This window comes from Canis lupus, chromosome 9 (genome assembly GCF_048164855.1).
Source record: "Canis lupus baileyi chromosome 9, mCanLup2.hap1, whole genome shotgun sequence".
NCBI lineage: Eukaryota > Metazoa > Chordata > Mammalia > Carnivora > Canidae > Canis > Canis lupus.
The window spans coordinates 49528714-49813156 of record NC_132846.1 but is presented as its reverse complement, the minus strand read 5'-3'; the positions used below and the strand labels follow the sequence as shown (position 1 = coordinate 49813156).

The 284443-nt window shown below is 43.8% G+C and overlaps 8 protein-coding genes, 8 long non-coding RNA genes and 2 pseudogenes across 40 annotated transcripts; 7 read left to right on the top strand and 11 right to left on the bottom strand.

Moving 5' to 3' along the window:
- Positions 1 to 4762: 4762 nt before the first annotated feature.
- On the bottom strand, positions 4763 to 8188 carry FOS (Fos proto-oncogene, AP-1 transcription factor subunit). Its single transcript, XM_072839347.1, has 4 exons — positions 7870 to 8188; positions 6881 to 7132; positions 6335 to 6442; positions 4763 to 6210 (listed from the first exon to the last, which is right to left on the bottom strand). The coding sequence occupies exons 1-4, from the start codon at positions 8008 to 8010 to the stop codon at positions 5569 to 5571; spliced, it is 1143 nt and encodes a 380-aa protein (XP_072695448.1). The 5' UTR covers positions 8011 to 8188; the 3' UTR covers positions 4763 to 5568.
- A 6630-nt stretch (positions 8189 to 14818) lies between these two features.
- Positions 14819 to 22400, bottom strand: LOC140640254 (uncharacterized). Its single transcript, XR_012036906.1, has 3 exons — positions 21581 to 22400; positions 18940 to 20933; positions 14819 to 17896 (listed from the first exon to the last, which is right to left on the bottom strand). It is a non-coding gene; the product is annotated as an uncharacterized lncRNA (long non-coding RNA).
- LOC140640255 (uncharacterized) lies at positions 14826 to 34623 on the top strand. Its single transcript, XR_012036907.1, has 3 exons — positions 14826 to 15948; positions 32411 to 32506; positions 32973 to 34623. It is a non-coding gene; the product is annotated as an uncharacterized lncRNA (long non-coding RNA).
- A 12580-nt stretch (positions 34624 to 47203) lies between these two features.
- LOC140639442 (uncharacterized) lies at positions 47204 to 53371 on the bottom strand. Its single transcript, XR_012036161.1, has 3 exons — positions 53164 to 53371; positions 52027 to 52225; positions 47204 to 47383 (listed from the first exon to the last, which is right to left on the bottom strand). It is a non-coding gene; the product is annotated as an uncharacterized lncRNA (long non-coding RNA).
- Positions 53372 to 66140: 12769 nt separating this feature from the next.
- On the bottom strand, positions 66141 to 68676 carry LOC140639441 (large ribosomal subunit protein P1 pseudogene; annotated as a pseudogene).
- Positions 68677 to 73497: 4821 nt separating this feature from the next.
- On the bottom strand, positions 73498 to 74548 carry LOC140639440 (uncharacterized). The gene is made up of 3 exons (XR_012036160.1): positions 74436 to 74548; positions 73979 to 74268; positions 73498 to 73634 (listed from the first exon to the last, which is right to left on the bottom strand). It is a non-coding gene; the product is annotated as an uncharacterized lncRNA (long non-coding RNA).
- A 7119-nt stretch (positions 74549 to 81667) lies between these two features.
- Positions 81668 to 117521, top strand: TMED10 (transmembrane p24 trafficking protein 10). Its single transcript, XM_072839345.1, has 5 exons — positions 81668 to 81953; positions 101079 to 101190; positions 105232 to 105305; positions 113887 to 114013; positions 114387 to 117521. The coding sequence occupies exons 1-5, from the start codon at positions 81729 to 81731 to the stop codon at positions 114506 to 114508; spliced, it is 660 nt and encodes a 219-aa protein (XP_072695446.1). The 5' UTR covers positions 81668 to 81728; the 3' UTR covers positions 114509 to 117521.
- LOC140640253 (uncharacterized) lies at positions 115938 to 120206 on the bottom strand. The gene is made up of 2 exons (XR_012036905.1): positions 119953 to 120206; positions 115938 to 118482 (listed from the first exon to the last, which is right to left on the bottom strand). It is a non-coding gene; the product is annotated as an uncharacterized lncRNA (long non-coding RNA).
- Positions 120207 to 120292: 86 nt separating this feature from the next.
- On the top strand, positions 120293 to 158772 carry NEK9 (NIMA related kinase 9). Its single transcript, XM_072839365.1, has 22 exons — positions 120293 to 120663; positions 122875 to 123052; positions 124811 to 124866; positions 125409 to 125479; positions 127203 to 127308; positions 129014 to 129145; positions 130688 to 130798; positions 131835 to 131899; positions 134709 to 134759; positions 135220 to 135412; positions 137463 to 137607; positions 138525 to 138725; positions 138917 to 138963; positions 140237 to 140392; positions 142375 to 142483; positions 143602 to 143763; positions 146959 to 147129; positions 147902 to 147961; positions 150509 to 150711; positions 152274 to 152435; positions 153658 to 153867; positions 155720 to 158772. The coding sequence occupies exons 1-22, from the start codon at positions 120445 to 120447 to the stop codon at positions 155840 to 155842; spliced, it is 2931 nt and encodes a 976-aa protein (XP_072695466.1). The 5' UTR covers positions 120293 to 120444; the 3' UTR covers positions 155843 to 158772.
- LOC140640274 (uncharacterized) lies at positions 122000 to 129119 on the bottom strand. The gene is made up of 3 exons (XR_012036920.1): positions 128974 to 129119; positions 125678 to 125791; positions 122000 to 123099 (listed from the first exon to the last, which is right to left on the bottom strand). It is a non-coding gene; the product is annotated as an uncharacterized lncRNA (long non-coding RNA).
- A 2308-nt stretch (positions 158773 to 161080) lies between the features above and the next one.
- Positions 161081 to 169428, bottom strand: ZC2HC1C (zinc finger C2HC-type containing 1C). 4 transcript variants are annotated; one of them, XM_072839370.1, is made up of 3 exons: positions 169338 to 169428; positions 167087 to 168431; positions 161081 to 161627 (listed from the first exon to the last, which is right to left on the bottom strand). In XM_072839370.1, the coding sequence occupies exons 2-3, from the start codon at positions 168410 to 168412 to the stop codon at positions 161364 to 161366; spliced, it is 1590 nt and encodes a 529-aa protein (XP_072695471.1). In that variant the 5' UTR covers positions 168413 to 168431; positions 169338 to 169428; the 3' UTR covers positions 161081 to 161363. The 4 variants fall into 4 exon arrangements, with proteins under 4 accessions (XP_072695471.1, XP_072695470.1, XP_072695468.1 ...); XM_072839369.1 differs by having other exon boundaries at positions 169275 to 169418; XM_072839367.1 differs by having other exon boundaries at positions 168522 to 169410.
- An 89-nt stretch (positions 169429 to 169517) lies between these two features.
- ACYP1 (acylphosphatase 1) lies at positions 169518 to 183539 on the top strand. 3 transcript variants are annotated; one of them, XM_072839389.1, is made up of 3 exons: positions 169518 to 169893; positions 175472 to 175569; positions 183118 to 183539. In XM_072839389.1, the coding sequence occupies exons 2-3, from the start codon at positions 175480 to 175482 to the stop codon at positions 183331 to 183333; spliced, it is 306 nt and encodes a 101-aa protein (XP_072695490.1). In that variant the 5' UTR covers positions 169518 to 169893; positions 175472 to 175479; the 3' UTR covers positions 183334 to 183539. The 3 variants fall into 3 exon arrangements, with proteins under 3 accessions (XP_072695490.1, XP_072695489.1, XP_072695491.1); XM_072839388.1 differs by lacking the exon at positions 169518 to 169893 and adding an exon at positions 174900 to 175055; XM_072839390.1 differs by lacking the exon at positions 169518 to 169893 and adding an exon at positions 175025 to 175108.
- Positions 183540 to 184962: 1423 nt separating this feature from the next.
- MLH3 (mutL homolog 3) lies at positions 184963 to 214846 on the top strand. 8 transcript variants are annotated; one of them, XM_072839363.1, is made up of 14 exons: positions 184986 to 185081; positions 186413 to 186680; positions 189552 to 189765; positions 192712 to 192807; positions 193503 to 193588; positions 194324 to 194428; positions 195519 to 195591; positions 201398 to 201469; positions 202718 to 202829; positions 203820 to 203979; positions 211880 to 211903; positions 212010 to 212088; positions 213325 to 213476; positions 214469 to 214846. In XM_072839363.1, the coding sequence occupies exons 1-14, from the start codon at positions 185020 to 185022 to the stop codon at positions 214589 to 214591; spliced, it is 1626 nt and encodes a 541-aa protein (XP_072695464.1). In that variant the 5' UTR covers positions 184986 to 185019; the 3' UTR covers positions 214592 to 214846. The 8 variants fall into 8 exon arrangements, 7 of the variants coding, with proteins under 7 accessions (XP_072695459.1, XP_072695463.1, XP_072695460.1 ...); XM_072839358.1 differs by having other exon boundaries at positions 184963 to 185081; positions 186413 to 189765; XM_072839360.1 differs by having other exon boundaries at positions 185036 to 185673; positions 186413 to 189765.
- LOC140640268 (protein SET-like) lies at positions 203989 to 208648 on the top strand (annotated as a pseudogene).
- Positions 214847 to 221774: 6928 nt separating the features above from the next.
- On the bottom strand, positions 221775 to 228535 carry EIF2B2 (eukaryotic translation initiation factor 2B subunit beta). Its single transcript, XM_072839371.1, has 8 exons — positions 228237 to 228535; positions 228004 to 228124; positions 227724 to 227872; positions 226627 to 226790; positions 225653 to 225748; positions 224782 to 224919; positions 223712 to 223778; positions 221775 to 222467 (listed from the first exon to the last, which is right to left on the bottom strand). The coding sequence occupies exons 1-8, from the start codon at positions 228397 to 228399 to the stop codon at positions 222310 to 222312; spliced, it is 1056 nt and encodes a 351-aa protein (XP_072695472.1). The 5' UTR covers positions 228400 to 228535; the 3' UTR covers positions 221775 to 222309.
- On the top strand, positions 227896 to 279298 carry PGF (placental growth factor). 13 transcript variants are annotated; one of them, XM_072839372.1, is made up of 12 exons: positions 227910 to 228676; positions 228987 to 229197; positions 260096 to 260236; positions 263821 to 263929; positions 266882 to 267033; positions 267504 to 267605; positions 268046 to 268088; positions 272566 to 272762; positions 273486 to 273587; positions 275701 to 275730; positions 275803 to 275898; positions 278547 to 279298. In XM_072839372.1, the coding sequence occupies exons 5-12, from the start codon at positions 266947 to 266949 to the stop codon at positions 278688 to 278690; spliced, it is 801 nt and encodes a 266-aa protein (XP_072695473.1). In that variant the 5' UTR covers positions 227910 to 228676; positions 228987 to 229197; positions 260096 to 260236; positions 263821 to 263929; positions 266882 to 266946; the 3' UTR covers positions 278691 to 279298. The 13 variants fall into 13 exon arrangements, with proteins under 13 accessions (XP_072695485.1, XP_072695473.1, XP_072695479.1 ...); XM_072839380.1 differs by having other exon boundaries at positions 228469 to 228676; positions 273511 to 273587; XM_072839373.1 differs by lacking the exons at positions 266882 to 267033; positions 267504 to 267605 and adding exons at positions 260893 to 261010; positions 266798 to 266836 and having other exon boundaries at positions 228471 to 228676.
- On the bottom strand, positions 250157 to 251062 carry LOC140640272 (uncharacterized). The gene is made up of 2 exons (XR_012036918.1): positions 250752 to 251062; positions 250157 to 250297 (listed from the first exon to the last, which is right to left on the bottom strand). It is a non-coding gene; the product is annotated as an uncharacterized lncRNA (long non-coding RNA).
- On the bottom strand, positions 272906 to 275360 carry LOC140640273 (uncharacterized). The gene is made up of 5 exons (XR_012036919.1): positions 275186 to 275360; positions 274815 to 274901; positions 274113 to 274230; positions 273923 to 273998; positions 272906 to 273323 (listed from the first exon to the last, which is right to left on the bottom strand). It is a non-coding gene; the product is annotated as an uncharacterized lncRNA (long non-coding RNA).
- Positions 279299 to 284443: the final 5145 nt, after the last annotated feature.

Below are 284443 nucleotides of genomic sequence, written 5' to 3'. Positions count from 1 at the left end.
GAGCCAGGATTCAAAGCTGTGTCTATGCTCTGAACCACTCTTCTATGTTGGATCCAAATCTAGATTAATTTGTCATCATCTTGATAATTATAGCTGTGATGAGAGTCTCATAATTGATCAAAAAGCCTGAAAATCGATCACCATTTCTGTAGATCTAACCACAAATTGTTCCCCAAAGTGAACTTGGCAGCAGGCAGGGCCTCTACCATCCACCCTTATGAGGGAGGCGCTGCCGTTTGCTCCTCACCCTTTAACAAGTCCTCCTTCCTAGGGGCCTGTTCCTAATGTAACCATCAATCAAACCCCTCTGGGTTCTTATCCTAATCAGCTGATTGAACCAAACCTAAGCGCCTTGTCAGTGTGAGCTGAAAGTAAAAAGGGCTTATTAATTAAGAAGAGCTGATGGCCATCAGGCCTGGCAGCTTCTCTGGGACAATGGCCAAGAGCCCTTTCTGCCCTTGGGCAAAGGAAAGGCAACTCAGTTTTAGTCCTTGAGTGAGTGTGTAAAAGCCACCGAAATGAATTGCTTTGAACTAAACCAGTTTATGAATTGCTTTCTCCTGCGTGCAAAGAAAGTGGAAATCTATCCAGCCAGCTCCCTTCAGGGACTTTGAACTCATTCGTCAGGATTCAGTACACTTCACTCCCAACTGCTTTTCTTCAGGTCTGGGCATATGCTTGGTAACCAATGATTATGATAATGACATTGATATCAGCAATGACAGTAATAACAGCTAACCCTTATTCTTCTATTCTAATGCAGATTAAATTGTAGGCTTTGTAATTTAGCTTACCAACTGCTAGGCACTGAAGAACTCAAATGGATTTGTGTGATGGTCTAAAACTTCATAGGAACATGAGTGAAAAACACAGGTTTGTTTGTTTCTTTGAAGATGATTATACCTATATTTACCTATACATCCATTCTTCATTTGATGTTGAAACACATTTCTCAATTTGTAATTAGTCTGGAAGTGTCACTGACCTGCAGCACGCTTGTATTTTTGGTACCTCTTAAAATTTCTTCCCACGCTAGCTACTTCCTCACTTTAATATTATACAACCCAGGATTTTAAAAAAATCCTTAATAAAGGATTAAAACAAAACAAAACAAAACCCAAAGGACATGCTCTTCTACCCAGAGAGAAGTCTGTGAAATACACACCTCCTCTTTTAAATTCGACTTATCTCCTTTTAGATATTTTTGTAATTTTCAGCCGCCTTCACTTACGAATCCATCTTCATCCACTTAACAAGCATCTGAGTGCCTAATAGATACTGGAGATATGAAAGTGATCAAGACAGGGCAACCTGGGTGGCTCAGTGGTTTAGCACCGCCTTCAGCCCAGGTGTGGTCCTGGAGACCCTGGATCCAGTCCCATGTCAGGCTCCCTGCATGGAGCCTACTTCTCCCTCTGCCTGTGTCCCTGCCTCTCTCTCTCTCTGTTTCTCATAAATAAATAAAATATTTTTAAAAAACGATAGCAATTGATTTACTTTCATTGACACATGGAAAGTTGTTGTTGATACGAAATGACTATCATTAGAACGAATTGCTAAATGTTACCCTTTAATTTTAATATTTGCACATGATGCAGGGATGCGCAAAGACAATACAGAATCTATAATTCACTATTATATAAAGATAAGTATTTTTTTCTCCTTCCCTTTGTCCATCTAAAATTAATATGGAGCTAGAAGCACAATGGCAGCGTATTCATTGGAATTGAATGGGCAGAGGTAATCAGAGGAGGCAAGTAGATGAATTCCAGGAGACAACGACAGAAGTGGGGCCTGTGTTTGAAACCAGACATAAAAGATGTGAAATCCCCATTGCTTAATATCATAAAAGGGTCTGGAATAGGAGAATTATTTTTTTTTAATTTTTATTTATTTATGATAGTCACAGAGAGAGAGAGGCAGAGACATAGGCAGAGGGAGAAGCAGGCTCCATGCACCGAGAGCCCGATGTGGGATTCGATCCCGGGTCTCCAGGATCGCGCCCTGGGCCAAAGGCAGGCGCTAAACTGCTGCGCCACCCAGGGATCCCTATTTTTTAATTAAGTAGGCTCCACACCCCATGTAGGGCTCAAACTCACAGCTCTGACATTTGAGAGTCACATGCTCTACCAACTAAACCAGCCAGGCGCCCTTGGAATAGGAGAATTTAGAGAATATGTGTGGAATTTATTTCTGCTCATGGAAATAGAGCAAAATGTATTCTTTTAGTTACCAGGTAAATATTTGTTGATCTGTATTATATGCCAGACACTGAGACAGGCCTGGAGATCCACTGATGAGCTAAAGTAGAAATGTTCCCTGTAAGGAAATGACCCCTCCCATCTTTATTCCCATCCCTATTATATGTGTATCTTTTGGGGTAGTTGTTTTGTTAAGACCAACAGGGGGTCATACCTTGTGGGTAGAGATTAGTCTTTCCCAAAGTCATATCTTGTGGGTAAAGATCAGTCTTTCCTAAAAGGAAGTCAGCATTCCTAGTGTACACCATCCATAGGAGTTGTTAAATCCTGACTCAGAAAAGGGAGATGTGGAAAGAGCCCTTTGGCTTCTTCTCTTGATCCCATGAGAATAGTCCATAGGGAGCTTGGTGTGATGTCAACTCTATGGAGCACACTCTGGCCTCTGAGAAGCCTGTTAAAAGGATTCCCTGTGTGCAAGTACCTCTCCCTGGACCTGCACTGTGGTCTTGTTGATGGAGCAGCCTGGTCTCCACTGGGTTATGGTGACTAGAGAAAGGGTCCGGGCATAGGCTAAGGCTGTCAAAGGGAAAGCATGTCCTTTCTCTATAGTCAGCACAGGATTGACAGGGGCCATTAGCCAGGTCCTGGGAGCAGTTCAGTGTCCAGGGCTGAAGTCCAGCCACAATTCTCCACTTCCATGGGTTGTTATCCCTGTACTCTGTAAGGGGAGCCAGCTGGCTTCCTTACAGGGTATCTCACCTTGTTATTTCAGATCTGGGTGTTAGTTTCAGTAATTTTCTAATTAGTCTCAGCCATATTTAAGGCTACAGAGGGGTGCCTGAGGTTGTTCAGTTGGTTGAGCATCTGACTCTTGATTTTGGCTCAGGCCATGATCTCGGGGTCATGAAATCAGGCCCCACACCCCCACACCCCACTCCGCTCCGGCTCATGGAGCCTGCTTTAGATTTTCTTTCTCCCAGCCCCTACCCGCACTCACTCTCTAAAAATAATAATAATAATAATAAAATAAAGGCTACAGAAAATTTACCCTCTGAACAGCAAACAGGGAGTCTAAAGCCACTTCCATTACTGTAAGACGACGGGCAAGAGTAATATGCAAGTGGTATGGCATATATCTATCAGTGCTCTTAAGAGCCTAAAGTAAGTTGGTTTCAAATGTCAATTATGTGTCGCCTAGGTAGATTAGAGGTGAAAATATCAACCTCAACGGAGCTGTCATTTTCAATTAAAACTTTCAACTTGACTGAGTGTGACACCCCATAACCACCCAGTGATTTTCATTATCACCAAAGCATTGAGAGGCTAGCACTGAAGCACCTCTTCCACTAGGCAGGTGTGGAAGCATGGTCTCTGGCTTTCAAGCATGGGGCCAGCATGGTATCTGAGAGCAGCGGGGAGAAAGGCTCCTCTCTTCATGATTTGTGCATGTGCGTGTAAGGGACCCATTACTAGAGGTGCCCCAGACAAAGGTCATGTTCTTCTTTAAGATGATAAAGGTTCTAAGTTACAGCTCATGTTGACTTCTCCATAATGAGCTATTATGTAACTTTTTATTGACCGAAAGATCAACCATTATTTGTACTGTTGGAGAGATCTCTTTCCAATTCCCAGAGCCAGTTTTCTCTTCCCTCAGTGTAAACTAAACAGCAGGTATATGATCAAGAAATGTCAGAAATTGGAAGGCATTTATTATTAAGGGATAGGACAAAAGCTCTCCCTTTCTTATGAGAATAAAAATAGTCCAAGGAAGTGTATGTTCAAATGGAGGCCTGAGAAACTTTTCTTTTTTTAAACCAAGTATTCAGAGACAGCTTGGCCTTAGGGATAGGGGAAGGAATGAGGAAGTTAAGACTCAAACCTCACTAGTGCAACATTGAGAAAGTCATTCATTCTAACCATTCTTCAATTTGCTCACTCTGAAGGTAGGAGCAAGCCCTCACATAATCTTGTGGGAATAGGAAGCTAAAGTGGTTTGTACAAAACTTAAATTTTGTTTGTTGGGCAGCCCGGGTGGCTCAGCAGTTTAGTGCTGCCTTCGGCCCAGGGCGTGATCCTGGAGTCCCAGGATGGAGTCCCATGTCGGGCTTCCTGCATGGAGCCTGCTTCTTCCTCTGCCTATGTCTCTGCCTGTCTCTGTGATTCTCATGAATAAATAAATAAAAAAAATCTTTAAAAAATAATAAATTGTTTGCTAAAAGTATCCCATTAAGTTCAAGGCATTTCAACTGAACATAAGCACAACTAAATTTAAATATCTCCCCCTTTGACTTGCAAAACAGAGAAGCAGGCAGACATGTTCCCACAGAGCTATTGCACAGCCAACTCCCACCCCAGAGTCTGCTAGAGAATCTTAGCTCGGCCGTGTGAACACATGTATTTGTCAAATATTCCAACATCAGCTCTAGAGTTTCCTTCTCCTTTTTGATAAGGGATCAAACAAAGGGGCGTGTCCCCCTCCAGGAGCTACCCTTCTGGACGAACTGGTCTCCAATCCCTTTCAGAATCTTGCAAAACTTCCCGAATGAAGAGCACAAGGTTGGTCGCATTCAACTTAAATGCTTTTATTGACAATGTCTTTGAACAATAAGCAAACAATGCTTAAATTTTTCATTCAAATTCACTTTCCACATGTCAAAAGACCTCAAGGTAGAAAAAAATAAAATAAAAATATAAATATCTGAGAATCCATCTTAATAAATAAATTAAAAACACAATAAAACGTTTTCATGGAAAACTGTTAATGTCAGAACATTCAGACCACCTCAACAATGCATGATCAGTAACGTTACAATGAACATTGATGTTGAAGAAAAAACTACAGTACATGGATAGAGCTATTTATTTCTATCTACTAGAAAATAAAGTCATATCTTTTCTTAGTTTAATATTGGTCATTGCTAATCAGAACACACTATTGCCGGGAACACAGTAGTTATTGTTAAAATCAGCTGCACTAGATACAATTCGAAAATATCCAGCACCAGGTTAATTCCAATAATGAACCCAATAGATTAGTTAATGCTATGAGAAGACTAAAGAGAAAGAGATAAGAGACACAGACCCAGGCCTGGCTCAACATGCTACTAACTACCAGCTCTCAGATGTGTCACTGGGAACAATACACACTCCATGCGTTTTGCTACATCTCCGGAAGAGGTAAGGACTTGAGGCCGCGCGTGGATGCTTTCAAGTCCTTGAGGCCCACCGCCTGGTGTGTTTCGCGCGCAGATAAGGTCCTCCCTAGGTCTACGGGAACCCTCGAGGGAAGACGTGTTTCTCCTCTCTGTAATGCACCAACTTGGGCAGTAGCACCCTAGGGTGCCTGCCGCCTCCCCTCCCTGCCTGCTCACAGGGCCAGCAGCGTGGGTGAGCTGAGCGAGTCAGAGGAGGGTTCGTTGCTGCTGCTGCCCTTGCGATGAGCGGCCGCACAGCTGGGGAAGGAGTCAGCCTCAGGGTAGGTGAAGACGAAGGAAGACGTGTAGGTAGTGCAGCTAGGAGTACAGGTGACTACGGGGGTGCACAGAGGCTCGGGCTCTGTGGCCATGGGCCCCATCCCCAGGGAGCCACCATGCAGGGGCTCCCAGTCTGCTGCATAGAAGGAACCAGACAGGTCCATGTCTGGCACGGAGCGGGCGGTCTCCGAGCCGCTGGGCCTGGATGATGCTGGAAACAGGAAGTCATCAAAGGGCTCGGCCTTCAGCTCCATGCTGCCGATGCTCTTGACGGGCTCCACGGAGGGCTTGGGCTCAGGATCATTGAGGAGGGGCAGGGTGAAAGCCTCCTCGGACTCCGGGGTGGCAGCTTCGGGCAGGCCCCCGCTCAGATCTAGGGAAGCCACGGACATCTCTTCGGGGAAGCCCAGGTCATCAGGGATCTTGCAGGCAGGTCGGTGAGCTGCCAGGATGAACTCTAGTTTCTCCTTCTCCTTCAGCAGGTTGGCAATCTCGGTCTGCAGAGCAGACTTCTCGTCTTCTAGTTGGTCTGTCTCCTGTATCCAGAGGGACAGAGCAAAGCATAAGACGCGGGCCTACTCAAGGGCCCTGCTCCCGGATACCCAGTCTCCAACTTTCCCCCTAAGTTTGAAAAAGGAGTGACCCACAGGGTCTACCTACCGCTTGGAGCGTGTCAGTCAGCTCCCTCCTGCGGTTCCGGCACTTGGCTGCAGCCATCTTATTCCTTTCCCTTCGGATTCTCCTTTTCTCTTCTTCTTCTGGGGACAGCTAGAAAAACAATTTCCAAAAGGCCAACAGTCAGTAACAAGGTCTGCCATCAGCTGGGTTCAGCCACCCCGGGGTGAAACTGGTCCCTGCATCTTCCCAGCTTCCTGGCACCCCTGCGAGGAAGCCATTTCTAACCTGCACTTGCGGGCTGGGTGTGACTTGCATTTAAAATAAGATCCTTAGCAAGAGAACAAAGAAGAGCCCGGTCTAAAAGCTGGAGAAGGAGCCTATGAGGGAAGAAATACTACCAGAGTATTTCTTGGGGTAGGACTATCAGAGTCCGGCGTGGGACGGAAATGGCTTGGAGCCAGGGTTCCTCGTGGAGGACAGATAGGTGGTGACTCCATCAGTGGCTTCGCCCTGCCCACGGTGCTCCCCAGCTCCACCAATGCCAACCCACGCCCCCTACTGAGAGAAGGTGCTGGAAGAACCGCTCACCTGTTCCACCTTGCCCCTCCGGCCAATGCTCTGAGCTCTGCCTCCCGTCATGGTCTTCACAACGCCAGCCCTGGAGTAAGCCCCAGCCGAGGGGGTGGGGACTCCATACGGGTGGGGGGCTCTGGTCTGGGACGGGGCCACGGAGGAGACCAGGGTGGGCTGCACCAGCCACTGCAGGTCCGGGCTGGTGGAGATGGCAGTCACCGTCGGGATGAAGTTGGCACTGGAGACGGCCAGATCGGTGCAGAAGTCCTAGAACGGAACAGAGGGGGGAAAGCTGACGTGAGGGAGCAGGTTCCGGACACAGGTGCGGCGGGCCGGGCGTCCAGTGCCGCATGCAGCGGCGGAGAGCGGAGGAGAAGCACGCCCCGGACTGCTCGGGGCTTCTGATGTGCCCCTCGTCCTGGAGGCAGGGGGCTCTCCGTGTCCTCCCAGGAAGCCCGCGACGCAGCGCGTTTCTCCTCCACCCTGCTGCTGCGTCCCCGTTACCCCTCCGGCATCACTCGCCTGAAAGGGGGTTTGTTATAAATATCCCTGACGTCTGCGCTGACGCAGGCGCCGCTCCGGAGTCTCCTGAATGAACTCGCTTTTTATCAATGAAACTGCCTTACACACCCGCCGGCTTCACCCTCCTCCCCCGCCCCTCCTCCCGGCTCCGGGCTGCGCGGGGAGGGGTGGGGGCGGGGGGATTGCCGCTTCCCGTCGCCTCCCGGAGGAGCCAGGCGCTAGTTCGCGAGTCTCGGCCTGGGACACGCTGCGCCCCGGGTAATGCCAGGGAGCGCGGCCCGAGGGCGGCCCCAGCCGGGCCTGCCGCGGGAGAGGGGGGCCGATCCTCGCTAGGACAGCGCGCGTGCGCCCCACCGAGTCCGGGGGTCCCGCGGTAGGGCAGCTTCCCCCCCGACTCGCCTTCCCGAGCGTCCCGCCCCGGAGTCTCCGCCCTGGGGTCGGACCCTGCCCCGGGCCCCGCGGCGGCGCGAAGCCAGCCTCACCTGCGCATTGACGGGAGAGCCCATGCTGGAGAAGGAGTCGGCCGGTGAGTGGTAGTAGGAGAGGGTGTCCCCGGCCGGGGACGCGCTGCTGCAGCGGGAGGAGGACGCCTCGTAGTCGGCGTTGAAACCAGAGAACATCATGGTCGCGGTGAGTCTGGGCCGGGGCGAGGGGCTGAGGGGCGGAGACAGGCCGGAGCTGTGGGGCAGAGCTGGGTGGGAGCGCGGTCACTGCTCGCTCGCTGCGCCGCGGCCGCCGGCTCCGTCTCGGCTTCTCGGCTGCTCGCTGCAGATGCGGTTGGAGTACGAGGCGCCGCAGCACCGCATTTATAGCAGCATTCTATGAATGAGCCCCCACCCACGTCATGGGCGCAACCATCGCGGCGCCAGGGGGGTGGCCGGCCGACCTGCGCACGCCTTCGGCCTCCTTGCCGCCGCCGCCGCCCCCGCCGCCCCCCACTGCCCGTCTTAATGTGGTCCCTTATCTCCTGAGCGATCAGCAATTTGGGTCTCCGGGGTCCCGTGGAGCCCCCGAGACGAGGGACTCCGGGGACGGCTCCCCCCACGACCGCAGGGAACGGCCGTGGAAACCTGCTGACGCAGATGTCCTAATATGGACATCCTGTGTAAGGGGGGACGGATTGACGGGAACTGCTCGCCGGCTGCAGCCAACACCGAGGGTGCAGCGCGGGGGGAGGCGGGGGCCGCGGCCGGGGGAGGGGAGGCGGGAAAGGAGAAGAACGCGAGCGAACATTCGCACCTGGTTCAATGCGGACCCTTGTTCCCCGGGCGGGGTGGGGGGATGGGCCGGGAGCGCCTTTTTACCAGTATACGGCGCCCCGGAAATGTGCTGGGGCTCAGGTATGGGAGAAACAGGTACACAGCCCGAGGGCTTAAGCCTCAGCCCCAGAAGGAATGCGCCGCCTCCACCCCCGCCCCCGGCCATTCCGGATTCTACCCTGATTCAGTGCACCCCGTGAAAGCAGACCCTCAAGCCCCCAGTCCGCAGCAGTACTAGGGCTGTTACTGCATTTGGAAGCAGAAAAGTCGGGAAATCCGAAATAAGGGAATACGTACGCTAACCTACTTTATCTACGATGTTGGGTATTTTAATTTTAATTGTTTTGGTTTTTTATTTTTAGGGAAAAAAGCGCATTTTTTTTTTCTCGGCCATACTTAGGGACATTAGCGATACCGTCAAATCTGAGACGCTAGCCAGTGAATATTGGGCAGAGCCTCCATGCAAGGATATCTGATGGGTTCGTTTGCCTAGTTCTGAGCTGGGGCCCGGGGAGTGGGATGCGATTCCGGGGGTGCTATGTGGACAAGGTGGTCAGTTGAGGGTACCGGGTGGAGAAAGTTCCCCGGGGGAGCGCAAATCCGAGCTGGGAAGTTAGACGAGGCTCGGTTCCCCCAGGAAGCTGGGCTTACTGGCTGCCCACAGCGGGTGATTTTCCAGCGCAGACTTGGGGGGGGGGGACCGGGGGCGCTGGAAGGACTGTAGCCAGCAGCTCCCAGGAGGGAGACCTCGGCCGCTGTGGGACCTCAGGCGCGGCTCTGTGGCCTGGAAAACCGGGTTGGGGCGGTCGGGGGCTCGAGCGTGCGTTGCACCCCCAGAGACCCCCCCAGCCTCCTCCTCCGCTGCAAAGGACACCTGGGGTCACATTGCCCCAGCCCGGGTTCCAGCGCGCGGCCTCCTCCGGGGCGCGAAGTCGCAGAGCCCAGCGGAGCCCCCGTGTGCCTTCCCCACTCTTCCGGGCCCCGGGCTCGCGGTGGACCCCTGGAAAGGGGCGAGGCGGGACTAGGGCCGCGGGCGGATCCCTCGGGGCGCGCGGGGAGCCGGACCGCCGACCTGCCTCCCGCCGCCGCACCCCGGAGCCAGGCGATCCTGCTATAGATAGTAACAGGGAAGCGGCTGTTTACAGCAACACTGCGCCGCCAGGGCTGTCTCCAGGCGACGCCGCGCGGCCGGGCGCGCCGTCGGCCGGGCCAGGCCGCCCTCCCTCCTCGCTCCCCCGGGGCCTCGGCCTCCCCGGCCCCGCCGCGGCCACTCCCGCCGCCTGACATCATCCTCCGGGTCCGGGGGCTGCGTGCGGCTCGCGCGCGGCTGTGCGCTAACCTCCATTCTTAGAGATGAGAACCCGGCGGGAGCTGGGAGGGCAGGGAGGCGGGGATTCGTGGAACTGGGCCACTTGCTATTTTTGCATTCCCTGTCACAGGCAGAGGTGAAAACAGAATTTCATCATTGTATGTCACTGGTTTATGTTGGTGGGAATTCAGGCGCTTTTTTTTTTTTTTTCCTCACTTAAAAAAGGAGAGAGAAGGAAAAACACATAATACATAAACACAGACTTCTCGGAGGTGCCCTGAACCCTAAAACAATTCTTCGGCTTTTAGTTCTCCTAATTCTTTATCTGTCAGGCTACTTCACTGTCCTTGATTATTTAATTAACAAAAAAAAAGTTATGAGAGTTGAGAGCAAATCCATCTCTCTTCTGATTAGCTCCGACAAAATAGGTCAAGCTTTGAATTCCTGGGTCTGGCCTTGCCTTCCATTCATAAATGGATCTCAGGCCACTTAAGAGAAAACCTAGAATGATTTTATTTACTTGTCCTTTAGAGTTTGAATCGGCTCAGCCCAACACCTAAAGACTGTGTCAAGATTTTATATCCAGGATTTATCCCATATCTCACTTTATACTGTCTTTGTCAATAAAAGGAAAAGGGTCTTTGGATGAGCCTGTGTCCTCCAGATGGCTTAACTCTTTCCTTCCTTCCTATGACCAGAGAGTTGGAGAGTTAATAAATCCATCCTCTGAAAGGACAGAACCATGAATTCATAATTCTTTTATTTGTCAAAGAACTACTGAGAACCTCCTATGGCTGTGCACTCCTATGAGTGCTGGGGGCTGGCATTTACTGTAATGAACAGAGTGGACCTGTTCCTATCCTCAGAGAGATTCCAGTCTTGGGCAGAAGACTGAAAAATCAATAGAGAATTGCAGAGCAGCAAGCAAGTACTTTGACAGAGGTAAGGACAGGGTGCAATGGAATGCAGAGGAGGGCCTGAAGACCAGTATTAGAGGAAGTGACTGTAGTCCAAGAGATGGGACCCGGATCCACTGTCCTCTGGGAAATGGCATGATAAAGATGGAAATGAAAAAAAAAAAGAAAAAAAAAAAAAAAAAAAAAAAAAAGATGGAAATGCCAGAGCCTCTGAAACTGTGATCATTCTAATGTACTCTCACATCTCAATCTACACATGATATCCATTTCAGGACTGCAAAATCACATTTTTAAAAAATATTTTTATTTATTTATTCACGAGACACACACAGAGGGGGGAGAGAGAGAGAGAGAGAGAGGCAAAGACACAGGCAGAGGGAGAAACAGGCTCCATGCAGGGAGCCCAACGCAGGACTCGATCCTAGGTCTCCAGGATCAGGCCTTGGGCCGAAGTCGGTGCTAAACCACTGAGCCACCCGGGCTGCCCACAAAATCACATCTTTAATAAGGAGCTCACATGGTGTAGCCGTAAAATAGAGGGAAGTCAGAATCAACAAGTGAAATTATCTTTGCCATTTGCCAAGGTCAGAGTGACTTTGAAGACAGATGTGCGTGTGCCTCTGTGAGCGCAGTGGTGCCTGCCAGCAGGGCAGGGATTCTGTGTTCTGGACAAGTCTGAGCATATAAAAACCAAAACTTATGCAGTTTATGATTATCTGTGTGCAGAGTTCCTCCTATTTGGGGATCCAAAAGTGAAAAGGAGGATAGAATTCCATATCTGATTTTAACCCCAATTGAAAACAAATCTATCTTTCCTCTACAGTTGTTCCTTATCAGATGGAGACTTTTCCTATTTTGCACTTTTCTGGCATTTGAATTAAGAGACCTGACCCACATCAAGCATTTGTTCAGTAACTCTGGAAGTCACTGTACATTGTTTAGCCTGGTGTTATTGCAACATTAAGTGAAAGGCTGCTGTCTGTGCCGCCTACGTAAATGCTGCCGCACACAACCCGTCCCCAGCATGCAGAAGTAGTTATTTATTTGGGGAAGTGTGGTCTAGCGGTGAAGGGTTGTGGTCAGAGCACGGGACCAGAAGTCAGGAAGATGCGTATAGCAAAATCAACTCCTTCAGGGACTTGGGGAAGTCGCTTCCTTAGACTTGTTTAACATCTACATACTTCTGGCCTTTGTCTTTTTCATGTACTGATATTCACTTAGCACCTAGCACAGTGCCTGGCCCATAGTAGGTGTTCAATAAATATTTATTGAATGGACAAGTGAATGAATGAACATCTTCATCTAAGCAAGGCAAATATTGTTCTTTATGGGTACTTAGAAATCAATGGAGAAGGTTCTTTGAATCTTTGGAAAGGCTGAACAGGCTGAGTCTTTTATTCTTGGGTATGAATAGGCAAAAATTGGGAAAGAGAAAATAACAAGATGTTAGGGCTATTTTCAGCTGGTGCAAGCTCTAAAGAACACCCCAGCAGTTCGTGATGAAAGATCAGACTTGCCCTTGTTATTGAGCCCCATGATAAAGACAGCCAGTGCCCATATATAAATGCCACATTGTCTGCAATGACAATCACCATGTTACCACCACCCTCTAATTTATTCATTCTAAATGTCTGGACCCAAGGAAGAGAAGCATTCCACAGTTCCTGCAGGACTCACACACACATGACACCCATGGAGGGTTTTAGGGGTCAAGGTTACTCACCCTATGGCTCAGACAGTGAGCAAAATAGACTGCTCCTATTTTAAAACAGTGGAACACAGGATTGCCACCACCATCTACACACACCACACACACCACCACCACCGCTACCACCGCTGCCACCACCACCACTAATTAGTACTAGGGATTTAGCCTCTTTGGGAAAAACTTCTCCTTCTGAACAACTCTTGGCTCTTTGACAGGAGATGATGATTCAATGGGATCCCCGTCCTTCTGCTAATGTGAGCATTTAAATAAAGCTCCGTGTGGACCCTGGGATATACTCCGTCTGGAGCTGAGGAAACGGGAAGAGTTATGGTGCTGAAGGACACCTTTCAGCCCAAGCTTGCAGCATTTCTCACTACAATCAGCATCACCAGACCCTCATTGCCAGTCACTCTGACATGTCTGCATGGGCAGACAAGCTAGTCCCCTCCAGGTTCTCAGCTCCTCAGATGTCCTGAGCTGACTTTCTGCCGCTCTGGAGAACTTAGCTCCTGGAATTCCAAAAGAACCCCATCTACGTCATGAAACCTACAGGACAACAACACACCCAGACCTAAAACTGTGACTGCATGACTCCCATCCAATGGGAAAAATCTCGGAGTCAGCAAAGGGTAGGGCCAGGGATGGCCAGAATGGGCTGGCACATGACGTGCTCCAAGGTGTTAAGACATCTCAAGCATAGTTTACGCCATTTTATCCACTACCTTGCTCAACAAGAAAGATCTTTAAAAAAGACAGTCATAAATTGTGATGCCAAAAAAGAAAAAAAAAAATCCTTAGTCTAAACCAGGAAAATCCCGACTGGTATGTAAGAATTCAGAGTTACACTGCCTGCTGATCTAGAGTAGAATTTCATCCTCAGATATGAACACTTTTCGTCCTAGTTTAGTATTTGACTCTGTCCTACAAGAAAACTTCTAGTTGCAACTCCCAGATGAAGTCTGATTTTCCCCACTAATATCTTACCTGGGTGGCCCTGGGTGGCAGTGAGTTCTATAAGAGATCACTGGTAAAATCCCCCAAAATGGCTACTGAAGAATTCTACCTTCAGACTCTGGCCCACCCTAGACTGAGAGGTAATCAATTAAGACGGAGACAGATCGCACACTGAAAAGTCCACTTTCCTACTTAATGGGGCTCTGAATTAAATCATAACATTGATCACTAAATCATAAATCCCTCCAAATCTGTTTAGTGGCCAATTCACAGAATTACACTTAGAAAAAAAAAAAAAATCTACACTCTTTACTGAGATCCACCGAGTATATGACCCAGCCTCTGCCGAGTCCTCCAACCTCATCTTAAACCACTTTCCCTCATTTACTCCACTCCAGCCACACTGGCCATTTTTCCGTTCCTCAAATATGCCAAGCTGGGTCTGTAGGACTTTTTACCCATTGTTTCCTCTTCTCCCATGGTGACTCTTCCTTCATGTCTGCTCAAATACCAATTCTCTAGAAAGCCCATCCTGCCCCCCATCCAATGTGGCATCCCTCAGCACCTTCTGTCACATTATCTGATTTTATTTTCTATCTAGGACTTTTCACCATGGGACCCTGTTGGCTCATTTATATACTTTTTCATTGCCTTCCTCTACTAGGCCATAATCTCCACGAAAGCAGGGACCTTATCTGTCTTTTTCAGTAGGAAACTATCCTCAGTGCCTAGCTTCTTGACACTAGAAGGCACTCAATAAATGTTTGTGGAAAGAATGAACATTAAACAGAAAGCTCAAGCTCATCCTCTATTGTCCATGTGGCTGAAAAGGCAGCACAGATTCTCTCTTTGGATAAGGGAGCTTGATGGGCGACTTCTGACCTGTACCCTCCACAAGTGAGCAGAACCAAAATCCTGATCAGGCATAATGATTTAGATGCTTATAAACCCCATGCATACACACTCATTCTGAGAAATGTACAGACCCATCTCATTTGCTGTCTAAATGCTTCTACTACCTGTTATACAACGACCCCATCCAGAAACACTGATCAGCACAGCAAGAAAAATTCCATCTAGGGCAGGTGAGTCCCCAAGTCCTTTCTTTTTCACAACCTCAAGTTAATACCACAAGCGACTTCTTAGAAAATATTTGGGCATTAAAAAAAAAAAAATCAAAAGAAAATATTTGAGCATAAAAGTTAAAAACCTTTTTTTTTTTTTTTTTTTTTTTTTTGTTTAAAAGCACTAAGAATCAGGCCATAATAAAATGTTTATGGCCCCAATACTAAAATGGTTATGGTACCCTCCCAAGTGGTTCAAAATAAAAACAATATTAAATTGCAAAATAAAATTTTATGGAAAAAATAAAGCTTTATAAGTATGCTGAAATAAGGCCAGAATGCGAATTTGTGAGGGAGGGAAAAGTCTCTGGCTCCCCCAGGAACCATGTCTTGCACAATAACAAGCCCTCAATAAATAGAATGAGGGCTATAGTTTTCCCAGTTTTTTATTGAATGCCATTACCCCCATCCCTGCCCCTGTCCTGGCCCCAGCATGTGCTTCCCTGGCTTCTTGGGCAATCCAGCCATGATCGGACATGTAGCTAGGGCCAGGTCAGTATTTGTTGGGTATTATTAGACTTGCACTGGACAGGACTGGAGTATCGCATACCACAGGCTCACCTGAGGCCTGGATGCAGGACTTACCTACATCAGCCCTATCTAGGCTGGAGCTGATCTGCAAGGTTACGTCAGGGCATCACGTGCTCCTACCCCATTCAGATTACTTGGCCCAGTGGATGGGATCGGAACCCACAGGATTCTTCATTTGCATCATTTTGTTGCAGAATCATTTTATCCCTTCTTCCAGATTAATCAGGTGGTTTGGAGGGATCCCCGGGTGGCTCAGCAGTTTAGTGCCTGCCTTTTGCCCAGGTCATGATCCTGGTCCCAGGATCAAGTCCCGCGTCAGGCTCCCTGCATGGAGCCTGCTTCTCCCTCTGCTGTCTCTGCCTCTCTCTCTCTGTGTCTCTCATGAATAAATAAATACAATTTAAAAAAAATTAGGTGGTTTGGAATAAATTGTGGGTAAGCTGTCCAGGGGGTGTGGGTGAAGAATCTGTGTTGTCCCCTGGTCTCTGTTTGCCATGAGTGGGACACCTCACAGTAGGAGGGACTTTGGGGTCCATTTGGAGGTTCGTTTGCTACTATTACTTTGCCATCCAAGTCAAGTTTTTTGAACCAGGTCTTCATCCAGCTGGTGTCTGTCTGAGCTTGGAACTTGGAAAAGAGTGAAGCAAGGGGTTGTGAAATAGGCCGGGGAGATGGAGAAAACCTGGTGTTCTTCAAATAGCACTCTGCTTCTTGGTCTGCAAGATCAGCAGGCTCACCAAACATCAGCTCCAAGCCACAGTGAGTATTTCGACACTCCTTACCCATTTCTGGCCCGTGTGGTAAAATGACCAGAGAAGTACATTAAAAAATAATGGAGAAAACCGAAGAGTTCCAAATGAAGTGATTTTAGATTATATGTTCAGATAAGAGCAGCCCTGTGGTGTTTATATCACACATCTGGCTTGAGATTAATTTAGTTATAGTCTTATCAGATATCTCTATCCTACTTTCTATTTTTCCGTTGGCTTCAGAATCCCCTCCGGGGAAGAAAGGGATTTCATGTGACTCAAATTATTATTATCTTGCATAAGAGCCAGAAAAAAACAAATGGTTACCTGCAGGTACTAGGTAAGACCTCTACAAAGTTAATTTTTTCATGACTCAAATTGTACAGGCACAATTATCCTATTCCTTATTCTTCATCCCATACCTTTACTGACCATCTACTATGTGCCAGTCACTGGAATCCATAGTAAATTAACAAACTGCCTATAAATAAGTGAAGCTCACAGTCTACTAATGTTATAAACAAGTAAACAAACAAAAATGTCAGATGAAAGTGAGTGCCGGGCAGGGTATTAAAATGGAGGGATATGTTGTGATATCTCAGATTAGATGCAAGGAGGTGACTTTTGTCATGAGAAATAAATGATGAGAAGGAACCAGCCAGGAAGGACAAGAACAGAGCATTCTAGGCAGAGGAAATGCTTCCCAATGTAGAGTTAAGTACTGGGAAATGTAACTCTCAGTTCTCCCAAACCTCTGAACCCAGCAACCCTCTGTCCTTGCAGTGTGTACCTCAAGCTTTACTCTCTGAGTTGCCACCAAACCATCTCTCCTTCAAATTTTGGGTCAGTGCTACCAAATTCGGAAATGTCCCAGCTATTCCCAATTTACTTTTGTCCCTAGCTGTCACTAGACTTCAAACCGGGCCTGGACAGTTCTATTTTATTTTTATGCAATAACGACCCATATGGATCCTTCTTATAAATGGCTCCATGCTAAAATTGGTGGTTGGTAAGATCTTTCTCAACAGCTTAGAGTCTTAATAGAAAGCCCTGAAAAGCAGTGACGTAAAGAGCCCTAAACCAGGCTCTGAGGTCTTCCAGGACCCTTTCACAAAGGAATTTGAAAACAGGCACATTCCATTTTGCCCTTTGTTAGAGAGCTATTGACAATAAACAGAATTCAGCTTAGAATTTGTGCTGTAAAACAGCAGAACACTGAACAAACCACGCTTTCTCACCCAGGGCAACACTCTGCTGTATTCTGCTGATATTCACACAGGGTTTAAGAGGAACATTTGGGAAGTTTATGAGGGCCTAAAGTCTCAAAGCATTAGTTCCTTGAATTCTTTGTTATTTTGACTGCACTGAAGACTATTCCACAAGCCATTATCAGAATCCACCCATCTTCAGTTCCCGTAAATATTATGTCTACCCAGAACTATGTGAACTATTTCATAGCTGGAATATGAACCAGGCTGTGAAACCTGCTAATGGGAATGAAATAAGAGGAGCATTAAAACCTAAAGGAGAGAAAATTCAGTAGTAAAGAGAAAAGTAGACTAAAGGATTATGTATGTTTTGGGGAAAGAAGATAGCTCACCCCTCAGGGACTGCACTTGATTATTTAAATCCAGCAGCGAATGTACCCTGGCACATTCTTGGGGGCGCGAAGGTGACTTTCATTATAACAAGTAAAAGAAGCTGAGTTCAGCTCTCAAAGGTCATTCTTGTCGTAGTGATACTAACTGTTCCAGGCAACAGAGAGCAAGGGAAACGGAGGCAGCAACTGTCAACTGTCAGTGATTTCCTGGGAAAAAGCCAAGTAGGCAGCTGCTGCTGTGTATTCTAGAGCTGAGACTGAACTCAGTCCCGTGCCAAACCTCTGATGCAGACCATCTCCCATCTTTGGCAGCCCTGGCCTCTAGGGCTTTTTCACATTTGTGAAAAGGCATTGTAACCTGGAAAGCAAGAATTAAATGTGAGTTACTAGCGTTAAATCATATGTTCTCTGCCCCCACCTCCTGCACTCTCCTCCTCTCTCCAGATGTCAAACTTGAAATATCAGGTCCTCACAACAAGACTTCCCTGAGCACCCAGGCTTTGCATTTGTAGCACTTCACACCATTTCTAATAATAATCATTTAGAAAACAGTTGGGCTAATATCTAAAAGATAAGTCACACAAGGGTTGGGATCTTTGTCTTGTTCTTTGGTGAACCCCCAAACACCTACAGAAGACCTAACACAAGTAGCTGTTAACTGTTGATTGAGTTTGTTTGGTTCTGTGTCCGCTCCAGGAAGGGAGAAATCTTGCCTAGCTCACTCATGATGGACTTGCTAGCCCCTAATGTAGTGTCTGGCCATGTACTAGCTGCTTGAAAAATTCTTCCAGAATGAATAGAAAGAACAATAGCTAATTTATATTGAGTGTTTGTTCAGGGATTATGCTGAGCATTTTACAGATATTGTTATGTTATTTAATATTCACCCAAATTCAATGATACAGATATATTAATATGCCATTTTGGCTGAGTAGTTTCAATACATTCTTAAAAATAATGATCTTAAAATTCACTAATCCACAATGGATAATTGGGCTGTTTTCTCCCCAGTATAGTAGGTAGATAGTGCCCTGCTGACCTGAATAAGTGAATTTATTTTCCTAGGTATCTAGCAGGGAGTAACTGATGAGAGAGAAACAGTCTCATGGGACTTAATTATTCTTAAACTGATTTGAATTCAACTATAGCCTCAATTTCTATTTACCTTTAGGAGGAAAAATATATATAATACATAATACTATATATATATTTATATATGTAATACTATATATTTCTATATAATACCATATATTTCTATATAATATATATAAAATATAAATATATATATAAATCATATAAATATATATATATAATTATATAATGCTGGTTGCATTGGGCTTATATACAACCACAAAACATGTAGAGTATGGAGTGTTTCCACTTCTAACCAAGTGAGCTTACCTGCCAAGCAGTGTTTCCACTTCTGCCAGAGGAAACTGCAAAGAGGAAAAAAGTATGGGCCAAACCTTGCCCAAGATGCTGGTTAAACTGGCTCTGCTAGTGTCTCCTGCACCTGCCTGGGACACCAGTTGGAAAGCAAGCTTGTTTCCTCCTCTGGGAACCGTGCCAATTTCCACCATTCAGCCCCATCTGATCTGGCTAAATGAGGCATAGGGCGGTCACAATCCCACCTCCCCAGGTAATCCTAGAAGTGTTTGGGTGGGTGGGGCTCACTGGAAGCAAGGACCCAACCAACCAGAAACAGACTGACACAACCCAGAGTGGAAATAATTCCAAGGGAAGTACTCAAAGTATGATATTCTCACAATTGTATAATATTCTTACCCTTCCTGGTGAGATTATGTTACCAAAGAAACTGGTGATCCAAAGGTGCACAATGCAGAAGTGGTCAGTTTGATTAGGAAAATTAAACAATCCTTGAATTAGATTTTTACCTCTTGATTTCTCTGTCTGCTCTTCACCACTGTCACCATCACCCCATGGAGACCAAGAGGGAATAGAACAGTTAGAGGAAAAAGGACAAAGCAGGGACTTTTCATAGAGCTACATATATTCCATTTAAAAGGACAGTCCCGGGATGCCTGAATGGCTCAGCCGTTGAGCATCTGCCTTTGGCTAAGGGCGTGATCCCGGGATCTGGGATCAGGTCCCATGTCGGGCTCCCTGCAAGGAGCCTGCTTCTCCCTCTGCCTGTGTCTCTGCCTCTCCCTGTGTGTCTCTCATGAATAAATAAATAAAATCTTTAAAAAAAATAAATAAAAGGCCAGTCTTTTAGTCTTAGTTTCTGTCTTTTTGACTTTTTTAAAAGTGTGAAAATGTCCTATTATTTATAAAATGATGGTGATAATAAATGGTAATTGGTAAAATTAAAAGCTGGCAACCGATGTCAGTTTACCAACTTTAGAAAACTCTGCTGGCCCCTAAAATCCAGTAGTGTGGGAACCCCTGGATTACTGTACAATAGTGTCCTCAGAGGCTTTGGGAGAGGATGGGGCAAAGAATCTCCCCTTTTCATGTATGAATAGAGCTCCAGATCTGCTGGGTGGGCTCTGACTATCCTCTGTCACCAACTGGCACAACTATGAGGGCTGACTTTGAGTAAAATGAATCACGTTCTCTAGACTCCCAGGATCCTGTTTTTCAGACCAACCTAAGAGCCCAGTGTCCTTCTGTGGTGCTGTCTCACCTGTCAGGGAGGAACGTGTCTGATAACCTAATTTAGGTTAAATTTTAGTTTACTACTTGTCAGAAAATTTGTACTTTTTAAAGGATGTATGTATTTGAGTGACAGAGAGAGAGAGAGAGAAGCAGACTCCCCAGTGAGCAGGGAGCCCCATGCGGGGGCTGGATCCTAGGACTCCAAGATCAGGGCTTGAACCAAAGGCAGATGCCTAACCAACTGAGCCACCCGGACGCCCCAGAAAATTTGTATTTTAAAGCTGGGACCTGAAGAGAGTAGTAAATGCTAACTCCAAAGGCACATTCCATTGACAATGAAATCTTAGGGACAGTGAGGGAGCATGCCTTGACATGGGACATATCAGATCTCACAGGTGGGCCTGCTCCTGAATTATACCCAAGTCCACCTTGACACTGCTCCATTTATAGGTCACCTTGCCTAGTAAAACATTTTAAGACGTAAATGCCTTCTGCTTTATGATTTTCAAAGCCCTTTCATGAACATTTCTTAATATATCCCTCCTAACAGTGCTGAAAGATAAGCAGGGCAGGTAGCAGTACCTTTGTTTTTATGACTAAAGAAAAGCCATACTTGAGGAGTGGTGGTTGAAGAGCTGCATTCAGTTGTGGCTGGGATGGGCAAGACGGACAATGTGCACTTTGGTGTTAGAAGGCCAGGTAGGCCATGCTCACTGGTCCTCCTGGCCCGAGACAAGGCCTTTCTGCTGTGGAAACCTGGTAGGTGGAGGCTCCAGCTAAAATGAGGAGATGTTGGGGGAAATTGTGCCTATTAATAATAACTGAGCATTTATACACCATTTGGTATTTCCACAGTACCAACTAATAATCACTGTATCATTGTAATCCTCTTAGGTCTACACAAACATGGAGGGTCAGAGAGTTCTGCAGATCCCATTTTATAGATGAGGAAATAAGCTGGGGAGATTAATCATCTTGTGGTTTGAGAAAATCAGCAGCAGAGCAGGACAGCACGGTCCTTAGGTTGAATTTAGTCAGCTACATGGAGCGGCTCGGACAAACCCCAGGGCAGGAAGGGTCTACGCCTGTGTGTGTGCATGCAAGCACATAGGAAACAAACGGCTGTTTTCAATACCATCAAAACTATAATCCATTTGGTATTTCCTGGATTTAAAACTCCCTAGGCCACACACCATGGCCCACAACCATGTTTGGGTGATGGTCAAAAGAACAAAAGGGAAGAACTAAGTCTGGGCGGGGGATGGAGAAGGACATGGAAGCTTTGAGATTACAACTGATGTCCTTGGACAGAATCATAAAATCCAGTTCGTGTGCTAGCGTCAAATCTAGGCGCTTAGAGATTCTGTTATCTTCCATCACACTCCCCTCTTCCTCAGCCACACTGAGAAATCCCCTCAGTCACCTCTCCTAGCTTTTCGGGTCATCTTCGGTGAATACTGTAAATATTGCCTCATGATTACTCTTTCTGTACAACCCAGATAGGTTGGCTCTCAGAGACCAAGACATTCTGGATTCCTGGAAACGTAAAGAGAGATGTTAGAATTTGAAAGGGATGTTTGATGGTCTAAAGATGATCTTATATCAGACTTTCAAATATCCCTTGGCAGTGTCAGGACAAGAGGGAGACTTGCCTAGCAATGTAATGTATTTACTGGGTAAATAGTAAGCACTTGCAGTCTCTGTGACTTAATCAGAATGAAGTTCATTACGATAAAGAGCTGTGCCCTTTGGTCCTATTTGCATTAAGCAGGCTCCCAATTTCATTCACATCTCCGAAGGAAATTGTAGGCTATAAGCCGGCCAAGGAGTGGTGGGGAGGACAGCTAGCAAGGATATTCACCAGAGCAGATAAAGGGGAAAAGAGGTAATGGGCTAAGATTACAGCAGAGAGAACAGATGCCCTTCTTATCAATTCCAATCTATGAAAGTAATTTTGCTTTCTTGTTTTTAACTTGAGGTTTGCATCAGTCCCCCTCTCTCTCTCTCTGGGTTTTGAAAACATATTATCAGGTCATCTAAACCTTTTATGAAACATTTCAGACTTGTATGTGCATGAGCTGGTGAAGATTTATTATATTTGACACCATAACTAAAGATTTTAAGGCATTCTTTCAAGCACAACTTGACTGAAACCCCTGAGGCTAGATCCCTATCTCTTGCCAGATGTTAACTCGGTTTCACTGGTGGGAGCCCAGGGTAAGGTTAAAACTGTTTCTGGAGACATTATCTGTACCTCAGAATGTTTAACTCCATCAGTATACCACTATTATATATCAAGAAATCTGGGATTTCCAGATCAGAATCCGCACCCCCCCCATCCACCCCTGTCTTCAACTTATTTCTATTTCTTTCAGAGAAGTCGTGGCCCCCCTCGTTTTGAATTAAAATAGGCAAAGAGAAGAGCCTAAGATTCAATGAGTCCATGAATAGAAGTACCAACCCTTGTCCTTTGGGATTCTTTGGTATTTGCTCAAGGTACAAGCAATCTGGGCATCTCTGGGTAGGAATACGGATAAATGATGTCATTCAGCAGAATTAGGGCCAGACGGAAAAATGTAGCCAAATCCTGCAAGGGGTAGCCCTGAATCCTGGCATCAGGTAGGAAAGGCCCCGACTGCTCGGGGGTAAACAAGTGTAGCTGTGAAGGCAGCACACAGTTCCTGGGATGAGGCTGAGAGGGGAAGTGCATTTTCGAGACGTGAAGTGGGGTAGGGTCGGGGGTATAACACCAAATACTGGGCTGCGACAGCCGCCAGGCCCCAGGGCCGTGATTCCCACCATGGACCTGGGTCACACAGGACCTGTGTCATCCTGAGGCTGTAAATCGGTAGGTGCAGGCTGCACGTTGAACACGTTTTGTCCTGGATCCTATCCCTGGCGACGGATCCAGACCTCAACCTCCAGGATCTGTTTGAGAAATAAACAAATAGGAGACAAACAACCAAAACAGCAACACAGCCGAGCGGGCGCGGGCGGCGAAGCTCCGCCTCTGGAAGCCTCGGGCCAATCAGAAGCCTGTTGCTGGGGCCTGGTGTTTGGCCGCCTGACGTTCCCATGGAGACGGAGGAACGTTACACACTAAACACCGGGCGACGCTGACGTCTATGCATTATATCCATGGAGACGACTGAGTAAACGTCATGCCCCCCGGCGCTCCCCCGCCCTCCCGCCGCGCCAGGGGCGGAGGGAGCGACGCAGACGTCGCCGTCACGTGCCGCCGGCCGCGAGCGAGGCCGGGTGGGCGGGGCCTGTTGCTATGGCTGCAGCTGCGGCGGCTGTTGTTGTTTGGAGCTGGAATTAGAAAGCGCTGAGACGGCAGTGGAGCCAGGACCGATCCTGGAACAGCATCTTCCGCCCCCGGGCCAGAGAGGGTTCCCCAGCCCCTGGAAAGCCAGGACACCCCCTCGGCTGTCCCAGCACGCCTCAGCCCCGGGTCCTGAGCCAAGATCTGTGTGCTGCCTGGGACTCCGGACTGAGGGCCAAACCTAGACCACTCCCTCCACGCTTCGTCGGCGGTAATTGTCAGGGTGACCTCCCAGACCGCCGTCTCCTCCAGACAGCAGCGGCCCACAGGTCAACCACTGCCCAAACTGCCTGGCCCGCGACACAGGAGCAAAACCCAGCGTGGAAAACTTTCCCACTCTTGGAGTAAACTCCCGAATCCAAGGGAATCAGAAGTTTGGACATCTCTTATACTCTCAGTTACACTTTCACGCCTTAGAGTTTTTGTTGGAGACTTGAGGGAAGGGTGCCTAATAACCCCAGTCCAGGGCGGGCCTCCCGAAGAGAGAGACAATTTAGAAATCCCTGAGGACTGGATACTGAAAAGTGGGAAAACCTGAAGAACCCAACTCACTAGGAAGCGAAGCTTTGATTTTTGTATTGCTTTGTAGTGTGAGAAATCTTCAGGGGGCCAGCCTCCTTCTCCCCCCCCCCCCCCCCCCCACGAAATCCTGGAAACAGTTATAGAAAGGTTGCACCGACAAATGCAAACAAAACCAGATCCAGTAAGAAGACTGAGGGGTTGAGATGACTGCAAAGGCAACTGCCCTGAACAGAATGTAACATTTGAATGATAAGGCACAGCTGAAGAGTCTGAGACTCTGAATTTTCTCCAAATATCACAATCTTCCAGCCTTGCCAAATTTACATTGTGTCTTATTTTTAAGGGAAAGCAGAACTATTATTTGCTTGAATTAAAAATAAGCCATCAGAGGGGAGCCTGGCTGGCTCAGTCGGAAAAGCACACCACTCTGGGGTTTTTTTGTTATTTTTTTTTTTTTTTGGTTGTTGTTTTGGTTTTTGGTTTTGGTCTTGTTTTTTTGTTTTTGTTTTTGTTTTTAAGATTTTAGTTATGTAAGAGACTGAGAGACAGAGTGCAGGAGCAGAGGAAGAGAAAGAAGCAGACTCCCCCAATGAGCAGGGAACCCCAGGCACAGCTGGATCCCAAAGTGCTCCATCCCAGGCACTTGATCCCAGGACCCCAGGATCATGACCTGAACCAAAGGCAGATGCTTAACTGAGCCAACCAGGTGCCCCAAGAGCATGCCACTCTTGATCTCAGGGTGGTAAATTTGAGCCTCATGTTGAGTGTAGAGATTACTTTAAAAAAATAAATAAAGCAGTAGTATTCACAGAAAAGTAAAAATAAAGTGAAATGCTTTAGAAAAAATAATAAAGCCATTGAGATAAGCACATGGCATCCATCTGTTTCCAATGGCAGAAGCATAAAGAAGGATTCATTAAAATGAATGGCATCGGGGGTTGATCTGGGATCCCTCCATTCCTCCACTAGTGCCTATTCAATCCCATTTTCCATCTCTGACAAATCAGCACCTTAGGGTTCCCTCCCTATTACTCCTTCCTAGCCCTCCCTGGGCTCCCATTCAGATATTTTACCACCTGCCCACAGAGCATATCCGTTCTCTTTCAATATTCCTTTGCTCCATCCTCTGACCTACCTATTACTCACTTCCCCCAACACCTTCTCTAAACAGCTCTCCCTTAATTCCCTTCCCACTCTGTCGCCACTCCCCAGGTTTCTACCCAATTGATCAGCACTCCCCAAATCCTTGCCCCATCCACCCATCTCCACCATAATGTTTTTCCTGTCTAGTCCTTACTAAACAGAGGACGGCAGCCTTTTGTAAATGTAGGCCAAACACAGGAAGAAGAAAGAGCACAGTGAGCTGAACTAAAAGTCATCATCTGCACCTAAAAAAAGAAAAAAAAAAATCCCCAGACAGTAGTTGAGATTCCACATATCCAAGCTTTATGCAGATTTTGCTTATTACAGGACTATGGGCAAGGCAGCAACCTACTAATTCTGACATTTTCAGGGAAGTCCGATAATTTCTACTTTTTTCTGCCAACTGATGCTCAATCTAAATCCCTTTGGGAGCATCAGTTACCCTCTCCCCACCCCCAATACTCCACCGAGAGCCTAAGACAGATGGAAGAGAGTGAAACCTCAAGTTCAAGGCAATGGGAAGGCCTGACTTGAGGGTAGATTAGATGGAATCAGGGCATGGGAATGAAGTGGCTTGTGTTTTCTTTCAGATGGGAAAGGAAGCATTGATATGCTTTACCCCCGGGCACATAAATAACCTATCTTACCATCTAGAAGAAGATGGAAGAGCAGTCATTGTTATCTTCCCTACCTCAAACTCAAAGTTAAGTTAGAATAAGACAGCTTTGTTAATTGTGAGATTCTCTCTCCCTCTCTCTAGGCCTCTCTTCCAATCCCTCTGGCTCATCAAGGGTCCCAGCAAACCACTGACAGAGAATGTAGGGAAAGGGAAAAACTGAGGCAAGACTTCTCTAGTCCTTTGATGGGTACAGAGTGTCCTCGTATATGTTATCTCATTTTATGCTCCCTATGTCCCTGTGCACTAGGTCTTTTTGTATCCATTTTGACACCCAAAGAAACTGAGGCTCAAGCAGTGAAATAACTTGCCCAAGGATGTAGCACAGAGCCAGATTTCCAACCCAGGTGTCAATTTGCAGAGCTTTTGCTCTTCCTGCACCCCGCAATGAAGTGGAATACATGGAAAACCTGTACTTGGACCACTTTGCAAGTTTACTTTTCTACAGGGAGATAGACTCTAGCCCTTCCTTCCCAAATTTATTAAAAAGAAAAGGCAGAGGGGAGATTGAAGCTCTTTTGTGAGATCTACTAGAACTTCATGGGAAGGTGCTGACACCACAAAGTAAGAACATGGATCCATCCCAGCCTCCTGGGATTAACCTATATTTCCTCATTGGTTCAAGATCCAAGAGACAAAGAGAGACATGCCCCAGAGCACAGGCAGCAGAAAAGTTTGGGCGAGTTCTGGGAGACTCTGACCTGCCGCAGGCTAGGGAGGCACTACCTGGAGAGCCCGGCCGGAGTCAACTGAAGCTGTCGCTCGGGCCTGGCCCCGCCTCCTTCCCTCTCTCCTCCCCCACGGCCGACCCTGCGGAGAAGCACGTCCAGCACGAATTCCTCCAAACCTCGGATGCCTTTAGGATTTTAATGTGTCTAAAGAGTTCCCTCCTTGACAAGCGGCATTAGTCAAGTTGAGTGGGTGGGAAGGGCATTTCCCAGCGATCCAGGGCTGGAAGGAAGGGGAGACCCTCCTCCCTCCTGGCCTTGGCAAGCAGCTCCAGTGGAGTTCCATGTGGGTGGCAGTGAGTCCAGAGGAGCCAGAGGGTTCCTTGCCGGGCAGGAATGCCCACAGGCCACACCTTCTTCAGCCCTCCTAGCACCCATCCTGTCTGGACCCGTGAAGGGAGGGGGTGCAGTGCCAGGGAGTGGGTTCTCCTGTGTCTGACTCCAACAACCGGTTTATTGTGATGATTCTATTTGTGCTCCCTGTGTTCTATTTGACTTGGCAGCATGGAAGGGAAAGGGCAACAGGTTCACTCCGGTTTGTGTGGGGTGGTTCCTGCAGACACACCCAGGCATTAGAGCCAGCGGCTTGCACTGGGGATGCCTTCACCTGGGGGCCCTCAGTGTGCTAAAGCAAGGTGTGGGAAGTATTTCCTTTTTATGGACCAGCCAGGTGTGGTTGGCATTTCATCTATTCCTGTATTACTAACGTCATTCAGATTTAGGTCAAAGGTCCTGGGATCCAGTACCAGTGGATGGTTGACGGTGTCCATTTGGGCTAGATTACCATGAATACCTACTGCCCATGGACATTGTAACTCGCAGACGTAAAACAAAAATCCCAAGCCTGACAATTGGGTTCTACTTTGGGGAGCTCATGCGCCCAAAGTTGAAATCTGGACTTTCCTAAAGCATCCAGAGGGATTCTTCTCATACAAGGTGATAACATTCAAAGAGAACAGACGTCGAGGTCAAATACTCTGGATTTGGTCTAGAACTCTGGATTTGCCTCCTTATTTACCTGAGCCTTTACCTAGAACTAAAATCTTTAGCACGTGGGAAATAACAGCTAATACTTATGCTACTACATGCCAGGCACTGTTCTAAGCATTTTTATGAAAACTCATTGTAGCTTCAAAACAATCTAAAGAGGTGAGTAGGTGAACACTATTATTATCATCTTCTTTTATAGATGACAAACAGAGGCACAGAGAGGTTAAAGAAATCACCAAAGGTCACTCAGCTAATAAGGAGCAGTCCCATGATTCCACAGCAGGTAGTCTGGTTCTGGAACCTATGTGCTTAACCACTCTGTGGTAGTGCCGTTCCTAGAGGGGCTAGGCATGTCATGGAGAGCAGAGCGCACATGTAGCCGCCAGCCTCTACCCTGACATTTCTACACTTGACTTCTGAGGTGCCCAAGTCAACTTGGAAGGGGCCTTTCTACCAAGTCTAGAAACTACCCTCACTCTGGACTCTGCACTCACGGAAAAACAGGCATTTCCTAGGTGAAGGTGACAGTCCTGGTCAGCCAGCCAGGTCACTAAAAGGTGCACTAGCTTCCGTGGGATCCTCACTCGCCCCAGAAGCAAGAAGGAAGCCACACTCATAGCCTTTCAGGAAAGAGCATTCTATCAGGCAGGCAGGCATGTGCCTCTCCGTGCTCCTTCACACAAGGGGTGGAGGGGGTGGTGGCGGGCAGAGCCAGGTGAGGGTGCCAGACGTAACCAAGCATGTCCAGCAGGCAAGGCCACAGAGCCTTTCCCTGAAGAAAGTGGCCCTGACCTAGACAGCCAGGTGATGAAACCATTTCCTCTACTGGAGAGGCCTGAGCACATGGCTTCAGGGCTTGGCAAGGCCACAGGCTTTGTTCACCAAAGCCACTCCCAACCGGATGTGATAATGTACTCTGTGGACGTGAGACACTTACAATTATTTCTTAAATGGAGGCAAGGTGTAGATAATTACCACTGCTCACATTTATTGAGCTCTTAGTGTGCTTTATGTGGCTGATATGGATTCATTTATTCAATCCTTAAAACAACTCTCTGAGGTACGTGCTACCATCTCCATTTGTCAGATGAAACATGGAAGCATAGAGAAGTTGGCTTCCACAAGTCGGCCCCAGCAATAAGTGACTTTCAAACCCAGGACTGGCTGACTTCCAAGCCTGTGCTCTTAACTATCTAAGGCAAAGTGGACGCCCTTCCTCTGAATCAGTGGAGACGTGTGAACAGGGGGAAGTCTTGAGACATTTCCATATTAGACTAGGGGGGTTCAAGGCCTCAAAGTCTAGTTTACTGGGGATCCTGGGGTCCATGCCTCCAGAAGTGTCATCTTATTGGGGCCCTCAGGTTCTCACTGGCTATTCTAGAGCAACATGGGCCCGAGACAATTCTAGTAATTCCCTTAGGCTAACTAGATCCCATATAAAAATCTAAAACTGGTCTGGAACCTTGTTGCCCCTATAAGAACAGAACAAGATGGTGGCAGAGACTAAGTATAAAACTATGATTTGTCATACCTTGGATATTTGTGCAGACAAGGTTTGGATTCTGTGCTATGACTGGGAGTGAGGCTTGTCCTTCTGGGTTTGGGTTCTGTTCTGTGACTAGGATGGCACCATGCAAGGCCAGAGCCAAAGCCCTGAAGACACCTTTCTATTCCTGGTCCTTTTCCTCCACCTCCTCCCAATAACACACACACACATGCACACACACTGGTATTATTTAATAACACTGGCCCTAGAGCCAGACTCCCTAGGTTCTAATCCTACCTCTGCCACTTATTTGCAAAGTATTTATCTTCCAAATGATTTAAACTTTCTGTGCCTTACTTTCCTTATCTGTCAAATGGGGATGACAATAGTACCTTCCTTATAAAGTTGTTAAGAGACCAATGAGATAACGTATGTGTACGGCAAATGCTCAGTGCATGTTAGGCGTTGTTATTGCTGTGGTAGCTTGTTACTTCTTTGCATCCTTTTTTCTCTGGATATGAGATAAATTTGCTGAAAATTGGCTCTAAGCTATCACTTACTGGGTTACTATTTATATTCCTCCTCCCATATCCTCTTGCTGTCAATCCAAACTCCTTATGGAGTCCTCTCTGAAGAGATCCAAGAATGGGTGCTCTTAGAATGGGAAAGAAATCCCATTAGATTAGGTCAAGGATCTTTGGGAAATTCCTTAAAGCCAATTTTCTTGAGAATTTTAATGGCTCAACTTGGGAAGGCAGCCAAAGCTATTAATTTGTAACAGCTGCTGAGAAATCACTGTCAACACCTCGGTATAGATCCTCTCTGTTGGGCACAGAAGTTAGGTCAAAAGTTATGAAACCTAAAATAATTAATGAGCAACAGCAATGTAGGGGATTACTAATGGCAAAATAAATAACCCTTTCAAAAAACACCCCCTCCCAGCTGTGTCCCCCTGGAGACTCTCACCTCCTTTTCTTAGATTATCATCTCAGTCTGACTAGAAACCATGTCTTAATAGATTTAACTTCTGTTTGACTTCTAACATAGGGCAAATACAAACCCACGTGCCCTACTAAATATAAGCTGATGATGATACAGACCAAGGATAGAAAGTGAGCGACCCAGTGGGTGAGTTAGTGCCACAAAGCAGAGTCAAGGTGAAGGGGTACCTTATCTCAAATCTAAACCAAGGAGTATATTTCCTGTGAGGTCTGATGAGAAAATACAAAAAAAAAAAAAAAAGTGTGGTTTGACTCCCTCACACATAGTTACAGTGGGTCTTGCCCCGGCGTAGAACTTTAAAGACCTGAGCAGCACATCTGTGGTTTGGTTGTGTTATCCGATTCTGGGGCTGATACCTGCTGCATTTAGTTCATGGCTGTAGAGTTTCCAGTCCTCCTCGGGGCTCTTACGTTATGGTTTCAGGTTGGCCACATATCTCTCTCCACTATTCAGATGGAACACCAGCAAGGAACCCCCACAAAGAGATCATAAGAGACCAAAGATATAGGGGCTCACCATATGCCAGACACTGCTTTATCTACCTCATTTCATTCATGTTGCCCCCTTCACAGCTTAGGAAACTGAGGCTTACTACAAGTTAAATAATCAACCCAGCGTCATACAAGGAGAAAGGTGTCAAGCCTGGATTCACACCTGAGGCGATACCACGTGACTGCATGCCCAAACCGCATCCTTACACACCAAGTTATGCAGCGGCATCATATTCTTTCCCCCATCTAACTCTTTGCTTATGTTGTGCTTTGCCCTTTTCTCCTGCACACCTACCTGCAATGGCATGTCCACTTAGCAATTTTTTTTTTTTTTTTTTTCCACTTAGCAATTTTTCATCCCTCAAAGACCTCCTCTGTTCTGCCCAAAGCAGCCTCTCGCCCTCCGAACGTTTTATCTGGATCATTTACTTTGACCCTGAAACATGCATTATCTTGGTTACTATTTAAGTGTTGTATTGCATAGGCTCCATCTCTCCAACCAAATTACAAGCTTCGCATTGTTCCCCTCAACACTCAGCCTAAGACTTGTGGACACAGCAGTTGCTAAGTGTCTGAGCAAATGAAAGAAAACTCGAGGTAAATATTCCAAATGGAGCTTCTTCCCAGAGATAATTTTCAGCAAGTGAGAATCATTTTGAGCTCAGCTACTTTCATCTCTCAATCCTTTTGTAGTGCCTAGCCCAATAAATAGGTGACCAATAAATATTTGGGAATACAACAAAAACCTACGGAGTGACTTGGGCAAATTACCTGAATTCCTCCAAGTCTCAGTTTCATTACCTGTAGAATGGGGCTAATTTTTAGAGCATTTACGCTGGATCAGAGACATGTGAGGCATGTCCTTTCAGAGCCCTTAGCTCCCATGTCTATCATCACCACTATGATAATTTACTAAACCTTCCATAGGAAATGTTTCCAGCAACTCAAAAATAAAGGACTTTGGTCACTCGTCTACTGGGTATGCGGTGGAAAATTGCTGCAGGAGATGATCAAAACAATCCTGAACAACGCTATGACCCACAGCCCTCTGCATATTGCTATTTACCAGGTTCCGGGGTTACCGGTTACGTTTTGTTTTTGCTTGTGGTCAAGTCGGAACCCCCATGGTGTCTTCCTATGGAACTCAGGGTAAGGTTGCTGTGGAGGGGGGCCTGCTTTTCCTTTCTTTATTAAGAAAAGGAAACAGGAAATCGAATGTAAAACCCTCCGACGGTTAGTGTCACACCGAAGTTGTGAATTTAACCACACCCCCGCCAGGAAATGAAAGTACAGTTCTCACAGTGATGTTCCCTCTCCTTTCAAGGCCCACACAGTGTTTTTCAGATTTTAGTTAGATAGTGTAGATCAAAGGGCTGAACCTAGGGGCAGGGGGCTGTCACCGGGTATTTGTTGATTTGGGCATAGATTCGCACACAGATTTGAAATTGCACAAATGGAGATGGGACTTTCACTGGCTCTGTGACAATATGGCTCCTACCAGATGTCACAATGGGACATCTGACCCCTGGACATGTTTTTCTGTTTCAGCCCACATCATGTATTTTAAAATGTGCCCCATTGGCAATGTTTAAATGTGGAGAGGTTTCGTCACATGCACACCCAATCTGGATTTACGCCCCCCCTTGGGGGGGAAAGTGGTGATAATGGGGGACAGCTGCCCCCTGTAGAAGGGCACTTGTTTCTGGCTCTGTGCGGTAGTCCACTGCACTCATATGTCTTACCTGCCCTGCTTGCCCAGGGGGCTTCTGTCCTGTGTAGAAAAGGCAGTCAGTCACAGACGCTCCCAGGGAGGCAGGAGTAGGTTTCTGTCACCTGAATCTCACCAGTATATGCAACGCTTAATTCTCACCTTGCTCCTTCTGCTTCCAGGTCACTAGTCCTGGCTCACCCCAACATAGACACTTGTTCATAATCTGCCCTAGCCAGATCATAAGGAAGTTTGTCATTTCTTCACTCTAGTCCAAGGTAAGTCTCGATGGGACGGATACCCACAGGGAAATTCTGGAGGATCAAATCAGTTGAGGAGATCTTCCTCTGAACTGTAACATTTTCCTTAATTGATGGGGTGGACTCTTCTTTGGCCACCCAACATTCATTCTTGCTTCTCCTGGCAACCACTCTCATTACCCCACTCCCGTTGCCCTGCCAGGAATCCCCTTCCCCACTCCCAATCCCTGAGCCCTCTGTGGAGTTAAAACTACCTCTCCCTCCATAGCTGGGTCTTAGAGCTCCTAGATGAAACCTTGCCTGACACAGGCTTGTCCCTGGACTTTCCAGCTCCATGAACTACTCCCTAGAAACCAGCCCTAACTAAACCTTTCTATAGATTTAGTCTATATATATAAACCATGCTGGGTTCATGCTGCAGGTTCTTTTCAAAACTGTCTTAACCGCCATCTTCGCTATCATTCCATGTCACTTCTCTGAGAAGAACTTCAGACTGTCAGAACTGCTGAGTGAATACTTCTGGACACGGGTGACTTTCAGGTGTGGCAGCCCAGTGAGGAGGTGTTGAGTTAGCCCGAAGGTCTCCAGGAAACAGGAAAATATCCACACATCTGGGGCAGGTAGCAAGTAGACAACACGTGATCATTAGCCTTTAGGATACTGTTATACTTTTAACCTATTGGCCATCAGCTGAGAGACATCCATGCACGACATGTTCCTTGAAGGCAAGGACTAGACCTTAGGCCCAGTTTATCTCCAGAGCCTCGTCAGTGTGCGTGGCATGTCTGGTACAGAATAAGTGCTTGATAATCATATATTGAGTACATAAAAGGATCACTTGCTGAATACTTTGGGTCACAGCATCTAGAAATAAGACTCACCCTGAGTCCTCTGTGGAGTTGCTGCTGAGCCCTGAATAACATAACTGACCTAGATCCATAAGTTTTATTAATAATGATGTCGTGCTGACGTTCATACAGGATTTCCACATAGTTTCCCTCATTCTTAGGCACCGAGAACACACACCTCGCAGGTCTTCAAAGACAATTTGATGAGGGCACACGGTGGTATAGGATAGTGGTTACCAATCTGGGAGGTGGAACTAAACTGCTTACGTCTAAATCTTAGCTCTTCCAGGGGCGCCTGGCCAGCTCAGTCCACGGAGCATGCAACTCTTGGTCTCAGGGTGGTGAGTTTGAGCTCCATGTTAGGTGTAGAGATTACTTAAATAAAAATTTTTTAAATAAATAAATCTTAGCGCTTCCATTTACTAGCAGTGTGGTCTTGGACATGTTACTGAATCTCTCTATGGCTTCACTTCCCCATCTGTAAAATGGGGATATTAAGAATAACCATAAAAAAAAAAAAGAATAACCATCATGGGAGCCCCTGGGTGGCTCAGTTGTTTGGGCATCTGACTATTGATTTTGGTTCAGGTCATGGTCTCCAGGGCATGGAATCGAGCTCCTTATTAGGCTCCAAGCTCGGTGGAGTCTGCTTCTCCCTTCTCCCCCTCCACTCTCTCTCTCTCTCTCTCACTTTCTTTCTCTCAAATAAATAAATAAACAAATATTTTTAAAAATGAATGAAGTTGTAAGGATATAGAACATTTAGAAGATCAACAAACATGCAGTTAGCACTCAATAAACTTAGCATCGTCACTCTGGAGAGCCCTTATCATGTGACTTTTTAAAAAAATTATTTATTCATGAGAGACACAGAGAGAGAGAGAGAGAGGCAGGGACATAGGCAGAGGGAGAAGCAGGCTCCGTGCAGAGGGCCCGATGTGGGACTCGATCCCAGGACTCCAGGATCAGACCCTGGGCTGAAGGCAGCACTAAACCTCTGAGCCACCCAGGTGTGCCCGTCATGTGACTTAAAAAGTAGCCAGAGTAAATGACAAATATGAGATCCTCTACAATCTTTCCCTATCATGCCCTGCATAAACCAGAATGTGCTACTGATTTTGAAATATCTTATATACTGAACACAGAATATATTGTTTTAACTTGTCTACTCCCTGGAAGGTGTTCCAATTCATTATCTGTTTCTTGGCAGTGAAAGCACTTGCCTTTCTGTGTAATGATAATAGTGCCTAAAACAGATAATCTCTTTCCTACCCACCCACTGTGTAAACTGAGTCCCCTCTGCTCCTTGTCATCAGCTGCAGAATCTGTTCCCCCTTTCTCCTCAGTGGCCCAGCATCATCTCATTCAGAGGAGCTCCTCTAAACCTCTGCAGCTGTCCTAAAATTGTGGGCATGCCAACAGCCAGCCTTCCCTCTCTGACTCCCCAGGCTCCCATTCGAGCAGGCTCTTGCTGACCCTCTGTCACAGCAGGGTGAGTGTCAGGAATCTAAAAAGGGCACTGTTTGAAATTCCAAAAGTTTTCCCAAAAATGCCAGTTATGTTGCTACCTTGTTCCTGAATTAATAGCATTATTATTCTATCACTGGACAATTTTGAGAACAGGGACAAAGGACTTAGGAGAACCTATGTACGTGCACGCACACAGATCTGTCATTGGAAGATCAGTAGGCAGCTTCCAACACAGAATTAAATGAAAATATTTGGGGCAGTGATGCCTTGAGAGTCTAGAAAAGGTAGACTCTGATTTAAGAAAGCCCAATATAGGGTCACCAGGTGGCTCAGTTGTTGAGCGTCTACCTCCCGCTCAGGTCATGATCCCAGGCTCCAGGGATCAAGTCCCGCATCAGGTTCCCCATGGGAAGCCTGCTTCTCTCTGCTTATGTCTCTGCCTCTCTGTGTGTGTGTCTCTCATGAATAAATAAATAAATAAATAAATAAATAAATAAATAAATAATCTTTAAAAAAGAAAGAAAGAAAGCCAAATAAATGCAAATGTGAGTATTAAGACAGATGAATTAGGTGGTAATTAACCATCCTTTTTTTTTTTTTTTTTAAGATTTATTTAAATAGGTGGTGAGTGTGGCCAGAAGCGCTGAGAGCAGAGGCAGCGTGCTGATGGCTCTGCCCTGAGTGCAGCCCAACCTCCCAACTTCATTCCCCAGACACTGAAGCACCACCCACCCTCTGTCTTGGGCCTTGGAGACAGACCACTGCAGGCCTGCTGGTGGTGTTCTGGGTCAGATTTCCCAGGACCCATCCTTTTCTCTTCAACTTTATTGACATTTCCTACCAACACTACCTCTATCCCTCCACCTCATGGCATTTGAGGAACTTGTAGTTCTGAACTGTGGCTTCTGCCCAAATTCAGTCATTCCTTTAACAGATGCTTGTTGCAGGCGGAGCAGTGGGCCAGGTCAGGAGCTGTATAGTCCCTGGCTTCTAGAAGCCCCTGGTCTGGGCAGAGCAGAGTGCGGAGCGTTTAAGCACTACGACAGAGCCTGATGCCTGATCCAGGCGTGGAGGGGTTAACACAACTTCCTAGAGAAGAGGATGCGGGAGTTGAGGACTGAAAGAAGCTCAGGGGGCAAAAAATTACTGGAAGGGCATTCCAGGTAGATGGAATGGTCCATGCTAACACACAGAAGATGAGAGAGTTTCACACATTTAGGGGATTGCAAGCAGTTCAGTAAGGCTTCAGGTGTCGGGGTGGAATGAAGGAGGTGAGAGGGGGCCCACTTCCAATAGGGTTGAGAGGGTTGCTATGTGACCTAAGCCAGATAAGCAGGCCCAGATCACGGAGAACCTTGTCCGCCTGTGAATTCATATGTGTTTTCTCTGGAGAGAGAAATGAAGAAGCTTTGAAGAGATTTGTGCACTAAGATGACCAGATACGGGTTTTATTTTTTATTTTTTTTTAATATTTTATTTATTTATTTAGGATAGTCACAGAGAGAGAGAGAGAGGCAGAGACACAGGCAGAGGGAGAAGCAGGCTCCATGCACCGGGAGCCTGACGTGGGATTCGATCCCGGGTCTCCAGGATCGCGCCCTGGGCCAAAGGCAGGCGCCAAACCGCTGCGCCACCCAGGGATCCCAGATACGGGTTTTAGAAAGGTCACTTTGACAGTGGAGGATGGGGGGGTGGTAGGTAGGGGAGGTTGGGGCGCAGTGAGGAGACCACCAAGGAGCCCAAGTAGTGAGTTCCTGCCTCCGACCCGGGGCAGAGAGAGGAGGGGCACGAGTGGTGAAATTTTGCTTAAGTCAATCATTAACAAACAAGACACACAGTGATTCATTTATACCTTCCCCATTCCTGGCTTCATTTCCCCATCAGGCCCCTACCATCCCCATCTCTGATTCTGCTCCAGTTCCCTTTCCTGTTTCCTTAGCCACTCCCTTCGCCAGAAAACTCCAAGGTACAGGTCCCAGGCAGCAGGCTGCCACCTCCTTCTAGTCTTCTACATGGAAAACTCCTGAGCTTTTTCTCTCTAAAGACCCCTAGAAGTGCTTCGGCCAGTGGAACAGAAGGGTCTTCAACACCTCTCGAAGAGCAGCTGAGAAACAGTGCGGCGGTCAGGTCGCTGGTACCGGGAGCCCCACCTGCTAGGATAGCTGCTGGTGACAGGAAAACCCGAATGAGAAGCAGCAGCGCCAGCCCGAGGTCTCACATTTTGTCAGGCTCCAGGAGCCAAGCTGCACACAAGCCAGCGCTTCCCTCCCCTGGGTAATGCCTGATGAGCCCCATCATGTCAGCCAAAATACACCCTGGAGATTATATATGGGAAACGCGTAGCTCACCGAGTACAGAACATCTCTCCCTGGCTTCTACTGGGGGACAGGACAAACACTTGTGTGATAAGGTCATCGGGCTCTGTTAGGCTTGTTCTGTGTGAATAATTTATATTTTGGGAAACCTGGCTCTTTCAAAATCATCGCCTAATGAGCTATATTATATTAGAATTTTGTTGTATGTTCCTTATTCAAAATTGACATGTCTAAAAATATTTATTAAGTTTCAATACTGGGAGACGCAAAGGTAGATTAGATATCATACATGACTAACTTTTGCAAGCACCTGTCTTTATACAATGGCCACATTACCAGCACCGGAAGGATTTTGGGGATCTATAAGGATATTTTTTCCAAGTAAAATTTGTCCCCAGTGTTGTGGGAAATAATCATCTTCTGCCATTAACCCTATCCCTAAATTCATGCTTTCACTTTTGTGCATCTAGCTGCTGTTCCTAATTCCAGACAAAAAACAAAAAACAAAAAACAAAACAACAAAAAACCTGCCATTCAAAGGCAGAGCTGTTTGTGTATAATTTATGAAACTCTTGGGTTCCTTCAAAATGAAAAGAGTTACTGAAATAGAAGTTATTCCCATCACCGTGCCAACAGCAGACCCATAACATCAACTCACAAATGCACTCTGTCCTAGAGCCCAGAGCACACACGCTCATGCTCCTCCATCAGAAAGATCTCTCCATTTCCTTCCAAAACAAACCATCTTCACGCACAGTCCCCCCTCCCAGTAGTATATGCAGCCCTCCTCCCCCAGTGAGTTGGCAGGAGTGTGCGCGCGCGCACACGCACACACACACATGCTCTGCCAGCACACACCTCCCTCCTCATTCCCCAAGAGCCCCGGGGGTGTGTGTGTGAATGTCTGAACTGATGACATATTGTGACAGAAGGAGCAAGAGTGAGGCACAGCCACAAAGCAATGCAGGTCACAGCAATAGGCTTTATATAACCCAGAGCCATGGAGAGACCCAAAATAGCAGCCTCCCTGCTGCTCGGTTAGTCTCCTCCATCAACCAGGGATAAAATTAGAGCAGGCACTGACGCGCACCTGCGTCTGCAGTGGGACTCCAGGGAGACAGTGAGAACAGGCTCGACTCTCTGCCATCGGCCACGCAGACTGCCAGATCCTTCAGGCCCCATCTGTCACCAGACAGAGAGGTGTGTGTGTGTGTGTGTGTGTGTGCGCGCGCACGCGCACGGGCTGTACATGCACACCATGTGGAGCCCTACTCAGAGAACATTTCAAAAGAGTGGCAAGGAGCTGGTGCAAGGAGCTTGGCTATGTGGGGCTTTCAGAAGGATGTTCCAGGCCTTTGGGGAGGACGTCATTGTCCATACCCTCTTTTACTTCACGGTACCTCTTCGCTTCCTTCCACACCTCCTCTTGTCTGGCCTGCGTAGAGTCAAGATTGGCTGAGGTCAAGGATATTCCCTCCTGGTTGAGCCCCATTCTGCAAACCAAACGACAAAAACAAAATCCTACTGTGTTTATGTAAGTTCCACCAAATACACATGATCTGGAGGTAAAAAAGTGGTGCCAAGAAGTCAAGAGAAGGGACAAGGCTGGATGAATTTGGCTGTCTTTTCTGTAGGCCTCTTCAGGGCCTTGACCGCATGTGGAAGCCGCGATCACTGCTAATGAGTGTGGTGGGCAGAACTACTGTCCAACTGAGGCAGCTCGGGGATTTGTTTTCTTTTTCTGCTTGAGGGAAAGCAGGGCAAAAGATTCCCCCACCCCCGCAAAAAAAAAATATATATATATATGTATATATATATATATACATATATATATATTTACTGGTTTGTTATCTTGATCCCTGAGGATCATATATAAATTCCAAGGGAGGAAATGCAGCTGACCCCAGAGACCAGAGAAATGACATGAATAGTACAGAAGAATAAGATAGAATAAAACTGGGTTGTGATTTTTTCAAGGAAGTCACCATCCTGTCCTACTAGTACCTCTGAAATTCTGCTAGTACGCATTCACTTCTGGGGGGTGAGGGTGTTTCTGACCTTTGCGCTCTCTTTTAAGTAAATACTTCACAGAGAGAGGTAACGTATTCAACTATTTCACACTGAGGTATCAGTGACTTGTCAGATTCTTTTCCTCTTAAGGTAACCTGAATATATCCTGGAGCTCCCACGTGGCCCAGGATCTGCACTGTATCATCTCCCCAAACAAAACTGCACATACACAGGAGAAATAATCTAAACTAATTAAAAACTGGTTTAAAAATCCATTCCCATTTTGATTTAAATATTGAGAAGAGAAAAAGGGATCTGATCGGTAAACATAGCCACACTTCTGAACATCCTCTTTCTTCTCCTCTCTAAACCTCAGAGCTGCTCTGAGCCCCCTACAACCTCCAGACACCCAGCCCTCATGGGTATTTCTCTTCTTCTCCCAGCTGCTTGTCACTCGGTTCTTCATTTTCGTGTAGACTGCCTAGCTTCTCGGGCTTCCTCTAGCCCTCTCCAGCATGCCCACTATTTGGCTTCTCCACACACATAAGAAGGAGCATCCAGGGATCCCTGGGTGGCGCAGCGGTTTGGCGCCTGCCTTTGGCCCAGGGCGCGATCCTGGAGACCCTGGATCGAATCCCACATCGGGCTCCCGGTGCATGGAGCCTGCTTCTCCCTCGGCCTGTGTCTCTGCCTCTCTCTCTCTCTCTCTGTGACTATCAAAAAAAAATATATATTAAAAAGAAGGAGCATCCAGAAACTGACCAAGTAAGCAAGAATTTGGCCCCCATTAGAAGCCTGGGCATAAGAGTTCAGGAAGAGTGTGGATATTCAGCTTGTTAGACCAACAGGACTATGAGACACTGATGAGTGAGGTCAGGGATCCCTGGGGAAAGACCTCCAGGGAAAGACTTGTTTTTAGTGGGGGGGCAGTTTTCATCTTTAGCCTATCTTGTCTGGTTTCAGGAATTGAGGCCAAGAACTCATTGAAAGAACATGGTGTTCATGACTTAATATTCTATCTACTTTTCTCCACACCACACCCCACCCCACACCACACCACAATCTATGGCCCCACTAGACAATTCCTTTGCCACTGAACAGATTTCTTCCTACACTTGTACCTTTATTTGTGGTCTTCTATCTCTATAATGTCCTTTCCACCCCTCCCACAGCCCTCTCCAACAGCCTTCCTTCCTTGGATCACTAAAGCATTAGAGCCTGCAACCCTTAAATTTATTCTTTAGCACTCGGTGTAAGATTGCCCACCCTGGCACTTTCCTCTTCCTTTTCCCTCCCCCACTCTTGGTTGGCAGAATTTTAAGATTGCCCCCAAGACTCCTGCCCTCTGGTGAACATGCTTCTTAACCCTTGAGGGTGCGGTGGGTAGGATCTATGATGTAATATCACCCCCTTGATTTTGGCAAAAAGGATTTTGCCAATGTAATTAAGGTCCCTAACCAGTTAATATTGAGTTAATCAAAAGGGAGATCATCCTGGGTAGGTCTGACCTAGTTGAGTGAGGCCTTCATTTTTTTTTTTTTTTTAAGATTTTATTTATTTTTTCATGAGAGACACACAGAGAGAGGCAGAGACATAGGCAGAGGGAGAAGCAGGCTCCCTGCAGGGAGCCAGATTTGGGACTTGATCCCAGGACCCTGGGATCACAACCTGAGCCAAAGGCAGACACTCAACACTGAGCTACCCAGGTGCCCCTAGAGTGACCCCTTCAAAAGAGGGGTTGGGACGCTCCCTGAAATCAGAGAAATTCTCCACCTCGTCTTGAAGAAGTAAGCTGCCATGTTGTGAGAGGGCCTATGGAAGGGACCACGTGACAAGGATTTGAAGGCAGCCTCTGGTTGTTGAGGATGATCTCCACTGACAACTAGAAAGAAAAGAGGGTCTTTAATCATACAGGCACAAGGAAATAAATTCTGCCAACAACTACATGAACTTGCAAGTGGACCCAAGCTCCAGAAAGATGTACACCTTGATTAAAAAAAAAAAAAAAAGATGTACACCTTGATTACAGCCTAATGAGACCCCAAGTAGAGGACCTAGCTAAGCAATGCCTGGACTCCCAACACACACACACTATGAAGTAATAAATGTTTGTTGTTTAAGCTACTAAGTTTGTAATAATTTGCTAGGTGACAAATTAGGAGAAAACGAGTACCAGTCCCCTCCCAAGAATGAATGAATCATCCTCTGGACTCCACTTTTTTTAATATATAAGATTTTATTTATTTATTTGAGAGACAGAGCATGAGCAAGAGAAAGAGAGCAGGAGCAGGGGAGAAGGACAGAGGGAGAGGGAGAAGCAGAATCCTTGCTGAACAGGGAGCCCAATGTGGGGCTTAATCCCAGGAACCTGAGATTGTGACCTGAGTCGAAGGCAGATGCTCAACTGACTGAGCGACCCAAGGCATCCCTCTGGACTCCACTCTCGCCACTGTTAGAATCACCGCTCCTCACACTATAGCATGATCTTCCCTGCATTTCTGTCATCTTTGTTATCACTATAAGCCTAGTCTCAGTCTTCTTTGGGTCTGGCACCCACTCAGGATCTAGAAGCTAGTAGGTAGTAGCGGTAGGAAGCAATACATGTTTGTGGAATTCCCATCATGCAAAACCAATCACTTTTATCTCCACTCACCGAATCTTTGAAGCAGAGGCAATCTTTTTGACCTCATGCATGAGCAGGCCTGGCTCAAGTCTCCATGACATTTTGTAAGTATATAAAGATTCAATTATTAATGTAATGCATCTCGTAATAACCCCTAAAACAATCTGTTGTCTCAGAGCTCCCCTGTAGTTTTAGGCTATCATGTTTCTCTCAAGTGTACTGGGAATATCAGATCCTCCATAACAGCATCTTTAAAATCACATATAATGGTGCCAATCCTTAGTGGGCTGTGAGCAGCTGGCAAGATTATACTTAAATACTCAGGTCTCAACTCTTAGCCAAATCACGTCTCTCCCAAGGGCCTCTAGGACATCCCCAAAAGCACACCAAAGCATCTCTGCTGACCTGTTAGCCAACAAACAGCCTCTGTATCTCATGTGCATGTTATTGATCTCATTGTTACAAAAAGACACTTATACTGGCCCATCAGTGCATCCTAACTTTGATTTTGAAAATACAGTCATGGAAGGCACATATGACTATAGAAATAGGGGACAGATCTATGAGGTTGATTTGCCTGATTCCTATCCCACCTCTTAAACACACGTAAACACAGACAGACATGCATGCCCATACACCCCTTCTTTATTGGCTCCATTGATAACATAAAATACCTATAACTGGAGACAGAGCTTTAAATTTCTCTCTGTATAAAAAGATTTATGGAGTGAAAAGCTCTTGACTGGGACTCTGGGCACACCCAAGGCACACATTTCCTTTGCCACCATTTTACAATCCTGGCCAGAATTTTCTTTGGCCAGGGTGCCTGAGTGGCTCAGTTGGTTAAATGTCTGACTCTTGGTTTTGGCTCAGGTCATGATCTCAGGGTTATGGGACTAAGCCCCACACAGGGCTCCACACTCAGTGTGGAATCTACTTGAGAATCTCTCCCTCTCCCTCTGTCCTTCCCCCTGCTCGTGTGTGCACACACACACTCTCTCTCCCTCTTTCTTAAATAAATAAATAAATAAATAAATAAACAAACAAATAAATAAAATCTTCCCAAAAATGAAACAATTTTTTAAAAATAATTTCCGGGTGCCTGGGTGGCTCAGTCAGTTAAGCGTCTGTCTTCAAATCAGGTCATGATCCCAGGGTCCTGGGATTGAGTCCCCCACATCATTGGGCTCCCTGCTCAGCAGGGTGTCTGCTTTTCCCTATACCCCTCCCTCCTGTTCACACTCTTGCACAAGTGTATGTGAGCTCTCTCTCTCAAATAAATAAATAAATAAATAAATAAATAAATAAATAAATAAAATCTTTAAAAAAAATTTTCCTTTGGCCTTAGGAAAAAGAAGGAAGGATTTCTCAGGATTGGGAAATCAAGCCAAGGACTCTGGGGGCAGGGACAGAAGGGGAAATGAGGGTGGCATGGCAGGCAAACTCTGCGTCTTTATTTCAGACATTCCTGATGCTTACACACCTTTCTCTGAATGGTTCTCTTGCATGCAAAATGGGCATAATAATCATTTACCTCACGGGATTGTTGAAAGGATTACATGAAACAGTGCGCTTAAGGCACACAGCCACAAGCCTGGCATACAGAAAGCCACCCAATGCCCTTTAGCTATTATCATCATTTGGCCTGTCATCAGTCTCAAAGGGAGTCTTCTAGGGTCTCAGACATTGGGTGGTAATTGGCCTGCCCCCAGAGTTAGTGGTTGTTTGTTGGTTCTTAGGGTCTCTGGAAGGTGAGCAGGTCTGACAGACACCTCATTACAGGCTGTTCCCCTGTCACCTCACCCCCACACTGGGAGTGGCAAGGAAGGCATTGGGCAAGAAACCCAGGAGTGAGACAATAGGTGTGAATGATGAAACAGGAAGTCTGGTTTGGAAGCAAGTACCAGCAGAAAACCACTCACAGAGAATAGAGAATACCCAACTCAGGCCGTTGATTGGGCACTGAGCCATCACTTGGCTCAAGCCTCAACGGGAAGTTTGTATCAGTGCCCAAAAGTTAAAGAACATGGTCACCAGGGAAATAGATTTAGTTGGAGACCAAGGGCTCATTTGAGACAGCACAGGCTTTTGCTTTCTGGGTTCAGATCTCGGGTCACTCTGTTATTATGTGACCTTGGGCCCATTATTCAGCCTCTCAGAGCCTCAGCTTCCTTATCTTTGAAAGAGGCAGGGCCTTGGGAAGATTAATTGTGATAACATGCAAAGAGCCTAGCACAGGGCCTGGCCCATTCCATAAATATGTGCTCCCTCCCACTACCCCTCCCAGGTGTCTGGGACACTGCTCCACCCCTTCCTTGTCTCCTGGCTAAAGACAGTTGACCACTACTTACTACCCAGGATGACGCCAGTTCTTGATTATTTGATATTGCTACACATCTGGCCTTATCACCAGTTATTGACGGCAATACCCTGCTGTTCTCTGTTCCACCTGGCTCCTTCCTGCCAGGTGGCTTCTCCTGCTGCACTTGGACAAGGATGAAGGGTTGGGCCAGGTCGCATGGTGGCACCAGGATTGATGTGAAAAAGTTTCTGCTTAATACTCCAAACTTATGGGAAGGAACTACTTTGGAGATTTTCTTTTTTTTTTTTTTTTTTTGAGATTTTCATTTATTTGAAAGAGGGAGCATGAGCTGGGGGGAGGAGCAGAGGGAGAGAGAGAGAAGCAGGTTCTCTGCTGAGCTGGAAGCCCAATTCAGGGCTCAACGGGAGGTTCGATCCTAGGACGGTGATATCATGATCTGAGTTGAAGGCAGACGCTTAACTGACTGAGCTACCCAGGCGCCCTGGGGAAGGAATTACTTTAAAAATGTATATGTATGCATGTACCTGTAATACACACCCCCTTGAAAAATCCTGAGTGCCCAGAGTATGAATACTCTGCTTGGTCCTCCCTCCACCATGTTTGTGGTTCCCAGGCTTCTCTTCAGGATTCTCTGCAGTTCCTCTTCCTCAGCACATCTAAGTGTTGCAATTGGGGTTCCACCCTCAGCCCTCCTCTCATCCTCCTCCACATGTTCCCTGGGTGATCTCACCCAGGGGCCATCACCACCACATTTCCCGATCTAATCCACGGCCCCATTCACACTCCCTTTCTGACCACAGATATGTATATACAGCTGCCCCTGGCACATTTCCACAGGGTTCTCCAGCCCCTCAGACTCAATCCTCTCAACACTCCCTTAATTCTTCTATATTTGGGGCCCCAGCAAATGACACTCTGTGCAAACCCAGAAGCCTAAGCAAACCTCCAATTATGGTTCCCAACTTCTGTCAATCCTATTTCCCTAGTCTCTCTTGACTGGATGCTCTCCTTTCTATCTCCACTCTGCAGCTGGCACCCAGGCTATTGTCCTACGGGCTCCCCACTTCCCCTTGTTCCGCCTGCGAGTCCTGCAACCACTCCCTGAACAGGCTCTTTGCCTCCCAGCTTCATACTCTGTAATTGTTCCAACCTGTATGGGGCTGGCTCAGTCAGTAGAGCGCGTGACTCTTAATCATGGGGTCGTGAGTTCGAGCCCTATGTTGGGTATAGAGAGTACTTAAAAAAAAAAAAAAAAAAATATATATATATATATATATATATATATATATATATATATATATATATATATATATAATTGTTCCTAGAGAGACATTTTCAAAATACAGATTGCCTCTTAAAAATTCCTCAAGCCCTCTAGGTCAATCAGGATCCAGCCAGAGAGCTACATTAAGATTTCAGATTAGTTTTTCAGATCAATTGTTTAGGAAGTCTGAAGTTAACAACCATGACACTGAAAAGACAAAAAGAGCCAAAATACCGTGGAGGTGGCAACTCTCAGTAGGGGCCATTGTCTACTCCTAGGGCTGAGACAAAGAGAAGAGGTTGGGATAATTTATCCTATTTTACCTTAATAATGAGAACCAAACTAGTTTGATATGCAAAGCCCTCCTTCTGGCTCCAACTTATCTCCCTGGCCTCTGCTCAGGTCGCAGCACTGCCTTCCCCATCTTCAGACCAAGCCTGTGGTCATTGTGCTCTCAAACTTCCAAACTTTTCTACCTAAGCTGGCGCCACTTGAAATGAAATGTTGCTCTCCATTCTTTTCTGGTAAGTCATCCCTCAAGAAAGGCTCAAGGAGGCTTCGTGTCACTTTGAGAGCCTTTCCTGACCACTGTCCACCCCCACCCCCCTTCTGGCAGGTCCAGAAGCCCCCGTTCTTAAGGGTTTCCGTAACATCCTGGTCATGTTACTGTCATATCACATTGGATTCTTATTGTCATTTTAGGCATCTATGAGCTCTCTAGGGCAGGATGGCAGTCCCTTTTTCCTCTTTGCATTCTCTGCTTTCAGTTCAATGCCTGGCATATAGTATGTGCTCAATATATCGCTGAGTGTTAAAATGAGACTCATCTTGCCTCTCACATAGATAATAATCTCCTACTTGCTTTCCCCATTAAAACCATCCTTGCTAAGGGCAGCTCTGATCACATCTGTCCAATAATCAGAAAATCTTCAGTGGCTCCCCATTGTCTGAGGAATAAAGTCCAAACTCCTTAGTATACTGTCTGGCACCTGTCTCTCTGATCTTCCTATCTAGACTTATTGCCCACTATACCTCTGTACATACCATGTGCCCCTCCCATGCCAGCCACCCACTATTTCCTCAGTACCTTGAACTCTTTCCCTCTGGATCAGAGTTCACTCTGTTACCTTTCACCAGAAACACCATTGGGGGCTACATGCTACCCTGTTGAAATGCCCCTAGACTTCAAAGCCTAGTTCATTGGTTACCCACTTCAATGTAGGAAATCTTTCTACATCTTCCCTCAGTAGTAGGGGAATAAAGTCCCAAATGTTCATGACCTTCATGTCCTTGTAGATTCTGTCCCCTGCTCACTGGTCTAACCTTATCTCTTTCCACTCTCCTCCTTGCTCTGTCTGCCCTAGAATGCTAGTCTTCTCTGGTTCCTGGGATGTGTCATGCTCTTTCACACCCCTAAGCCATTGTGCAAGCTGTTCCCTCTGCTTGGGTGGCCCTTCACCTTGCTCTCTTTCCTGAACCCCAGATCAAGTGGGTGCTGTCTGTAACACACTCTCCCAGCACCCGGTGTTTGTCCTTGTTTTCAGCTACTGTGCCTATGTCTACAGGCTAGACTGTGTATGCTGGATGAAAGCAGGCCCTGGGTGGGTCCTGGTTATCATTATACCCTGGTACTTAGCACAGTACTTGGCACGCACTAGATGCTCAGTCTGCATAATAAATGCCGATTCATTAACAACCCCTTCATTTATAGCATTCTCAGCAGCCTGCAGCAAACCAGTCATTTGTGTATACCTCTCCCCATCTTGAGCATAAGCTTTGTTTTTTTAATGAAACTTTTTATTTTGGACATTTTCAAAGATACACAAAAGCCAAGAGAATGACAGAATAACCCCCCCCCCTTTTTCCATCACGCCTTAATAGTCATCAACATTTGCTCAGCCTTGTGTGAGATATTCTCCCTTCTGTTTTCTCCAGATTATTTTAAAGTACATCTCAGACATCATAAGTCAAACACTCCTTGAGGGTTGATGTGTCTTGTTCATCTTTGCTCTTCTCATAGCCCCCAGCTCAGCATCTGGCCCCTAACAGATGATAAATCCACAGTGAATTAATCAATTTAAAAAAATGTCATTCATTCACTCATTTTGCAAATTTATTCAACAAAGACTTCTTGAGCAGCCACTATATGCCAGGCACTGTTGGCATTGGGGATAGATTCAAGTGGGAGGGCACAGAGAATGAGTGAATGAATGAATGAATGAATGATGACATTCTAAAAGCACCTCATAGGGGACACCTGGGTGGCTCAGCGGTTGAGCATCTGCCTTTGGCTCCAGGCGTGATCCCAGTCTGGGGATTGAGTCCCACATCAGGCTCCCTGTGAGCAGCCTGCTTCTCCCTCTGCCTATGTCTCTGCCTCTCTCTGTGTCTCTCATGAATAAATAAATAAAATCTTTATAAAAAAATAAAATAAAAGCTCCTCATAGTGGTAAGTGCTATGCAGATCATTAACACAGGACAACTTGGTAGCAAGTGATGGAGTGGCTACTTAGAATCAGTGGTTAGGGAGAGCCTCTCCAGGGACGTGTCCTTTAACAGAGTCCTGAATGGCAAGAAGGAAGTAACATGGGGAGCCCAGGGGAGAAAGCATGCCAGAAGTAAAGAATAGCAACTTCAGTGTCCTGGAGGTGGAGCCGGCTTGACTGCTGGGGGAACAGAGAGACATGTGGTAGAGTGACAAGGCCAGGGGAAGTGGCTGGAACTGAGGTCTGAGGAGCAAGTTGCCCACATCCTGTAGGGCTTTATAAGCCAAGGCAAGAAGTTTGGGTTTTGTTGAAGGTTTGTTGGGAATCCTTTAGGAGCTTTTAAGCAGGGGAATGCTTTGTGATCTGTTCAAAATATCATTTTGATTATGGTGTGGAAGATAAACTCTAAGGTCAGCAAGGCAATTGCAATAGTTTAGGGGAAAAGGGTAGTTTGAGACCAGAGTGGGAGCAGTGGGGATGGAGAGGTGTGGAAGCCTCAGACTTTTTGAAGCCAGTGTGCATACCTCTTGCTGAGGGACCAAATGTGGAGTTGAGGCAAAAAGAATTAAGGACAATTCCTGGGAGGAGAAAGGTCACTCTTACAGAATGAGGGAGGCATCGATGGCTGGGGAGGTGGTGATCAGGAAGTGCCAGCAAATGAACAGTAGTGTGGCCATACAGATGGAGCCGGCTCTGCTCACACAGTTTTATTTTAGAGGCTTCTACACCCACCTCAGTTTCCTCATTTGTCAAATGGGCATGGTGATACCATCTTGAGGGGTTCTTTGAAAGTTACATGAGAAGGTACTAAAGGGCCAGCAGTGTCTGGCAGAGAGTCAACACAATGAATGAGAGTTCTTACCCATTGCCCCACCCTGAAAACACCCTTCAATGAGTTAGCCACTGTCTGGCAGAGGATCCATCCTGGGAAGTGGGTGGGTTTCCTCCCTCCTCTGGGAGTGTCAAAATTCCCAGGGAGAACCCATCCACCCACTCATTTGTTGGGTAATTCTTGTACTTTTGGTGTGTCCAATAGGAAGAGACTGGGACAATAGGGAAATTGTAGCCATAGGGCTAAGGCTTTCTAGGATGAGTGAGAACCAAAACTCCTGGGGTAATTGGACTTCCCCCAAAAGGGATAAGAATAAGAGGGAATGGTAAAAGAGGGAGACACTGCTTCTCTGTCCCATGTGGGACCCCGGGATGCATGACCTCCAGGGACCTGTACTCTCAGCCACAGGGTTCCTTTCCTGCCTCAATGACTCCTTGGGTACAAAGACCCCAAGGGATTTGCCTCCACTTGCCCTTAGGTGAGAACACAGGAACAGGGGCCATGGCATCCTGGAGTTCCTCTCATCTTCCCCTTGCTTCAATTTTTAAAGGGCTGTGTGTGTATGTGTGTGTACATTCATGTATACACCCATGCATATATACATGTATATGTCATATTTTATAAGTTCATATATATACAGAAAGACTAAAAAAATAAATAAACACTAAAATGTTAATGGTGAATTTTCTCTGGGTGGCTAACCTATGAGTGATCTTCATTTTTATCTTTGTGCTTTTTTGTATTTTACACAATGCAGTGCTTTTCCAATGAGGGCAAAATATTATAGTTCAAGACCCTCTAGGGATCCCTGGGTGGCTCAGCGGTTAGCATCCGCCTTTGGCTCAAGGTGTGATCCAAGAGTCCCGGGATCGAGTCCCACATCTGACTCCCTGCATGGAGCCTGCTTCTCCCTCTGCCTGTGTCTCTGCCTCTCTCTGTGTCTCTCATGAATAAATAAATAAAATCTTAAAAAAAAAAAAAGACCCTCTAGAATATCTTTCTTTCAAAATGCTCAGAATCTTCCTGGATTCTAATCTGTTCCTGAAACCATCTCCATGGGCAATGTTTTTTTTGTTTTGTTTTGTTTTTTAATTTTTTTATTGGAGTTCAATTTGCCAACATATAGCATAACACCCAGTGCTCATCCTGCCAAGTGTCCCCCTCAGTGCTTGTCACCCAGTCCCAACTCCCCGCCCACCACCCATTCCACTACCCCTTGTTCATTTCCCAGAGTTAGGTGTCTCTCATGTTTTGTCACCCTCACTGATATTTTCACTCATTTTCTCTCCTTTCTCCATGGGCAATTTTTTTTTTTAAGATTTTATTTATTTATTCGTGAAAGAGAGAGGCAGAGACACAGGCAGAGGCAGAAGCAGGCTCCATGCAGGGAGCCTGACATGGGACTTGATCCTTGGTCTCCAGGATCATGCCCTGGGCCAAAGGCAGGTGCTAAACCCCTGAGCCACCCAGAGATTCCTCCATGGGCAATGTTTGTGTGAGAGTTAAGAGTAGGGGGTGTTCATACACTCACTTATTCATTTCATTCATTCTTAGATTTGACAGCTATTCGAGTGCATTATGGGTAATATTGCTAAACCCTCTGGTAACACAAGACATAGGAGGTATGGTTCCTAGCCTCAGAAGCTTTTCAAGTTCAGATTTTAAAAACTTAAAGCCTGAATATTGCAAGGAAATGAAGGAATAATGCAGAAAATCAAGGGTCCTGAGGAGGACGAGATGACTTCCACCTGGAGGTGTCAGAGGTGGTTACACACAAGAAATGGGATTGGAGGGATCCCTGGGTGGCGCAGCAGTTTGGCGCCTGCCTTTGGCCCAGGGCACGATCCTGGAGACCCGGGATGGAATCCCACGTCGGGCTCCTGGTGCATGGAGCCAGCTTCTCCCTCTGCCTCTCTCTCTCTCTCTCTCTCTGTGTGTGACTATCATAAATAAATAAAAATTAAAAAAAAAAAAAAGAAATGGGATTGGAATCAGCCTTAAGAAGTAGGTAGAGCTTGGATAAGTGGAGCAGGTGAAAGGGTATTCCAGGCAAGGTGAATGGCAAAAGCAAAGGCACAGAGGCAGGAAAGTATTAGAAGTATTTGGAAAATAAAAAAATTAAAAAATTAAAAAAAAGAAGTATTTGGAAAATAGCAAATAAAGGACCCTATGTTTCTTGGATACCATAGAACAAGTACAGATTTATTACATATATATAAAATAGACTTGAGAGTTTTGCTCAGAGTACTCCTATGGGGCAGTAGCATGCCATCATTCCATAGGTGGGGAAACTAAAAGTCTGAGGGGATGCCAGCTTCTCCCCACGGCCTCCAAGTAGTAATGCAAGGTCCCAAAAGAAAGAGTTCTCAGATTTTCTGACACCATGGATGCTCACATCTAGAAAAGAGCCTGCTAGACATAGAAGGTTCCCACCAAGAGAGAAAACCAAATCACTAAGAACATGGGGCAGCCTTTCATTACTCATATATAAGTGGCCAAACAAATAAATCAGCCCCATATGTGTCCCTGGGCTGGGCATCATTGCTTGGGCACAGAGAAAGGTGTATGAAAATATATGCCAGCTGTCAACATTTGTTTGGGTGGAGAAAGATGCAGGAAAGAGGGAAGGAAGGTGGAAAAAAGAAAAAAGAAAATGAATGAAATGTTTTAGAGAACACAGTTGAGAGAAGCAGAATTTCTGTATAAATACGTTTTTGCAGGCATCCTTTATAATGGCAAAAATGTGAACAACTAAAATGTTTGGGTAAAGATTTTAGTTAAAATAATTATGACATATTTGTACCATAGAAAAACTTCTTAGCCCTTCAAAGTGATAGAGCATATAGTCAATTGAGCATGCAACTCATGATCAAGCCCAACATTGGGGGTAGAGATTGCTTTTAAAAAGGTGATAGGGCATATATAATTGTTAACATGAAATAGTGCTTAGTAGACGTTTTTAAGTAGGAAAAAATTACATAATAGGGGCGCCTGGGTGGTTCAGTCAGTTAAGTGTCTCTCTTCGGCTCAGGTCATGATCCCAGGATCCTGGGATTGAACCCCACATGGTCAGGCTCCCTGCTCGGCAGGGAGCCTGCTTCTCCTCTCCCTCTGTCTGCTGCTCCCCCTATTTGTGCTCTCTTTCTCTCAAATAAATAAATAAAATCTTTTTTTTAAAAAAAAATTATGTAATAGTATGTATGTGAACCTAGCTCTTTGCACATGGAAAGTATTTCAATAAATGGCTGTCAATGGTTGTGGGATTCTATTTTTTTTTTTTTTTTTTTTAACAAGCAGATTGTTTTTTTGAGATTGGGAAAGTTAGCAAGAACTCTAAACTGCTTTTAAATTACAGTTTCTTATTTACTGCATTTGATCTCAGGCATTGTTCTTCATGTTCCTCGTCCATCTAGGCGCCCTCAGGGAGCCCTCTGGCAAGGGCTGCAGCCAGTTCAGCCTGTTTCCTGAAATGCCACACGTGCAGAAAGCTTGTCCCGCTGCCCGTCCTGGGCTTATTCACAATAGATCCTCAGCCCCAAAATAAGCAGCCAGGGTGTTTCCTCTTCCTAAAGGGGAAGCAGAAGCCCCTGATGAGCAGAGGGAAGAGTGAGCCCTGTCTAGACCATCATCCCAGGGGAATTCTATCCACTCAGTTCCCCCTGGAAATCCCCAGGCCCAGAACAGCTCCGCTGACTCAGGCCACCCATTCTGCAGGCACCTTAGATCCCAGCTGACCTTCCTTCTCCAGCACCCAGCTCCATCCCATCCCCCTAAGGAAAGGCAAATTATGCAAAGGCACGAGGGTGAGGGGGGATCTTTAAAGGGAGAATTTGCTCTCAGATAAGGTAATGGGTCCAATTAGAGCCTCCTTGATTGATGGGCCTGTCAGGTCCAGCCTTGGGTCCATGCCTGGAGATAATTCTCTCCTCTCAACCCTGGGAATGCAACTGTCTGGGGCTTGGCCAAAGAGATTCAAATAACAAAGAGACATTTCAGGAGTACAGGTAAACAGGCTCCATTATTGTTTCTGAGTAAAAGAAATAACCATGGGCAATTTATCCCCCAGGAGACATTTTGGCAACATCTGACATTTTTGGTTGTTACAAGTGGAGAGTGTGTTTGTGTACTGCTGGCATCCATGGGTAGAAGCCTGGGATGCTGCTACACACCCCAGAATGCACAGGACAGCACACATGTGTGTCGTCGTCGTCCCCCCCCCCGCCTTAAAGAACCAACCAGCCACAAATGTCATAGTGCCTGAGGTTGAGAAACTCAGGTCTAAGGTGTGTTTTGTGCTTTATAAATACAAAGAAAAGGGGTTGTTGGAAATCCCCAGATTTGGGAATATCTGAAAAGGAAGACCTCCTGGGGGGAGGATTTCCCTAAGCAGCAATGTTTCCAAGCTGCTGGCCCCCATCCAAACATGCTATATAGCTCTATTTCAAAAGTATTTTTATTTAAAATTTTTTTTAATTTAAATTCAATTTAATTAACATATACTTACTATTAGTTTCATTGGTAGAATTCAGTGATTCATCTGTTGCAAACAACATCCAGAGCTCATTACTTCAAGTTCCCTCCTTGGGATCCCTGGGTGGTGCAGCGGTTTAGCGCCTGCCTTTGGCCCAGGGCGCGATCCTGGAGACCCGGAATCGAATTCCGAGTCGGGCTCCTGGTGCACGGAGCCTGTCTGTCTCTGCCTCTCTCTCTCTCTCTCTCTGTGACTATCATAAATAAATTAAAAAATTAAAAAAAAAACTCCTTAATGCCCATCACCCAGTTGCCCCAACGCCCCACCCACCTACCCTCCAGCAATCCTCAGTTTGTTACCTAGAGTTCAGTGTCTCTTATGGTTTGCCTCCCTCTCAATTTTCATTTTATTTTATTTTTCCTTCCCTTCCCCTATGTTCATCAAAAGTTTGTTGTTGTTGTTGTTTTTCATCAAAAGCATTTTTAAAGTGATTGTCTTCTAAGAATGTAGGAAAGTGTTGAGGACAGAAGGAAAAAGACCTAGATTCTGGCCCCCAGTTTTGCTCTGATTCTGAGCATTTGGTAATTAAAGACAAGCTCTTTTGTCAGGAACTTAGTAAATAAAGCAAAAGAATAAAATCCGTATCTGTCATGTTAACTCTTATAATTGTCTGGAACCTTGGAAATGCCTTTGACTATGCCTGAAAATGTAGCAACACAATACAAAATGAGCTAGAAACTTAACACCACCTGAGTTAATTTAACTAATGGGTGGTCAAATATCTATGTGTAGAGAGCAAGATGGAGTCATTATGTCAAGCAGGGGCCTGCAACAAGCAATGACGCAAGCAGTTAAAGGGAGTGTAGCTACCAGTCTATCACTGACACCAGTATCAGCTAACGACACACTCAGACCTCATACCAGGAGAAGCAGAGGAAGTCTGCAGGGGCCCAAAGCTGATTAAACCCCTTTACGAAGGGAGGATTTTTGCAGCAAACTGTCAAACTCTTTGGACACTGACCCCTCTATGTCTGACCAATTGAAAAAGGCAGCTGCCGCCGAAGGCTCTGCCCAGTTGATCTCTGATCAGACCTGAGAGCCTCCACTGCTTGAACATAAGCAGTAAGTTCCAAGTAAGTGCCAAGAATTGACCCGGATCAGACTGAGGCCTCATCTCAATCATGTACCGCAGACGGACTTCGTGCTTGGTTCATTAACTTCCTATCCCCTGCTTTATCTTGTTTGTTGTGTGACTTGTGTCCTGCTTTGTGTGTCTATGAGAAGCCAAGTTAATCACGTGTCAAAATGTCATTGAGTTTGGAATCTCGAACTTGTTTTATAATTATGTTAACCTTGCTTTATGACTGAATAAAGCTGACAATGTGCAAAGACGCAACTCATGTGTGCACCTTCATAGCATGCTCATGACACTATGGTTGAGGTTGTGTCAATGAAGATTTAAATTAACTGTGTCTGCAAAAGGTCAGCCAGACCTTCACTTTGCTTCTCCTTACAAACTCTGAGTACTTACTTGGATATCTTGAGCCTCTGATAGGATGCTTACATGTCCTCCTTCTTGGACTCCTTCCCCAAGATCTGATTTGATTCATCAAGCATATCCTAAGCCCTTCCAATATGCCCAGCAGTTTGGTAGCTGCTGTGGACAAATAATATAGCACCTGTGTGCTAATTTAGGATGAGCATCTCTAGGATTTTGAGACTGGAGGCTTGGAAAGATAGTATTGCCTCTAATGGAAGACAATACTTGGTGAGTGAGTGGGAGTTGGATCAGGCTGGAAGACAATGACTCAGGGATGGGATGATCAAGGATGTCCCAGTGGAAAATGTTGGTGAAATTGTTGGAGCTGGAGGGTTGGATCTCAGGTGAGAATATGAGCTCAAGATCTAAATGTGGAAATCTTCCACATTAAGATGAGTCCACCGAGATGGCAGAAAATAGAACAGAAGCCCAAGGGCTGGACCTTGAGGTGCAATTCAGAGCTGAGAGGTAGGAGGTGGAAGAGAATGCAGCCAAAGGGGATGACTAAGAACAATTAGAGAAATAGAAAGAAAACTAAGAGAGCACGGCACCTCTACAGTTGAGGGGGGGGAGAGGTTTTGGTTTTGGTTTTGTCTTTTAAGGGACAACCAAAAAATGTCCAAACGTCTTTTTTTCCCGAAGTATGATTGACATACAATATTATATTAGTTTCAGGTCTAAGAAACTGTCAATGCTTTATAGCATGAACTCTGAGCAAAGGAAAAGATCCTCTGGATGGGGGGGGGGGTGTCCTCATTTGCCCAAGATTGTCCCAGTTTTAGTCCTGAAAGTCCCACATCTCAGGAAACATGTCAGTGCTGGCCCAACAGGCTTTGGGATGTGCAAAGCCCTGAGCTAGAGTCTAAATTGGAGCACCAATGAAGAGTTCAGCTGCCAGTCATGTTAATACATACCCTCTAAGAGACCACATTTAAAAAATAATCAGATTCTGCATTTGCCACATCCTCTGAGCATGACCCTGGCTCGGATAGGGGCCAAGGTTAATAAACTGAACTAGTTGGATCCAGTCTTTGAAAACCTTTGAACACTTTTTGAGGTTTTTTGGCCTGGAAGCATTTCCTATCATAAAATTGAGTTAGCCAAACTCTTACTTGGCTCCAGTTCTCTTTTTCTAAATTGCCTTCACTCAAGTGCTTTTACTGGAAACGCAGCTGTCAAAATAAAGTCAATGGCTTTCAGAAAAGAAAGTTACCCCAAAAACTGGCGCACCCGAGAGAGAGATGAAAGAAAATAAGCTCACTTCATATCAGAGCTATGGATTCAATTTTGAGGAAACTGCAACAGATTTGGGGAACTACAAGGTACAACTCTGGCAACTTCCAGAAGCCCATAGCTTTTCTGAAGACCAGATGTATTGTGTTTTGTGGGTGATTGTCTCAAAGCTCTTCTATTAGTTTCCTGTGGTGCTTGGCAATCCGGTGAAACTCTGAATGATTTTCATGTTTTTTGTTTTTTGTTGTTGTTGTTGTTTTTTTACATGAGTCTGGTTCTGCCCATTTCCTTTAAGCCAGAGGCTAATAGCTGGCAGCCTGTGGGCCAATTCAGCCTGTGAATGTGTTTTATTTGGCCTGCAGGGTGTTTTTTAAAAATTTTTCAATTGGTTGCCAGCATTTGAAGAAAAAAAAAAATCAAGAGATTCCAAAAAAAAAAAAAAAATCAGGATTTCCTGCTTTTCTTGAAAAAAATTAGAAGACCTGAAGACCTTATGGCTGCATGTCCACATGGCAATAATCCACAGGGCTGAGCAGCAGCCACCCCCTTAGGCCAGGCATGAGCCCTGGCCTTGGTCTCATCCCCACCTTCCTTTACTTTACCTACCAGGCTCATCCCAAGACTCCACAGAGAATGAGACTTCCAAATTACCTCAGCCATTAGTTCTAAACCACTTGCCTTGACCTGTTTCCTGTTCTACATCCCAACGTATTCCCAAGTTCTACTGTCATTGACTGATTTCTTGTTTGTGGATTTGACTCCTCACCCTGGCCCAGTACCTGATCCCATCCCCCCCATGCTACCTGTGCTTCCTTCCCACCTGCCCCTGCCCCTCTCAACCTAGAAGACCCACCCATGTCCCATGCTGCTGGCAGACATACAACTGATCCATGGGTACCCCTGCTTGGTTTCCTCTCTCTTTGGATCTGTCTCTGCTCATATTCCTCACTTACTATCTCTCCCATGGCCTCCCCGTTTGCTTCAACTTTGTCTCCAGTTTCCATCCTTGAAATCATCCCTTGGGCTTAACTACAGAGTCCAGCTTTTCCCATTTCATCTTTTGGCCTCCCTCTCTTAAGCTTCACTCATGACTCTTCTTACTTACAAGATCTTCAACTCAGGGACACCTGGGTGGCTCAGTGGTTGAGCATCTGCCTTCAGCTCAAAGTGTGATCCCAGAGTCCCAGGATCAAGTCCCACATCTGGCTCCCCTTGAAGAGCCTGCTTCTCCCTCTGCCTATGTCTCTGCCTCTCTCTGTGTGTCTCTCATGAATAAATAAATAAAATCTTAAAAACCAAACAAACAAGATCTTCATCTCAATCTGGCTCCAGCTCTTAAAAGTGTAGTAGTTAGAGTAATGCTAGCTGCCGTGACAAGCAAATCCCAACTTTTTTTTTTTAAGATTTAAATTTAAATCCCAACATTTTAGTGGCTGAACATAATAAAAGTTTGTCACTCATATAACAGTCAAATGGGAGTTTTTCTGGCCCAAAGGCAGGACCCAGGCTCCTTCCTATGGCTCTAGCCTTGAAATTCTCCTTACCCAGCTAGTCAGTAGCACAAAAGAGAAAGTGACAAGGAACCACTGCTTCTTAACTGCCTTCCAGCCTGGAAACAACATGTGCCACTTCCACTCACATTCCATTGGTAAGAGCTAATCACGTATTGCCAGCTAAATGTAAGAAAGGTTAGGATATGTAGTCTGTGGGTGAGGTGCCACCACCTCAGGGACAGAATCATGCCATGAAAGGGAGAGCCTGAGCTGTGGGAGAGCTGCTGGCAATCTCTGCCCAGCACATAGTCCAAACAGGGGCCCAGGTGGATGCTTCCCTGGCTGAGCTGGTGGTACTGGTCCCATGAGGTGTGGAAAGAGAGTTGCACATTCTCTCCAGGATTATGGAACTCTCCACAGCAACTGACAGAAACCCAAGCCAGCTAAGGAAAAAAAAAAAAAAGGCATTTTCGGCTCTTGTAACTGAGAAATTCAGGGGGTTGAAGTGGCCTACAGGACAATTAGATCCAGACATAAATATTGATGTTAGGTCCCTCTTTCTCCATTTCCATATCCCAAGGCACCTTCTCCTGTAGATCTTTTCCACTTAGCAGAGAAGGTGGCTGACAGCTATCCTTGCATCAAAATCTTCCCAGTTCCATGTTCTCAAAGGCAAAAGCCCCTTCTCCAGCTCCAAGCTTTAAAAACCACATGAAGGCCATTGGCCTGGCAGGGGTCACAGGATTTCCAGGAAGTAGATGAACTCTGAACTCCTTTCCCACCGCATTGGAGTGATAGCCAAGCAGCTTCCTTAGGGAAGTAGGCACTACAGTACAGCAAAAGCAGTAAGTACACAAATCTTTGACTGCACAGCCTCTGCTTATACCCATATGGTCACCTCAGAGTCTGGGCCTCCATGTAGGTCCCGGGAAGCAGCTTCCCAAGACCAGAGTACTCACTGTGGACTATTTTGGTCAAAGCCATGGTTTCCATAAGATGTGATAGCATCTGCATGACTTCCCATGAATTCACCAGACTTGGAAAAGGCCTGTGGATATGTTTTTTACAAGACCTGAAGACCTAGTAAGCTCCATCAAGTTCCACCAAAGGGATATACATATATATATACATATATATATATATATATATATATATATACACACACACACACACACAAAAGGAAATATCATCAGAAAATTCATGGTTTTCAGGCAGAAATTTACTTCAAATGCTGAAGGACGTCCTTTATTCATCCATCCAACAAATAATTACTAAGCCACCACAATATGCACAGCTTGGAATCAGGTGCTGCTCATGCAATCATAGTGAATGAAGTTCAAGTACTGTGGCCTCAGCAGGCTTAGAGTCTCTAGTACATAAGGAAACACAGTTGAGGCAAAATGTGATACCACAGCCAAGTCTGTAAGATAGCACTGTTACACAAACAAACAAATAAACAAAAGACACCCTGAGCCCTGAGTATGGAATAAAGAGCTTCTCAAGAATGGAAGAAATTCCTGAGATGCTAAATAAATGAAGGTAGGAATTAGGAGGAACTAGCCCTCAGAATATCTTGAATTCATGATATGTGGCAAAGCACTTCTGGAATGCAGGTATTACCAGTATGCTACCTGGCCAGGTTGGCTATTTGGACAAGCCACCCTCTGGCTCCTTCCCCGAATGCTACTTTGTTTTGGATGATTTTTCCCCCCCATGAACACACATTTCCAATTCTCTAATTTTTTTAAAAGACTTTATTTATTCATGAGAGAGAGAGAGGCAGAGACACAGGCAGAGGGAGAAGCAGGCTCCGTGCAGGGAGCCTGACGCGGGACCCAATCCTGGGTCTCCAGGATCATACCCCGGGCTGAAGGCAGCGCTAAACTGCTGAGCCACCCGGGCTGCCCTCCAAATCTCTATTGTTAAATCAATGGCAATTGTTCTACATTTTCAGAAACTATACTATTATTACAAAAAGTAAAGAAAACTATACAGTCTAGCTCTTGATTATTTTAATAAACTTTTTATTTTGGAATTATTTTAGATTTACAGAAAAGTTGAAAAGATAATACAGAGAGTTCCTATAGACCCTTCACCCAGTTTCTCCTAACGGTACGTCTGTCAAAACTAAGAAACCAATACTAGCACACTACTAATTAAACTCTCTACTTTATTGTGATTTTGCCAGTTTTTCTACTAATACCCCTTTTCCGTTCCAGGATTTTCTGTGTACAGGATACCACATTGCATTTTGTAACTTTTTGTTGTTGTTGTTGTTTATAAACATTTCATGAATGTTCCAAAACACCTTCGCTGTGCTACAGGTGAGACTCATGATGATGGAAGCTGATGAACTACCTACCTAAGTGAGCACATGATTTACAGTTTCCAAACACCTGGATATCAACCAGAAAGATTCAGTAGGGAATAGCATGATCACTCAGCCAGAGGCTCCTTAGGATTCTTACTTTCCTTTTTCCTTTTCTTCTTCCTTCTCTCCCTAAAGACCTTCTACAGGGTATGGATGCTCAGGATGAGAGAAGGGGGTTGAGAGGGTCCCATCATACCACTGCAAATGCATTTTGTAGTTCTTGATTTTTAAGGACTATTATTCTTCAGGCATGGGTCAATTCTGCCCCTTTTCCTGCTTGCTGCCAATGCTTTTAGACATTTCATGGTTCATTAGCACCTGCCCTAGAGTGTGAGCAGGAGAAGGAAACAATTTTGAAATGCAAATTAGCCAAATGTTGTTATTTATTGGTTGGTGGCCATTAGCTCAGTTGCTAATAAGGCCAAGGTTATTGGCTTCATCTCTGCAAATGAGTCAGCTGGCTTTGCAATGACAGGGGAAATTTTGACCTGTGACCATTATTTGCTCCCTCAACCCTATCTAGCTTCTCTTAAATGCAAATCTTTCGTCAGAGTGGGGCAATGGTGGGAGTGCCTATACTCTTACTTTTCGACGTAAAGTGTGGTTCATGGGGCAGCCCTGGTGGCTCAGCGGTTTAGTGCCGCCTTCAGCCCAGGTTGTGATCCTGGAGACCCGGGATAGAGTCCCACGTTGGGCTCCCTGCATGGAGCCTGCTTCTACCTCTGCCTGTGTCTCTGCCTCTCTCTCTTTCTCTCTCTCTCTCTGTGTGTGTGTCTCTCATGAATGAATAAATAAAATCTTTAAGTAAAATAAAGTGTGGTTCATGGGCCATCAGCAGAAGCATCACCTGAAGCTTGTTAGAAATGCAGATTTTCAGGCCCCACTTGGGTCTAAGAATCAAAATCTGCACTTTGACAGGATCCCTGGATGATGAAGAAGCATGCCCATTCAACAAATGTTTATTGAGAGCCTACCCTATGTAGGTTGTTTGAGTCTCGGAAGAGAAAAGGAAGCACATCTCACTATCATAGAGCATACAGCCTAGTAGGAATTCCAGACAAGCAAAATGATAATTACAGTTACAAAGGCATTTGTAGGGTACCTGGGTAGCTCAGTCAGTTGGGCATTCGACTCTTGATCTCAGCTCAGGTCTTGACCTCATGGTTGTGAGTTTGAACCCCATCTTGTACCCTTTGCGTTGTGCTCCATCCTGGTTGTGCTCCACACTGGGCATGGAGCCTATTTAAAAAACAAAACAAAACACACACACACACACACACACACACATACACACACACAGAACAAAGGCATCTACAATGATAGGGCACTGCTGGAGAACAAGAAAGGGCTTAATCTTGAACTGGGGACCAAAGGATTTCCAGAGAATATCATATTTGAGGTGAGACCTGAAGAATAAGATTTAGCCACTTGAAAGAGGAAGTACAAGGGATGAGGGTGGAGGAAAAGCAGGTTGGAACAGAGGACTCTGAGGCAAAGAAGACCATGGTGTCTCCTGAGAATTACATATGAGGTAACATGGCTACAACATCCAAACACTGGGAATGTTTGGTGGGGATGATCCAGAGATTTCCTTCTCTCTGTATTCTATAGCATCATCAATACATATTATTGAGCACAAACTATATGCTAGGTACTGTGTTAGGTGTTGAGGATATGGGTAATAAATGTCACCATCCCATTAGATATGGGACTCCAGTCCAGGTCAGTTAGAGATTGCAATTACCCAAACAAATGGAGAAAAGAGGCCTTATACTCACCACTCAAGGATCCCTCCAGATGCAACAGTCCAAGGGAACCTAGGTCTGTGTTCAAATAGGGTCAGTAGAATACAACAAATATTGAGGGGTTAAGGGAAGAGGTCCCAGCTAAAGCATCCTATAAATAAAAGGGTATGTGAGTCCCATAGAGCCAGGAGGTGATGCCAAGGTCAACATCAGGCGGGAGGTGAGAGGTACACATGTCAGTTTTCTATTGCTGCATAACAAATTGCCACAAACTTAGTGGCTTAAAATGACACCCATGTATTAGCTGGCAGTTGACTTCTGTAGGTCAGAAGTCTAGTAGGTGCAGTTGGGCTTTCTGCTTAAGTTCCCACAAATCAAGGTATCTATAAGCTGAGCTTTTATTTGGAGGCCCCAGGAAAGAACTCACTTCTAAACTCCTCCAGGTGTTGGCAAAACCCAGTTCCTTGTGACTGTAGAACTGAGGTCTCTGGTTCCTTGCTGGCTGCCAGCCAGGGTCCACCTCTGCTCCCAAACAGTGCCCCCTCTTTCTCAAGCAGCCCGTTACATCTTCAAAGCTAGCAACAGTACATCACATCTCCCATGTGCTCTGAATCTCTAACTTCCTCTTCTGCTGCTGGCCACAGAGAGCTCTCCTCTCTCAAGGGGCCAGGAGATTAGACCACGCCCACCTGGATAATCTCCCTGTGTTATATAATATACCACAACCACAGGTAATCTCTCATCCTATTCAAGGGTTCAGAGTATTAGGAAATCTATGGGTGTGAGGTGGGAGACCATTTCAGAAATTCTGCCTTCTACAGGAGCTAGGAATGTACATGGAGGTTTGGAATCCTAACTGGCAGGCCTTGGTCAGCAGCCAAAGTTTCCAGAGACTTGTGGCTGGGGCAGAAACGGAATCTTCATTCTCATGAGCCCCTGGGAGGCATGCCTGTGCACCGCTGTCATTGCACACCTTGAGAGGTCTCATACTGACCCATGTTTTATCTGATCTCTTGTAGGTTTCTGATGATCATGGTTACTTCTGGGGCCACATTCTTTTTTTCACCTCAATTAAATCAGTCTGTGAATCTTCTCACCATCCTGATAAAGGGGCCCTGTTTTGTCCCACAAAAGTCCAGATCTGGAGCTCAGTCCCATGCCTGCCTTGGCAAAAAAAGTCACTCACTGTGCTGTGGTGGGAATAGCAGATCTTACTGAGGTTTGAGACATGCACCCTGTAGTCCTCCTGATAGCACTTCAACATCTCTCTCCTTTGAGGACTTTTGTGACACTGGTTCTCTCTGCCTCTCCTCTTTGACTTCCCTTCTTGCACTGCTTTACTTCGTTCTGCCTCTCAGGAGCCAACCCGTTTCTCCCTTTATCATATACACAGTGGTTCCATTTCCCCCAGCTCCAGACCTTCTTTGAACAGCTGATGGATTTTGGCTAAAGTTTTGGTGTCACCACATCTAAGGATCTACCAGATTTAGCCATTAAGTCAAGATGAACCTCTTCCTGAGTCTTTGTCTTCCTGTGGGAATGAGGGTAAAGGCGGTTTCCTTCTTCTTATTTCTTTTTTTTTTTTTTCCCTTCTTCTTATTTCATATGCTATGGACAGAAGTGCCTAGTGTAACAGGGGCACAGGGGTGGAGCACCTCCCAAGCAGGTCAGAGAGGTCTAGATATGAACAAGAAGCAGTCCTTCTCTCTGCCGTTTCATCAACAGGGCCCTGCCTGAAAAGGTGTTTCATCTTCTCCACTTACTTGACTCTTAATCTTCTCTCAAGGTCCATTTCTGTGCTCCTTCCTCACTTCCTTTTTCTTTTTTTTTAAGATTTTACTCTTTGAGTGGGGGGAAGGGGCAGCGGGAGAGGGAGAGAATCTTAAGCAGACTCCACACTGAGTGTAGAGCCCAACACAGGGCTAAGTTCTGCAGCAAGAGGATATAAAAGCATACTTTTTCACTAAATAGACTCTCAAGAAATATTCTCATGCTTGACATCCAAACTGCGATGAATTGAGGGGTCTGGAGCCACGTGTCTTTTAGCACATGGGCTTTTCTAGGGTAATAATGTTCCCAAAGCGTAATACATATATGCCTAATGACACATATATCTCCTTCTATGGGAGGATTTTAGATAATACCCAGGTGAATATTTACACAATGCTAATAGATGTGTATTTATTTTAATGTATATTAGAAAATTTACAGGTAGTATATCAGACCTGATTTCATGAATCAGTGACTTGATGATTTACATAACATTAATTGTTCATAAACAATTATTCACAAACATTACTGTTTATGGCAAGGCTAGAGTTAGAGTGGATAGGAAGTACTCCAGCAGAACATGTTAATTGATTTTGTGAAAAATACTCTGTAAATAACAGATAGATGGCACACAGCTTTGGCCAAAACCATGAGGATGGCATTCAAATGACTGAGGTTTGGGAAACTCTTTCCCAGTGACTCATTCTTGTGAATCCCCTCACTGTAAATATAGGGGCAGGAGCATTTGAGACCAAAAATCCTGTTCTCCAATCTGTACCAGATACCACACCCAAAGACCACTATTCCTTTTAATTCCAGATATTACTGAAAGTCTAAACTGTTCTGCAGAGAGAACACCCAGAGCCTGCAAGTAGGTTATCACACGTCAAGGCTGGATCAGCCCATCAGTGGCACCAAAGGGTGGGGTGGGAAGGAGAAACTGCAAAATAAGCCTGGCTCCAGGAACAGCATGTATTCAGTACAGAGCCATAAGTTCAGAAATACCAGACTTGGGTGTGTTTGTTATGGAGACTTACTGCAGTGAAAGGGAGGGTAAGAACCCAGGATTACTCTCCCCAAAGGGAAAGCTGGAAAAGTCATCTCCCAAGGGTCCCTGTCAAAAGCCACAAGCCTCAGACACACTGACAAAATAAAGGGACAGCTAGGAGCCACCCTACCTCTTTGTCCTTATTTTCATTCCTCAGACCTCAGAAGAGATACTGCAGATATATGACTCTAAATGTAATGAGTACAAATTGCAACTACTCCAAAGCTATACCTTGATAATGCTTAACTGCAACAGCAGGGAGATAAGACAAGAAACTGGACTAGAGGACATTTAGAAAAAAGGGTCTAATAGGTCAGTGATTTCTAAACACCCGTCTACAGACCAGTGTCCAGCTGGCTATAGAATAATCACCTATATCGGGGATGGGTGTGTGTTTTTTTAAATTTTTTTCCAGCTTTATGAGATATAATTGACATATAACATTGTGTAAGTTTAAGGTGTATGATGTGTTTATTTGATACACTTACATATTGCAAAATGATTACCACCATAGTATGGGTGTGTGTTTTACTCTCCATTACCACCCAGGCCACGTTCTGGTTCAGGTCAGAAATGATATCTCAGAATTGGTGTTTTTAACAAGGTGTCCAATGCTTCTAATGCTCAGTCTAGTTCACAAACTACTTTTTGAGCTTTGTGCCTCACGTCTAGTTGCTTCCTTCCTCTTCCCACTGGCCTAGCCTGGCTCCCTTCTTCCATGTTGGGTGATTCTAACAGCTTATAACCCATCTCCTACCTCGGTCTTTCTTTAAACAGTTTAGAGCCAAACCAATAACTATAAAGGATAGAAAAAGCATATGGGAAGGAGAAACAGAGTTTAGTGTTCAAAAAGAGCTTTCCCTCTTGGGAAAAGTCATATAACCTCTCAAAACTGCAATTTTCCTCATTTTTTAAAGATAGGAACTAATAAATGTGCCTACATTACTGGGTTGTTGTAAGGATCAAACGAACTTATTGATTCAAACACCTAGGAACATGTGATCTATGTTAATCACATCATTTCTATGCTTAGAAGCATTCAGTGGCTACTAGAGCATATTGCCTGGCCAGTATATCCTCCTTTGGGAACCGTCTCCCTTTTCCTGTTCTGCAAAATTCTGGAGGACAATCAATCCCAAATCCTCTGAGGTGGGCACATGACCCAAGCTAAGCCAATCAGATACTTCTGGAAATCTGCATTTTCAATGGGGATTCAGGGATGGGAGGTTTGAGGTTGAGTCATGAGTTCATCCTCTGGAGATCCCCTCTAGCCTGGTCAGTTCTTCCTTCAATTCTGTAAACTCCCCAGTGTCCTTCCAACAGATTGCCCATTTTTTCTCTTCAGTTAACCCAGAATTGGTTCCTGCCTCTGAAACCAAAGAGCTCTAATTAATACAGCTCATCATCTACAGAACGAAGCATGCAAACTTCTCATCCTATGTTACAGATTCTCCACATTGTGTTTATATCTCACTTGATGGTTCTTCCCTAAGCTTAAGCCTCTATACAACAATCCCTGCGAGCTACTATTATGCTATTTGCATTTTATGGGCAAGGAGGGTGTCTAACTCATTTCCCATGCTAGACAGTTTGATGTATTTTGATCAGATTTAATTGAGAACCAACTCATTTAAAAATAACAAAAGGCATTCTGTGGCTCAGAGCAGAAATGGTTGCCAAAGACTAAGATTATAGAGAATCTGGATATAAACCAAGTTCTGGGGATTTTTTTTAAAGATTTTATTTATTTATTTATTTATTTATTTATTTATTTATTTATTTATTTGAGTGAGTGAGAGAGAGTCCAGATACGAGTGGGGGGTGTGGCAGAGGGAGAGGGACTAGAAGACTCCCTGCTGAGCAGGGAACCCTAGGCAGGGCCCATCCCAGGACCCCAATATCATGACCTGCGCTGAAATCAAGAGTTGGAATCCCAACTGACTGAGCCACCCAGGTGCCCCTCTGAGGATTTTTTTTTTTTTAAAGTTCAGCTTTTATTGAGCAGCTTGTAGAAGTTTAGTCAAAAAGACCAAAGCCCATGTCATCATCAGACTCCTCAGATTCTTCTTTCTTTGCTTCCACGTTTTCCTCCTTGGCTGGGGCAGCCGTGGTGGAAGGAGCAGGACCTCCTGCTGGTGCAGCGCCAGCTGCTGGGTTGGGTCCACCAGCTACTACAATGCAGATGAGGCTCCCAATGTTCACGTTGGCTAGGGCCTTTGCAAACAAACCCGGCCAGAAAGGTTCAACATTCACACCCGCTGTTTTAATGAGGGCATTGATCTTATCCTCCATGACGATCACCTCGTGGTCGTGCAGGAGGAGGGCTGAGGCCATGCAGGTGAGCTCCAAGACATAGGCCATCGGGAGGGCCAGGGCTGAGCGGGCGCTGCCGGGTGTGGTGCTGGTCACCTGATGAAGTGAGGGCCTCACCCCAACGCGGCCTTAACTTCCTCGGAAGGACCGAGCACCTTGGCGGCTCCTGAGGAAAGCTCTGGGGATATTTTTAAAGCATATTCTAAAGGTATATTCTAGTCCTTTGGCTAGAAATTAGATTTGGAAGTTTAAGATCGAGGACCCAAACAAACTAGCCCATGGTGGTCAATGAGGCCAAACACCTTTAGGTTTATATAATATAACCCTCTGGTTTATGCATTTTGATGTTCAGAAAGGTTCTTTGTACCCTCAGGACATTCTGATGACCCAGGGAATCTTGCTCATATGTAGGAGGTTTTGAGAACTTAAATCCAGCAAACTATACTTTTTTTCTTTTTAACAATAGAAAAGGAGTACAGATTCTTAACTGATCACAAATAAAATTAAGAAATGAGATTTTAAGTTGATTTTAAATTGATCTAGTGGCAAGACTATTAATAAATTCTCTCTCCTTTCCTATCTCTTCTGCTCCCTCTGCTAAATTAGCTCCAGTCACAATTAGCCATTGCTATCTGGGTCCACATTCACCAGAGATTTTTTACTCCCTGAGAGTAGAGAGAGGTAAGGATTAAGGTAATTTCTCTTTCCAGAATGATGCAATGAACAAGCCTGCCTTGGAGTCCAATAAACTTGGGTTTATAACCTGCTCTGACACTTGTTGGTAGTTTAACTTGGAGTAACTTAGTCTCAGTTTCTTTATCTGTACAGTGGGAGCAATAAAGCTGGCTCCCATCTCCAAGATTCTAATTCTTTTGTTGGCTGCAGATCCTTGGAATTTTGTTAACAATTGTTTGTTATGAGGATCAGATGTATGCAAAGTCCCAGAACAGTGCCTGGTACTAAGTCAGTGTTCATTAAATGTTCCTTTCCCTTCTCCTTTGATGCTCTCTTCCCTAATACCTTCCATTCATTTCCATTCCAGATCTCTGATCATGTTTTATACAGGAAATATGTACATAAAAATTCTTGATTTTAAATGTGTAAACATATTCTATGTACATATTCACTCATTTGTTCAACAAATAATTACTGGGAATCCATTTGTGCCAGGCACTGTGATAAACCAGTTATACAAGTTCCCTGTTCTCATAGAGCTCATTCTCTAGTAGGGGGGTATTCCCTGGGATGAGATAGGAAGCCACAGGTATGGAGAAAAAGGACCAGATGGACCATTCAGCAAAGGCTTCTCTGGAAAGGACAGCTCTGAGGCCCAGAGGATGAAGCAGAGCCAGCCACCAACTAGAGCACCCCAGGCAGAGGGCATAGCAAGTGCAAAGCCCCGAGGGGGCGGGGACAGCTTGGTGCTTTTGAGAAACAGAAAGTGTCTGGTTCCAGGAGGGGTGGAAATGAGAGGGGGAACAGCAGGGCACTGTTGGTCATGGTGAGGTATTGGGATTGACATGGGACACACTGGAGATGCTGAAGCAGGGAAGGAATGGGATCTGATTTAGGTTTATTTATTTATTTTTTAAAAATCTGATTTATTTATTCATGAGAGAGGCAGTGAGAGAGGCATAGACACAGGCAGAGGGAGAAGCAGGCTCCCTGCAGGGAGCCTGATGCGGGACTCTATCCTGGGACCCCGGGATCATACACTGAGCCAAAGGCAAACATTCAACCATTGAGTCACCCAGGCATCCCTGATTTAGGTTTAAAAAGCACCACTCTGGCTGCTGTGCCTCAGAGTGAATTACAGAAGGCCAGGATGGAAGCAAGTCCACATGACTACATACACATGATACCAGGCATGTGGACTCCTAGAGTTAGAAAGGAGGGCAGAGCGGCTCCAGCCCAGAGGTATGGGAATTCCTGGGGGTGAGGGCAGTCACCAGCCTGGGGAACTCTGGTCCTCACCCCCACTGGCACATTACAATCACCTGGAGGCATGGTTAAAATTCCAAGGATCCACAGCCACTGCCATGGGCCAAGAGAATCAGAATCTCATAGATGGGGGCTAGGCTTATAGGATTTTCTTTACAAAACTTCCTAGGATATTTTACACGCAACCAGAGGTGAGAATCACTGGGTCAGATATCCAATTACTACCCCTCCCTCCACTCCCTTTACCACGCTCACCATAAGCTAAGGCAAATCTCAGCAAAGGGAGGGAAGGAACGTGGACGCAGATGCAGGAGCCCTGGTAGGAAACCAGTTGTCAGGGGGCTCCTGGGGGGCTCAGTTGGTGAAGCTTCAGACTCTTGATTTTTGTTCAGGTCATGATCTCAGGGTGGTGAGATAGAGCCCTGTGTGGAGATCTCTGCTCAGCGAGGAGTCTGCTTGGGATTCTCTCTCCCTCTCCCTCAGCCTCTCCCCCTGCTTTTGTGCCGTGCATTTTCTCTCCCTCAAATAAATACATTAATTTAAAAAAAGAAAAGGAAAGGGGTTGTCAGGCTTCTGGGCATACCCTTCAACCCCCTGCAGGGCCCCATTCTCTAACAGATCCTCACACCCAGGGGCACTACATGTGAAACTCAGAGCACAACCTCCAAACCAAGTTCCCTGGAAGGAAGGTAAAGTGATGAGTGTCCTCCCCAACCCAGTCCACATGTATTACCAGAGAATTTGAGCACTGGAAAGGGCTTTCACATAAGTAGTTAAATTCTAACCATAAATTTAACCACAGGTTGGCAGGGGTGAGGGGGCCAGACACTAAATATGACCAGTCTTGTATTTCTGGAGCATTCTTAGAAGCTTGAGAAGGGGTGGGAAATTTATCACCTCCATTCTGGCAGCCTCTGTGCTCCATAATTTATAGTCCTCACAAAAACTCTGTGAAACAGATGTTGTTATTCTTTCAGAGATTAGGTAGCTGAGATTCAAAGAGGTAAATTAACTTGGCCAAGCTCACACAGCTGGTCAGTGCCAAAGGCCCAAGGAAAACTGAGTCAGCCTTGCACCAACGCTGAAGCTCTATCCACCACTGCACTGGGCTCCCTCTTGGTATCTTTCTCTAGAATCTTCCTTCAGTGGAGGGATAATCAGCATCACCCCATTCCCCACGTCACCCCATTTGAGTTAAGGAGCCAACTTTACAATTCCTGCTACTCTTCACCTAGCACTTTGTGCCCCCTACCAGTACCCAGCCCCTCTGTCCTCTTTCTCCCCCATGTTTCCTACAAACCCCGACCAGAGCACAAAACAAGTCTGCAGTATTAAGAAAGAATAATGTATGGAGGTTAAAAGGTGGTCCATTTTGCTGACATGTTTTGATGGAGGAGCAGAGAGAGGGAACTGTTTTTACTCTTCTGTCTTATTGTATGGCTGGTTGCTTGGCCTGGACACTCTGCATGCACTCTCAACGGTGAGAAATTTCCCAACTACTCAAGGCCTTCAGCGATTTCTCATTTTAGGCTGTGCCCCTACAGTTAGCACTTACATAGGAAATCAGTTTATCCTGTAAGGTTCTCTTGCTGTTGCATAGGAACATGTTGTAACTAGCCCCTCCCCACCCACTCACCCTCATAGCCCCCGTTAGTTAAACCAAGGGGTTAGTTGTTGTTGTTGTTGTTAAGATTGTATTTGAGAGGGAGAGAGAGAGAACATAGGGTGGGGGGAAGCAGAGAGAGAAACAGACACCCTACTGAGCAAGGAGTCCAACACTGGATTCAATCCCAGGACCCCCGAGATCATGACCTGAGCCAAAGGCAGATGCCTAACCTAACATACATACACACAAAACGTATTTATACATTTTGTGTTCTCGACACTCAAGTCGCTAATGGTTCTCGTTGACTAAGTCGTGGACCGTGTTATATGCGGGTACCACTCAATTTACACCTGAAAGATGGCACCACATCTACTCCTAAACCTCACTAGAGTGTGGGAGAAAGAAACCATTCTTCCCAGTGTTTGCTTTCAAGGCAGAATTCAATCCCTGGAGGTAGCCACTCCTATAACCACATTCCTCCCCCACCTGAAGGAAGCCTGAGGCTCTTGGCAGACCCTTCCCCCTCCACCTCCCCCAGGAACTCTGGAACTAATGTCTTTATCTCAGGCTCTCTGCCAGGTCCTTTATGAATCTTATCTTAGTTCACTTTCACAGCATACCTAGGTAGTGTTAGTCCCATTTCAGTGCTAAGGGCACTCAAGATTGGAAAGGGTAAGTAACTTGTTCCAAGGCATAGACAGCTAATAGCAGAAATGGGATTAGAACCCAAGTGTACTGGGCCACAAAGCATCAGAGCATCTGATAGTTCTGTGCTTCAGCTCAACCAGATTCAAGGCTCTTCAAGGTGGAGACCAGGTTTGGGTTCCCCACAGGCCCTAGCATAGGGCAGAGGCACAGTGAGTGTTTGCTCAGTAAATTGTCAGAGGAAGTTTACCCTGATTACTTATTGTGTGAGAACCAGTATTGGGGAAAGAGGAAGTGTTTACGTAGTGATAAGGCCTGTGTGCCTGATAGTGGCCCCATGCCCTTGGCCAGAGACAAGAAGTGGGAGGGCGGGCAGCAGAGTGGGACAGGGTAGAAGGCCCCTCTCCAACAGGGGCTGATGGAAGATCTAGGGGTGGCCAAGAGACCTGGGATTTAGCGGAAGATGGGAGGGACATTTTGAAGGTTGACTGGTTGTTGGCTTCCCTGACATCCAGGCCTACAGATTTCTCCCACTTGAAGGAGCTACAGAAGCAAGGAAGGAAGAAGGAGGCAGGCTCCCAGTGGGTAGTGGAGGTTGCAGGAGAAACCAGTCCAAGTGGCTGTGTGTGTGAGAGGCAGGGGAGGGATTTAGGTTTGGGAGACCCTAGGTATAGATGTGAGATTTGAAGGAACTTCCAGGAAGATGGAGGAGAAACATGACTTGATTCAATACCTCTGAGAAGAGGACATTTTCTTGGAGGACCCCATACCAAGAAGGCAAAGCATGGAAGCACGGCTCAGAAGGATCAGAAAAGATGGGATTTGGTGTGGGGAAACTGTGGGGGTGGTTTAGGAAGCTGGTTCAGAGGTACGCCTGGGTGGCTCAGTGGTTGAACATCTGCTTTTGGCTCAGGGCATGATCCCGGAGTCCTAGGATGGAGTCCCAAATGGGGCTCCCTGCGTGGAGCCTGCTTCTCCCTCTGCCTGTATCTCTGCCTCGCTCTCTCTGTGTCTCTCATGAATAAATAAATAACATCTTTAAAAAAAAAGGAAGCTGGTTCAGAGAGATAGCTGGGCCTGACGAGGGTACAGGGAATGCCCTGCATGGGGTGGGGTGGGGTAAGAAGTGCAGGGAAACAGTGGGAGCAGGGACCCAAGCTGATACTTTATATCCACACCTCACCATTCACTGACTGTGGGACTTTGGGGAAATATCTTAACCCATCTGGTTCTCAGTTTTCTTGGCCATAAAATGAGAGATAGTAGTAATACCAACTGCCTTAATGCCATCATTGTGCAGGTGAAATGGGATAAAGCATGTGCTGAGCTCAGCACAGTGCATGGAAAAGAAAAAGGCTCAATAAACATTAGGAGTGATTGATGTTGGTGGGATGATCAGTTTGTTCCTGAGAAGGAGGGATCTTGGAATTCAGTGGAAGAAAGAAGCCACTGGCAACCTGTTCTGTTTCATGACAACGTAAGTTCACTGAGTGCATCCTATATGCCCGACACATACGTTCTATATTGCAGATGTTCTACTTCACGTAATCCTCCCCACAACCTAATGAATAGGCACTATGCTTATCTTCATTTACACGGGGAAGCAGAAGTACAGAGGGTTTAGGTAAACAGCCTGAAGTCACACAGGGAGTGGGCAGCAGAACTCAGGCATTCAGACGTCAGGTCCATACTCGTGCATCCCATCAGCTTAAATGAATGTAAGACATCTAGAGACCCAGTCAAGAACAGGTCATAGAGTTCATGGCATACCATGGGGCTTCTCAAACCTCTGGGGCATCAGACTCTCCCAGGAGATGACCTAAAATGCACATGCCAGGACCCCATGCCCAGAAAGTCTGTTTTGTAGCAGGGATGGTAATAGGGGCTGGAGCAAGGAGGTCAGAAATTTGTATTCCTTAACTAGCCCCTAGGTGATTCTGATGCAAGTGGTCTAAGGTAGAAAGAGAAGGCATGAACAGTGCAAGAATAACTAGATGGCCCAGTGGGGATAATATCTGAGTGGCAACAATAATATCTGGTGAGAAGTGGCAAAGTTTTCTGGATAAGATGACATTTAACCTAGGCTGTTTTTTTTTTAATTGAGGTATAATTGATATATAACATTATATTAGTTTTAGATGCACAACATAATGATTCAGTATTTGTATACATTGTAAGATGATGACCTGAGATTTAAGCATGGGTAGGATTTTGTACACCTTTCTACCCTTCTCTATTTGGAGGCTGTATTGCTTTAAATTGTGTCCCCCAAAAGATATGTTGAAGTCCTAACCCCTGGAATCTGTAAATGTGAACTTTTTTGGAAGAAGGGTCTTTGCAAGTTAAGGATCTTGACCTGAGACCATCCTGGATTATCTGGGCAGATCCTAAATCCAAAGACAAGTGTCCTTATAAGAGACAGACAGAGAGACACAGAGAGAAGTCTATGCAAAGACAAAGGCAGAGATGGGAGTTATGCAGCCGCAAGTGAAGGAATGCATGGAGCAACCAGAAGCCAGAAGAGATGAGGAAGGATTCTCCTCTAGAGTCTTCAGATGGAGTATGTTCCTGCTGATACCTTGATTTTGGACTTCTGGCTTCCAGAGTGCGACACAGTACATTTCTCTTGTTTTAGCCTTCCAGTTTGTTATGGCAGCGCTAGGAATCTAACACATGCTTTTATCCTACTTACACCATTCATCCTGGAGAGGTCTTTTTGATTAGTCACTGAGCTGTGGAAGTCACAGCCTGCAGACAGCTCAGCCTTGCTTGCTGGATCCCCAGCCAGGACAGCAGGCCCTAAAGGAGAGTAGTGGAGCACACCTGTTAATGACATGGTGGCATCACCTTTGCAAGCTTGTGACTTCTCCATTTCTCCTTGGACAGACTTATAAGAAGTCAAAGAAAGGCTCAGTCTTTTGGCTTCACATTTTACAAAAGAGGAAGTCACACCTAGAAAGCATAATTTCCAGTCCAAGTTTACCCAGTAAGTGGTAGCAGGGCAGAGCCAGGACCCCATCTAGAAAATATATCTCTTGTGGGATGTTCAGTCCATGGCTGTCACTGTGGGCTTGCCATGAAGCCCTGGTTCTTATAATGCTGTAACATTGTTACTTTAATTTTACTTCAAAAGTCTCAATTACCTGCAATGATTTTGCTTGGTGGTGGGTCTTCTTGCCCCTGACCAACATGTGGGTGGTGGTGTTTAACCTCTGGCTTAGAGATTCTTCTGATGGTTCCCTTCCCCATAGCTGGGTCTTCTGCTTTAGGGATGCAAGTTGAGCTATCTTTGGAAGCTGCTATCTGAAATGCAGAAGTTGGCCATCTGTAGAACTGAGAGCACTGGCTGTGGTCTGTGAAACACCAAATCTTGGAGAAGTACCTCTTTAGAAAAGTTATTAATACTTTCTTGTCCACGTGCCACAATGACTTTCTGCAAGGGAGAAGAAAAAGACTCCCTCATGTGCCTGCAGAGAGCTTCCTCCTCATCTGAAGCCCTTGCTTCTCATTCCTTCCTCTCTATAACACTTGAGCTGGTAGACTGTGGCCACCAAGGAATGAACTTTGTCCCCAAGCTGGTGTTCCAGGCACTCTACTTACCAGAGGACTAATTTCATGTTGTATTCTAGGAGAGAAGACAGCAGGACTTCAGCAGGAGAAATCAAACCAAGAAATATTGAGAGCACACTGCTTAAAAGCCACTGAAAGCCTAGGTGTTGAAAACAGGAATGCGGTTAGAAAGGGTTAAGGTGGAGCATTACTTTTCAATCCTGGATGCATGTTGGGTCCCAAAGAAGTTTTTAAAAATCCCAATGCCCAGGCTACACCCCATACCATTTACATCAGACTGTCTGATGGTGAGAGTCTGGCATCAGCATTTTTAAAATATCTTCAGATGATTCCAGCAGTCAGTAAAGTCAGGGAACCACTGAAATAATGTTATTCCTAGGAATTATACCCCGATATTCTGCTTTCAGAGGTGTAGGGTGGGTTCTAGGTGGGTCCTAGGCATTGGCAGTTTTTAAAAAGCTACTTTTATTATTCTAGGGTGCAGAGGTGATTCAAATTAAGTAATGATGGGGAAGTCATATGGGCATTATCAAGGTTCCTGCAGTTGATGCTCTTGTCCCATCTGCATGGCCCATGTCTCTTACAAGTTGGAGCTTTTGTTGACTTTGAATGGGTTTTGGTGGATTTCAGAGACAGCTAATGATGGTGGACACGAGATGTTGACTGCTTAGTAGCCTATCAGAAAAGACATTGGGGAGAAAACCCAAAACATTCTCAATATCAAGAAAGAAGCCTGGAAACAGTGTCAGTAGCTTTAAGATCCAGGTCACCCAGCTTTAAGATCTTAGAGTACTTTTGAAACAATCCCAAACCCACTGAGGATCTGCATATGGACAAGCTTCAAGGATGGCTGTGTCGAGATGCAGAATGTAGCTAATGTTTGGGGGTAGATGCATTTGGCTCTCTGTTAATCCTCTGGAGGGTCTCAACCCTGGGGCTACTTCACAAAGCACTGAGTAATTTTCCCATTTCTTCTTTCTTTCTCAATACTTTTTTTCTTCTTTGTAGCAAATGTGGCTATAGACATAAGGTAAACAAGGGGCCTCTGCAGTCCCCATCTTACCTCCTTGACCCTATTCCTTCTCTCCTAGGGTCCCATCTTCACAGCTCTTTTTCTCTCTCTCTTGGTTCTTACATTCCAACTTGTCCAATGGATTTCTTTTTATCTCATTCTTGCCTTGAGATTTTGCCTTCCAGGACACCAGGACTTCATCTCTCAGCACTGGGTTCTAAGGCTGGTGTTCTCCATAAACAAACAGTGCTTATGGGGCAGAGAAGATGCCTCCCATCTTCAACTCCCAGAGTTGGCCTTTTCAACTTTGGTTTGCTCTCAAAGTGTGTGGGTATTGGTGATGGTTCATGTGATGGCTTTTAAGCTTTCTGAAACTTACTCTTTGTGGATACATTTTATATCCTTTACTTACATCATCTCTAAAATTCTTCCTAATAATTTTTTTTTGTTAAATCCAGACTTCTTAGTGCTCTCAGATCACATATATAATTAGACACATATATTATTAAAATATTGATCCTGGCAATCAGGATTTATAGGCTGTAACATGGACAGCAGGATCCTGATAGTTTATCTTGGCATGTTCTATAGACAACATTGATGAAGGGCATTAATTTTCATGGACAGTTGGTGAGGGGTTCTTGTTTCCCACCTAGGAAGGTAAAAATTCAGCATCATGAGAATCTATAGAGGAAGAGAAATCTTTTTTTTTTTTTTTTTTTTTCAAATAAGTGACTTGAGGGGAGTTGCTAATAGATGCTACTGGTTTCACATCAACTATTGACATCTTCAGGGACATTCTGGAAGACTTAAATTCACTCAAGCACAAAAGTTGTATTATGAATATAAGTGAGGATAGAGAAAAGGAATCTAAAAACTTCTCAATAGGAACTAAATAAAAAGTGCCATGTCTTATCAAATGTAATGACAACTGAAAACTGGTTTCAGACAATTGTCTGAAAATTGGTGTGCAGTGAGGAACTCTCATTTCTATTCTCAACTCCAACACTGACTCATTGGATGGCTTGAGACAAGTCACTTAATAGTTTTGGACCTCAGCTTCTCCATATGAAAAACAGCAATTAAAATACTAGAGGAACTAACATTTATTGAGCAATTGCTCTATGTTGATGAGCTAAGTGCTTTATTTCATGTTGTATTCATTCATTCATTCATTCACCAAGTATTTGTTGAGCACCCAGTATACACAGTATATTGTACCTGGCCTTGGGATATATCAAACACAAAGACCTTGCTTTCTTAGAGGTAAAATGCTTGTAGGGCTAGGTGATAATAAATAAGAAAAGAAAATATCAAGATACTCTTAAATAGCAATGTGTGCTTTATAGATAATAAAACTTGATCATGGGACAGTAAATAAGCTGGGGACAGTGTTACTTATGCAGGGTGGGCTCTCTATGAGAAGACATTGGAGTTGGGACCTGAATGATGAAGAGCAGCCTGCAGAGTCCAGAGTCCCTGGGACAATATCTGGGAGAAAGTACTCTAGGTAGACAGTAGGTACAAAGTCCTTGCTGCCATGTGACTATAGATAGGAGAGTGGTTGGGTGGTGGGAAGGAGTGATCACTGGACAAAATGAGATTAGAAAGGTAGGCAGGAGCCAGACCACAGTGGCCTTTTGGGCTGTGATAAGGTATATGGGCTTTATTCTGATTGATCTGATCTACTTTTTTTTTTTTTTTGAAAAATCATTAAAAATGTATTAAGGAGCACAGTGGGCGCAAGAATAGAAGTAGAGACAACAGTAGAGAGGCTGTTTTCTTGCCTAGGTGAGAGAAGCAAACTCTGTAAGGGATCACATAGTAAACATTTTAGGTTTTGGGTGGTCCAAGAACAGGAATTTGCATGCTGGATTGACCTGTCTAGCTGGGCAGTAGTTTGCCAAACCTTGGCTTAGAGAGAAGTAGAAACTGATTGTCATATATTTAGGACACAGAATGGGTAGGACATGCTGATGCTCAGTGTGGGGAGGGGGTAAGAGAAAGAGGAAACAAGGATGGCCTCAGTGAAGAAGTAGAAGGTGGTGCCATTTACTGAGATGGGGAAGAAGCAGATTTGGGAGTGGGGGGAGAGGGGAAATTAAGAGTTAAGTGAGTTGCATATTAGTCATCCAATTTGGAGATGTCAAGTAGGGAGCCTGATATAGATTCTGGAGTTGAGAGGAGAGGTCAGGGCTGGCAATCCACATTTGGGAATTATCGGCCTATGGATGCATTTAAAGTCATGGGACTGGATGAGATCACCCCCAAGTGCAGCACAAAGGTTCTAGGAACAGGTCCAGGGGGACAGTAGAAATTAGAGGACCCACAGTAATCCTTGGAATCACTCTCTGGGTCAAAGAGCATGACACATGACAAATATTGCCAAATTGCTCTCCAAAAGAGTCTTTTGTATCTTCACAGAACCCATCTTGTTTTAGCTGTTTAAATACACACTGTGAGTGGGACTGTACACACGAATGGGCAGAGACATCGAGTTAGGAATTCTTGACTGCTTCTGCATTGGAGCGAGGAGCCCTAAGCCACACTGGGGGATTAGGCCAGTTAAGGAGGCCTGGAGAAGGCAGAAGGCGGAAGCACTGGCCACAGAATGGCCCAGCAAGTTTATTATAAATGCAGATTTAAAAAAAAATTATTTATTTGACAGAGAAACAGAGAGCACAAGCAGGGGGAGCAGCAGGAAGAGGGAGAGGGAGAAGCAGACTCCCCATTGAGCAGGGAGCCGGAGACTGTGAGACTGCAGAGACTGTGGAGGGCTTGGAGGGCTCAAGGCTCAATCCCAGGCCCTCAATCCTTATGACCTGAGCTGAAGGCAGACACTTAACTAACTGAGCTACCAGGCACCCCCAAATGCAGATTAATAAGAGCTTCTGGGGATCCCTGGGTGGCGCAGCGGTTTGGCGCCTGCCTTTGGCCCAGGGCGCGATCCTGGAGACCTGGGATTGAATCCCACGTCAGGCTCCCGGTGCATGGAGCCTGCTTCTCCCTCTGCCTGTGTCTCTGCCTCTCTCTCTCTCTCTCTGTGACTATTATAAATAAATAAAAATTAAAAAAAAAAAAGTGTGTCCTAGTGACATCTGTTCACCTCCAGAGGCCTGGGGAGCCTCAGGATTCTTGGGAACCTGAGTCTGGCTGGGGAAGTTTCAGGCTGATGGGATGGCAGAGGCCGTGAGGCTAAGAAGAAAAAATTTTTTCTGGTTGTGGGACACTTTCCATTTGATCTCTACTCCCCACAACAGATGTAAAATAACACTTCTTTAACATAGATGCAGAAGTTGAAGTCTGGGCTCCCCAGGAGTATCTTCTCCACCCTCTAAGTCCACAGTACAGAGGGGAGAACAGTTTTGGATTTTTTTTTTCTATGCTTTTTTTTTTTTAAGATTTTATTTATTTATTCATGAGAGACACCCAGAGAGACAGAGAGGCAGAAACATAGGCAGAGGGAGAAGTAGGCTTCCTGCAGGGGGCCTGATGTGGGATTTGATCCCAGGACCCCAGGATCATGACCTGAGCCAAAGGCAGACGCTCAACCACTGAGCCACTCAGGTGCCCTTCTATGTTTTTATATGGAGATAATAACACATTTTTTAATTAATAAAAAGATATCCATTTTCTTGGTAAAACTGAAATCACACCTACACTCTAGATACAGTATGGATTAAATAAATTAGTGTGAAAACAGCTAAGGAATCATGGAAAGAATTTGCCATTAGTCCTTGGGCTAGGAGCTAAGGAATCAATCTTGCATTTACTGAGCCATAATTTATTATAGGCCAGGCCCTATTTTAGATTCAGAAGATAAAGCAGTGAACAAAATAGACAAAATCTCTGCCTGTCACAAAAAAGATATCCTAACTAGGGACACAGGTTAATAAATAAGTAAAAGGTATCCTGTATAAAATAGTGGTGAGGGCAGCCTCAGTGGCTTAGCGGTTTAGCGCCGCCTTCAGCCCAGGGCCTGATCCTGGAGACCCAGGATCGAGTCCCATGTCGGGCTCCCTGCATGGAGCCTGCTTCTCCCTCTGCCTGTTTCTCTCTCTGTGTGTCTCTAATAGAAAAAGAAGAAGAAGAAGAAGAAGAAGAAGAAGAAGAAGAAGGAGAAACAACAGTGGTGAGTGCTAAAAATATGGGAAAAATATGAAGGAGAGAATGGGAACAGGAAATAGGTGGAGGCAGGATAATGAGAATATAGGACAAGAAAGCACACGTGGGCTGAGACTTAGGACAGTAAATCAGTTTCTCGAAGTCTCAGTTTCTTTATCTGTAAAATAATAATAGCACCTTCCTGAAGAAGGCACAGGCTCTCAAGACTGACTTTGTCTTTTTTTTTTTTTTTAAAGATTTATTTATTTGAGCCAGAGCCAGAGCCAGCACAAGCAGGGGTAGGCACAGCAGGAGAGGGACAAGCAGACCCCCTGCTGAGCATGGAGCCAAACTCTGGGCTCCATCCCATCAAGACCTGAGCTGAAGTCAGATGCTTAATCAACTGAGCCACCCAGGTGCCCAGACTGTGTCACATTTATACAATGGGATTTGGGGTATAAAAGCTCTTTGGCCTCTCAGGACTTCAGTTTCCCTGATCTATAAAATGAACAGACTTGCCCAGCCTATGGTGTTTGAAAATGTCAAGTGAGGTAATTATGTGAAGATATTTAAAAACATGTAAGTTATTATATAAATGTAAGATAGAATTAAAACACACACACACACACACACACACACACACATAAACACAGACCCAGGATTTTATGGGTTGCAAATCTTTGGTTAATGGTCAGCACAGGCAGGGAAAAGGCCAATGCAAATTATCAGGATATACTGAGTACTGAGTAGTAGATTAGCAATCTTATCTTAGATCAGGGATAAAATAATCAAACTAAATGTTTCTAAATGGACACCTCATAAAATAATTATTATATGACATTTGCCAAATTTTAAAATGCTTTACAGCTCCTTTATGTTTGTTTTTATTTTGCTTGTGGGACTTCAGTTCCAGTTTCAGGTGGACTGAAAGGAGTGATTAAATACTGAACAATCATTTAAATTGCTAAAAGCAGATAGTCCATCTTCTGGGTATTTCTGTAAATGCTCAATGAACGCTAATCAAAGTAGATGATTCTAAACATAGGCTATTCCTTTTTCATTTTCACATTTTCTTCAGCCCTGAATATTTGGTAGCGATAGTGATTTGTTAAATCAATACATGTTGGTATTCATGGATAGTATAATGTCCAGCACATAGTAGGTACTCAATGAATATTTGTTATAGGAACACATGAATGATTATGGTGTAAATTTACTTACTACAGACTAGCCTATTTGATCCCTAAGGTGTTTATGCATTTAAAACACACAAATAATTGACAGCGCTTATTTGGTCAACTGCATTAGCTCCATCTCTCAGACTGAACTAAATCATTGTGTTTTATTCAATTTAAATACAAAATACAGGGGCACCTGCCTGGCTCAGTGGGTGGAGCATGTAACCCCTGACCTCAGAGTTGTGGGTTCCAGCGCCACCCTGGACTCAGAGATTATTTAAAAATAAAATCTTAAAAGAAATACAGAACCCAAATTTAGTTTGAATATTACCTAACATAGTAGGCACCTAAGGTTTACCAAACAAGATGCACATTCAGAGAGCCATCCCTCCAGCCCAAAACTGCTCAGGTGCATGAACTAACTGGACGCCGCCTAGCCCACATTCACCAGGTGACCCGTACACCTAATCTGAGATACTGGCACTGCTCTCCTAATAGCCAATTGGAATCTCTCCCCTCAATCTCTCAAAGTTTCCTTCTTAAGTGCTCAATGTCCCAGTTGACACTGAGGCTGCAAGGCGCTGGGACTGCACCTCTGCCTCGCCTGGAGCGCCAGAGCCGCTGGTGGGTGGACCCAAAGAAGGGCCTTGTGGCTGTTTCCTATTGGGGCTTCGTTGCTATGGTATCACCGACCTTAAAAACTCTCCGGTACTACTTCCGGAAGTTAAAGGAGAATTACTTCCGGGGCTGCCCATACTTGCTACGGCCGGGTGAGCAATCGCTAAGCTTGACAAAAATAAAGCGTCTGCGGTTAACTTCTAGAAAGTCTTATTTAAGCACTTTAACTTGTGGCCACTACGTGGTATCGTATCCTTTCTTCCCTTTCAAAAGAGTTACCATCTATCCTTCCCCGCCACCATTTGCCAGTCTCCAAAATGGCGCCCACGGCATTAGGTCAGAGGTGAGTCACGTGGGCCCTCCCGGTTCCGGCGCGGTCGAGGCCCGAGGAGGTGAACAGTCTCCGGCACCATGTCTGGCTTGTCTGGCCCACAAGCTCCGCGTGGCCCTTGTCCGTCAGCGCTGCTGCTTTTATTGCTGTTCGGCCCCGCCTCGGTGCTTGCCATCTCCTTCCATCTGCCCGTTAACTCCCGCAAGTGCCTCCGAGAGGAGATCCACAAGGACCTGCTGGTGACGGGCGCGTACGAGATCACCGACCAGTCTGGGGGCGCTGGCGGCCTGCGCACCCACCTCAAGGTGCGGCAGTGGGCGGCGCGGGCCGGGAAGCCCGTAGGCGCCGACGAGGGGAGGCTGAGGATGGGGAGGGGAGGGGAGCGGGCGGGCGGGCGGAGGCCTGGAGGGCGGCCGGGCCTCCTGGCAGCGTTGAGGGCGCGCTGTGGAGACCGCCCCTCGCCCCCGCCGCTTGGCGTGGGCGGGGCGGGGCCGGGAACCCTCGCAAGGACCGCGCGGCCGCGGGGTCGGCGCCCGCTACGGGGTTCGGCCTTCGGTATCTTGAACTGTGGCTTGTCTCCCCAAGAAGTCCTTGGGTGTTGCGTGTAGGTGGGGATTGGCATCTTGAGACAAACTGGTGACTGTAGGAAAACCGTGGTGCGGCTGAAGCTCATTGTGAATAATAAGACCTGCTGTGTCGAGCCTTGGCTGTGCGTCAGGTCATGTGCCACTTGATACCATTTGGTTCCTACTCTGTGAAGTAGGTACTGTTGGCTTCGTGTTGCACGTGAGCAAACGGAGGCTCAGAGGGGTGTAGAATAAATCGATGTCAGAGCTGGAATCCTTAGTGCGGGAGTTAATTAAGGTGAAAGAAAAGCACTGCAATTTTATATTCTCCCTGATTATCGTCGTTCCTGTGAATGATAAAAGTCGATCGCAAAATGGTGATCTCACCTTGTAATGACTTTCTTTTATGGTACCCCAGAGTCTGAAGCTGGCCTATTTTTATGTAAATTTCAGCGACCCTCCTGCGTGGTGACAGCTACTACTATAATGCCAATTTGGCCCTATTTTCCCCTTAGGATGACCAGCCAGATCTTTGAAACGTTGCTGTAACACGATCTCAGTCAAGATTTGATTGTGCTTTATTTATTCGCAGTTAGCTCTTGTTTTTGTTTTTGTTTTTTTAACAAAAATGGGTCTTAGACAAAATAGGAAAAAAAAATATTTTTACTTTTTAATAGAGCTTCAGGTAGATAAGACTATAATTTATGTTTAAGATATTGAAACCCAGAAGTAGTAACAGATGCAATTTATTTAGACTTTCTTTGGGAGATATAAACTGTTTTTAGGGGTGTTGTTCAGTGACCCTTTCTTTTATTATTTCCTTCAGGTACCAAGCTTCTGGCTAACCAAGAAAGCTATGATTGTGTAATTTTAGAGGCTTAGACGCAACGTTTTGGGGGTCATGCTGCTAGCACCTCAAGGGATGTAGTGCATAGAATAAGAGAATTTCAGCAAGGAGGGAGACTGCTCTCACTTCCAGTGTTGCCCCCTCTGATTTGTATTTATATTTTGAAGCCCTTCAGTGGCTCACTGTTGCTCATCTGATAAAGTTTAAATTTCCCAACATGCTCTGTAGGACTCTTTATGATCTGCTTCTGAAGCTTTATATACTTTGTCACTCCCCACTTTGCATTTTATATGAGCCACCCTGAACAGTACCTTAAACGCACGTATTTTCATCTTACATTGTAGCTGTTTGTCCTTATATCTTACCAGACTATTAGTATCCCGAGGGCAAGAGTAATTTTCATGTTCATATTTTCCAGAATATCAGGCATATGGCCTTGCTTCTACTAAGTACTTACACAGGAAACATAGTGTAGCTTTAGGGCCTCGTGAGAATTACATCTGTCTCCAGGGCTGTTGGAGAGACCTCAATAGCAGGAGTCTGTACATCTACTTATTAGCATTTTACTATCCCTCGGTTGCGCTCCCTAGGTCCGCTCTGTTCTCATGCTTCTAGCCAGCTTAGTTGAACGACTTGGGGTCCTAATCCCAATGCCCAGGAGGCAACGTAAATGAATGAATTGGGCCAGATAGGATTAAAAACAGCAGCAGTGATGGTTAATGGGGGATAACTGGGAGTAGTAGAAACTGTTAATTTGGAGTAGCCAGTACTCATCTCTTGATGTAGGCCTTGTTGCCACATTTAATTTTTCATATGAAGTTAGAAATCTAGATTTTGATGTGAAAGCTACTGATTTTTAAATATCACTAATTCAAATTGGCTTTGGCATTGGTTTGTTCACAGTGTTTTCTTAAGTAAGTTTTGTTGCCCACATGGGGCTTGAACTTAGAACTCTAAGATCAAGAGTCACATGCTCTACTGACCGAGCCAGCCAGGTGCCCCTGGTTTGTTGGCAGTTTAGTAGAGAAGTGTACAGTCAGTCCACTGTAAATACAGTACCCAGATTCAGAAATTATCAAGATGTTGCCATACTTTTTTCATTGAAACTGGCTCCCCCTTCACATGTTAGGCTAAATTGTTTTATTATTACTATTTTTTAAAGATTCCATTCGTTCATGAGACAGAGAGAAAGAGGCAGAGACATAGGCAGAGGGAGAAGCAGGCTCCATGCAGGAAGCCCGATGTGGGACTCGATCCCAAGACTCTGGGATCACGCCTTAAGCCAAAGGCAGACAGACACTCAACCCACTGAGCCACCCAGGTGTCCCTATGCTAAATTGTTTTAAAGTAAATCCCGAATATTATACTATTTCAATCTTGCCTGCTTCGGCATGAATCTCTTTAAACATATGAGTGTAATCACAGCGTTAAGTGTCTATAATCACACTTTGCAAAACTAACAATAATGCCACTAGTATACTCAATTCATATTCAGGCTGAGCAGAGTGCCTGAGGTGGGGCTTGATCCTAGGACCTAGAGACCATGACCTCAGCTGAAGGCAGATGCTTAACTAACTGAGCCACTCAGGTACCCGTTAGCTAGAATTCTTAAAGAATTCATCAAATTAAAAAAAAATGTTTTTTAAAGATCTCATTTACTAATATGAGGGAAGAGAGAGAGTGTGAGAGAACGCATGCTCACGAACAATGGGGGGAGGGGCAGTGGGAAAGGGAGAAGCAGACTGCGGAGCAGGAAGCTTGATATGGGGCTCAACCTGGGATCATGACCTGAGCGGAAGACAGCCACTTAACCAATTGAGCCACCCAGGACCCCATCAAATTTTTCTTTTTAAATTTATTTATTCATGAGGGACACACAGAGAGAGGCAGAGACACAGGCAGAGGGAGAAGCAGGCTCCATGCAGGGAGCCCGACGTGGGACTCCATCCTGGGTCTCCAGGATCAGGCCCTGGGCTGAAGGTGGTGCCAAACCGCTGAGCCACCCAGGCTGCCCTCATCAGTTTTTAAGACCATTGGATTACCCTAAAATTTATAGGATGAACATAAAATTCAGTCTTTTTTTTTTTTTTTTTTAAGATTTTATTTATTTATTCTTGAGAGACGGAGAGGGAGAAGCAGGTTCCATGCAGGGAGCCCGACGTGGGACCCTATTGGGCTGAAGGTGGCACCAAACCGCTGAGCCACCCGGGCTGCCCAAATTCAGTCTTTCTTTTGACAATTTTCAGAGTAAGAGATTGTTGCCCTTGTCATTTCCAGTGTAGTCCAAAGAAGGTTTTGTTCTGTTTTTTAAAAGATTTATTTAGTGACACCTGAGTGGCTCAGTAGGTGAAGTGTCTGCCTCAGGCTCAGGTCATGATCCCAGCATCCTGGAATCGAGTCCTGCATTGGGCTTCTTACTTAGTGAGGAGCCTTCTTCTCCCTTTCCCCTCTGTGTGTGTGCATGCAAGCGTGCACTCTCTCTCAAATAAATAAATAAAATCTTTTTAAAAAGATTTATTTATTTATATTTAGAGAATGAGCTAGGGGATAGGGAGAGGGAGAGAAACATTACCCACTGAGGGCAGAGGTTTACACAGGGCTTGATCTCAAGAGTCGATCACTTAACTGACTAAGCCACCCAGGTGCCCCAGGTTTTTATTTTAAGTATTACACTGAAAGCATTTTTTTGTTATTTCCATTTTTAGAGTCATTGTATCAGTTGTGTTATTTCTTTATACTCACATGTCTCTTTGACTCCTGTACCCTTTTGGCACAATCCCATTAGGATTTGATAGCTTCCTGTTTTGTGGAACAAGGTATCCTGGGCTCATCTTTTGTATGTCCAACCCTTGACCTGGAAGCAACTATTCCTTCAAGGAGTTCTGGTCCATTTTCTGGGGAATAGTATTTTAAAGACCATAGCTAGGTGTCATTTAAAACAAAATTAATATACTGGGTACCTCAGTGGTTGAACGTCTGCCTTTGGCTCAGGTCGTGATCCCGGGGTCCTGGGATCGAGTCCTGCATCAGGCTCCCCACAGGGAGCCTGCTTGTTCCTCTGCCTGTGTCTCTGCTTCTCTCTCTTTCTCATGAATAAATAAATCTTAAAAAAATGTAATATACAGGCCACAGAATACTTGTGGGCTCAGTCCAGTCCCTTATCATAATTTGCAACCTTTTTTGTAGCATCTCATCACTTTCTCTTAACTTTTGATCACTTGTGTCCCAGACTGTGCTTGAGGATTCTCTTTGTATGTCATTTTTACTTCTGAAGTACACCTCTTTAGTAAGAGAATCTGATTGGTTTAGCTCTTTTTATATGCCAGGTCACATTCTAGTTTTCTTATAGCCTATTGATTGTCTTCTCTTTGGTCATCTGTCCACCTTTGGTTCAAGCAGCATTTGGATTGAGGTTAAAGGCGGGGGGGGGGCTGGAGGCTTTCTGACGTGCAAAATCTAGCCAGCTGGACTTGATGTTTCATTGTCACTCTGAATAAGGCATTCTCTCTTATAAGGATTTTTGTAAATGTAGTTGAACAGAGACTATGTCTCACCATTGAAATTTGTGTCTCTAATACGGTGCCTGGCACATAGTACATAGTAGACTTCAACATAAAGAGTTAATGAACAAATGAATTGGCAGTGTCCTAGCCTTATCTCTCATTTTTTCCTACTCTTTCTTCCTCTTCACTTTACTCTCACTCCTGACTCTCACCATACTGAACCCCATGCAGTTCCTTGAATATAGTGTTCTCTTAATCTGGACTGGTGTTTACCTGTAAACCCGTGTGTTTCCATTGTAACGTATTTGACATGGCACTTTTGATATAGTATGGTACTTACTTTGTGCAGTCATTAAGATCTCATTCATCATTGTGTCGTAAGGTTAATGTACTGTGTACACATTGTTGTAACTGAGTTAAATATATTAACCTCATTAAATAGCAGTTCTTATTAAATAGAAGTGTTTTGGGAGGAACCTGGATCTGGAGTCAGACAAATTTGAGTTCAAATCTCAGCGGCTTCGCCACTTAAAGGGTGTATGCTCTTGAGGGAATTACTTAACTCTTGTCCTTGGGTCCCTGATCTATAAGATGGGGATGATAGATCTCATAGAATTATTTGCTGGAAGGACTAATTGAGGTGGTTCTTTATTATTCTGGGGATGGGTCAAATATATTAGTACTCTTGTTTTCTTCTCTACTAAATGAAAATTGAATTGCTAGTTTCACTCCTCTGTCTTTTGTCATTGCAGTGACCTGATAAAGTATATTATAATGAGAAGAGTTCTGAGGATTTTGTTGATTCTCCTATTTATGCAATAAATATTTTAATATTTAGTATATGCCAGACCTAGGTAGGGAAATGGGGATAAATAGCAGACAAGGTCCTTAAGCTACACTGGGGAACAAAGACAAGTTCAAAAAATGCACACAATTGCAGGTAGTGGTAAGTACTATAAAGAAAAGTCAACAACAACAAAACAAAACAAAACAAAAGTCAAACAGTAGTGGGTAGAGAGTGACTGAAGGGTAAAGAGTATTTGGTCAGGGAAGCCCTCTCTGAATAGAGGAATGGATTGAAACGATGAACTCTATTGCTAAGATTTCAGCTTCAGAACTATATTAAGTGTTTTGTGTTGAGATTTCTAGGGAATTTATCCCATACCACCCTTCCCTGTTCTTTTCACAAAATGAGGCTAACTCAGGCTAAGTAGTATCAGATTTAAAGACTTTGCAACATGAAATTGAAGCAGAAAGTATTGACTCATCATTTTAGTGACTATGGAAATTTTTTCATTGCTTCAGGTGCATAATAAAAAGCCTGTTGTAGGGATTTAGAATTTCAACTGTTGATTTTTTAATTGAAAACCACATTTTAATTAAGACTAGATTATATCATGATATTTTAATAAGCTCCAGTACCATTTATTATTTAGAATGCTTGTTAATTTTGGAAATTAGAGGATGAATTAGGTTTAGGGGATGAGATGAGTTGTTGCCTAAGGGCAATTTATCCTTTAGAAATAGATTGTAGAGAGAGAAAAGCAGTTGTGAGCAATTGTCCTAATCATCACCCAAAAGGAAAGAAAGCTTAATGGTAATAATTGAAATGATTTATGATTTTTCAGCCTCTTCCAAATAATCTTATCAGTGACTTTTTCATTGTAATTTTTCAAGAGGGCTAATACTAATTAACAGTTCATTTTATTAAATGCAATTATTTTTCATTGGATATTTGGTGCCAGTCTTCCCAACTGGCTTATAGAAGGCCAAACAAATCATTTGAAGAGTTCAGCATTGAGTCCTAGGCCTATCACAATTCAAGCCTAAAATTTACCAAGGAATATCTTGGCAGCTGGGAAACCATTGGCTTTAAACTTTTTTTTTTTTTTCCCATTGAAAGTTATGGAAGGATTGTGTGTATGTGCATACACATATATGCTATAGTTTTGAGATTCTTTTATTTAGAACAGTTATTTCAGTTTATTACTGGCATCTGTAGTGAGGGCTGATCTTCTTCTGTTGGGGAAAATCTGTCTTTTTCAAATTGACATTTGGTGTGACTTTTGTCCAATGGGTTAGAAACAGTACAATAAATAGGTAGTTTTACATTTAATAGTATTAAAGGGTAGTTTCTTTTTCTATTATATACAAGATTTTTTTTTTAAGATTTATTTATTTATTTATGATAGACAGAGAGAGAGAGGCAGAGACACAGGAGGAGGGAGAAGCAGGCTCCTTGCCGGAGCCTGATGTGGGACTCCATCCCGGGACTCCAGGATCGTGCCCTGGGCCAAAGGCAGACGCTAAACCGCTGAGCCACCCAGGGATCCCCTATATACAAGATTTCTGATCTTGTGTTTCTTTCTCTGTAAAAGTTAAACAGTATGCTATTTCATTTATATCTCTCTTAGTGAACAGCTATCTGCAGCCTTCTCTTTTGAACTGACCTAGAGAAGAGGGCTGCTTAGAAATGGAAATTGCTATGCCATGTCTTTATGATGACTTCTGAAGACTGAGCCTAGTTTCTAGGAAAATGGAACAGATTTATGAAGGTAATCCAACAGAGTACAGTGACTTCTATGCTGTCTCTTACGTGAATTGCTGACTGGTGGTTGATCTGAGCCATTGCCCCCATATACGTAACTCAGCCTGGCAGTCTGGACAGTAGAGCCCTCTGTGAAATCAGCTAGCTGGCCACAGACCAGAATTTGGGCTCCCAAACAAGCCTCCGACTTGAGGGAGGTTGATGTCATCTGCTTAATCCTGTGCCCCCAATCTCATTGTTCAACGTAATGTGTGGGAAATCAAGGGACTAGTTGTTAAGAAAGAACAAGGCTTTGTTTGTCCCTTAAAGGGTCACGCTGGAGGTTTTTACCGTAAATAACTTTGGAACAGTATGAAAAAAAACATTTGATCTGGCTTCACCCCCGCAGTCATATTGTTAGGGCAGCAACTGGTCTTTCGTTCTCATTCCCCTCCCTTCCTCCCTCTCTTTCTTCCTTTCTTCCCCACAACTCCTCCCCCTTCCCCCACCCAGTCAAGCATGACGTGTTGCCTATGTTGAGTTAATGTAGAATGTTGATAGAAGCAGGAATAGAGCATCTATCCATTACCACACCCAGTGCCTAGAAATTGTCCATTTCTAGGTTTGAACACTTCTCTCTCTTTTTTTAAGATTTTGTTTATTAATTTATTATTTTTTTGGGGTATAGGCAGAGAGAGAGGGAGAGAATCTCAATAAGACTCCCCACTGAGTGCGGAGCCTGATGTAGCTCATTCTCAGGACCCTGAGATCACAATCTGAAACCAAGAGTCAGATGTTTAACCTACTGAGCCACCCAGGTGCCCCAAGTTGTCAACACTTCTACAAGCCGCCTCTAGCAATTCCTTTGTGCTATGCTATGTCATTATAGAATTGTGTTGGAAATTTGAAAGAATTTAGCATTGTTAAATACTACTTGTGGCCTTTCTAAATTGGACTTTGTTCTGGATATAATCTAGATGTGATCCTTTGATTTCAGGGATGCAATTGGTAGACTTGTTAGTACTTGCTCTTGTTTGAAAGATCAGGGTAAATTCATTTTACGCCCCTTATATATAGCATCTAGGCCATCAGTTACCTGTGTTCAAGTTTGAAAACAGTGGTGACTTGTGGTAGCTTACCTTTCTTCTTGTGATGATGTGAGATGTTGAAATGTCTATGTGATGAGATGAAGTGAAGAACATAGACATTGTGAAGTAGTATTAGGCTACTATTGATCTTCTGAACATATATCTGAAGGAGGATCATCTGCTTCTGTACCTCAGCGGACTGCAGGTAACTGGAAACACAGAAAGTGAAACCAAGCATAAGGGGAGACTACTGTACTGTTTTTCTAGTTTAAAACTACAGCATCTTCAGTGATTCGTGGTCTTTCTCCTTTTTTATGTCTTAGGGTAATAGACCCCATGGCTCAAGATTCACTGGTTAACTTTTACCAGAAGAAGGATATAGACCTACAGCCCCTAATCATACACATACAATACCCCTTCTCTCCCCCGGTGTTGGGTTTTACATGTAGTTTATTACTTTGTTAAAAAACGCATGCAGGAATTGCTGGAGTCCTTGTATTTCTTACTATCCCTTCTTAGCAACTAAAAGATGTCATTGAATACCTGCTTGGTTAGACATTTTGTATCCCTTCAGTTTCTAAATCTTGCTGCTACTGCTGCTTTGAGAGTTTACTTTTTTGTCTTTTTCTGTTTCCATGCAGTAACCATTTGGCCCTTACTATCCCTGGGTTTAGTCAGTGTAGTGTATTTTATGTAGTTTGCCATCCACTAGCACTATTAGGTTGGAAGTATGGTTAGTAACCTAAATGTTTATGGAGTTCTGAGTTGTTACTAATAAGTAGTTATCATAATAATGCTAACAACAGGGATCCCTGGGTGGCGCAGCGGTTTGGCGCCTGCCTTTGGCCCAGGGCGCGATCCTGGAGACCCGGGATTGAATCCCACGTCGGGCTCCCGGTGCCTGGAGCCTGCTTCTCCCTCTGCCTGTGTCTCTGCCTCATTCTCTCTCTCTCTCTCTGTGACTATCACAAAAAAAAAAAAAAAAAAATAATGCTAACAACAATGACAATAATAGTAACACTTAATGAGTGTAGCCATGTGCCAGACACTATTCCATGCACTTTACCTATATTAAATTTAATCCTCACAATAACCTCATAAAGTATGTGCTGTCATCCTTATTTTACGTATGAGGAACAGAAAGGTTAAGGAATATGCCCAAAACTATATAGCTAGTAAGTGGCACAATTGTGATTTGAACACAGACCTGAGATGTGACTCTAGCATATTCAGTCTGTTATGCTGTAATGTCTCTCAAAGGGGGAAGAGAATAGGTATTTCTGTTTCAGTTCATTTTTATCAGGGTACAGAGTTTCTACAAGGGACCTGATATTTCTCAATTCCTGAGTTAGTCATTTTGGAGCTACAAAGGGTGATTGCTACCCATGAAATAATATGTACACATTGCATACTCAAACTTTATACCACACACTGATTGTAAACCTGAGGAAGACAGTGCAAGGAGGAGCCTATTTGAAGGAAATTACATTTTCAGATTTTCACCAGCTACACCAAAATTGCAAGCTAATTGACCTCTCCTGCTATGGTAGCCCTCCTGGAAAAGAAGTGGGGGTTTTTGTTTTTTATTTTTTAACATTTTCTTAGACTTGTGGGGTATGGAGCTGAGTCCGTAAATGAAACCAGTGTGTGACCTTTGCCAATAGAAAGACAGACTTGCCACCTTTCTCATACACCATATGTTATTTTACAGAATAGGTGTAGACTTGGTCCAAAATAACTCTTTGTATATACCTCAAAAAAGTTTGTGAAAATGCTTAATGCAGGGCACCTGGGTGGCTCAGTTTGCTAAGCCTCCAACTCTTGATTTTGGTGCAGGTCATAATCTCACAGTCGTGAGATTGAGCCCTGCATTGGACTCTAGCCCTGCATTAGGCTCTGTGCTCAGTGCAGAGTCTGCTTGAGATTTCTCTCTCCCTCCCTCTGTGCCCCTCCCCATGCTTTCACGTGATCTCACCAAATAAACTCTTTTTTAAAATATAATTTTTTAAAAAAGATGCTTAATGCATGCTTGGCTCTGCATAGACTAAATTTCTTCAGAATCTGGAGAGATGTGTGTATATATGCATTTGAATTCATCTTTCTAATTAATGTATTTTATTATTTTATTTTATTTTATTATTTTATTTATTTGAGAGAGTGACAGAGATAGCAAGAGAGAGCATGAGCAAGGAGGAGAAGGAGAAGCAGACTCCCTGCTGAGTAGGGAGCCGGATGCAGGGGCCCTATTATCTTAGGACCCTGGAATCATGACCTGAGCTGAAGGCAGATGCTTAACTAACTGAGCCACCGAGGTGCCCTGAATAGTATTTTTTTAAACGAACTTTTAATTTGAGAACAGTTTTAGATTTGCAGAAAAACAGTGAAGATAGTACAGCTCTCGTATTCTCTACAGTTCCCCCTATTGTTAATTAACATTTACATATTTGTCACAGTGCATCAACCAGTATTTGTATGTTGTTATCGACTAAAGTCCATACTTACTCAACTTTCCTTAGTTTTCACCTGGTGTTCTTTTTTCTGTTCCAGGATCCCATCCAGAATATGTTACATTTAGTCATGTTTCTTTGGGCTCCTCTAGATTATGGCAGTTTCTCAGACTTGTTTTGGATGACCTTGTGAATTTAGAGGAGTATTAGTCAAGTATTTTGTAGGATGCCCCTCTAATTGGGATTTGTCTGATGTTTTCCTAATGGTAAAACTGGGATTATGAATTTGGGAGAGGAAGCTCACAGAGGTAAAGTGCCATTTTTCATTATATCATATTAAGGGAGCGTACTGTCAACATGATTTATCATTGTTGCTGCTATTGACCTTGATTATCTGGCTGAGTAGTTGTTAGGTTTTTCCAAGGTAAGTTACTTTTTTCTCCCTTTCCATACTATGCTTTTGGAAGGAAATCACTATGTACAGCCCACAGTTCAGGAGCGGGGAGTTATGCTCAGTCTCAATCTTCTTGAGGGCACTGTTTTCTTCGTAAATTATTTGAGTCTTCTGCATGGGAGGGATTTGTTTCTTCTCCTTCATTTGTTTAATTCTTTTTATCAGTTTGGATTCATGGATATTCTTTTTATACTTCTTTTTTTTTGTAATTTTAAGATTTTATTTATTCATGAGAGACAGAGAGAGGGAGAGACGTAGGCAGAGGGAGAAGCAGGCTCCCTGCGGTGAGCCTGTTGCAGGACTCAATTCCACGACCCTGGGATCAGGACCTGAGCCAAAGCCAAATGCTCAACCACTCAGCCATCCAGATACCCTATACTTTTACTTTGATTACAGCCCAATACCAGTATATTTTGTTGCTCAGCTTGTTTCAGCCTTGGCCATTGGGTGCTCTTTCATTTGGCTTCTCCGTCCCTTGGACATGCCCTCATTCCTGTTTTTTGTTTTGTTTTTGAGAACATTCGTACTTTCTGGCATTACAAAATGCTGCAGGCTTAACTTGTATAACTTTCTGCCCCAGTCCTAGGACCAACCATTTCTCCAAGAATTTCTGGTTCCTTTTTTTTTTCTTTTTCATTCTTTCTTTTTCTTTTCTTTCTTTTTTTTTTTTTTTTTTCTGGTTCCTTTTATTGGAAAATGGTATAAGAAATGGAGGTCTGGGTAGATAGTATTATTTTTAAGACCTCTCTTCCTGACCTTTTTTTTTTTTTTTTTTAACTTGTTTCAACAAGTGACCGAAAGTTGTCCCAGGCTTCTTGCAATTTTAGTAAGTCTGGGAATTCTGTGAGGAGTAAGCAAGGGAGTGGGATGGAGAGAGAGATTGTAGTGCTAAATTAGGGCAGAGAACCAGAGCACTAGAGCCTTTGTCTAGGTCCTTCAGGTCCCACCTCTGCATCAGGTCAGGCACATCATTATAGAGGAACACTCATTCAGACTGTCTTTGTATCTTTAGCAAGGCAGTGTTTGAAATTGGAGAGTCTAATATTGGTCACAGTCTTTTTACAAGGACCTTCCTGATTTTACTTCATGTCTAGTTCCAGGAAAATTATCTCTGAAGATAAATTTGTGAGCTTTCATCAGAAAACAAATTATGTGTAACCAACTTGGTTCTCTTGTTTTTTAATGTTGGCTTCCAGAAAACTTAGAGCCAAAGAGATTCTGTACTTACCATTTGCTCAATTCAGGTTCTTGATAGTGCCTATTTGTTTCTTCCTCCAGACAAGCTCTATATTCTTTTATTACTGATTGCTTTATTTGCCTAGTGTTTGGACCCAAGCTTCTTAAAGATCCTTGTCAAGTAGGCATGGTATTATCTTGAATATTTCATAAAAGAAATGCGAGCAGGCTTCAAGACCTGCTCAAGAACCTGTTTTCTGGCTGCTGCTTAGAATGGTCCAAGAAAATCCAATTCTAAAGGAGTTTTTTCCCCCCGTGACCTGTATTTTCACTTATTTGACAGTTTCAGTGTGAGTATTCACATATTCTTGACATCAGCTACTCTTCTTACACAATTAACACTTTTTCCCTACTTACTAAGTTGTGAACTTTGGTTTGCTTTTCAGAAGGTGTTATCTAGAACAAATCTGTATTACTTCCCATTCTTTGATGTCATATGAGCAAATTTTAATGGTTTCATGTTACCTTTGTTTAATTAAGAACTTTTAATAAACTCTGTAAGTATTGTTTAAAGGGAAATAAGTAATTTTTTAAGGACTTGCTGTTACAGAAGGTAAAATTGGCAGTTATTTATCATATTACCAACATACTTTAGTAGAATTTAAGAAGAAAAAATAGAATCTCTCAATTCTTGATAAACCAGATGTTTAAGGTGATCTGTAATTAGAACATTTTAATTAAAGGAAATTTAAAACCATCATTTCAACCTTTTAGACTTTGCCAGCTCTGGCTAGTCATGAGCTTGGCTCACTTCTCTATTTCTTAATTTTAGCTACCTGCTGATTTATTTATTTATGTTGGGGTTAGTGCATATGATTTTTATTTATTTATTTATTTATTTATTTATTTATTTATTTATTTATTTATTTATTTATTTATTTATTTATGATAGTCACAGAGAGAGAAAGGGAGAGAGGCAGAGCCATAGGCAGAGGGAGAGGCAGGCTCCATGCACCGGGAGCCTGATGTAGGATTTGATCCCAGGTCTCCAGGATCACGCCCTGGGCCAAAGGCAGGCGCCAAACTGCTGCGCCACCCAGGGATCCCTGATTTTTTTTTTTTTAATTAAGATCAATGGCTTGGGTCACACACACACATACACACATACACAAGGATCAATGACTTGGCTCCTAAATTGTAAAGTTGTGAACTATATGAGAAACCTACTGATTTTCAGAAAAATTCTAGAATCTCAGAATGCCCAACAGTCCTTAAGAGCCTAAAATGAAGGTTGTCATGTTGCTTACTTGGATTTCCAAATATTCACCTGGATAAACAACCCTCATATAGTTGTGTCAACTGAAGGTCATGAGGAATATAGAAATGCGAAGGCCCTTAGGGAATTGTGATCATTATTATACACTTTTAGGGAGTAAATTTCATTCTGATGAAAGCTGTAGGCAGTGATGGGTCTTTTGCCTTCAGCCTCTTGTAAAGCATTTGAGTCTTTGCCCTAGGATGAATCTTTATTTTTTATTTATTTATTTATTTTTTTTTCCTAGGATGAATGTTTAATATATTTTCTTTCAGATGTCACATGTCCAAAGCAAGTGATTCCACCATAATTGTAGTTACTCAGTTCAGTGTAGCAAGGGACAATGTAAGCAATTTTTACCCCTTCTGAGTATCAGAGTCTTTCAGAAAAACATGGCAGACTTCCTAATTCATTTTGCAAAGTGCTCAGTGAAGGATTTTGGTAATGCCTTAATAAAAGTTTTCTATTTTTAAAGATTGTTTTTTAAAGTTTTTATTATTTATTCATAAGAGACACAGAGAGAGAGAGAGGCAGAGGGAGAAGCAGGCTCCCTGCAGGGAGCCCTATGCGGACTCAATCCCAGGACCCTGGGATCACAACCTGAGCCAAAGGCAAATGCTCAATGACTGAGCCACCCAGGTGCCCCTATTTTTGAAGATTTTTAAAAATTTTTTAAGTAATCTCTACACCCAACATGGGACTCAAACTCACAACCTGAGATCAAGAGTCGCACACTCCACTGACTGAACAAGCCAAGTGCCCCTTAATAAGACTTTTCAGACTTAAATCTAGGTTCTTTTGTCATCTAGAGAGACTCTTGTCCCTAAATTCATAATTTAAAAAGTTATTTATTTGAGAGACCACAGGCGCATGCCAGGAGAGTGGGAATGGGCAGTAGGAGAGGGAAAGAATCCCAAGTAGACTCTGCGCTGAATGCAGAGTCCCTCACAGGGACTACATACTATACTATACTACATACATACATACTATACTACAGCCCTGAGAACATGACATGAGCTGAAACCAAGATTCAGTCCAGTGCTCAACTGACTGAGCCACTCAGGTGCCCTGGGTGGTTTTTCCTAGGCTAGGTCCTTGCCTGACTGGAGATGATGGTATCTTTGATGACTGTTTAGGGCTGTATTCTTTTTTTTTTTTTTTTTTTAAGGCTGTATTCTTGATGCCATTCCTCGCTGTCCTCTACTGGTTTCATTTACATTAAACATTTCTTTTCTTTTCTTTTCTTTTTAAGATTTTCTTTATTTATTCATAGAGAGAGAGGCAGAGACACAGGCAGAGGGAGAGAAGCAGGCTCCATGCAGGGAGCCCGACGTGGGACTTGATCCCAGGTCTCCAGGATCACACCCCAGGCTGCAGGCGGCACCAAACCGCTGCGCCACCGGGGCTGCCCTACATTAAACATTTCTAATAACCTGTAATCCTTTCCTTCTGCCTTATGGATTAAATTAGGGGCACCTGGCTGGCTCATGATAGAGCATATGTGATTCTTGATCTTGAGGTTGTAAATCTCTCTACGTTGCGTATAGAGATTACTTAAAAATAAAATCTTTTTAAGGGCAGGGAAAAAATAAAAATAAAAAATCTTCTTTAAAAAAGAAACTAGTATGGTGAGCAAATCTGGAAGCTTATTTTTATCCAAATATGCCTTGGAGAAGTTCTACATTTTCTGCAACTTTATTCATTGGAGCCAAACCTAAGTTAGAGTTTTTAGATCAGCTTGGAATGTGAAAATCTGTTAATCTTGCAGTCTATCTTTTTGAACTTCCTCCTTGCTCTTAAGGATTGTCGTTGTGCTTTTGGGAGCTAGGGAGTGGGGATGTGTGAGTATCTCATGGGTGAACAGAGTCTGAAGAAAGGAAGAATGACCCCACACTGGTGACTACACATTACTTTGAAATTTGATTAGTTCTCAGACCTTTGCCCTATAATGTGTGTGTTCAAGGTTCTAAAGAAGTCTCTTTTTACACCTTTTTTTTTAGTTGCTTCAGAAAAAGTATCATATGAACAAGAGGCCTTCAGGAATCTCTAGTACTATATATTCCCTTTCCCTTGCAGATTATTTAGTTATTGCTGACTTCAGAGCCTCTACCTTGTGAGTGCCTGTTACACTCCAAGGTGGAGAATGGCAGACTGAACAGGGCAGTGACCCACTTGAGAGGACTCTTCAGGCCCTCTTTATCACACCGACCCAGAGAATCCATCACATTTTGTTAGTCTTTGGCTTCTGTGCAATCCATTCTCTCAGACATTCTTTTTGTGGGGAGGCGAAATGGAATATAGGAAGAACATGGATTTTAGACTACCTCAAATCCACATAGATAATTTATTAACTATGTGATGATGGGCAAGTTACTGAGTTTTCTTATCAGTAAAATGGGGATAAGAAGACAGTCCTCTCTGGGATTGTTGTGAAGGTGAAATAAATACTGTGTATAAAGTTTATAACAGCATTCCTTAATCCCCTTCTTCTCCCAGACCACTCAGTTACAGAACCTCAGTCTTAAATCACTTGATACTTTTTTTCTTTGCTCCTGCATCCTGGCTACTAAGAGTTGCTGTGAGAAATGCATCCACAGTCTATGATCTCTGCTGAGACCACAGTGCTGCCGAGCAATACTTTTATGTGCTCTTAGCTTTCTTCTTGTCTTACGCAGAGGTCAGAAGTGGGTGGTCTAGAAGAACTTGGTTCTATAGACCTCTTTTGTTTGGCCTTGAGATAGTTTTTCATATGTTGGGATTAGCTGTGAGAATTTAAAACTTAGGAGATTTCAAATACAAGTTAAAACGTGTGGCGTCTTCTGAAAAATTGGACGATCTGAAAACCCATCGTGACATGACAGTCATTGGTTTCTCTCAAGACAGGCACAGTTCACTTTGCAAAATTGTCTGACCTTGTGGGCCTACACTGGCCCATTAGATTCAATTACATTGCTGGCTTAATGCTTGTGGGCAGTGACTTTTTGGTTTTGTCCTATGGGCTCTGTCTCCTTAAAATCCCTCAAATCTGTTCCCTTTTCCTCATACCCAAAGCATTCATAATTTCTAACCTGGAGTACTAGAATAGTGCCCTAATCCATTTTATCTCTAGTATTGTCCCTCTCAAGGGACTTGTCTTCACAGTATTATCAGATTCATCTTTCTAAATCGCAAACTAAATCACATCATTCTGTTGTTTCAAACTCTTCATTGCCTTTCCACTTTGTACTAAATGAAGTATAAACTCCTTAGCATGGTGTTGCATTTCTTTTTTTTTTTTTTTAATTTTATTTATTATTTATGATAGTCACAGAGAGAGAGAGAGAGAGAGGCAGAGACATAGGCAGAGGGAGAAGCAGGCTCCATGCACCGGGAGCCCGACGTGGGATTCGATCCCGGGTCTCCAGGATCGCGCCCTGGGCCAAATGCAGGCGCCAAACCGCTGCGCCACCCAGGGATCCCCTGGTGTTGCATTTCTATATGATCTGGCCATATAACCTCTCCAGCCACTTAACCTCTCTGTGTTTCAATTTCCTGCTATGGAACATAAGAGAAATAATAGTTCTTACCTAGAGCATTAAGATTTAATTAATTAATTAATTAATTTTTATTTATCCATGAGAGATGCAGAGAGAGAGAGAGAGAGGCAGAGGCACAGGCGGAGGGAGAAGCAGGCTCCATGCAGGAAGCCAGACATGGGACTCGATCCCCAGTCTCCAGGATCCCACCATAGGCTGAATGTGGCGCTAAACTGCTGAGCCACTGGGGCTGCCCAAGATTCAGTTTAAAATACATATAAAGCATTTGGCATAGTACTCAACATTTAGTAAGTGCTTGATAAGTACTAGTTACTAGTATTATGATAATACTATATTTTTTGGTTTTTTTTCCTGGACCCCAAGTCTTCTCTTCATATTTGCTCTTTCTTCTACCCTGAATGTTTTTGCACTCCTGTTTTTCCCTGAATTATAGTTCATCCTTCAGGACTTATCTCATGTGTCACCTCCAGAGTACACTCTCTGAACTTCCATACCCCATGGCACCTGTGCTTGCTTCTAGTAGTGTACTTTTCACATTACGATGAAGTCTCATTTCTTATTCATCTCATTTAGACTTTTAAGCTCTTTCAAAGACAGGAACTATCTTACATATCCCTGTATCCCCAATGACCAACACAGATCTAAGCATTGACAAATTAATGATCAACATCATTCATAGCAGAAGATTCATGATTAATATCACTACTGTTATTTTTAGGGAATTTAGATCATGTGCCATAAAACCTTTTAAATTGGCCCCTCATAAAAAATAAATAAATAAATTGACCCATTTCAGATTAGTTTAGCAGTAAAAACTATTTAGTTACTATATTTTTCCCCAAAATGAAATAATTTTATTTCTGACCATAAGTGATACATGCCTTTAAAGAAAATCGAAAGAAAACTAAAAGTATAAAGAAGAAATCTCACTACTCAGAAAAAAAAAAAACTGGTGTTATTAAAGTACTTTAAATTATAAGCTCTTAAGTACTGCTCAGTTTTCATATTTAAAATCCCACCTATAAATGAATCTTGTTTTACAGACAGCATTAGAACATCTAGTTTAATATAATGAGGCTACTACTTTGTGTTCCACATTGCAAGTAGCTTCTTGTTTTAAGTAATGAAATGTGCCTTTTCTTAGGACAGCCATGAGCTCTAATAAAGAATTGCAATCCACTGTGTCATATTACAGTGTCATTCCCTTGTTTTATATATGACTAGTTACTTAATCTGTGCTTACAGGCCATTCTCTACAAATGGAGCAGTTTAAGGTTGGAGAACTAAAGCTAACAACCTAGAAGAAAGAAATTATCACTGGTGGAAACCAATGATACCTTTTTTAGGACAGATTTCTTGTTTGTCCTTCATGCCTCTCTGCCAACACATTTGATCATTGACATAATTGATGTGCAATTCGCAGGAATGAATCTTCCAGATTTTCTTCTCTATGCATCCCTTTTTTTCTCTTTTTGCATCAGGTGTTTCATTACCATTCTCTGCTTCTACCTCTACCCCATCAAGATATGTTTCACAGAAGAGGTGTGTTCTTCTATATTTTTCTCCTACATTCTTCTGGTAATTGTCCTCTTCATTCTTAGGACCTGTCCATTTCTAGGTAATGATACTGGTATACATTTTATAGTAAACTTTTGCTAATAAGCCCAATTTATATCAACCGTATCAATTTTTTGGTATGGTAAGACATTTTATAGCAGCAACATATTTTAGCCTTCAGTGTGGATGCTGTTTGGGATACTGTTTGGATGAATGAAATTTGCTCTACCTGGTTTTCATCTATAATTCAATTCCTGTCTTTAGGAATGGACTGAACATAGTCACCATAATGAGAAATATCAACTATCTTTTACAGACAGTAAAAGACATTTACTTACAGACATTTCTCCAATTTCTGTAAGTTCTTTTCCCTGGTGTTATTTGCTTCCTCTTCTTACTTACTTTTTATTTTAGATCACAGATTCTGCTGGTCATATTCTGTACTCCAAGGAAGATGCAACCAAGGGGAAATTTGCCTTTACTACTGAAGATTATGACATGTTTGAAGTGTGTTTTGAGAGCAAGGGTAAGTAATCAAGAGTGTTTTCCCTGAATTAAGTGTTTCTTCTCGAGTTAGAGCATGAACTTACTCTCTTGGGCTAGCAGGAAGAGGAAATGGAAACTACATTTGTTTATATGTTTTTCACACATATGAGTGAAAGTTGGCTAATCAGCTGAGTTCTTCATGAACAGGAGTAGGCATTTCTTGAATGCTGTGACATACTGGCTTGAATGATAGAGTTGAATTTTGTATATATCCTGGAAAATAGCGCATTTATATGCTAGTGACACATTTTTCTCAGGGATTAGAAATAACATCCGTCTAACAATATATGGCAAATTTAGAAGTATTTTTGTTCTTGAGAGCACTTTCCTAGTTCTATCTTGCTATGAATTCTTCTGTGCATCTCAAGGCCAAGACCCCATAGTACCTTTTTACTGATTACTTGATGGCTTCTGTGTTCAATCATGGGTGAAAAGGCAGCCGGGTGGCTCAGCGGTTTAGCACTGCCTTCAGCCCAGGGCGTGATCCTGGAGACCGGGATCGAGTCCCACATCTGGCTCCCTGCATGGGGCCTGCTTCTCCCTCTGCCTGTGTTTCTGCCTCTCTCTCTCTCCTCTCTGTGCGTTCTCATGGATGAATAAATAAAATCTTTTTTTTTTTTTTTAAAGGCAGATTCCTTTTTACTCCCTATTCATTAGTTTAAAAAACACTAGCCTTTTCAAAGCTGTATGCAGTTATACTTGTTACAACAGTTACATCAGTTTTGGGCTATAGCCCAAAAGGGTCCTATAGGACATAAAAACAAAACTCAAAACTACCTTAAAGAGAAATTTGACTCTCTGAACTGGGAAATTTACAACGTGATGCTGACCCAAGGTACAGCTTCATCTTGGGGTTTTAACAGTATCATTGGAACTCTACCTCTCTTAGTGCTTCCTTTCCTTGTCTCCATTTAATTTTAGTCTCAGGCTTCCTCCGTGTAGTAGCAAAAGGACTCCTGACAGTTTTACATTTGTAGAAAGTTCAGAACATAGGATCCAAGAAGAGCAAGCATCTTTGCCAACAGTGCCAGTAGGTTCCCAGGAATGGCAGATGAACCAGCTGCTTTTGACAGTTAATCAAAAATTGACTCCCTTGATCTAAAGTTGGTCAAGTTAGCCTAAAAGCTAAGGGAATTTGCCAGAAGTAAATGGAATAATGGATTAAAAATAAAGAATTTTAATGGTGATTTCATGACCAATATCCTTCTCTGTGCTCCCACCTATGCTGTTTCCAGGATGTCTCAACTATATTCTAGACATTTCACATGGTTGTGTCACTCCTCAAAACCAAGATGTCTAAGATGTAGAAGACTGTATTCACAAGATTCCCTTTCAAACTAATTCCCCTCTCTTATCAATGTTACTACTATCCTTCCAGTTACGTGGGCTCACATTTTGAAATTGTTTTTGCCTTTTTCAGCCTATCATTGAGTTATACTGATACTTCTTTCAAAATATCTTCTATATCTGCCACCACACAAATCTGAACTCTAATCTCTTATTTTTATTTTGTTTTTAAGATTTTATTTATTTATTCATGAGAGACACACACAAGGAGAGAGAGAGAGAGGCACAGAGACACAGGTAGCAGGAGAAGCAGGCTCCATGCAGGGAGCCTGATGTGGAACTCGATCCTGGACCAGGCCCTGGGCCAAAGGCGGCGCTAAACCACTGAGCCACCCGGGCTGCCCTGAACTCTAATCTTTTAAATCATGGATTGTGTCAGGGTGTTTAAGCTGTTAACTCTTCATTTTGGCTCAGGTCATGATCTCAAGGCCCTGGGATTAAGCTCTGCATTGGGCTCTGCACTGGGCATGGGTAGAGCCTGTTTAAGATTCTCTCTCTGCCTCTCCTCCTCCTAAAAAAAATACATATATGTATATATATGTACAAATGTATCCACACACTGTATAGTCAGCACTCAACTTCTAGTTTCATTTATTTTGATATGGAACAATGTGATACCTTGTAGTCTTTGGAGCACCTTTTAAAAGATTGTCCATTTAACAGAAAAATGCAGAGAAGGTTGGTGGGTTTTTTGTTGTTTTTTGTTTTGCTTTGTTTTTAATAAAAGGGACCCTTTAGGGCTATGATGTCAGCTAAGGGAATAAGCTAGCTGGTCTGTGCAAGAGACTGTATGGTCTAGACTGAGAATAGCCAGAGGTCTGTGGTTTTGTGGTTTCACTAGTGTTTGAATAATGCTAATGCTTTGCTGTGGCAACAGAATGATGGTGGGAAGACCCTGTTAGGGAGAGAATGTCTTGATCATTTGGACCAGGTAGGGTTGTGAACTGGTTCGGTTTCATAATTTTTTAAATGAAGAAGGAGAAGCAAAAACCTGCACTGTATCTCTTAAAGACCAGTGCAGTGACCAGGTCTACACATTGGATTTGGGAAAAGATGCCTGCTTCTCTGGGTGCCACTTTGTTTTGTTTTCTTTTTTGTTTAGGAGACTTACTAGTTTCATGCTCAGAAGACATCTGTGACTTAGTGTCTTAGTCCTACCTATGTAGTCTTATTTCTGTTGTTTTCTCTTTCTCCTCTTTTTTTAATTTGCATTACATTTTTTTTTTAATTTTTAAGTAATCCCTTACACCCAACATGGGGCTTGAACTCACAACCCCAAGACAAGAGCCACATGTTCTACCAACTGAGCCAACCATGCGCCCCTCTGTTGCTTTCAAGTTGATCTTTCTGATCAATCCAAAAGAACTTTACTGTCTTTTAAACATGCCATACTCATTTCAATATTTGAACCTTTGCCAGAGTACTTTGTCCTTGTCTTCAGGTGCTTTCTCTTTAGTGGAGTCTGTCCACAACTAATCCCTTTATTTCTCTAACCTTTACTCCATAGCTGGGATTATCTGAATGGATTTTTTTTCCCTTGAAGTTTTATACTGCTTTGCATTTTCATTGTAGCTGTTACAATTATTTGTCTTAGCTCCCCATCGAATTTTTGAAGGCAGAGATTGTAATTCAGTACATTTCTAGCACCCAGTGAGTTCTCAGTAGTTATTGAATTGACTTGAGTCCATTTCAGAAACCTGCAGTGTTCAGGCGGTGGAGTATAGTGCCATTCTCTCTGGCTTGTAGTCTCAAGAGCTCCAATGTTTAAGTGGCACTGTTTCACTAAACTCCTAATTCCATGCAGGCAGTTTTTTATTTCATAAATAATCAGGTGATTTCCAGGGGATTGGGGCTGAGCAATTTTGGGACTCTGGAGTCTTTCCCTCTCTCCTATTTGATGATTTAAGGTTAAATTCTTTTTTGATCAAGCTGAATCAGTTTACCTTTTCTAATATGACCCTAGCTTTCTTAGCCCTACTATCCCAAATAGACATTTCTCTAAGTAGCATCCCTGAAAATTGTACTCTCCTTTACAAGAATTTTTCTTGGGCTATTCTCTTTGGAGTGTTTTGTGGGTCCTATAATATTTTATTAACCTACGGAAATGGCCTTACATTGACCAAAATGTTTGAATTAAAGTGGATTAGCTAAATCCTGTGTTGTTTTCAATACTCATGTTTATATTAAGTAAATCCAAGTTTACCGTATACCCAGTAATCCTTTTTTTTTCTCAAAATTTGACAGGACAGCCTTTCCAGATGTAGAAATGCACCTTTACAATCTTAGTTGGTGCCTACCACCTATTGGTCTATATGCCACTCATTTTTGTACTGTTTTGACTTGAATTTTATTTCCCGATTCAGTAAGCCTGTAGTCTCTTCTGCTGTTCTGTTCCTCTGTAGTACCAGCTACAGTGTCTTGTGTCCTGCTTGCTCAGAGATGTTTGCCAGCAGCATGTTCTTGTTGCTTTCTGGCACCCCACACAGATAGAGGCTTTGTCTGGAATGCTTGTGATTTTAGCTAGAGCCAGGAATTTTTTGCAGCTGAGTAGGGGGAGGAGTTGCGACTGTTTCCCTCTATTGAGAGGGTAGGGGTTAGAGAGCGGGAGGGTGGGTGGGTGATTTCCCGGAATTTTAAATATTCTACACAATGAATCTTTTGATTTCCTTCTCAGGAACAGGGCGGATACCTGATCAACTCGTGATTCTAGACATGAAACACGGAGTGGAGGCGAAAAATTATGAAGAGGTATGTCCTTCTGTAATAGCCAGTAGTAGCGTGCTGTGCTGGGAGGTTTCTGTGACCTAGTCAGGCCAGCCGGCTGTGCTTTGCCCAGAAGGCTTTTGTTTTCTCAGTAGTCATGTGACAGTCAGCTACAATCTTAACTAATACAAAAAGTTGTGTTAACAGCCTTGAACAATAATTCTGGTAGTGCCTTTGGCCAAATGACTGAACCAACATCCCATAGAAATGTTGGTGAGATAAAACACTCAAGCATATGCCATTAGTGCTCTTGAGACAGAAACAAGGTGTATACTTAGACTTTTTATTTATTTTTATTTTAAGATTTAATTTATTTATTCATGGGAGACATAGAGGGGCAGAGACATAGGCAGAGGAAGAACCAGGCTCCCTGCGGGGAGCCTGATGCGGGACTCAATCCCACAACCCCGGGATCACAACCTGAGCCAAAGCCAGACACTCAACCGCGGAGCCACCCAGGTGCCTCTATTTATACTTTTTAAAAGCTCGACTTCACTTATATGTCCAAGATTAAGAAAAGCAATGTGTTTTTAGTTCTTAAAGATTTTATTCCCAGACTGACAGCTATATATATATTTCTGGGACATAGATTCAGTGCTATTTAGACTTGAACAACTGTGCTGTCTTTGAGAAACACCATAGTCAAAAGTAGCTTCTAGTTAATAAAGTAATTTCACACTCTAAGAAACTTAAAGAGCACGATGGAAGCAAAACTGCAAGAGACTAGGATGGTGATAATGAATAAACATTTTTGCTGACAGGAAGTATTATAGGTAATAAAATTTGACATTTATTAGGGAGGTGGAGGTGTGCATAGGATAAGGGTAAGGGGACTCTGAGCCATTTTTGTCTATTATGAAAGAGATCACAAAATGGTTCTTCAAATGGAGAGCACCTTTTAAAAACCACAAGAACTGAGCTGCCTGGGTGGCTTAGTGAGTTAAGTGTCTGCCTTCGATTCGGATCATGATCCCAGGGTCCTAGGATGGAGCCCCCACCCCTACCTTCACCCTGTGTCCAGCTCCCCGCTCAATGGGGAGTCTGCTTTTCCCTCCCTCTGTCCCCCCCCATGCACATGCACGTTCTCTCTCTCAAATAAATAAATAAATAAAATCTTTCCCCCCCCAAAAAAGAACAAAAGCACGAGAACTACTTAAGACTGGAGGATGGATCTTCACAGAAAGTTAATAGTATTTTAACCCAGATCAGAGTCTTTTTACAATGGTACCTTGAAGGTATGTAGAAGAGGTGTGGCACAGGAAATGTAAATGGTTTTTAAAGAATGTAAACTAAATAAAGGAAAGTTGATTTAAATGATTTAAGAGAATTTTCTAGGACTGATGGACCCAGAGAAAGTTGCTCCATCTTTGATCAGGACCTAGAAAGGAGACTAAAATGGAAGAAGATTGGAAATGACCAGCTAATTCTGCAACAGGAAGTAGTACAAGAATTGCTGCTCTTTAGGTTTTTCCTCTTTTTCTTAGTTTAGATATTCAATGGAACAACACGAGGCTGAGTTATTTATAGGTGATCAACAAGAGCAAGGGATGCGGTAGAGGTAGTGAATGGAAGACAGTTTCTGGCAGGGACTTTGAATTTCTTGTTTCTGTGTCTATGCTAGTTTAGTTAAAAGACAGAAAGCAAGAGAGCCTCTTTATTTGATGAACTGAAGAGTAAATTAAAATAATCCTTTCAGAGGCACCGGGGTGGCTCAGTGGTTGAGCGTCTGCCTTCAGTTTAGGTTGGAATCCAAGGATGCCTGGATCAAGTTCTGCATTGGGCTCCCTGCAGGGAGCCTGCTTCACCCTCTGCCTGAATCTTTTTAAACTTTGATGGTTCAGAAGAATCATAATTATATTTAAATAAGATAATATATGTTAAAATGTCATTGTAAGGTATAAAAAAATGTAGTTATTTTGAGGTAGAAGAATAGCTAAGATGATTTCAGTTTTCTTGTTTTTTTTCTTATTAAAGATTTAAAAAAATATTTCTCTGTGTGTCTCTCATGAATAAATAAATAAAATCTTAAAAAAAAAAAAAGAGAGAGAGAGAGAGGCAGAGACATAGGCAGAGGGAGAAGCAGGCTCCATGCAGGGAGCCCAGTGCAGGACTAGATCCCAGAATGCTGAGCCAAAGGCAGATTCTCAACCGCTGAGCCACGCAGGCATCCCCGATTTTCAGTTTTCAGTGACTGCTGCAGTGTCCTCAACTTGAAGCCACTCTTAAGTCAGCATACATTGAATTCCTACCGTAAGGAATTTTACCGGTTGTAACTTCTTCTTCCAAATATGATGGCTGCCATTATATGAAATAATAGGGCACTTGATTAGACATTAGATGTAATTTTTCCCTCTAAAACAGAGGGCATTATTGAATATATATATAAAATAATGTGGGCATCACTATCACGGAGCATTTTAGAACTCCTATTCCTCCTGGAATTTCTGTCATCCTTGGACTTTGTTGACATTGGGGAAGGGCCTTTATCTTCCCTGACCTTTTGCTTAACCCAAGAGGGGAATCCCTAGCAGAAAGGAAACCACAGCACTTCCTTTGCCTGCTTCCTGCTTTGGAAGTCTGGCACGTCCTAAGCATGTCATTACGCACATGGTTACAACACAGCTCTAAATTCTGTTTCTTAACCAAGTAACTCCTGCTACTACTTTCTTTGGTGATCTTACCACCAACCCCTCCACCTCCCCCAAAAAGGCACAGCAAACTGAGACAGAGGAGTGGTTTTGACGTAGGCCAAAGACCAGCCTTTTCCTCAGTTAGTGGCTAGGCTCCCTTGAATCTTGCTTAGAAATAACTGTTACTTGTCTTTCAACAAATGCCTGTGACAAGAACATGAATAATAGAAGCACTTGTTCTCTGGTTAATTACCGGAGAACACTGAACATATGTGGAGGTTTTGAGGCATTTAATTTCAGGCCCTTGAGGTAATAGAGAGCTTTTATCTCCAGAGGATTTGAGCCTATTGGCCTAAGTGTTTGGCTTAGAGGAGGTGGCACATTTCTTTAATTTTTCACATCCAAAGTATCTCTCCCTCGCAGTTGGGAGCGTCATGATTCTGAAATCCCTTGTGGTTTTGTAAAATTTAATAGTAGTAGTCAGGGTTTCAGTAGCTAGACACAGTACTACAATACCTACTAAATTGTTATGGAGGATTTACTTAATTAGTGCATGTGAAATTGCTATGTAAACAATACAAATATAGGCTAATATTTTGGAAGCTAGAATGGTTGTTTAAAGAGTTTGGTATGTCCTCACATATTAGCACTTTGATCTCTGTTGAGTTTTGAGGACCTTTTACACTGTCTTCTGCCCATTACAATGAAGAGGAGCACATCTTTATAGAGTCAGTATGTGAATTGAGCCTTTTTTTTTTTTGGTGGTCCATGAACTAGAGCAGCTGTTTGCAAAGACTCAATTATCTAATCCTGCAGTTGTGGAAATGAAGGCAATAACTATCCCACAAAGAAGTTGCTGTCTGACACATCCTCTAACTCTGGGATTCTATATATGTTCCCTTGATGTAGATGTCAAAATTTTCAGTACAACTAAAATCCTGTTGTGCCTGTGGGTTCTATTAGTATGTCATTTGCTATCAACATGTATACCAGAAACACTGTTGCCCTTGTTGGAGCAACAGCTGAAGACTTTCCAAAAGTTCTACTTTTCTGAATGCCCTTAGGAGGGGAGGAACTCTAGTTCTGCATACTAGATCCAAAATCCCTTTCTCGACATGAATTAAATGAAATAACATATGGGCAAGGCACCTGACACATAGTTTGGTTAGTTCAGTAATTTTGGCTCCCTCTTTCTATCCTTTCTAGAAGTTGACTATGACAGAGTAAATAGGATCATCCTAAATTTCATAAAGCCCTAAGATTGGCAGTATTATCTGGCCTTATTTTGGCACATTCTTGACCATTTTAGTTTCTATGAAGAGGTCTGTGATTCACGTACCTCCCCACACAAGAGTTGTTCTTGGGTGTAGGTCTGCCTTCTTTATCTTGACTGTGTTAGATTAGATGGTGTCCACTGTTACTGCTGTGCTTCTAAAATTTGGGGGGCTGTGGTGGGGACTGTGGAGGTAACAGCAATTTGACTGAATCTGGCTTACCACAAAAAAACTTCTCTTGAGTCTCAGTGCTCCAACTAGGAAAACAGGCTAGCAATTCTCTAGAGGCTCGTTCACACGTGTGCTTTAAGAAGCAGTTTTTCAGAGTTAAAACCTTTCCTTGGTGCAATTATAGGACTCTGAACCCTAGGTTCAAATCATCACTAAGGGAGTGGAAGATTTGGAAATACCTTAAGAAGGGTAATTTCACAAGATTTTGGAGGTGTTTTACATGGGCAGAAAAAGGCTTTCTGACTTGTAGCTTTTCCAAGGAGTCCCTACCACCACAGACGAGAGTGATAGTGTGGTAGGGAAGACTTTGTCCTGGGTGGTGGGTGAAGGTAGATGCAGAGTGGTCTGAGGAAGCCTTGTTGCTTCAGGGGACCAACAGTAATTCCTACTGCTATGAGAAAGTTGGCCCTTCTGAAGAAGGCACGAATGGGCATGCTATACAAAGTATACATTGTATTAATTTCCTTAAGTTCAAGAGCCAAACTAGTGTGGGGGAAAAAGGATAAAAATCAAAACAATGTGAATATGACAGTGTACGATTGAGTGTTAGTGATGTGGCACAGTCTAAGTGCTATAGGACTTTAAGAAAGAGGGCATCGGTGTGGACAGAAGTAGTGAAGGGAAGCTTCATGGTTAAGGCTTGAGAGATAGATAGGATTTGGATATATTGAGCGGATATACTTTTAGAAGTCAAAGATACAGTTTTGCTTGCATTTTATAGGAGAGCTTTGCAGGTTATTATTATTATTTTTTTTAGCTTTGCAGTTTTGATGTTGAATAAATGCTTTGGTGACCTTAGCTTAGGTAGGGAGTCAAGAAACCATGGTTCTACTAGTCTTGGTCTTCCACCCAAAGGACTTAGACTATGGAGTCTTCAGTTTGATTTGTAGAATGAAGTCCCTTGTAGCTCTGGTAGTCTTCATTTAATGCCTAAATACAGTTTACATTACTACCCTCTAGTGGAGAATCTGTGGTATATAACATTGTCAAACAGGCTTTGCTTTTATTAAGCTGTTGGCAAAATACAAATCATCCTTCCAGCCTAAGAAGAGAGAAGTAGACTGGAATAATAGCCTGCCACCATGAAACATGTATAATTTCACATTCTTACAGACACTTTGATAAATCAGATGTTCAGAAGAGCAGAACAACAGTTATTGGGGATTTTGATACGGATGTTCTTATTATCTTTTTATACTATGATATCAATCTTGATGATACTCATTGAATACTTAGTCCTGGGCAAACGAAGAGGGTCTTCCTGAGAATAGTAATGATAGTTTTTTTAAAAATTTTTATTCTATTAGTCTGTAAAAATTGGAATAATAGCAGTATGAAACCAAGGAAGTTTGACTAATAAACTGGACAACTTATGCAGAACCTTGTGACCTAATATAATATAGCTTGATCACTTCACTTTTGATCCACAAAAAACAGTGTGGTCTGCTAGTTTCCACCATCAAATTTTTAGTACCTTCAGAATAAAATATAAACTCAGACTTGGATTCCAGTCTCAGCTCTACCAAGCTCGGAACTAGGGCAAGTTACCTAACATTTTGAACCTTCATTTCCTCATTTGAAAAATTTAGGAATAATAATATTCACCTTATATAAGGTCATGAGGATTAAGCAAGATTATAAGGTATAGGGGCACCTGGGTGGCTCAGTGGTTGAGTGTCTGTCTGCCTTTGGCTCAGGACGTGATCCCAACATCCTGGGATCGAGTCCCGCATTAGGAACCCCGCCAGGAGCCTGTTTCTCCCTCTGCCTATGTCTCTGCCCTTCTCTCTGTGTCTCTCATGAATAAATAAATAAATAAAATCTTTAAAAGAAAAAAAAAAAGATTGTAAGGTCTAAAGTAGGTTACACATTCTAGATATATACTGATAGGTCTAATCATTATACTACCTTCTTCATCCTCTTTGTCAATTTAGCTCCACCCTAACTTTTGAGCCTTTCATTTGCTATTACTGACCACCCTCCCCCAAGCATGTATGTGTGTTGACACACGAGTGTGCACATACACATACATACACACATGCGCATCAGACTACATATGATCTAAACACAGCCATGTTTTGATTTGCAAGTTCCCTCAGCCTTGGATGCCTTTCTCATTTCTTTCAAAATCCTGCATAATTTGTGAATCCTACCTTGCCCACTTCTGTTAGCTTTCCTTTATCCTTCCAACTATGATTAATCTTGTGCTCTTTTCTTTCCACTTTTAATGTGTACCTTTATTATAGAAGTTAATACATGATGCCTTATGTTATGGTTATAACTTTTTATATGAGCCTCCCCACCAGACTGTGAGCTTCTTAGGAGCAGAGATCATCATTTATATTGGTACCTTGCACATAGTAAGCACTCAAGAAAGCATTATTGTTAAGGTCTTAAATGTTTCTTTCCTTTTTTAAAAAGACCGCTTTGTACATTTTTTTGATCTCTAGGTTTAGATTAAATGTAAATGTTTATGTGTTGCTTGTACAACTAAAAAATAAATGAAACATCAGAAAAGAGAAAGATTAGGAGTGAGATTTTTGGTCTGTAATCTACAAAGGCCATCCTCAATACCAAATTTATTTTATTTTATTTTATTTATTTTAATTTATTTATTTTATTTTATTATTTTATTTTATTTTATTTTATTTTATTATTTATTTATTTATTTTTTAAAGATTTTATTTATTTATTCATGAGAGGCTGAGACACAGGACACAGGCAGAGGGAGAAGCAGGCTCCATGCAAGGAGCCTGACACCCAGGTCTCCAGGACCACACCCCGGGCTGCAGGCCGTGCCAATCTGCTGTGCCACCGGGGCTGCCCTATTTAAGTTTTTTTTTTTTTTTTTTTTTTTAAGATTTCCAAATTTATTTTAATTCCATCATCATTTTTCAGGTTTGGGGCTTTTGGCCTATTGTCATTTTGCAGAAAACGTGGAAAGGGTTACAAGTAGTCTTCAAAGTAATTTTTTAAAATAATATTTTCAGCTGGCAGAGGCATGGCTATAGTTTCATCTGCAGTTCTTTTTACAAGTTTCTATATAGAAAACTTTAAATCATTTATTGCTAAAGAAATTTCATACCATTGCTTTTATACTGTCTCATTCAGGAAGCTTTGGAGGCGAAAGTATAGACCAGGAGGGAAAATGTTAAACAGACTAAAGTTCAGCTTATTATATATCTCTTGAATTGAAATCTTTTTCCTGGGGAATTTCTTTGCTCTGTGGCTAGATACTAGATCAAGCAGCAGATATTAATGACAAAATTTGGCATTTGGGCATTAAGCTAGGAGAGTTAGCTGAATGCATTAACTAACCATTAGTTAAATGTTACGGTCAGTTAGCTTCATTGTTTTTGCGGCTATCAATCACACCATTAACTCTAGCCAGCATTTTACAAATATCAGAAAATGTACATCCAGTGAAAGAAAACTTAGGTGGATCATTGCAAATTCATCACACTTTAATGCACCTTAAATATAAACTTAATTTTTATGTCCCTATTTTAACAGCAGTTTCTAGTTTTATTTTAAATAATTTTCATATTAAGTAACTTTAGATGTTCAATGAAGAATATCAATTAGCAAAGAAAACAAAACACCCTAAACTCTTCCTGTTTATCCCATATTAACTTCTGTTAACATTAACAGAAAAAGAACAAAGAAGGTGAATTGGACAAAAGAGAAGAAAAGGTAGGAAGTTGGGATGCCTGGGTGGCTCAGCAGTTGAGCATTTGCCTTCTGCTCAGGTTGTAATCCCGGAGTCACTGGATCGAGTCCCACATTGGGCTCCCTGCATGGAGCCTGCTTCTCCCTCTGCCTATGTCTCTGCCTCTCTCTCTCTCTCTGTGTCTCTCATGAATAAATAAATAAAATATTTTTAAAAAAAAGGTAGGGAGTTCTATAGAGAACCCGGATAATATTGTTTTTTTCTTGGAGATGAGTGGAAGGGCAAAGTAAAGTGCTTTATTAAAATCAGAAATCTTAGGAAAATAACATTTTACTTTATAGCCCACTATATTATAATACTTATAAGGAGTTTTCAGCCAAAATTAAAGTATCAAAAAAGTTTGAGGAAACACATCAGTTTGTGGAGAAGGGCAGATGCCCAGATTTCAAAATATGTTAGAGTGATAACAGGGGAGATTTTAAGTTTGGTGAATTTTTATTTTTTTTTGAAGATTTTATTTTTATTTTTATTTTTTTATTTTTATTTTATTTTATTTTTTTAAGATTTTATTTTTAAATAATCACTACACCTAGCCTGGGGCCCAAACCCACAGTCCTGAGATAAAGAGTCGAATGCTCTACCAACTGAGCCAGCCAAGTGCCCCGGATTTGGTGAAACTTTTAAAAGACTCCTCTGTTGCCTGTTCTAGACCAGAGAGCAGTTTTTTCAAGGAGTGAATTCATAATTCCTTTCTTTTCCAGATAGCCAAGGTTGAGAAGCTCAAGCCTTTAGAGGTGGAGCTCAGACGCCTAGAAGACCTTTCAGAATCCATTGTTAATGATTTTGCCTACATGAAGAAGCGAGAGGAGGAGATGCGAGATACCAATGGTGAGAAGGCAGTTCTTGTCTCTTCATAAAGGAGACAGATCTCTTTTCTCAGTTTTGCCAAATGGGATGATCACTTACTTTATTGTTGCTTTTCCAGGTAAATGAGCTTTGTTATATTTTCAAGGGAATAGAAATTTCCGTGATATGTGGTTGGCTATATTCTCAGCTTATTGTGTATCAAATTGATAGTGCTAATGTTTGTAATTTTTAACATTCATATATAGAACAGTGAAATTTTGAGAAAAGCCAATCCAAAATCCTACTGACAGGTCTAGGGACTAGGTGAAGTTAATTAATTGCCTTTTCCCCCTGGCCCCTGTTAAGCCTGCTGAGCCTCACTTCATAGCCTTATAACACTTTTGTTTTTTTTTAGAGTCAACAAACACTCGGGTCCTATACTTCAGCATCTTTTCAATGTTCTGCCTCATTGGACTAGCCACCTGGCAGGTCTTCTACCTGCGTCGCTTCTTCAAGGCCAAGAAGTTGATTGAGTAAAAAGACCCAGTCTCCTCCCACCTTATATCTCAGCCAGCTGAACATCACTGGGACGTGTCTGATCTAAGGCATCCTACCAACAGCACCATCAAGGCACGTTGGAGCTTTCTTGCCAGAACTGATCTCTTTTGGTATGGGAGGACCATGGGTTACCACCTACACTCAACAAATCAATGAGGGACTTCTTTTTAACTTGGTAGGATTTGGACTGGTTTTGCAACAATAGGACTATTATTAATAGAGTTACCTATGACAAACAATAGGGGGTTACCTAGATAATGCCAAAGCCAGCATTTATACTAGGTTTCCTCCTGTTACCTGTTCGAACTATGTTTTCTTTCTTTTTCCTACTTGCTCACCAGCTTGGGCTTCCACTCTAGTTCTTTTACCAAGGTTTGTATGACCATGTTGAACTTGTTTCATTCTGATTGTCCTCTTTGGATTTCTGTGTGAAAACACACTTCACTTTCTCTTGACCCTTAGCTGAAATGTTTAGGTAGCTTCTGGTGATATCCTTTCATAAATTTATGTCTCTTAAAAGGGTGATAGATGGGATACCTCATAGAAAGGAGCTTTGAACTGTATATAACTCCTAAAGAGGACTTCATTTTAGAGAATTAAAATATTTGTGCTCAACTGCCTAAATCTTTTTTTTTTTTTTGTGTATATATGTGTGTTTTAGTTCTATGCAATTTTATCAGGTGTAGATTTGTGTGATCACCACCGCAAAATGCAGAACAGTCCAACTCTTATACCCCTTGTACTGCTCCCTTTTTATAACGAGAGCCACCTCCCTTCCTTTCCCCAAGGCCCCAACTTCTGGCAGCCAGTAACCTGTCCTCCATCTCTAGTTTTGTCATTTCAAGAATGTTTTATATAAATGGTGTCATACAGTATGTAATCTTTTGAGATTGGCTTTTAAAAGTCAGCATAAATCCCTTGAAATCCATCCAAGTTGTTGCATGTATCAATAGCTTGCTCCTTATTGTTCAGCAGTATTTCATGGTATGAATGTACCACAATTTGTTTAACCATTCCCCCATTGAAGGACATTGGGGTCATTGTCAGTTTTTGGCCATTTCTAATAAAGCTGCTGTGAACATTCATGTATAGGTGTTCATGTGAACATAAATTCTCATTTCTCTGGGAGAAATACCCAAGGGGGCAATTGCTGAGTTGTATGGTTAAGCATGTTTATTTTTGTAAGAAACTGTCCTACTCTTTTTCTGGAGTAACTGCCATTCTACCTTCCCACCAGCAATGTGTGGCCAATCCAGTTTCTCCGAATTCTTACCAGTATTTGCTATTGTTATTATTTTTTATTTTAGTCATTCTAATAGGTGTGTCTAGTAGTACTTCTTTATGGTTTTAACTTGCATTTTCCTAATGGCAGATGATGTTGAACATTTTTTCATGTGCTTATTTATCATTTATATATCTTCCTCAATGAACTATTTCTATTCTTTTTGCCCACTTTCTAATTAGATTTTTTCTACTATTAAGTTTCAAGACTTCCTTATATAGTAGATACAAGTACTTTGTCAGATATGTGGTTGCTTGAATTTTTAACATAACTTCTAGCAAGGAAAATGAAAGTAAAATTTACCAACACTTCCTACATGGCCAGTCGCTGACTTAATTCCTGTCTTTGTATGTTTTGTCTAGCAAATTAAGACATGGGGTATAAAAAAAACCACATCTGGAAGGATTATGAATAGAGTAAATACTTGAAAATGAATGTTGCTTCTTTCCCACAGCAAGAAGAATTGCTATGGGAATATAAGGTGCCCAAAGGCCACTACTAATATAAGTAAGCAAAGGTATGGATACAAATGACCATGTTTATGAAAAGTTATGAAAAATACTGTCACTTGAAAATTTCTCCATTTTGCCTAGGAAAGTGTCCTTTCTGTAATTTTCTTTTTTAACCCCTGCTGACTGTTGCAGGGCTTTGTCTAATTGCAGTGGCAAGAATTATAGGACTTAGGGCAAATAGCTTGCAATTAAGAAGCAATATATTAGAAATAATGGAGAACACTGCTGTGATGACCAGGATTACAAAATTAGAAGAGGGAGTGAGTTACATTGTTAAAATCTCAGGCCTTCTGTTAATGCTCCAGCTACTGTAAACCCAAAAGCCCCGCCCTCCCTTCCCACCTTCTGACTTCTTGACTCTAGAATTCCTCTAGAGTGGCAGAATGGTTTTTTCATTAATTTGTGTAACATTGCCATCTGCTGGTAGGAATTGATAGGTACAGCTTTTGAGAACTGGCAGCCAAATCCTCACCATTAAGGAGGAAAATGGATGTTGAGAAAGTCCACCTGTGATATTACATTTACTAGGTGACAGAGGATACATCCAAGTAGGGAAGAGAATAACCGAATTTGTGGGTCAGATGCAGTCTTAGAGGCCTAAAGGTCAAATTCTATTCTGTACCATTAGCCTAGTAAGAAGCTTTCATATTTCTGACTGGTGCCTTTCCCCTTTTTCAGAAGCAATGAAAGTTCTTCACTTGATTATATCCTTCTGTTTGACAATGGCAAATAAGATAGGAGAGGAGAATATTTTATTTTACTGATGTTTTTGTTCACAGATGTGACTCTGTGAAACTGGTATTTTTTCCATGTCCTTCCCTTTTACTCTCATGCCAGAAATACCAACTCAGACATTTGTGCTTTCAGTTTAAAGTTCATTGATAACACCTTGATTTTATTGAAAAAGTAAAAATTATTTGCCTTTGATAGAAGGCTAGTGCAAGAGCAAATAAGCTTTAAAAATGGGGATGTTACCTGCTTTCCAACATTTTGAGCCTTTTCAACACAGTCTATATATAACACAGATAGAAATGATACAGTTTAAGTGCTGTTATACTGTTGTCATAAACTCCTGTCATAAGCCATTTTTCTGTTTGTTTAATGGATAGAGGCATGTGGGATTTCTACAGATTCACTTGTAAGTGTTGGATTGGGGATTTTTGTGTAAATTTTCTCAAATAAATGCTAGCAGAAACCATTTTAGGTGTATTTTTCTGTTACTCTTGAGTATCTCTTTGAAGTAGCAATAATTCTTCCGTATGCTTCAGTTTTAAAGTATGGCAAATTATCCATATAAATTAGAGAAAAGTTATATATAATTTGCTGAGATGAATAAAGTTTATGTGAGCTAATACAGTTTTATTATATTTTATATATAAATATGTAAGCTATATGATGTGTATATAAGCATAATAATAATCAATAACATCTTCAGAAAGGTAAAATAGGGTTCTGTAAGCCAAATATTCTCTGTAGCTTCTCTTGGAAACTGCTATTGGAATGATTCCTAGAGTGTCCTCTCCCATACCCTCCATTCTCAAAATACCCCTCCCAGTTCAGAATCTCTCAGGACTGCTTTTTTGCCCATCACATCTATATAAAACCCAACACAGCCATTTTCTCCTTCCTTTTACTTACATTTGAACATTTTTCATAAAGCTCCTTTCCAAGAGTCAACCTGAAGTGCTTTGCACATTCACAGGCTGGCTGGCTTTTTTTTTTTTTTTTTTTAAGATTTTATTTATTTGACAGCACAAGCAGGCAGAGGGAGAGGGAGAAACAGACTCCCCAGCTGAGCAGGGAGCCTGATGTGAGGACTGATCCCAGGATCCTGGGACCATAATCTGAGCAGAAGGCAGATGCTCAACCAACTGAGCCACCTAAGCACCCCTACTAATAGAAGTACTAGATCCAGGTCAAGGGAGACAGCAGTCCCTTTGTATTCCAATCCAGAGCCAAGGTGGAGTGTTTTGCAGAGTGTAGGATATCATACTTTAAAAGGGTCATTGAGGGATCCCTGGGTGGTGCAGCGGTTTGGCGCCTGCCTTTGGCCTAGGGCGCGATCCTGGAGACCCAGGATCGATTCCCACGTCGGGCTCCCGGTGCATGGAGCCTGCTTCTCTCTGCCTGTGTCTCTGCCTCTCTTTCTCTCTCTGTGACTATCATAAATAAATAAAAAAAATTTTTTAAAAATAAAATAAAATAAAAGGGTCATTGATGAGCTGTAGAGAGGTCAAAGGAGTGTGAATTCATCTTTCACAACTCCCCTACCCCATTCTACCAATTCTCTTTATCCTCTCCTTGCAATCACTATCCACCTCATTAAAAATCAGGAAGTGAATCTCCTGGACTCATTTATTTACCTCATCAACCACATCCCTACTGATCATAAAGTTCTAAATGTTCCTCAGATGGAGATGCCTGGGTGGCTCAGTTGGTTAAGCATCTGCCTTTGGCTTGGGTCATAATCCCAGAGTCCTGAGATTGAGCCCCAATTCAGGCTCCCTGTTGAGCAGGAGCTTCCTTCTCTCCGCGCCCCCCCCCCCCCCTCATGCTTTCTCTCCCTATCTTTCACTCAGGTAATTAAAATCTCTTAAAAAATAAATGTTTCTCAGATGGATTTCTCAAATATGGACTTCCTTTCCACTCACACTGATAGATAAATACTTCAGTGCCTCTTCTTTTCTTAGAATTTTATTGTCTCTTAACTGGTCTCCCTGCTTCTAGCCTTTGTCCTCCACATTGTTAACAGAGTTCTTAAGAAAATATATCTTTGGTCTTATGTAAAGTGACTGTTGTTTATTGTCTGAGCTGGGCACTTGAGCAAAATAAAGCTCTATTATGCCTGGGGAAAAGGCGTGAATTGGGACTTCCCCAGCAAATTAGGATAGTCACTAATCATATACTCCCCTCCTTAAAAATTTCAATTAATTTTCTATTGTCCACAGGAAAGCCAAACTCAACAATTGAAGCCCTGTCTTCTCTTGCTTCTGCCCTACATACACCCTGGCCTCCAGCCACATGACTTTCTCTTACTCTCAAGACATGCTCTCTGAAAGATGTGGATCCAGATTACTGGGTTTGACTTCCCTTATTAGCTGTGTAACACTGAGCAAGTTACTTAATCTCTCTATCTCAGTTCCCTCGGTAGATTGGGGAAAAATATGAGGATTAAGTGGGATGACTCAAGGAAAGACAACCTTTAACAGTGTTAGGAACAAAACACTCAATAAAACTTAGCTGTTAACTCTGTGATATAGGTCATGTTCCTACAGCTTTAAAGATTTTAAAAAAGCTTGGAGATGTAAAGTTGCCCGAGGTCAATAACTGATGGAACATGTTTTTTCACTGTATTACAATTCTCTTAGCGACTTGAGGGTTTAGAGCATCTTCTTGTAGATTTCCCACCTTCAAATATACTGGCACCCCGTGCTCCAAGAATGTTGCAAGAGGTCAGACGGTCAAAGATTTGGACAGATACACGGAAGGAGAATGTTAAATCGGGGAAAAGAGAGTTGACTTAAAATATTTTGGGGAGTTGTATAGAAGAGGGAAGGACCTAGGGTGGTTCTGGGAGCAACGACTGGGCCTACGGGCTGAGATGACAGGAGGCAAGTATTTCCGCTTACTACAGTTATCTTCAGTATCTCCCTAAACAACGAGCACTGTCCAACGTGGAATCACCGCGCTCGAGATAGGCCTGGCGCCGAGATGCGACGGGGCGACCTCCGGACCTCGGAGCCGTTGGATCCTGGCCAGGGATCGGGGGCGGGTCCACAGACCGGTCGGCGACTCCCCGGCCGCCGCCAGAGCCCTTGGGTTCCAGGCCGCCCGCCCGCCCGCCCCGACGGCCAGCCAGCGCGGCCCGCCGGCAGGGAGGGTGGGAGGGAGGGAGCCGGGCCGGGGACTCAGCAAGTGGGCCGGCGGGGGCGGAGGAAAGCCCGCCGGGCCGGAAGCACCCGGAACTGCTTCCGGGTCAGGGGGCAGGAGCCACCATGGAGCCTCGCGGGGTAGCGGGGCGGACGGAGCCGCGGGCCGGCGTCTGAAGGGGGAGAGCAGTAGCGCGGCCAGCGCCGGCCGGCGCCGCTGGGGACACGCAGGCCGGTCCCGCAGCCGCCACCATGTCGGTGCTGGGCGAGTACGAGCGACACTGCGACTCCATCAACTCGGACTTTGGGAGCGAGTCCGGGGGTGGCGGGGACTCGGGCCCCGGGCCCAGCGCCGGTCCCGGGCCGCGAGGCGGCGGCGGCGCGGCGGAGCAGGAGGAGCTGCACTACATCCCCATCCGCGTCCTGGGCCGCGGCGCCTTCGGGGAGGCCACGCTGTACCGCCGCACAGAGGTAGCGGCCCCCGGCTCCGGCCGCCCCAGCCCCTCCTTCGCCGCCCCGCTTTCCAGCCCCGAGGCTGGCGCCTCCCTCGTCCTCACTTAGGTCACTTAGGTTTGCGTGGCCGCAGGGTGTTTGTCTCCGGGTCTTCTCCACTCTTCCAGCTCCCCTGCGCCGGGAGTTTAGATCCCCGGTTTTACTAACTGATGGTTTCTGTCGAACCTGGGGAACTGAGCAAAGCGTTGAACCTTCTCTGAGCCTTAGTTTTCCCATCTGTAAATTGGGGTTAATGATAACCCCCCTAAAAATAATCTTTTATTTTTTTAAGTTTGATTTTGAGAATCGAAGGTACTTTGCAAACTAAAGTGGCATACGAATGTGAAGTGTTGTCAAAACTTCCTTCCCTCGTGTGTACAGCTCTCCGAGGTCGGGGTGGAGAGGAGGGGCATAGCTTCAAAATTCCCACGTTAGTGGCAATTCCACCGTCTTTGCCGCTATCTTTAAATTCAGGTATGAACACCTAGTTGGAGATTTTTTAGAAGATCCTTGGGTTCGTCACTTTCTTCATCTGTGTTTGTGAATGGGAAATACCTTTCTGGCATATTCTAAGCCACTGTTTCTTAACTTGGGTTAGGGGGAGGCAAGGACTCCTTTGAAAACCTAATGTAAAAATAATCCGTCCCTCCCCGCCCCGCTTTGCATATATACACATCCTTTGAAGAGATTCATAGATCACTGACCCCCCAAGTCCAGAACGTATACTGATCTGAAGCCTTGTAGTGCTGACACTACTTCCAAAAACTAACCATCAATTGGACTTTATCACTAAAGTCTTAAACTTGAAGACTGTGGGTGATGAAGATTCACCCATAAATGATCCATTTGCAGTTCTGGGGTGTGTTCCAAGCTAGCATAGTTTTTAAGGCCGAAAGTTGGAGGAGGGGAAGTGGGTGGTTGCAAGAGAAAATTTTCCTGTTCTTTTTTATCTTAGTGCAACATTAATGTACAGTTTTAGGGTTACTGTTGGTATTCTGTTTTTCTTATTTGTACTCATGAGAAGGAGAAGATGAGCATTGCTGTTTCTGTTTTATAATTAAACTAAGACAGTATATTTAAATGACTTGACACTTAGAAGTAAATCTTGGGCTAGAACAGTGTTTCAGGTCTCCTCTCCCATGCCTTTCCATCATGTTGAACTTGATTATTGAGGTTGGTTTATGTAAAATTTGATTATACTTCTCAAAAATGGCAGACCATTGTTCATATTGCCAAATGTTTATGATGTTTGTGAATTTACAAAGGTTTAATTAGAAGCAGCCCTTTCTCTCCAGAAGGTTTTATTTCAGTGGAAAGACAAGTTGGCCATTAGTTTTTTTTTTTAAAGCATTTAAGTTGAATGTGTATATAAATGAGAAAGGATGCACAAATATCATACCAGTGTAAGTTGTGAAAATGAAGGAATGGTTGCACTGAATAAAGGCACAGTAGAAGGTTTATCAGGATAACCCCTTACCCCCAAGTTTAAAAGTTCTGGCAGAATCATTCTAAAGGATAAGGAGAATGATTTAGGTGGGGATGCTCCAGGGCTGGGAAGCAGTATCAGTAAAGAATTTGGGTGTTGTAAAAGGGAGTGGATATTGGGAGCTGCAGATAAGTTGTCATGGATAGAGGGAAACACATGACACAAAAGTTATAGGAGCTATAGGAGTTACAACATAGGGCAGGTGAGGGAAGTGAACTCTAAGCCCTTAGGCATCACTTATTCCTATCCAGAAACCATAAACAGAAATCACTAGAGAAATCTAAATTTATAAAATTAGAGATAAGTTTAATATTACCATTTTACAAGGAACTGTAACTAGCTATAGATAACCATGCTCTCCAGCTCTCCATTTCTCCCAATATTCTAGCCCTACTACTGCTTATCATGACTAGCAGGTTGTCATAATGTCCCTCAATAGAATCTTAGAGATCTACCTTTCCTATTTTTACCTGAAATTGACATCATGCAAATTAAGTGTAGCAGCAATGTAACAGCATCTTAGTGCTTTGCGCAATTGTATGAAGAACCTTTAAATTCTGTTCCTGTTTTTTTTAAAGGAAAAAATAAAAGGAGTCAGTCTCTGCCCATCTAGGAAGTTTTCTTTCTAGACTTACAGATCCAGGTGTGGATTCATTCTCTGCCAGGCAAGAGTAAAGCACAATACCTCTATTAATGTGTTGTAGGATGACTCACTGGTTGTGTGGAAGGAAGTTGATTTGATCCGACTGTCAGAGAAGGAACGTCGTGACGCCTTGAATGAGATTGTTATTCTGGCGCTGCTGCAGCATGACAACATTATTGCCTACTACAATCACTTCATGGACAATACCACCCTGCTGATTGAGCTGGAATATTGTAACGGTAAGGTCGAATTCAACGGGCCCTCCTTTGGCAAGACATTCTTGTACCTTGAGGGGGAGAAAAAAATAAAAGGCATATACATTGATTAAAAATTTTAAGTGGATTTCTAGAGTTGAAGGGAAATAACTCAAATAGTTTAAGAGAATAGTTCTTAGAGAATTTTTAAGTGAGTTACAAAATAAGGAAAGGGATTTTCCCCTGCATATTCAAATTCTTGTGCTTATAGTTCCAACTTCAAATTATTTGTTCAGTTGAATTTCACATTCACTTTTCAAGGTTTTTTTCACATGAATTAACTTTAGGCATTAGTGTTAGACATCTAACTAGGCACTAAGAAACATGTGGCATGGCACGGCTTGATGTAATATTAATGAAATCTTATGAGTGTTATTTATTTATTTTAACTCAGCCAAAGTTATCCAACTGAAAAGTGGTTTAAAGTTCATAGCTGAATGAAAATGGCACATGGTAAAGCATGGCCTTAATTTATCTGGTCTCTGATTTCTTTGGACCATTTTGCTTGTAGATAGTATTAGCTCAGTTCTAAGAATATAGACTCTAAACCCATATCACAAGCTCCAGTACTTCTTAACTCTGTAACTTTGCAAGAAACTTTCTCTGCCTCAGCTTCTTCATCTTAGTATGAATTTACTAATAAACAGTATCTGTCTTCTAGGGTTGTTGCATTAGATGAATATGTAAAGCCCCTATCATAGTTCTTGGGATAGTAGTAAATCTTTAATACATACTGTACTAGCTCTTATCCTTATTACATAGGAGAACGCTCAAAGCCCTTTCTTGAGCTACAAGCTAAAAAAAGTCCCAGCATATTCTTCACTTAGATCTCTAAGAAAAAGATCCTAGACTTCTAACTTTTTGTGTTTTTGGCTTATGTACCGTGATTGTTGCTGGTTCTGATCAACCCTTAATGTATAAGATTATATTAGAGATTTCTGAAATAGCAGAAGCCTAAGCAGCTAACTTCCTTTGTGGTTAGGAGGGACTAGAACAAGTGGTAGATTTGTTGAAACATTGAGTTACTAACTTAAAGGGAAAGGCATTGTGAAACTGAGACGAGCTAAGGCGGCAGTTATAGTTGCAGGTAGGCAGTAAAATGAATGGTGATCATTTGTAGTCTGTTATTTGATAAAGGCAAGGGAGAAACAAATTCAGAGTTCTTCCTTAGGAAGGAGTTAGTAAAGGGAGTAATGATTGGAAACAGTCTAGGGTATACCCTAAATTATGGAAACCGTTTCAGTGTGAAGTAGTAAAAAAAAAAAAAAAAAGGAAATTGTCAATGAGATACACCTGTATGTACAAAACATGGCATCACAGGTATAACCCAAATGTTCTAGTAGTCACAGTCACACCAGAGAGTTATTACAAAAATATTGCCGTGTCCCTTAAAAGGAGTCCTAGGAAAGAAAATCTTTTGATTTTGAAGACTTTCAAGGTATTTTGCTAATTAGGATAATATAGGAATGGGCTTTGTTCTTATCTTTTCTAAAAATCTCATACTTCCCATTTTTGTATTGAGCCTCCCTTGTTAGGGAAGGGAAACTTTGAAGAAGACTTTGGATACAGTCCTCAAAAGGATGGGAAGAGTTTTGTAAAGAACCAAGAGAAAAGAAGGGGTTTCCTTTGGAGAGGAAGCAGAATCCTTCAGTTCCTTGTTTCACTTGTTAAAACCCTAGTGGCTACAGGAGCCAAGCTTTGATCTTTATGAAGCAATTCACACCTGTCTCTTGTTAATTGCAGGAGGGAACCTGTATGACAAAATCCTTCGTCAGAAGGACAAGTTGTTTGAGGAAGAGGTAATTCATGCTTCTTTGGAAGGAACCTAGAATTGTATATTGTTGTGATTCTTACATTCTAGGCCTATATTTACTCTTCCAACAATGAAGAGTGTTTTTTTCCTTTTGTTCAGACTCCTTCCAGGCTCTGGTTGCTATTCATGAGAAAGGAAACCTCTAACAGGGAAGCTCTAGCTGCTTCCTAAACGCTTTACCTCCACATCATGATTCTCTATGGGCTTTCTTTCCCCGGTTCTATTACTGCAGACTGGTATGCCCAGTTTTCTATACTTTTGCGTTCTTTTTCGTTTTTTTCCACAACTCTGCTTCACCATCCCATATTTTATAATAACATCGGAATCGTTTTTATGATGACCTGCTTTTTATTTTTACCCCTACCACTTTTCTTTGCCTACTCAGCCTTCAAGCAAGAGATGTCAGGTCATGTTGTATCATAACCTCTGGTTGCAGTTTCCTTTGTTTTGTTTGTTTTAGTATGTGTCTTTATTTAAATGGAATTTTTTTTGTTTTCAGTCCAAATATAATTATTTTTTTTTCTGTAGATGGTGGTATGGTACCTATTTCAGATTGTTTCAGCAGTGAGCTGTATCCATAAAGCTGGAATCCTTCATAGGTAATGAGTGAAAGAATGTGGGACAGAGGGGTATCTGAGTGACTCAGTGAGGTATCTGACTCTTAATTTCAGCTCAGGTCTTGATCTCAGGATCATGAATTCAAGCCCTGCATTGGGCTCCATGCTGGGTGTGTGTGGAGCCTACTTTAAAAAAATATATTTGAGGGCAGCCTGGGTGGCTCAGCGGTTTGGCACCACCTTCGGCCCGGGGCGTGATCCTGGAGACCTGGAATCAAGTCCCACGTCGGGCTCACTGCATGGAGCCTGCTTCTCCCTCTGCCTGTGTCTCTGCTTCTCTCTCTCTCTCTCTCTCTATGAATAAATAAATAAAATTAAAAATATATATATATATTTGAGATGGATTCCTCCCCACCAGTCTAACCCCCATCTTGCATACCTCCCATCAGCACTATTATATTTTTGGTTAAGCGGTCAAGGCTTTTCCGTTAATATAATTTAGGAAGGAAAGAGTGAGTAATGAAGGGTGTTACCTTCACTTCCTGAAGTTAAACTGTGTTTGTAATCTAGGAAGAATCTCAGTAGCTAAGTACTGCTCAGTTGCTTTTTTATGAGATATTTTAGAGTTGAATTCATTAATTCATTAGTAAAGTCTAGAAGCCACTAAGAGAAGTGATGTTAGATTGGTTGGAATTCATAGTAAATGTTTTCTGTGAGCAATAACAATTGGCAAATATTTTTAATTTTATAATTGAGCCTTAATTTACATAAAAATGCAATTAATTTTACAATTTAATAGCTATCCATTTCTAGCTATAGGAAAGAACTATTAGAACATTTCCACATTATACCCCTCTTAAGTGAGTCATTCATTGATCATTGCTAGAGATTAGTGTTGATTCACCAGTATTTTTTTTGTTGGTTTATTCATTTAGTTAACATGTGCTTCTTAATATCTATTGAATGGCTATAGTTGCGTGTTATTTTCTTTTCAAAAGTTACAAAAAGTATTCTGGTTATTTCACATGTTAAGGAAGCCGGAGTGTGAACCAGGCACAGTTTATTTGTGTTATATATGACCAACTCATCTTTAGAAAAAGAGCCAGTGGTTTTATTTAGGTGATCTACATAGCCTAATCATGTTGCTGCTGGGATGTGCAATCTTTTCCCTTGCCTTAACAGATTTGAAACTTTAACACCAACCAATTCAAGGTTTAAATGGTAATTGAAGAGGCAGCGCACCTCATAGGAACTATAGGATTACCTAGAGCACTGTGTTTTCTGTGTGTTTTTTTTTTTTTTTTTAAGATTTTATTTTTTATTCATGAGAGAGACAGAGAGAGAGAGGCAGAGACACAGGCAGAGGGAGAAGCAGGCTCCATGCAGGGAGCCCGATGGGACTCCATCCCAGGTCTCCAGGATCAGGCTCTGGCCAAAGGCGGCGCTAAACTACTGAGCCACCCAGGCTGCCCAAGCACTGTATTTTCAATCTGGCCCTCTCAATTTTTTCTGATATCCCCAATGGTATGAGAGACATGACTGTGCTTGAAGCCCTAAAGAATGGAGTTAATTCTCTGCCTCCACTCCCCCCAATCCCCTTTTCAGTGTTAAAGTGCATGTGAAAGTGGTGATCACTGTTTGGGATCCCATAATAGTCTGAGCAGTGGTAACCACACATTTTATTTTGTACTAATTCTGGGCAGAGTCAGGGGTGAAACAAAATGATTGTCTGTAGGAATTTAATATACAGTATCTTTTATTCCAGAGATATAAAGACATTAAATATTTTTCTGACCAAGGCAAACCTAATAAAACTTGGAGATTATGGCCTAGCCAAGAAACTTAATTCTGAGTATTCCATGGCTGAGACGGTAAGTATGTGTTGCCCTTGTCTTAATTTTTTTTTTTCTTATCCTTTCCGGTACCGTGATCTATAACTGTAAACCATGTTAAATCTCACATCTTTTCTCAGTATTTTTCTAAGTTCTCCATATTTATTTATTTTTTAAAAAAATTTTAAATTATTTTTTAAAATATTTTATTTATTTATGAGAGAGACACAGAGAGAGGCAGAGACACAAGCAGGCAGAGGCAGAAGCAGGCTCCATGCAGGAAGCCCAACGTGGGACTCGATCCCTGGACTCCAGGATCACGCCCTGGGCTGATGGCGGTGCTAACCCGCTGAGCCACCTGGGCTGCCAAGTTCTCCATATTTATAAAGCAGGTCTTCAGGAGTCTTTCCTGTGCTTACTAACAGGCATTTACATGCTCAGGTGTTCCTTCAAGAGTCATCGTCCACATCATAGCTCTGACCTCATAGCCCTTTCCAACACTTTCTAAAAACAAAGAAATGTTCTACCATTTTTTCTGGCCAAGAATCTTTAGTAGATTTCAGTTTATCTCTTATTTAGTATTTGAGCTTAGGATGTTGGACATCTATTTTTGTGTTTCCTCTGAATTTTCCTGGTTCAGAAGCCTTATATTACAAATAAAGGCTAAGGCACAGAGAACAATCTGATGTTAATATCGTATGCCATCTCAGTTGCAGGGCTCCCTTCTCACCTGATCCTAAGAAAGACCATTGGTAAAGAGTAGACCTAAGTTAATCTTTAAGGACAGTGATTCCATCCTATTATCCTATTAGGAATTATAAAACCCAGTTATTACTCTTCTAGTTTTGCAGTGCTCTTTCCATAAAATTAATTTTGTCTTGTTGATGTTTTTGGTAATGTCAAGATATGCCTGTAAGCAATTCAGAGACATCCAAGGATGCTAATAGCTAGGGTTTGGAATCTGCTTCAGGAACTCAGTCTGCTTGTATCATGGTGTCATATTGAGCTTCTGAAGAACCAGTCATGTCCTTATATGGATTTTTCTCATCAATAATAATCTGGTAAAACCAAGATTTGACTTTTTTAGCCAGTTAAATGTAAGGAAGGAATGATACGAAAATTTATAAGTGCCATATAAGCCATCTAAAACTTGCTTTGCTGGTTAAAGAGGACTGTCAGTTTTATTAGAGCTTCTGGGGTACTCATTGTCTCTTGTCTGGGGAGAGGCACAACCTCCATTCAGGACATTTTTATTTCCAAACCCATTCTTCAAGGCAGAAGATCTTTTTTCAAATTTGAAAGAAATTTCCCTAGCCATTTTAGTATTACAGATGTCAAATTGAGCCATTTACAAAGTTTCAGTACTATGCATTTCAGTTAGAACTTTTGACCCCTTTATTTACTTATCATCTCCCCACTGTCAGTTTTTTTTTTCCCCCATTGGTGAACTTCTACTGTGTCTTTATCTTTATGACATCTTCAGCGGGCCTAAGCCCTCTGTGATCTAGGAATCACTGTTGTGCCTCCCAAATTACCACACTGCCTTAATTAACCCTTTTTAATTGGTCCAAAAAATGTGATATGAAAAAAGATTTCTTCCCATCTCATAAAGAACATTTCGGGATTTGCTGATGAATATTTTATAGTTGTTATCACTAATTTGTGGGAAATTTACTTTAGTTGTTGAAATATTAATATAGTTACCTCAGAAATGAAGTTATTCTTTGTTTTCTTTGTTGTTCAGCTTGTAGGAACTCCATATTACATGTCTCCAGAACTTTGCCAAGGAGTAAAATACAATTTCAAGTCTGATATCTGGGCAGTAGGCTGTGTCATTTTTGAACTGCTTACCCTAAAGAGAACATTTGATGCTACAGTAAGTTGTATTTTCCCCACCTTGTCCTTGAAAATGGTATAACTTGGTTGAGAGAACCAAATTCATTTATCCCCGAGTTTCTGATTTTTTCATCAGAAATCGGCTGTAGGCCAAAAAACAAAACAAAACAAAACAAAACAAAAAAAACTATTCAGGCTTGATGTAGTGTATTACTGAAATGCTGTATATCAGATTTATCTTTAACTTGAGCTCCCCACTGAAATAATCTTACTCAAGTGGTTTGAGCATTATACTTGAATTTGTTGACTCTAATTTTGAAATTGGCTCTAGGATCCACTATGTGATGTTGCAGTTTGGATAAGCCATTTTATTTCTTATGCTTCAGCTACATTATTTTTTTTTAAAGCTAAAACAAATTATGTAATACTCATTTAAGTGTTATTTTTTATAAAATATTCCATACTGACTCTTATATTAGAGGTTGTTACTGTTTAATGGACAACAAATTCCTTTTAGTTTATCTTCTTTTCTTCTAAGTAAAAACAGTGCTTCTGCAACTTTCACACACATAGAAGATCACCTGGGCACCTTGTTAAAATGCAGACTCTTTTTAGTAGATCTGGAGTGGGTCCCAGTATTCTGCATTTCTAACAAGTTCCCACATGATGCTGATGTTGCTAGTCTATGGATCAATTGGCATAGCAAAAATGGATTCACATCCAATATTCTCTACAAACCATGTATGAGAACTTAAGTAAATCATTAAAGAATTTCTTCAATCCTCTATTTCATTATCTATAACAAGGAAAAATAGATATTTTTCTTATAGAGATGCTATGATAATGTGTATGAAAAATGCAAATATGAAATAATGCTAGTTCATTGGCCTTCCATGACACCTATTTGTTTTTCTAAATCCTAGTTTATTCTGATGTATCATCTAATTCTTCTTAATAATATAGCAGAAGGAAAATGAGTTTTAGAGTGAAGATAAACTTTGGTTGGTATTATAACTCCATCTTTTACTATCTGTGTAATCTTAGGCCAGTTACTTTATATCTTTGAACTGATAATTATAATAACCACCTTACAGGGGGTTTGCAAAGGTGCCTACCTAGCAAACTGTGGTCTCTCAATAAAGGTATTGATGGTATTATAATAATAATATTATCATTGTCATCTTATTATTTACTGCCTTGTCTGTTATTGTAGAGTATCCCCTGCATAACATTAGGAGGCAGATTACGTGGCAGAGAAGGTACTTAAAGCCAATAAGCATGGCTAATCTTGCTTTCCTTTTTCTTGGGATTCAGTTGAAGGGTCAGATTATAATATACTTTGAGTATTATACTATTGGCCACATAGTCATACTTCCATGTAGGCCATTTGGCTTCATTCCTTCTGATAGCAACAGTGTATCCCTAGCTATTTCTTGCTGATGCATACTCAGTTATAAAAGAAATCAAACCTAATACAGAACAATTGCCATTTCTTTAAAAAAAAGTAGTCACAGACATCTCGGAACCCCTACTGATAGATTATATAATCTTTATATAACCAAGAATAATCATTTTCTTATAGAATCCACTCAACTTGTGTGTGAAGATTGTACAAGGAATCCGGGCCATGGAAGTTGATTCTAGCCAGTACTCTTTGGAACTGATTCAAATGGTCCATGCATGCCTTGACCAGGTAAGTGTGACTTAACATGTTGATTTCAGTTGAGGGTTTTCCCTTTCCACCATAGTGTTTGGAGTATGGTATGCATACTTTGTGCAGATTCCTGCATAAAACCACATTCACTTCCCAGGGTAGAATATATTTTGACTATACCCAGAAGAATAAGCATTGGCAATTCATGATAGTTATTTGTTGTAGGCAACAAATCCTTAAGCTTTATTCTGCTTTATTCTTACTTTACTGATTTGTGAAATTATCTTACCATCTAAATTGTGCTCCATTTTTTATGATTAAGATTAATTTTTATAAATTGATTTACAGAATTTTAGTCAGAGTTCCTAGTGTGCAGAATATATATAATTCTTATATCTCACAGTTGCCTTGTAGTCTAGCTCTAGGTTGGTATTATTCAAAATATGGTTTGTGAACCATAGGTGTTAGAATTGCTAAGGGATGGAAGAGTTTTACAAATAAAAAATGAAGTTTCCTGAGTCCCACCCCAGACCAACTGGATCAGAATCTCTATAGATAAGGCCCAGAAATCTTTATTTATAACAAGCACTCTGGGAGATTTTTTGTGCTATATATATTGCAATTTAAGAGGCAGTACCATACTGAACAAATAAGGAATGTGCATTCTCATTCACATACAAGTATTGATGATAATGAGATGATATGCACGAAACATGGAATGTGACATAGGAATTTTTTTTTTTTAAACAAAAGGATAATATACAGTGATCTTGGAGTAATCAGCATACAGCCTTCTAAGGGGAAGTAAAATTCCTCTTTAGATCCCATTTTGCCGTTTTCCTTTGGTTTTTTTTGTTTGTTTGTTTTGTTTTTTAAGATTTTATTTATTCATGGGAGACACAGAGAGGCAGAGATGGGAGAAGCAGGCTCTCTGCAGGGAGCCCAATGTGGAACTCAGTCCCAGGACCCCGGGGTCATGACCTGAGCCAAGGCAGATGCTCAACCCCTGAGATACCCACAGTGCCCCATTGCTGTTTTCCTTTAAATTAAAACTAACCCAGTTTGTACTTTTTAGGATCCTGAGCAGAGACCCACAGCAGATGAACTTCTGGATCGCCCCCTTCTCAGGAAACGCAGGAGGTAAAGTACAGAGAAGTCACTTTCTTGTCTTTCTTTGGATAGTTAACTGCTAAAGACCTGATCAGAGGACCACAAGAGAGGGCATCGTTTCCTGATGTGGCCGCTCTGATGCCATTTTCTAGCAACATCTCTGTTTTCTTTTCTTTTCCTTTTTTTTTTTTTCTTTTTAAGATTTTATTTATTTATTCCTGAGAGACACAGAAGGAGGGGCAGAGACATAGGCAGAGGGAGAAGCAGGCTCCATGCAGGAAGCCCGATGTGGGACTCAATCCCAGAACTCCAGGATCACACCCTTAGCCAAAGGCAGATGCTCAACCTCTGAGCCACTCAGGTGTCCCAACATCTCTTTTTATTGCTTGAGAGAAACTCCTGACTTTACTTTGTTAGTCTGTGCTATTTTGTTCTGAATATATACTGATGAGACCCTAGCACCCTGCACTCCTCTCATCTGTGAGTTTTCATCTAGAATTGGAGCATTAGAGTATAGAAATTAAGAAAGGAGAGCTCTGGACTCAGACATTCTTAGGTTTGTATCTGAATTCTATTATTTTCTTTGTCAAGTTCTTTAACATCTCTGTTCTTTAGTTTTCTCCTCTGTAAAGTCAGGTAGGGTAAGGATTAAGAGAGGTAATGCATATAAATTGCTTAGCCCAGGGCTTGGCACAAGATGCTCAGTGATTGTCAGATAGTAGTATGGATTTAGAGTGGGCCTTTGTTTTTCAGCGCATTCGTTTAGATGGTATGTTGCAGTCAGAGGAGTTTTCTTATGCTCATTTCCTGAAATCAAGCTTGCCTGATTATTGGCAGGTTACTTCCTGAGATTTTTTTCTGTGTTCAGGGTCTCTAGAGGTAGGAAGGAGGTCCTTTATTCCTCACATCCTATAGGAGGCTTCAAACCCAAACTTATTTTTTTTTTTTTCAAACCCAAACACAAAGGAAAATGTGTTGTTATTCTTTCTTTTTTAAAAAGTAATCTCTACACCCATCACAATCCTAAGATCAGGAGTTGCATCCTCCTTTGACTAAGCCAGCCAGCATCCTTTTATTATTCTCATCCTGTTATATTCTCATCCTGTTATACTCTTTTTGTCTTACTGTCCTTCTTCCTCCCCTACCAGTTCTTTGTTTCTATAACTTCCCAATATTTAAACCTTTCCTCTGCTCTTTTTCTTTTCTTTTTTTTTTAAAGATTTTATTTATTTATTCATGATAGAGAGAGAGAGAGAGAGAGAGGCAGAGACACAGGCAGAGGGAGAAGCAGGCTCCGTGCCAGGAGCCTGACACGGGACTCGACACCGTGACTCCAGGATTGTGCCCTGGGCCAAAGGCAGGCGCCAAACCGCTGAGCCACCCAGGGATCCCCTCCTCTGCTCTTTTTCAAGTCTTGCCCATAGATACGTTAAGTATATATTTAATTCCATAATCTTTGCTATTCGGTCAGTACCTTTATTTTGTTGTGTCATTTAATCTTTTTTATTTTGTTGTGTCATTTAATCTTTTTTGGTTCTTTTTCAGTTAAGGTCTAGTTAGTGTTTTAGTGTCTAGAATTACATATAATACTCCAGAAACAGCACTATGACCTTCTACTTATGTTTGATGCATATTCCAGCAGTATAATATGCTGGTCAAGTATATTTAAATTTTTTATCTGGCTTATTTTCCCCAACAGTAAAATCACTATTTAAATTTTTTTTCAAATATTTTCATTGATAATTTTTTATTGCAATTTTTATTGAGATAATTATAGATCTACACACAGTACTTCATTAGAACTTTGTACTTTGATGGAAAAACATAAGACAAAGAGCTTTCCAGGTAGAGCACAGATAGAGCAAACTGTAGAAAATATTCAGGAAACACTAAGTCCTACTTGATTAGTGGGTCTAGACCTGGGGCTCTCAATAAGCAACACCTCAAGGGTTTTCAAAAAATACTGATGCCTAAGGAATTCAGCTATAAGTGTTTTAGACAGAATGAGAACCCTGAGCAAGAATATGGGAAGTAAGTATAAGGAAAGAAGGCTGGAAAGGTAGGTAAAGAATCTTGAATGCTGGACAAGGGGATCTGTGCTTAATTCAAACTATAGTACAGTAGTGGATGTTTATGAGAGGGTAGTTCATGTGATAAGGGGCATGCTTAAGGAAGACTCATTTAGCAAACTAATCTCAGTGTTAAATCAATAGAGGACCAATAAAGTGGATTGGCACTGTGGTGAGTTAGACCTATTAGGATGTGCTACAGCAGTCTAGGTGGGAAGCAAAGCTGCTCAGAGCTAAGGTGGCAAGCCTGGAGGGGAGAGGTGAATATAAAGGGCACCATATAGGTAGAATCTCTAGGACTTGAATATTAAAGAGGGACAGCGTAGGAGTTTTAAGCCTAGTTCACTGGGAGAATGGGGAGTGCCAGTTATAGAAATAAAAGAATCAGAAAGAAAAGCTGTATGGGAAAAAGAGAATGAGCTGAGGTTTAAAGATAGTGAGTTTGGGAAGTCAGTGGGTAGCCTGGATGGAGAGGTCAGCAGGTACTCAAAATGTGCAACAGAGGTTCTCTAGGTTCTCTGTTCCAGCTTGGAACATTTCTTGAAGAAAGAAAACAAATGGCCCCAAACTGCTGTCCCCCTCATATTTAATGATTGTCCAAAGTCAGGCCTATGTAACTGTTTGAATGGTATTGAGGTACTTTTCCCAAAGTATTGTCATGTTGCAGGAGGTATATTGTTTATAGAGGATTAAATCTATGAAATGTATTAAAGAGACACTGGTACAGTGTAACAACTATTCTTTTACTCATGTATCTTTTCTTTTGGTAGAGAGATGGAGGAAAAAGTCACACTGCTTAATGCACCTACAAAAAGACCAAGGTAATGCCTAGGAGACTCATAAAAACTGAAATACCTTAAATTACCATTAGGAGGTCTTTCTTTCTTTGGTCCATGCATTGTTTGATCCCTGTAAGTAGCCTTTGAGAAGCATCCTTTGAGAAGCCAACATCTACAGAAATGTCAGCTAGTCATTTCTGAGAAAACAGAAGGCTATAATTTCATCCTCATGCTGAAGTGGACATCATTACCATGATGAATGTTGAAATTTGAAAAGTGTAGGTGTTATGGACCAGACTGGAATCTGATCTGGCTGAGCTGTGATGAAGCCCTGAGGCAGAAATTGCAAGGCCTGCTCTGATAGAGGGTTGAAATAAGTTGTCGAGAAAAAACATACTTTCGCATGCCATAATTGGCAGTTCTTCTCTGGGAACACTGGAAGCATTTTTCTTTGATATAGTTTTTATGTTAAATGTGCCTTTGTTCTGGGGGTTGTTGACAGGTCAAGCACTGTGACTGAAGCACCCATTGCTGTGGTAACATCACGAACCAGTGAAGTCTATGTTTGGGGCGGTGGAAAATCCACTCCCCAGAAACTGGATGTCATCAAGAGTGGCTGTAGTGCCCGGCAGGTGTGTGCAGGGAATACCCACTTTGCTGTGGTCACAGTGGAGAAGGAACTATACACCTGGGTGGTAAGTGAAAGCTAAGTACTTTAGAACAGTGATGTAAGCCTAATTGTTTATTGGGCTGAGGATGTCTAAGTATTTTATTAGTTGAGTGTGCTGTGGGAATGGCAGCATGGGGTGATGGAACGTAAGCTCTTATGAGACCAGGGATTTTGTCTGTTTAGTTCACTGACGTATCTTTCCCCAGTGCCTGGTACATATTAGGTCATTTGTAAATGTTTTTTTTTGAATGAATGAATCAAAGAAGACGGAAGGAAAGAATGAATGAAAAGTGCCCTAGGTCTGGACTCAGGAGACTGGACTCTCGTTTACAGCTGAGTGATTTCAGAGTCACTTAATTATTCCATTGCCATGAGTTTCAGAGCAACTAGTACATGTGAAATAGTTTTATAAACAAATGAAGCAGTGTACCACATCAGGAAAATTCTAAGACCTTTATCAGTGATTGAAAATGGCTAGGTATATCTTCAGTAGAATTTTCCTTTGTTCCCTCTTTCACCCTGTCTCTACCTTCTGGAACAATTTGCATATATTTGCTGTTTCCTTACTCCTGCTCATTCATCATTTGCCTACAATGCGGCTTCCATCCCTGACACTTGATTGAAACCACTCTTTAAAAAAATGACCTCTAAGTTGTGAATATAAAACAGATACTTTGATGTCCTTACTTTCCTTGACCTTCCAGCAGCATTTTTGACCGAGTTAATCACTCTCTCCTTGTAGCTTTGTCTTCCCTTGGCTTCCATGAGAGCTTCTTCTCTTGGCTTTTATCTTGTCTCTTTGGCTGTGCCTCCTAACTAGTTTTAGGCTGCTTTTCCTTTACCCAGCCTTGTCTTAGGCCCTCAGTTCTTCTCACTATTCCTCTTCTTTCTGGGAGAGCTCATTTTCTCCAGCAGCTTCTCCACAAGTAAAGGTTTGTCCTCAGTGTGTGACAGAGTAGACACTCAATTATTAATAGATTGAAAGAAGGATGGAATGATTGGGCCTCTGTTACAGAATGTTAACTGTTACTTCCTTAAAACCCCATCCCTTAAATAAGTAGCCCATGGGGGGCTTCCAGAGATGGAGTGAAATTATTGTCCCTTCAAAAACATTTGGATAAGGACTTACAGTTGAATTCTTGTATGAAAAGATTTACTTTTCTCTATAAAACTGATGAAACATGATTTAGAACTACTCTTGGTACTATATAACAGCCTCTTGGATGCAGCCAGATTCTTTATAATTGTTCCATAGTTCAAGGAAACTGACCAAAATTCATAAAACTTCTAGTAAGGATTTCCAAGAGACTATACTCCTATAGAAAGCAATCAAGGTAGACTATATAAAGAATTTCTTTTTTTTTTTTTAAGATTTTATTTATTTATTCATGAAAGATACAGAGAGAGAAAGGCAGAGACGTAGGCAGAGGGAGAAGCAGGCTCCAGGCAGGGATCCTGATGTGGGACTTGATCCTGAGACTGAGGATCACACCCTGAGTCAGGGGCAGGTGCTCAACCGCTGAGCCACCCAGGCGTCCCAAGAATTTCTTTTCACCAACACCCATAATTAAATATAAAAGCCTTAGACTTGAAGGAGAAAGACAAAATTGGGAATGTGTTCTTTTAAGTCTTGATAGGTATTAGTCTGGATGCTTTTTAAGTCTTTACCTGTTGGCAGGGATTTTTATACTGCCTATCATTAAAAGGCTTAATCTCCTTACTGATTTTTTTTTTTTCATTTCTAAATTTTCAGCTGATTTTTTCCTATGGTTTTTTTGATAAGAAGTTATATTGGGCAGCCCGGGTGGCTCAGCGGTTTAGCGCCGCCTTCAGTCCAGGGCCTGATCCTGGAGACCCGGGATCAAGTCCCACATCAGGCTTCCTGCATGGAGCCTGCTTCTCCCTCTGCCTGTGTCTCTGCCTCTCTCTCTTTCTCTCTCTCTCATGAATAAATAAATAAAATCTTAAAAAAAAAAAGTTTTAAAAAAAAAAAAAAAAAAAAAAAAAGAAGTTATATTGAAGAGTAGCTTTTGGCATGAAAAGTTAAAACTTCACAAGACCTCTTTATTTCACAGAACATGCAAGGGGGTACTAAACTCCATGGTCAGCTGGGCCACGGAGACAAAGCCTCCTACCGACAGCCAAAGCATGTGGAAAAGTTGCAAGGCAAAGCTATCCGTCAGGTGTCATGTGGTGATGATTTCACTGTCTGCGTGACAGGTAAGCCATCAACAGAAAGCATGCCATGCATTTGACATGGGGTATTGTACTGAATGCTCTGCAATTTCAGTGGGATTTTATAGCAAAAGACAGTATTCTAAGAACCAAAGACAGCAGACACACACATTAATAACAAAAGCCCAATTTGCAATGGTATTAGTGTGGGGTGATAAGCAAAGAAAGGCACGTGGATAACAGAGAAGAGGTGGGATCAGGAGAAAGATGTTGTATGTTCCAGTTGGAGGGAAAAATAATGTTACCACCTCGTCAGGTATGGATAACACCAAATCAGAAATAAAGAGCTGAAGTTTAATTTAGTCTTTTTTAAGCCGTTTACATTTTTTTTTTCAAAAAATTTTTAAAAATATTTTATTTATTTATTTATTCATGAGAGACAGAGAGAGAGAGAGAGGGGCAGAGACACAGGCAGAGGGAGAAGCAGGCTCCACGCAGGGAGCCCGACGTGGGACCCAATCCCGGGTCTCCAGGATCATGCCTTGGGCTGAAGGCAGCGCCAAATCGCTGAGCCACCCGGGCTGCCCTTTTTTCTCAAAATTTTATTTAAATTCTAGTTAGTTACCATACAGTGCAAGTTGGTTTCAGGAGTAGAATTCAGTGATTCATCCCTTCCATATAACACCCAGTGCTAAAATTTAGTTTTCATCTTGCCATTAGTTACTTTTTCTTTTCTCTAGAAAATAGAGATGGCCCCAATAAAATTTCAACATAGTACTACCACCTTTTAAAAATTGTTATAACGTACCCATGATCCCCTAAATAGAAGCAACTCTAGACTTTTGTGGTCTATCCTTCAGATTTCTCTGGTGAAATCATTTCATATGAAATCCCTGGATGAGATAGTTTCATTCCAGTCCTGTCCAGCTTTCTGATAGGTTATGCCTTCCTTCCTTTTGCAGATGAGGGTCAGCTCTATGCCTTTGGATCCGATTATTATGGCTGCATGGGGGTAGACAAGGTTGCTGGGCCCGAAGTACTAGAACCAATGCAGTTGAACTTCTTCCTGAACAATCCAGTGGAGCAGGTCTCCTGTGGAGATAATCATGTGGTGGTTTTGACACGAAACAAAGAAGTCTATTCTTGGGGCTGTGGCGAATATGGTAGGTGTAGCCTTGTCTCTGTCCACTTATTCCCAGGAGCCAACTTGACTTCAAGCTTGTATGCTTCTAAGCATATCATGTAGCTTATACTTGAGAAGTGTTGATTCAGTAAAAGAGAATGTCGTTATAGAACATTTTCATTGGGAAAGAGGACCTCATCTTAATGGTTTTCTTTCTTATGTGTATCTCAGGACGACTGGGTCTGGATTCAGAAGAGGATTATTATACACCACAAAAGGTAAACTCATAAGCAGCTTCTTCCTAAAGCTTATGTAGGTCACTCAGACTCCAGTAATAACACAGACTCCTCTTTCCCTGACCCCTCATGTCAAGGTGTTTATTTCTGAAATATTTTCTATCTGAGAGACTGACAGTCCGGGATTCCTGATTTAGCACTATGTGACCTTGTCATCTGACTAAACCATAAACACTTGAGAAGGAGGATATAGCCATTGTGGATACCCTGGAGTCACATTTTATTCAGGAATGAGAGCTAAAATCTGCATGTACCATGACAAAGACACATTGAGAAAAAAAAAAAAAAAAAAGACACATGAGCTAAATACACCCCAGAAAATTCCTTGGGAAGATATTGGAAAGCAATATATTCCCTCTTAACCCCACACAGCCACTTTCCCGTCTGATTTCTACAGTTGAACTCCAGATGAAATGTGTGTTTGTATTTTAGGGGTCATGTTATATGAAACATAATACCTAATTACTCTCAGCACTGCAGCAGCTAGCCCTGCAGGAGTTTGCGCAGGAGCTGAAAGCAGCTGCAAGAGGAGCATGGTCATCTGTCTCATACTCACCCTAGGATGCAGGCTCGCCTGCCCACCGGAAGGGTGACTGTAATCAACTGTATCATTCACTGTTAACTCTGTTTATTTGCATTTTAAAAATTAAACATATTATTTGTGGGACCGTGGCTGTTCCTCTTCTGAAAAGGCTTTTTTAGAAACACTGAAGTTTGAGTTTTCAAGTTTCACAGACAATGATCCTGTCACCTTACCATTCCCCAGCCCTGTTTAGTTAGCTTAAAGGATGTGAGCCAGGACTTGGAAGTCCTGGCTGCTGATTCAGTACACTGTCACTTCACTTATAATGTGACCAGACTAGGACCCTTTAGGGCTACTGAGTTTCTTCTATAGCTGCTGTGGGGCCTACCATTTCAGGGGACAAAATCAGCAATGGGTTGAAGCTTCTCCTTTCCCAATGTTTTCAGAGAAGTCTTTGTAGGAAGGACCTACTGCTAAAACAAACTGACAAGACTGTCTGTTTAGCCAACCTGGAAATGCCTTCTTTTATTTTATTATCAAACCTGAGCTCCTTGTTGAAAACCATAGTGTTTAAACTGCTGGGAAAATCTGAAGAGGATATAGCAGTCTTTACTGTGGGCAGTTCTGCTAAATGTGGGACATCACTTTTGATGGAATTTGAGGGTTGTGTCCTAATGCAAGTTACGTTTGGGGGATTTTTTTTTTCCTGATTTTTTTTTTTTTTCCGTGCAGGTGGATGTTCCCAAGGCCTTGATTATTGTCGCAGTTCAGTGTGGCTGTGATGGGACATTTCTGCTGACCCAGTCAGGCAAAGTGCTAGCCTGTGGACTCAATGAATTTAACAAGCTGGGTCTGAATCAGTGCATGTCTGGAATCATCAACCATGAAGTGAGTACCCTCTTTGGTGCCTTAACCACACTGTCACAATTTCTCTTAGGTTGGAATTTCTTTGAGAATGCTATTGGTTAGTGACCGTGGAATTTTACCTAAGAATAAAGATTTTGCAGATACCATTTATTATGTTCAATGAAAGAAGCTAGCCATGAAAGAGTATACACCATGTGATTCCAATTATATGGAGTTTAAGAACAGGCAAAATCAACTTATGATGGCAGAAGTCAAAGTAGTGATTACTTCTGGGAAAAGGTATATGAGTATTAACAGAAGGGATCCTAGAATCATGGAAATGGTCTATATTTTGATCTGAGTGATGGTTTTACATTCATATACATACAGAAAAAATTTTCAATCTGTACAATATTTTATAATGTATTATGCCACAATAAATAAATTTATTACAAAGAATCAAGTGATGGAATTCAGGTACCTATTTCTACTCTATCACTGAAATAGGTACAAGAAAATTTACATGAAAAGAAACATTTTCTTTTTTTCTCTCTCTCTTTTTTTTTTTTTTTTTTTTTGAAAAGAAACATTTTCCTGTATCACCTCCCTGAAGAGTTTTTTTAGATTTATTGCTGCAAAATCACTGATCCTGTTCAGGCCTAGTGAATATAATTACCATTCACTTCCTTCAAGGATATCATGAAATTTACCACTGTTATTAAGACTTCATTTCCTTAAAAAAAAAAAAAAAAAAAAAAAAGACTTCATTTTCTCCTTATGTTAATATGATGAGTTTTTTTCATGTACTAAAGAATCAAATTAAGAGACAAAAGTTTTCAAGGGTGCCTGCCTGGCTCAGTTGGTGGAGTGTATAAGACTCTTAATCTCAGGGTCATGAGTTTAAGCCTCACTTTGGGCATGGAGCCTACTTTAAAAAACAGGGCACCTGGGTGGTTGAGCATTTGCCTTTGACTCAGGTCGTGATCCTGGGGTCTGGGGACCAAGACCCGCATCCAGCTCCCTGTGAGGATCCTGCTTCTCCCTCTGACTGTGTCTCTGCTTCTCTCTCTGTGCTTTTCATGAATAAATAAATAAATCTTAGAAAAATACAATAAATTTAAAAATGTAAAAAAAGAGAGAGAGACACAAAAGTTTCCTGACTCAGGGAATAAGAGTTTTTAAGTGGGCCTCTTGGGTGGCTCAGTTGGTTAAGCATCTGACTCTCAGGTTATGATCTCAGGGTCTTGACATCAAGCCCTGCTTCAGGCTCTGTGCTCAACATGGAGTGTGTTTGTCCCTCTCCCTCTGCTTCACCCACCCACCACTCTCTCTGTCTCTCTCTCTCTCTCATAAATAAATAAAATCTTAAAAAAAAAAATGTTAAGCAATCTCTGAAGTAATGATTCTCAAATGGGAAAGTACAAATTTGGGGCAAGTCTGGGAAGGGTGTCTACGTAGTTTGAAAAGGCATATTCAGAATTACCATTATTTGATTTGGGTTTTTATTATAATGTTAGGTTTGTTGTGAAATTTGAGAGGAATTTTTTAATGCTAATCTAAAGGGACGCGGGTTTTAATATGTTGAGAACTCTGCCTTGTAGATGAAATTAGATCACAGTAAACTAGTTGCTTAATGGGCCAGAGAGCGTCCTCAATATTTTAATCCTTTGCCCTGCGTTTGTTAGTATGCAGTATCTATACCAAGACAAATGTCAATGGTTCTATCCTCATGTAGACAGATACCATCTGGGATATAGAGTTCATGTTTTGCATACTTACTCTTAGATTAGGAATCTAAAACTTTTGTTGTCAGAAAGTCCTGCTTCATACACTAATTAAATTCTCTGATTACATATATGAGCTTATTTTGTCTTGTATTCAATTGGATGAAAAGTTACCTGGCACATTTTTCTTAATAACAAATTTGCTTGAAAGCCCTTTTAGTCACCATGACAGCATTTTCAGCCTACTGTCCCTTCATTTTTACCTCATGAGTCTTTGCTTTCTGTTTTACCTTGTTTCAGGCATACCACGAAATTCCCTACACAACCTCCTTTACCTTGGCCAAACAGCTCTCCTTTTATAAGATCCGTACAATTGCCCCAGGCAAGACTCACACAGCTGCTATTGATGGTGAGTTGATTTACAACTTTTATACACAAGCCTTAGTAGCTCATGCTTTTTTTCCGCTCAAGTGTTGGCTCTTCTTCTTCTTCTTCTTCTTCTTCCTTCTTCCTTCTTCCTTCTTCCTTCTTCCTTCTTCTTCCTTCTTCTTCCTTCTTCTTCCTTCTTCTTCCTCCTTCTTCTTCTTCTTCTTCTCTTTCTTCTTCTTCTTCTCTTTCTTCTTCTTCTCTTTCTTCTTCTCCTCCTCCTCCTCCTCCTTCCTCCTCCTCCTCCTCCTTCCTCCTCCTTCCTCCTCCTCCTCCTCCTTCCTCCTCCTCCTCCTCCTCCTTCCTCCCTCCTCCTTTCTTCTTCTTTTTTTTTTTTTTAAGATTTTATTTTTAAGTAGTCTCCATACCCAATGTGGGGCTCGAACCCACAATCCCAAGATCAAGAGTTGCACATTCTACTGACTGAACCAGCCAGGTGCCCCAAGTATTAGCTCTTCTTAACAATATATACATTCTGGGACACCCGGGTGGATGTTTAAGCATCTGCCTTCGGCCCTGGGTGTGATCCTGGAGTCCTAAGATCGAGTCTCACATCAGGCTCCCTGCATGGAGCCTGCTTCTCCCTCTGCCCATGTCTCTGCCTCTCTCTCTCTGTGTCTTTCATGAATAAATAAGTAAAATCTTTAAAAAAAAAAAACAATATAACAATATATACATTCTTCTATTTACTTCCTGGCATCCAGTATTATCTCATTAACAAATTAGGCATTCAAGTAAATGTTTTTTTGGTAATGATTATAAATGCAGTCAGTATATCCCTTAATAAGAATGCCACGCCTATAATTCCAGACAACTACTGCCTTTAATTAGTGCCATTTAGGAGTTTACTAAGGTAGTATCCATTTTCTACATGCAAAATACAATATTAGGGAGAAAGTACAATATTGAATCACTTCCTGGGTCAGATTGGTCATAGATCTAGATACCTTAGCTTCCCTGGGTACAAGATTGTGTGGCTGGCTTTCTATTTGTATACACTTAACAACCAGAAGCTAGTCCATGGAACTCTACATTGACTGCATTTTCCCCTCTGTTCTGTGCCCCATTTGTGCCTGTTTATTTGTTTTTATTCTCTCTTAGAGCGAGGCCGGCTGCTGACCTTTGGCTGCAACAAGTGTGGACAGCTGGGCGTTGGGAATTATAAGAAGCGTCTAGGAATCAACCTGTTGGGAGGACCCCTAGGTGGGAAGCAAGTGATCAGGGTCTCCTGCGGTGATGAGTTTACCATTGCTGCCACTGATGGTGAGTCTGTACACACCATTTCAAGCTTTCTGGATGGCTGGCTATATTTTAATGTTTGGCAGGGAAAGAGGTGGACTGGTTATTTAGATAGCTGAATCATACACTTTTTATTTACATTAAATTGGTGTCCAATTGTTATGCATTTGGAGCTTCATTAACTTCATGTGTTCAACATAGTGATTATTTAAAATAAAACAGATTTCTAGGTAATGGCAAAGTTAATATTCTAAGTTCTTTTTATTACTTTAAATATTTTGGTTAAACGTTTTAAGAATTTGGGGTGCCTGGGTGGCTCAGTCAGTTAAGTGCCTTCAGCTCAGGTCATGATCTCAGGGTCCTGGGATCGAGCCCCAAGTAGGGCTCCCCGCTCAGTGGGGAGCCTGCTTCTCCCTCTGTTTTTCTCTACCTTGTTCTTTCTCTCTTTCAGATAAATAAAATAAAATCTTTAAAATAAATAAATAAATGTTTTAAGAATAATTAAATATCTACATAAACCTGGCCCTACACCATGTTGTTTTCAATAAATGTTGGCTGGGTGACTGGAGAGAACAACATAATCTAACCTTGCTCCTTGGCCAGCCTCAGCCACACTGCAGTGATGTTCTCAGGAACTGCTAAGGTTTGAAGGGCTGAATACTGTGTGTTTCTCAGCTTCCAGAATTGGAATTGGCCTAACTGAATTTTCTTCTTTTTTCCTCTCATTGCTCTTTCTTCTCCGCAGCATCTTGCTCCTTTCACCACTCTTCTTTACCACCACTTGAGCTAGTCTTTATTCCCTTCCCTCTCTATTCTGCTTTTTAAAATTTTTTCTGTATCACCTGAACTTTTTTGATTGTTGTAGCCACTTCTTTCTGTGACTACTGAACAACAAATCACATTTCATTTTCTTATCTTTTGACTCATTTCAGTTCTTGTTGCTTATGATCTAAAATGTCTGTTTCCTCTTAGTCTGTGCCTACTGTATATACATGAGGGATCCAGGGACAGTGTCAAATAAGTACTCTGTTACCGTATTTAATTAAGTGAACCAGCTTTTGGGGTTAACCTTCTCCACTTGTCCCAAAATGAGGGATTTTAGGGAGCAAACTTAAGGTCAGATTAGATCAATGGAAATGCTACCTAGAAAGACAGAGTGAGGGTGTCACTGAGGATTAAGTGCTGCAAGTCAAGTAGCACTTCCTGACAGAGCCTCAAGAAGGTGATATTTCTTCAGTACATCTGTGTCCTTCACAAGGTCAACTCAGAATGAGGAATGTAGAGTTGAATTCCATGGCTGGGCGTATTACCTCCTAATAAATGTTTCTGTACTTCTCTGAACTATATCTCTTACACAGCCAACATAAACTGAGTGCCTACTATGTTCCAGGTCCACTTTCAGGCTCTGAGAATATAAAAGTGAGTCTCAGAAAGCCCCTATCTTTAAGGAGCTCACAGTCTAGTAGGGTAGGAGAGACATTCATATCAACAGATTAGTATAGGCAAATAGATCAGGTGCCATTGATAGTGATATCTGATCCCTCTAAACCTGGAATGCCCAGAACTCAATTCTTCTATCTCCCCCACTGTCTCCCTTAAGTTCCCCATATTCAGTGATGGCTTTATATCACCACCCCTGAACTCCAGGTTGTTATTCATCAGCCCCTGGACTTTGATGTCTAAAGGTAGGGTGGCTTTAAAGCTCAGTTTTCCCAGGTAAGTCCTCATTCATGCTTAGTGTCCAGGCTTAATCATTAATAGTACCCCTTTTCATTAAAAAATGCTCTGATTTAGATAAGTTATAGGCATCTCAGACAAACTAGTATTAATATAGTAAAAATCAGACTTTTGATTTTCTGCCCAAATCTGTTCCTCCTACACCTTTCCTATCTCACTAAATGGCAGTTTCATTCTATACTCTGCATCCCATCTATCAGCAAATCCTATTGATTATCTTCATAGTATATCTGACCCATTTCCCACCATCTTTACTCCTACAACTGGTCTCCCTTCTTCTACCTGTGGTCCCTTGCAATTGATTCTCCTCATGGTAGTCTTTTGGATCCTTTTTTTTTTTTTAATTTTTTAAAAAATTTATTTATGATAGTCACAGAGAGAGAGAGAGAGAGAGAGAGGCAGAGACATAGGCAGAGGGAGAAGCAGGCTCCATGCACCGGGAGCCCAATGTGGGATTCGATCCCGGGTCTCCAGGATCACGCCCTGGGCCAAAGACAGGAGCTAAACTGCTGTGCCACCCAGGGATCCCCCTTTTTTTTTTTTTTTTAAGATTTTATTTATTTATTTGAGATAGAGCATGTATGCACGTGCGTGCACACACACACACAAGTGTCTAGGAAGAGGCAGGGGGAGAGGTAAGAGGTGTAGAGGTAGAGAATCTCAAGCAGACTCTATGCTGAGCTCATAGCTTGAGCAGGGCTTGATCTCAGGATGTGAGTCAAAACCAAGAGTCAGATGCTTAACCAACTGAACCACCCAGGTGCCGCTACTCTTCAGAACTTCCAAAGAATTCCTATCTCAGTAAAAACCAAAGTCATTACAATGGCCTATATATGGCCCTACACAACCAGGACCCCACCTACCTCCTGACCTCTTCTCTGACCACTGTCTCCTCTCTTATTTTGTTCCAGCTGTACGGGCCTTCACATTCCTTATTCGTGATACTCATGTTACCCACATAGGACCTTTGCAGTTACTATTCTCTCTGCCTGAAAAGCTCTTCCCTTAGATAGCCACATCGTTCTCTTTTTCTCTCACTTCAATCAGATCTCTGCTCAAATGTTGACAGGTACTTCTCTGACACCCTATCTAAAATAATCATACCCCACTATTCTTTTACCACTTTTCTTTACCATTTATCCTCCATTCATAACATTTATGACTACCAGGCTTATTAGACACTTGACTGATCAGTCTCCTCCAACTAGAATGTCAGTTCCACAAGGGCAAATGACCAACAAAAGCTGAATGAGTCAATGAATGGATGGATGGATAGATGGATGGCAGTACATAGGAGAAGTGGTCATTTTTACAAGGTTGGCATCAGGAATCATTTAAGTTTTATTTATGGAAATAAACCACTTTCCCTTGTTTTGTACATAGTGGAAAATCTTTCTAACTCTAGGACATAAAGATGGGGAACCCAAAGAATAGGGAAGTCAGTTTTCTATTAAACTATCTGCTGTTTGATTTTTTTTCTAGATAATCACATTTTTGCCTGGGGCAATGGTGGTAATGGCCGCCTGGCAATGACCCCCACAGAGAGACCACATGGCTCTGATATCTGCACCTCATGGCCTCGGCCTATTTTTGGATCTCTGCATCACGTCCCAGACCTATCTTGCCGAGGCTGGCACACCATTCTCATTGTTGGTAAGGGTTTCATATATTAGGCTTGGGGTGGATTTGACAGAGAGTAGACTCATACCTAAGACTCTGATGGTCACATTCTTCGAAACCGAAGTGTCCTGAAGAAAAGAGGCTGTTCCTATAAGTCTCATAGCAGTGACACCATACCTAGTGGTGGGACAGAACACTGTCATTGCCTGAGCTTTGCTGTTTGCTACCTTCTGACCATATTTTAACATGATAACTTTGGGCTCTGCCACTTTTGCTATAAAATTGTTATCTCTAGTTGTCTTCAAATTGTTGGTTGTCTGTATTCATGCTTTTGTGAGAAACATTAAGGATACCTTTAAAAAGAAACTAAATCATATCTGTTTTCTGCATAAAGATTACTGTCATGAACTAAATTATAAAAGCCTGTGTAAAGGTTTCCAAGTCCATTCTTTTGGATCAGTGGTTTACAACCTAAGCTGCACATTAGAATCCCCCAAGGAGCTTTTAGAAATCCACTGTCCTGACCAATTAAATCAGAATATCTGGGATGGGACCTTGGTGTTGTTACTATTTAAAGCTTCCCAGGTAATTCCAAAGAACAGTTAAAGTGGAGAATTGCCACTCTACATAGTGAATATAGTTAGAGTAGCTAGTAGTGCTTTAATATCTAGAATAATAAGTAATTATAAAGTTACCTGGAAGGAGGGATAGCTGTTATCTCATAGATTAACTCCCTATTCTAGTCTTCTCACTTTTCCTGCCTATAGCTATTTATGATGCTTACCTACTGAATATTTTTCCTCAGAGAAAGTGTTGAATTCCAAGACCATCCGTTCCAATAGCAGCAGCTTATCCATCAGAACTGGTAAGTGGCAGTGTCTCAGGTACCAGTGGTTTTTCTGTACTGTAGGTCTTTGATTCCAGCAGTCTCCAAAAAAAGGAAATGGGAAATATCTTTGGGAAATGAGGAATACGGTGATCAAGAGAAAGGATCATATTTTGGTGGATTTCACAATAAGCTATGACTTTTATTACATTGTGGTCAGAGAGAGAGTACATCTTTGCCAAACAAGCATATGGAAGTAATTAAGTGGCTTGCCCAACATTGTAATGTGGCTATGTATTGTTTCTTTCCTTACCATGCTAGGGGCTATGGGTTCTGTCTGCTTTTTACTTCCACCGTATTCACAGGGTTATTCCAGCCTATAGAAACAGTCCTTCAAAACAGGCCCTCAGAATTAAAAGTTGGCTAAACTTTCAGTGTGGTTAGGAAAATCAACCCAAAGCTCTCTGATAGTTTTCCTTTGGCTGCTTTCTGCATTGTTCTCTGTTATTTGAGACTATGCCAGAAAACGAAATCTGTGTTCCTTTTTGGTTAGCCATTTGCTCTGAAGTACCTTTACTCTTCAGGATCTCAGAACCTGGATTCTGTTAGTTTGTAGAATCAAAGCAGATAAAGACTTGGAATAAAAGCAGATTAATCCCCAAATAGAAAGTTTAAAGTCTGATCTGGACTTGTACTCTAGTCACACACACATACATCATACATTTTATTCATTTCCTTTAGTACTCTGTTGCTCCGCATTTACCTGTGCATGTTAATATCGGTCACAAATGATAAAATTTCTTTTTGCTAAACGCAGCTGTTCTCTTACAGCTTTGTTTTGGTGGAACAGTATTTAACGGAAAAAATAAAATTAAAAGCACATATCCATTGGCTGGAAAATGTTAACTCCATAAGGGCAGGAATGTTCATCTTTTTAAATTTGGTAGTTTTATCCACAATGCCTAGAAGAGTGCCCGGCAAATGGTGAATACTGAATAAATATTTGCTGGTTGAATGTGTTTTTACCATCCAATGTAATATTCTACAAGAGTGGAGATGAACATCTACAAATAGTTCCCTAATGTAAAATGTAAAAAGCAAGTTGTAGCAGATTATAACGTTCAAAAACAAGCCAAATTAATATATTGCTTAAGGATACATAAATCTTTGATGATTTTTTTTAAAGAAGAAATGATAAATATAGAATAAAATCAGTAGTTACATCTAGGTAGGAGGCCAGAGAAGGAAGGAATTCACAAGGCAGGTGCAATACAGGTAGCGTTTTAGTTCAGCACTGTCTCATATATCTTTCTGCAGCAGTGGAAATGTTCTATGTCGTTGTTGTCCCACACTTGAAAAGTAGCTATTGAAGGAACTGGAATTTTATTTTATTTAAATTTTAATAGCCATATATGACTAGTGACTACCCTATTGGAAAGTACAAATCTATTTCTTCAAGTTATAGATTCATGTTTTGTTTTGTTAGGTGTCAAAACTTACACATATATTAAAAAATATCTTATTATATTTCAGATGTAACCTAATTTTTAAAAGCCATTTAAAACAAAGCAAGCTTCAGAGCTTTTGTTGGCAGCTACAGTTCTGCTGCTTCAGTAGGATCACAGTGTAGCAGTCAGTCTGCAAACCACCTATATAGTTAGTGATCATAAATAGTCCTTTACATTTAACTTTTTTTTTTTTTTTAAGATCTACTTATTTATTCATGAGAGACACAGGCAGAGGGAGAAGTGAGCTTCCTGCAGGGAGCCCAATGTGGGACTCAATCCCAGAACTCTGGGATCACGCCCTGGGCTGAAGGCAGACACTCAAACCACTGAGCCACCCAGGCATCCCTACATTCAACTTTGGAATATACAATGCAATTATTTTTTTTAGCTTTGACAAATTTACTTTCCAAAATATATATATATATATATATATATATATATATATATATACATATATATATATTTTGGCCCATATTAAAATTCAGTTTCATTTTCTGATTACACATCAGCTAGTCTTCATTTCATTAAGGTAACTTGGAATATGCTGCATGATATGAAAGAACCAACCGACCAACCGTCATATTTTAAAAATTCTTACAAATAGTTATCAAGGAACTTAATAAATGTAATGATTGAAGATTTCTCCAGAAAGAAGGTAGTGTGAGTTTATCTGGCAGCTTTAAGATGTGTTTGGCTCAAATGTGAAAGAGCTTTGTTTTTATATGAAACCTTGATGAGCCTTGGTGGAGAATGCTGGAGTCTGGATGTATCTATTAAAGCCTGGGTGGTAGATTCAGCTATGGTTGGGATGATTGTTGAGTAATGCTTTAGAACATTGATAATTTGCTGTGGATATAGAGATAAGTTTGGGATATAAAAGTGAATTATCATTATGAAGATACTGATGTTCAATACCTTATGTAAAAACTAAAAATTTAGTCCCAAATATCTGACCTGCACTATTGCTACTACCTCATGCGACTCTAGGAAGCTCTCCAGGAGTCAGCAGAGCTGTAAGATCATAAATCTTTCTTGCTACATAGCAAGGCTCTCTCTTTCTGTGCTGTGTATCTGTCAGTGGTTCAGAGCTCTAGCCCAGGAGGCGGCGGCGGTGGGGGAGAAGAGGAGGACAGTCAGCAGGAATCTGAAACTCCTGATCCAAGCGGAGGCTTCCGAGGAACAATGGAAGCAGACCGAGGAATGGAAGGTTTAGTCAGTCCCACGGAGGCCATGGGGATCAGTAGTGGGGCCAGCAGCTCCTGCCCTGGCTGGCTTCGAAAGGTAATTCCTTTGGTAGAGGTATCTGGAAAACATCAGGCCCTCTGCAGCAACTAGAGAGGCGTTCTCAGCATCTCTCCGTGCCCCATGCCCTGTTCAAGTGTGTGTGTTGCAGCAGGAATCAAGGTTTCTGATTTCTACCTGGGACGAAATTACCAAATCTCTAATCCTTTTTTCTTCCTGACATGAAGAGACCCAAAATGTTCTCATACCTTTATTACTTACAATGTAAATTAAGAAAACCTTCCTTGAAGGCAGTTTTTGTAATGCATGTGTGCAAAAATTGAGCTTAGAGATTTTGTACTGTGATTTGTAGAAGTGGAACATTGGGTCAGCCAGAATGTTTTACAGCAGAGAGATGGGTTATGAAAGTTGAAGTGCAGACAGTAAAAATGTTGGAGTATATTTATTTGGATGGAAAGTTGGTTACAACATGTGGCTGGGCAGATAAAGATGGAAAACCTTTGCAGCAGGACCCCATTCTCTTAGAGTATATGTAATGCTTACAAGAATGTCTGCTATGAAGACTAAATACAGCGTTGCTCATTTTAACAGTGCTTATCTGGGGGATCCCTGGGTGGCTCAGCGGTTTGGTGCCTGCCTTCAGCCCAGGGCGTGATCCTGGAGTTCTGGGATCGAGTGCTGCGTCGGGCTTCCTGCATGGAGCCTGCTTCTCCTTTGTGTCTCTGCCTCTCTCTCTCTGTGTCTCATGAATAAATAAATAAAATCTTTTTTTTAATAATAAATTTATTTTTTATTGGTGTTCAATTTACCAACATACAGAATAAAATAAAATCTTTAAAAAAATTAACAGTGCTTATCTATGAGTAATGGAATTGCTGGTCCTTTTTTATCTGTTATTTTCTCATTTTCTACAGTGAGCATTTGTAGTTTGTGAAATTTTAAATTTTTACCAAAAGAAAAAGAATCTAAGAGATTTATTATTTTTTTAAAAGATTTTTTATTTTATTTATTCATGAGAGACACACAGAGAGACAGAGAAAGAGAGGCAGAGACACAGGCCAGAGGGAGAAGCAGGCTCCATGCAGGGAGCCTGACACGGGACTCGATCCCTGGTCTCCAGGACCAGGCCCGGGGCTGAAGGCAGGCACTAAACCACTGAGCCACCTGGGTTGCCCGAATCTAAGAGATTTAAAGCTGTCCTTTTAGGACAATTAAACTCGGTAGCCAGTTCGGAGAATGAGTGGAGGATGCAGCACACTTTTGTTTCAGCCTCAGCCTTGAGCAGCCTGGTCAGTGGCCTCACTGTCATCACCTTTGAGCTTCCCAGCTCACTGAATAGCCCATGTAGAATAAGTGTGTCAGGGAGACGTGCCACATGCCCCAAACTGTGTTCTTGAATTTGAGTTCGAATTCGCATCTCTGTTACTCTTTTGAGGAAGCGGTGGCTTGCTCTTTACAGGTACAGTGAGCTGTGTGGAACCCACAACTGTCATGCCCCACTAGAGGGTGCTGATGTCACAATAGAGTGAAAGCTGTAGCAAGAATTGGGGAGAAAGAAAACAAACAGCTCAAACAGAACTGATGAGATTTTTTTCTCTTAGGAGCTGGAAAATGCAGAATTCATCCCCATGCCTGACAGCCCATCTCCCCTAAGTGCAGCTTTTCCAGAATCTGAGAAAGATACCCTGCCATATGAGGAGCTACAAGGACTCAAAGTGGCTTCTGAAACTCCTTCGGAACACAAGCCCCCAGTAGGAGCCTGGGTAACTGAACTCTTTGCCTTTGAATCACAACTAAGTAAACAGAGAGCTTTCCCCACTTCTGGCTGCACCATCTCCTCTAGCCTTCTTGGTCTCCCAAGGCCTTATATCAACTCATTATACTGTTTGGTAGTGCTTAAAGCCTCTGCCCTAGGCTTAACTGAGCTGCCTTGGAAAAGTATTGACCCTTTCCCATTCCTGATGGGCTAACAGCTTTCTACACCAGAGGACCATCTTTCTTTTCTCTCTTCCTCAGAAATACCAAAATTAAATTTCCAAAATTCAGATCCAGTTTTTTTTGACACTACTAGTGTGGTGGTTTGGAGGCTCTGAATATGAGTAAGAAATAATGCTTATAGTCTAGTGAGGGAGCCACACATATGTGCCTGACCTTGGCAGATATTAAATTGTGGTAAATTCCTTAATCAAATGTAAGCCCCAGGGGTAATCAAGCTTTTTCTATAAAGGGCTACATAGTCATTATTTTAGGTTTTATGGATCATACAGTCTCTTCTGCAACACTGCTGACATTGTAGCACAAAAGCAGCCATAGATAGTACATAATGAATGAGCATGATTATGTTCCAATAAAACTTCATTTACAAAAATAGGCAGTAGGCCGGATTTGGCCCATGGGCTATCATTTACTGACCCTTCCTATAAATAAAGTACAGTAGAAGAAGGGAGAAAAATCCAGACTAGAAAAGATGTAATAAAACCTTTGAAACTTCAAGGTAAATGTTTAATTCCTCTAATTAGCTTTCTTGAATTATGTTGGCAGTCCTGTTTACTGAACACCTTCCAAATGTCTTCTAAAGTGTGACCTACTACATTTCATGAACTGTGATCAGAAAGACTCATTCCAAACCATATCATGCCTTCCCCTACTTCAGCATTTTCAGTGGGATGATATTAATGCACTTTAAATTTGTTTGCCAAGTTCTCCAAAACAGAGGATTGTTCTTTTGTGTTAGCATAACAGAGACGGAGGCACTAAGAGTTGTCTTGTCTCGTGAAGTTGGAGCCAGGTGCTACTGTATACCCAGCATTTTCTGCTTTTACATTTCCTTTATGTGTCCCTATGTTACTTTAAAAGTAAAATCTAAAAAAAAATAAATAAAAAATAAAAATAAAAAAAATAAAATCTGATACCATTTAGAGGAAGGTTAAATGGGGCAGCTGTGGTGTCCAGGTAGAATGCCTATGACCTCTCTGCTCTCCTTAGCCACCTCGGCTGAATCCTGCAGAGACATGTGCTGGGAAGGCAACGCCATTAACTCCTACCTGTGCGTGCAGCACTCTTCAGGGAGAGGTTGAGAGATTGCAGGGGCTGGTGTTAAAGTGTCTGGCTGAACAACAGAAGCTACAGCAAGAAAACCTCCAGATTTTTACCCAACTACAGAAGCTGGACAAGAAATTAGAAGGAGGGCAGCAGGTGAGAGCACTAAAAGAATAATTCAATTTCTAATTCTGTTTTGAAGAATCAAAGAAACAAAACACCAAGAACTGAAATAGACTTATTCCTTTGCAAGTACTTATCTTTTGATGATGTAACTTTTGTAATTAATCCCAGCAGCCCTGGGCCTTGTTTCAGGTGCCTGGGTTAAATCATTTTCATCATCTGACTTCCGTTGTTTTTTGCTACTCTGTTTTTTTCTTTTACTTTTTATTATGAAAAACTTTAAGCATCACAATTCAGTGAACAGTCATCTATCCACCATCTAGATTCAACAATTATTAACATGTTGCTTCTTTTAAATGTCTGCATGTGTGTTTAAAATATATGGGGGTATATATATCTGTATTTAAAATATCTGTGGGTGTATGTGTGTATATATTTTGCTAAACCATTTTCAAATAAATTATAAAAGTTATGACATAGGCCCCCTAAATACTTTCTTATACATACCCAAAAATAAAGACATTCACTCTCCCAGATAACTGGCAAACTATTATCACACATAAAACAGTTTACACTAATCCAGTACCCAGTTGATAGCCCAATTTTCCCACAAAAATGTCCTTTATAACTTTTTATCAAACCAGAATCCAGTCAAGATCCCTACATTACATTGTTATGTACGTCTCGTTTATTTTTATCTGGAATACTTTGTTCTACTACTCTCCCCCTTCCCTTTTTAAAAAATTTTCATGCCATTGACTTGAAGAAACAGGGTCATTGTTTAACAAAATGAGCCACATTCTGGAGTTGTCCTCTATTTTCTTGGGACATTATCTAATTTGTTCTTTTGTCACCCTGTCATTTTTTTTATTTTTTTATTTTATTTATTCATGAGAGACACAGAGAGAGAGAGAGAGGCAGAGACACAGGCAGAGGGAGAAGCAGGCTCCATGCAGGGAGCCCGGTGTGGGACTAGATCCAGGACCACAGGATCACGACCTGGGATGAAGGCAAGCGCTAAACTGCTGAGCCACCCAGGGATCCCCACCCTGTCATTTCTGTAAACCGTCATTTCTATAAACTTAAGGCCTGATTAGATTTAAATTAAACATTTTTCGTAAAAATATTTCACAGGTGTTGCTGTTTGCCTTGTTGTTTTAGAACGCAAGTGGAGTGGGGGGAGGGCCTGGGGGGGAGAGAGACAGAATCTCAAGTGGACTCCCCATTGAGTGCAGAGTCCGACACGGGGCTCAATCCCATGACTGAGATCATGACCTGATCAAGAGTCACAAGCTTAACCGACTGAGCCACCAGGTGCCCCATTTGCATTGTTTTTTAAAAAGCCATTGTATTCCTCTATTTAGAGTGAACCAGGAAAGGGAAATAAGGTTCAACCTTTGGCTTTGCCATTTACCAGTTTTATGTGTCTGGACCAAATTACTTGGTTTCTGTGAGTCCTAGTTTCTCACCTAAAAGAGGAAAGAATACCATCTACCTTGCATGGTTGTTTTGATGAATGAGAACGAAATCATGTCTATGAAAGTACTTTGGAAAGTAACATACTCACTTGAGGTAAGCATGGGGTGATTGGCAGCTATAGCAGCAGGAAGATTATTTAGCTTAGGACTGTCTCAGTTTAAAATTGAGTGTTCTACATTCCAGAAAACCCTACAGTCCTAGGCAAATGGTCATCCTACCCGCAATGAGTGTAAAGGTGTGGACTTTATTTAAGGTAGCATTGTTAAAGTATCATCTAAGGTAGTATTATGAGCTTGTCACAAAACTGTAGCTACAGGTCCTTGGAGGTCAACATTAGAAACCTAGTCCTAAACTGCTATGACTGGTGGTGGTATTGTTAATACAATACTGTGTTTTGTTTGGACAGGTGGGGATGCATTCCAAAGGAACTCAGACAGCAAAAGAAGAGATGGAAATGGATCCAAAGCCTGACTTAGATTCAGATTCCTGGTGCCTCCTGGGAACAGACTCCTGTCGACCCAGCCTCTAGTCTCCTGAGCCTGTATGGCCTCCAGGAAACTGGGATCCAAAGAACTTCACAGCACACTTACTGAATGCAGAGAGCGCTTTCCTGGCTTTGTTCACTTGCAGACAAGGAGTGCAAGGCGGAGGCTCTGAAGCACTTTCCGTGTACACTTGGGGAGTGGCATGGCCTGTTAGATAGGATCTAGGAGTGGTTTTGTTTCGGAGAATGGAAGGGCCCCATGGCCCTGGCTTTGTCCTCAGTGACTGCCATAGCAACAGCAGCTCTGTACCTCATCTGGTGATCCCACCTTTGAAGAGGAGACAAAATGCTCACCTTAATTTTGTTGGTAGCAGCTTATGTCCCATTTATCATTTCACCATTACTTGGAAGCTGCCTTGGGAATCCAGCACCAGGCATTGCACCTCTGGGTGGAGGAGGGAAAAGTGTAAAACTCGAGTGGGCTGGAACCAGGTGGGGCCCATCCAGTCATCTGGAGAGTGCTGAAGTGGTAAAGCCCTCTCAGGAGCCCTGAGTCTGGGAAAGTACGTCTGGTGGAGTCAATCTAGGACTTGTTTTCAGAAAGTTCAGTTACTTTGCATTAGCCAAATGCTTTAGGAGGAAAAGTGGGTTTAGACTGCTTTTCCTCTGAAGGTTGATTAAAATGTCTTCAGTGAGGAGGAGACAAAGGCTAGGTCCCTCCTCATCACACAGCTGGGGTTGCTGTCTGTGGCCATTGCAGGTTGGATTTCCTAACTTTGGAAGGTACCTCTAAAAGGTGAGGTATCCCATAGAGAATTGAGTCAGTGGGGCAATAGGAATGACCTTAAGAGAAAACCATGAGGGAGAGAGGTCCTCCTTTAGCTGCCTCTACTTGGTATCTTTGGGAAGGTCTAGAGTACCTCTGCCTTCGTGGCTCTTAGGGTTCTAACCTCAACTTCAGCAGCCCCAACCACTCCCTTTCTGTATGTCTAGTCAGTATTTGTCCCCTTTTGGTGTTTTATGAAGCCATATCAGTGAATCTGTATCATCTTTCCTACTTGAGTGGCCCAAAGCCGGAACAAACCTGGTAGTCCCTGAAGCCTAACAGGACAGGTAGGAGCTACCAAGTGAAAGGAATTTGGCTGATCCCACAGTCATTGTGTCCTTATAGACAAGAAGCAAGCCAGCTTTCCCAAAGAGAGAGTGTCCTCAAAGCTTTTGATAGTTTTACTTAAGGATGTCAACTTTGTGTTTTCACCTCGCCTTATAAAATGTTCCTTTAGTATTTTGGGTCATAGGAGTTGCCTTGATGAGTCTCACATGCCCCCTCCTTAGAAGCCACTAAATTACTTTTTGTTTCATTTTCCCCAAACCAAAAAATGAATGTTTAATATCTCTTTAACATTTTGGAAGGACCTGTGCGATGGAAATTTTGCCATTTCCCTGAAACTGGTGGTGTAAAGGCTGATGCTTGGGGAAAACCCCATGGCTGGGGACGGGCAACTCTGTTCAATGGGATGTCTTTGGTTTGATGTTCCCATTGTTTTCTCAATTCTGGGAAGCCTAGTACAATGGTACTAATGTAATCACTAAAGCCTTTTCTTAAAATAAGGGAAGGGGCCAACCCTGGATTAAAGTTACAAGTTCTGGGGACTTGGGGGTTTGCTGTAAACCCTAACTGTGGGTTTTGGTTCATCATGTAAATGCACCTTTGTTTTTTTTTAAGGACTGACTGGCTCTTCATGTTCCTGTATCCCTCATACTCACCATCTCAGCAGGACTGAGAGGCAGGCTCAGTTTGGGTGTTAATCCTGAGTATTGCTTCTGCTGTGGAACTGAGGAACAGGGGCACGTTGCTGAGACAGGGGTGGGAGTGAGCATTGAAAGGAGGGGTGAGCCCTGCTCTTGTTCCAGAGGGGAGCCATTCTCTAGCAGGGGAACACTGCTCATTTTCTCTAGCATGTTCCCATGGGAAGTCTAGTTTGCTGTTAATCTGGCTGAGAATCTGAGTTCTGTGCCTTAGAGACAATTTGCACTTTACCAAATTGTGCCTGGGACAGCCGTATGATTTTTCCCACCAAATAGCTATGCAAACAGAAACCAATTCAAAGGTGGCAGCCATGCATTAGATAAAAAGTGAAAGGTTAGGCAGCAGCAATGCCTTTGAATGGTTTTCTGTAGCTAATTCTCTTGGAGTTTGTCCTGCTTTTCTTCTTTCTGCAGTGCTAGGTGTTTTCAGTTTCCCAGTAGTATTGCTTTTGAGTTATAGTATAACCTGAGTTATTCCTCTGCTCTGACATTGTTGCTGAAGAACTAGCTCATTGTTAGCCAGATGTTTGAAAGGTTGAGGGTGGAGTGGTTTGGCATTTCTGTTTTAAATAAACATTTAAACTCTCAGTCAGTGCTATGCCTGCGCATGGACCTTAGTCACTGGGATGAAACACCCAGATTCTAGGCCTTCATGAATCTTTGATTCAATGAGTCTTTATCTAAATAAATAAAAGACCTTGTAACAGAAACAACACAAGGAACATTTGCACAAATAATCTTTGCTTTCTTCCAGTTTCTTTTTCTTGCTCACAGTATCATTTCTGCTGCTACAACTTTTTCTCCCCAGACTTCTCAAATATAGTGCTTAAAATGCAGAGGGAAGGAAAAAAATGAGCCACTGAAAGAGGAAGGAAGGATCATTTCTTGTACTCACCTCCTGAATCACAGTGGACTTTTTCAAGTGATAATGTGTGTCTACGTTTACAAAATTGTTTTCCCTCAAAGAAGGTGAACTGTATTTGGTCTCCCTGGCATTGCACAGCCAAGTTATCACTTCTCTTGGCTGAGCATTTCACTAAAGTTTAAAGCAAAAGTGGCCTTAAACTCACATTTCATTTGATTTGCCATATATTTGGAAACCTTCATAATAGAAACAACAGCTCTGGAGTGAGGATGTATTATAAATAAATTCTTTCAAATGAGTATCCCTGGGCCTCCAAAGAAGTATTCTTCATTAGTGTCAGGCCAGACTGGGCTGTAGTCAGGACTATAAAACATGTTCCTTCCTACCACAAAGCCAAAAATCATTTATTACTTCAATGATTAACTACGGAAATAAACATGCTGATCACTAAACCTCTCAGAATTGGGAACATTAGAGAGAAAAACATTATATCACATCTCTGCTATCTCCTTTGTAGTCATGAAGAATGATAAATTGACCAAAAGCAAATGTTGGCCAAAAGGTACCATGCTGCATTAAATACACTGCTGTTAAGGAGTATCTCAGCACGTCTGCACAGTCTGCATACACTTTTATGTGAAGTGAGTTTCACTATGAGATTTTTCCCCCATTGCTTAACCTTTTGAACTTTAAAATTTATAACATTTGCTTGTACTGAAGGCTCCTGGATAAAGTATAACACACAGACAGTAACAAGTAGCATTATCCACTGTCATCCAGGAAGGGACTTAGATAGCAAAAGGGTTCTGACCTCTTCCCAAAAATCAGATCGAGCTAAATGTAAAAGACTCCTAGATAGTCCTAACCTAATCAAAGCCTACACATGTTGAAATCAGAGGGAACACTGAGGCATTGACTATTGCGTTATTGTCCAGCAATATAAGAATGAGTAACTGCTTCCTGTCTACAGAAAGCACTCCCCACACATATATGTGTTCTCCCCAGAGGGTCCTGATCTGTGAACTTAATCACATCATCCAGGGATCCCAAACTCAAGCGCCTGTGGGGCTGGGCAGAAAAGGCAAATAAGTGCAGCATGCCAGGCGGGACTTGTGATCTGCAAGGTCAGACCATCTGAAGGACCACGTGGTTGGGGCTATGCAGGATTGCTGGCCTGGTATTTCCAGAACTTCTGGCTTTTCAAGAGATTCTCCATATCCCAGTTTTTAAATGTCAGACTATATTTTTAATTCTGCACCAGCCAAATAAAGCATATCTGTAGGACAAAGCAGTCCATAGGCTACCACTTTGCCCCCTTGGCCATAGCTCATTCTTATCATCTTTTGTTTTTAAGTATGAAACTTAGTTTGTATTTCATTGCCAGGGGAATGTATGTATTGGGTTAAATACCCAGTGTGTGTGTAAGGTTCCTTCAAGTGGCCAGCCTAAAGCCCTGCTATGTGATTCCTCTTCTTTGCAACAATTAAGAAGAGCATAAAGCAATTCAATATGTACTGTTTTTTAAGTAGATACATTTTTCTCCACCTAGGGTCCTGCAGCTTCGCAGCTAAAGCCTTAATCACATTTCAAGTCGGTCTGGTCTATTAGCCCAGCCATTCAGCAGGTGCTGCAGAGGAAATGGAACATGAGTGGCCATTTGTTAGTAGAATATGGGTTTTTTTGTCTGCTTAGTCACCTTGGCCCAGGTCAAGTTGGGTGTTTTTTTCTCCAGTATTTTAAACTAACAATTTGAGTGATGTTCTCAGGACAATAATCCTACTGTTACTTCATATCTGTTGTTCTATCTTCATCCTATTTAAACTGATACTACCCCTGACGGGCATTACCTTATCACTTCTCCCATCTGACCAAACTAGGACTTACTCATTTTATTATTTAATTTTAAATCCCCAAAACCCTTTTTGAAGGTCTAATTATGAAGAGTACCTGCAGTATGCACAATTCTGCACAGAGAAAATTTTAAAAATCCAGTATCTTTTTTCATTTTTCATCAAAGTTTACTCTCTAAAATAGAAGTTCACTGTGATATAATGGACAGCGACATGTGAGACTGCAATGTCCCAGCTTGCTTTGATGGTAGATTTTGCTGCCTTATTTCAAAAGCCATACAACCAATCTGATTTCAAAGCAGAATGCCAGCAATCGCTAAAACTGAAGTTCCTTCCTTTTTTTTTGACATATGAAATCCATTAGCAAAGAGCAACTACTGAGGCATACAGTAGTGCTCTCCCCATCCCTAGCCTGTAAAGCACATCAAGATGAGGTTCTCTTTATGACACAGTATACCACAAGCGGCGCTTAGGATAGACTGGCACCCGAACTTTGCATACTGGTGTTGGCTTTTGGCCAGGACCATGCGTCACAAAGGTCAAGCATAAACTTCCATTTGCCTTACAGCAAAATTGTATTATCTTTTATAAGAGATACCACCTAGGTGATCATGATCTTCTGACACCAACTTAATCTAATGAACCAACTTCCTGCAAGAGCAAGAAGCATGAACAGGAACCACAAACATACATGCAGAGGCAATGGCAAGAAGGCACAGCAAATGCAGGCACTTAACTAGCACAGACCACAAGTCAGGCTTGCGAGAAGAGAGATTTAATATAGCCCACTTGCTACTCTCAAGTGTCTTCACCCACCAGTTCTGAGGGCAATAGAAAGGCACACCAGCCCAACATGGTAATTTAGTGGGAAGCCGAAGCTTCCTTTTGCTTCCTGCTGCTTAGCAATGAGTCTCTTCACTGATTTAAGTTCTGCAGGCAGATGTGGGAGATGTAAAGGTTTTAGTTCTGGTTTGTATCAAATTATTCTCCCATTTACTGCTGAAGAGAAGCAGAGCCTTCTGAGACTTCCACTGTTGTCTGTTCAACTGTAATGCTTCCTTGGAGGTGGGGGCCGATTCTTAATGGTCTTACACTTGGGAATGTGGCGCTCAGCCACCTTGGGAGCAAAGTGGCGGCTGCAGTGTGGACACTGAATATAATCTGGATTTTCTGCAGGTAGAATGGGTGGCAAGTCTGAGGGGTTTCCACCTTTGGCAATTACCTGCTGGACCTCTCGGGCCTGACGGAGAGTACGGATGAAAGACTCATGCTTCTGTCTCCAGTTGCTCTTCTGAGGAGGTTCAGCCTGTAAGTAGGAGGAAGACTGATTATTTGACTTGGCATTTACCACATCTCCTTCTGAGTCTTCATCAGAATGACAGTAAGGAAATGTAAAGGATGCTCTCCCTAAGGTCAGAGAGAACAGGACAGGAGCAACAGAGCTGACTTGCCAGAGTGGAGGCACTAAGCTAAGGGCCTGCCAGGGGGGATGGTACTGGGAGGCTTGGTGTTTACAGGTAGAGGCAGGGGAGAGGTGTGGGGCTGAGAATAAATTGGATCCCTGGGGCCCCGTCCCATCTTGCACATCCAAGAGTCTGTCACTTCCAGCAGTCTCACAGGAGAACAGAGGTCTATTCTCTGTAGAAACTGAACCAGACAGGTTTCACACGCAGGAAGTCCAGACATAATAGAGAACAAGGTTAATACTGAAGCTGAAAATTGGGATTAAGTGCAAGTATACATGATAAATTATGGAACTGTTTGATATCCTGGGAGCCGAGGAATCAACTCAGCTCCCAGGATATCAAACACATTGGCACCCTCACAGGAGACAAGAGTTCTCTGGTTGCACCAAGCAGTCAAGAGAAAAGCCATTAGATGCTGGCCCTGCATGACCCCAGTGAAAAGGTTCACTATTTGAGGCCTTTAATCAACAAGCCTCACTTAAGCTTAACTATGAATGGACAGCCTGGGGTCACCAAATATTTGAGTAAAGCTCTAACAAGAAAAAAACCAAAACAGGTACATGAATTCTCTTTCTCTCTCTCTCTCTCTCTCTCTCTCTCTCACTCACTCACTCTCAGGAAGCAGCAACAAGGCAAGTAGAAGAAAACTTAAAACCAGAAAGCCAGAAAGAACTATTATAAATTAAAACTGTGATAACTAAGGGGCGCCTAGGTGGCTCAGTTGGTTGAGCATCTGACTCTTGAATTTGACTCAGGTCATGATCTTGGGGTCATGGGATTGAGCCTCACATCAGGCTCCACGCTCAGCACAGTCAACTTGTTCCTCTCCTTCTGCTTCTCCTGATTATGTGCTTATACTCTGTCTCATAAATAAATGAACAAATAAATATCTTTATTTTTAAAAAGACCACTTAAAAAAAAACATAGCTAAAAATAAAAATAGCAGTGTTTAAAATGTCAAGAAAATTAGAATGGGAAAAAAAGATCAAGATGGGAAGTAGAAAAGATTAGGAAATTAGAAAGTCAATCCAGGAAGTCCAGCACCTGACAAAAAGGAGTTCCAAAAAGAACAGAAAAAGCAAAGGAGGAAATTATTAAATAAATAATACAATAAACATTCCTAGAATTAAGGTCACTGTCTTGAAATTGAATAGCCTACCAAGATTCCAACACAATCATTGAAAAATTTTGGAATTTCAGAATAAAGAGTGAATCCTGTAAGCTTTCAGAAAAAGAAACACCAAGAGAAGCTTCATATAGTGGCGCAGGAAGCAAAATGGCATCAGATTTCTCAACGGTAACACGATGCTAAAAGCTAGTGGGAAAATGCCTTAAAAATTCTAACAGAGGGCGGCCCAGGTGGCTCAGCAGTTTAGCGCCGCCTTCAGTCCAGGGTGTGATCCTGGAGCCCTGGGATTGAGTCCCACATCAGGCTCCCTGCATGGAGCCTGCTTCTCCCTCTGCCTGTGTCTCTACCTCTCTCTCTGTCTCTCTGTCTCTCATGAATAAATAAATAAAATCTTAAAAAAAAAAAAAAGTTCTAATAGAAAATCATTTTTTCTTTTTAAAAAGATTTTATTTATTTATTCATGAGAGAGAGGCAGAGACACAGATAGAGGGAGAAGCAGGCTCCATGAAGGGAGCCCGATGCGGGACTTGATCGTAGGACTGGATCCTGGGACTCCATCCTGGGACTCCAGGATCACACCCTGGGCCGAAGGCAGGCGCTAAACCTCTGAGCTACCCAGGGATCCCCTGAAAATCATTATCTACCTAGAATTCTATACCTAGTCAAATCAACTATAAGGTTGTTGTATGGATATTTTCATTCATTTTGAGACAAAAAATATGCCTCCCATGCACGTTTCTTGAAAGCTTCAGCAAATCAAGGAATAAAGCAAGAAAAAGGAAAACATAAGAAGCTGGAAATAGGACCCGATACAGAAAAGAAGTAAAAAAAAGAAGTCCCAACACAACAAGTCTACACTAGACCTAGAGAATAAACAGTCCAGACTGGTGCAGGAGGAAAAAGAGTAGTGGGAGGAAAGTTTCCAGAATTAAAAAAAAAAAAAAATCAAACTGATGGATTAAGTGTTAGTGCACTTATAAAACACTACTAGGTATCTGACATCAGATGAATCATTTAGGGGAAAAAAATTAGAGACAGGTATGTAGGGAACCAAGCAAATAAAAACCTGAGTCAACTATTAATTCCAGGTACACGTGGGCAGAGGCAGAATTTGTTCACTCATCGGTGAACAAAATTTACATGGTTATTATAAGTAAAAGCTGACTGCTGCTTTAATCCAAAGTTGTGATTCCATTTCAATGGAAGAAGAGAAGGAGAAAAGTAAAAGGAAAGGAGATGTGAAAGAGAGCTTAACCCACAGCATTCATAGAAGGAAATCAACGGATAATGTGTAAAACTGGTTAATCAAGAAAATAAGCATATTATTGAGAAATATGGAAATGCATACCAGAAGAGTAATCGATCAGGAACTGAATGAAGGCTGCCACTGGGGGCCAGATGAGGATGGAGAAGGGTGAAGCAGGATCCTACTTACTGCCTTATAGGTCACTTAGTACATGATTTTTTAAATGTATTCAAATATTATTTAGATTAATATAAAATTAACTTTAAGATTATTTACTTATAAAGAGAGAGGAGAGAGAGCACGCATAGGGTGAGGGGCCGAGAGAGAAGCAGACTTGGGAGCCAGATGTGGGGCTCAATCCTGGGACTCGGGGAAGACAGACATATAACCAACTGAGCCACCCAGGTGCCCCTAAAATTAATTTTTTAAAAAAGAAAAAAGGAGTTAAGTAGCTGCTTGGTGATCTGATATCATTAATGATAAATGACAGGAAGAGATATTATCAAAGGAAAAGGATCCTTCAGGAGAGTCTTACTGAAACAGACAAGAAGGCAAGAAAATCTGTGTGTTGGAGACAGGACCCAGGAACATTTAAAAGAGTTAGGAGAAAGTTCCTTGACTATATAATGGTTACTTCATATTCATAATTCATATTGAAATTTTATTCAATTAACACCTATTAATCACAAAGCACAAAGATATAGTCCCTGTACTCAAATGCTTCCTTCCTTTCTTCCTTTTTTTTTTAATCTTTTATTTATTTGACAGAGAGATAGAGTCAGAGAGCACAAATGAGGGGAAGGGCAGAGGGAGAGGGAGAAGCAGGCTTTCCACTGAGCAGGGAGCCTGATGTGGGTCTCCATCCCCGGATTCTGGAATCATGACCTAAGCTGAAGGCAGATGCTTAACTGACTGAGCCACCCAGGTCCCCTATCCAGATCCTTTCTGCTTCAGATCCTCAATGCAACATATTCCCTGCAAAACTAGTTTCCACAAAGCTAGGGTATCTGATCTCAGAAACCCAATTCTTTTGCTTCACTGCTACTGTATTTAGGAATTTAAGAAACACAAGAGTCTTTTAGATGCCTGCCAGAAACAACCACTATAGTGGGATAGAGAAGACCCCAGTGGATTACTGGGTTGACCAGAAAGAAAACAGGAAAGAACCGGAACTGGTGATCATATCATTATCTGCAAGAGCAAAATGTTGACTTCTTGTCGGAAACTAGACTTTGGGCAGATTATCTCTGAACCCAGAAGGGACTTTTCTGTGGTGATCTTCCAAACTATACTGAAAGGAGTAACTGCAATTGACTTCTTGTAACAGCCACCACATAAATTTGAGTTTTTAAAGGCCCCAGTAAATACATGCATAAACTGTAACGTGCATAGCGGACAACAAGTGCTAGCACAGCATAGGGAGGGGTGGAAAGAAATGAAAACAGAATATGCTCTCCTATTTTGTTAGAAAATTAGAGTCGAATGGGGCTTTGAGATCATGTGGTCTAGGCTTTTCCAAACTTTGATCATTTGCATATCACTTTCACTTTATCCCCCTTAAGATAAATTACTTAATATTTTTAAGTTCATGATTTTTAAAACTACAGGCTTCATATGTTGTTATATTTTTCTAATACACAGTAAAACTACTAAAATAAAAAATGTTTGCCAGTATGCCACACTTTGAAAAGCACTCATTTACAAACCAAGAGGCATAACCTTGACAGGGTGGTAGGCTTATTCATGAGACAATCTCCAGATCTGACTGTCCAACTATGCCTGTGAAATACCCCTAAACTTGGGTATGGTATTAATACCATGCAAGTGTCTCACAGTCTTTTTACAACTTAGTTTTTCTGCAGCTGGAATGTTAACCAAAAATCAAGTCCTTTACCTTTTAAGGTGTTTACACTCTGAATGGGGAGAACAAGGATTGCAAACTTGAGTTTCACGTATTTACTAAGAAGATATATCAGAACTGAGCTACTCTTGAAAAAGTAGATCAGGCTATAGGAGTTGTAACAAATCTTAATCTTGGGAGGTGGCAGTGTATATTGCAGAGAGCAAGGAACTCTCTCCCAGGGGTGAAATGCTGCATCATTTTTTTCTTTGTATTTTTCAAATCTTTTTAATTTTCTACAGTAACCATTTATTACTTTTGCTTTTATTTGTTTAAAGATTTTATTTGAGAGAGAGCAAACACGGGTGGGGAGGAGCAGCAGGCAGAGGGAGCAGACTCCCTGCTGAGCAGGGAGCCCCTACGTGGGACTCGATCCCAGGGCCCTGGGATCATGACCTGAGCTGAAGGCAGATGCTTAACCAACTAAGCCACCCAGGTGCCCCAACATTTATTACTTTTATAATCAATAGGACATATATTTTTAAGCCTGGATTTTTTGCAGTGCTTCTAACCCAGATTTATATGCTGACTCTTGTTTGAGAGAGCACATGGGCAAGTGGTGTGAGGGGCAGAAGGAGAGGAAGAGAGAATCCTCAAAGAAATTCCCCACGGAGAGCAGAGCCTGATATGGGGCTGGAGCCTGATGCAGGAGCCCAACGTGGGGCTTAATCCCAGAACCCTGAGATCTGACCTGAGCCCAAATCAAGAGTTGGATGCTTAACTGACGCTTAACTGCCACCCAGGCACCCCATATATGCTGACTCTGCCATTCAAAACTGTTTGTGATTTCAAGCAAATTAAACTCTCTGAGATTTGATCTTTGAATTGATAAGAGACAACGAAACCCTCACAGGGTTGTGCTGAGGATCTTATGATAAACTCCTATCACAGTGACTGGCACACAGTAATCAATAAATGTTCTTTCTCCCTGTATGACACATGAGTTTTTTTCTAAAGAAAACTGATTTAGCATCCTTTTATAATGATCCCCAAAGTCAAATCCGTAAGGCCTTTGCCTTTTTACCTTGACTGGGGCTGGCCCCTTCCAGTTCAGGTACTGCTCTAGTTCTGTGCCCTTGGCCCGGGCCCTGGAGGAGTCAAACACTTTCCTCTTGGAACCCTGCATCCTGCTGCAGACGTTGGAGTGTCTCTCCAGTCTGACCAAGAGAAACTTGCGTCCACAGTGGCTACATTCGCCAAGTTTGGGCTCTTCAGTGGAACAGCTGGAAACCGAAGAGTCTGGTCCCCTAGACAAACTAGAATTGCTGGTGGATCCCCACAAAACACTGCCAGGCCCTTCTGAAGACTGAGAAAACTCCTTTGATGACTCTGAGACTAGGTCTCGGATTCTGTTATTGCTTGCCACCAGTCTTTCCCTTTTGAGCTTCTGTATTCCGTAATCAGAGAACTGGAATGGACCAGAATTTTCTTGAGACTGTCCCCAAAGTTCATCTTCTCCCCGGTCTCTACTGAAGACCTCCTCAGACCCGAATTCTGGGGAGAAGGTAGGTTTGTATGTGGTGTTGCTATTACCTTTAATTATCCTCCTGGGGAGTGTCATTCTCTGTAGCTCTCTTTTTTCATTTTCCTTAGCCTGTTCCTTTTCTTTCTGGATCCTTCGGAGTTCCTCCTCTGTCTTCTTCAGCTTTTCCCTAAGGAGGGTTTCTTTTCTCCGGATTTCCTCTTGTAAGCTCTCCCCTGCAGCTTCTAGTCTTTGGATCTGCATCCATTCGGTCCTGTTGGGGTTTGCCATGGCTCTCTCCTCCTGTGTGGCAGCAATGGCATGGAGCACAGATGCATTCACCCAGTTCCTTGAACCAAAGCTGCTGTATGGAAACTCTCTTGGTTCAGGGGGTCTCGGAGAGACATCCTGGTCCCCATCAATGCCAGCTTCACTTGTACTGTGAGACTTCCTATGGAACACGGGTTTCAGCGGGTATGCCCGGTCTACCCCAACTCGCTTCTTCGTAAAGGGGATGAATTCCTGATTATTTGCTTTGGGATACCAGGACTGAGAATTTGCTGAGTAAAACGAACCCTTTGCTTGGCCTTGGGAATTGCTTCTTGAATCTTGCTGGCTGATTCCAACACAGTGGGGATAGGAGCAGCTCCCAGCTTTTGTGCAGGCGTTCCATTTGGAGTGAGTGTAGAGATTATCCAGCGTCAGCTCTTTGTTGCTCAAAAGCTTCTGCTGGAAATTGTTCCTCAAGTGCCCCATGGAGGACCGCTGAGAAGAGTCACCTTTTTCATAGGGCTCTTGCTTAGCTGAGAGGAGCCCTGGAGCTTCCCTTTCATTATATGGAAGCATAACGCCCACAGGCAGAGGTGGTGCCAACTGGAGGCCAGCCATTCAGGGACCGGACTGAAGCCTAGGGGAGATTTAAACCAGATATATTGTGAGGAGGTTTTCTGAGGTTACCCCCGGCTACTAAAGTAAACAGTTTATACATTTGTCCTACCTATTCTCTTGAACTTTTTAGGGACAGTGGTGCTGGGTCTGCCAGAACTTTCCTTCAGTAAGGATTTGGTGAATGCTTATTATTTCCTGTGGGTGCCTATTAGATCTTGAGGACAGAAAAACGAATGTGACACGGGTGTTCCCGCCACCTCGCTTTATTCCAGTACCAGCCTCTGCCATACACAGCGATGCTCCTGCCATACACAGGAGACTCCTTAGGTGGTGGAAAGATTTACTGGAAAGGGCTGTCGGACTCAAAGTCAGGCTTTAGGCCTGTGACACAGGACCAGCAACTTTCCCTTGCTGGCTCGCTTCTTCACCTATCCACTGAAGTTTCGCTCAGAGTTACAAGACCTTAGGACTCTGAGTCCGGGCCTACGGTGTCACAGGTGAGCAAACTGCGGCTCGGAGGTAGGTGGCCCGCACAAGGTGCTCTCAGGGCTTCCCCGCTGCTGGACTCCAGAGGACACTCGAGCCGCCCGGGCCGGCCGCAGGTGCCCGGCCGTCACACCCGCACCCAGGGGGCCCCCACGGCGCGGATCGTAACCTGAGAGCTGGAGGCCACCTGACCCGGCCGCCGCGCCGCCCGCCGCACGGGTGCTGAGCTCACGCACCGCCCCAGAGTCCGCAGCAGGGGCGCCCCCGCTGGGGCCTCCGCTTGGGGAACACAGCCCTCGCTCTTCTGCCCATGCGGCCGCCCTTGGGAGGCGAGGCGCTGACCCTACGTCTGCTCCCCTCGCCTGCTTACGCCTACCTGAGGCTCTGGCGGACCGTTCCTGCTCAGGGGAAAAGAAAAAAAATAAATAAATAAACCCACCCAAGACTTAGCTTTCCACCCCCGACCGCCCCCGGGCCGAGCCTCAACCGCCCGCCGCGCAGGCGCTCTGCGCGGGCCTTTGTTGTTCCCGTTGCCTGGAGACGCGAGCGCGTGCGCACCCAGCCCCGCGCACGGCCCCGAGGCGCCCGCGACGGGGGTGTGGCCAGGGCGAGTGTCCCTTGACCCGGTGTCCCGCCGACTCCGTGGCTCCGTCCCGCCCTGCCCTTGGGGAACGGGAGAGGGGGCGGGAGAGGCGTTTCTGGGGCTCCATCAAAGAACGTGTGTTTTTCTGAGAACGATGCTCCCAGCCCCTGGGGCGTGCCCTTCTCTGGCAAGAGTCGGAGCCCCGGGAAGGGCCCGGGAGTCGCGGTGCAGGCCTGCGGCGTCCGCCCGGCCGGCGGCAGGGGGCCTGCTGGTCGCCTTGCTCAGCGCGCTCGGCTGCCCCGTGCGGGCCCCGGGTGTGCGGCCCCTCCCGCCCGTCCCAGCCCGCAGTTGGGAGCTTGCGGTCGGACGTCAGCTGCTCGGCGAAGTTGTGCCGCCCAGGGTCTTTTCCGAGGTAGTTTTCGTAGCCAATCTAATTATTTTGATATGATGTTTTGCTCTCACGTGGTAACCCTGGCCCGTCTCTTCGTGAGGCCCAACGGTGACTCAGCCAAGTGTAACGATAATAAAGTTAACTACCGGATTGAAAATGATCGGTGTAACCTGGTCCTCAGCGCTGAGCGACATTCTGTGACTTGTTAACATTAGAAAGGGGTTTATTTGTCTTCATGCTTTAGTTCGTTTGTGTAAGATGTTTGGAACAGGCGGTTTACTTTTTTCCTGTAACTACTCAAAAAGATTCATGCACTTGGGACATAAAATGGACAGCAGTAGTCGGTGTTGATGCTTCAGCATGTCATTATTACAGCTTTACATGTTACAGAGACATTCCTTGGTGGGCCCTCCTCCGGGCCAGTCCTTTGATTCCTTATTTTCTTTCATAGCTGACTCAACTGCCTTCTCTCTCTGCAGTTTCAGACATTTCCCGCTACACTCCAGGCCCTAATTATGTCAGCATCTGGCCTGCCTGTCATCAACTCCTGCAGCTCCCCTCCAGTCTGGCTGAATTGCCCAGAGTGCCTCCCTTCATCCTGAATTCCTTCCCTCTGGTGTCTGAGGAAAAAGAAAATCTTTCTCTTTCCTTGTGGTCTGTTGAATCAGTCCCTTTCTGTACCCTCCTGGACTTGACTCCATCACGTTACCCCTCCACCTTATTCACTTCGAGTTGTATCTATCCACATACTCCTTCTCTTTGGTTTTAAAATATGTTTAACTTTGCCCTGCAAAGCAAACCTCATCTCCCATGGCCTGCTGCCTCTCATCTTAGGGTCTCATGGATTTCTCCTCTTCTCCTCAAGCCTTCTTAATAGACAGCTATACATTTGTGGTCCTCATTCTTTCATCTGCCCTTTAGTGTCCAGTCCACTGTTGTCCGGCTTCCACCCTTTCCATTTTATTTAACTGCTGGGCTGTTGGTGACTTCCCAATGGCCAAAGACAAAAGTTCCTATTTCTTTAGCCTACTCATTTGCCATCATTGATTTTTCACTCCCTTGGAACTCTCTTCTCACTTGCTCCTTCGCCTTCTTGGTTTCTTCTTTCATATTTTTGCTTCATCTTCTTCCAGGTCTCGGGCATTTATGTCCTTTCTTTGCCTGCCCACCAAATTTAGGTGTTCTCCAAAACCCTCTTATTTCTCATATACACACAGTTCCAGGCATTCTCTTCTTTAATGATTTCAACCAAATGCTGAAATGTCAGGTCTCTCTTATGTTTAAATGATACTCAGCCTAGGGCTCTCTCCTTCATTACAGACTCAAATTTCTAGCTGCCCATTTAGCACCTCCACCATGAATATTCCCCAGGAAACTCAAATTCAATAAGACAGAAAACAAACTCATGATCATCTCCCCATTTCCCCATCTACTTTTTGTCCAGTGTTCTCATGTGTGCTGAAAGCATCAGTTATTTTGCACCACTCCCTCTTTTAAAGATTTATTTATTTATTTGAGAGAGAGCACAGAGAGAGAGAGAGCGGACACAGAGAGAGAGCGAACACAGAGAGAGCGCACACACACACACAGCACAGAGAGAGAGGGAGAAGGAGAAGCAGACTTCCCACCAAGCAGGGAGCCCGATGCGGGGTTCCATCCCAGGACTCCGGGATAATGACCCAGGCCAAAGGCAGATGCCCAACCAACTGAGCCACCCAGGCGCTCCGCACCACTCCCTCTTTGTCACCCCTTCTGTCTAATTAGTCAGCAGACTCTGCTTAATTTACTTTGCAATGTCCCAAATATGATTGTTCCTTTGCATTTCTACTGCCCTTGGTGAGTTCTTCCTCACTTTTCTTTGGGACAGCGTCACTCTCTTGCTATTCTTGCCTTCAACATCTGCTCCTCAACCTCATTTTTTATGTTGCCGCCAGAGTAATTAATCTTAAATATCTCTGACCCCCATGGTTCTCCTACAGCTTCTTCTTTACCTATACCTTCCTTACTTTTACATTCAAGTTGAAACACATAATTTAACATGGTATTTCAATCTGCCAGATTAGGTCCAGCCTACCTTTCCAGCCCTGCCTCCCCAGAGTCTAGCCCAGTGTATGGCAACCCTAGCTAAGTTTTAGGACTCCCCGGAAAGCAATTTCTGGTGGTGAGACCTGGGTATTGGTATTTTTAAAAGCTTCCGCTGTTGCAGTTATGTGCAGCCAGGGTTAATCCTTGGTCTGGTCACACCTGACCACCCACACTTACTCTTCTCTTCTCTTCTCTTCTCTTCTCTTCTCTTCTCTTCTCTTCTCTTCTCTTCTCTTTTTTCTTTTCTTCTTTTTCTTCCACTTTTGTAGATCAGTGGAATTACCTTGACCCAAGTTCCATGCACTGGGAGGTAGTAGAGCATAGCATTTACGGAAGGGGGCTCCATATTCAGACTGTTTGGAAATAATCCCAGCTCCATCACTTACTTACTGGTTGTGGTTGTGTAACCTTGGACATTGTGCTACTTCCTCCAAGAACACTTGCCCAATCTTCCCAGTCAGAATAAATCTTTTTGCTTTTTTGTGCTCTCAAGTATTTTCTGTTCTTGTTGTAGAACAGGGCTGACTCATGAGGAGCTCTCAGTGGATGTTCATGGAATTGACTAGCATGTTGTGCATTTTACTGTCATTATTTGCATGCATATTTGTCCCTTATACTAAAGAAAAACGCTTGGAGGACAAAGATTACATATCATTCATCTTTGTATATCCTACAGTGTCCCATATTAGTAGACAATAGTTTTTTAAAATCTTTTGAGAAACTAGGTTTTTTAAAATGAATTTTAGGGGCAACTGGGCGGCGCATTTGGGTGGGTGTCTAACTCTTGGTTTCAGCTCAGGTCGTGATCCCAGTAATGGTCATGAGATCAAGCCTGTTTGAGATTCTCCATCCCTCTCCCCCTCCCACTCATGTTCTCTCTCTAAAATAAATAAATCTTTAAAAAATAAAATACAAATAAAAATGAGTTTTAGAGAAAGAAATAACATCAACCGGATGTTTAGCATTATTTTCAAATATTGCCAAGCATAACATTCAATCCAGCTTCCCACCCCATCCCCACTCCAGCACTAAGGTTATATGATTCTTCAGGATCTGGATCCTCACTTTTCAGTGGGGGGACAAGTGAAGTGATGAATCTTTATGGCTTCCACTGCAAATCCATCTCACCTCACCAAGTCTGCCCACCTGGCATATTCACAAATGGAGTCTTATATTCTGAAGGGACATAATGCATACAAAGCAATCCACAGAGGAACAGTAAACACCACAGTTTTCCTTCATATATTCTTAATCATCAGAGTAGCTGGATTCAAATGCTTGCAAGATGATTGTACTTTTAACAATCATCAGCCACAACTCTGTCAACAATTCTCTTTTCTCAAAAGAAATTCATGGATTTTGGTCATTTGGCTTAGACTGATTGATTCAATGTTTTTTAAAGATTCTATTTATTTATTCATGAGAGAGACACACAGAGGCAGAGGGAGAAGCAGGCTCCCTATGGGGACCCTGATGCGGGACTCGATCCCTATACCAGACCTTGGGATCATGCCCTGAGCCCAAGGCAGACGCTCAACTATTGAGTCACCAGGTGTCCTTGATTGATTCAATTGTGATTCTGGAGCCATGGGTTATTTTGCTTGTGCTTGTGATCAATCGATTTAGGTAAGCATTATTTGGAGTTTTCTTAGTAAGGTAGAATCTGGTGGGTAGCTTCCATAAGCACAAAAGGAGGAATAATGTCCTCTGGGACCTCCCATTCACTTACCTCCCTTGCTAACAATTCCAGACTGGGGCATGACCCCAAATTTGAGGAGATGTGAAAGAAAAAGGGCAGAAAGGTACAAGCATACTTCAGAGACATTGTGGGCTCTATTCCAATCACTGCAATAAAGTGAATATTGCAATAAAGTGAGTCAAATAGAAATATAACTTAAATATGCTGGTTTCCCAGTGCATTTTACTGTAGTCTGTTAAGTATGCATTTGCATTATGTCTTTAAAAAGGTACATACCTTTTTATATATAATAATGGTGAAATATATATGATGTATTATAAAAATATAATAAGGATGAAAAAGTTTGGGGCACCTGTGTGGCTTAGTCAGTTAAGCATCTGCCTTTGGCTCAGGTCATGGTCCCAGGGTCCCGGGATTGAGCTTCACATCCCCTCCTCCCTGTTCATGCTCCTCTCTCTCTCTCAAAAAAATTTAGAAAAGAAAAAAAGTTTGAAATATTGTGAGAATTACCAAAGTGTGACTCAGAGGAATGTCTGGGTGGCTCAGCAGTTGAGCATCTGCCTTCGGCTCAGGTCATGATTCCGGGGTCCTGGGATCAAATTCCACATTAGGCTCTGGGCAGGGAGGCTGCTTCTTCCTCTACCTATGCCTCCGCCTCTCTCTCTGTCTCTCTCATGAATGATAAATACAATCTTAAAAAAAAAACAAAAAACAAAAAAAAAACAAAGTGCAACTCAGAGGCACAAAGTGAGCAAATGCTGTTGGAAAAAAATGGTACTGTTAGACTTCACCAATGCAGGATTGCCACAAACCTTCAATTGTAAAAAACATATTTGTGAAGTGCAGTGACACCAGGTATGCCTGTATGTGTCCTATTCAATTTATGTGTTTGTGTATTCAATGTTTATTGTCTATTTCCCATCCCCAGATTTTAAGTTTATCCAGGCCAGTGATCCTTTTTGTCCACTAATGTAGGTCAACCACCTAAAAGTGTGCCTGGCACACAGAAGCCTTTCAGTAAATAGTTGTTGAGTGGTTGAATTTATTTCAGGTGCTTCTTCATCTACGTCTTTTTCCAGAAAAAGAGAAAAGGGTTGCGCTTAGTGACCGAGGTGAGGTGAGGCCTGGGTCTGTAGAATCAGCGCCTAGACTCTGGACAGATCCCCAACCTTAGGCTTGCCAGTGCTCCCAGACAACCGTATTTGGAAACCCCACCCCCTAGGCGGGCTCTGGCTGAGCTTTTCCACTTCTGATTGGTCGGCGCAGATGATGGGCATGAGAGACAGCGAAGGAAGGGCCGCTCTCTAGGCTTCCGGGCGCCGAGGCTACCCTGCAGTGGGAACCGTTGGCGTGCTGGTCGGCCGTGCTGCCCTGAACGCCCGAGAGGAGGACGAGGAGGGTGAGCCTAGCAAGGGGCCCCGTAGCGTGTCCATAATTCGATACCCCTAAAATGTTAGTAGAAGGGGATTCTGGTGGCCAGTGGAAGCTGGGTCCGTGGGAAGAGGAAGGGATGGAGAGGGAGCCGGACGGGGATAGGTATAGGGAGGCAAATGAATAAGCAGGTAACTGCCCCAAAGGGGACTCTGTGGGCACTTGCGACCCCAAGCTTCTCAGCCCAGGTGTCTTCCTGTCTTAGCACGCCCGCGCTGGACGTATCCGCTTACGTGCTCTGAAGTTCGAGGACCACAATGTCAGGGAAAGGTCGCAGTGGTTACAGATGGAGAAGTGTGGGTCTGACCCTTTCTTCCTTGGGATTTGAGGTCCTGGAATAGGATAACGAGTCCTTTGCTTTTCTGCTTTTCTGGTCTCTGACAGGTGTGGGCATGAACATGGCAGAAGGGGACACCCTGATATCAGTGGATTATGAAATTTTTGGGAAGGTCCAAGGGGTGTTTTTCCGCAAGTACACTCAGGTATGTGTCCTACAGGCTTTGGGGACATACCTACGTTACCTGCATGGGAACAAGAGACAGTGTTCCTGACAAATGTGCATTGGGGGAAACTGGCTATCTAGTAGCTGCATGGTGGTTTGTAGAGCAGTGGGGATGAAAATGCTATGGAGTGGACGAAAGACAATGTAAATGGCAGAATCATGTGCTGTTGTCATCGTTCGTTTCTGATGGGGGTACCAGAATACCAGACACATATTAATGAGCTTCTCTCTTCCCAAGGGGAATTGAGGGCATCCCCAGTTCTCCCTGTTGTGGTCTTATCAAACCAGATCACGATTCTTGTAGGAAAGACAACGTTGATCAGATGGCATTTAAAGATTTTATTTATTTACTTGAGAGAGAGAGCACAAGGGAGGAAAAGAGGCAGAGGGAGAGGGAGAAGCAGGCTCCCCACTGAACGGGGAGCCCAATGCAGGACTCGATCCCAGGTCCCAGGGACCATGACCTGAGCCAAAGGCAGACACTTAATTGACTGAGCCACTCAGGCGCCTGGATCGGGGGCGTTTAGATGAACTCATGATGTTTATGAAATATATGTAATTGCTTCCTCTGTAGGAGGCTGCTGCATTTTCTTCAGACCTCTTTCACTTCGTCAACCTTGCCCATTCCCCCACTCAATTTCTTTCTGCTTATTATGGCTCTGGAAGAAGAGTTACCTTTCCGGGCTAAAGCTTTTCTAATGAAAATACTCTATCTATTCCAGGGTAGGTAATGGTGACACTGGATGTGGATCTAGTGTTCCTAGTAGAGTGTTGTGGAGTAATTGTGCGGATGAACTAACCATGGATGATGGCCTTATTGTCACTAATCTTCCCACGACATGCACACATAATTGCAATCTCAATATCCCTTCTGTCTCTGTCAAAGGGATATCTGGCTTTTGCCTTCTTCATGTATGGCCAACCCCAAAGATAATGAGTCAAGATTGCAGAGCTTTCCAAGTGTCCCGTTCCTGGTACTGTGGCACATAAAATTCAACCCTGCAATCTTTGAAATATGAATGTTACATGTCATTACCTCTTTTTTCCAATCACTTGCAAATCATTTCCTCCTGTTTCATACTCATATATGAAGTGCTTGTTGAAAGAGAATTGCTGGGGGCACCTGGGTGGCTCAGTCGGTTGAGCATCTGCCTTTGGCTTGGGTCATGATCCCAGGGTCCTGGGATTGAGCCCTACATCAGGCTTCCTGCTCAGTGGGGTGCCTGCTTCTCCCTCTCCTTCCTGCTCATTCTGTCTCTTACTATCTCTTTCATTCTCAAATAAATAAATAAATATTTTTAAAAAGAAAGAATTCTTGAAAAGTCATAGCAAAAGTTATGTTGCAGTTAGCTTTGGTACCAATTATGCAGGGTAAATTCCTGTGACTTAGTAAATGGGGATGACAGCTTCAAAGATTAATTGAAGTTTTTGAGGGAAAAAAAGTTTTTGAGGGAAAAGGACAAGACAGTAAGATAGCCCATCTTTCTCTACTGTCTCCACACCCCCCAGTTCAGAGAGACAATAAAAGAATGCAGGCAACAAATATTGATTTGGAAAACTGCAAGGAAAATACCATCTCTTTTTCTTTTTCATTAGACTTGGAGCTTATTCCTTATTACTTACAGTCATTTATGTGTTCATTTCAACAGTTGTTTTCTTTCATGACAGTCTCTTTGTATGTTGATATCTGGCCTCTTAATTCAATATCATCAATCACTCATTCCTAGAATGAATGATGAGAATACTCAAAGGGACTTTTTAAAAAGTTGAAATATGGGATCCCTGGGTGGTGCAGCGGTTTGGCGCCTGCCTTTGGCCCAGGGCATGATCCTGGAGATCCGGGATCGAGTCCCATGTCGGGCTCCCGGTGCATGGAGCCTGCTTCTCCCTCTGCCTGTGTCTCTGCCTCTCTCTCTCTCACTGTGTGCCTATCATAAATAAATAAAAAATATTAAAAAAATTAAAAAAAAAATAAAAAGTTGAAATATAATTGACATCTCATAAAATTCACCCCTTTTTTCTGTATCATTAACACTTTTAAAAATTTTTGTTTAAATTCAATTAACATATAGTGTATTATTGGTTTCAGGGATAGAGATCAGTGGTTCATCAGTCTTATATAATACCCAGTCTTATATAACACCCAGTGCTCATTACATCATGTGTCCTCCTTAATGTTCATCGCCCAGTCACCCTATACCCCCATTCCCCCTCCCCTCAGCAACCCTTAATTTGTTTCCTATGATTAAGTGTCTCTTATGGTTTGTTTTCATCTCTGATTTTATCTTGTTTTATTTTTTCCTCTCTTGCCCTATGATCCTCTGTTTTGTTTTTTTAAATTCCACATATGAGTGAGATCATACGATAATTGTCTTTCTCTTATTGACTTATTTCACTTAGCATAATATCCTCTAGCTCCATCCAAATCATTGCAAATGGCAAGATTTCATTTTTCCTTGATGGCTGAATAGTAGTCCGTGGTATATTTATACCACACCATCTTTTTTTTTTTTTAAGATTTATTTATTCATGAGGGAGAGGCAGATACATAGGCAGAGGGAGAAGCAGGCTCCTTACAGGGAGCCCTATGCGAGACTCGATCCCAGATCCTGGGATCACACCCTGAGCCAAAGGCAAACGCTTAATGGTTGAGCCACCCAGGTGTCCCTATACCACATCTTCTTTATCCATTCATCTGTTGATGGGCATCTGGGCTCTTCCCATAGTTTGGCTATTGTGGACATTGCTGCTATAAACATTGGGGTGCAGGTGCCCCTTCATATCACTACCTTTGTATCTTTGGGGTAAATACCCAGTAGTGCAGTTGCTAGGTCATAGGGTAGCTCTATTTATTCAACCCTTTGAGGAACCTCCATACTGTTTTCCAGAGTGGCTGCACCAACTTGCATTTTCACCAAAAGTGAAAGAGCGTTCCCCTTTCTCCACATCCTCGCTAACATCTGTCATTCATGCCATTCTGACTGGTGTGAAGTGGTATCTCATTGTGGTTTTGATTTGTATTTCCCGGATACCAAGTGATGTTGAGCATTTTTTTCATGTGTCTGTTGGCCATTTGTATGTCTTCTTTGGAGAAATGGCTTCCGCCCATTTCTTGATTGGAAAATTCACCCTTTTAAATAAAAGTGTATGATTTAGTGGTTTTTAGTGTAGTCACAAAGTTGTGCATTAATTCCAGAATGTTTCATTATCCCAAAAAGAAATCCCATCCCTCTGCAGCCCCTGGCAATCATTAACTTCATCTCTGTCTCTATGGACTTGCCTATTCTGGACATTTAATATAAATGGGATTATGCAATATGTGGTCTTTTGAGTTTGCTGTATTTAACATAATGTTTTCGAGGTTTATTCATATCATAGCATGTATCAGTATACTAGCCCCCCTTATCTGCAAGTGATACATTCCAAGACCCCCAGTGATTACCTGAAACCGTGGTTAGTACCAAACCCTATATATACTATGTTTTTTCCTATACAGACCTACTAATGATAAAGTTTAATTTATAAATTAGATATATAATATCTAATTATTCACAGCATAATGATGCTGTGAACCTTTATATATTTGTTTTTATGTAAACATTTTCAATCCCCTTGGGTATATATACCTAAGAGTAGATTGCTGGGTCACCTAGTAAGTCTATGTATGACTTTTTACAGAACTGCCAAACTATTTTCCAAAGCAGCTGTACCATGTATATCCTCTCTAAAAATGTGTGAGAATTCAATTTCTTTAGATTCTTGTCAACAACTGTTATTGTCTTTTTTATTAGGGCCATTCTAGTGAGTATGAAATGGTATCTTATTGTGTTTTTTTTGTTGTTGTTTTATTTCATTTTTAAAGTATTAATGAATTTTAAAAGATTGAGGTCATGCAAAGTGTGTTCTCCGAATGCCTTTTATTTCTTTTTCCCTGCCCTGGCTAGAACCTCCCGTATAATATTGAATAAATGTGGCAAGAGCCACTTGTCTTGTTCCTCCTGCTCATAGGGAGAAACTGTTCAGTCTTTCACCATTAGGTATGATGTGAGCTGTGGGTTTTTCACAGATGCTTTCTATATCAGGGTGAGTATGTTCCTTTTTATTCCCAGTTTGAGTGTTGGATTTTGTCAATTTTTTTCCATCTAATGAGTTGATCATCTGTTTTGTTTCACTTATTAATATGGTATTTTATTTTATTTATTAATATTGTGTTTTAAGTAATATGAATTTTAGGGGCACCTGGATGGCTCAGTCCATTAAGTGTCTGCCTTCTGCTCAGATCATGGTCTCAGGGTCCTGGGATTGAGCCCCACATCAGGTTCTCTGGGAGCCTGCTTCTCCCTTGCCTTCTGCCACTCATTTCTCCTGCTTGTGCTCGCTTGCTTTGTCAAATAAATAAATAAAATCTTTTTTTAAAAATGTGATTTTTAAACTATGGTGTATTGATTTTTCTGTTTAACTGACCATTCATTCCTGGGATGAATCATGGTGTGCCATCCTTTTTATATGTTGCTGGATTTGATTTGCTCATATTTTGTGGGAGAGTTTTGTGTCTATATTCATAAGTGATATTAGTTTATAGTTTTCTTTTCTTGTGATGTCTTTGCCTAAGTTTGATATGAGGGCAATACTGGCTTAACGGAATGATTTGGGAATTTTCTTCTGTTTTTTGGAAGAGTTTGTGAAGGATTGGTCAAAGAGTCTTCTTTAAACACTTGGTATACCTGTGAAGCCATCTAGTTCTGGGCTTTTCTTTGTGGGAAGTTTTAAATTACTAATTCAATCTTTTTACTTGTTATAGGTCTATTCAGATTGCCTATTTCTTCTTGAGTCAGTTTTAGTAGTTTGAGTCTTTTTAGGAATTTTCCTTTTTCATCTAAGTTATCTAATTTGTTGGCACACAATTGTTTATAGTATTCCCTTATAATCCTTTTCATTTTTGTAAGGTTAGTGGTACTGTCCCCTCTTTCATTACTGATTTTAGTAATTTGAGCCTTCTCTCTCTTTTTTTATCAGTCTAGCTAAAAACTTGGCAATTTGGTTGATCTTTTTTAAAGAACCAACTTATGGTTTCATTGATTTTTCTCTTTTTTTCTATGCTTTATTTTATTAACTCCTAGTCTAATCTTTATTATTTTTATCTTTCTGCTTGTTTGGAATTTGGCTTGATCTTCTTTTTCTAGCTTCCTAAGTTGGAAGTCTAGGTTATTGATCTGAAGGGACTTTCTTTTTAGATTGAAACTGGAATTGGTGATTATGTTCCTTAAAATAATGTTTCCAGAATATGATTATGAGGAAGATTAGCCTTTTTGGATTTTTCTTAGGAACAAACACTACTTGCTTATTTAGATATTCAAAATGGAACACGAGTCAGCAACATTATACTATCATTTCAAAATAAGAACAGAATCAGGGCAGCCCCGGTGGTCCAGCGGTTTAGCGCTGCCTTCAGCCCGGAGTGTGATCCTGGAGACCCTGGATCGAGTCCCACGTCGGGCTTCCCTGCATGGAGCCTGCTTCTCCCTCTGCCTCTCTCTCTCTGTCTCTCATTAATAAATAAATAAAATCCTAAAAAAAAAAAAAAAAAAGAACAGAATCAAATGCACAATTAAAACCTACCGGAGGGGGATCCCTGGGTGGTTCAGTGGTTTAGCGCCTGCCTTTGGCCCAGGGTGTGATCTTCTTGGAGTCACAGGATCGAGTCCCACGTCGGGCTCCATGCATGGAGCCTGCTATCCCGCTGCCTGTATCTCTGCCTCTCTGTGTGTGTGTGTCTCTCATGAATAAATAAATAAAATCTTTAAGAAAAAACAAAATACAAAACAACCTACCGGAAATTCTCATCCTCAATACCAGTCACATTTGGGGGTGTTTTTTTCACTCTTAAGAGTTCAGATAAATCACATTGCAATTTAAAGATTTACTTGAGGGGCACCTGGGAGGGGCAGTTAGTTAAGTATCTGCCTTCAGCTCAGGGTCATGGGATTGAGCCCCATGTCCTTGGCTCCCCACTCAGTGGGGAGCCTGCTTCTCCCTTTCCCTCTGCTCTTCCCCCTGCTCATGCTTTCTCTCTCTCTCAATCAAATAAACAAAATCTTTAAAAAGTATATCTATTTGACTTTATAAACTACTGCTCAAAATTCAATATAATCGTTATTATAGCTAGTTACCATGTGAGTTAACTTGAAAGAGCTGGGGGTAGCCAGTTCTCCTAGGTTAATTTGAAGCAGAAGAGTGCAATTGTTACACAAAGTCAATTGGATGTAGTCTTCCTTAAAATCTATTCTCTGCATCCTTTTTTTATGACCCCCATCTTTGGCACTTAATATGTGCTGTGGGTATCTTCTATTTTTTTTTTCCTTCCTTAATTTCCCCTGTATCCCTTAAATTGTTATTTAACTGCAGTCTCTTTTTGTTCATTATACAAACATGTCTTTGCTTTGAACATAACTGATTTGATAGATACTTTAGTTTCTCATCAAACATGGTTTTGCTGTGCATAACATTTTCTTTGGCCAACTGCAGCAATTTCCCATATTTGCTAGGTCACTCCTCTGGCATTTGGGCATGCAGTCATGGTAACTCCCATTTTCTTTTGTAATCCGATTCTTTCCATTTAGATAAGTTACTTTAATGATAACTTTTCTAATATTTCTGCTTGCAAATTTTTCCAAAAAAATTTATCTCTAAACATTGCTACCTCTCCCAGTTTTTCAGTCATTCCACAGTTTCATGACTTAGAGGAAAAAATGTTGGAAAGACTAAGAGAAAAGCAACTACAATGATTAGATGGTCTTGATAGACTTATTCTACTTTAAAGGTGTGATTATTTAGACAGAAGAGAAGAAAGTCAAGTGAAAACCTAATAGGTATGTAGTCTCATGAAACTTTGATGTTCAGAGACTGATCACTACATGCTTTTTCCTTCTCTAGGAGGACAGAAAGTGGACTTTGGATATAACATAAATACCTTGGATTAGACAATTTTTCTAAAGTGAGAACAAATGAATGTGTTGCCCAGGAAATAATGATCTCTAAAGATACAATGAACACTCATTCATCTGGATTTGTTTAGGTGTGGTCTTGGCTGAAGACAAAGAGAAGGATCAGATAACTTCATGCTTTTTCTATTTAATATACCCACTAGATTCTTGATTAGGAGAAGGAAAAATGAGCAAGATTCAGCCCAGTATCCTAACAACAATTAGCCTTAGGGAATGGTTTTGAAAGCATCTGATTTGTGTTAGTACTTAAGTCTTTAGTACTTAACCAAATTGACTATATAGTGAAAATTTCTAGTGCCTAGGTTTTATAGGGTAGAAGAAGGAAGTGGAGTCAAATGGCCAACACTTCATGTTAAGGTCAATGAGATTCTCCTTGCTGTAGTTCTGTTTTGACTGTTCTGGACAACATCAAATTAGTTTCAGTGGCTTGATTCTAGGCCAAGATTCTGGCAACAGATTGTAGTCTCACTGTTTTGTCCAATCTCACTGGATTTTACTCTCTCTTGTATTTTTCTTTCCCTTAGGCTGAGGGTAAAAAGCTGGGATTGGTTGGCTGGGTCCAGAACACTGACCAGGGCACAGTGCAAGGACAATTGCAAGGTCCGGTCTCCAAAGTGCGTCTTATGCAGGAATGGCTTGAGACAAAAGGAAGTCCCAAATCACACATCGACAGAGCAAACTTCAGGAATGAGAAAGTCATCTTAAAGTTGGATTACTCAGATTTCCAAATTGTGAAATAATGGCCTGAATTTAAATTTTCTAAGATGAACTCACTGGCTTTGTTTTTTTTTGTTATTATAGAATTAGTCTGTGTTCAGTATTAGAATGGATCAGTAAGTTAAGTTATGTTAGTATAGGTATTTGAATATTACTGTATAATATATGTATGATAGAAAGAGGACAACTCTACACAGTTCTAAATAAATAAAGCTACACTAGAACCTTCTGCATAGGGTCCTGTCTTTATTTTTGGTGAACTTCATTTTGAGCAATATAAGAGGTATTTACTCAGTAAACCTCTGTGGGAAGAGAATTTTAATGTAATTTAAAGAGAGCTGAAAGAAAAATCAGTTAACTCTGAATCACTTTTTAAAATGGTTTCCATGCAGTTTTCTTCAGGAAATTCCATACCTAATAATAACAAATACCACAATTTCAATTTGTTAGTTGTTCAAATGACATTTTAGACATATTACTTTTACTTTTCTGGAGTATCTGCTGTCATTCCTTTCCTCTGGGCAAGGATTTCATATAAAGCAATGCTATGGACTAAATTGTATCACACATACCCTGCCTATCCCCAAATTCATGTGTTTAAGCCTTAACAGTACCTCAGAATGTGACTATCTGAAGATAGCACCTTTGGAGAGGTAATTAAGGTTAAATGAGGTCATTAGAGTAGGCCTCACTCCAATGTGCTCCAGTGTCCTTAAGAAAAGAGGAAATTGGACACAGGCATGTACATGCATAGAGGAAAGAACATGTGAAGACACAGAAGACAGCCATCTACAAGCCAAGAAGAGAAGCCTCAGAAGTTGACAATCAACTTGTCAACATCTTGACCTCAGATTTATAGCCTCCAAAACTGTGACAAAATAAATTTCTTTTTTTTTTTTTTTTTTTTTTTACAAAATAAATTTCTATTGTTTAAGCCAGTCTGGTATTTTGTTACAGCAGCCCTACAAGCAATAATCAGGATTTTGCTTCCTCAGCCCTTCACGTTTCCCAATTTGGCTTGGTTAGCCATTAAACAGGTATATAGCAAATGCTCACTGGACTTAAGTTTGTCATAAATTACAATTCTTGAAAATGATAGGTTTCAGTGAAAATGAGACAGCAAAAACAGGATTGGTTAATAATTTCCCAAACACCTATTCTCACAGGGTTCTTACAGTTCTCATCAGTTAGAAAAGGAGCTGCGGGGGCATTAGGAACATCAATAAAAGTCAATGAAAGGAGTCTTGGTGTCCTTGCCTGTAAATTAAGAGGGTTGAGCTAGTTTCTCAGTCTCTTCCACCTCTGAAATGCTGTAACTACAGAAGATGGGAGGCTGTGGATTTATTCACCCATTGAGTACCTTAACAGGACAGGCACTGTAAACAAAATAGATAAAATCCCCACCTTCAAGTAGTTTACCTTCTAGTGAAAGACCTGCAACACGCAAATTGAATTAAATGGTAGGCAGTACGCGCGAAGGAAGAAAGAGGAAAGGAAAACGAGAAAAGCAAAAGTGAAAACTGCTGGGAACAGCTTTGCACATCATGCTAACGAGGTATAAGGATGGAGAATTCGGGGTACCAGCGGTTGGAGACCCCCCACCTAGCCTCCCAATCAGAGAACAGCCGGTGCGCATGCGCATTTGCGTGTCTCCGACGAACGCTCGTTCCTAGCGAGTCGCCTCCGCAGCGCAGGCTCGTGGCGCGTGCATGAGCCTCGCGAGCCGACGTGCGCGCGCCCGGCGTCCGAGGCGGTTGGTGGCCAGGAGTTGGTGAGGCGCTCTTCAAGGGGACTTGGGGGAAGGCACGCGTCCAGAGGACGGTCCCGGGAGCCTCGTCACCGCGGAGAGGCCGTGACGACCTCCGCGGGCGTGCTTGGGACCCCGCTGCGCAGGGGGCGGCCGGGCTCGGCCTGCGAGTTGGGGGAGGGGACGGGGTGGAGCCGGAGCCTGGGGGCCTGCAGCGGCGGGCCTGCCCCGGAGTCCCCGCCCCTGGGGACCTGCACCGGATCGTCCCCTTTGACCGTGGCCCACGGAAGACTGCGATGTCCTCAAGAAATCGTTAGGTTGGTTGGGTAACAGCATACCCATTAGACGTTTCCCGGGTCATTTGCTGCCGGCTGCAAAGTTCCTTATCTTAAAGGAAAAAAAAAAAAACAGGAAAAAAACATCAAATCTGCGATTTAGCTCTGGTGTACCTGGCTTTGGAGAACTCCCCCTCCCCCCCTGCGAGAGGTCCAGTCACGCTGCCCTCTCACCTATGAAGAAGGAAGGAGACCTTGAATGGCACAATAACCTTAATTTATACGCGACAGGAAAACGTAAGATCACGTTGAGACAGCCCCAGGACATCACTCTTGTTAAGGTAGTGTGTAGCCATCTGTCAAATACCAAAATGCTGTCAGAGTTCCGAAACTGTTTCTCAGAGTAATGTGTGAACAAGATTCAAAAATCAAATGCTACAGAAAGGTTGATCGTGAAAAGGAAGTTCCTGCCCTACCCATTCCCATTCCCTGCCTCTTTCCTCTGAGGCAACATTTAACCAATTAGTGATGAATAATAACCTCTTAATGCCCACCTCTTCTTGAGACAACAATTTGAGTTTTTAAGTTTCCTCCGTCTTTTAACACTTCATTATGAGTTTTTACTAAAAGTCATGGTTATTGTGTAATGTATAAATATTATGAAACTAGCTTGGGTTTTTTTTTGTGTGTGTGTGTGTGTGTGAATTTCTAGCTGAATTTAATTTGAACATCTGTTTTTGGTGAAGTGATTAGAATTTTGAACACTGTCTTACGGGTCAGCTTCAAGTGTGATTATGATTTCACTTTAGGGCATGTGGGATTTAGAAAGAAGCAGTGAAAATTACGAAATTGTGAATGCCGCTTTGGATATTAAATCCATCGCACCAAACATGAGCTGTGTGATCTGCCTAGAGATCAAAGCAGTAATTTGTGTTGTTTTATTTTTTACAATGTGGTTTAATAAGAGATTTAATTTACCTCAAATGGTATTTCTCTGTAATGCTTGAGAGAGATGGATAATGCTGTGTGACTCTGAGGCTTTGATTGTGTGTGTGTGTTTTGTTTTGTTTTCTCCCATAGGCAATTATTTCCAGTGAAAGAAGGAAACCAGTGCCTGGCGTTCTTACCAGCTTTCTACCTTGCCATGATCGAGTGCTTGTCAGTTGAAGTACAGGCCAGATTGCGCTCCGGTTTGGCAATATGCTCCTTAGGCCAGTGTGTTGAGGAGCTTGTCCTCAACAGTATTGATGCTGAAGCAAAATGTGTGGCCGTCAGGGTGAACATGGAAACCTTCCAAGTTCAAGTGATAGACAATGGATTCGGGATGGGGAGTGATGATATAGACAAGGTGGGAAATCGTTATTTCACTAGTAAATGCAACTCTATACAGGACTTGGAGAATCCCAGGTTTTATGGTTTCCGAGGGGAGGCCTTGGCAAGTATAGCTGACATGGCCAGCGCTGTGGAAATTTCATCCAAGAAAAACAGGACAATGAAAACTTTTGTGAAACTGTTTCAGAATGGAAAAGCCCTGAAAGCTTGTGAAGCTAACTTGACTAGACCAAGTGCTGGGACAACAGTAACAGTATATAACCTATTTTATCAGTTACCTGTAAGAAGGAAATGCATGGACCCTAGACTGGAGTTTGAGAAGGTTAGGCAGAGGATAGAAGCTCTCTCACTCATGCACCCTTCCATTTCTTTCTCTTTGAGAAATGATGTTTCTGGTTCCATGGTTCTTCAGGTCCCTAAAACCAAAGACGTATGTTCCCGATTTTGTCAAATTTATGGACTGGGTAAATCCCAAAAATTAAGAGAAATAAAATTTAAATATAAGGAATTTGAGCTTAGTGGCTATATCAGCTCTGAGGCACATTACAACAAGAACATGCAGTTTTTGTTTGTGAACAAAAGACTAGTTTTAAGGACAAAGCTGCATAAATTCATTGATTTTTTATTGAGGAGAGAAAGTATTATATGCAAACCAAAGAATGGCTCATCCAGTAGACAAGTGAATTCAAGTCCTCGGCATCGGGCTAATCCAGAACTCCATGGGATATATGTAATCAATATGCAGTGCCAATTCTGTGAATATGATGTGTGCATGGAGCCAGCAAAAACGCTGATTGAATTTCAAGACTGGGATACTGTTTTGGTTTGCATTCAGGAAGCAGTGAAAATGTTTTTAAAGAAAGAAAAATTATTTATGGAATTATCAGGTGAGGACATTAAAGAATTTAGTGAAGATAATGATTTTAGTTTATTTAGTGCTACTCTTCAGAAGCATGTGCCCTCTGATGAGAAAGGTGACCAGGTCAATTTCCAAGAAGCATGTAATAGTATTTCGGATTCCTATGAAATGTTTAATATTCAATCAAAAGCTGTGAAAAGAAAAGCTACTATAGAAAACAGAAGAAACACCGAGAATTCTAGAGATTTGGAAGGTATCAGAAAAAAGACAAATGATTCATTTTTGTATAATTATGAATCAGTTGACCCAAGCCATAGTAAAGTGATGGAGTCATCTTTACAAACCAAAGATAGCTCTTGCTCAGAATCAGGGATCTTGGAACAACAGACAGCTGAAGTATCAGAATCAGGAGAAAATGAAAAACATAAAAAACTTTGCTTAGAACTTAACTCTTCAGAAAATCTCAGTAGAATCCATTCAGAAATGTTTGCAAGCCCTTTTCAGACATCATACTGCTTTGAGAAGAGTGGAGATGATCTAGAAATACAAAATACAAATACTATTGTTAATGGCATGGCTGCCAGTATCCTGAAAAATAATGGAATTCGGAATCAACTAGAGAGATTTAAAGTTGCTACCGAAATGGGATGCCAATCTCTGCCTTTTGCAACAACACTATTGAGACTACATGGTGCTCAGAGAGAGGAAGAGAAAAAAAAACAGCCTAGTAATTGTGGAAGAACAAACGTTTTTAGTTATGGACAAGTTAAATTATGTTCCACTGGCTTTATAACTCATGTGGTACAAAATGAGCAAACTAAATCAACTGAAAGAGAATATTTACTTAAAAATTGTATTCAACCTGGTCCCATGAGTGCCAGAGAAACGTTTCTAAATAGAGCGTGCCATTCACTTCAGACTCCAGAAATCAAAGATAGAACCAGCACTTTAAATAAGAAATTTGCTCAACTGTCTAACAAAAAATTATGCAGAACAAATATAAGGTATGGGGTAGAGAACAAACCTATAGCAACTTATAAAAATGTTTCTATTTCTCAGGAAAGTAGTAAAAACTCACAAATAGATTGCTTATTACCTGACACATCCTCTTCCCCTTGGTGTACACATATTTCAAATGGTAGTAAGAAAATAGATAAATTGATTTGTTCCTCTAAACCCATAACCCATAAAAAGCTAAGCTTAGGTTCACAACTAGGATCTTTAGAGAAGTTTAAGAGGCAATATGGGAAGGTTAAAAATCCTCTGAATATAGAAGTGGTAGAAAATAATAATTTTGAAATCTCTACCAGTCTCAGTCCTCAAGTTGAACCTGGCATTCCATGGAAAGACCAGAATCACTTAGACAACTCAGACATTTATAAAGTCGCTACGATGAAACATGACTCAAATAATAGTTGTCAACCAGTAAGTCACATGCTTTACCCAAAGAAGTTTCCATTCTCCAATGAAGAAGATTGTTTGGAACAACAGATGCCTTGCTTAAGAGAAAGTCCTATAACTCTAGAGGAATTATCTCATTTTAGCAGAAAACCTTTGGATGTCAAGCAGTCTCCTAAATCTTTAGCCTCTAAATTATCCAGAATGAAAGGTTGCGAAGGAGAGACTCAAGCAGTGGAAATGATGAGTCATTTTGATGAACTTCCACAATCAGATTCCAGTAGGAAAGACCATGACTTGTGCAGTGGGTTAACCCTAGATTCTTGTGAGTTAACTAAAAACAAGTATGAAAAAACAGAGAGTGACATCATTCCAGTGTTGGACTCTGTCACACAGGATAATTCCTTCAATAAAGATAGTGAAACATCCTCTAACAAGAGTACAACAGAGAATTCTGTGATACCAGAAACTCCTTTGGTGTTACCCTGTGATCGTTCTAAAGATGTCAGTAAAGATTCAGATGTTCTTATAGCTTCAGAACCACAAATAGGAAGTCCTGATTCTCCCAATAGAATGTCAGTGAGTCATGTAGAAGTTTCCACTGCTGACCAGAATGGAACTTGTTTTCAGAGTGAAGAATCTATAGCAAGAACTTGTTCTGTAGATGAAGAGTCAAGCACATGTTCTTTGGATTGGCAGCAGCATTTTGATGTAGCCCTAGGGAGAATGGTTTACATCAACAAAATAACTGGACTTAGCACATTCACTGCTCCTACTGAGGATGTTCGGGCTACTTGTACTAAAGACCTGACAACTATAGCTGTGGATGTCCTACATGAGAATGGTAAGTATGTAGTATTCACTAGCATGAAATGCTTTTTTTTTTTTTTTTTTTTTTTATTCATGAGAGACACAGAAAGAGAGGCAGAGCCATAAGCAGAGGGAGAAGCAGGGTCCCTGCGGGGAACCTGATGGGGGACTCGATCCCAGGACCCCGGGATCACAACCTGAGCCAAAGGCAGATGCTCAACCACTAAGCCAACCAGGTGCCCCATGAAAATGCTTTTAAAGGTGGAAATAATGGCCAAAACATGAGGTAATCCTTGCCCAAAGAGATTATCTCAGCTGATGGAACATTTTGAAGTTTAATTATAAACTTTATGATATATGAAGATTCTCTAGGTTCAATACAATTTATATCTAGAAATACAATGAAAGAATAGAATGGAATTGTATGTTCATATATCTGTGGGTGTGTGGTTGGGATAGTAGAGTGAGGCCATTGTAATGAAAATGATACTATTAATAGTTGAGAAATCCACTGTGCTTCCCTACCCTACTTTTCTTCTCTCTCCCAAACATACAACTCCTAGAAATTTGTCATTAAGGATACCTGCAAAGCCAGTGTGATATTTTTCTGGAAGTTGCTCTCTGCAGCTCCCAAGTAAAGGGCCAGAATGATCCAGTAATCATCCTAGGTTTCCCAGATAATCTATGGTACAGTACTATATATGTATGAACTTTTTTTTATGTTTTTAGAAAAAAGGACCTTAAAGTTTTTGGAATGTAGGTAAAGTATACTTTTCAAATGGAGTTTGTTATAATACATATGCTAATCCATTTGCTCTGTTTATGCTATAAGTAGCTGTTATTCAGGAAGATAGTGTGGCTTTTAAATCATACCACAAGGCTACATCAGAGCCTACATTGGAACTGTTGAGTTTGAAGGTCCAGTCAACATTAAAAGTGACATTGTTTTGGCAGTGTGTTGACAGCCAGGTGTTGGGAGATGGTAAAGCTGATTTCCATCTGGCTATAATCTTGGTTTTGCATCAGGAGGATAAACGTTAAATGTACATCCATATTAAAAATCTTGAATGTTGCAAAAGAATGTAAATTGTATGAATGTAATTGCAAATTAACTCATAATCCTCCTTAGAATGAATATCTCTAGCAGGAGCCTCAGACTTATCTAAGGTTAAATAAGACTTTTATTTTTCAATGGCTTCCAGTGTTTTCCTTGTGAAAAAATAATTACTGTAGTAACATAAAAAGTATTAAATAGGAGAAAACTCTGGTCTTTCAGTATTGCTCCTGAGACTCTCAGGTTGCTCTTAAAGACGTGTTTTTCAATCTATGTAACTTAATGCCCTGATTTATACTGAGTGTTTATCAGAGGTAAGCCTAAGGCACTGGCACCTCATCTTTCTGAAATTCAACTGCTTCTAAAATGGTGACAAAAAAGAACTTGATGACATTAAACTGAGGTGTTTGTTGCTAAAACAAAGGGGGAATCTCAGCTGCCACACTCAACATAAACATCTGCTCCTATTAAATCAATCTAGATGTTTAAAACACTTCGATCTACTTAACTTTCAGGATTAGCAAGTTTTGTAGTGAACTTTGAAGGGTCAGGTTAACTCAGTTTCATAAGGAAAAATAAAGTATGTTGGATATAGAAACAAGGTCCATGGAAAGATGGCTCCTAAGCACCCTCCATTCACATGGAATGTTACCTGTCTGGAAAGGACTGATGTATATAAGACATTGGGACACCACTGTTGAACCATACATAAAAACGTTACCTAAGGTGAATTGTTAAAAAGTAAATTAAATTGTAGACAAGAGAAGATCTTTAAAGGTAATTTTAAGGAGTAGTGACAAATCTCCAAGTTCTGGCAGTTTTTTTTTTCTTTAAAATGCCTTTAACTCCGTTGTTTCTATTATGGTAACACTACCTTATTTCACCTTACCCTTTAATTTTATCATTCTAAATGAATCTCTCCCAATTCTTGCCCAACAGATTTATCTTTTTCAAATAATAGTTTCATGTTTTGCTGGTATTCAAAAACTGTCAAATTCAGGCATTATTTCTAAAAAATCAGACCATCATTCAGAGAGGAGGGCAGTTTTTGGACCAGATCTTACTGGACTTTGGAGTTTAAATTGAGGACTTTTCATTCATTTATTCATGTATTCATTCATTTATTGATTGTTCATACTGTGCTAGGTTGCAGATTCACTGACTTGGCTTTCAGGAGTTTACAATCTATTGGCGAAGACAGCTATCTAAATATAATATGGTGAGATAAATGTTGTAATAGAAACATATTTTGGGACGCCTGTGTGACTCAGTGGTTGAGTGTCTGCCTTTGGCTCAGGGCGTGATCCTGGAGTCCCGGGATCGAGTCCCACATTGGGCTCCCTTCAGGGAGCCTGCTTCTCCCTCTGCCTGTGTCTCTGCCTCTCTGTGTGTCTCTCATGAATAAATAAATAACATCTTAAAAAAAAAGAAACATATTTTGGGTATAAGAGACATATAAGTTGTGACCATTGAGAATCAGTGATCTATTTTTGGTGCTCATTCTGTATGGTATAGATGGATAATGGCACTAAGCATTAATGTAGTAGGTTCCTAAGTTAGTATAACTTCATTAAAGACTCTCAATCTAGTGTTTAGTAGTCTGCCTTATTTTTTTATTTGGTTTATGCAGAAATATTTTATGTAACTTGATTTTTAAAATAATTTATATTTTGAGTTCTGGGGATCCCTGGGTGGCGCAGTGGTTTGGCGCCTGCCTTTGGCCCAGGGCGCGATCCTGGAGACCTGGGATCGAATCCCGCATCAGGCTCCCAGTGCATGGAGCCTGCTTCTCCCTCTGCCTGTGTCTCTGCCTCTCTCTCTCTCTCTCTGTGACTATCATAAATAAATAAAATTAAAAAATAAAATAAAATAAAATAATTTATATTTTGAGTTCAAATGTGTAGGTTTTTCTTTTTTTACATTTAGGAACTCAGTATAGGTGTCATCCTTTTAGAAGCGACCTCATTCTTCCTTTCCTTCCAAGAGCTCGGGAAGAGAGGACTATGATGAGACAGAACAGAGGTAGGGGCAAATAACAGAGATTGCTGAGACACCTAGTATGTACTGTATCACCTAACTCAAAAAACAATTTTTTTTTTAAAGTAGGGTTGTATTATTAAGCTTGATCAGTGCCAGCTGTGCCTTACTGGAACCAGGAATTCCCCCATGGTCCTATTTAACAACAGAACTAAGTAATTCAGTACATGCATTTAGATCAGAAATTACTTTTCCAGACTTGAAGTCAATACTGGGTGATTATGCACAGTCTGTGGTGTCTTGTGATTGAAGAAATATCTCTTAAAGATTGGCACTGCACTACAATTGTAGTTTTATGTAAGCAAAATTCTTATTTTCAAAAAAAGCTACAGACATAGTGTTTGTTCTTTGTTTCTAAAAATAGGTAAGGTACATTTTAATCTAAAGGAAGTGAGACTACTAATTTGAACCAGTTTCTTCTTGACTTGTATTCTGAAATATCTTTTGAAAATAGTTTGGAGAAAAAGCTATAATGCCAGAAGATACAGTCATCAACTCTAGTTTAAAAAGTAACAGATCAAAACAATTTAGAGATCCAGCAAACACTGAACATTTGTAGAATATTGGAACAATATGTCTGATCTTTGGTCTTGAGGCTGCACCACACCAAATACAAGATGCCATTCATCTTTTTTTCTGATGCTCTTGATACCAACTTTACCTGTCTCCTTTTGCCTTAGATACTGTGGATGACACTGTTGGTAAAGAATCACTTCAGTCTTTGTTCTCAGAATGGGAAAATCCAGTATTTGCCCGTTATCCAGAGGTGGGTCTGTAGCAATTTTTCTTTGCTTGTTATTTTAAAATTTGTATTTCATTTAAGTTAGGTATGGGCATGAATGACTATACTAATTTTTAATTACAAATGGAAAGTGGGCATGTTTCCAAATAGTTTATTTGGAAATACTGTTTAATACAGAGAGGAGGAATCAGAATCCATCGCATTTTGGGAACTCCCACATTTTGTATTAAACTTGTGTGATCAGTGTGTGAATAGTGAATGTGTTTACCACTCTTAAAAACCCTGACTTACAGCCTTAGCAAAGTATTTATGGGGAGGTGATAATTAAACAAAACAAAACATGTTAAATCATTATATAAAGTAGTGAGTTTTCTACTGGAGGGACAGTCCATCCTTGGACATGAGTGTACATTCTCTCCTCAATGGGTTATCACAGAATGTACTTTGTGTGTTGTAATGAAGGTGTAGAATAAATGAACATTTGATTACGGATTTTTCAGTTAAGATGTGTTTAAGGAGTTGATCATAGGGCGTAAACAAATTGTTAATCTGAAACAATATTGGTTTTGTTAGTAATTCTGTTTGTAACCAAAAATTATTAAGACTAGTAATTCACACAGTTTTTTGAATTTCTGTGTTTCTTGAATTCAACACACCTCTAATAGGTTCTATGAAAATGAATGTTTTAAAGCACTTTGAGACAGTTCTGCAGATATAAAGAATTAAAATTTAAATGATGCTTATGCTGGATCTTTCTAGGTTGCTGTTGATGTAAGCAGTGGCCAGGCCAAAAGTCTAGTGGTTAAAATTCACAATGTCTTATATCCTTATCGTTTCACCAAAGAAATGATTCATTCGATGCAGGTAAAAAATTGACTTTGAAATCTTGTAAAAATATAGATAAGATCTAACCTGGGCTAAATCTTGTGAAATTGCATTTATTTAATGATCTAGGCCACCGTGGTCAAGGCACATGTGTTTTTTAAAATCTTACTGGAACTTTTATTATCCAGAGAAAAAGCAAAGGACTAATTTTAATTACAAAGAAAAAATGTCTTTAGTAATGTGAGCAGGTTTGGAGAGATGAATTATGGCTTGAGGCTCACAGTTTCAAAGATTATATATTGACTTTATATTTTGACAATAATTAATTAATCAACAAAATACTGTGGAGACCTTGTCCTTAAATGAGCAACAGTGCCCCGTTGTAAATGACTGCCTATTGTGTGAGGCTACAAATGACATGGTTTAGGAGACTCCAGATTGAGGAGCTCTGTTAACAAAAGGGACCCCTTGTCTCCTCTGCTTTGCTAGTTTGCCTTCTCCCTATACCACTCAGGCCATCTTCATCTCCTTATTTTTAGTATGGAAACAAATTAGGAGGTTAGACAGATACAGGTAAACTCCTCACCTGGCCTTGATGTGGTGCTAGAGCAAAGCAAGCTCAGATATAGGGGAGTGGGGTAGGAAAGTATGAGAACCTTTCTGTACCCGGACAGAGAAGAGCCACCGAGGTTAAAGCCCCTGGTAACTTTTAACTTACAGCTCTAAGGGACTACCTCTTCTGAAATTATTTTCCTTGCTTTTGCATAAATTTTCAAAATTTATTTCATCCCCATTTGGTAGCAGTCTCTGGTCATAATACATACTCAATAAGAGTCATTCTGTTGGGAACATTTCAAGTCTACTCTAAAGTCTTAGATTTTCTTAGCATGTCCCTTTTAGAATCCTTAGCTTGTAATCTCCTTCCTTTTTGTGTTCTGATCATTCTACTTGCCCATTTTTCAATCCTTCCTAATGACTCCCTCAGGTTCATCAGCACTTTACCATAGTCTTAGATATGAATGTTATAATGCAATGACTCTTAACTAAGTATAGTTTTATCTCTTAATATGCAGATAAGGCTTTGTTAATTTTTATTTAGTGTTGTACCGCTTATTTGAATGTATGACAGGTTCTCCAGCAAGTGGATAACAAGTTTATTGCCTGTTTAATGAGCACCAAAACTGAAGAGAATGGTGAGGCAGGTAAGATTGGAGTTTAGCCTTTATTAATATGGAGCTGGTCTTCTGATAGCCTCTTTTCAAGGTATTTTTTACATACAATACAGTTGCAGTGATTTGGACAGGTTAAAACCCAATTGGGAAAACCAATCTAAATCAATATTATGAAACCAATCTAAATTAATATTAATATTATTAAAGAACAGGTTTTTAAAAAAAATATTTATTTATTTGAGAGAGAAAGTGAGCAAGTGCACTCATGAGAGAGAGCATGAATGGGGTGGAGAGGGAGAGGGAGAAAGAAGCAGATTCCACACTGAGTAGGAAGCCCGACATGGGGCTCGATCCCAGGACCCCGGGATTATAAACTGAGCCGAAGGCAGACGCTTAACTAACTAAGCCACTCAGGCACCCTTGAAATAACAGTTTTAATGTACAGTAGTTTTATATTACATATACAGAGACATACATATGTAAGATACATGTTAAATTATTAATACTAGTTACCTTGGGAGGTAAAGGGGAAATTTCATCTTTTACTCTTTAAAATATTTTATATTGTTTGACTTTTTGATAATGTGTTCATGTATTCCCTTTATAGTAATAGAAAGTCTATATAATAAACTCTGCTAGGTTTATCAAGAGTTACATACAGTATCTTGGTGACTTGCTTTAATAAAACAATAATAGTTTGTAAACAATAATATTAACTCATTCAACAAATATTGATTGTCTGTTGCGTGCCAGGAACTGTACTAGGCCCTAGAGCTACAATGGTGGGAAAAAAATACACATCTAAGAGAAACAAATAAGTATATAAACATTAACATTTTAATTCTAGCTAGTGTTACTGAAGAGAGAAACAGTATGCTGTAAGAAAATATACTGAGAGATTTGATTTAGTCAGGGGGGCCTGGGAAGGTTTTCTTGATAAAGTGAGATCTGAAGTATGCATGTGAGCTAACTAGGTAAAGAAGGGAGGTAATAATATTGTGGGCTGAGGGAATGACAATATACAATTCGTGATTTCCTCTCCTCTAGTGAGACGAAGCAGGACAAATGCAGCTGGAGTGAAAGCATAGAGATGAGGCCAGAGAAGTAGCTTCCCACCAGTTAGAAGTGCCAGTTAGAAGCTTTGTATTTGTCCCAACACCAGTTGGAAACATTGGAAAGCTTTTTATTTTCTTTTTTCAGTGTTTGTTTTTGTAGTGGCACATGTCATATCACATTTGTACTTTGAAAATATTGCTCTGGTTGCAATATGGAGAATGGAGTGAGGGTGGGGTGGAATCCCAGTAACTGCAGAGAGACTGGTAGGAGGATTTTGCAATATCTAAAAATGATTGTTGGCTAAGACCAGAGTGGACTAGAGAGAACTGAGTGCATTGGAAAGATATATAGGAGATAAAGTCCAGGGTTCGGTGATGCATTGGGTAGATGAAAGGAAATCAAAGATGACTCCCTAGTTTTCTGACCTCCATAACTGAGTGGCTGATGTTGCAGGACCAGGTGACAGAGATCCCAAGGAGAGACTCAGATATCTGTGACATGGTAGAGACGGACTGAAGGAGGGTGATGGGAAAAGACAGTTTGTTTATTGGTTTGGGTTTTTTTTTTTTTTTTTTTTAACTGGAAGACACTTGAGCACATTTATGAGGAATGCTTGATAGTGTACATGGCTGAGAGCCCTGAGTACCAGTGAAGGACTTGGGTCCAGACAGGTAGACCCACAGGCAAGTGCTTCTGAAGTTTGAAAGCAGTTCATTCTCTTTGTATTTCAAAGTATTCCCTTTTACCTTGCTTACATGGTAGATTTACTTAGTAAATGTCCTAAGAGATCAAAGACAGATTAAAAGATCCGTCAGAATTGTCATAAATATGGAATCGGTGAAAGTCAAATTCTGGTAGTTTTACTGATCTGTGAAAATTAATAGATTTCTCCGAAGGTTTTGATTACCTGGGATTCTTTGTTGTTTAAAGATCTTATTTATTTTAGAGAGAGAAAGAGAGCAACTGTGAATGGGGGAGGAGAGAGGGCATCCCAAGCAGAATCTCAAGCAGACGCCACATGCACCGATTTCAGAGCCCGATGCAGGGCTCAATCGCAAGACTCTGAGATCATGACCTGAGCTGAAATCCTGAGTCGGATGCTTAATTGACTGAGTCACCCGGGCGCCCCTCTTTGTTGTTGAATACCAAAATCTTTATTAATGGCACCTGAGATGGGTATAGCCACAAAATCTGAGATATTCAGAGAAGCAGAAGGGACCTATTTAAATTCTCTTGAGATTCTGTATGGTCATTGGATTATAGTTGACCCTTGAACAGTGCAGAGATACCCCAAACCCCCACATAGTCAAAATCCATTTACAACTTCTGTCTCCCCCAAAACTTAACTCCTACTATAATAGCCTTGACCATTGGTCAAGGTTTGTTGACCAAAACCTTACCAGTGACATAAACACATATTTTGTATGTTCTATATATTACATGCTGTGTTCTTGTAATAAAGTAAGCTATAGAAAATGTTACTAACAAAATCATAAAGAAGAGAAAATACATTTACAGTACTGTATTTATTGAAAAAAAAATCTGCACATAGGTGGACCTGTGCAGTTCAAATCCATGTTGTTCAATGGTCTACTTTAGTTAGTTACCACCAAAGAGTACTCTTAGATAAATACATTTTTAAAATCAAAGTGTATTTTTACTGTCACTCGTGAATACTAAAAGCAACATATTCCAGTAATTGACTTACTTTAATATTTGCACATATTTTTGTAATTGACAAATATATTATTACTTTAAAATATTAGTGAAATGGGATGCCTGGGTGGCTCAGCAGTTGAGTGTCTGCCTTCGGCTCAGGATGTGATCCCAGAGTTCCGGGACTGAGTCCTACATTGGGCTCGTGCATGGAGCCTGCTTCTCCTCCCTCTGCCCGTGTCTCTGCCTCTGTCTCTGTGTCTCTCATGAATTAATAAATAATATAATAAAATCTTAAAAAAATAAAATAAAAAATAATAAAATTATACTGAAATTAATACCATATACTCATAAATTGGCATTTTGTATTACATATTTCCACCTATGATAAAATATAGTTGTTCAGTTATGATACCCCAAAGAATAAGGATTCATTCATTTATTCCATAAATACTTATTGTCTATTATGTGCCTGGTGCTAAGAGTATAACAGATAAAATCCTTGACCTTATGAAACTGCCATTCTGTTGTGTTAGAATATCGAAATACAGCTTCTGACATGATTACATTATCTTCATATATTCTGCTTCATTCAAGACATACAAAATGTTGTGAACCTTATGTAGATTGTGAATCATTCTGCTACCATCAGGTACAAGATTGATTTCTGAGGGTCCCTGACTCTTGATAATTCACACCAAAGCCAGTTTCAAGTTTAAGGTTACTCCCTCACAATTTTTTATTTATTCCATTGTTTTGCCCAATACAGGATGTTCTGTATTCATCACAACCAGCTGCAACTCCTCCTATTCTCAAAGGAATTTAAAATTCAACGTTTTGGGGCCTAATCCTGTGATTGAGCGTCAGAAAAATTATTTCCATTTTTCCCTTAAGTCTTAAGCTCTCATGCCATGAATTTGATGGTGTTTTAGAAATAGTAGATTCTTTAGTAGAAATGGGAAAAACAGGAATTATCTATTTTTGATCAAATTCAAGAGGAGAACTTTGATTGCAATATAACCAATAGCAATAAACCTCAACCCTTTGGCCCCAAGTAATAAAATTACGAGATAAAAAGATGTACTAAGGTAATGGAGAGTCAGTCCTCCTGTCAATGAGAAGATTTCCCTGTAGGTTTGGCTTTTTGGGTCAGGACACTCTGCCTTCTCTCTTGCACTTGAGAGTCAAAACCCTTGCTACTCAAAAGCTTGGTCTATAAATAGCATCACTTGGGAGTTTGTTAGAATTGTAGCATCTTGTGTCTCATCTCTACTGAATCAGAATCTGCATTTTGATAAGATCCACAGGTGATATGTATGACCATCAAAGTTTGAGAAACCTGAGTCTAAAACAAGGCAAACTATGGCTGTGAGCCAAATCCAACCATGACCTGCTTTTGTGCACCCAGGAAGAATGGTTTTTAAATTTTTAAGTGGTTGAAAAAAGCAAAAGAATAGTATTTCTTGACACATTAAAATTCTATGAAATTATGGGAAGCCTGGGTGGCTCAGTGGTTGAGCGTCTGCCTTCCACTCATGGCGTGATCCTGTGTTGGGGGATCGAGTCCCGCATCGAGCTCCCCACATGGAGCCTGCTTCTCCCTCTGCCTATGTCTCTGCCTCTCCATCTCTCTCTCTCTCTCTTGCTCGCTTTCTCTGTGTCTCTCATGAATAAATAAAATCTTTAAAAAACTATATGAAATTAATATTTCAGTATCTATAAATAAAGTTTTATTGGAACACAGCTACAGTGTTCATATATTGTCTGTGACTGCTTTGGTTCAAATACAGTGTTCATATATTGTCTGTGACTGCTTTGGTTCAAAAGGAATAGTTGAGTAGTGGTGACAGAAACCATATGTCCTAAAAAGCCTAAAATATTTACTATCTGGCCCTTCACAGAAAAAATTTGCTGACCTCTGATCTAAAGTATACTAGATGAGGCAGCCCGGGTGGCTCAGTGGTTTAGCGCTGCCTTCAGCCCAGGGTGTGATCCTGGGGACCCGGGATCGAGTCCCACGTCAGGCTCCCTGTGTGGAGCCTGCTTCTCCCGCTGCCTGTGTCTCTGCCTCTCTCTCTGTCTCTGTCTCTCATGAATAAATAAATAAAATCTTAAAAAAAAATTTTTTTTTAAAGTATACTAGATCTGGCAGGCCACCTTTTTAATATGTAAAGAGTTTGTGAGAAAAGTTTAAATTGGCTAGAAGAAGCCTGTTTTTTAAAATAATTCTAATTACACTTAAATTTAAAATACGTATTATTATATACTGTAAATCAACAAATTGAATTTATATGTTTGGTTATAATGTTTCTTAAAGTGAATCACATCTGTCATTTGTTATAAGTGTACTCCCTGGAGAAAAAAAAAGTATACTAGAATTACATTCTTCCTGGGGTTCAGAGTAGCTTGCAAATCAAAGTCAGGTGATTATAATAATGTGTTTAAGGTCCTTCATTGTATCAGTCTGAATTAATAAAACAAAATCAGTATTTAAACATTTTTAAAATTTATTTATTTGAGAGAAAAAGAGAGAGTGAGAAGCTGACTCCCAGCTGAGCAGGGAGCCTGATTCAGGACCCGATTCTCAATCCCAGGACTCTGGGATCATGACCTCAACCGACTGAGCCACCCCAGGCACCCTGCAAAATCAGTATTTAAACATTAGGAATGTAGGGCTTTCCCCTTGTTTTATTTTTTTTAATTTTTTTATTTATTTATGATAGTCACACACAGAGAGAGAGGCAGAGACACAGGCAGAGGGAGAAGCAGGCTCCATGCACCGGGAGCCCGACGTGGGATTCAATCCCGGGTCTCCAGGATCGCGCCCTGGGCCAAAGGCAGGCACCAAACCGCTGCGCCACCCAGGGATCCCTCCCCTTGTTTTATTAATGAAATACCAATGAACTAAAAAAAGAGTTTTTCATCAGGGATAAATTTGTAGTTTTCTCCATATTTCAATTTTTAAGAAATGAAAGATACAACTGTTACTACTAAGTATGTGTGTTTCCCTTATGCTTATGTTGTTAAATAGTTTGAATTAATCTTTTTTTCCTTCCACACAACATGATGATTTTAATCTTGATCTGTGAACTTGAAGCTTCAGTAACCCTTACTAATCTTCCAGGTGGAAACCTACTAGTCTTAGTGGATCAGCATGCTGCCCATGAGCGTGTCCGTTTAGAGCAGCTGATAACTGGTAAGGATCTGTTTGGGACTAGAAAAGATTTGAGACTCCCCTGCAGAACTTGTATACTTAAGGAGTTTTTCTAACTGTGACTGTTGTGAGGAAGGATGAACTGTATGTTCAAAAAATTAAGCTGAAATCTTCTGGTTTGGCTTCTATAACCAAAAGAATGTAGTGATTCACTTTACTGATTCAGACTTGGTGGTCTTACATGGTCAAAGATATATAGTGTCATTCATTTATTATTGACCTTAAGGGTTGGGTACATAAGAATTAGGCTACTTTCTTATGACATCCAACACAAAGATATGCCGCTGTGTATGGCCATATGCTTTTGGTATACATATCTTCTTCATAGCTCATCAGCAGAGACTACCAACTCAGAGGGCCCAATATATTGTTTTTATTTTAAAATTGTTTTTGAATGCATGGTATAATCAAATAAGTTCAAATCTGAAAGGTACAAAATGGAATATAACAAAGTCTCCTTTTTACCCTTGTTCCTCATCTCTCCTAGTTTCTCCACCCAGAGACAGCCAGTATCACTAATTTGCTACGTGTTTTTCCAGAGTCAGTATGTGGTTTTTAATTTTTGCTACCCTCTTTTCTCGTCATGAGGTAGTATGTTCTCCAAATGGTAAAATCCCAGGAAAATCTTTACTCCTATGGTCAAGTAATGGAAAATTAATATCAAAGAGTTAGGAGAGGACCTAGGAAGACTAGAATGGCAATACACTTCCATATTCACTTTTCCTTATGAAATTAAGACATAATTGTTGAGAAAGATACAGTAAAACTAGTGTTAGGAAAATTTGCTACAGTCTCGGAACCATTTGAGAACAGTACTGATCAGTTCTCTTCAGAGACTGGGAAACCCTTCTGAAGGAATGGGGAAGCCTTCTTGAGCCATAGGATTTTATAGTAAACCAATTTATTTCCTCAGTAATCAACATTACTCCCCCCACCACATTATTAAAACCACATTTATTGACTATCTCCGGGAACATTGCATTGTTCATTTCAGTGTAAGATTTATGTTTTACATTTCTTGTTTTGGAAAATACTGGTGAAATGAATAAATGGACTGGATATTGACTAGTTTGACGTTAATAATGGAAATTCAAAGCCTAAAACTGAACATTGAACACATCGCTAAGCACAATAATAATTAACATGGCTGTGCCTTATCATGCCTTACTTTTATCTGATTCTAGAAGACTTCACTTCCTACGCCTAACCCATTCATCTTTTTCCCAATAGATTCCTATGAGAAGCAACAGCCACAGGGCTCTGGTCGGAAAAAACTACTGTCTTCCACTGTAAGTCCTCCACTAAAGATAAGAGTGACAGAGGAACAAAGGAGACTCTTACGGTTAGTACCACCATGAGGATGTGATATTTATGGTATAAGCTCCGACAGTAATTCTATGAGGAAATATTGTTCCTTTTTTCAGATGAGGCACCTGGGACCAAAGGGAGGTTACATGACTTGTTCAAGGTCATAACTCTTGAGTGGCTTTCAGATGCAGGTCTTCTGACTCCAAATGCTGTTCTTTCCACTATATCACAGCTGTTGAGTATAGGATAGAGTTTCCTTGATAATTTTTTCCAGCAGTTGGCTTAGAATACTCTTACCATTTCTTGGAAAAGTCCATGTTTATGCTGTGCTGTTTCTAAAAGCAAAGTTGCTGCAGTAATTGCTTCCATTCTGCTTTGCCTTGGTGCATTCTAGATTCTTAGTTTTCATTACCATAATCATACTGAGGAGAAAGTAAAACACTGGGCCGCAAGGAAGGGGTAAATCATATGGTGAGTCATAAGATAGGACATTTTCCCACTTTGGGGCTGCACAAGTTATTGGAAATAAAAAAAGGATCATCTCTGAATTTATGTCAGGATTGGGAATATGCTACTGCCAATAAATCTTTTTCCCTGAGCCATAATTTATAATAGAGACAGATCCATTTATTTACATCCCATTAATCAGGACTTCTCAGTTCCTAGGCTGTTAATTACCTCCTGCTTTAATGTTGATTCAAAACATTCTCAGCCTTTTTATTTGTGCCAAACTCCTTGAAATGCCAGCAATGAGGAGAAGTTAGTAATCCCTCAGTGAAGAATAAAACTTAGGAACAAGATTTAGAAACAAATGGATTCTCTCAATGGAAAAGAAAAAAAAAGAAAGTTACTATAATTCAAAAAGGAAATTTGATAGTAAAATCCTAAACAAATGACCATAAGTATGAGAAAAACAATACAACTTTTAAAACTTGTGGCAGCTTTTGAGAAATTATCCAGCATTTGGAACTAGTACTGAAATGCAAATGAAGTAATACTTTTGTAATTGAAGTTATCTCTTTAGGTGTTACCACAAAAATCTGGAAGATCTGGGCCTTGAAATTCTATTTCCAGACACCAATGATTCTCTGGTCCTTGTAGGGAAAGTACCACTCTGTTTTATAGAAAGAGAAGCCAATGAACTTCGAAGAGGAAGATCTCCTGTGACCAGGAATATTGTAGAGGTAAGACAGAGCTTCACATGTTGAGGAAATTGCTAAGTGAAGGGTAACCTCCTGTTTTCTTTAGAAATTCTCTATATTCATCTTTTATCCAACAAGCATGTATGAGATACCTTCTATGTGCCAGGTGCTAGAGATTCAAAGATGAATTAGCTCAAGGTGGAGAAGGATGTTTACATAATTACAAATACAATGCAATTTGGCCAGAAGAGGTATGTTCAAAAGTGGTGTTACAGAGTAATCCGAGCTTCTTCCAGACATGCCTTTCTCCGGTTTCGTGGAGTTTCCTCACAGCATGGCCCCCAAGCGCCAGTCCTCACTTGCACCTCAAATGAAGAAACCAAAGAAACCGAAGCTGCCTCCTGCCCCCAAGCGTGAGGAGACGTCGACCTCTCAGCACTTGCCGAAGGGAGAAAAAGAACAGCAAGAAGCAATTGAACATACGGATGAAGTACAAAATGAAATAGACAGACTTAATGAGCAAGCCAGTGAGGAGATTTTAAAAGTAGAACAGAAATATAACAAACTCCTCCAACCATTTTTTCAGAAGAGGTCAGAACTGTTCGCCAAAATCCCCAATTTTTGGGTAACAACAATTTGTTAACCATCCACAAGTGTCTGCTCTGCTTGGGGAGGAGGATGAAGAGGCGCTGCATTATTTGACAAGAGTTGAAGTGACAGAATTTGAAGATATTAAGTTAGGTTACAGAATAGATTTTTATTTTGATGAAAACCTTTACTTCGAAAATAAAGTTCTCTCCAAAGAATTTCATCTGAATGAGAGTGGTGATCCATCTTCAAAGTCCACTGAAATCAAATGGAAATCTGGAAAGGATTTGATGAAACGTTAAGTCAAACGCAGAATAAAGCCAGCAGGAAGAGACAGCACGAGGAAACAGAGAGCTTCTTCACCTGGTTTACTGACCATTCTGATGCAGGTGTAGATGAGTTAGGAGGGGTCATCAAAGATGATATTTGGCCAAATCCATTACAGTACTACTTGGTTCCTGATATGCATGATGATGAAGGAGAAGATGATGGTGATGATGATGAAGAAGAATGAGGATTGGAAGATACTGAGGAAGAAGGAGATGAGGAAAAAAAAAGAGATGAGGATGAAGGTGAAGAAGATGAAGATGATGATGAGGGGGAGGAAGGAGAGGAGGATGAAGGAGAGATGACTAATGGAACACTGATGGATTCCAACCTTCCTTTTTTAATTTTCTCCAGTCCCTGGGAGCAAGTTGTGGCTCTTTTTTTTCACCCCTCCTCTTGTGCTCATTTGCCCTGTTTTTTAAAGTCTCCTTTCTCTCCCTTTATACCATGATTCTCAACTTATTTGGGGGGAAATACCTTGAGCAGAATACAGCAGGAAAAGAATCTCTACCCCTTTCTGTTCCAAATTCATTTTTATTCCTTCCTGTCTCAACAAAAACTATGGAATCAACACCACCATGCTCTGTGGGAAAAAAGAAAAACCTGCTCCCTTAGCTTGCTGGAAGCTGGAGGGTGCTAGGCCCCTGTGTAGTAGTGCATAGAATTCTAGCTTTTTTCCTCCTTTCTCTGTATACTGGGCTCAGAGATTATAGTGTGTCTCTAAGTGAATACGGACAGTTAGCGTTTACCAACATGTACCTGTCTACTTTCTCTTGTTTAAAAAAAGAAAAAAAAAACTTAAAAAAATGGGGTTATAGATGGTCAGCAATGGGTGGGTTTAAGATGTTTGGGTGGGTTAAGTGGGCATTTTGACAACATGGCTTCTCCTTTGGCGTGTTTAATTGTGGTGTTTAATGGACATCCTTGCAGCTTAAGATGACGCTTTTAAATAAAACTCTCCGGGATCTCTGGGTGGCTCAGAGGTTTAGCGCCTGCCTTTGGCCCAGGGCGTAACCCCGGAGTCCCGGGATCGGGTCCCACGTCAGGCTCCCTGCATGGAGCCTGCTTCTCCCTCTGCTTCTGTCTCTGCCTCTCTCTCTCGGTGTCTCTCATGAATAAATAAATAAATCTAAAAAATAAATAAATGAATAAAATAAAATAAAACTCTCTAATGGGGATCCCTGGGTGGCGCAGTGGGTTGGCGCCTGCCTTTGGCCCAGGGCGCGATCCTGGATACCCCGGGATCGAATCCCACATCGGGCTCTCGGTGCATGGAGCCTGCTTCTCCCTCTGCCTGTGTCTCTGCCTCTCTTTCTCTCTGTCTCTCTCTCTCTCTCTCTGTGACTATCATAAATAAATTAAAAAATTAAAAAAAAAAAAAAAAACTCTCTAATGATGACCTGAGCCCTGCCACTCGATAGGAGAATCAGCAGAACCAATAGGATCTTATTTGGAATGGGCATTCTCTATTGTAATTTTGATCCTGTTTATTTTTAAAATTTCTTTTTGTTTCACTGGAAAGGAAAGATGCTCAGTTTTAAACATTAAAAGTGTACAAGTTGCTTTGTTACAATAAAACGAAATGTGTACACACACACACACAAAAGTGCTGTTATGGAAATACAGAATGATTACTGTGCCCAGGGGATGGAGGTCAAGGAAACTGTCACAGGAAAGCTGTTTTTTTTCCTTAGGAAAAATCTTGTAAAACATTAGGAGCCTGTGAAGTACAGAAGAGAAGAGAAGGGCATTCTCAACAGAACAACCGATATCAGAGACTCAGAGCAGATCCTGTGTTTAGGGAACTACCAGTATATATGGCTTGAATGAAGATATGTATGTAATGGTGGACTAGATGAGGCTAGATAGGTCATAAAGGAATTTAGCATACTCTGCTAAGTAGTTTGCATTTCATCCTGCTAAGTAGTTTGCATTTCATCCTCCACATACACACTTTGGGAAAGGTCTGGAAAGCTGCTGCTGGAATGTGGCTTTGGAAGTCTTGAAGCTAGCCATTACTTCTACTTATGTGTTTCATTCTTTTTTTTTTTTTCCCAAGCCCACCATGGGGCTTGAACTCACAACCCTGAGATCAAGACCTGAGCTCAGATCAAGTTGACTGCTTAACAGACTGAGCCACACAGGCGCCCCGCACCTTATTTTTTACAACAAACAATTTTTTGTCTTTGCTGCCTTTTCTTTCCTCCTTTCTGGTTTTCTATTAGAGTTTTCTTCATTTCCCCTTTTTTCTCTCTGCTAGTTTATTTTTTTTTCTCTCTGCTAGTTTAGAAGTTACATATTCCATTTGTATTCCTTTAGATAGCCTTAAACTTCAGCCTTAACAAAGTTTCAGGTAATTTGTTTCTCTGTTCTCTTCCTAAACAGTACAAAAATCTTACATCCCTTTATCTTCCATCACTCCCCTCCCATCTTCCATGTTGTTGCTCAGTATTTTAACTCTACCTTGTTTTTAATCTCCTTAGCAGTCATTAATTTTTAGTCCATGTTTATTTAGATTAAACCAAAACATTTAGCAGAGTCTTTGTCCACTGTTGCTCCTTGAATCCTACTGTTCATTCTGTATTCAGCTCTCTTTTTACCAAAATCTTTTAAAAGTTCTTTTACTAAAAGTCCATAAATAATGAACTGTCTTTGAAAATGTCTTTATTTTGCCTTCACACTTGCATGGTTGTCTAGCTTAAAATAGAATTCCACGTTGTCAGTTATCCCTCAACATTTTGAGAGGATTCCCTTACTTTGACATTCTGTATGCCATTGGACTCCACTGTCTGAAGAGGAGGTCCCTTTTCTGAAGAGGAGGAGGAGCAGCAGGAGGAGGAGGAGGACCAACCAGGAGACAACGAGGAGGAGTCTTGCCAGGAGTCCCAGGAGGAGCACGCGGGAAATGACACCAAGGCAGTTATTAAAGCCCTGGATGAGAAGATTGCTAAATATCAGAAGTTTCTAAAAGCCAAAGCTAAGAAATTTTCAGCAGTCAGAATATCCAAGGGACTAAGTGAAGAGATTTTTGCAAAATCTGAAGAGCAGAGAGCAGCTGAAGAAGTTGTAGAAGACACAGCACCTACCAAAAGGGGAAAGAAGAGGAAGGCACAGAGGGAAGAGGACCATTCAAATAGAACTCTCAGGACGCTTACATCTAAGGAATGGAGGCGAGCGGCCCGGCAGCAACAGTCCAAGAAGGTTGGTGTACGCTACTATGAAACACACAATGTGAAAAACAGGAACAGGAACAAAAAGAAGACCAATGACTCAGATGGACAGAAACACAAACACAAAAAATTCAAACACAAGCAGTAACATTTTAAAAGTTTATTAAATTACACAAAAATATGCCGTTAAAAGAAAAAGTTATCATTACTTTATAAGTAATCTGATTTTCCTTCTGGTGAGGGCTTTTCTCTTTGCCTTTAGTGTTCTGCAATTTCACTATAATATATCTTGCTTCCATTTTCTTGAGATTCATCATGCTTCTTCCATTTGGAAAATGTACAGTTATTATCACTTCAAGCACTGCTGCTTCTGCCACTCTCTTGTCTCCTAGAAATCTTACATTTTTAACTTCTCTGTCATATTTCCCATTGTCTTACCTCTTTGTGACACATTCTGGGAAATTTCCTCATTTATCTTCCAGTGAACTAAATTCTCTCTTTACCTACTCTTTAATCAGATATTTAACTGATCTACTAAGCTTTTTTTTTTTTTTTAAGTGACTGTTTTTTACTTCCAGAATTACGATTAGGTTCTTTCTCAGATATATCTGTTCTTTTTTTTTTTTTTTTTTTTTTTTTAATTTTTATTTATTTATGATAGTCACAGAGAGAGAAGGAGAGGCAGAGACACAGGCAGAGGGAGAAGCAGGCTCCATGCACCGGGAGCCCGATGTGGGAATCGATCCTGGGTCTCCAGGATCGCGCCCTAGGCCAAAGGCAGGCGCCAAACCGCTGCGCCACCCAGGGATCCCTGTTCTTTTTTCATATTGTTCTGTTCATTGTGGTTTCTGCTCCTTATGTATCTCTAGCTCTGTTTGGAGCACAGGCAAATCCACATGAACCCAGTCTATCATTTTTCCAGAAATCTGAATTACTTTAGTCATATCTAAAAATAAAAATGAGAAGATTGATTTAGCGGATAAATTGTGTGATAGATTGATACGGGAAAGGTTTGAGGTGTGGGTACAGTTGAGAGGCTATTGCACTGGCTCAAATAGGAGAGGATGAGGGCCTAAGTCAACAGCATTGGGAATGGAGAGAAGGGATATATTCAAAACATAAGTTGGAAGATAGAATCCACGGAACCCTAACAATAGAAAGTATAAAGGGATAAAGGAGAAAAGATAAGATAGGATTCTGAAGGTTCTAGTTTGGATGACTAGAAGGATGGTGGTGCCATTGACAGAAGAAAGAAGTAGAGGAGGAGGGGTACATCTGCCTAGGGAGTTAGACTATGAGCCTGGGGGCACCTGGGTGGCTCAGTCAGTTAAGCATCTGCCTTCCATTGCGGTCATAATCCCAGGGTCCTGATCAAGCCCCACATCAGGCTCCCTGCTCAGCTTCTCTCTCTCCCTCTGCTGCTTCCTCTGCTTGTTCTCTCTCTCTCTCTGTCAAATAAATAAATAAAATCTTAAAAAAAAATAGATTATACTGGGTTTAGATGCCCTGAATGTGCCTTTAAGTGGGGATGTCTAGTGGATAGACAGACTTACAGATCTAGTGCTTGGGAAAGAAGCCTGGGCTATATGTACTATCTGGGAGTTAACTGTGTATATTTTGATCATATCAGAAGCTGGAGAAGGAAGTGTGAGTGTCTAGGGAGAATGTGAACAACAAAAAGAGAGGAGAACAAAGGGTGAAGTTGATGGAACACCAGCATTCAGGGTGCATATGTTTTGGCAAAGGTCTGGAAAGCCACTGCTGAAAAGAAGAAACTGGAAAGGATGATTGAAAATTTTGGTCAGAGAGAGAGGAAGAAAATCAGGAAAAAAGTAGTATTGCTAAAGCCAGTGGAAGTTTTAAGCAAGAAGGGAATGGTCAATAATAGTCATAAAGCTTAAAAAGTTGTATTTGGCAATCATGAGGACAGTGGTTTCATGGTGGAATCCGTTCCTGGGAGTGGGGGTGCAGAAGACATTGCTATGGGTCAGAGAGGGAGTGGAGGGGGAGGAGGTGGAGCTGAGTAGACTGCTCTTTCAAGATCTCTGTCTGCATACAGAAGAAGAGAGAGGGTGGTAGCTAAAGGTTAGGGGTGGTCTGAAGTGTGGGGCAGGACACAGGGTTGAGGAAAGATTTTTGATTGTTTTCAGATGGGAGAGACTTAAGCATGTCTGTAGGTTAAGGATGAGAAGACATTTGAGAGGAAGAGGCAATTAATAATGCCAGCTTTTGGATTACCATGAGGTTAGCCCTTCCAAAATTGCTCTTTGATCAGACAACTTTTGCTTTGCTTTTAGCAGTACTCTCTTTCCCAGCGCAGCCTTGTTCTCCAAGGCTCCTCCTCCAAACTGTCTTAAATCCAAAAGATAGGATCTGTTAGAATCTTTTATTGTAATTCAATCCCTAAGTATTTAACCAGAAAATTATAATAAAAACTTTTCCCAAAATGACTTCAAAGACTACTGGTAAGGAGTTTACTTCAAATTGAAATAAGGCTTATGGCTTCAGAAAATCTTGACTATGTCAAGTCACACTGATCAGGAGAGATTTTGTTGATTCTGGAAGAAGCTGGAACAGTTTTGGTGTCTTGGAAAGGAGGTAGCTACTTCGATCCTAACAGTTGAAAGATCACGAATATTTTCTATAAAGTTCTGTCCTCTAGCCTGATGAATGAGCCTTTTTAATATTTAAATTATCTAGAATTAATTGAACCATTGAAATGTGAAATGAACAGAGAATATGGTCTATCCCACCCCCCACCTCACTAGGCTTAAAAAAATGGTATTTCTCAAGTCCTAGATGATCAAGCACAGGAGAGAATGGTAAAGAGGTTAAGTTTGATCACTGTTTGCATTGAGCTCTGGGGATCAGGTATTATGAGACATCTTTCTGTGTAGGTTTGTTTGGAAAAGCACATGGCTTTTGAAAAATACATGGTATCTACCCCCTAGCTTTTGGTAACTGCTTATTTATGAGCTTGGTAGATTAGAGTGTATATGAGGAAAAGAGGAAAATTTTCTGAGTCTGGTTCAAAAAGAAGATCTACCATATTGTACTCTTAAGAACGTGATTTATACATCACCAGTTCTACAGGTAAAAAAAATCTTGTGTCTTCTTATAAAGAAATGATTAAATGTGCCTTATCTCAAAACACTTTTTTACCTCTAGAGGGTTAAACAGATTGGTAGCATGAAAAATTGCATCTGCTTTAAATTTCTTTGAAGTCCTCTTGTAAATATTAACATCTGCAGGGATAACTATTGAAAAGGCTACCCGAAGGACAGAGATATGCTAGTGAGGAGAAACTTCTCAACAAAATGCCCCAGAAAATAAGCTTTTTGACCTGAAGGGAATTGTCCAAAAAACCCACAAAAACACAAAAAACATAAAAACCTTGTGGGAACTACAGTAACTACTTATGTTTATGATATATCTAAGCAAGTGTCATACTCATTGCCCAGCTGTGTTGATGATTGTCGTGTATTTGTTCTGTTTGTGTATATTATTACACTTGTTCTGGCTAAGATCATAAATACAAACAGCCTCTTAGAATCCTTCCTGATATTTAGACTCAGTTGAATCATCAGGGCTGCTCTCAGCAGTTACATAACCTCATGAGTTATGAGCTATCTCTGGAGGAAGTTTCAGTAGCTAAATATATTCTCTATTCAGTAGGAGTTCTATTAAATTGTCTTGGTATTTTCATATTCAGAGTGTCTCACAACAGATAAATTATTTGCACCTGAGTGCTATATTGCTGGAACTCTCCTTCAGGAGGTGTATTTTTAAACCATAAAAGGATATAAAAGGGCAATTATAACAGTAGAGTAATGCCTCTTTTCCTCTATGCTTTGTAGGAATTTATTCGAGAACAAGTGGAGGTAAGCTTTTCTCTTATTTTGGGGTTTCACACAGAGGCACCACACACAAAAGGCTCTATTGTCCCATTTCTTTTTCCCATTAATGGAGAGTTTGTTTATGTATTAGCTACTCCAGACCACAGGAGGCATCCAAAGGACTTTGCCACTGACTGTCCAGAAGGTGTTGGCGTCCCAAGCCTGCCATGGTAAGTCTCAACACACCAGCTCTTGAGTGCTTCTGTATGCTAAGCACTGGCAGGGGTACAGCAGTTATAAAAGGAGTGGAAGGCACATTTACTAGTCACTTCTTGGAGGGTACAATTTGGATCAAACTGAATACACTAAAAATGAATACTAAAAAATTGCTTTTACAAAGCAAAGTACCAACACATACATTTGACCATAATTCCGACTGACACATACAAGTGGCGGAGTAACTCATGGAGGAGAGATGCATTTTGAGCCAAGTTTTGAATGAGCTGGATTCATAGGACAGAAGGGAAAGTTTACCCCAAGAGGTAGAAATAGCCCATGCACAGACCCAAAGACAGAAACAAATTATTATATGAGGAGCAGCAAAGGATGCCAAAAAATTGGGCTGGTAAGGAAGATTGGAAGCCTACAACAAAAATGTATAATTACTGTATAATTATTTGTTTAATGTTTGTCTCTCACCTATTAGATTGATAGATCATAAGCTCTGTGAGGGCAGAGACCATCTGTCTCATTCATTGCCTGTCATAGCTCCTGCTACAAAGTATATACTTATAAATATTTGTTGACCAGAGAATGTATGCATAAAGGCAGGTTCTGACCACATGAGAGGTTTTTGTTTTGTTTTGTTTTTTGTTTTTTTTTTATTCATGGAAGACACAGAGAGGCAGAGACACAGGCAGAGGGAGAAGCCTGCTTCCCCGAGAGGAACCCAATGCAGGACTTGATCCCAGGACCCCAAGATCATGCCCTGAGCCAAAGGCAGACACTCAACCAGTGAGCCACTGAGGCATCCCCACATAAGAGTTTAGATCAGGAAGATTATTATTGAAATAGAAAAAAGCCAATAAAATGGGCATTGTAGGGAACAATAAGAGATATTGGTGAAAGATTGGCTAAAAGATGACCTCGATTTCACAACCTGGCAGAAGTAGGAAAATATTGCCCTTGCCTCTTGAGAAAAACTCTGAAAGCCAAATCCTAACAAGTTAAGGAATGCCTTTTATGAGGATTAGAAGGACAATGATTCCATAAGGAAAAGCTGAGAGACATGTTAGTCCTGAAGCCTTAGTTTCATCCAGTAAGCGCCAATTTCCAGCAGTGTTAAAGTCACATGAAAGAAGCTGAAGAAACATTTTACTTTTCCCAGATATTTGGCTCTGGCCCAGGGTCAGCACTGGTTTCCCACTATACACACCATAACCTTCTTGTTTCTGTCTTTCGTTTAGGGGCCATTAAGTTTAATGATGGCCTGAGCCGAGAGGAGAGCTGTCGCCTTATTGAAGCTCTGTCTTGGTGCCAGCTGCCATTCCAGTGTGCCCATGGGAGACCTTCCATGCTGCCATTAGCTGACATAGACCACTTGGGACAGGAAAAACAGGTATGGTAATGACTAACAGGAGAAGAGGGAGCAAAGTGTATCTTCTCTTTCTTGCTCAGCTCCTGTTAGCCAAATGTGATCTGTCTTAATCCTTTCCAAAATAACGAGCATTTTGAAAAGTGTGAATTGAGAGTTTATTTACATAAAGTCTCACCATTTCATCTTCTGTCTCAAAGTCAAAATGGAACTTAAGCTGCACTGTCAGATTACACACATGATGCCTTTGTATTTTGTAAGCTTAACACATGTACAGACTGACATATCTTGAACATCTGTTGCCTACTGGCTCTTGGTTTGATAAGATAGAGAAGTTCTGTCTGGGGCTACAGAAAACTGGTAGAAACACAGCAAATCCACTGCTAGCAAATATAGCCTAAATAGCCATTTGCTTGATGATACTTGCTGGAAATGGTAGCCATCCCTAAGGATCTCTGGAATTATGATTTGGGGATCATCAGGCAGGAAACCAAGCTTAGGAGATTTTCACATTATGGTTTGGCCTTGATTACTCAACAGCCCAGGAACAATGATGTGGATAATGCAATAAAGGCACAGAATGGTTTAAATTAAAGAACATTTTCTGTTCTTGTTATAATCTTAAATGAAACAGAACATGAGAACATAATAGGAATGTCCATGTTGCTGCTTTCCAAAATCTTTTCTTTTGCCTGCCTTTCCTTGTAAGGGCTATAAAATCTTTCCTTGTGTGGAGTTTTCTGGTACTTTTGTTTTCTGATGCATCCAGTAGACTTTAATCCATTAAAAACTTACTGTTTCATGTGACAATGAAAAAAAGTCCTGTTGTTATTCCTAAAGAGATGGGAATCTAGACTTAAAGTCTACAGTCCCACTTATCCTACGGAAATCTCTAATCTTTTCTGAATCCAGAAATTAGAAATCTGAACAGATTGGAATAGCCACAATTAGGAAATTTTTATATGCTACTTGGCTTTTCATGCTGCATATGGAAGTTATTCTCTTTCTTCCCACAGATTAAACCCAATCTTGCTAAACTTCGAAAAATGGCCCAGGCCTGGCATCTCTTTGGAAAAGCAGAAAGATGTAATACAAGGCAAAGCCTGGAGGCATCCATGCCTCCTTGTGAGCCACCATGAGAACAGAATTACTGATCTGTATGGAACCAAAGGGATGCTAACTATATGCCTCTGAGCAGAGACCATGAGCAGCAGATACCAGCAGAGTCCTGAGTTGGCCGGTGCCCCCAAGCAACATGATATTGGCCAATCTTGAGCAGATGATCGCTCCAAGCTAAAGAGAGTTCATTCGTCTGCAGCCATGGACATAGGAGGTTGCCCTATAATACCTACTTTTTATAACCTATGTAGAGATAAAATTTAATAATCAATTGATTCATTTGTGGGTGTTTTTTTTTGTTGTTTTTTGTTTTTGTTTTTGTTTTTTTGGTAGGGGGGGAAGTGGTTTGGGAGCAGTTTGTTTTTGTTTTTGCAATTTTTTCCAGCCTTGTAGTTTGCATTAATGTGATTTGCCTGATGATGAATTGCTCACGATTCAGTCTGCCTTCCTAGACAGTCCACAGCCACACTCCATTGGTCCTTTCCTTACCCACAGTCTTCTTCACTTTCTGCTGCTTTACATCTTAAATTTCAGACTTAACGAGTTTCTCTACACTCAACAAAAATGTCCCCTGCAGTCTTCCATCAGGCTTGTAGTTAGATTATTTTAGGGATTAAAAACTATTGATAAAGAGAAACAAGGACAAGAATAGGATAGAATAGACAAAATTTCAAGTTGCTCTGGTTGTCTTATTTTCTCTTTAAAATCTCATTCACAGTCTGATATTGTTCATAACCCAATTAGTAAAAACGGTGAAAGGACTATGAACTTGTTTTTTAAATACAAGTTTTTTTGGTACTTTAAAAATATCTCTCTTGATGTGAAAGCAATTTTTCATATCAAAATGCAGCATTTATTCTTTCAACCTGACCAGATATGCCCTCTACATTTTTTCAGGTTCTTTTGGCCCCTTTGAAATCCTGTCTTAGTTTTTATTATAGTAGGCCTATCTAATGGCCTCATAATTTCATTTGGGACCAGGACTGATCTTTGTGTAAACGCTTGTTGTGACATCCTTAATCTGTATGTCCTCTGCTGTTTTAGAAGGTTTGATTTCTGGTTAATAAAACTCAGTAGACTAAGGTTTTACAGAAGGACAAAAAGAAAAGCAAAAAACCAGCTGGTAATGTTTATTGCAACTGGGATACCGTATAATGAGAAAGACGTTGCAGTGAGAATTTCCACTTTTGTATTTGCAGCCTGCTCAAATTGGCCTTTGTATCAATGGAATGATTTTTCTCATTTTTTAATACAGGAAACAAATTTGTGCTCATGGAAGAAAAGTTTGTTTGCCAGCAGCCCTGCAGTGATTCTTACAGGAGCAATGAAGTATTGCATTCATTAGTGTGTGTCTCAGAGAAGGTTCAGGAAAAGCCTTCACTGGTTTTCAAGGGGATCCTTGTAGAATTACGTAATTGGAACCCTGAAGAATAGGCACCACTGTCTAAAAATGGCCTTTATTCTTCTAAATACATATAAACGGTTTCATAGACTGGGAGACATGACCTTTGAAAGGAGGGTGTTTTCAGGGGATTTGCAAAGATGTCAGGGGCTCTGCCTCCAGGCCCAGTGGGGTGCTGTGGCCTCCGGACCTCTGCCTTCACTCTCCAGAGCTATATGGAGGCCAGCTGTCCTGGGAGTTTAAAAATTTTTAGGTTAGACCAATGTGTGAGATTAAAAAAAATATTTTGATACCTCTTATATTAGGATGCTGGAGTGCAGTTTTCAAAATGTTTTGCTATAATCCCAAACCATTGTTTCTTTTTTGAGAATAGCAGAGGATTAGAAAAAGTTCTCCATAAATTATGTAACCAGTCTTTCTGGCTAGCCGGCCTCAAGCAATGGAAGAGATAATTATCCTGTTTTAATAATTTATAAACTCAGTTGCCTACATCAGCATAAAATGAACCTATTAGCCAAAAATATCTAACATTACCTTTATTGCCTATTAGGATTTTGTTTTGTTCTGTTTTGTTTTTAACTTACTTACAACAGAGCAGAGATATACTTAATTTTCTGAAACATGATAGTAGTAATCATTAACACTTTCATGGTGCTTTAAGATTTACAAAATAATTTTTGCATATCTTTTTTGAATTTCTTGGCAACCCATGAGATAAGATGGTATTATGCTCCCCATTTTCTGAAGGCTGAAATATATTAAGTGATTTGTCTAAGATCACACAGGTACTAAGTATTAGTAAAGCTGAGAATGGTAAACAAGTTTTCTGGTTCTGATAACAAGAATAAATATTACCATTTATTAAGGGCCTCCTATATACCCAATGCTTTGTTTACATTACTTCTAGTTCTTACAACAGTTCTGTTAGCAGGCTAGTGTCTCTCTTACAGTGAGACTGCTGAGCCTCGGAGCAGTTTCCCCTTTGGCAGAGAGAGCCAGAATTCAGACCCAGGTCTACGTGGCTTCACATAGCACACTCCTTCCCATTGTTAACCCATGCTGCCCATATATTTGCAGTTTGTTAGGGACTTACCAGTTTGTCAACTTAGTTCAGCTTTATTAGAGTCTGGTTGGTGGACACTTCATTAACTTCAGAATAAAACTTGACAGATGTGATGTGCAAAGAAGCCATCTTCAAGAGTTCCATTTTTGGGAACATTCATCACAATTTTATTGAGCAGTAAGGGTGCAAGCCTGCAAGAACTTAGCTTTAGTCAGGGAGAGAGACAAGGAAACTGATAATCTAATGTGATAACTTCCTCTAGGTTTAGAAGTCACTGAGTTACAGCTATGTTGCTTTTACTGGGATAAGAGGAAATAACAATTACGTCAGAAATTAAGGTTATAGAAGGTAATTGGAGCTAGTATCAGAAAAGCTTAGAAAGGAGGGGAGAGACTGGAGAGAGGGCTAGGGAAAAGTCTAGAACCTAGCTGGGATCTCAAACTCCATAAGCAGCTGAGAATGGAGAGATTCTAGCAATCACACATCAGAGCAAGGCAAAGAAAAGGTCAGACAAAGATTAACAGATGGGATATGAACCTAGCAGTGGAAAAAAACAAGGCAGCCAAAACAAGTGGAGCCGGACGGGGCCCAAGACCAAGTTGGAGAAATATGTAGGGGGCTGAGGAAGCCATGCCCAGTGAGAAGAACAGATGCAGCCCATCAGTTCCTAGAGAACCTCAACAACCATGCTCAGCTGCAGCTCCAAGCAGGAGCCTGTAAGCGGTGAAGGGGAAAGCGGTTTCTGGCACAATGAGCTGGACTCCTCCAACCTGTTTCCTACCTGAAGTACCACCCCATTCTATGAAAACCTTTACAAAAGCAGGCTAGCAACAAGAACTGACCACTGTTTGCCATTATCTATCATGCCTATCAAGCTGTATATCAATGGGGAGGTAGCAACAAGGTGGACTCAGAAGAGAAGGAAGTCTGGGAAACCCAAAATCGATAAAACCCTTTTCTTTTTCTCCATTCCTTCATCATTCAGGAACTAAATGTATGAGTCCCTTCTGAAGGTACCAGAAGTTATGGGGATATAAAGAAAAAAAGGGGCTCTCCTCTGTCTTAGGATTTTTCAGGCCCTTGGATCAGTTTCACCTTCTACCCGTTTGTCATAGAGCACTCTGTGCTCAGAAACATCTGATAAAGTTCAGGCCACCTGACCCCAGTCTCGGGGAGCTGAGTGTCTTACCTATCAAAGTGCGGAGTTCGCAAGCTAGGATGACTCCAGCAGCAGTACAAAGCAGCAAAATTTGGCCTGACTCTACCCTTAAAACTGGCTTGACTAAACAACTTAATCTTATTTACTGCAAAAGCAAGGAGTATGCAGTGGTAGTTGCTCACCCACACCCCCTGCAAAAGAAAAAAAAAAAGGTGGTTTGGAGTCAGAGTCAGCTGCTGCTGTTAGCGTATCATTTATTCAGGGTCCTTCATCATGCCTCTTTTATAGTAAACTGCAGAATTTTACATATAAATTATGAATTTTAGGAATCTTGTCAAGTTTTCAAGTAGCTTCCTTCTCGAGGCAGGTCTTAATTCTAAATGTAACCTGCCTGAAAAAACAGTCCTGAAAGGCTCCTTCTCTTCAGTTCAGTGTTTAATATAAACATCAGGCAATCAGAGTTGCAAGTGTGGTTAGGCTCAAAGGCAGCCCTCTGTTGAGTGAGTGTCGTGCAGAAGACAGAAAGCTTAGACTCTAAGCTCTTTATTAATAATAATTGCTTAGCCATTGCACAATAACCTGGAACAGCTGTTTGGTGAATGAAGGAGTAATTCAAAGCAAAGTTAGCCAGATAGAGAACACTTCCAAACCACATTTCAGAATAGCTCTTTTGTATCAACTAGGTGCTCCTTTACAGAGGGAATTTTGCTGAGTTTGGGGAGGACAGGTGGATAGTATGTGGCCTTTACTATAATACATCGCCATCTGGTACTATCTTTATGGCAAAATTGTTCTGATGTACTGAGTTCTACATATGTGGTGTTAGAGAGTCACGTAGCTCGATGATGGGACTGCGGAACTGGCAGCCTTCATTACCCCAAAGACTGATGTGACGGATTGCTTTGAGAAATGATTTGCAAAGCACATCTGTGAAACGTATGATCCTACGGGTACCAGCGTGTATTTCTTTGAGGTATCACTTTCCGCTGAAGTTTTCCTTGGTGGAGGATTTTTCAGAGACTTCTCTTCTGATGCTAAATTAGGAATTTCTGTTCCTTATTTGAGTTCCAAGAATTGTGCCTTTCCTGCCCTCCGCCCAAATTGGAAGACATAAACCGTGGGAACAGTGTCTTTACAAACTGTACTGAGTGATTCTCTGACTTGATTTAGCATATTCAGGAGGCCTCTCACAGGCATGGCATCCTCTTTCTATTAATCCTCTTCAAGTTGGAGCTACAAGTTTTTGTCTTTGGTTTCCAGTTCCATCTGTGAGGGCAGCGGCGGTGGCAGGAGGCAGGCGGCAGGCAGGCACGAAGGCAGATAGGTAGGAAGTTCACATGGAACCCCTGCCTCCCCGTTCAGATCAGGCTCTCCCATTCCAATATTTACTCTTCCTCAAACAGGAAAAGGGAGAGGGAAATAGAAAAATGAGGCCTATAAATAGCTTTGTGGGATTCGCTTGAGGTCCTAAAGAGCCTAAAAGAATATGCATTGGTGCAGTTCTTCTGTCCCAGGAACTTTAAGAGTTGACCAAAACGAGACAGAACCTCTACTCTTGTAACCCTCATCCATTGCACTTATGCCTGGGAAGAATGTGGGGGCTAATTTTAGACCTAGAAACTAAGATGCACAAAGGACAAGTATCATAAAGCATTTTTGGGGCCAGAAACAGATTTAAGTTCCTTGACTCACTGCTGCTTTTACTCCAGACCACACGGTTTCACCCAAGTGAATTGCTGTTAGAATTGGTGCCTACAGAGGAGACAATTGCTCATAATTGGTAGCTATAAGCCACTTCACTGAGAAAGTGCGGGGTTTTAGATGCTTTAAGAGATAATTGACAGACTGAAGCCTGAGTCAGGCTCTTCTGAGTCATAGAGTTTTTAGGTTGTCTTTCTGACTGACCCTCTTCAATCTTATTTTACCCTCTTCAAGGGAAGACAAGAGCCCTAAGACCTACCTCAAGTTGATGTCAAAGAGTAGAGGCCTTTACCTCATAACCTGCCTCTGGCCAATGTTTACCAAAGTGTGGTTCTCAAATCACCTGTTAAAATCCCTTAGGGTGTTTGTTAAACATGCAGACTCATGCTCCCTTCCACCCCACAGACAGTGCCACAGGAGACAGGAAGCTGGTCTGTGACCAGCATCCCCAAGGGTTCCTCAGCACACTCAAGTCTGCCTTGGACCTCTGTTCTAGACCAGTGGTTCCCAAACGTGGAAGATCATCTGAATTACCTGGGCAGATTTTTTTAAAGATTTTATTTATTCAAGAGAGAGAATGAGTGGTAGAGAGGAGCAGAGGGAGAGAGAGAAGGAAGCCCGATGCTGGACTCAATCCCAGGACCCTGGGATCATGACTTGAGCCAAAGGCAGATGCCACTGACTGAGCCACCCTGGTGCCCCTGGGGAGACTTTCTGAAAAAGTAATTACTAAAGTAGTATACAAAAAATAAAATAGTATACATAAAAAATTGGAAATGATATATAAACATACTAAATAAAATTAGATGTCGTCCTGCTTGCCACTGTTTAATGCTATTCTTCCACTTATTTTTTTTTAAAGATTTATTTGAGAGCAAGTGACTGTGGGCAAGGGGGTGGGGGTGGGGGGCAGGAAGAGGGAGAGGGAGAAACTCCCCACTGAACGTGGGGCCCCACATGGGGCTTGATATCACGACCTAAGATCATGAACTGAGCCAAAACCAAGAGTTGGATGCTTCATCGCCTGGGCCACACAGGCGCCCCTTTTTCTAGACTTTTATCCTATTGCGTATACATACTGTTTTGTTTTAATGAAGGTCATACTCTGCATACTGCTCTGCAGCTTGACTTTTTCCTAGCTTGTTTTACTTGAGTGTTAATTGGACTTTGTTACAAATCTGTCCCATTCTTTTAACACAAGGCTCACAAAGCAAATGCCTGTAGGGGTTAGGTAGATAGTAAATGTGTTAAATGGGAGGAACTGCAGACAGGTTTTTCCATTTAATTCAGAAGCTGCCCAGGTACAGTCAGCTGCTGCCATTTGGAAACTTGGGCCCAGAATTGCCAAAGCTTCTGTTTTCAAGAGAAGCAAGAAATATGAATTTGTTTAATGTGCAATCTCCACATTTTTTTCTTTGCATTTTTAAATATTGGTAACTAATTCAAATTAAATACAGGGTGAACCAGCCAAAACATCTTTAATCCAGATACAGCCCTTAAAGCCCCCCTTTTGAAACCTCTACTGCAGCGTATATACATGATGATCCACAGTATGTCAGATTTGCTTTAAGCAAATTCTCAGGTGCCATTCCAGAGATCAAATGATAGAAGTCTGGATAGAGGCCAAAATGGTACATTTTTTTAAGCTCCCAAATGATTCTGATGATCAGAGTTCTTGGAACCACTGTCTTAGATTACTAACAAGTTGTTTGGGACCACTGCCAGTGAATTAGGAAGGAAACTGTAAATCCTTTCATTTGCATTTCTGTTTTAGATGGTTCCCTCTAATTACAGCCCTCTATGAAAACACAAAAAGGGCTCTGCCGCTGCTGTTTCAAGCAGTTCAATCAGAGCAGAACAATAAATAAACCATCTCAGGAATCTTCAAGAAGCTTTTATTGGCACCGGCCAGGAAAAGGTGTGGTAGCCATTTCTGAGCAAAAACCTGTATCCCAGCAAGGTCTTCAGTGTTAAGTTTAACACCCCACTGAACCAGAAAGTTCAAGTTCCTGAAACTTAAGTTCCAGACACCCCACATCACCAAGAGGTTAAGAGGTGTCCCCACTGAAGAATTTTTTAAGTAAACTCTGTGCCCAACATGGGGCTCGAACTTGGGGCTTGACCTCGAGATCAAGAATCACATAGTCTACTGACTGAGGCAGCCAGGCACCCCCAAGAGACTCCAAAATCAATAGGTCAAGCCCCACTGCTCCTATTAAGATCAGAAAGGCAAGCAGCAGTCCTGAATGTGCATCCTTGTTATGGGATGACTAAAAAGGCAAGAAACAGTATTATGTTTTTCTCAGGTTGACTCCAGGTCACTCTCCATTGCAAGGACGATGTTTTCAGCAGTCACACTGAAGTCCCTCTCCATTCTGTATTTGGCTAAGCAGCTGCTTAGAACGAGTGGTGGTCATAGGACATGATCATCAGGATGGTAGAGTTCACTCATCAGGCGGTAGATGTAGGAAGGTGCATTCCCACCAATGTTGGAGATAAAGAGGGTAATGAGCTCTGGGGGGACGTAGTCAAACACAGGGCAGTGAACGCTGACCTTCTCCAGAATGTCCCCTGAAAGGCAATCACACGTGCTGAAAATAAAGTGGAGGATCCTGCTCTAATAACTAAGCACACAGATTCTAGGCTCAATAATGCAGGCATACCTGCAACCTCAAGAAAGGGAAGTTACAGCAAAGTACAAACCAGAAGAGAGGACTTCACATCATGACACCCTGCTTCAAACTCCAATGCCTTTCCACAGCCCATAGGATAAACTCCCAACTTCGGATAGCAGCCTTCAAGATCTGGCCCCTCCTCACTGCACTACACTAATTATAATTCATCCCACTCTCCTTCATGTCATTACTCTCCAGCCATATGGACCTAATTGAGGCCCTTTGCATCAACGCCTGGAAGACTCTCTCCTTGATCTTTACATGGTGAGCTCTATTCATTCTAGACTCAGCTGGAATGTCCTCTCATTAAGACCCTTGCCCCATTAAGGTAGTTTCCTGCCATTTTCCATCACATCATCCTTGTTTTCTTCCCAAAACATCCCATGACCTGACATTTTCTTGTCTGTCTGCTGCAACAGAATGTAAGCTCTGTGGGAGCAGGGCCTATTTGTGTTGTTCATTGTTACATCCTAGTACCTAGAATAGTGCTGGATACATAGTGGGTACTCAACAGATACAAATAATTCTTGAAAAAATGGATGTGTGAATAAATGGATGAAGGTATTCAACTTCTAAGAATTAGCATCCCAGCTCTGCTCCTATAAGGTGTTTAAGGCCCTGTTATGTTGATGAGGTGAGAGGCTCACTGAGCAGAGCTGCTGCCTTCAGAAGTCAGAGAAAGGGACCCCAACACACAAAAGTATCTAGGTCACAGGCAAGTTTTATAGTAGGCACATTTTAGAGCATGCTTCCTTTGGCACTCCTGTCACCAAAATGATTCCCTACAGCAAATAAGAACTAGTACATTTTCCCAGTGGGTTGCTGCATGTGTATCAAGCAATGTGCAAAGCCAAACCCCATTAATGCTAGATGAACCAACCTACCATGACCCCAGTACTCAAATATATTAGTCTCAGAACAAAATAAACACAGACTAGATCAGGCACCCTAAGATGCTAAAGGGAAGGCCCCATGAGAATGATAAAAAGCACAATCTGGCCAACATTCAATACCCACTGACTACCAGAACATCATCAAAAAGACCAAAAAAAAAAAAAAAAAAAAAAAAGACCAAAATACACACATGTGCACATGCATGCACACACACACCCCCTCCCCCCACCGCCCCGCCTTCCATACCTTCTGTGAAAGGCAGGACTTCTTCAGGAGCCACAAACTTGTGAAATGAATCTTCTTCATTGGGGAACTAGACAAGGAAAAATTTGAAAGGGTGGGGGGGTGAAAGAGAAACTCAGCAAATTACACTTTTAAGTATACAGCCGAGGGAAATAAAAAAGGTATGTCCACACAGCAACTTGTACAGTAGCATTATTCGCAAAAGGTTGAACAACCCAACTGCCCCCCAACAGGTCAATGGATAAAAACGTGGTAGATCCCTGTAACAAAGTATTATTCAGCCACAAAAAGAAACCTTTTTTTTTCTTGTTAGAGCTAGGAACCTTGAACACATCATGCTAAATTAAAGAAGTCAGAAACAAAAGGCACATATTGTGTGGTTTCTTTTATATGAAATATTCCAAACAGGCAAAGCCACAGAGACAGAAGGCAGATTAGTGATTCCTAGGAGGTGGGCAGAGGGGGCAATGGGGAGTGATTATGTAATGGGTACGGAGTATTTTCCTGGGATGATGAAGGTCTGAAACCAGAGAGCGGCAGTTGCACAATGCTGTGACTATAGTAAATGCCCCTGAGCTGTACATTTAAAAATGTTTAATTGTATGTTATGTGAATTTCACCTCAATTTAAAAGAGATCTGCAAAGAGGTTGGTATTTCAAAGCAAACAGCTTCTATCACTAATGAAATGGCTCCCCACTTTGTAACACTACTTGTATTCAGGCTACAGAGAACTGTCCCTCCAACGATAACAAATAAAACCTATGTTCCGAGTTTCAACTTGTTTGGCATTTCCAGAAACAGTCAGGGTACTGGGCAATGGTGGCAGTGTAAACAAAGGGCCTCCCCCAACTGTCCTGACCTTACAATTTTGATTTCTCAAAGCTGACTAGTTATAACAATCTTTTTTTCCTGGTTCAAGGCTTCTGTGGCTTTTCCCAACCTCTACTGGGTCTAATCCATTTAGTAAACGCAGATAAAGTGAAGCCTCACAGTGAGTAGATTGAAGGCCCAGAGCTCAACTGAACACTTTGGCTTCCTTCTCTCTACTGGCTATAGACGGACACATACATACCTGTGGGGAAAGCTTGAACATGGGAGCACAAACGATGAGTGGGGTGGAATGGTGTTTTGCTGCCAGTGCTAGAGTGTGAGTTCCTGTCACAGCTCTCAGGGCACCGTTGGCCAGGATGGTCTTTGTGCCAATGATCACCTTTGGAACAGGAAGCAAAATGTGAGTCATCCTACTGCAAGAGCCTTAAATGGGCTATTGGGGACAACAGGCTAAATGCTCAGGCCTCAGTCTTGACACTGAGGGTCGTGCACTAGTAAGGGAAAACGGATTCTACAGTGAAGACCAGGAGTTCTAGCTCAAGGGTAGCTTCCCAAAGAAAGAATGAGTATAGTATGTGACAAGAAGCTACTATCTTCTGCTTTTAGCCCCGTCTTTTCTGGAATCTATATGCCACACCTCCTGAGAAGCTAGGAGCTATTCTATTCACCATCCACCACTGCCAAGCTCTCTGAGCAGAAGGCAGGGACCCCCTACCCAATCCCTAGCAGCTGCCACACTTAACATAGCCCTATTTCATTCTCTTCGATGCTTTCATAAAAAAGAAGCTGCTCTGGGGTGCCTGGCTGGCTCAATCAGTAGAGCATGTGACTCTTGAACTCAGGGTTGTATTCAAGCACCATGTCAGGTGCAGAGATTGCTTGAAAAAATAAAATCTTTAAAACAAAAACAAAAAGAAGCTAATCTAAGTGAGGAACAATGATACAGATAAAGGGAAAAGAAGTTCAGGTAATATATTAAAAAGCCCCAAGTATATACTTTCAAAAGGTACTAGAAGCTTTCTTGTCATGGATATTATAGGGGGGAGAAAAAAGAAATCTGTATTTTGGAAGTATAATCTTCATGAATTCAGTATAACTCCAAATACACCCACCTTGTTGACTCTTGACATAACAGCAAAAATGGCAGCATCAGTCATGACAGTTGTCTCAATACCTGCTTTGGATAAATTGACTGCCATTTCATGACCCTGCAATAGGAAAGAAAGGCCTGATGTTAGAAGAGAGTGGGGAGAGTGTGCAAGGCATCTCCAATGGAACTGGATGTGGAAAATTCTGTGATATTGGGCACAGCCAACACACAACTGCCAACAGGTAATTCCTTTTTCTGCCCATGGTAGGTATTCTCTGGTACGCTGCAGGAAAGCCCAGGAGAAGCCAATAAATGTTGAATTTTCCACAGGAGCACTAGAGCAGCCACAAAACTGGAAATACCGCTTGCTTGTGTAACTAGGCAGCGCTGATAGGATAGCTCCTGGCTCCTTATTTTATGACCTCCTGCATCCTTACCTATTTCCTTTCTAAAGACCTATTATTTACATAGGGATTGAGTGAGGTCAGACCAAGCATCAGTCATCCCCCAAGGCAAGTTACCCTATTTTGATTCCTAAAAGAACCAATGTATTTCCTTTCTTGGACCCAGCATTTCCCCTAACTTTCCTCAGCCAGTGTTTAAGAATGTTGACAGGATGAACAACTTGAAAATTCCCTTCATGTTTTACTTTACCTTCTCAATGTCTTGCTTATCAATTGAAAGTTGGCATGGAGCCCATCTATCACTTCTTTACTTTTTTATTTTTTAAAGATTTTATTTATTCATGAGACACACACACACACACACACACAGAGAGAGAGAGAGAGAGAGAGAGAGAGAGGGAGAAATAGGCAGAGGGAGAAGCAGGCTTCCTACTGGGAGCCCGATGTGGGACTCGATCCCAGGATCCCAGGATCATGCCTTGAGCCAAAGGCAGAGATGCTCAACTCCTGATTCACCCAGACATCCCCCAAATGCCACTTCTTTATTCTTTTTGTTTTTCCTTTTTCTTAGCAGCTCCAGCAGTCCACCTACCTGACAGAAAGGAGCACACTCTGCCACAATGACATGGAATTTCCTCTTTCGGGCAGCCTCTATGAGGAAGGCCTCTACCGTTCGGGAGAAGCCAATGGTCATGATCACCTCGTTGGAGTGGATATGCTCCAGTGCCTGGGCTGCAATGTTCTCTGTTGTCCCTTCTGCAAGAACAGTCAGTTTGGCAAGGAAAATGTGAAACTGCCATGCCACACCACCAACACAAGACAAACATGAATGATAGAACATGGACAGAGATAGGTGCCCTTCACACAGAAGGCCCACCTAAGCAGACCCTGGTAACAGGATTAACAGACCTAATGTGAAAGTCACATTCTCTGAAAAGCCCTGCCCCACTGGGATCTTCTACTTTTCAAGTTCTCAGCCTACCTTCTTTCCCAGCAGAACCCTTACTCATCCACTTATCCCCCCCCTTCAACCCTGCCTGATACAACACCAGCTCCCTATAATTCATTTTGAAGACCATGAATTCAGGCAAAAGAAACGGTCCAATTTGAGAAACTGCAAAGTGCTAGGAGTGGGGTAAACAGAGTTTCCTCCTAAAAGAACTCCTCTAAAAGGTGGCCACAACACCTCCACCTGAGAAGGAGGCCACAGAAGAAAAATAGGGGAGGAATTTGGAAGCAGCAGCTCCAGACACACAGACCCAGCCTCTTCCTCCCTTGGGGAACTCTTGATTGTAATGAATACCTGCAGGTCTCCTGGGTCACAAAGACAAGGGGAATGGAGGTGGTGCATCTGTGTGTATAAAAATTCAAGAAGAAATTTAGTGAAAAAGAGTCTATCATCTGTGGTTTTAGGGAGTTCATCTTTAAAGTGAAAATATAGCTCTGTCCTAATAGTCTCTGCAGCAGTGGATCCACAGTCTATAAAGGGCTGGTATGTAAGGAAATGTAGAGAAGGCTATCTTAATCCTGCCACCTGTTCCAACCCTTCCTCTAAATCAGGACAGAGGACAAAGCTTGGAGAACCACAGGACTGGTTATCTCCCATCTCTGCTGATGAACAACTTCTAGGGTCTTCTCTTCCTTCATCTGCCTGTAACCTGCCCTGTGATCAGGGTTCAGGACACTTACCCAGTTCCACAAGCAGCTCATTAATTGCCTCAATGATGTTGGACTGGAGTTGGGCATAATGGAAACTGAAATCCTCGCTCAGGCCTTCGGATGTCAAGAGTTTGTGCAAGGACTCCTGCTGATCGCTCTCATCGCTGCGTCCGTGGAGTCTAAGTAGGCAACAAGACCCAAACAGGGAGGTGGGCGGAGACATAGTCATTTAAGCAACAGGAGCTGCTCAGCTCCACTAAGGGCTCCAACCAGGGAGAGGGACTGGTGCAAAAATGGCCCACATCCTGACCTGCCATACTCCTCCCGGATGATCCTGAGCACTCTCCGCACCATGTTGCCCACTGTGGTCTCCGAGGGCTGCGCAGCCGTCATTCTCTGGCCCTCTCGGCGGACAAGTTCCATCAGCTCCTCTGTGGTCCGAGGGAGAGAGGGTGAGAGGGCACGAGCGAGATGAGGCCTGGCCGACTCTCCGCCTGCGGACTGGATAGTGGCGAGGGACGCGACAGAACCAACATGCCTTACCTGCGTTGCTCCAGCGGTGGTCGGTGATGATCCGGCGCAGCAGCCCCAGGGTCTCACGAGCCATGTCCTCGGAGCTGCGCCGCCCACCGTCCCGCTTCAGGGCCTCCACGAAACTCTCGATGCTCCCGCACAACTCCGAGCCCTCAGCCGCGGCTCCCGGCATCTCGAAAACAGCCGCCTCGCCGGCGGATTCCGCACCTGCACAAGGTCGGTCTTTGCACTTCCGGGGCGGGCGAAGTCGGCTTCCGCTCTGCAACGAGAACTCCGGCGTGAGAGTCTTCGGGCCACGCCCCCTCGATGCCACGTCCCGCCCCTCCACCTGCCTGAGCCAATCAGCGGCTAGGAGCTCGAGTTACTCAGTTGCCGCCGAGCGTCAGCGAGCCCCCGAGGCCCGAGGACCGGAAGTGGCCTTTCTGGGTCCCTCCGAGGCTGAACCAGAGGTGAGCTGCGAGGCCCCACGAGGGTAGCTAGTCCCATTGCTATGGAAACAGCTAGTCTCGGAGACACCCCCCCCCCCCGCCGCCCGAGATCCGAGGCTGCCCTACATAGCCGCTGCCCTGGTCCCCAGGCGAACACCCGCTCTCCTGGCAGAGACGCTCAGAGTGCGTGTCCGGGACCCTCTGCACCTCGGGCAGACAGGCCATTATGATGCTCTTATACTGCATGGAACTGGTTGGTTCGCACCTGTGTCTAATAGAGTCAGTTCCCTGAGGGCAGGAACCATATCTTTTTTTGCCTTTGCATTCCCAGCGCCTCGTACATCTAACGTAAGACGGGAATCCGGGATGAGGAGGCCGAATACGCCCCAGTAAGGATATTCAAAGTGGGAGCTTACGTGGAAGCATAGATGATGTCCTTCCATTTGAACAGACTACAGAGGCTGGGGAACATAACATAATACCAAGAGCTACTGTCGACTTAGCGCTGTGTGTGCCTTAGCTCATCTCTTGCAATTTATGAGGTAGGTCCTCTTATCCTCATTTTACAAGAAAGCAACCACAAAATTTAAGCAATTGGTAAAGGGGATGCGTTCATATTTAAATCTACGTCTGTCTGAATCCAAAGTCTGTGTAATGAGAATCCCTATTTCTTTAAGTTCTTAGAATCTTTGGACACACACTTAAAAAAAAAAAAAAGATTTTATTTATTCATTTCCTTGACAGAGAGTGAACAACAGGGGTCACAGCAGAAGGAGAGCAAGCAGCAGATTCCCCCTTGAGTATGGAGCCCAATGTGGGGCTTGATCCCAGGACCCTGAGATCATGACCTGAGCTGAAGGCAGACATTTAACCAACTGAGCCACATTTTTAAGACATTTGTTACAACTGACACACATTTTATTTATTTTATTTTTAAAAATATTTTATTTATTTATTCATGAGAGACACATACACACACACACACACACACACACAGAGGCAGAGAGACACAGGCAGAGGGAGAAGCAGTCTCCATGCAGGGAGCGTGATGTGGGACTCAATCCCAGGTCTCCAGGATCACACCCTGGGCTGAAGACAGAAGCTAAACCACTAAGCCACCCAGGGATCCCCTGACACACATTTTAAAGACATTTGTTACAATTGACAAATTGCTCTCCAAAAAGCTACATCAATACCAAAATCAGACAAAGCTAGGACAAGAAAACTACAGACCAATATCCCTCAAGGCACAAAGTCCAAATCTGTAACCAATTAACAAGTCAATACATAAAAAAGATTAATACATCATTACAAAATAGAATTCAAACCTGGAATGCAAAGCTCTTTTAATATTTGAAAATTAATCACCTTAACAACCCATATTAACAATATAAAAAGTGAAACCACATGATCATATCAATTGATGCAAGAAGCATTTGACAAAATTCGACAGCCAGTGAATTAAAGAAAATTCTCAGAGAACTGGGAATAGAAGGGAACTCCTTTAACTTGGTAAAGAGCACCTACAATAAGAGCCTGCACTTAACATAATACTTTATGGTGAAAGACCACCTTCTTTTTAAGGTCAGGAACAAGGCAAGGATGTCCACTCCTATTTAACATTATACTCAAAGTCCTAGTCAGTGCAGTAAGGTAAGAAAAATGTTAAAAACATACAGACTAGAAAGAGAGAAAACTCCCTATTCACAGAAATTATTGTCCACACAAAAAATCCGAAGAATCAACAACAATGATAAAAAACCCCTCCTAGGTATTATGCTGAGTGAAGTAAGTCAGTCGGAGAAGGACAAACATTATATGTTCTCATTCATTTGGGGAATATAAATAATAGTGAAACGGAATATAAAGGAAGGGAGAAGAAATGTGTGGGAAATATCAGAAAGGGAGACAGAACGTAAAGACTGCTAACTCTGGGAAACGAACTAGGGGTGGTAGAAGGGGAGGAGGGCGGGGGGTGGGAGTGAATGGGTGACGGGCACTGGGGGTTATTCTGTATGTTAGTAAATTGAACACCAATAAAAAATTTAAAAAAAAAACCCTCCTAGAACTAATTAGTGAATTTAGCAAGGATACAAAGTCAACACACAAAAATCAATCTTACTTCTGTATACTAGCAATGAATAATTAGAAACCAAAATTGAAAACACCGTACCTCCCAAAAGCCATAATATATTCCTCAATTTTGTGTTAAGTTTGAATTGTCCTAAAAATTGTACCCATTTGCATGCTTGCTAACACTTAGCATGTTCTGAACAATTTTAGATATTGTTGTTCTTTATTTTTCCAGCATCAGGCCATTGCAACATAAGGAATGTACTATTTTATACATGTAAAAAAAATACATGTTGTGTGTATAATATAGTTATGCAAGTTATGAAGCATGACAACAAAATGAACATACATGAGCACATCTTCTCAACTTAAAAACCAAGACTCTTAAAAATATAGACATAGAAAGTAGACTGGTAATTTTCAGAGGCTGGAGGGAGACATAAGTTATTATTTAATGGGTACAGAATTCTGGCTTTACAACATTAAAAGGGTTCTAGAGATGGGAGATGGATGGTGGGTGATGGACATACATTAATGCCACTGCACTGAACACTTACAGGTTAAAATGGTAAATTTTATGTTCTGTGTATTTTACTACAATTTAAAAAAATATGTGAGGTATACAAAAAAACCCTGAAATACTGCCAGAACCATCTTATTAATGTGTGTTTTTGTTTACCCCATTTCCCTGTCTTCCTTCATACCCAAGGATAACCACTGAATTTTGATTGATTTTTCTTTGTTTTATTTTTTAAAAAGTATTATATATATCCCTAGACAACATATTGTTTAGTTCTGCTTGGTTTGGAGTTTTTAACAAATGGCATTATAATGTAATTTTCTACAACTTGCTTTTTTCACTTGGTATGACATTCCTAAAATTCATCCATGTTGTTACATGTATTTGTGGTTCTCTCTCTCTTTTTTTTTAATAAATATTTTTATTTATTCATGAAAGACATACAGAGAGAGAGAGAGGCAGAAACACAGGCAGAGGGAGAAGCAGGCTCCATGCAGGGAGCCCGATGTGGGACTCGATCCCAGGACTCCGGGATCATGCCCTGAGCAGAAGGCAGATGCTCAACCGCTGAGCCACCCAGGCTGCCCATCTTGCCTACTTTCTTAAAAATCTTTTTAAAAATAGACTTGTAGAAGTACCTTATGTATTCTGAACACTAATCTTTTTCACTTTTTATATAAATATCTTTTCTCAGTTCATGTGTTGTCATTTTACGTACTTTGAGTTGTCTTTGAACAGAGTTCTTTATTTTAAATATCAAATGCATCAACCTTGTGTTGTATAGTTAATGCTTTTCATGTTTTATTTTAAAAATCCCTCTCTGATATAAAGGCTTAAAGGTAACCTCTTATCTTTTCCTTCTGAATAATTTAAAACTTAAAATTTATGACTAATTTTGAGTTACTTTCTATGTGGGGTGAAAGGTGGGAATCCAATTTTATTTTCTTTTTCCATTGATTTCAATGCTACCACTGTAATATGCCAGGTGTCTATAATGGGTGAGTCTGTTTGGGGAGTATTTTGTTCCATTGCTAAATTTGCCTATCCCTTACCCAATATCACCTTATCTTATTTACTATTGTCTTATTTTATAAAAAGTCTTGCTATCTGGTTAAGAAAAATTCCCTTGCCATACATATTTCTTTAAGAGGGTCTTAACTAGTTTGGGGCCTTTACTCTTTCATATATGTTTTAGAAATAATTTGTCCATTCATAAAAAAAAAAAAACCCAAAACACAGAACTCTAAATATGTTGCTTGGAATTACTTTAAATCTCTAAATTAATTTGAGGAAAATTGACAACTTTAGGATATTGAGTCTTCCCATCCATGGACTTGGTACATTTCTCCGTTTATTTGTGTCTTTAATGTTTGTTTGTTTTAAGATTTTATTTATTCATGAGAGACACAGAGAGAGACGCAGAGACATAGCAGAGGCAGAGGGAGAAGCAGACTCCATGCAGGGAGCCCCATGTGGGACTCAATCCCGAATCTCGGGATCACGCCCTCAGCCTGAGCAGACGCTCAACCACTGAACCACCCAGGCATCCCTGTGTCTTTTTTTTATTGGTGTTCAATTTACTAACATACAGAATAACCCCCAGTGCCCGTCACCCATTCACTCCCACCCCCCGCCCTCCTCCCCTTCTACCACCCCTAGTTCGTTTCCCAGAGTTAGCAGTCTTTACGTTCTGTCTCCCTTTCTGATATTTCCCACACATTTCTTCTCCCTTCCCTTATATTCCCTTTCACTATTATTTATATTCCCCAAATGAATGAGAACATATAATGTTTGTCCTTCTCCGACTGACTTACTTCACTCAGCATAATACCCTCCAGTTCCATCCACGTTGAAGCAAATGGTGGGTATTTGTCATTTCTAATAGCTGAGTAATATTCCATTGTATACATAAACCACATCAAACGCCAGGACACCTGCACCCCAATGTTTATAGCAGCAATGACCACGATAGCCAAACTGTGGAAGGAGCCTCGGTGTCCAACGAAAGATGAATGCATCCCTGTGTCTTTAATGTTGTTTGGTAAAATGTTGTAATTTTCTCCATATAGGTCTTACACATCTTTTAAAAGATTTATTCCTAGGCACCTTGTATATTTATTGCTATTATAGATTATTATCATTCTTTTTCATCATTGCCAAATTGATAGAGAAAATACAAAAACTTTTAATTTTCATTTCTTTGCTCATTAATCAAGGTGAGCTTTTTTTTCATATTTATTTGACTTTGCATTTCTTCTCTTATGAATTGCTCGTGTGTGTGGTTGCCCGCTTTATTTTTTAAGATTTTATTTATTTATTCATGAGAGACACAGAGAGGAAGAGAGAGAGAGAGAGAGAGAGAGAGAGAGGCAGAGACACAGGCAGCAGGAGAAGCAGGCTCCATGCAGGGAGCCCGATGTAGGACTTAATCCCGGGTCTTCAGGATCAGGCCCTGGACTGAAGGCAGGGCTAAACCGCTGAGCCACCCGGGCTGCCCTGCCCATTTTTCTAATATGGTACGTGACAGACATTCTGGTTGTCCACCCGATATCCATTTCTTTCTTCTTCCCTGTTAAAAGAACTTGTTTGGTTTCTACCCACAGGAAGAGTGGTTTTAACTTATGGGTAAATCCTGATTGGTTTAAGCCAATCATGGCAATTCCATTCTCCTTTAAGAAAAAAAAAATTTAACAGGTTGGTGTTGGGTAATGCATTTTCTAGCCAGCAGGATAAAAAGAGATCTGTTTGGAAAGGTTTCTTTGTTATTTAGTAACAGAGAAGACTACTTAGTCTCTTCTACCTCTGATCGTCTGAGATATGGTGCTTAAAGCTCTTGCAGCTATCTTGTGAGGTCTGAAGATTGAAGATAAAGTTAACATGCCAAGGATGGCAGAACAGAAAAATAGAAAGAACCTAGGCTTTTGATGATATCAACACTTAATGGGTATTTTACATATATAAACTCTTTTCATTCTTACAGCAATCCTATGAGATAGATACTACTATAACCATTTTCAAAATAGGAACCTGAGGCAAAAGTAGGATAACTTGCTTAATGACACACACCCAGTAAGTGAAAGAGTTGAGATGTTAATCCAACAGTATAGCTTCAGTGCCTGCACTGTTAGTCTGTGTACTGTGGAGCCTTATATTAAAGTTGTGTGAAATCAGCAAATCCAGAAGTTGCCTAACTTTTATACTTCTTATTATATAAAGTGATACGTCTCTCTATTCATAAAATTTTGAGTTTTCTATCACTTGTAGCCCAAGGCATCTTGATATTGGGCATTTAGTTTTTTGGTTGACTTGTAAGGTCTATTCATATATTAAAGATACCAAGCATTTGTAATTTGTGTTGCAATATTAGTAGTTTTGGAAACTTTGCCCAATTCTCATATATTGCTATGGGATTTTAAATTAAAACCCTTTTCAGTAGGACAATTTGAAAAAAAAAAAAGCAAAAAATTTTTAAATGTTCATTCATACTCTTTAAACCAGTATGTCTTAGGAATTTATGCTAAGGAAATAATCAGAAATAGGCACAAAGATTTATCCACAATAATATTTTTTATTTTATTAGTTATAACATAAAAATCAGAAATATTCCTAAATACTCAAAGTTAGGAAATTGGTTTGGAAATTAGGTACTGCCATCCATATTTTAGGAGAATATTTAATGACATAGGAAATACCTTATGATAAGAATTACTGAGAACATATTGTTAAGTTTAAAAAGTAGGTTGCATGCAGTCACTCTGGAAAATAGTTTGGCAATTCCTTTAAAAACTGAAAATGGATTTATAATACAATCCAGCAATTGCACTCTTGCTCATTCATCCCAGAGAAATGAGCACTTGTGTCCAAACAGCATGAATGTTCATAGCAGCTTTATTCATAATAGCCAAAAACTGGAAGCTTCCCAAATGTCCTTCAATTGGTTGACATTTAAACAAACTGTGGCACATCCATAGCATGAGATATGGCTCAGCAATAAAAAGGAACAAACTATTGATAACTGCAACAACTTAAATGAGCCTCAAGGAACTGAATGAAAAAAGCCAATCTCAAAAGTATATTTAGTAGTGCATAATTCCATTTATGTATCATTCATGGAATAACACATAGAAATAAAAAATAGATTAGTCATTACCAGGGATTAGGGATGGATGGGGGGCATGAGATGGGTGTAGCTATGAAGGCGTGACTTAAAGGATAATACAGTTGAGCCTCTTGATCTTGTGGAGATAGTTATGCAAGGCTGCAGATCATAAAATTTCATAGAGCTACACACATGAGTGCATGTGTAACTGGTGAAATCTAAAACTATAGATTCTGTCAATGTCAATATTTTGATTTTGAGGGAATCCCTGGGTGGCTCAGCGGTTTTGCGCCTGCCTTTGGCCCAAGGCGTGATCCTGGAGTCCCAGGATCGAGTCCCACATCAGGCTCCCTGCATGGATCCTGCTTCTCCCTCCTCCTGTGTCTCTGCCCCCCCTCCTGTCTATCATAAATAAATAAATCTTTAAAAAAATATTTTGATTTTGATGTAGTACCATAGTTGTATAAGTTGTTACCATTAGAAGAGGTAGGAGGAAGGGGCATGGGACTTCGGTGTATATTCCTTTCAATCTCTTGTGACTCTACAATTATTTTGAAATAAGTAGTTAAAAACTTCATAAACCAGGATTTATAAAATAAAAGCATCTACTCAAAAGAAAATTATAGGCATGTCTGGTTGGCTCAGTTGGTGGAGCATACAACTCTTAATCTCCAGGTTGTGAGTTTGAGCCCTACATTGGGTGTAGAGTTTGCTTAAAAATAAAATCTTTAAAAGAAAATTCTAATGGATTACATCACATTACAGTAATTGTTAAATGACTCAGTGATGGGATCCCTGGGTGGCGCAGCGGTTTAGCGCCTGCCTTTGGCCCAGGGCGTGATCCTGGAGACCCGGGATCGAATCCCACATCAGGCTACCGGTGCATGGAGCCTGCTTCTCCCTCTGCCTTTGTCTCTGGTGCTCTCTCTCTCTCTGTCTCTCAGTCTTTCATGAATAAATAAAAATAAATAAAATCTTAAAAAAAAAGATTTAAAAAAAATGACTCAGTGCTAAATTGATAATAAGAGAGACTGTTTCAAGTACAATTTTTCAGAAAAGCAAGATGCAAAAATAATATATTTGATAGGATCTCAATTTCATTTAAAAATATTATTCATATGTATTATATATTAATATACACACCCACATATATACACACACATATACATCATATATTTGTATATATATGTGTGTGTATACATATATACACATACAGGTATGAGTGTGTGTGTGGATATGTGTGTGTATAAATGACATACACCAAGATGTTAACAGTGGCTCTCTCTGGTACTATGATTACAGGTTATCAGAGACCCCTAAAATTGCCTCCTAAGCTATTCTATATTAATAGAGTTTTGGTTCAGCAAATAGACATCCAGAATAACAACTACATTTCTTAGTCTAGTCTCCCCGGCAGGTAGATGTAGCCACGTGATTACATTCTTAATATTGGGATGATGTGAAACCATTGTGTTGCCGCTGCTGAGAAACTTCCCTGGAAGATAGCTGGCATGTGTCCATCGGCCTCTTTATCCCTTTCTCTTTCTGGCTGCCTTTCTGCTCTGTCAGCCTAGATGACGAGGATTCAGGAGTAGTGAGCTAGAAGGAACCTGGGCACCCTGAGGCCTCTGAGGAGCAAAACTATCATACCAGCCCGGACTTTTGAACTTCATTTAGCTGTAAGCAAAATAGACTTTTTTGAGGCCTCTGAGGAGCAAAACTATCATACCAGCCCGGACTTTTGAACTTCATTTAGCTGTAAGCAAAATAGACTTCAATCTTATTTGAGCCACTGTTACCTTGAGGTTTCCATCACTTGCAGTCACACCCAGTCCTAACAAATATAAGAGTGATTTTAATGTTCATTTGTGTTTTGTAATTCCCAATATTTCAACAATAAATATATCCCATTTATAATCAGAAAAAAAAAGTTATTTGTAAGAAAAATAAATCTTTCCATCAGGCCCTTTCCCTCAACCAGGAATATGATTATGTTGACCTGATCTTCCAGATTTTCCCAGTATTCCAATTTCAGACATTCTGGCTGATTGCCTGTGAAGTTATCAGATCACAGTTTCTGAAGGTAATTTGGAGATAGCGTGAGTATGATGATAATTTTCAACTGTGAGGAGGGAGGCTGACCAAAATATTTGTGCCTTTCTCCTCCTGTTCCAAAGAATCTCCTTTATGCCATCGGATCACTTCCTTTTCCTGAAGGGCTTTGACTCAACACTGCGGCATGTGAATACACTACTGTTTTTATCCTTCTCTGATTGTTTTGGTGGATAAGTCATGTCTCTACGCAACCTGAGAACAAGTGCTATTGTCATGGACACCTGTTGTTTTTGTCTGCCCTTCACCCCCTTTCCTCTGGGAACTGTCCCTCCTTATGTCATTCAGGTGGAACTGTCAATCTCAGAGGCTCCTAGCCACAGGGATGGCACACCACCCAGGTCTGGGCAGTCACCCCAATTTGACACTGTCTGTACAAAGTCATTTAGTCCTTCCCTGTGATTTGCTATACGGACCTCAGAGGAAAGCATGTTCTCGCCTTTAGATCATCTGCTATCAGAAGACTGGCTTGGGATTCTTGGTGGCCAGCTTTCCTGTTTTGTGGAGGAAGCTTGTCTGTAGGAGAAAGTCAGGCAACTGCTCCAAAAGAAGTAGAAGTGAAGAGAGGCAAGTCCTGGAGTGAGAGAGAAAGAGCAAATGAGCTATGACTTGAAGTGAACTGATACAAGCTTGTAGACCTAGTCAGGCTTGAAGGTAGAGCTACCCTTGCTTAGACTTCTCAACAAATCCCCCTTTGGCTTAACTTTTTGAGTTGCTACAGACTTGACTAAGTTTCTCTTTTTTCCTCCAAGGAGGCCAGCCCTCTTCTCAGGCATTATTTGATTGATTCTACTAGACTAGAAGCTGATCTTGGTCTAAGTGTAGATTTGTATTTTAGTGGAATCTGGCTCTGTTCTTGAAATTCTCTGCCACTTGAACTAGTCAGTTGCTAGGAATTTGGAGGAAAATTCTAATGACAAACACAGGTAATGGTACCAGGGCATGTGATTAGGAAAAAAAAATACCACCCTATTGTTATCAGGACTGCATGTTAATAGCTGGTCTTCATAGATCAACATATACAGTATATAACAAATATTTGTTCACCATCTTTTCATACTGAGCACCATATTTCATATTGGGAAATAGCCCCTGTACTAGGAGAAACTCAATAATAAAATAGCATCATCCTTTAAACTTAGAGGATTTTGCCTTTTAGTTAAAGATTTTCATACTCTTTATCTCTTGGTCTCTAAGGAGCCCTAAGTAGTGAGCTGGTTCTTATCAAGAGATTCATTATATCACAATTGATAAGTTCATCATAAGTGAGGATAGTACCAAGTACATAGATAGACAAAACAATAGTCTGTGATTCTGAAAAAAGAAAAATGTGGAGACTAATGCCCACTAGCCAGCTATCCTCTCATGTTATGTTATACTGTTTAAAAGTTGCAGCTTGGAAGTCAGATGAATCTCATTTTAGATCATAGGTCTGCCCCACCCAAGCTGGGTGATCATAAAGTGATTCTAATGTACTTAATAAAGATCTGGTTGTATTTTAAAATTTTTTTTATTTAAATTCAATTTGGTTAACGTATAGTGTATTATTAGTTTCAGAGGTAGAATTTGGTGATTCAGGACACCTGGGTGGCTCTGTGGTTGAACATCTGTCTTTGGCTCAGGTTGTGATCTCAGAGTCCTGGGATCAAATCCCACATCAGGCTCACCACAGGGAGCCTGCTTCTCCCTCAGCCTATGTCTCTGCCTCTCTCTCTTTGTCTTTCATGAATAAATAAATAAATAATTAAAAAAAAGAATTTAGTGATTCATTAGTTGCATGTAACACCCAGTGTTCATTACATCAAGTGCCTTCTTTAATGTCCATCACCCAGTTATCCCATTCCCCCACCAACCTCCCCTCCAACAACCCTTAGTTTGTTTTCTATGATTAAGAGACTCTTATGGTTTGCCTCCCTCTCTGTTTTCATCTTATTTTATTTTTCCTTCCCTTCCCCTATGTTCATCTGTTTTTTTTCCCATAAATTCCACATATGAGTAAAATCATATGGTATTGGTCTTTCTCTGACTGAATTATCTTGCTAGTTCCATGATACCCTCTAGTTCCATCCACGTTGTTGCAAATGGCAAGATTTCATTTTTTATGGCTGAATAATATTCCATTGTGTATATTCACCACCTCTTCTTTATCCATTCATCTATTGATGGGCATCTGGCCTCTTTCCATAGTTTGATTATTGTAGACATGGCTGCTATAAATGTCGGGGGTGCAGGTGCTCCTTTGAATCACTATTTTTGTATCCTTTGGATAAATACCCAGTAGTGCAATTGCTGAGTCATAGAGTGGTTCTATTTTTAACTTTTTAAGGAACCTCCATACTGTTTTCCAGAGTGGCTGCACCAGTTTGGGAAGTTTGCATTCCCACCAGCAGTGTAGGAAGGTTCCCCTTTCTCTGCATCCTCACCAATGTCTATTTCCTGAGTTTTTAATTTTAGCCATTTTGACCAGTGTAAAGTGGTATCTTGTGGTTTTGATTTGTATTTCAAACTGGTTGTATTTTTTTAAATTTTTATTTATTTATGATAGTCACACACACACAGAGAGAGAGAGAGAGAGAGGCAGAGACATAGGCAGAGGGAGAAGCAGGCTCCATGCACCGGGAGCCCGACGTGAGATTCGATCCCGGGTCTCCAGGATCGCGTCCTGGGCCAAAGGCAGGCGCCAAACCGCTGCGCCACCCAGGGATCCCTCAAACTGGTTGTATTTTAAAGACCAGATAATCCAGATAAAAAATAATACCAGCTTTTATTTCTAGAACTCCTCTCTTTCAAGAATGAATGAAGTATTGTAACTACCTGAGAGCGTTTCAGAACAGCAACAGACCTTGCATGAGGCTACATCCCAGTCAGGAAGCCTGGGCCCTTCACCCAAGTAGCTTCCTCCCACTCTTGGTACATAAGTGACACTCACTGACCTGCAGACAGAGGCTGCCAGTGGCTTCTAGAGGCCCAAGGCTTACTCTCACATCTGGCTCCCCTCTTCCGCTAAAGTAATTTCTATCCCTGGTTTGATGCCCGTGGCTCACAACATCCTTAAAAACAGATAGTCATTGTCTAGCTTCAGAGGGTAGTTTGATTAACTGGTTCCTAACCAGAGTAGAAAAAGAAACGGTGGGGGGACTTTTCAAGTGTGCCATCCACATTGTGCAGAATGCCATGGGTAGGAAGTACTGAGTTGACCATTGAGATCAGAAAATTCTTTCCAATCTCAGCTAACTTCATTTATTGGGGCTTGTGTATTAAGCATTACAGTGCCTTCCCCTGATTAAACATTCACATTGTGCCAGAGACTATATATTACATCTAAGACTTCCGAGACTACAGTGGAGGAAGCCAAGGCTTGGAGGGGTTAAGGGACATGTCTAGTCATACAGCTAGTGGGGGCAGAGCTTAGGTTTGTCTGTCTCCGGAGACCTCCCAGGACGTCCTAATACCACACCATCCACACCCTTTCTGTTAGAGTGGCAGGAGTGGCCTTTAGGGGTCACACAAGGGCTTCTAACAATCTCTGAGGCCTTTGGGTTCTTAGGGATCTAAGCTCTGTGTCCCTGCACTGTCACATGAGTAAGGAGCCAGTGGATGAGACTGGAGTGGGTGCTGAGAAAGCTGAATAGCAGGCCTCTGAGAGCTGTACCCCAGTCTTGCTGGGATGCCCAGCACACACCTCTGGGTGCTGGGGGCTGGATAGGGAAGAGCCCTGCTGGGTTCTGGATCTGCCTGCCAGCTCCTAACCCCCTGAAGGGAAGACTGCATGGAAAACTCCCAGGGTTTACAGGCCGTAGCCTGGGGTAGATGGCTCCGTAGAGCCCAGTGGCCAGTTGCATCCCGTGGGAAAGCCTTGGCCCCGGCCTGCCTGGGAGCCACGGTGGTGCCGCCTCCTGCCCACGGCTTGGCTCAACTTGGTTCAGCGGGTTCCCAAGTGGCTTGACTTCCTCCCCTATACCTCCCCCCCACCCTGCAGTCTCCAGGGAGCCAGGGAGGCCACTAGCAGAGTTGGCTCTCAGGTCCCCAGGCCTCCCCAAGCCCTTGCTCCACACACCTGGGAGCCAGGTTTCCCCCAGGGAGCAGGAGGGGAGCCTCTAACCCCCCTGAGAGCACTCCTGCCCCTAGGTCTGTTTAAGACTGGCAGGCCCCATCCCCAGTCCTTCCGCTGTGCACTGAGGCTCCACTCTGGGCTGCAATAACAGGGCTTGGGGTATGGGCTGTTGTTTTTGCAGCTGGGCTGGGGCGGAGCGGCAGCGGGAAGGCGGCATGGGTACTGACGGTCTGAGAAAGCCCCGAGCCCGCATTCCCACTAGAGCTGGGACAGCCTCTTCAGGCTAGTGACTGCTGTGCCTGCGTGGAGAGGCCCCTAAGCACTGCTGGAGGAGCGTGGGGGAAGGCAGAGAGAGAAGCCGGCCAGTAGAACAAGAGCTTGGGGGGACCCCAAGCCTTCTCTGAGCCAGCCCTCCCCCAGCAGGCTGTGCTCCCCTCATTTCTAGCTGCAGCTGGACCTAACCTCTCCCCTACCCCACCCCCGCACATCTGGGAGATGCTGAAGCAAGCTTCCTTAAAACAAACAACAAACAAAACAAAATATCTCATTTACTAGGGACAAATGTTAGAAACTAAAAAGAATAAAGGTCACCCATAATCCTTTCACTCAAAAATACCCATCAAGAACATTTGATGTGTTTCCCTATGACCTCTTTTTTTTATTGTGATAAAATGTACATAACATAAAATTTAACATTTTAATAATTTTTAAGTATACAGTTCAGTGGCGTTAAGTACATTCACAATCTTGTGCAACCATCACCATCTCCAGAACTTTTTATCTTCCTAAACTGAAACTATGCCCATTAAGAAATAACTCTCTGTTACTTCCAGGCGCCGGCTGGCAAGTACCTCTCTACCTCCTATCTCTACGTGTTTGACCGTTTTCTAGGTATGTCAGGTTAAGTGGAACTGTACAATCTTTGTACTTTTGTCTCTAGCATATTTCACTTAGCATAATGTCTTCAGGATTCATCCGTGTTATAGGATGTGTCGGAATCAGAATTCATTCCTTTTTAAGGCAGGTTAGTATACACACACACACCTCACATATTATTTATGTACTCATAACATTTTTTCATGTAATTAAGATTATACTTCGTCAGCAGTTAGAGATCCTGATTTTTTTACTCCGACGTTGCCACGTCATTAAAAATTTCCCCTAGAAATAGTCTTAGTGCTAGGACTACTCTAGCTTACTCTTTAATTCTTAGTGCTTACACTTTAATTCCTTATGTACATAGATACAGCATAATAGATTTAACCAGTCTCCTGCCATTGGCTACTGAAGTATCTTTTTTGTTTTATTGTTTGTTTCTTCTTATAAACAAAACCAAGAAGAACATCTCAGTAGACATTTTTATGGGTCCTCCCTGCTGCCCTGTCATTTTCACATTAGTTCCCAAGGGAGAGTACCAGAAGTAGAATTTGCTCACCAAGGTGATAAACACTCCTCAGTCATCTTGATAACTATCACCTCAGACTTGCCAGAAAAATTATGCCTGTTGCTCCTCCCACAAACAATGTAGGAGATCCAAAGGCTTTTCCTTCCTTTACCACACATTTGGCAAATTTCAGAGGACTCATGTCCCTGGTGCTGAGAAGCCAGGTACCTCTTGCTATGCCTTCTCTTTTCCTGGAGAAAGGTGAAGACTTCCACAAATAGGGCTTCAAGATACCCAACCATCTTCAGATGCTTTCTGAGATTGCTCTGCCCTGGCAGGGCTGGCCAGTCCAGTTGAGGTGATAAGTTTTTGATGTCCCTAGGGTAGAGTGGCCCAGAAGAGAGCCAGCCTGAGCCTGCAGCCTCCTCAGGGAGATGGCCGTGCAGAACTAGCCTGGGAGCAAAGAAGCAACTAGCAGAGTAGGGGTACTAGTCTCTATCCTGCGTGTGGCCTAGGCTTGGTCCAGGACAATTCTGCGGACTCCCTAGTGACTGCTCCGCCAACCCCATGCAGATAGATAGCTATATAAATGGTAGCCATTTATTGAGGGCTTACTATAGGCTAGCTCCAAAGGCTCTGGTAAGGCTCTAGTAAGGCTGGGTTCCTCTCACAGACCCTAGCTGTAGGTTTTTGTCACCACTTTACTAACTAGGCAACTAAGTTCCACAGTCATTTGGGACCTTGTTCAAGGCACACAGCTGTGTGTAGTAGAGCTAGAATTTGTACTCAGACATCTCCAACTCTAGGCTCTTCTGATTTCCTGGTTCTCCTTATAGGGGCTATGCTGGCACCCCAAGACTGGGGAGGAGAGGAAAGAACTGTGGATCAGTGATGGATGGTCTATGGGGTGGAATTTGGCTCTGCCCTCTCTGTTGGGCCTTGCCAAATCCTAGGCCAGAGACCCCTGGCCACTGGGAATGAGGAGTGCTTCATGCCCCAAGGGGACCTGGCTCAGGCAGGGACAGGGGCAACTGGGGAGGGGGTTACTAGAGACTTCACTGCACACAAAGAGCCTGATTGTGTCGCAGACTCTGCACTTTGGAAAAATAAGTATCATGAAGTTGTCTTGTTTTGGACAATCTGGTGTCCCAGAGATCCAAGCCAAAGAAAACATGAACTGAGAAGCAGGAGCCAGCAATGCTGAAGCCTACAGGTGAAGCCCGTGCTTCCGGGTTTGAGGACGGGAGCTCCCGTGGGTTCCCAAGCTGGAACCAGGGTGCTTATGTCCAGAGCAACCTCTTTTCCCTGGGGTCCAGGCAAAGGACAGACCTTGGGCTGGGGAAATTTTTCCACAGACAGATGGGAGGAGGAAATCAGGGGAGATCAGAGCTCCCTGTGGAACCTCAGCCGGGGCGGGGGGGCCACCACCAGAAGCGCCTCACCACATCCAGGAAACACTGGGAAGCTCAGAGATCTACAAATTTTGTGGGCTCCATGCCCAAGCCTAAGGAACATGCACTGAGATGAGCCAGGTTGGGGGCTGGCCAGGCCTCTGGTATCAGAGCACCCTACAAGGCAAGGGAAGGCAGCTTAGTGGGAACCCAGGCCAGGAGGGGTGATCTTTTTTTTCCGGAACAGGATTCCCTGTGGGGTACAGAACAGAAGTCTGTGGGCTGCAGAGTCTGGGACGTGCCTGTTGGACTGGGCTGGGGTCAAGAGGGCGGCCCACTGGCCTGGCCTCATCAGCCAAAGCCAACACAGGAAATGCCAAGCAGACCTCAACGTCCGGGCACCTAATTGCTCTGGCTGGCAGGGAGCGCCTCCTCCCCAGATCTACTGGGGGCAGCCCTGGCGGCAGAGAGGGAGCAGTGGCCTCCATGCGCAGGGGAGGCTCAACCCCCTGGCCCGAGGAGCCGGGCAAACACTCAGCAGGCAGCACAAGGAGCCAGGCGTTACCCTGGACGGCGGCCACTGGGTTGTTGCTGGGATCCAGTTTCCCCGCTCACGCTCCTCGCTCCTCCGCTCCTCTGAGAGGAGAGATGCAAGGGGTCAGCCCCTCCACCAAGCCCCAGGAAGGAGCCTGGTGGACAGACAGTTGTTAAAGCCACCGCCGCCAGGGTGATTAGGCTGCTGTGAAGGGCCTCGCAGCCGGGCAGGGTCCGGCCTGCCAGGCAGGCCACTGGGGCCACCGTGACCGGCTGGGAGCAGAGGAGCCAGGGAGGGAACAGCGTATGTTGCAGCCGCTCGTGCTGATCCGATTAGTTGGTGAATTGACACTCCTTAATGATTTCCTTTCTGCGGCCCAGCCAGAGCCAGAACTGTGGGGTGGCCTGCATGGTAAACAGAGAGGAGACTTTGGGCCTTCCCAGGCTCCTTTTAAGCTGGCCACCAGCTGGGGCTGGGGCAGAGGGTCTTCATACTGGGTGCCAGCTCTGCTGGGAACCACCCTATGGCCCCTCAGGGACTGATGAGCCACCCTGTGTGCAGGGATGGGCTCCTCGCTTGCCAGTTGGGGACCCTCTTCCCCATTTGCCCACTGGTGCCTAGGACAGTGGAGCCTGGCAGGTGCCATCTATTCTCCCAGGCTCAGCTGGAGCCTGGTACAGAGTAGGTTTGCCAAGGATATTGACAACATGAGTGGATCAGCAAATGGATCCATTTCCCCCAATTGGCCTGATTGCTTTGTGGGAGAATCTCTGTGATCCCCTTCAAGGCCTGGGTGGTCCTTGTGGGAACATTTTTCCAGACAGTCTCGTGAATGGAGAGCTCTCCCAAGGCCATCTGGTCTATTCCCCTGCCTCTAAGGGCAGCATCTCCTAAACCATCTCTAACAGGCAGCTTTGCCACATTTTGGCCAAGTTCCCCCTTTTGGCATGAGCGTATGTGCACACACATGAAGGTGTATGTGTGTGCCTGGGTATGAGCATCTATGTCTGCCCAGAAGGAACACTAGATATTTTCTTCCTTGCCCATCCTTTGTGTTCTCTCAGCTTCCCGGATTCCCTTCCTTGGAGGTCCCAGGCAGGGAGGAGGAAGGTTAGGTCTGGTGTGGAGGCTTTCTGGGTCACGACCTTTTCAGAGCTGGTCTTGTTTATATTTTAGGCTGAGGCACAGGCTGGGCTGGCCTCCCACCTGCCTGTCCCCTCAGTCACCTTCCTAGGAGGTGCCCCAAACCCTCTGTGAGTAGGAGATGGTCCTGGCTGCTCAGGGCCTGGGCTGGGGTAAGGGCTGCCTCCCTCCCCTCACTGGTGGACATGCTAGAGGCCAGCTAGCTTGTGGCCACATGGGAATATAGGATGGTAGTCCTGGCGGGAGAACAGGTCCATCTAGTCAGCATTAGCAGGCAGGGGCAGTGGCCAGCACCCACCAATGATGTTAGGCAAGAAATGCCCCTTGAGGCCAGGGGAGGAATGTGTGTGTCCCAGGTACATCAGAGGCCAAAATGCAATCCTTCCTTTCCTCTTGACAGATTTGGTTTGAAAACCCCTCCACTACCAGCTAACGAGCCCTGCCCAGCCCAGACATCTAGGGCGTCGAAGCCACAGAGAGGACACTGAGGGATCCTGGAGGACACTAGAGGAGGGGTGCCACTGCATCCAAGCAGACTATGTACCCACTCCTAGCCCACTGCTTCCTTCTCACTTCCAGTCCCCCTCTCTCATCCCAGACCTCCCTCAGGGGGTTTCCAGCCTCTCCCCTCTATCATATCTATCCGCTGCAGGGAAGAGGCTGGAAGCTCTGGCAGAGTGAGAACAAGGCCAAGCTGTGCAGTCTGGGACAATCACTAATGCTTTCTGAATCTGTTTTTCTCATCTTTAAAATGGGAATGAGGAATATCCACACTCTGCTGATTGCCTTGCAGGGATATTAATGATGTATTGTTGAATCAGAACGTCAGGATGGAGTACAGAATGCACTGAAGATGGTCTGGAAGGAGATCCAATAAACTGTAGACAGAAGCTACCCCTGACGTATGCGAGTAGTGAGGGAAGGATCAAGTAATGGTGTGGGGGAGGAGAATTTTCACTTTTACTTAAGATGCCTTGATATTGCTTGAATCTTATTTCAGCAAGTGTGTGCCTTCTTTTGCAATTAAAAAAACAACGTCGGGATCCCTGGGTGGCTAAGTGGTTTAGTGCCTGCCTTTGGCCCAGGGTGTGATCCTGAAGTCCCCGGATCGAGTCCCATGTCAGGCTCCAAAACATGGAAACTGTTTCTGCCTTTGCCTGTCTCTGCCTCTCTCTGTCTCTCTCATGAATAAATAAAAAATCTTAGAAACAAAAAAACAAAAATGTAAAGGCTCTATCTTAAAGGGTGGTTGCCAGTTTTAAGTGTTAATGTGGATTTGTGGAGTGGATGAATGAATGAATGAAGGCCTAGTATGTATCTAGTACATGACCTGCTTCTCTTTTCCCCTCTGAGCCAGGATTCAGGTTCTCCCTCCTCGTTTATCCATTTTCTTACCCTGAAGGAGTTAAAACAGCAGCACTTCCAAAGCAGTGTAAAGGTAATCCAGGAGCCCCAGTGAGGCCAGTCTGGTGTGTGGAGTGGCATGGAGGCAGCATCCCTCTGCCTCTCTTCAGGCCCCAGCCCATAAGGCTCCTAGAGCCAGCCCATAGAGCCAGCCCACAGAGCCAGCCCACTCTGCTCAGCTCAGGACCTGCTTCCAATTACCCATGAAATCTGAGCTGGAAGAGACCTATTAAAGCCCCATTTAGTTTGATCCCTCTAGGGGCCAGGGATCTTTTCCGGCGACATTCCCCTCCTTGTCTGACTGGGACTCCAAGCCCTTTGGATGTTATCTCCTCCTGGGTCAATATGTTGACAACTCCAGCTGTGACCCAGGCCACCCCGGAGCCAGAACTGATCTAGGCCTGTTATGGTTCAGGGGGCCCCAAACCCAGCTCCCTTCCTACCTTAGGGCTCCCTGAGATAGCAGGGCTGACCTACCTCAAGTCAGATCCCAGTCCAGTCTACACCACTGTTTCCATACTGGCCTGCAGGCAGCCCTATGGTTCCTGAGCCTACCTGGTCATCCCACAGGAAGCTCTTACTAGTAGGGGCCATCTTTCACATATTCCCTGTTGTGCCTGGTACAAGGTCCCATGTTTCATAACACTGCTTACATAAGAAATAATAAATAACGGTGATTAATGACCTCCTCCTCTCGTCCCTGGGCTCGCCTGGGTCAGACCTCCCAGGGAAGGCATACGAGCTCCAGGACGAGGAGGAGGAGGGGATCCCAGGGTGTGTGGGTGTATTCACCTCTCCCCATCCTCCTCAAGCACCTCTGCATGTCCTCTCCCATGGCCACTCCCTGGAGAGCCAGAGGAAGCCATCAGGAAAGGCAAGGTGGGGAACCCAACTCCCTTAAGAAGTGGGATCTCCAGCACCAAGGCGGTGGTCCTAGGGCTCCTCTGACCCCACACCAGGGTACACTCTCAAGTCCAGTTGGCCTTAGTTCCCTGAGAACCACCCAGGTGAGGGTTCTTGCCCACCAGGCCTGTTGTCTCCCTGCCCCCACCCCAGTGCCGCTCCCAGTTTGAGCCTCTAAGCGCCTTTCCTCAGGGTGGGAGGCCCAGGGCTGCACTCCAGGGACCAGGCGGGACTGGGCTGGGCCTTTGGGGGTGGTCTGCTGGGAGAATTCTGGAAGCAGGGAGGGAGTGAGGAAACCACTTTGGGGCCAAGGCTGGGGCAGCCACTCAGAGGTGAGAGAAGAGCTGCAGGAAATGAGGGATAAGAAGGTTCCGGAGGAGGGAAGGATCTTGGGAGCAGTGCATGGAAGTGCGCCTGACTAATTCTCTCCCCAGATGCCCCTTTGGGCCCCCTCAGAGCTGCAGAGGAAAGAGCCAGGACAGTAGTGGGAGGGGGTACTTCTAAAGGTCACCCAGGCCAGCCTCCTGTCTGACCCACTCCACCAGCCCTGTGGGTGGATATGGATCCTGTTGGTGGGATCTTTGAGGGCATAGATTTTGTGGGCTTTGTCAGTGAAGGACACTCCCTCCTCAGGTCTAGCCTAATCTCCCTTGCTGCACTTTAAACCTATATATCCTTGCTCTATCTAAAGTGGGTTCACATAATGGACTCTCCCTGAGCATTAACTTGCCGCTTTGTTTTTTCAAAGTTCAGTCCCCAGAGGAAGGAGGACCATAGACCTGGCATTCTCTGGGTACTCTGGCCCTGTCACTGTCCCCACTGCCATGGCCCAGCATAGGCAGCTCCTCACAGGCCTAGGGTGGGGTCTTGTTGCCTGAGGACCAGGACAGAGCCATTATCTCCTGCTGAGCCCTCCTGGTCTTGGTTACCAGCTCAGTGGGGACAGAGATACTGAAGGTTGGGGGCCTGGGGCCAGGTCCCCATAGCTGCTCATCATCACAACCCAGCAACCACACAGGGATTCTGCATGTCTCTCTGTCAAAAGTTAGGGTGCAGTGTACAGTCCCTCCTCATGTCCCCAGAGCTTGAGAGGTTTGTGGAAGGCAGACTGACTGGCCTTGGCCTTCCCCAGTACCCCTCGGCTGGACACGTACACCCACATGCATGTACAGATTTGCCTGTGTGTACAAGCACACCTTCAACATACCAAAGCACCCGGATAGGTTTATGTGTGCACACATGCTTTGGCACATGGGCACAGGTTCACCTGCACAGGCTCATGTGCATACACATGTTCACACAGACATGACATGCCTGCTTTCACACATGGAGAAGCACATTTATTCCTACACATTTCCAAACACGCACATGGCTCCCTCCCTCTGCACGTGCTTACTTATATCCTCCTGTGAATATATCTGGCTCATTCACACACAGTGACACACTCATTTGCACTTACATGGGACATATTAATGAGAGGTTGTCAGCTCCTGCTTGGTCCAGATTAAGGACTATATGATGCAGGTTGTTCAGGGGTCATTGGCTCCAGAGATCAGGGACGGGATAGAGGAAGATCCCTGGGCCCCCAAGGGCCATTTCTCCTGTGCCTTTTCAAGAGCCAGCAGCCTCTGGGAGCCACAAAATGGAAGAATGGGTAGGATTTCACTAGGTGAGTGTGATGGTGTGTGTTCTAGGAAGAGGGGATGGCCTGAGTAGGGCTGTGGAGAGGGGAAGGTTCAGACCAAGTTTGGGGAAGGCTAAGGGACCACTTGAGTGGAGGATTCTGTGGCTGGGGGACTGGTGAATCCCAAAAGGGCAAAAGGCTTTTTCACAATGGGGAGCCATAGAAAATGTTTGAGCAGGAGACTGTCAATACCAGAAGCTTTTTTCCTCTTTGGGAAGCTTTATTCACTCAGTGCTCTGTGCTTCATTAGCACAGGAAATGAGTGATTCTGCCTGGAACAGTTGGGGAGGAGCAGGAGCTTCACATCTGACATGGGCCTCATAGGATGGATAGGAATTGTCTAGACAGGGAAGGACAGAAAAAAGGACCCGGGCTGAACCTGGCAGCTAAGAGCTGGGGGAAGGACTGAGTTATTATTACGTATGCCTTGTAGACCCAAACAAAGGTCCTCTTGAGGAGTGACCACAGTATCAACACCAGAATCAGGAGTGCAGGCTGACCTGACCCCGGGCAGGAGGGAAACTATTCTCCGGAAAAAGTGAGAGCCATAGGGTGAGGACAGAGGAGTTTCAGAGCCAGTTGGCTGGCCTTCCAGAGGGACCCACGCAGGTCTCATAGGCACCCAGATAAAGAAGGGTGGAGGTATGGGGACCACCTGGCCCTAATCCTTTGACATATCCCCTCGCTGGAAAACTTCACTAGAGATAATCCATCCAGCCTCCACCCACCCATGACACCACCATCCTGCTGAGATCCATCCCTGAGGGGCCCAGCACTCCAGATTCCAGCCCTACCACGGCCCCATCTCCAGCCTCCATCTCTTCAGAGCGGGAAACACCACATCCCAGCTGTCTGTCCCAAATCCACCTGGAGGCCAGCCAGCTTGGCTGAAGCCCAACTTAGTTAGGCCAGACCCTGGAGACACTGACGGGAAGAGGCCAGGACTAGAAGGAAGCTGCTGGGCCAAAGTCAGACCCTTTCCTGGGCCCAACCTTGTAGGGTTCCCCCTGGCACACCCATGGGCTTGCCCATTGTCATGTACTAATGAGCCTCTGGTCCCCTGAGCTGCAGACTCTACGCCTTTCCATGCAGTTCTAGAGATAAAGGTTACCGTGACAGCTGGTGGTTAGATTCCAACCTGATTGCCAAAGGCCCAGAAACCTGGCTTTGAGCCCCACTTGGGATAGAAGTGAATCTGTTGAGAACCCAGAATCCCATCTTGTAGGCTTGAAAGCTTGTCAACAGGCTTACGAAGAGACCCTCACTCTGAGAACAACCCCCTTCTTCCTGCTGTCCCATCCTTGGCAGCACAAGGCTGGCAACAGCAACAGTATCCCTTGTCAAGGCCTGCGGCCACTGCCACCACTGCCAAAGACAAAAGGTGCATGGGGGCCCGGGGCTGCCACAGTCTCCCTGATTCACCCCCTCATCCTTCAGACACCAGGTCCACTGGCCCCCCAGCCTCTGGACTGGCTCCTCTTTCCCTTCCCCTCTGCTTTATTCTCTACCCATTCATCTCCCAGCCAGGGAGACACTCTTCTGCTGCCCATGGCAACTGGGTGCCACAATTCGTTTGCCACATTCCATGCAAACTCCCTCTTTGTCCCCTTTGCCTACCAGAGAGAAGAGCCAGAGAAACCCAGAGTCAGGGCAGGATAAAGACAGCCAGAGGACACAGCATCTGAGAGCCAGTCCCCAAGGACACCTGGGGTAGGGGGGAATGGAGACACAGAAGGGGATGGTGAGACAGAGGCCTAGGGGCAGGGGACTCTTGCTGAACAGTACCACATGAGGAACAGCTTGGGTGCTCCTGTAGGGACCCTTCAGTAGCAAAGGGGAGCGTTAATGGTGTGATTTTGCAGTTAGGCACGTTGGTCTGCCTCTTATAGGCTATGTGACCTAGGGCAAGTGCCTTCACCTCTCTGTGTTTGGGTTTCCTCAGGGAAAATGGGAATACTTGCTATTCTTGTGAGACGTGAATAAGTTAACATTTGCAATGTGTGCTGCAGAATTCCTGGTACCTAATAAGCAAGCTCTAGATTCAGCTATTATTACTCTTATTTTCTGAGCTTTGATTTTCATTTATGTCAGAGGGAGATGATAGCTCAAGCACCCCAGTCGCAGTGGGGAGCAAGTGGTGCATTCAGTAGATGTCAACACAGGGTCCCACTCCTAGCTTGCCTGCCCCAGGCCAGGACCCACTCTAGGTCCCAGCCCCACACCACACCCTGCTGCTGAGGCTCCCGGGCAGGCCCCACGTGCAGTCAGGCAACAGGTGGCAGGCCAGCAGAGCACAGGTGCAGCTTTGCAGGGGATGTGGGGGGTGGTCCTGCCTGTTTCCTCCCCACGCACCGCTTCCCCCAGCTGTTGGTGGGGCGGCTGTGCCTGGGAGGAAGGCTGGGTGGAGGGAAGTAGCAAACACAGCCACGTGCAGCCCCTCAGCCGGGGCTGAGTAAGCTCAGCTTCCTGCAGCCATCGTCAGCAGCTTTAGCAACAGTGGCCAGTGGGCGGCTCACAATGCTTGCTGGGGCAGGAGCTCTGCTACCGGGCAGGGTCACTTCCCTGAATTGTCCTCACCACCGGCTCTCCCCACCACATCTGGCCGGCCACCCTGCCCGCCTGGGGAGCCATGGAGTGCCCAGCTAGAGGCTGACTCCACCATCCTGGGTGGCATCCAGTACCCAGGCCTCACCAAGCCAGGAGGCAGGGGCTTGGCTGGCACTCGCTCTGGGGTCTGGACACAAGTCCAGGCTGAGGCACAAAAGATCCAGGCTGAGTCTGAACTGGACCCATGCTGACCATACTCTCAGGGAGGCAGCAACATGAGCATCTACTCTGTGCAGAGCTCTCCACCAGAACTGGGCTCAGGCCACCCTCTCTGCGGTCCTCAGTGACAACATCTCTACTTATCTCAGTGGGTAACTTGCTGGAAAACCTTATGTAAGCCCGGTGACCTCTCCTGAGCTTTACCAGCTGGGCTGTAAAAGAGCCCAGCAAACACAGCCTGTAGAAATGCAAATGGCCAATACTCACATGGAAGAATGTACAACCTGACAGCCTAGTAACAGGGAAACGTCCAGAGCCAACCCTGAAATGTTCCTTTCACAGAACTGAGGGTAGAGATGTAAAAAAATGATAACACTGAGATGGCTGGGTTGTAGGGATCTCATTGCCCTTGGACATTGCAGGGTAGAGTGTAAGCTAGAACAGTCTTTTTGTAAGACAACTTGATAATAGCATCAAAAATCCTTGAGAGGGCACCTGGGTGGCTCAGTGTTGAGCATCTACCTTCAGCTCAGGTTGTGATCCTGGGGCCTGGGATCAAGTCCTGCATTGGGCTCCCTGCAAGGAGCCTGCTTCTCCCTCTGCCTATGTCTCTCCCTCTCTCTGTGTGTCTTTCATGAATAAATAAACTTTTTTTAAAAAAGTCCTTGACCCAGAAATTCTACTCCTAGGAATTTAAGGGACATGAACAACAAATATGTATAAAATGCTTATTATAGTGTTGTTAATAACAGAGAAAACATTAGATATAACCTAAATTCCCAGTTATAGGTAGGTTGGAAAAGAAAAATTTAGTCACATAGTTGCAAGTATCCCTTGGGAGTATGATCATTAAAAATGATGCCAGCAGCCAACTCTCGGTTCTGCCTCAGGTCATGATCTCAGGGTCCTGGGATCGAGCACCACGTCAGGCTCCATACTGGGCAGCGTGTCTGCTTGAGATTCTCTCTCTCCCTTTGCCCTTCCTCCTGCTCACGTATTTTCTCTCTAAAATAAATAAATCTTTTAAAAAAATACACCAAATAGCACTCTCAAACTTTAAGATACACCTGGAGATCTTGTTAAAATGAAGATTTTTATTCTACAGGTCTAATACCTAAAATCCTGCATTTCTAGCAAGCTCCCAGGCAGTGCCAATGCTGCTGGTCCTATAGAATTTTCATTACTAATATGAAAAGGTATTACCAAAATATGATAAAAATGGAGAAAAGCATACTACAAAACAGTAAGATGCCATTTTTTATAAGAAGAAAAGATACATGTGCATAAAAAAAACTTGGATATACAACAAAATGTTAATAGGGGATTTCTCTGGCTGATCAGATTGGGTGATTTTTATTTTATTCTTTATGCTAATTCATATTTTCTACAATAAATTTATATTGTTTAATTAAAACAAAGTGACTGTGTATATACGGCTAGGCCATACCCTGAATATGAGAGGTAGATCTCCCTGGAAGGGAAAGCATTGCTGACACCAGTGATGAAAAGTGTATCTCTTGGTGCAAGAACCAGCCCTGAACTAGAAAGGCCTGGCCAGGCAGCCTGGGAGTGGGATTATTTGGACCTGGACCATGAAGAGGGAACAAAATTAGGGGGACCCCAGGTAGTGGGCTAGCAGATGAGCCATACACATGGAGGCAGGCACAGGCCAGGAAGAACAGCCACCAGGACTTGGACACTGGAACACAGACACCTCAGGGTCTCACAGTGACCCATCCCTATTCCCTCGGTGTTTGTGTCCCCTTGTCCTTCCTTCTCTGAGTACCCACTGGAACCAGTAGGGTGGGGGCAGTGGGAGTCAGGAAGAGAGACACCCCTAGGGGAAGGTGAACCCAGTTTCAAGGGCCAAGATCAGACTCCCAAGATGGTTCCTCCAGAAGCTCTTCTTCCAGGACCAACCCCCAAGGGTCTGGGTTTTCTTCAGTGGGGAACAGGTTTTCTGCACCAAGTGGTTGCTACATTCACCTACCTGAGGATGGGGGTACTCTAGAGAGGACCATTAAGGATTTGCTCAGTATTTTGCGGAGTAATCTGCTAGATGACCTTGGGGAGGCCCTGTGACCTCCACTGAGCTTTCTCCAGCCCTAATAGAGAGGAAAGTTATGTGGGGATCTTGTGGGCTTCCCAAGGTGTGAGCTTCAAATACTTAAAAAAAACAAAACAAAACAAAAGATTCTTTGCAGCTTTTTTTTTTTTTTAAGATTTTATTTATTTGACAGAGAGAGATAGAGAGCATTAAGATTAAGCAGGAGGAGTGGCAGGCAGAGGGAGAGGGAGAAGCAGGCTCTCCAGTGAGCAGAGAGCCTGACATAGGACTCGATCCCAGGACCATGGGATCGTGACCCAAGCTGAAGGCAGAAGCTTAACTGACTGAGCCACCCGGGTGCTCCTCTCTTTGCAGGCTATAAAAGGATATACCAAAGCTAAGAAGCCCAGCTATCCTTTTGTTCTTTTCTATTTAATTAATTAATTAATTTATTTATTTATTTATTTTTAAGATTTATTTATTTATTTATTTATTTATTTATTTATTTATGAGAGAGAGAGAGAGAGAGAGAGAGGCGCAGAGACACAGGCAGAGGGAGAAGCAGGCTCCATGCCAGGAGCCCGACGTGGGACTCGATCCTGGGACTCCAGAATCACACCCTGGGCCAAAGGCAGGCGCTAAACCACTGAGCCACCCAGGGATCCCCTATTTATTTATTTTCAAAAAGATTTATTTATTTATGATAAACATAGAGAGAGACAAAGGCAGAGACACAGGCAGAGGGAGAAGCAGGCTCCATGCAGGGAGCCCGATGTGGGACTTGATCCTGGGACTCCAGGACCATGCCCTGGGCTGAAGGTAGGCACTAAACTGCTGAGCCACCCAGGGATTCCTTTTTGTTCTTTATTATAGAGAGAAGATAACATGACCCCTCCCTATTGCTCTATGGGGTCCAATTCCCAGACATCATACCTGCCTGACCACTGGCAGTAGAATGTTTGTTTTCCTATGCCAATGGTTCTTAAAGTATGGACATATGAGATGATTTGGGGCATGTTTGAGATAATTTTGGCTAGTCTTTAATAATATTGAAATTATGGAGTAAGAGAATTGTCCCCCTTCTGGTCTTCTTTCTATCCTTCTAATGAGTCAGGGAGAAAGCCCCAGTTAGGGACCAATGTGTCTCTAATACCTTACAAACGCTTGCTGTGTTTCCTTTTAACAAAAAGAAAGCAGGCCTCAGGTCCAGAGTCTTCACTAGTAACATCCACCTATAATTTAGTTGCTTTTTATAGTTACCTTTCTAAGATAGTGGTATCAAGCTTTCTTTAAAATTAGTTTTTTCAAGTTAAAATGAATCAATATATGCAAATAAATAAATAGTAGTGTAGGTGGTATTTGGATATGGTAAGCATCATAAATATGGCATAATGTTATGGAAGATTTGTGGTCCCTGGAGAGAGGGAACAATGGTCCCTCTAATGGACTCTTCTGAAGACACCATCCCCCACTGCTGCTTATCTCAGCTGTGGGTCTTCAGGATGATACCTTAGCTTTTTCTTCCTAGGATGGGTTGTTTTGAGTGTCTCAGTGGCCAAGAGTATGTCTTAGGCCCCAGTAGCCAGCACCAGGCCTGGGACAGTGTAGGTGTCATTCAAAAAGTGCTGACGAGCCTGAGATGAGGGATCGGGGCTGAGAAATTGAGTTTGGTGTAGGTCCGTCGCCAGCTGTGTGGCCCCAGACAACTCACTTCCATTTCCTCACTGGACTGCCTCACAGAGGTATTGTCAGCACACTAAGTATATGTAAGGGGTTTGAAATCATCAAACCTCTATAAGGGATTTTTTTTTTTAAGATTTTATTTAGGGGACACCTGGGTGGCTCAGCAGTTGAGCATCTACCTTTGGCTCAGGGGTCCTGGGATCGAGTCCCACATCAGGCTCCCTGCATGGAGCCTGCTTCTCCCTCTGCTTGTGTCTGCCTCTTTCTCTGTATGTCTCTCATGAATGAATAAATAAAAATATTAAAAAAAAAACCTTTATTTATTTATTTGAGAGAGAAAGAGCCCAAGTCAAGGGAAGGGGCAGAAAGAGAAGGAAAAGCAGACTCCCCACTGAGCAGGGAGCCCTTCCCAGGTCTCCCCAAGCACCTGAGATCATGACCTGAGCAGAAAACATACCAACTGAGCCACCCAGATGCCTTCTTCTATAAGGGATTCTTCTTATTATTATTATTTGGGGGGATTATTATTATTATTGGTCAAATTACAAATCCAGTGTTTGTGGAAACCTGGGTGAAGACAAGGCAGGAGGAAATGAGTGGATGGTGAGATGGGGTGAAATGCAGGGATGCTGGAAAGGCGGGATGCCCAGGACTGTGCCCTCCTTCACAATCTGATCTAGGTTTGGGGTGACCTAGAAACTGCCCTCTATGACCTTAGGCAGAGGAAGCCCCCACCCCCTACCCCAGCCCCCTGGAACACCCCAGCACCATCCAGCACAGGCCTGGTCTTTGGAGTCACGTGACTAGTGTTCACGGTCCAGCTCAGCCACTCACTGGCTGGGTGACCTGAGACAAGTTACGTAATCTGTGGCTTATCATTCTCATCTGCTCACATGGGGCCGATGCCAGCTCTCAAGGCTATTGTGAGGATGGGATGAGGTCAGACTTGGGCACGTGAGACCTGCCACATAGTAAGTGCTCAGTAAGTATGGGTTCCCCGGGAACTCCCACAGGTTCCTGGCAGAAAGATAGGGAAGTGATTCAAGGTATTTGAGGTCATCTGGAGCATTTGATTAGTGTTGGGGAGAAATGGACTCCCCAGAGCTTTCCTGACCTAAAGCTAGGGCTGGAAAATCAGAGAATGCAGCTGCAGATGTCTCTTCCAGCCTAACTGCCGTCACCCCCACCCTCACAGCTCCCTCTCTCCTATTTTACCAAGGCAGGAGCCAGTGCTGCCCCGTCGTGCCTCCAGGGCTAGTCTCAAGGCCCCTGTTCTTCTCCAAGATGAGGGGAGCTGGGGGCAGAAGAGGATCTTTGGAGAAGTAGCCAAGTGTTCTTTGACTCAGAGAAGAGCCTGGGGCCCAAAGGGCCAGCTGGAGATCCACTGTCTGTCTGCTGAAGGCTCTGCTAGACTTTCTGTCTCCTCCACCCCTGGGAATCCAACCATAAGAGGAACTAATCTGGCTCCCCTCTGTACCCCTTGCCCCCAACACAGTTTCCTTCCTGTGCTTTCTGGGGAAAGATGAGCGCTGGGAAGGGAGGGATGTGGCTGGGGAGGCAGGTCCAGCTCAGCTGGGCCGCAACATCTGTATCCTTGACAGTGGCCTCCCCATTCCTGCTTTGAACTGTGGGGGAATGGGAGAGCCCTGATTCTCCCCAGGAAACAGTGATATGATTCATTCCCCAGGATAAGCCGTGGAAGAATGCAGCCTTTTCTCTATAAAACTCAAGTAGAACTGCGGAACTCATTTTTTCACCTTCATAAGGCAAAACGAGGATCAGCACATATGTTAACAGAAAACTCTGAAATAACTGATTTGAATAAGATAGAAATTTATTTGCCTTGGGCTAGTATGGCGACCCTGAACATTTTTAGGGATCTAAAGTCCTTCCAACTCATCTTCCTGGTCCAAGATGACTGCACAAGCTCCTACTATCATATTTGAGTTCCAGACAAAAACCTGACAGACAGAAATGCTTCTCTGTTTAAAGAAACTTCCCAGAGGTCAAACCCAATGCTTCCACTTATCCCCAGAGCCCTAAGAATCCCTGATGGGCAAAAATTGGCCAGAACTTAGTCATCAGGCCATCATGAGCTCTAAAGAAGGCTGGAGGGGCAGCCCAGGTGGCTCAGCGGTTTAGCACCTGCCTTCAGCCCAGGGCCTGATCCTGGACACCCAGGATCAAGTCCCACATTGGGCTCCCTGCATGGAGCCTGCTTCTCCCTCTGCCTGTGTCTCTGCTTCTCTCTCTCTCTCTCTCTCTCTCTGTCTGTCTCTAATGAATAAATAAATAAAATCTTTAAAAAATAAATAAATAAAGAAGGCTGGAAAATGAACTTCTATCTGGGTACCATTTGCCCACCCCATCTCCTCCCACAGCCACTGATTCAGGCCACTCTCAGTTCCATGACAACCACAGATTCAGTCTTCCTGCCTCTATGCCAAACCCTCTACCTGCCCTGAGTTGTTTCTACAAAATACACATCTGGCTATTTCACTCTCCTGCTCAATAATTTGCAATAGCTCCCTAGAGCTCTCAGAATAAACTATGAACTCTCAACACTGCCTTCAAAGCACTTCACAATCTGACCTCAGCCTTCCCTTCAACATCTTGCTCAGCTCCAGATACAGTCCCTCCCCTCCCCTGCACACAGTCCAGCCCCACCAGATTCCTTGATGTCCCTCAAAAATTCATACCTCACCAAGCTACTCCCCTTGACTCCAATGCTCCTTTGGCCCTTTGATTCCTGATAAAATTCCATTCATCCTGTAAGACACTGCATAAGCATTACCTTCTCTATGTGAAGCGTTTCTTGCCCCTCTCTAGACCTCTTTCATTCTCTTTCATGTGCCTTAAAGTCCTCCAGAGGATAGACCATCTTAAGATTTAGAGCCACTCACCTGCCCATGACCATGAGTCTATGGCAGAAGCCTTGTAGGGTTTTGCTTGCACAGACTTTGTTTAAGCCAACATTACGCCTTTCCTGCTGGACCAGAAGCCCCTCAAAGGCCGCTGACTTGGTGTCCCTAGTACTGAGCCCAGGGGCTGGCACTGAGTAGGGCTGAATGCATACAGAACCCACAGAAGATGCAGCTCTTTCTCTCCCCCATCATTAGCTCGAGTCCTGCTGATTCACCGGATGGCCCCCCTCCCTCTGAGGTATACAGCATGACAACTTGACCAGTGGCTAACACTCTCAGAGATGACATTAAAATGGAACAGATATAAGCCTTCAGAGGGATCCTCACCCATGTCCACACTGTTCCAATTATGAGATGTTTAGTCTGTACTGTCTCCCCTAGCCTTTCGACCCACAACAGAGACAGCGTTATTCCTGAGAGAAACAGAAACCCCCTCTCCACCCTCAGGGTTCTCTGCATCAGAGTGAGCACCAAGCAAAGACTTCAGGTCTTTGCCCCACTGCCAGTTCTTCAGGCCAGACTGGCTGTCTCCCTAGACTCTGCAGTCTCTGAACACAGTGTTGTGAGGTTGAGGGGTGGGATGGGTCTTCTGGTTGCTGTCTTCCTCGACCTCCTCACAAGTGCTCAGAGCAGTTCCTCAGTGACTACCTAGGAAGCAGGCAACATGGTTTGTTGGTTTGTTTGTTTGTTTGTTTGTTTGTTTCTTTTTCCCTTTGAGGGAGTCCCTGCAGAAGATTTTTGTCACACTACCCAACCTTGGAGACATGGCTCGAGCTTGAAGACCTTCCCCAAGAAGCCCCAGGCCCTGGTTCTAGGACTCATTTCCCTTCCCCTTTCATAGAATCTTCCAGCCTCTGGGGTGAGTGCCTTCTCTGGGGGAAAGGATGGTCAGGATTCCCAGGCCAGGGAGATCCGATATCTATTTTGATTCTCCACCCCCATCCACGCACACATCACACATGCCAACATCATGTTCCCCACTCTATGCTCCCAGAGCACTTTGCACCTTGATTCTGGTTTTTCAGATGCTAACTCATAATTATCTATGATTATCTCTGAATGAGTAGCATCTCTGTCTCCTTATATAAGTGACACAGAGAAGGGGCCCAGTGGTTATGGAGGCCCTCTTCTCTCCCATCTCCTCCCTGGATTCCCAATCTATGGGGAAGAGGTTCCCTGAGGTTAGCTCCACCCCTCAGATGGCAGAAGAATAACCTAGAAGCCTTGTCTCCTGCAGGATGGCTTTTCTGCTATCCATGGTGATCGCAGCCAGGTCTCCTTGCAACTTGGTAGGGGTAACCTGGCCTCTTTCCCCTTTCTGCAGGAAACAATCATAGTAGCTGAAGTTATTAAGCACGTACGGTGGTACCGGGCACTGCTACGTGACCGACTTCCACTTTCTCATTTAAATTACACAATCAGCCTCTGAGTTGGGGTTGGAATGCTGAAAAGACTAGCTACGGCTAGTAAGAAGCAGATTCTTAATCCCTGCGCAACTTTTGCCTCCCTGTATAGCCTCAGCTGGTCCTTGTCCATCCTTCTCCCTCCTCCTGCTCACTAGCAGAGGGAATTCACCTCTCTGAGCCTGTGCTTCCTCATCTGAAATGTGGGAAAAACAATACTTCCCTTCAAGGTGATTGCGAGATTCCCATGTATTCAGTGTGTCACACGCAGAGCCTGTTGCGCAGGCAGTGTTCCCACCCGCCGTCACCCCTCAGGCCTCCCTGGCGGGGTGGGGGAGGAGAAGGGTGACCTGCCATCCCCAACCACCCAGCTGTCGCAGAGGCGGGACAGCCCCGGGGCCGTCGGCTCCCTAAACTCCGTTCCACATCACAGCCGATTAGTTACAAATAGCTTCCTTTCCTCGTGTATCACTTACACAACAGAGAGAAAGGGGCGATTGTTCCTGAGGAGGAAGGTCTCCCAGGCCCCTCTCACCAGGGCAGCTGAGAGACGCAATGGGGAAGAGAGGAGGGGTGGGAGGGAAAGCAGGGCATAGTCACAGGAGATAAGGACGTGGAGGGTCCCCGCAGTTGGGAAGGGACCAGCTGAGCGTCCATCCTGGTGGGCAGCGTGCAGGCAGGGGACCAAGACTTAGCAAGGCTCCTGAGCTGGGAAGGCAGGAAAGGGAGGCAGCTCTGGCACCCGCTCATGAGCCTGATTCCTCGACATCAGCTTGTCAAGTGGCCCCAGCTGGGGAGGGTTTGCCCCCCCCACCCCCCCGCCTTGTTGGGTAGCTGGAGCACAGCAGGTGCCTGGCCTCCGGATTTCTCGAGAGCCTTGGACACCATCAGGATCTGAACAAATGCCCTCCTTCAAAGCAGCCATGGCTGGCCAGCCCTCTAGCCCCTCTGGTTTCAATAAAGGCCAGTCTGGGACCCGGAAGAAGCCTCAGAGTCAGAGAGGCCGCTGAACACGAGGTGCTGGCTGTGGCCCCAGAGCCTCCCTTTGCCCTTGGTGGTCCTTGACTCTGCTGTCACCATTAAGCGAGGTCCCTCCATTAAAGTGGAGGGCCAAGCACGCACAGAGGACCCCTTTGTCATCCTCTTAGCACAGCTGAGACCAGCTGGCATTTTCACAAAGGGCTTTACTAAATACTAAGGGAGAACAAAAGGGAAATAATTACAGAAAACACGAAAAACCCAGCCCTGGCTGCCAAGTTCCCAAAGTACAGGTTTCCGATCCTTTGGTGACGACGCGTCGCCCTGAAGGCCGGGGACAAGGCTGCGGGCACCTTGCCTGGCTTCCCTTGTTCGCAGTCCTCGTGGCCGGTGCCATCTTGTTTCCCACCCCTGGGAACCACTTGGTCACCCATGGGCTCTACTTTTGCCTCCTTTCCAGCCTGACCCCACCCCAGGCCCCCCACTAGGTTCTGGTCTCTGGCCAGAAGCATGAGCCTTGTCCCCTGGGGGCCAGCAGGGCTGTGGTGACCAACCCAGGGCGTGATTACATAGTAATGGGAGGTTGTCCTCCCACACTCACCCCTACCAGAGAGGCCCACCCAAGTTGTCTTGAGCATGGGGTCCAGGAGGGCTACCTCTGATGAGTGAAGGACAATTGGGTAAGGAATGGGAAGACTTGGGACATTTTTCCTATGGAGGGAGGAGAGAGTGCTTGGAGGATTGATCCAACTCAACACACATTAAACCCTTATTGTGTACCAGACACTGGACAAGGTACTGTCTACCCTCTCAGACCTATAGTCTGAGGAAAGAAACAAGTAGCTGGGCAGTGATGAGACTGAGAGCTAGGTGCTATGATGGAGAGGCAATTCAAGGTGCTGGGGGAACCTGGGCGAGGGGTGTCCCACCCAGTAGTGGTGGCCAGTGAGGCCATCACAGCCTGCCTGGAAGGAGTACATGGAAAGAAGGAAAGGGCCTCAGAGTTAAGCCTGGGTGGGCCCACAGGAAATCCCAGCCCAAGAGGAGGAGAAGAAGGCAGAAGAAGCCAACCAAGCAGCTTCTGGCTGGTGATCTTGACTCGCTGGTGGCTACAGCTTGTCCAACCTATAAAGTAGGAAGGCCCTCGGCCCCAGCTGCCTGCTGCTGCTGCTGTCCCTGCCGGCCAGGAAAGGAGAGATTCTAGTCCTTGGATACTCTCCTTCTCACTCACCTCTGGTCATACCCAGGTCTGGGGCTCAGGGATGGGGTCAGAGGGAATGTGCTTACCCACTACCACCTGAGACACTGCTCCAGAGGCAGATGCTGAATTGCCATTATAGGAATAGGAAAAGGTCGTAACTGGGAAATAGTTCAGAGGGTCAAAACAATGAAAAGGCTAGGCCAAAATGGAAAAATAGGTCAGGAAACTGAAAGGCTAGAAATTGGGGTGGATTGAGGCAGATGAAGTCTAAAACCATGACTAAAGCAAGGTGTGGGAAGCCCTGTGTCTTGGGCCAGCCTTGGGAGGAAGGGGCTGGTCTGGCAGCCTGGCATGCAGAACTAGAACCCATGGCTGCTCAGGGTGACTACTGTCATGGCCCAAAGTGTTTCCATGGCCTAGACCCTTGTGTTTATATTTGCCCGACATCCTGTGACAGGGTCAGTTCCTGGCCTGGGATGACAGCTTCTCCCTCCCACACATCAACCTTTCAGAGTCTGTCAAGCACCCACTTTGCTCTAGCAAGGGGAAGACTCAGAAAAGGTTCAAGACAGGGACTCTACCTTCAAGGTATTTGCAATCTGATTGGCAGAGAGAGCTTATGCCCACTCAAAAGAGCTTGGAGAAAGACCCAGGCTGACCCTCATCTGGTTGCTTCCTTAGTAGCTAAATGACTATGGGCAAATGACTTAGACTCCCTGCACCTTCATCTTCCCATCTTCAAAATGAGAATAATTAAAACTACCTCCCAGGGTTGTGGTGGAATTCAGCCAAGTTGAAGTGATTCATGTGCCAGGCACAGGGCTCACTATACATCATTTCTCTCCCTGCAATGCCAACAAGTGATTATGATGATAAACAGTTCAATGTGGAGTTTCAAGCATTGACTCTCCGGTGGATCTACTCAGAAGGCCTTGATGACAGCTGGGACCTGATGACCTGGATGGTGATGGTGAGAATATACAGGGCACGGGAGGTGGAGGCGACACACATGCAAATCCTTCCATTGTTTTGCTCCTTGCAATTAGCAGAAGCATAAAATTCTTTATTTTCTATCTGTCTCATGTCCATGATGGCAAGGACCCTGCTCTGTAACTTGAATATTTTTGTATCTCTAATAAGAATCAAAAGTTGAATCAGAAGTCAGGCTGTTGGTGAGAGGAGTGTTATAATTCCCACTTTGGAATGGAGGAAGTGGGGGCCCTGAGAAGTAGAGAAATTTACTTGAGGTTATATGGCTGGTAAGGACTGCAGTTCAGGGGAGCAGAGCCACCAGCACACCTGCCCTGGACTGGGTGTGAGCAAGAGTAGGCTTCCATCTAACCCATGGAAATGTTGGGTCTCATTGGTCCCCTCCTCTCCCCCCCCCCCCCCCCGCCTACCCTAGCTAATTCATCTCATGACCCAAGAAGCCAGGTTTAGAAGCATATGTTCCCCAGTTCAGTGACAGAACAGGCCCATTTGTGGGAACCACAGACATTGTCCAGGTATTGAGCTCACTCAAGAGTGTAGAAAGAAAGGAGATGCTCCAGCTGCCTGAACCGGTACCCCATGAACAGAAATTTTGAGAGAACCTCTGCACCGTGTCCACAGCACCTGGGGCAGTGCCTACAGCACAGTAGTTTGCATCAGATGAAAGGATGAATGAATACAAACACACGCACATAAACAAAACACGCGCCCCTCTACATACACAGTTACAGGAAAATTTACCCGATGCATATGTGCTCAAAACCTTCAGTTATAGACAAGCAGATACAATGCAGATATTTGAATACACGCACTCCAGCACAGTGCACACATGTGCCCACATACAAAAATCTAAATCCAAAATAAGGACACACATAAGCACATGTACTACACATACACAGACGTAATGGGCAAACATACATGATCCAGATACGCACAAACACACATCTACTTATCCTCACACACGTACACAGGACAATCCTCCACCATGACCCTGGGCCCAGGAAGGAATCTTTCTGCTCCACAAGCCCTAGCATGTTGGAGCTTGTTGGAAGGTTCTTTGCAGCCCTCGCGTAGCTGGTTGATGACTGGCCCCTGGCTCTTGGACCTCCAGGCCTGGCCAGGCAGGGAGGCAGCATCTCTGGCAGGCCTGCGTGGGTGGGCGGGCAGGCAATGGACACAGAGGTCACTGGGGTGAGAGCTGGGGCTACCCTGGCCTCTCCGCTCCTGGCTGGAATGTGAGCGGTAGGGGCTGCCTCCCAGGCCTCCCCCTCTCCCACAGCGCCCCAGGCCCAGGCCAATCTATGACTCCTGTCAGGTTCTTGCAGCCAGTGGGCTGTGCATGAAGGGTGGTGGGGGTGACAAATGCTCAGGGACCACAAGAGGGCACACACAAATAAGATGTACAGTCTCACACGGAAGCCGGTCCAGATATTCACCCACACAGAAAGACACACACACAAGGATGCAGGCAGGCAAACAAACTCACGATCCCACACAAATGCACAGACACACTTGCAAACACACCTGGAGCCACAGCGGACACACACACACACATAATCACACAAGCACAGAGATACTGAGACACCAGACCCACACAAAGCCGCACTTGTACATATATGAAACACACACTCAGACCAGGTAGACTCACAGCACACGTGGACCTCCCCGGTCACACACCGACAAACAGACCCCTGCCGATTTGGACCATTTCCTCCTTTTCCGGGGACCGGGAGGAAATGCTGCACTAGGCCCCTCTCCCAACCACGTGTGACGGCCTGAGAAAACTGCCTGCCACAGAAGGCAGTCGTGCGGGACCCTCAGCCCGGTGCCCACAGCCGGGGTGCCCTGCGGAGTGCCCGGCCAGAGGCCAGCGGTAGGGTGCCCGGGGTGGAGAGGCGGCTCTGCAGTCCCACTTTTGTCTCTGTCGGTTTCCTCGAGACCGCACGGGCACGCACGTGTCTGTGCGCCCTAAACAGGCAGGGGCACTCTGGGAACCTCGGCTTCTCCATCTGCCAAACAGGCTCAGTAACCTCACGCCCCGAGGACGGCGGGGCGGCACAGGTGGCACGGCAAAGGGCCAGGCCGACCTCCGCCCCGCGGGAGCTGGAGCCGCGTCCCCGGGGGCCGCTAGGTCCGGGGCCCGCTGCAGTCGCTGGGCTCCCCCACCTGGCCGCCGCCCCGCGCGGGCCTGGAGGGGCGGGAGCGCAGCCGCGGGGCCACGGACGCCCCGCAGGACACCGGGCACCGCGCGGCCCGGGGGGCGGGGGCGGGGCGGGGCGGGGCGGCGGCGGCGGCGGCGGCGGCGGCGGCGGCGGCGGCGGGGGCGGGGGCGGTGGGGGCGCCCCTTCCGCGCGCTCGGGCCTCGCCGCCGCCGCCGCAGCCGCCCCGGCGGCCGCTCCCAGGCCTCGTCGGCGGTGGGCGGGGCTGGCCCGCGGCCCCGCCCCACTCACGGCCCTTGAAACCCGGTCGCCAACGGGCCGCGTCCCAGAAGGGAGCTGCTGTCGGAGGGGGAGGCTGCAGCTCCCCTGGCCAGCGGGAGAGGCCCCGGGGTCGCGCCGGGCGCCCGACGGGCTCCACCCGGGGACCCGCCTGCCCCGCACCGCCCCGCCCTGCCGGGCGCTCCGCATCAGGTGCCCCGGCCCCAGCCCTACCTGCGGGCCCCAGGCTCCCGGGGCTTCCAGAGGATGCTCCGGCCACCTGCGGGGACCTCGAGGCAGCAGTGAGGTCCTCTCCTCCTGTGCCAGGGGCTCCCCCAGGGGGCCGAGCATGGTGGTTTCCCCTTGGAACCTCCTGGCTTGGGACGTCTGAGAAGATGCCTGCCATGAGGCTGTTCACTTGCTTCCTGCAGCTCCTGGCCGGGCTGGCACTGCCTGCTATGCCCCCCCAGGTAAGACCTATCCCAACCCCAGCCTGGCCCCCCTGATCTTTCCAGCCCCCAGCGCTCCAGGCAGGGGTTCTGAAATCACAGACCCACTTGGGGGAGCGGCACCTCCATGGATGTCCACACACTTCCCAGGAGCCAGGCTGGACCACGTCTTCTGGGAGGAGACCTCAGGCCCGGCTGTCTCAGACTCCAGCTCCGGGGTCTGTCTTGGCGGGGGCAGGGAAGCCACAGGGAAGGGAGGGAGGTTTCCTGTCTGGCCCCTGGAGCCCTGGTGGCTTTGCTAAAAGCATCTCTCCACTAATCCCAGGCGGGCCCCTGGCTCTGTGGTCAGGGTCGAGGCCCCATGACCAGGCAGGCGCCCCCAGGACCTCTGACCTGGCCTGGTGGAAGGGAAGCCAGCTGAAGAGGCCATTGGTGGGGAGGCTGGGCCCTCCCGCACCAGGCCTCTGGGTGAGCCCAGGGCTCCTGGGTGGGCTGGGGGCAAGACAAGAGGTCCTGCTATGCCCTCTTTCTTGGGTGGGCAGTTGGAGTTCCTGAGTGCAGGGCCTGGGGAAGAGAGCAGGGCCCTTTTCCCAGGAGCCGGGTGAGTCTGGCTGGGAGCCAGCTTGGGCAGTGAAATCCTGACAAAGCCAATGAGATCCCTTCCCTCTGCACTGTCCTGCTGCTCTAGGAGTCTCCAGCTCCAACGGAGGAGCGGGTGGGCTGGGCAGCCCTGCAGCGACAGATGAGCCCCATACCTGCCACTGCTGGTCTGCTGCAGGGCTGGCCTGAGGTATAGCCTTACCGGCAGCACCAGCTCATGGCGCCACCCGCTCCAGCCCCTCAGCTCCCACCAGCTGATCACCTCCCCCGGGCTCTGGCATCTAGCCAATGCGTGCTGCACAGGGCCCAGCAGGCCTGGCCTGGGGCTGGGGAGAAGGGAGACCCCTAAGGTCTGCAAAATCTTTGAGACACGGAAGGCAAAGGGTCTCCAAAATCCTCTAGCCTCCCGCCCTTTCCAAATGAGGAAACTGAGGCCAGAGAGAAGGGTGGGATCCATCCAGGGTCTAGTGAGGTTTTAGTTGCATCCGGAAAGAGTTAGCTCTGAGACAGGGCAGAGTGTGTGCACCAGTGGCAAGGAGCTCAGAGCGGCCTCTATGCTCTTGGCAACTTGGCCACAGAGCTCAGAGGCCCAAAGTGGACCCCCTCATATTTGTCCCTTTCTGTCTGCAGCAATTGGCCTTGTCTGCTGGAAATGGCTCATCAGAGGTGGAAGGTAAGCACACTGGGCTGTGGATGCACATGCTCCCCAAACCTGCTCCTCCCAGTCCTCTGCAGAGGATAAGAAAGGATTGGCATAAAGGATGGGTACAGGCTGATAATGGAGTTCAGGAGCCTGCAAGCTGGCTGACATCCTGGCTGACAAAGTTGGCAGGGCCTGAGAGATCCTTCTTTTGGGACCTAGAGGCCTAATGAAGTGTATTCCTGGGCCAGGGTCACCCAGTGCACAGAGAGTAAGGCTGGGGCCAGTATACCCAGGGTCTATCCCGTGGGCGTGGAGCCCCTTTCCAATATGATGTCGGGAGGCAGATGGGGTCTTGGAGGGCAATGCAGGCAGTGAGAGAGGTCCGGGAGCTAGTTGCAGTGGCAAGCAGTCAAGAGGATTAGGGAGGGGTGAGGACACCTTCCAGAAGCCCAGCCTTGACAAAGCTGCAGAGATCTGACCAGGCCTTTCCATTGATTACAAACAGACAGAACATGAGTCGTGCCCTCCCTGGCCCCTCCATTCTCCACCCTGGGTTGCATCAAGAGGGAATCTTCAAAGGGTGTGTCATTTGCCAAAGAGACATACGTGCAGAAGGCAGGAGTCCCATGCCAGCCCCCATGCCTCACTCCTCCCTCCCTGCCTCTCTGGGACGTGCAGCAAAGCCACACGCCACTACTGAGGCTTCCTATGGCGCCACGGAGGAGGGAGCGTGTAGGGACGTGCACACGCACACTCGTGATAGTCTCCGAAAGCTGGAAACACCCTCCCTCTGCTGCCCTGCCTGTCTGGTGGCCAGCATCAACTGGGCCAGGCCATGCTTCTGGGCCCCTTGGGCAACTAGTCCTAGGTCCCTCGGGCACTGAGGAGGTGAGGAAGGTAGCAGCCCTTAACTTCACTGACACTCCCTCCCTCTCCACGCTCTGCCCCCTGGGACTAGCACAATATTATGCTCTTGGGATTTGGGGAGGACCCCATCAGCCATCTCCACCCCATAGCCTCTTTGACGGTTTTTAGTGTATTTCAGGCAACAGTTACCAAAGAAGTCTGAGCCTCCCTTTCCTCATCTGTAAAATGGGAACATTAGATTACATGCTATCCAAGGTTCTTTTTCTAAGATTGTGGGATTCTCTGACTCCATGGGGGAGACAGACAAGTATATATCTCCCAGGGACAGGGGTGAGGAAGCTTAGAAGTGTCAGTTCATGAGGGCAGCTCACCTGTCATCCCAATCAGTCAGAGACCCTGTATCATGGCCAAGAGAAGTACCTTGAGTGTTGGACCGCAGTCACCACAATCTGAAAATGCCACCCCCTCTTGCTAACACCAGACAAGAGACAACACGGTCTTTACTTTGCAACCATGGACACTGATCTTTACTATTACTTATTATTCTCCACATTTTACAGAAGAACCTGAGGCTCGGAGAGGCCCTTGGGGGTCTGGTAAAGGCTCACACGTTCCTCAGTATACGTGGCAAAGCCGGTGTGCATAGCACCAGGCCTCCCCGCGGCTCATGGCTGAGCAGGCATGAGCAGGATGTCCCTTTGGCAGGCTGGCTGTGTGCTCTGCCAGTGCCATGGAGGGGACACCTGTCGAATTCAGGCTGGTGCCCAGGGGCCCTGCCCAGCCCTGTGGCCCCTCCCTAGGAGCTTGCTCTCAGGATTAAACGCTTCCCTTCCTCGGTTGCCTCCATCCCGGGGAGTAGGCAGCTGGAGCCCGATGGGAGGCTTGCCCCTGGGGCTGGCAAGAGATTTGCTGAGAGCCGCCTTGAGGCGTCGGCGGCAGCCCCATGGGACTGTCCAGCCCTGGCCAGGTGCCTGACAGAGCCACGGTCTCCAGTTCCTCTTACCTCTGGAGCAGGTCCGGGGCCAGAGGAAGTGCTCTCAGGAGCAGCCGAGCAGAGTTCAGTCTGAGGGGCTTGGCCCCCATCTGGGAGCAGCCCCCACGCTCTGGGAACCAGCCCCTCATGCTGCCCCCTCACATAGCTTCCTCTGTTTTTCCTACATGCCCAGAAAGTGGCCTCCAGGGATCAAATGCCCTCTTTCCTGGTAGCCACCAGGTCAGCTGGGCTCAGCCTACCTCCTTCTTAGCCCTCTACCCCTTCTCTCCACATGATCTGGCCACATGGCCCAGAAAGTGACAGATTTCAGGGCCCTGGAGCCTGGGTCCCGTTGACACCTTCTGCATGGCGTGGTGTGGGATGAGGAAAGGAGATCCTTTCTGCCACCAGACCCAGGCAGCTCTGCTTAACTGGCCGCAGCCTGCCAGCCCAGCTGGGTCGCGGGGCGGGGGGGCGGGGAGGGGGGTGGTCTATGTGGGGAAGGGGCAGGGGGTAAGGAGCCCCTTCTCTGCTGCTAACCCTCCAACAGCTGGTTCCAGAGCAGGAGACTGAGCTTTCTTTTTTTAAAGATTTTATTTATTTATTCATGAAAGACACACACACACACAGAGAGGCAGAGAACACAGGCAGAGGGAGAAGCAGGCCCCATGCAGGACTCCATCCCGGGACATCCTGGGCCGAAGGCAGGCGCTAAACCGCTGAGCCACCCAGGGATCCCGAGACTGAGCTTTCTATGGCACTTTGGCAGCTGGCTGTTCCTCTGCTGTTATTTATGTTGTCCGTGGCAGAGATTAAACATTCAGAGTTATGTAGTGTTCGTGGATTTTAGACTAAACATGTGCTCATGGAGTTAAAATAGGGAGATGCTCCCCTGACCTTGCACTGCACAGGCTCACTTCCCCGGGGCTCTGTGGCTGCTTACAGGGAGAGGGTCTTGTGTCCCACTTGGGTCTGGGGAGGGTATCCCCGTGACCTGGAGAGATAGGATCAGGGGAGGCATAAGATCCCCCACCTGTCCCCAGGCCCAGTCCCTAGAACCCCCAAAGTAGACAGGGTGGATGGAGCAGCAGACACTCAGATAAGCACAGTTTATTGCCTCTGTGGCTGCCTTGGCCAACTCCACGTGGACATACTGCCTCTTGGGTATTTTCCACCAGCTTGCAGGCCTTTCCCAAGGGCCTCTGCTAGGGCTGAAGTTTATTTTTCCTCTGAGATTACCCTGAGACTAGGCCTTGCAGGCTCAGTGGAATGGACTTTGGCCCCTTCTGCCTCCTAGGAAAGACCATGGGAAGAATTGAGGGGCTGCCAGGAGAGGCCACTGCTGTGGGGCAGACGCTGCAGGGTCCAGCTGGCCTGCCTGTCCTCCCCCACCAGCTGAGGACAACCATCAGGTGTAGGGCAGGATGACCCAGAGTTGGAGATGTTTCTCTGCCCACGGTCTCAAGGCTGGGCTGGGTTGCATGCACAGAATCTCAGACCGTCTGTCAGAGCCCAGAGACACCTTAGCAACCATCTATTCCCAGCCTTCTTGTTTTCCCTCGGCTGAGGAAACTGATATACCCAAAAAGGTTAAGTGACCTCCCCAAGGTCACACAGCCAGGATGGGGCCAGGACCAGAAGCCCAGGTTGCCTAGCTCTAACTACTCACTTCCTATGAGCCTCTGTTGGGGACCAGGACCCAGGCCTTCTCCTGAAGGAACAGCATCTTTTGAGAGATTCTGGATCAATCCGCACAAGATCCTAGTCATGACCACACCAGGACCTGGAGGGATGTCCCTATCAGGGATGTCCCTGATAATCCTCAGTGAGCTAGCATCTAAATCAGTCAGTAATTACTTTGCCTGTGTTTACCAGGTTCTTGGGTCTCTGTCCTCACATAGCCTCGACTTGGTTATAAAGGAGATAAGAGCCACTAGTGGCCAAGATAGGGCAAGCCCTAGAGTCCAAATTCTGCTTGAAGGAGGAACATTTGTTCATACTGGAGAAGTCAGAGAAGGCCTCAGAGAGGAGGTGGGGTGGTGGGCTTTATTTGGTTAGAAACAGGAAGGGGACAAGGAGCAGATCCCAAAGGTGGGAGTTGTGGCCATGCCGCCGGGCCTGCTGTGAGGGCCCGTCCTACTGATAGGGAGAGTGGGTTTGGAGTACATCGCTGGCCGCGGCCTTGGCTGCCAGGTAGAGGAGCTAGCCCGGAGCGGGGCAGGAAATAAGGACTCGGGGGAGGCTAACCCTCCCTGTGGGACTCTGCAAGTCAATCGTGCAGAACTGACTGTTTTCTGCAAATTCCCCACGATTGAGGAAGCACTTGATCAGGCCTGAGAAAGACCTAGAGAGCCTGAGGAGCTGCCAAGACGCTCTCCTCAGAGCTCCACAGGCACCAAGGCGGGATGTGGGCATCTGCGGAGAGCCTGGACACTGAGAAACCCCATTCCACCAGGATCTCTGTGTGGCAGATGAGCGGTGGGGCCAGCATGGGGAGGCATCATGTCAGGAGTTCAGAGCATGGGGAGCTCACTGGCTAGGAGCTTCCCGGAGGAGGGAGCAGGGGTGCTGAAGCTGGAAGGGCCCACAGGCCCTGGGGAGCAGGGACTGGGGCTTAGAGGAGCAGACTCCTCCTGGCCTGACCCAGCTGTCTGCACCCCCTCGTAGTGGTGCCCTTCCAGCAAGTGTGGGGACGCAGCTACTGCCGGGCACTGGAGAAGCTGGTGGACGTCTTGTCGGAGTACCCGGATGAGGTGGAGCACATGTTCAACCCATCCTGCGTCTCCCTGCTGCGCTGTAGTGGCTGCTGCGGAGACGAAAACCTGCACTGTATGCCGGTGGAGACGGCCAATGTCACCATGCAGGTGGGTGCGCAGGAGGGAAGGGGGTCACGGGACTCCAGCTAACTCCCAGGCCCAGGCTCTCCCCGCCTTGGTGCGGTGCTCCCCCTGCACAAACCCCCTCCCCACATACCTGGGCCAGCTTGGCACCCACTCCCTTCCTCCATTACCACCTTCCTCCCTTAGGAGCTTTCTTGGGCTCTAGCTTGGTCCTACCCCAAGACCCAGGGATGTCCGGCTGAGCTTGGAAAAGAAATCTGTCCAGATTCAAGAAGCTCCTGTGTATACCAGGAGCACTTGGCACCCTGAGCTCTGCACTCATGTAAACACACACACACACACACACACACACACACACACAGTGGTTTACTGAGCACTTGCCAGGAAGGCCTAGCTCTGTGAGAAGCACCTTATAAATGTTACTTCTCTTACCCCAACATTCAGTCCCACAAGGCACAGAGGAAGAACCTGAGGTTCAGAGGTGTCATTTCACTTGCTCAGCGGGTAGAGGAACCAAGATCGCACAGAGGTCTCTCTGACTCCAGAGCAGGGCCCCCCTCCTGCACTATTGCTGTGCTGGCGGCTCTGGGTGAGGAGGGACACACAGGCGCCAGGCCTGTTTGCCCCCCACTCAGAGCAGAATGAGAGAACGTCATCCAAAGGCTGGTGGGAGACAAGGAGTCTGGTCCTCCCCGCAAGGAGAGGGTGGAGAGAATACTGGAAACCCATGGCCGTCCCCCAATCCAGGCATCCAACCCTTCTCTCCCCGAAGCTCCTGATGATCCATTCTACGGGCCGGCCCTCCTACGTGGAGCTGACCTTCTCTCAGCACATCCGCTGTCAGTGCAGGTAGGTTCCCCAGGGAGGGGCAGGGAGGAGCCCTTCGTCCCTGGCAGCCTCAGCCCACTGGCTGCCTGTCCCTCCAGCACTCTTCCTGGCTGAAGGAGACCAAGGAAGCCGGGGACCATGGCAGCAGCCTTTTATCCACCACACTGGCCAGTTTGGCCAGAGGGGAGGTGGTCCCATCAGCTGCCCAAGAAGCCAGAGGGGCAGAGGAAGCCTGGATTCCTTCCTAACCTTGCCGGGGCCGGGGACACACTCTCCCCCTTTCCGAGTTGGGAAGGAGCTGCCGCAGCCCCAGAACTGGTGTGGATGGGGGCGGGGCGGGAGGGGGCATTTCTCACCTGGACTTTGTTCTGGGCCAAGCTGGTTCCTCAGAGAAGGGGACACCAGACTGAGGGGCATGGAGAGGGATGAGGTCTGGCAGGAGAAAAGAGGCAGAAGGCAGGAGTCGGTGGGCTTTCTTTAAAGTCACGCCTCTACCTGGCAGAGACGCTTGCTACCTTCGCCCAGGGCACCCTGAACATTAGTTACCAGGGGCAGCAGGCTTGGCACTTTAGCCAGGCTCAGGGAGGAGAGGGATGGGCTGGAACCTGGTCCTCTCCTGAGACCGCTGGGCTGTGGATGGAGGCAGCCGGTCCTGAGCCCTTTCCTGGGGTCAGAAGACAGGGAGAGGATCACCATGTATTGTGTACACCTCTCCTGTGCCTAGCCCCACACTAGGCCCTGGAATGTTTTCCCATTTATTCAGCAAACATCTATTGATTGCCTACTGTATGCCAGGCACCATCCTAGATGCTTGGGATACAGTGGTGAGCAAGACAGACAGGGTCCCTCCTCTCATAACAACCCTAGGAGGTAGGTACTATTGTCCCCATCTTACAGATGAAGATACTGAGGCTTTTACAGTTACATCGTTTGCCACAGCTAGTGAGTGAACCCCAGCCTGTCTAACGCCCCTAATGCTACCTCTCCTGGCTGTAAGCACATTCTTCAGGAGCCCCAGTATTGTCTTGGGCTTGCCCTGGACACCTGTCTGGGGCTCCTCCTGTCCGGGGCCCTGGCCACCCCTTTTGGATGTGAGCCCAGGCTCTAGGCCCTCTTCCCTGTACCTCTGTTAGAGGCCCTGCTTTGATCCATTTCCTCCCTTCCGTCCTGGCCAGGGCTTAGCCTGACCTGCAACAACAGGTCAGGGGTGAGCCCTCCTGGGCACAGGGCCACATGCTGGCCTCTCACCTTCTATGTCACCTTTGCCCCTCACAGCCACTCTTTTGGGGCAGGCAGACTGGGGAGACTGAGGTTCCAAGAGTGTCTCTTCCTGGCCTGAGATGGCAGAGACATGACCAGGCAGTCCAAGAGGCCCAAGCAGTGCCCGGCGCTGGCTCCCAGGGGAGATAGCCAGCCTGGGGCAGCATATTCCCTGGTGCCAAAGCTGACTCTTACCGCACTGCCCATGCCCCCACCCCTGTTCCCAGGGGAGACTGAGGCCCTGTCCCCTTTCAGCGGGCTGGGCAACAGGGACACCTTTCTTCTCACTTCTGGGCCACCCGCCACAGCCCCGGAGGCTGAGCCAGGATATGCCTGGTGACTGTGGGGCTTGTGCTCACCTCCCTTCCCTCCGCCCCCTCACGGACTCCCCCTACTATTGCCTGCAGCCGCAAAAGTCCCCAGGGTGGGGGTGATTGTAGTGCCCTGCTGGGCAGCCTTCGCTGGGGGCAACCATCCCCCGGTCCAGGGCCTTGCCCTTCGTTCACTGTCCTCGCAGAAACTCCCAGAATGCACTCTGAGAGGAAGGGCAGGTACAAGGGAAGGAAGTGAACAGAGAAAGTCAGTAGAGAACAAACTCACAAGTCCACAGACTTGATGCCAAGAGGCTAGGCGGTGCATCGGGGTGTGGAAAGGGGCCCCTAGAGGAGATTCCTCTCTCTCTCGGTGGGGTCACAAGAGCCTACAGTGGAAGCTGAAGCCCAGGCCATTCCTCCCTCCCTGGCTCCACCCTGCCCCCTGGTGGTGTCAGCACTAACTGCAGGACCGGGGCTCTGGAGGTCTAAGAGATGTGGGGGTGGTGGGGAGCCCCACAGGCTGGTTTCCTGACTCTCCCCTGGTCTCTCTGTTTTCCCAGGCCTCCGTTGGAGGATATGAAGCTAGAAAGGTAAGTAGCCTGGCTGGGGCTCCGGGCTATTTTCGGGCCTGCCAGCCCTTGTCCTAGCATGGGGCCCCCCAGCCACTTTGTCTTGACGCTTTTGGCTTATTGCAGGAGGAGACCCAAGGGCAGGGGGAAGAGGAAGAGAGAGAAGCAGAGACCCACAGACTGCCACCTGTGAGTGTGCGGAGGGGGGGACCAGGGATGGCAAGGAGCCTGGGCCAGAGGGGAGCCCCTGCCCTGCCAGCAGGGATCAGTGGTCGGGAAGGGGAGAAACCAGGCCCAGGGCAGTCTTGGGGCAGAATAGGGAGCAAGCGTCTCCTAGAGAATCTAGGGCCCAGGAAGCATCAGGGGACCTTGGTTCTTAAGTGAGCTGAGACCTGAGTCTCTGCATGGCCTTGAGAAAGTCATGTCACCTCTCTGAGCCTCGTTTACCTCTATGTGTAGAAGGAGGAAAGCATTGAGCCATTGTCCAGACACCTGCCAAGCACTTACTGTGCGCCAGGTATCTCAGTGAACAAACCAACACCATTCTTGCTCTTACAGTGCTTACGTTCTAGTGATGCAAAGTCCAACAGCTGAAAATGTATCCAGGGCTACTTCCTGGTGGCCCTGGGGAGGTACAGGGCCACCCCCCACTGGCTCCTAGGCTGGTATTTTTGCTACCCTCCCCCCAACGCAGGGGACCTTGAGGGTCCACTAGCTTCCTCTCTGCCTCTCAATGTCATCTTGGCTTCACACCTGCAGGTTGGGGCTCCCGCCCGGGTGTGACTGGGAGAGGGTGAGAGAGGGGAAAACCCAAATCTGTAAGAGTAAATAGTGAAGCTGTTTCACACGCACAGAAATTCAGTCGCACGAGGGCTCTCCTGTAGAGCCCATCTCTTGCCACTGCCAGACTCCAGGAGATGGTCTCCTACCCATGTCCCACCCCATGAGCCCTCCCCTCCATGAACAGAGACTTCCACCGTATTCCATGAAGGCAGGGATTCCGGGTATGTTGGCACCCCGAATGTGAGTGGCCCTCATCTCTCCCTTGGCCCCAGACATGGACTTGAAGGAGGAGCCTATGTGGGGCTCCCCCAACCCCTGCCAGGCGGCCTCAGATACAAAGTGTCTCGTTGCTCCATCTGCCAGGACAGTGGTCCCCAAGACCTCTCATTTGGGAATCTTGTGAAAGAATTTGAAAAACTCCCATGCTCCTGTTCTTATTTTTAAGTTGACATTGAACTTTTTCATCAAAATTATAAATCATTGCAAAGGGTATCATTTCTGGTATGTTATAAATGTTAATATTTTAGTAGGGTCTTTATATGTCCTTCAGGTTACCCTACAGGATAAGCCATTCCAATACTCACCATCATTCACTTTTAAAAAGCAGTGTGAATGCTCTGCTCTAGTGGTTGCATATTTACCTTGCTTCTTTTCCCCTTGACCTTGTATTTCCCTTCTACTTCCCCCACAGAGTTTCAGCCTAACTTAATATGGTCGAATGTTCAAAAGTCCATGATGTATCACCTTGTCGTATTTATCTGTCATGACAATGGTATATAAATTTGAATTATTTTCAATTTTCCCGTGAACAGAAAACAATAAATTAAGTTCTCCCCTGGAATAAATTATCACAATAATTATTAGTAGTACCAATTGATCAAAACAGCACAAATACATCATGTTTTAATAAATGCAAAACATAAAAGTATAATCAATCTTACCAGAAGTGCATCTCAATAAGATGGAGGTGGCTACCTCTTTTTAATTAGTTAATGAATCCATTAATGAATGTTTCCTCCTGCCAGCCTGAGACAGGATTCAGCATTAATTCCATTCTCATTTTTTAATAGATGGAAAGGTTGAGCAACCGTGCTCCCATAAATAAGCAAATGGGACGAGATGTCACACAGTCAGTTGAACTCCTTCCAAATTCTTTGCCAAAAGCCCCAAGGTGATCTGCTTACAAAAATCACTCCTCTTGACATATTAGCTGACAGTTCAGTTCAGTTGTTCTTTGGTTTGGTTGAAAGCAAAGATTGGGAAACCACTTGACTTGCAAGAGCCATAGCGGCTGTCCTAGTCGTGGGTCCTATCTCCTTTCTCAACACCTAGAGCAATATCTCAAGTTGTTCTTTTGTTCACTGTCCCCACCCCTGGAGTCTCACCCTGGGGCTAAGTGCTGACCTGGATTAGGAAGGGACAAGATGCTTCTTTCCTTCCCAAAGGGAACAGGGCAGTTGTGGGCAGGGCGATAGGAAAGCAGACCTCAGGTACTTTCTCACGTGGACAGTTTTCAGGCAGAGGAAATGTGGAGGCTGAAAACGGATTCTCTTAATGCCTTCAGTGCTCACATACCCCTCGGACAATCTCCGTGCACATCTAGGGTTGCCTCTACCCCCGGGAGGAGACTGCCGTCCCAGAGTAACCAGAGGCGGCATTGCGTGGAGCCAGACTGGGTTCCGAGTTGGCTCCCTAACACGATCTGTGTGTCCTCGGGCAAGTTTCTTACCATCTCTGAGCCTTAGGTTGTTTTTGGGCTTTTTGTTTTTGTCTTCGAAAGGGAAGTGATAAAAGGGTCTTCCTCATAGAACTGTTGTCAAAGGGCCTGAAAAAGTGCTTAGCACAGGGCTGGGCACCCGGGTAAGCGCTTGGTGGAGGGGAACGCCTAGCTCCTCGGCCTGGGTGCAAGCAGAGACCCAGGAATGCCACAGTCTCCCTGTGCTCCCTGTGCTCCAAGCTTCCAAGCTTTCCCTCCAGCTTGGGCCCCTCTCCCATAGGAGGGACCCCACCCTCACGGGGTGCTGACACCCCTTTCTGTGTTTGGTCTCTGGCAGGTGCGGCCATACTGTTCCCCAGAGGTAACCGGCCCCTCAGAGGAGAGACGCCTCGCCCCGGCTCCTGTATTTATTACGGCCACACTCAGTTACCTCCCTGCTGACACCTGCCCTCTATTTATTAGCCAATTGTATCCCTGCTGAATGACTTGCTCCCTCCAAGGTGAGGGGCAGGGAGGGATAGGACCCTCAGGAATTCAGTGCCTTAAACAGAACGTGAGAGAAAGAAAGGAGGCAGCCGCAGACCCACGTGTGCATCAGCTGGAGAAGAAGCAAGATCTGTGGCTTTGAGAGGGGCAAACCAGGCCCCAGCGGGCTTCCCGGGAGCGGCCGCCTGTGCCTGAGCCTCGGACTCCCCGTGGACCAGCAGCCCTGGTTTTCGGGGCTCCGGGCCAACAACGTGGGGGTGGACGGGCGCAGGCTGGGTGGGAAGGCAGGCAGCAGACAGAGGAGTCCTGCTGCTTCCTCCACCTGGCAGCAGCCCGGCGCCCTGGAGATCCGAAAGTGGGGCTCTGGAGACTGGTGGCTGCCTGGGGGGCTCGGCCACTCCTGGTCCCCTCGGGCTCTCCTCACATCTTGCCGCCGCTGCTCATGCTGGGACATTGTGCTTTATGGTCAAGGCATCACCACCTGCCCCTCTCAGGGACACAGGCGAAGAGGGAGCCCCAGCCGGGATGTGCCTCCAGCCGCCCCTGAGCGGCTTTCTGACTGCCAAGCCAGATTCTCTTGAATAAAGTATTCTAGTCTGGAAACAGCTTTTCTAGGGGAGTGTGTCTGCGGAGCAGTGGGCAGCCACAGTGGGAGGTGGAAGCAGGACAGAGGAAGGGGTGATGGGCTCAGGGGTTCGCTCCTGCAGGACTCTGGGGTACCGTTCCAGCTGCTTCACGCAAAAGCTTGGGGTCCTTCCATTGTGAGGGGCTCCCAAGATGTAATCTTGGTCTCAAAGTTCAGCCACCCTGAACACCCTCAAATTCAAGAGCACACTCCTCTTCCCCTTCCCCCAGGGCCACCCGACACTCACTCCGGTGCCTGGCCCCCAGGCTCCTGAGTGAAGGGGGGCTCCCTGGCTTCTCCCGGCCCTTGGAGGAGGTGTCCCAGCTGCAGCATCCCCAGCCTGCTCTGGCTGCTGGATGTGGGGATCTGTAGATGCCCTATTTCTTTTTACCTCCCATCTTCGTCTGTCTGTCTTCTGAACACCTTGGCATGAGATAAGAAAAAAATTTTTTTTTCTTTTTTCAGTCCAAACCTTAGAGTGTCAGATTCCCACCTGCCTGTGACCTGCAAGGCGCACGTGTGTTCATGTTGTATGTGCTGTGGGAGGGGGGAGTCCCCATTTCTGTCATCTGTGGCTACTCAGGACAAACCCACAGAGGCTCAGGGGCAGGGGCTGACCTCAGGCTCTTGAGGGAAGCCCTGGATGGTCCAGCACCTGAGGCGGGGCGGGGTGGGGTGCGGTGCCAGCTGCCCTTGACAATCTGTTCACTGAAGCTTGGGCCCCCTGGGGAACACTCTGGTCAGAATGTGATTCTGGTATGGTCACAGAGGAGATGTGGGCTGGCGTTGGGGGGCAGACTTTGCAGGAGAAATGCACTTCTCTCCTACTTCTCCACGTCAGGGCTGCAGCCATCCTGGGCCACTGCCTTTGATAGACGGAAAGCTGAGAAGAGCACCCCTTCCCCTTGGTCAGGCCTCTGGCTCAGCTCCAGGGACCCCAGCCCAGCCCCTGGAGCAGGTCCAAGGGCCTCAGCCTCACAGGGTTGCTCTCCTGGAGTCCAGCCTCCCCATCCAGACCAGTGACCCCTGCAGAGAGCCAGAGACCAGAGGACCTCCTGGGGGCCAGAAATGAAAAATTGCAGCTAGTAAAGAAATTAATATTAGTGCTGTAATTAATATTGTTGTTTGTTAGTTTGTGATGTTCTGCATCCAAAGCTGGGAGGCTCACAGCAGGAAGGGGTAGGAAGGGAACTTACTGGTCCACTTGACCATATTAGGTGTCTTTTAGGTCTTAGAAGGCCCTCTTCATTTGCTCATTTGCTCATTGCTCAAACATAGGTTTGTGGAGCACCACCTGTGTACCCGACACTGTCCCAGGCGCCAAGGATTCCATGAGGAATAAAACATGCAAGGACCTGCTCTCACATATCTTTTTTTTTTTTTTAAGATTTTATTTATTTATTCATGATAGTCACAGAGAGAGAGAGGCAGAGACACAGGCAGAGGGAGAAGCAGGCTCCATGCACCGGGAGCCCGACGTGGGATTCGATCCCGGGTCTCCAGGATCGCGCCCTGGGCCAAAGGCAGGCGCCAAACCGCTGCGCCACCCAGGGATCCCTGCTCTCACATATCTTATACTTGAGTAGAGAGACAGACTCTGACCGTATGTTGTGGGATAGCGGGTGGACTTTTCTGTTGCTCAGATTGATGACTGCACTCAGGACTCAGGAAAAGGGTGTTGAGTGTCTCACACTCTAAAACAGAAACAATTGGGGGCTGGACACATGTGCCCACAGGATCCATTGTGAGACAGCTGGTGTTTGCCAGCCCCAGACACCACCCAGCACCCCCTTCCTCAGTCTTCAGAAGCAGAGACCAGGGAGAGGTGGGGAGGCGAGGTTAGCGGAGGCCCGGGTGGCTTGGCCCCTTCCCATCCTCTCCCTGGGGCTGGCCTCGCTGTGCAGTTAGCCCGTGTGCCAGCTGGATGGTGGCTGGCGTGAATGGAGAACTGAAGCGTGACAGGCCAGAGGGAGGGGCATCCAGCAGGACTTTCCCATGGGTCAGGGGACATGCTGGAAGGTGAGTGGCCCTGAGCTGCCCTCCTGTTCTCCTGAGAGGAAAACGTGCAGGTGAGGAGACCCCACAGGCAGTGGGCTGCGGGTGGAGAGTGGGGGCAATTGCTGGGTGGGGGCTGTGAGATACAGAGCTGGAAGGGGAGCACATCAGGGAACAGTGCTGTGGGGTGCCCTGCAGGGTGCCCACAAGAGAGTTGGCCTCCACATGCCCAACATGCCAGCTGCGTTCACAGCCAGAGAAGACATGGCTGCAGCTAAGTAGTCCTTGTCCCCAGTCACTCCTTCCTGACCCTGTGTGAAAGCACAGAAGGGAGTTGTAGAGAGGTCAAGGCAGGGTACACAGAGAGACTGTGCCTTCCCTGCTCCCTTGGGCCCAATCCAGGCCCTGCCTGGGGGAGGAGAGGGGTTGGCCTTAAATGGGACAGAGCAGCCCAGGTCGGGCTGGACCTATCATAAGTTAAAGTGACAGGAACATTAGATGATCTTCCCAAAATGCTATTAAGAGACAGGAAAAGGGGGCGCCTGGGTGGCTCAGTCAGTTAAGCTCAGGTCATGATCCTGGGGTCCTGGGATGGAGCGCTGCATTGGGCTCCCTGCTCTGTGGGGAGTCTGCTTCTCCCTCTACCTCCCCCTGCTCATGCTCTCTCTCCTTCTCACTCACTCTCTCTCTCTAAGTAAATAAAATCTTTAATAAGTAAATAAACAAACAAAATCTTTAAAAGAGAGAGAGAGAGATGCCTGGGTGGCTCCCAGTCAGTTAAGCATCTGCATTCGGCTCAGGTCATGACCCTGGGGTCCTGGGATCGAGTCCCACTTTAGGCTCTCCACAGGAAGTCTGCTTCTCCCTCTCCCTGTGTCTCTGCCCTGTTCTGTGTGTCTCTCATAAATAAATAAAGAAAATCTTTTAAAAACAAAAAGAGACAGGAAAGGAAAAATCAACAGAGTTCATCTAGACACAATGATGAGAGAGAAAAAAAACTAGCTTGTTTTATACTCACTGTTTGCTCAATAAGCAAGTTACACGTATAGACAAAGAAATTACTAAGAAAATGTCTTCTTGCCAACATGCGGTTCTGGCATATTCGAGATGGCCTTGAATTCTTTGACATCGCCCTCCTCAAGAGATGAGGTCTCTGGCAGCCCGGGTGGCTCAGCAATTTAGCGCCGCCTTCAGCCCAGGGTGTGATCCTGGAGTCCCGCGATCAAGTCCCGCATCAGGCTCCCTGCATGGAGCCTGCTTCTCCCTCTGCCTGTGTCTCTGCCTCTCTCTCTCTCTGTGTCTCTCATGAATAAATAAATAAAGTCTTTTAAATAAAAAGAAAGAGAGATGAGGTCTCTGTTCCCTTCCTTTGAATCTGAGTTGACTTGGGTCTTCTCCCTTAGGTGGAAGAGACCCAAATGGTTCCTTCTGAGTGGCCTGGCAGCTTCTGTGCTGGTCTCTTGGAAGACTGGGCTGCCATGTGAGGAGGCCAGTTATTGTGAGGCTGCCACGCTGGAAGGAAGCCCAAGCAGCCCAATAAAGATGGAGAGAGAGAGTGCGCTTGTAAGCAAGAGGAGTGAGCTCAGCCAACCTCGGGCTGTTCTAGCTCCCAGCCATTAGAGTCACCTCAGCTGAGGCCCCAGGGAACAGAGATGAACTGTACCCACTGTGCCCTGTTTGATTTCCTGGCCCACAGAATTATGAGATACATTAATAATAAGTTGTTGGGGCCAGCTTGTCATGCAGCAATAGGAGCTGAATCGAATATGAAAAAAATAAGAAAAGATGATGAGGTTGTGTTTAGGGGAAGGTACTCTAGACCAGGAGGCCATGGAGGGCCGCTGTGAAGGTGACATTTATGGTGAAGATCGAAGGGCAGGGGGCGGTTGGTCATGCGAGGATCACGAGTAAGAGTACTCAACCAGAGGACACAGAGGTGCAAAGGCTTGGAAGGAATTCCAGGCCGGTGGGAGTGTGATGAGCAATGGAAGAAGGGCACAACGAGATAGGATGTAGAGGAGACAGGGCCAGGTCATGGGGTCATGAAGGGCTTTATAAGATAGGGTGAGGAGCTGGAATACTGTTATAATATGGAGGGAAACCATTGGGAGTGCAGGGGAGTGAAGTGATATTAGGTATGTTTTGGTAAGATCCCTCTGCCTCCCGTGTGGAGAAGGGACTCTAGGGACACCAGACTAGAGGTACAAGTGGCCCTCTTAGAAGGCTCTGGCAAACCCAGGCAACCGGTTACAAGCTTGTTCCAGGAAATACTGGGAAGCAGAGAAGTAGAGTTTGGTCTTAATTATACATGGGAGCTGGTTGTGCTGATCATGCCTTCATTCATGAGCATTCTTTGAGGCAACTAGGAGCAGGCCTTTTGTAGTAGATACACGTGTGAGGGGAAAACTAGATTTCCCCATGAAAGTCTTCCCAGCTTCTGGCTTAATAAAGAAAAATCTCCTTCTGCGAGACAGGAGGTTAAGGAGAGAGGTCTTAGCTGGAGAGGCTAAGTTAATCTACCTTAGAACTAAGAGAATTAATGGAAGGGCTAGATCTAGAGAAAGAGCCTGGGGTTTTGTTGCAGAGCTCTTGACAGCTTCTGGTAACTTGGGAAGTGAAGGAAGGGTTTGGGGGAGTGTTCCTCACGTTCTTTGAGAGATGCTCACTCAGAGAGACACCAGGCAGAGACCAAACCCAGTGGAATACTGGATGACCTGGGTTACACAGAGAGAGGTAAGACCCTGTTTCTGATCTTAAAAATTGGTCAAAGGAATCAGGTATGTGCAGGTGAATATAATAGAAGGAAAGAAAGTCATGTAGCTTAAGCAAATACAGATAAAATGCTACTAAAGAAATCTGAGATATTGGGGATAAGTGGCACACGGGGAAAACCAGGGTGGGCTTTGCCAAGTTGGTGGCGGGAGCTATGACTTGAAAGGCAAGATTGAATGTGGGGAGATGAGCCATCTCATCTGGGGATGCTTGGGTGGCTCAGTGGTTGAGCATCTGCCTTCAGCTCAGGGCGTGATCCTGGAGTCCTGGGATCCAGTCCCACATCGGGCTCCCTTGAGAAGCCTGCTTCTCCTCTGCCTCTCTCTCTCTCTCTCTCTCTCTCTCTTTCTCTCATG

Coding starts and splice junctions, on each gene's coding strand:
- NEK9 (XM_072839365.1), top strand. CDS start 120,445: ATGTCGGTGCTGGGCGAGTACGAGCGACACTGCGACTCCATCAACTCG. Junction 120,664..122,874: donor CGCTGTACCGCCGCACAGAG/GTAGCGGCCCCC, acceptor AATGTGTTGTAG/GATGACTCACTGGTTGTGTG. Junction 123,053..124,810: donor TGAGCTGGAATATTGTAACG/GTAAGGTCGAAT, acceptor TGTTAATTGCAG/GAGGGAACCTGTATGACAAA.
- ACYP1 (XM_072839389.1), top strand. CDS start 175,480: ATGAACATGGCAGAAGGGGACACCCTGATATCAGTGGATTATGAAATT. Junction 175,570..183,117: donor TTTTCCGCAAGTACACTCAG/GTATGTGTCCTA, acceptor TCTTTCCCTTAG/GCTGAGGGTAAAAAGCTGGG.
- MLH3 (XM_072839358.1), top strand. CDS start 185,020: ATGAGCCTCGCGAGCCGACGTGCGCGCGCCCGGCGTCCGAGGCGGTTG. Junction 189,766..192,711: donor GGATGTCCTACATGAGAATG/GTAAGTATGTAG, acceptor TTTTACATTTAG/GAACTCAGTATAGGTGTCAT. Junction 202,830..203,819: donor GAACAAAGGAGACTCTTACG/GTTAGTACCACC, acceptor TTATCTCTTTAG/GTGTTACCACAAAAATCTGG.
- FOS (XM_072839347.1), bottom strand. CDS start 8,010: ATGATGTTCTCTGGTTTCAACGCCGACTACGAGGCGTCCTCCTCCCGC. Junction 7,133..7,869: donor GCTCTCCCGTCAATGCGCAG/GTGAGGCTGGCT, acceptor GTTCCGTTCTAG/GACTTCTGCACCGATCTGGC. Junction 6,443..6,880: donor GGAGGGGCAAGGTGGAACAG/GTGAGCGGTTCT, acceptor TTGTTTTTCTAG/CTGTCCCCAGAAGAAGAAGA.
- TMED10 (XM_072839345.1), top strand. CDS start 81,729: ATGTCTGGCTTGTCTGGCCCACAAGCTCCGCGTGGCCCTTGTCCGTCA. Junction 81,954..101,078: donor GCCTGCGCACCCACCTCAAG/GTGCGGCAGTGG, acceptor TTTTTATTTTAG/ATCACAGATTCTGCTGGTCA. Junction 101,191..105,231: donor AGTGTGTTTTGAGAGCAAGG/GTAAGTAATCAA, acceptor TTTCCTTCTCAG/GAACAGGGCGGATACCTGAT.
- PGF (XM_072839372.1), top strand. CDS start 266,947: ATGTCCACACACTTCCCAGGAGCCAGGCTGGACCACGTCTTCTGGGAG. Junction 273,588..275,700: donor CACATCCGCTGTCAGTGCAG/GTAGGTTCCCCA, acceptor CTGTTTTCCCAG/GCCTCCGTTGGAGGATATGA. Junction 275,899..278,546: donor AGACCCACAGACTGCCACCT/GTGAGTGTGCGG, acceptor GGTCTCTGGCAG/GTGCGGCCATACTGTTCCCC.
- EIF2B2 (XM_072839371.1), bottom strand. CDS start 228,399: ATGCCGGGAGCCGCGGCTGAGGGCTCGGAGTTGTGCGGGAGCATCGAG. Junction 226,791..227,723: donor TGAGCTGCTTGTGGAACTGG/GTAAGTGTCCTG, acceptor CTGTTCTTGCAG/AAGGGACAACAGAGAACATT. Junction 223,779..224,781: donor TGTTCAAGCTTTCCCCACAG/GTATGTATGTGT, acceptor TTCCTTGTCTAG/TTCCCCAATGAAGAAGATTC.
- ZC2HC1C (XM_072839370.1), bottom strand. CDS start 168,412: ATGGCTGGCCTCCAGTTGGCACCACCTCTGCCTGTGGGCGTTATGCTT. Junction 161,628..167,086: donor AGGGGCCAGCCCCAGTCAAG/GTAAAAAGGCAA, acceptor TCCTACTTACAG/GCTGAACCTCCTCAGAAGAG.